This window comes from Delphinus delphis, chromosome 5 (assembly GCF_949987515.2).
Source record: "Delphinus delphis chromosome 5, mDelDel1.2, whole genome shotgun sequence".
NCBI classification, from domain to species: domain Eukaryota; kingdom Metazoa; phylum Chordata; class Mammalia; order Artiodactyla; family Delphinidae; genus Delphinus; species Delphinus delphis.
This window is the reverse complement of record NC_082687.1, coordinates 105,069,493-105,340,296: the sequence shown is the minus strand read 5'-3', so window position 1 is coordinate 105,340,296 and position 270,804 is coordinate 105,069,493. Positions and strand designations below refer to the sequence as shown.

At 37.7% G+C, this 270,804-nt stretch overlaps 1 protein-coding gene and 1 long non-coding RNA gene across 4 annotated transcripts; one reads left to right on the top strand and one right to left on the bottom strand.

Annotated features, from left to right (window-relative positions):
* Positions 1-75,320: 75,320 nt before the first annotated feature.
* TET2 (tet methylcytosine dioxygenase 2) lies at positions 75,321-207,109 on the bottom strand. Of its 3 annotated transcripts, XM_060012834.1 has the most exons (11): positions 206,842-207,109; positions 161,670-161,815; positions 110,330-113,784; positions 108,590-108,680; positions 107,091-107,184; positions 106,243-106,451; positions 94,681-94,831; positions 92,649-92,738; positions 84,128-84,265; positions 81,249-81,603; positions 75,321-79,275 (listed from the first exon to the last, which is right to left on the bottom strand). In XM_060012834.1, the coding sequence occupies exons 3-11, from the start codon at positions 113,736-113,738 to the stop codon at positions 77,819-77,821; spliced, it is 5,994 nt and encodes a 1,997-aa protein (XP_059868817.1). In that variant the 5' UTR covers positions 113,739-113,784; positions 161,670-161,815; positions 206,842-207,109; the 3' UTR covers positions 75,321-77,818. The 3 variants fall into 3 exon arrangements, with proteins under 3 accessions (XP_059868817.1, XP_059868818.1, XP_059868819.1); XM_060012835.1 differs by lacking the exon at positions 108,590-108,680 and having other exon boundaries at positions 106,243-106,440; XM_060012836.1 differs by lacking the exons at positions 75,321-79,275; positions 81,249-81,603; positions 84,128-84,265; ... (1 more) ...; positions 94,681-94,831; positions 108,590-108,680 and having other exon boundaries at positions 106,254-106,451.
* On the top strand, positions 206,021-224,223 carry LOC132426090 (uncharacterized). The gene is made up of 3 exons (XR_009519591.1): positions 206,021-206,575; positions 217,387-217,562; positions 224,055-224,223. It is a non-coding gene; the product is annotated as an uncharacterized lncRNA (long non-coding RNA).
* Positions 224,224-270,804: the final 46,581 nt, after the last annotated feature.

Here is a 270,804-nt window from a genome sequence, read left to right as displayed (position 1 = left end):
ATAGTTCAGTTGATAAACTCATTGAAAAAAAAAAAAACCCTAAAACTCCACTTACTCTAAAATACTGTATTTCAGGGAATATTTTCTCACAGAGAAGTTAGCTTTTCCTACTCTTCCCACAATATCAAATGTCACTCCTCTGATTTCTCCTTTTATTTCATTTTTAAGAACAATTTGAAGATTTTAGAAGTTCTTGGTAGCCTTTCAAACTATAATTTGATTTTTACCAGTATCCACCCCAGCCTCGATCCTTCTGCCCCTTAAAAGTCCTATAAATATAATTTACAGTAGTATTCATATTATCTATAGACTATACCTAACCACTTACAAATAGATTTTCTGTAATTCAGAAATCAACCAAAAGCACAATAGGTATAGACTGTAGGTTGCTTTTCTGAATCTGAAGGGGGATTTAGAATATAGAACGTTTTGAACTGGAAAGAACCTTGCATGTAAGTTGAGGCAAGGAGGGCCCAGAGAGGTTAATTGCTAAAGCCACGCAGCTACTGAGTAAGGGAGACTGACCTGAAACTAGATCTTCTGAATCCAAACTTGTTGTTTTGTTTTTGCTTTTGTTTTTTGTCATGCTTTCCTGTGTACTTTGTGGTCTTTAGAGTAGAAAGGTAATTTTTGCCCCCTTTCTGTGGTATGCATTGGAAAATAATTGTGTGACTGTGGAAATGAAGATACTGTCAACTGAAAAAAAACAAAAAGCTCAATGTGCGAGTTGTGAGTTAAGTTTTGTCTGGAGCAAAATGAGGACTATAGCCCAAGAGACAGCATTTCAGATGGCTCTGGGAAATTGCTCCAAAGAGGCAGGGGGGAAGGTCAGCATTATCTATGATTTTAGTGAAGGGGAGGGTACGTGCAGTCAAGCACACATGTTGGCAGAGCCTTGCTGCTAGCCGCGAGGAGCAGATGTCACCGTTAATGATTTTGCTGCTTTTCTAGATACGAGGAGATGCAAGAACTGGGCTCATAAAATCTTCTCCTGAAACTACCTAACTCTCTGAAGACCTGTTCTGCCAGTTCTTCCCAGAGCACAGAAGGCCTCATTCCTGATCTCCACCCTGAACTCCTCTCAGGGGGTGTTGAAGGTCAGTGGCTGCAGCAGCTCATGATTTGATCCTTGTAGAGGTAGATGGCAGGTGCCAATTTGTAGTTGGCAATATGCATCATTGTGCAATTCTTTGGTGTAAATTTTTCCCCAACTATTAGCTCTTTAAAGTGTTTATGGTTATAATACAAAACAGTATTCTTTATATGGAGATTTCCTTTTTGTAATAGAACTTCTTGGCAGGCTCTCCATCCACAATTTGATATTTACCACTGCCCAACCTGGTAATATTTCTTGTAAGTATAACTATGAATTAAAGATCAAATGTAAGTCCTAGAATACAGTGTATGGCTTAACATTTTACTTGTGATTGACTTACAACAACTTTTTTGGGCAAAATTGTGTTTAACTTTTGTGTGCGGGTCTGACAATATACTTTTTGCTCATCTTTGGCGTGTTTCCATGCTGCGGCTCTCAGCATCCCATGCTGGGAACAGGAAGGAGATGAATGCAAATCTGTGGCTGTCTTCCCCTTAATGCTTATGTTAGACAATGAAAATGTGGATCAATCTTAAGTTTTTCATGACGTGTTAGTATGTTGAGCAAGTGGGAAGAACACAAACCAGCTATGCTATTAAAAATACTGTCTTTGTATTTGCTAGCATCTGTTTGGGTGGATGTTTTCCCCGTGGTGGAAAACAAAAAGTGCAACAAATTAGGTTTGCCACTCCTTAGTGCTTTTTTCCAATGTGCACTGAATGAAAGATTTAAAACAGAGACAGAATTCCAGAGAAAACAGGTGGTGTGAGAGCTGGACTTGATGTTGGCCAAATCCTCTGTGGCAGGGATTCACCCTCTCTAAGCAACTGTCCATCCCATGAAAGCTTTTTGCAATTGATTACAAGGAACATATTATGTGAGGAGTGTTGAGAGCTGGCCTCGGGATTGGACACTTGGGAGGACTGTGACAAAGGATTATGTGCTGATACCTATGTGTACATGAAAAATTATCCATTTTATAATGTAATTTCCAGTTAGATTAGTACTTATTTCTTGGGAAAAGGAGGTACTGTTTATACTCAGATGGCATTTGGCTTTCTACCTTCTTTTCTCCCCTTGGAGGGACGATCTAACCGGCAAACATGATTATACTTGACTGTGTGTGTGCATCCATGAGTAGGGTTTAGGCAGTGCCTCTTGGAGAAAAAAGGGAGAAAAAATGAGTCTTTGTTTATGGTCTTCACAAGCGGAAATTTGGCAATTGCTTTACATAGGACATAAATCTTTGATGATAGGATCAGTGTAAAAATTCTGTTCCCAAGAAAATGGTTCACAAAAACAATTATCTTGGCTTCCCTGGTGGCGCAGTGGTTGAGAGTCCGCCTGCCGATGCAGGGGACACGGGTTCGTGCCCCGGTCCGGGAAGATCCCACATGCCGCAGAGCGGCTGGGCCCGTGAGCCATGGCCGCTGAGCCTGCGCGTCCGGAGCCTGTGCTCCGTAACGGGAGAGGCCACAACAGTGAGAGGCCCGCGTACCACAAAAAAACAAACAAACAAAAAAAAACATCTTCCTGTAATTTGTGAAAATAGGAGTACAACAACTTCACATACAAAGAAATAAGGTTATCATCAGGTGATGGGTGCCCCTGTGGCTTTGTACTGTCACAGAGAATATGGTCAGTTTCTTGCTGGCTATTGGCATGGGGCCTCTCCAACATGGCAGCCTGCTTCATCAAAGTGCCCAAGCCAAGAAGGAAATAGAGTCTCCCAGCAAGATGGCAGTCACAATATTCCATGAGCTAATCATGGGAGTGACATTGCATCATCATGCTGTAGTCTGTTGGTTAGAAGTAAGTCACCAGGTTTAGCCTACACGTGAGGGAAGGGACTAAACATAAGAGTGGATACCAGGAGGCAAGGATTATTAGGTACCATTTTAAAGTCTGCCTACCATAAGTAGTGGAAATTCAACATTGGACAATAGAAGGTTGTGTGTGAAGGGAGATCAATATTGCCTGTTCCAAGGGAAATGGACTTGCACAAGATTTGTGAGGTTTACCTGAGTCACATTTCCAGAAAAGTGGTGTTCTAGAAAATTGAGGCACAGTATGGGGAAAACTTTCCCCTAGAAATAGTAACAGAAGTCTTAAGGTGAGGGACATCCAGTCAAGGAGAAGGTGACATCCATAGCTTAGGCCCACAATCAGTAGTTATGTTCATCAGAAGCATTTTATGCTTTGGAATTTTTGTAGGTGTCTAGTGAGTCATGAAAAACACAGAAGATACAAAGGAATGCATGATTTAAAGGGAAAATAAAACAAGCTAATACACTTAACTGCTAAAAAACAAAACAAACTGAACAACTACAGAGATTTTAAAATACAGCTGTCAAGGAACGTAACCCTGGAAGCGCTGATAGTGTGGGTTTCTCACACGTGACTCCAGATTCCCAGGGGAGTTTCAGAACCCTGGGCAGCTGAGGGGGAAGGGAAGTGCCAGGGCTGTTCGTGTGGATGCACAAAGTGACTAGAGAGGAATTTGCAGGATAGGAGGTATCAGGGATATTAAGTAACAAACATGTTTCAGAAGCAATCAGATAGTATGGCCTGGTTGTTAAAAGCTCTGAAATCAAACAGAAACTTGCTTCCTAGGGCCATTACTTGGTTCGCTGTGTGATCTTAAGCAAGTTACTTAATTTTTTTGAGCCTCTGTCTCCTTTTTCTATGAAATGGTTTTATCAATAGCATCTACCTCATGGGTTTAAGAATTAAATGCAATAATGTAGATGCCATTTAGTGGCACACAGTAAATGCCCACTAAATACTAACTATTACTATTATATAAATTGATGACTGCACACAGAAGAGAAAGAGTTGAGAAAGGATGATACAAGGTTTCGGCTAAGGATGCCGAAAGAATGCTGGTACCATGCACTCACCCAGAGTAAAGGTTGAGGTGAGGGTGTCATATCATTTGGGTGGGGTATGATGAGTTTGGGGCTTGTTAAATTTGAGGTGGCAGCATGTGACGATATTGAGCAAATCTTTATGTGCTCAGGTAAGAGGTTAAATCTGGAGGTGACGATTAGAGCTAACATGTTCTTACGACCACTTAGTCATAGCCGATCAACCCTAGGTGAGCACTTGACCCTTTCCCTTGACTGGACCCACAGTCAAAATTGATTTATTCAAGACCCAAGCCTAAAGCTGAGCCAATCGAGATCCTTTCTTAGAGATTTGGGACTGAGACCGAGACATTACAGCCCAGTCTTCCTGGTCTCTGCAATGAAAGAGATGTAAATTCAGTCTGCACAAAGGAAAATGAGATAGAAAAACAAAACAAAATAGGCAAAAGAAACAAAAAAGCCACATGTTTTGAGTCCCTAATACCAGGTGTTCCTGAGGCTCAGCTTCATTGTTGCCTGGGATCCTTAAATATATTTTACATTTTTATGCTAGTTCAAGTTAGGTTTCTAATATTTGCTACTCCCACCAATCCCAAGAAGCCACATGTAGGTGATAATTGCAGGTATTTATAGTGAATGAACTCCCTGAGGAAATGGGAAGAAACCATGAAGGGAACAGTAACGGTGCAGTGCAAGAAATGAGTGCAAAGCTAACCTAGTATTGTGGTAGCCACGGGAACCAGGGCAGGAATGGGGAGGGATAGATGGACAGCCTCATCAAAGGCTACAGAGTGGTCAAGGAGAATGAGATTGGAGGAGTGCTCACTGACCTTAGTTTTTAATTTTAAGTTTTTAATTAAAATTTAATTTTTTTGAGTTACCACTGGTAACTTTAAAGATGTCTACCATTCTCAACAGATTATCTATAATGAAATCTCTAAGTTCAAACCTTTTTGAAGCTCGGCAAATAATGTTTCCTCCTTTATAAATCTTCTTAGCACACATGTTGAGTATGTCCGTATTTAATTTAGAATTGTTGGGTAAATGGATTGACTGAATTAAATCTACGTTGGTTATGGTTCAAAATGATCTGATCTTTAATGGCAAGGTTACTGATTAGGGCTGAGTTACTTAGTCTTGAGCTTAGGAATCAGCTCAGAAACAGCTGACAGTGACATCACTGTGGCCACTATAAAAGGCAGGAGAAGAGGGGTATTTCAGCCTGCTTCAGGATGGAGAGCTTCACGGAAGGGAGCAGTCCCCAGGTGGAAGAAATTATGACCCAGAAGAGTGGAGCTGATCAGAGACAGGCTTCTCTGAGAATCAAGAAAGACTCAGCACAGGTGCATTGAGTACACTGGCGCTTTTGGCAACTGAGTAACCGAGGAGCAAATTTTCTACCTTTTTAAACACTGAGACTTGACTTAAAATAAGTGTGAATCCCCTTATACACGTAAGGCCAAGGGATGATCAGCTTAAGCACATTGAGAAACATAGGATACCTCTTTTTTTCCTCCTTTTGTTTTTCGTGCTATTATGTGGTTCTATGTCTGTGTGTTTGACCAGGAGGTTAACTGATTTGTTTTGAAAAGTGTGTGTGTGTGTGTGTGTGTGTGAGTGTGTTAGGATAATTAGTAGGGCTTTGCTTGCCCATATTTACATTTCTACAGGCCTAAGTCACTGTGTTTTTTCCACTAGCCGAAAGAGGCACACAAGCCTTCTAGCAACACTGAGTGATGGTCTAGATGAGAAAAATTCAAGGATGTCCACTAATAGTTCCAGAGGTATCTCAGATCTCTCTGAGTCTTAGCTGTGGGCAGAAGGGAGAAAGCTCCATCTTAGATTTCTCTGTAACACATCTGGGACCTATCTGGACAGAAGACAGGGGCACACAACTTTAAGTGCGCATGGAAATTATGAGTTACCATTGGAACTGCATGTCTCCTACTGACCTGCATTGCCCTCGGGACAAAAGGCCTCATTGCCTTCATCCCCAGCTTCTTTATCTGTTGTTTTGGGACCCTAAATTAAGTATGAAGAAAACTCCCAAAATCCTTTGCCAAGGAAGTGATGGGTGCATATTTACCCCCTACCAGGCAAATGAAAAGCTGATAATATCCTGGAATCGGCTCTCCTGCTTTCAGTTGGGTTTTTGCATGCATATGGTCAGTGCTTGTCAGCACTCATGTTAAGGGGGGTGACCCTGAGCTTGTCACCTAAAAGCTAAGTAGTTACCAGATTGAGAATTGTTTAAAGAAGTAACTGAAAAAACTAAAAGTTTTTACCATCTAACATAGGTGATGTGGCCTCTCAAATGATAGTTTTACAAATTAGCAGTACAGAAAAGTGCTTCCTGACAAGTTAGGTGAAGGGAAACTAAATACAAAGTAGCATCTGTTATGATTAAAACTAGGTAAAAAGTATACATGTGTACAAACAGAACACATTTTTTGTACATTTTTTTTTTTATGTAGACAAACTGAGGAGGGTGACTTATTAGAGTGGTGGGCATCTGGATGATTTTTTAAAATTCTTGTTGACGTTATAATATTATGAGTGTAACAAATTTAAAGTAACCAAATTTGATGGATTTGTAGCAAGTGATGGTTTTCTGCTTGAACAACAACAAAAACATCTTAACCTAAACCATGCACGTAATCACTGAATCAAAGAGTGGCAGAAATCCAGATTCTTGCGAGCCAAGCAGTTATATGGGGTGATAGAGTGGGGAGGCCTCTCATCCCAGGAAGGGAGCAGAGGGAGCTCCGAAAGGGTTATAGGATCACTTAAGTGAGATTTCTTTCTCCATAAAGGAGGGCTAATAGCTAAACTCTGAAGCCGGGCTGTGCAGAAGTTACACAAGTAACTCTGGGTTCATGGCTAGTTAAGAAGAGAAAAAATACATGTCAATGTCTTCTGGGGAATAGTCCACGAAGCTAAACAATAAGGATGTCTAGTGGTGATAAATTGTGCATAGAAAATTGACCAGACCAGAAAACGAAACCTTTTCTTGAGAAGAGATGGGTCTAACTTACTGGAGATATATATGTTCTGCAAAAGCAATTAGAATTAGAGTGCTTGAGAGATGGCCAATTCAGCTAGAAAGCAGGAAGTTTCACTTCCCTTGACTTAATGATGTAGATGAAAATATGGGCCCTCTATGCCTGTCCGTCTCCAATGAGCATTTGTTTTTGCATATTAAACTTTAAGAAGACACAGCAATAACTCCTGAAATCACAAAGATTCTAGCTTAGTAGATTCAGATTCAGATTCAGTCCACAATGTATGCTGAAATGGTTAGATCTAAATTAATCTAGTGGTGAAAAGCACAAACTTTGGAGTCACATGGACTTAGGCTTGAATTCCACTTTTTACTATCTGCATCATCATGGGCAACATTTTGCTTAAACTCTCTGAGTCTCAACAAAATGGGGATAAGAATACTCTCTTAGAGACCACTGTGTTGCATGGAATGAAATCTACTCAAGGTAATTTAAGAAAGGAGAAATAATTGTAAGGATCCAGGCTGTCTCATGAACCAAAGACAGGACAGGAAGTATGGCGGACCTCATAAGCAAGTGAATCCAGGAACTGAAACATAGCCAGGCACCACGGGAGTTCTGAGTCAGTCAGTCTCTCTCAAGACCAAACAGTCTTCATCTGCATCATTCTTCATTCTCCCCAAAGACTTGCAAATGGATCCAGCATGGCCTCTCCATCAGACATTTATCTGTTCCAATGTTCAACAGAGACCAACCTGGTTTATCTATATCCAACTGCAAATTTCTAACAGTATGAATTAGATGGGCACAGTCTACCTACTGTCAGGTGTTGGGCTCTGGTCTAGTCCAGTGTGACCTAGTGGATCAGGATCTTGTCATATGAAAACCAACCCCTTCCTGAAATGTGATGATAAGTGTGTAGGAGTAAAGAGAAAATGATAGAATCTCTAGAAATGAAACTTGAGGATCAAATGAGATAATGTATGTGAAGGATATAGAACAGAGCCTGACAAGTAGCTCAATAAATGGAGTCTGTGAAATAAACACAGCTGATAGGCAAGGGCCCTAAAATCTCCTCCACTTAATCTTTGAAATCGTATTTTGCTGCACCTGTCATCAGAGAAGGAAGCTCACAGAATCATTAATTATGTGAGATCTATGAAAAGTTTCTTTCTTGACCAAAGTGGCCACTATGAGAAAGAGCTGCCCGAGCAGCTGGTGTTATTGTGATCAAGTTCTTCCAGCCTGGTGAATGTTCACATCCCACCTCCCATCTCTGTGGTCTCATTTGAGTTTCCCATATATGTTTACTAGAAGTATATGGCTACTTAAAAGCTACCTGGCAGAATGACTAAATCTTTCCTTGAGTTTATGTAAAAGACATGTAGCCACTGACTAAATTTTTTGTTAAATTGTTTTCTCCTCCCACATTGATTTTGATGAAATTATAGAGCATCTGAGGCAAGACATTGGGCCCAAATGAAAGCTCCTTGCTTTAACACTGAAATGGTATTTACCTTTCACAAGCACCTCTTCTCTGACTCTGAGAAAAGTATCCCCCATGAAGAAACAAGCATTCAGTCTCCCAGATAGCCAAGCTCAGCTGAAACACAAGCTCCTACCTGAGATGTGCTATTTCATTCCTGGTTAAATCAGGTTGCCTCTTTTTAGAATTTAAATAACCCCTTCAGTTAAAGAAACATTATGAAATGGGTATGAATGCACTTTTTCTTCTGCACCTGCAGCAGTTGTTTTGTCCAGAGGTGGTGCTATTTATAAAAGAAAAATTATCCCAATAAACTTGAGTTCTGTACTTGATATTGTATATCAGGGAACTTTTTGAAAAATTCAAAACCCAAACACACTGAATAGTTTCTCTTTGAAATGATTTGAATTTATTATTGTACCAAATTAAAGCAATGCCTTTCCTTGCAGGTTTTAGAAACCAAAAAATATAATTAAATGAAGAAAAAAGTTAACTTCTCTCTGAAAGATATTTTAATGATTTCATACTCGTGGAAGACATTACTTAATACATTTCCTCCTTTTCTCACTAGCAACTTTCACACTTTACCTTTCAGGGCTAAATTCTGCTTTAGTCTAAGGTCGGTATTTATTTCAGAAACAAGGGTACCAGTGCAGTTGTCAGGAAATGTCTCAAAGAAAACCATGATGCACAAGTTATGAGAAATGTACATCTTGCACATGTCAGTGAAGTGGCTGCGGCCACCTCTGGTTTTAGGCTGCAGAATCTCGGGCGGGGAGAAGTCCAGTCTTCAACCTGGTTTAGGATCACATCAGGAACCTGTATTTGTCCTGCCTGGATCCAGTCTACACTGGTGCAGACTTCCTAAAATTGCCCCAGATAGCTTTCATAAGATGGACTTAGAGGTCCCTCCACTGCTGAGGAGTAAAGATAATATGGTTTCATGGTGGATACATCACATCTCACTGACATGTTCAGGATTACACAAACATTGTGTAGGATATCAGAGGTCACCCTGGTTATTAAATGGATAGCATTGGATAGAGATAGAGTGAAGGTACCAGACGTTAATCCTGATGCTGGAGGATACTGCCCTGGGCCTTGCCTAAGTGGCCCACTACCTTATCAACTCACACTTTTTTCCTGAGCCTGACTTGTGTATCCAGCTCCCTCTGAGACATCTCCAACTGGAAAAAGCACAAAGCCCCGCATGTCCAGAAATTGAACACATGGTTTTTTTCTTCCAAAACCATACATCTTCCATTGGTGAACAGGTTCCAGCCTCCATCCACTTGCCCAAGCTAGAAATCCAGGGGCTACTCTTTGAAATTCCTCTCCACTCACCTCCATAACTAGTTTCACTCAGTCATGTCAACTCTGCCTCCCAGTAAGTCTTTGATTTTGTGGTTTGTACTACTCTTGGGTTCCTTTTAAAGTGCATCAATTACAGTATTTTCTTCTCAATTGAAGTGATGATTACTTTCTTAAAAGTGGGCCATTAAAAAAAATACAAATGAATTTTTTGTAAGAAAAACAACAGCATCAGAATTATATATTCAAGTCATTAAGATAGTATAGTTATGCTGGAGTAATATGAATAATAAAAACAATTTATAGAAAAATGAATATATAAAGTGTTTTTTCATGAAAAAGAACGTTAATGACAATGACCAAACAAAATTAACTGATTTAAGCTCAGTCCTCCTCAAAGGCTAATGTGCTTACAAATCACCTGGTGATCTTGTTAAAATGCAGATTCTGATTCAGTTGGTCTGGGGTAGGGCCTGAGATTCTGTGTCTTACAAGCTCCAAAATGATGCTGCTGCTGCTGTTCAGAAGCCCATATTTTCAGTAGCAAGACCTTAGCTGTACCACTCTCAGTTATGTTCATTTGTATCTTAAGGAATTCTTGCCCCAAATCATCTCTGTCTTACTGAGGGCTGTTTCAAACTTGGCTTTTAAATATTAACAACATTGTTCTGATGCTTTTCCTCTGGTGAAGCAGCTCCTCAGAGAGATGACCCATTCACATTTTTTCATTGTATGTGATAACCTCTGTTTTTATACCAGGTGTAAAGGCTTCAATTTGCATGAATCCAAGTGACATTAAATGTCATTTGACAGACACATAAACTCTTAAAAGATTACAAAATAAGAAACAAGACCAGCATTAGATAAATACATGTGTTTATAGAACATGGACCTAAAAACACCTCAATAGCAACTGAGAAATCACTTCACATCATCCTTAGCCACTCTCAGCATGAGAACTTGTATTGCCAGCAAAAGTCTCCAAAAATGTTGTAGGGCAATATAAACCATGTTATCTTGAAAATAACACATGAGTATTTTGCCTAAAACAATTTTGAACTTTTTCATCACTTTATTCTGAAAATGTAAGGAGATATTTTAGGAGTTGCAAAATTTGATATTTTCTGGAGACAAAATTTTTATATTTTTTTACACAAATAAGATCATGCTATATATTCAATTCACTTTCTCCACTTAACAATGATCTTGGGCATCCTTATTTACTGGTACACTATATTATTTTTAACATATGCTTTTTGATGCCGGTGTATCAAAACCCTTATTTTTGTTCATTTGCATGTATTCTGAAATTGAATTTAAAATCTGTCTGGCCTGAGGTAGAGGTTCATACCCATTAACTGAAAAAAATTAATTAGTTGCATGACTTTAGATTAAATTGTTTTTCTAAACACTTTCTGAATGCTTCCTCTGTCCCAGATACTGTACCAACTGCTTTACAAGCATTATTTCATTACACCCTGGGGCAAAATTTAATGGAAGGTGTTGTGAACCTAATACGTAGATGTGAGTCACTGCTCCTATCCCCAAACCTATTCTGCTTTCATCCTCAGCTTCGTGATTTCTTATTTGTCCTAGCAGATGCAGTAACAAAAACAAAACTTTATTTTTTATGAAATATGATTCTGTAAGAACTTTATACTTACTAGTTATTGCTAATGAGTAGATAGAGGTGAAGAAAAAGAGAAAATAGTCTAAGAAAATCATTTGGATAAAGAGTAGAATGTCATATTTGGCAGTGGTTCAGATAAACTAACTTTATCATTGTGAAAGGATTGCTATGGGCATTCCAGTTGGAGTGCAGAAACTGCTCAACTGGAAGAGAAAGATTCAATAAAAAATTAAAAGTCATTATGGTATTTAGACTGGCACAGGACAAGAATCTTGAAATGGAAATGGAAAGTTATTTGGGAGAAAGCCAGGCACTTCTGTAGACACCGCCATATTCATTCATTGGGAATTTGCAGGGACAATTTCTTTGTGACTGTCAAAGACCTGCTGTAGTGAATCTTTTGAATTGGCCTATTTCTCTCTGTCCCCTTGAGTGCTAACCTAGTTCAAAGCCTTTGTGATTCCTCATCTGGACTATTGCAGTAGACTCCGATTTGGTCTCACTGCCTCCAATCTTGCTGCTCACCCCTGCCCCAGCCCAACTAGTATTCCACACTGGCAACAGAATCACCTTTGTAAAATGCAGATCTGACTCTGTCATTCCTCTCCAAACCCTTCAGTGATCCTCCATCAAGTACAGAGTAAAGTCTCTGCAGCCCATTTGGTGTACAAGTTCCCCACAGCCTGGCCTTTCTTTTCTCTTCACTCCCTCTACTCTAGTCCTTGACTCTATGCTCCTGAAATACCATGCTACACTTAGGTCCCCAAATATATGTGGCTACTTCATCCTTTGTGGGCCATTGCCTATACCACCCTTTTCACCTGGAATCACTAGGCACCGTGGAAACAGTAAGCATCATGAGTACAGGGACCATCTGTCTTACTCTCAGAACCTGGCACAGACTTCCAATCTGTATGAAATAAATCCCCCTTTATTTCTTCTATCTCCTCTCTGTTACTACCACAGCTGGCACACATCACAGGCAATGTGTCTTCCCCCACTAGGAGTGAAGGGGTTGAACCTTGTAACTGAAGACAGTTATTCATCTCTGTGGGATAACTATTTAGCACAGGGCCTAACAGGGCTCGGTAATTGTTTTTTTTTATTATTCCGAATTATTTATTTTATTCCGGATTGAGTCGGAGGTTTGTTACATATGAGATTAATCTGGAGGAAATTTATCCTTAATTAGGATGAACAATTGAGGCAAAATCTCTTCTCAAGTTTTCCTGATCTCATCAAGTGGCTTCTCAATGTTTTCTCATGTTCATGGATGATTTCTGACTTTAAGACATTTTAGTTTGCTTAACTGATGCTTCTTTAGTAATATTTAAGTCTTCTGGGTCTACTTTCCTCATTGTCACCTACTTTGTGAGCCACTGGGGTAGGAAATATGTCTGAGTGACTTAATCTCACACACACACTGAAAACGCACCTTTTGAGTAATGGATTGAGGCGAGAGTCTTCATAAATGGAGCCTCTCGCTGGTTATTTCCACACAAATCCTGTAATGGTAATAAAGTGTATAGGAGGCAGGTGGGAAGAAAGACGCACCGGGAAGGGGCAGAGGAAGCGTGTGTCAGCTATTCCAATCCTCATCGTACTTTCTGCGTGGACAGCACATCACATTTGGCTGGGGCTGAAAAGCAAAATCCTATGTTTAATGAGCCAGTCAAATGCCTGGAGCACCAGTGGGCTTGGGGAGGCTTGACTTTTCACTAAGCTAAAAGCTGGTAATTGAGCCTGTGCGCCAGCTGAGACATGGAGGTTCCTGCTGAAAGAGCTGTGGCTTTCACATTTTTTTTCTTTCTCCCCTCTCACGTGCAGCCAGCTTCTGATGAGGACTCCAATTCTCCCGGGAGTCCTATCACGTAAATTATTTTGATTAACCCTTACTCTGAGAGTCTCAGTTTACTGACATGCCACATGAACGGCAATGCTCCTGTGTAAATGCCTGAGGGGGGAAGTGATAAACCAGGTCTAATGCCAGGGGATGAGGTTGAGCCTTCTTTGTTGTTTGTTTTGTTTTTTTTAAGCTTGAAATAGAATTGTAATGGTTTCTCCTTCACCAACGCACAAGGAAGAGGAAAAGTGTAGCACCAAAGACCATTTTATATAATTTTAGGCTCATCTTCCCCCTTCAGGTGATAAGTTTAGCTGTGAGATTGCCTTAGTGGGGATATTTTTTAAAACACTGCTTGATCATGTCTTTAAACAATTTTCATCATATATCTGGACCCTCATTCCCATAGTTCTCGTTGTGTGCGTCCTGAATTAGAGTTGATTCTTCTGGGAGTTTTACAGGAATGCTTTCTTGAGCTTTTGAGGCTGGTGGTAGAGAGATGTTTTGGGCATTTAAGAAACTTAAAACCCAACAAAACAAACATTATTGTCTTAGTCCATTCAGACTGCTATGAACCTATACCACGGGCTGGTGGCTTATAAACAACAGAAATTTATTTCTGAGTTCTGGAGTCTTGGGTAGTCAAAGATCAAGATGCCTGCAGATTCAGCAACTATTGAGAGCTTGATTCCTGGTTCATAGATGACTGTCTTCTTAATGTCCTCATATTAGGGGTCTCTTTTATCCCATTCATGAGGGCTCCACCCTCTTGACCTAATCACATCCCAAAGGCCCCACCTCCAAAACCCATCACATTAGACATTAGGGATTAATATATGAATTTGAGGGGACAAAAACCTCCAGTCTCTAGCAATTATGATAGATTAGTTCAACTAGTCACTAGCCATTATGAAAAGCTAGTTCAATTACATTTGTGGACATAGAAGGCTAGTAATGTGATAACTTTTGAGCTTGATCCAGAACCTGGATCCTATGTTGTGAGATATGATAAAAGAAATCAAATGGGTGTGGCAGGAGGTGGTGGTGGTGGGATGAGTTGGGAGATTGGGACTGACATGTATACACTAATATGTATAAAATAGATAACTGATAAGAACCTGCTGTATAAAAAAAATGAAATAAAATTCAATAATATATATATAACCTGACATTATTCTACATTCAGTGAGATTCATCTTTTGAAATATCCAATAATATAATGGCTTGACATAGGAAAGTGGATACTTAATGTAGTGTAAATGAATATAATTATAACTTGGTCAAACAGCCAATGAAATAACAACAACAAGGAGAAAGAAACAAGAAATCAGTTATATGACCGAAGTCTCCTGAGATTCTGGTAGATTGTTTTCAAGGTGTATAAAATGAAGTTCAAGGAAACATTTTATAATGAGTCATCTGTCAAGTTTAATATATAACTGTGATTGCACACCCCCAAATTTTACGGACAGTAGGCAAATTTAAGTGAAGATGGGCCATTACAACTTAGGCAAGTGTATTTTATTATAGGCTAGAGCAGCTATGTCAATCTTGTGCCATTTCATTTGCAAAGAGGTTTTATGCCACATTCTTCTTTCACTTAAAAACGTCTGTAGAGCATTTAATATAGTTATGTAAGATAAAAGGGTTTGTTTAGCATATTTTCATCAGGAAATAATTCCCCTCTGGCCTACATTTTTCAGACTGTATGTACACACTATTGGAAAACGAACTTAAAAACTCATTTTCTAGAGCCAGCTTTTGTTTTCTCTTGCCCCTGGTACCCCATTTCTCCTGCATAAACTTCACTTGAGAGTTAGAATTGAGATTTCAGGAGAAGTTAGAAGAAATGAAAAAATTGCAGATCAAGGAGGCAAATAATGCTTACGAGATGAGTGGAGGCTGCAAAATTCTTGTCAAATCCTCCTAACTATCCAGAGTTAGAGGAGTTTCTAGGCTCCTGTATGGAGTTCCTCATGTGTTCTCAATTACACATTATCCTCTGTGATTAAGAACTTTTCCCCTTAAACTAGACTCTTTTTCAGGAAGATACATACAAAAAAACTCTTTTGTTTAGGGAGGCAAAAATTTCATTCATATCCATTAAAAATTAAATTGATACATATGTATAACTGAATCACTTTGCTGTACACCTAAAACACAACATTGTAAATCAACTATACTTCAATTTAAAAATAAAAAATAAAAAGGGGTTAAAAAATAGTCTTATCATCATTGAATATAACTGGAATCAGTAATAGTTGATGTAATTAACATAATCATTTATTATAAAAAAATTTATTAAAGTAATTTCCTCCCAGAGATTCACTTTAAAACTGAGAACAGATTTCACTGGCTTAACTTTAAATTTTGAAATCAAAACATGTGCTTGCTTTATTTTTTTTCATAAATTAGAAAAAATCTTTATTGGAGTATAATTGCTTTACACTGTTGTGTTAGTTACTGCTGTATAACAAAGTGAATCAGCTATATGTATACATATATCCCCATATCCCCACCCTCTTGCATCTTCCTCCCATCCTCCCTATCTCACCCCTCCAGGTGGTCACAGGCAGCAAGCTGATCTCGCCATGTGATGCAGCTGCTTCCCACTAGCTATCTATTTTACATTGGTAGTGTATAAATGTTAATGCTTCTCTCTTACTTCATCCCAGCTTTCCCTTCCCCCTCCCCGTGTCCTCAAGTCCATTCTCTACGTCTGCATCTTTATTCCTGTCCTGGCCCTAGGTTCTTCAGAACCTTTTTTTTTTTTTTTTAGATTCCATATATATGTGTTAGCATACAGTATTTGTTTTTCTCTTTCTGACTTACTTCACTCTGTATGACAGACTCTAGGTCCACCCACCTCACTACAAATAACTCAATTTCATTTCTTTTTATGGCTGAGTAATATTCAATTGTATATATGTGCCACATCTTCTTTATCCATTCATCTGTCGATGGACACTTAGATTGCTTCCATGTCCTGGCTATTGTAAATAGTGTTGCAATGAACATTGTGGTACATGACTCTTTTTGAATTATGGTTTTTTCAGGGTATATGCCCAGTAGAGGGATTGCTGGGTCATATGGTAGTTCTATTTTTAGTTTTTTAAGGAAACTCCATACTGTTCTCCATAGTGGCTGTATCAGTTTACATTCCCACCAACAGTACAAGAGGATTCCCTTTTCTCCACACCCACTCTAGCATTTACTGCTTGTAGATTTTTTGATGATGGCCATTCTGACTGGTGTGAGGTGATATGAAAGTAGAACACTCCCTAACACCATATACAAAAATAAGCTCAAAATGGATTAAAGGCCTAAATGTAAGGCCAGACACTATAAAACTCTTAGAGGAAAACATAGGCAGAACACTCTATGACATAAATCACAGCAGGATCCTTTTTGACCCACCTCCTAGAGAAATGGAAATAAAAACAAAAATAAACACATGGGACCTAATGAAACTTAAAAGCTTTTGCACAGCAAAGGAAACCATAAAAAAGATGAAAAGACAGCCCTCAGAATGGAAGAAAATATTTGCAAATGAAGCAACTGACAAAGGATTAATCTCCAAAATATACAAGCAGCTCACGCAGCTCAATATCAAGAAAACAACCCAATCCAAAAGTGGGCAGAAGACCTAAACAGACATTTCTCCAAAGAAGATATACAGATTGCCAACAAACACATGAAAGGATGCTCAACATCACTAATCATTAGAGAAATGCAAATGAAAACCATGTGCTTTAAACCTAACACTTGTCACACTTGTCACAATTGTTCTCAAACGTAAGTGTGTATGAATCAGAATCAGCTGACGGGCTTGCTAAAACACAGATTGCTGGGCCCCATTCCGAGAGTTCCTGATTCAGCAAATCTGGGGTGAGGCCAGAGAATTTGAATTTCTAAAAGTTCCCAGGTATAATAGGCAGAATTCTAAAGCTGTCTCACCTGTAATCCCATGCCCTGGTTACTCAATCAAACACCAATCTAGAAACCCCTGTGAAGGGACTTTGCTGATGGAATTCAGGTTACTAATCAACTGATTATAAGATAGGAGATTATCCTGGAGTATGTGGGTGGGCCTAACGTAATCACATGAGCCCTTAAAATAGAAGGAGAGGTCAGATCAGAGAGAGTTGAAGCGTAAGAAACACTCACTCCACCCTTCCTAGCTTTGAAGACGGAGGAAGGAGGCTGCAAGTCAAGGTTGTGGTTGGCCTCTAGAAACTGAGAACAGCCCCAAACAGCTCAAGGAAACAGGGGCTTTGATCCTACAAGGAACTGAATTCTGACAGCAACCTGAATAAGCTTGAAAGCAGATTCATCCCCAGAGCTTCTAGAGAAAGCGCAGCCTTCATGACACCTTGATTTGTTTGCCTTGTGAGACTCTAAGCGGAGAACCACTTGAGCCACGCTGAGCCCAGACATCTGACCTACAAAAACTGTGAGATAATACATTTGTGTTATTTTAATTATTAAATTTGTGGTAACAAATTACAGTGGCAATAGAAAATTAATACACATGGTAATACTGATGCTGCTGGTCCCAGGAACACAATTTGAGAATCATTGGTTCATCTTTTGTATTAACAATTTAGAGACTTCTGAAAAAGTTAAATCACTTTCCTTGTTTTCCTTATTTCAGAGAATAGGTACAAAGCGGAGGGCTGCTATTTTATTATTTAAACTGAAAATAACATTTTAAATGTTTAGGAGAGTGCTTAGCCTTTGCTGAGTGTTCAAAAAAGAGTAGCTATAATAATAACTTTTATTAGTGGGTAGCATTTATTAAAATGCTCTATGCCAGGCACTGTGCTAATTATTTACTACAAATTTACCGGATTTATCCTCATATTAACTCTGAAGCAGCATCATTGTTCTCATTTTATAGATGTGCAAACTGAGGCTAAGAGGAAACTTGCCCAGAATCAGGCAGTCAGAAAAACATGGGGGTGAGATGTGAACCCAGACGGTATGACTCTAGAACCTAAACTTTTAATTGCTATTGAGTTCTTATATGTTATTTCACATCGGCTTATGTCTTCATGTCTTGTTTGCCACTTGAACTAAGCATCCTTACATAGTTTTACAAAACAATAAAACTTAAGCTATATGCTTTTGTCTTTATTAAACTTGGCTAACTAACATAATAAAGCATATCTATATCATTTATTCAGCCAGTATCTATTAAACACATATTATATACCAGGTACTGGGCTGGGCTTGAGTTTACAAATTTGTGAGTGGTTTCTACCCCTGTTGAACTTACAATATTAAAATCAGCAGTCATTAAAGTACTAAGAGAAACACTATAGCACCATTCTTAGTAAAATCAGAAATAATACAGTGATGCTATGATCAATATTATTTGGCATGATTCATGTAGTGCTAGCAATGCAACTAACCTTGCCAGGTTGAGAAAATAAAAATATAGGCTATCCAGTTACTTGTGAATTTCAGAAAAACAAAAATTTTTTTTAGGTTTGGTATATCTTAAATATTGCATGGGAAATACTTAAAGAGTTATCTGTTATTTAAATGAACAAAAAATTTTTGATCTTTTATTTTATCTGGTTACCTTAAATACAGTTTTGGTGCCAGAACATCACAGACAAGACTGATGTCAAGGGGTTTACTGCCTATGTTTTCTTCTAGAAGTTTTATGGATTTAGGTCTTATGTTGAAGTTTTAACCCATTTTCAGTTGATTTTTGTGTATGGTGTAAGGTAGTAGTCCAGTTTCATTCTTTTGCCTGTGGCTGTCCAGTTTTCCCAACACCATATTTTGAAGAGACTAACATTTCCCCATTGTATATTCTGGACTCCTTTGTTGTAAATTTATTGACCATATATGTGTGAGTTTATTTCTGGGCTTTCTATTCTTTTCCATTGATCTATGTGTCTGTTTTTATGGCAATACCATACTGTTTCGATTACTATAGTTTTGTAACATAGATAGATTGAAATCAGGAAGTGTAATGCCTCCAGCTTTATTCTTCTCTCTCAAGATTGCTTTGGCTATTTGTGTCTTTTGTGGTTTCATACAAATTTAAGGATTATTTATTCTATTCCTGTGAAAAATGCCATTGGAATTTTGATAGGGTTTGAGTGAATCTGTATATTGTTTTGAGTTGTATGGACATTTTAATATTCTTCCAGTCTATAAGCACAGAATATCTTTCCATTTATTTGTGTCTTCTTTAATTTCTTTCATTATGTCTTATAGTTTTGGTGTACAGGTCTATCATCTCCTATCTCCATGGTTAAATTTATTCCTAGGTATTTTATTATTTTTGATGCAATTGTAAATGGCAGTTTTTTTCCTTGATTTTGTTTTTGGTAATTTGTTATTGGTGTATAGAAACGCAACAGATTGTATATGTTGATTTTTGTATCCTGCAGCTTTACTGAATTTTTATATTATTTCCAACAGTGTTTTGGTGGAGTCTTTAGGGTTTTCTATATATAATATCATGTTATGTGCAAATAATGACAGTTTAACTTCTCCTTTCCAATTTGGATGCCTTTTATCTATTTTTCTTGCCTAATTGCTCTGGCTTGAACTTCCAATACTATGTTAAATAAAAGTGGCTAGTGGACATCCTTGTCTTATTCCTGATTTTAGAAGAAAAGCTTTCAGTTTTTCACTGTTGAGTATGATGTTAGCTGTGGGTTTGTTGTGTGTTGTTTCATGTAGGGGATGAACTTTATTGTTCAACCTTGCACTAGCTCTTGGTTGTCTCTTAAATCTTTTGATTGTCGAAGAAGTCTTCTTTGTTCTTCGTGGCTCCCAGTAGTTGAGGGTGTGCCAAGACCTGACAGTGTCCCAGATGAAGGAGCTCTGTCAGAATCTAGATGCAGGCTGATTGGAAGCTGGACCCTCAGGCCAGACTGAGGCCTGCTGATTGGAGACCAGACCCTCAGCTTTTAGAGTACGCAAATATACCTCTTTCAGGTGTGACTGGGAGATGGGTGTTTCTGTCTGCTCCTTCTGCATTGAGCCCTGGGAGGGAGGCAGGGGGAGATAGCCAGTTAATAACTGTTGTTTTTGTTTGCTACTGTTGTGTTGAAACTGTGAAACCAAGCCCCACTGGCAATCATCCAGGTGATCAGGAGTGCATCCCCTGGGTGGCAGCCATAAAAAGCAGGTCGCCAGTCATGTGCACAAGCTCCTTTCCAGTAGAATGCTGGCAATCTTAAGTGAGGTAGTGGGAGAGCATGAATATGGTGCCTGCCAGCATTGGCAGTCTTTGGAGAGTATTACAGTCACCCCTAGATGTGTGTTAAATTAGAAGCCTGCCCCTAGGGGCTTCTAAAGCTTTTAAGATGAGCAAATAGGCCTGTGTCAGAGAATGACTTGGCCTATTTCATTCTGCTGCTTCTATGCTGGCCCTAGGGAGATAACTACACTAGGTTCATGCAAGCATTTTAAGGTCCGTTTTGCAGATAACTATAGCCTTGTGGACCTTGTGGACTCAGGCCCCATTGGCTTTCAAGGGTTGATGTTTTGGGACCCCATCTCTCAGGGTGAAGTTGGGTCACCAGATATGGGGTCCAAACGCTTCGCTCCATGGGGAGAAGCTGGGATTTGTGAGTTCCCTCCTGGTTGTGTGTTGCCATGTTGGATGTGAGGTTTACAGATTGTGTCTTAGCCTCTCCTTCCTATTTTATATGGGTTTTTTCTTGTTCACCCAATGTGTAGGAGTCAGTTAGTTTCTGGATCTCTTTTGGAGGATTTTGTTCTGTGCATAGCCGTAGATTTGGTGTGTCATTGGAGGAGGTGAGTTCAGGGGCCTCCTAAATCACCCTCTTGAACCAGAACCAATAATACTACTTAAATTAACACTCAACAATGAAAAGTAAAGAGCAAAGTTACCAAGAAGAGTATGGAATAATATGAAGGAAACTGTAAAATGTAAGGGGCATAAAAAATTCTTGAAAAAAATGTATAGTTATGTGTAATATGTTCAGATGTCATTTCTCCTTAAATAGTATATTTAATGCAATTGTAATTAAAATACTAGTGGCATGAGGGGTGGGAAGTGAGATGGGGAACTTTGAGAAGTGAATCTAAGGTTTTCTTGACAGGTAAAAGTGTAACAATAGCTTAATTCTGCCTAAAGGGATTAAAAGTTATGAAGGTGTGGCCAAAAATTTTGGTGTAAGAGAGCTGGTTTAGTAAATAGTCTCTTAAATAGAATTAAGCTCAGGAATTGTTTGTGTAACTTCTCCTGAATAGGGATGTAAGTTCCAAGTATAAAAGGATTGTGGTATAGCATGGTGAAGCCCCAGCATGGACAGGAGACTGTCACTGGGCTATATGCCCCCTGCCACTGACATATTGGGGTGTGGGCAAAGGAAGCCACGTTAAGATATGAAACATTTGCCTCAGCTTTGTACAGCTACCTCACTTTCACCAAACTGGGTAAATAAATCAAGAAGTGTGTGTGTATGTGTGTATATCATGTACTCTTCCTGTTAACCTGTGGCCCACCTGACTTTCTACAAGGGTGCAAGTCAATATTCACTTATTTTGAAGAGGAGAAGGCATGACACCAAGACAAAAACCCATAAGCCAAAAGATTTTTAGATTTGACTTTACAAAAAATAAAACTTATACTTAGACGTTTATAAAAGAGTTTCTTTGAACCTAACAGACAAAATGCCAATATTCTTACAATGCCAAATAACTTTTCAATTTTATACAAATAACATGACACATATTAGAAACATAGGTATTTACAAAAAAGCAATAGAAATGGCCAATAAGCCTACAAAAATTACAAACAGTTTTTAAGATTCTATGTTTTAAAACCTATGAGCCTCATGTGGTTTGGGGTAGATAATTGGCAAGAGGTAATGAACATTATCATAAATTGTGGTGAAAATGTGTCAAGAGTTGGGAAGCATCTGAAATTTTACCCTATGGGCAAAACCAACAGGTTAGGCTGTCACAGTTCATGGATGCCTAGGTCAGAGACAAAAGACTTTATTACTCAAGCAGTAACAATAGCTAGAATAGCAGCATCTTTTTTTGCCTCTCCTGTTGCGGAGCACAGGCTCCGGACGCGCAGGCTCAGCGGCCATGGCTCACGGACCTAGCCACTCCGCGGCACGTGGGATCTTCCCGGACCGGGGCACGAACCCGTGTCCCCTGCAACGGCATGTGGACTCTCAACCACTGCGCCACCAGGGAAGCCCCCAGAGATAATTTTTTAAATTTTTAGTTAGTATTTTGGGGTAGGTATAAAAGCAAATGCAATCTCACTTATCAAGTTAAGGCAAGTTATTTTTTAGTCATTGTATAGAAGAGGCTTGTTTTCATGAGTTGTATCATTAGGAATTGTGCCTTATTCAAAGAAGTATTTCCATTATGATTGGTGTTGGCTTAATTTTGACACCCTGTCTTTTGTATTTCATTTTGATATATTAACCCCTTATAGTTCATCACATTTATTTTATAGCAGACCAGTGATGCATTTGTGGCCCATTACTGACAAGGAAACATGTGTAACCCAGATGTTATCTGGGGCTTCTATTTCCTAAAGGTCCAGGTGAATTTTGTTCAAACCCTCAATATCCTAGTTTTTCTGACTACTGAATTCTCCACAGAATTTCTGTGACTTGCCACATTTATCTTATAATGGTCATTCCTACACATCATCAATCCTAGCATATTCATACCATTATAATCCAGCCTCAACGAGCCAATTGAAGACCTTTGCCATTTCATTTTATTTTCCATGAAAAAAATCCCATCAGTGATGATTTTGCAGGTTTAGTAACATGATTGAAGACTTGGGGTGTTGTAAGGAGAGATCACATCACACAGCCTTCAGCCAGTTTGCTTGCCCCACTTGTCAGATCTTGCCACCTTCTAAATGCCTGTGTCCCTAATAAAACACCCTTCTCATGATTTGCAGACCCCTGGAAAGTATAATCTAGTCCTATTCGTTTGAATCCTTCTTTTACAGGGAACATTCTTTTCAGGTTTTTCTGCCTACCTCTGACACCTGGGAATTATGCAGAATAGACATTTTTCCATTCACTGTATTGATGACATGGAAAAGTAATGTTACTGACGCTCATGCAACAAATCAGCGGCAGAGATGATACGCTCACTCAACAAACAGGGGTTTATTAGATATCCTCCAAGTACCCAATACTGTGCTAAGTACTGAGGACACAGAGACATAGTAATTAGGTAAATGTTTTTAAAAGTCTTTTCCAATTGCAGAGACATGGATGGACCTAGAGACTGTCATACAGAGTGAAGTCAGAAAGAAAAACAAATACCGTTATTTTAATGCATATATGTGGAATTTAGAAAAATGGTACAGATGAACCAATTTGCAAAGCAGAAATAGAGACACAGACATAGAGAACAAACATAATGGACACCAAGGGGGGCTGGAGGTCGGATGGATTGGGAGATTGGGATTGACATATGTACACTACTATGTATGAAGTAGATGGCTGGTGAGGGCCTACTGTATAGCACAGGGGGGGAAAAAGAAGATATAATCTATTTGCAGGACATATATTAGGTTAACCTTAAAAGTGTATTTCAATATACATTAGGTGCAGACAAGTACTGTTTGATTCTACTTATACAAGGTACCTAGAATAGTCAAATTCATAGTGTCAGAAACTACGTTGGTAGATGCCAGTGGCCAGTGGGTGGGGAGGGGGAATGGGGAGTTAGTGTTCAATGGGGACAGAGTTTCCGTTTAGGAAGGTGAAAAATTTGGGAGATGGATGACGGTGAGTGTTGCACAACAATGTGAATGCACTTGGTGCCACTTAGTTCCATTCAACTGTACAGTGAAATGTACATAAAATAGTATGTTTTATATTATGTGACTTTTACCACAGTGAAAAAAACATTAAAAAAAAGTCTTTTCCATATGAAGAAAAACACATTATAAAGTTAAAGAATTTGACAACTAGGAAGGCTCTTGGAGGTCAGCTGTTTGAACTCTTCATCATTACACAGATGAAGAACTAAGGAATACAATTGCCCAACTGATTGATGGCAGAGCTGGGAATGGTACCTGTGTCTTCAGTCTCTTAGTCTAGTTCTTTATCCTGGATATCTTGGATATGGAGGATGTTGACCGAGTGAGGGGCAGGTGAGATGTGTTAGAAAAACATGGTGGGGGGGATGTAAGAAATATACAGGGAAGGAAGAAATGAAACAAGCAGGGCATCCTGATGAGAAAAAGTACAAGAGGACATACCAAGTCCCAGGACAGTAGTGGGCTCATGCAGATAGGAGTGGTTCGTGAGCAGACTGAAGTTATGTAGCAAAGGGAATGACACAGTTGTATATGCATTAGTAGGTGGGATAGGAGAGAAAAATGTAAAACCAGTGCTTCCTTTTACTTTTTTTAACATCTTTATTGGAGTATAATTGTTTTACAATGTTGTGTTAGTTTTTCCTGTATAACAAAGTGAATCAGCTCTTTATGTACATATATCCCCATATCCCCTCCCTCTTGTGCCTCCCTCCCACCCTCCTTATCCCACCTCTCTAGGTGGTCACAAAGCACCGAGCTGATCTCCCTGTGCTGTGCAGCTGCTTCCCACTAGCTATTTTACATTTGGTAGTGTATACATGTCAACGCTACTCTCTCACTTTGTCCCAGCTTACCCTTCCTCCCACCACCGTGTCCTCAAGTCCATTCTATACATCTGTGTCCTTATTCCTATCCTGTCCCTAGGTTCATCAGAACCATTTTTTTTTTAGATTCCATATATATGTGTTAGCATACAGTATTTGTTTTTCTCTTTCTGACTTACATCACTCTGTATGACAGACAGTGGGTCCATCCACCTCACTACAAATAACTCAATTTCGTTTCTTTTTATGGCTGAAAAATATTCCATTTTATATATGTGCCACATCTTCTTTATCAATTCATTTGTCGATGGACACTTAGATTGCTTCCATATCCTGACTATTGTAAATAGTGCTGCAATGAACATTTTGGTACATGATTCATTTTGAATTATAGTTTGCTCTGGCTATATACCCAGTAGTGGGATTGCTGGGTTGTGTAGTAGTTCTATTTTTAGTTTTTTAAGGAACCTCCATACTGTTCTCCATAGTGGCTGTATCAATTTATATTCCCACCAACAGTGAAAGAGGGTTTCCTTTTCTCCACACACTCTCCAGCATTTGTTGTTTGTAGATTTTTTGATGATGGCCATTCTGACCAGTGTGAGGTGATATCTCATTGTGGCTTTGATTTGCATTTCTCAAATGATTAGTGATGTTGAGCATCCTTTCATGTGTTTGTTGGCAATCTGTATATCTTCTTTGGAGAAATGTCTATTTAGGTCTTCTGCCCATTCTGAATGGGGTTTTTTGTTTTTTTGATATTGAGCTGCATGAGCTGCTTGTATGTTTTGGAGATTAATCCTTTGTCATTGCTTTGTTTGGAAACATTTTCTCCCATTCTGAGGGTTGTCTTTCTGTCTTGTTTATGGTTTCCTTTGCTGTGCAAAAACTTTTAAATTTCATTAGGTCCCATTTATTTTTGTTTTTACTTCCATTTCTCTAGGAGATGGGTCAGAAAGGATCTTGCTGTGATTGATGTCATAGAGTGTTCTGCCTATGTTTTCCTCTAAGAGTTTTATAGTGTCTGGCCTTACATTTAATCCATTTTGAGTTTATTTTTGTGTATGGTGTTAGGAAGTGTTCTAATTTCACTCTTTTACATATAAAACCTTACATAAAAGATTTTCCCAGCACCACTTGTTGAAGAGGCTGTCTTTTCTCCATTGTATATTCTTGCTTCCTTTATCAAAGGTAAGGTTACCATATGTGCCTGATTTTATTTCTGGGATTTCTATCCTGTTCCATTGATCTATATTTCTGTTTTTGTGCCAGTACCATACTGTCTTGATTACTGTAGCTTTGTAGTATAATCTGAAGTCAGGGAGCCTGATTCATCCAGCTCCATTTTTCTTTCTCAAGATTGCTTTGGCTATTTGGGGTCTTGTGTGTTTCCATACAAATTGTAAAAGTTTTGTTCTAGTTCTGTGAAAAATGCTAGTGGTAGTTTGATAGGAATTGCATTGAATCTGTAGATTGCTTTGGGTAGTATAGTCATTTTCACAATGTTGATTCTTCCAATCCAAGAACATGGTATATCTCTTCATCTGTTTGTGTCATCTTTGATTTCTTTCATCAGTGTCTTATAGTTTTCTGAGTACTGGCCTTTTACCTCCTTAGGTAGGTTTATTCCTAGGTATTTTATTCTTTTTGTTACAGTGATAAATGGGAGTGTTTCCTAATTTCTCTTTCATATTTTTCATCGTTAGTGTATAGGAATGCAAGAGATTTCTGTGCATTAGTTTTCTATCCTGCTACTTTACCAAATTCATTGCTTAGCTCTAGTAGTTTTCTGGTAGCATCTTTAGGATTCTCTATGTATAGTATCATGTCATCTGCTAACAGTGACAGTTTTACTTCTTCTTTTCTGATTTGGATTACTTTTATTTCTTTTCTTCTCTGATTGCCATGGCTAAAACTTCCAAAACTATGTTAAATAATAGTGGTGAGAGTGGGCACCCTTGTTTTGTTCCTGATCTTAGAGGAAATGGTTTCAGTTTTTCACCATTGAGAATGTTGTTGGCTGTGGTTTGTCATATATGGCCTTTATTATGTTGAGGTAACTTCCTTCTATGCCCACTTTCTGGAGAGTTTTTATTATAAATGGGTGTTGAATTTTGTCAAAAACTTTTTATGCATCGATTGAAGTGATCATATAGTTTTTCTCCATCAATTTGTTAATATGGTGTATCCCATTGATTGATTTGTGTATATTGAAGAATCCTTGCATTCCTGGGATAAACCCCACTTGATCATGCTGTATGATCCTTTTATTATGCTGTTGGATTCTGTTTGCTAGTATTTTGTTGAGGATTTTTTGCATCTATGTTCATCAGTGATTTTGGCCTGTAGTTTTATTTTTTTGTGACATCTTATTCTGGTTTTGGTATCAGGGTGATGGTGGCCTTGTAGAATGAGTTTAGGAGTGTTCCTTCCTCTGCTATATTTTGGAAGAGTTAGAGAAGGATAGGTGTTAGCTCTTCTCTAAATGTTTGGTAGAATTCACCTGTGAAGCCATCTGGTCCTGGGCTTTTGTTTGTTGGCAGATATTTAAGCACAGTCTCAATTTCAATGATTGTGATTGGTCTGTTCATATTTTCTCTTTCTTCCTGGTTCAGTCTTGGAAGGTGGTACTTTTTTAAAAATTTGTTCATTTCTTCAAGGTTGTCCATTTTATTGGCAAATAGTTGCTTGTAGTAGTTTCTCATGATCCTGTGCATTTCTACAGTGTCAGTTGTTACTTCTCCTTTTTCATTTCTAATTCTGTTGATATGAGTCTTCTCCCTTTTTCTTGATGAGTCTGGCTAATGGTTTATCAATTTTGTTTATCTTCTCAAAGAACAAACTTTTAGTTTTATTGATCTTTGCTATTGTTTCCTTCATTTCTTTTTCATTTATTTTTAATCCGATATTTATGATTTCTTTCCTTCCACTAACTTTGGGGGTTTTCTTCTTCTTTTTTCTCTAATTGCTTTAGGTGTAAAGTTAGGTTGTTTATTTGTGATTTTTCTTGTTTGTTGAGGTAGTATTGTATTGCTATAAACTTCCCTCTTAGAACTGCTTTTGCAGCATCCTGTAGGTTTTGGGTTGTCATGTTTTCATTGTCATTTGTTTCTAGGTAGTTTTTGATTTCCTTTTTGATTTCTTCAGTGATCTCTTGGTTGTTTAGTAGCATATTGTTTTGCCTCCATGTGTTTGTATTTTTTACAGTTTTTTTTCCCTGTAATTGATATCTAGTCTCATAGCATTGTGTTCAGAAAAGATACTTGGTACGATTTCGATTTTCTTAAATTTATCGAGGCTTGATTTGTGACCCAAAATATGATCTGTCCTGGAGAATGGTGCATGTGCACTTGAGAAGAAAGTGTATTCTGTTGTTTTTGGATGGAATGTCCTGTAAATATTAAGTCCATCTGGTCTAATGTGTCATTTAAAGCTTGTGTTTCCTTATTTATTTTCATTAAAACCAGTGTTTCTTGAAGGTTGATAATGTTTCTTCTTGTTTTTTCAGACTGTCTGTTTGATCCCCAAATTTCCTCTTATGTAACTTTTCTTAATATGGGTTATGACAGTAGGAGCTTGTAAATTTTTGAGAAATCATGTTATTTTTGTGGGATTCCAAAGGGTTGAGAAAATGAACTGAATAATGCTTCTTTTTTTTTTTTTTTTTTTTTTTTTTTGTGGTACACGGGCCTCTCACTGTTGTGGCCTCTCCCGTTGTGGAGCACAGGTGCTGTGGACGCGCAGGCTCAGCGGCCATGGCTCACAGGCCCAGTCGCTCCGCGGCATGTGGGATCCTCCCAGACCGGGGCACAAACCCGTGTCCCCTGCATCGGCAGGCGGACTCTCAACCACTTGCGCCACCAGGGAAGCCCAATAATGCTTTTTTAAAAATTATTTTTCTCGGGCTTCCCTGGTGGCATAGTGGTTGAGAGTCCTCCTGCCGATGCAGGGGACACGGGTTTGTGCCCCGGTCTGGGAGGATCCCACATGCCGCGGAGCGACTGGGCCTGTGAGCCATGGCCGCTGAGCCTGCGCGTCCACAGCACCTGTGCTCCACAACGGGAGAGGCCACAACAGTGAGAGGCCCGTGTACCACAAAAAATAAATAAATAAATAAAAAATAAATAATTTTTCCCAAAAGCTTTGTTGGAATCACTGGGGTATACTGAATAGCTCCAAATGGTAAAATTAACAGTGATAATGTTAACCAAAGGACCTTAGATACATACACAAATACGTGATTTCTACAGTCCAAAAGCTACACAACATTAGAATGCTTGGAAGTGATAATGGAGAGAATGTTGGAAATACTACTGAAGACTTTTGTATGTTCTCTAGTGCGTTGAAAATGGAAGTACTCATTATGGTAAGGAATGCTTTTCCTTACCTCTCTGTTGTATAGTATTTTCTTTCTCAATCAGTACACAGTCTGACCTTACATGTGAATTGGTTAACTCAGCCAGGTAATGAATATTACCCTATATTTTTAAGTTTATTGCTTATAAGGGATAAAAACCCATTTAAGCTAGAGTAGAACATGAACATTTAAGAATAGAAAATGATATAGAGCAAGGTAATACAGAAACTAGAACTGAAAATTCAAGATGTGAGGTGCTTCCTCTGTGATTTAAGTCTGCAAGTTCATTTTTTTTTTTTTTTTAGTGGTACTTGGGCCTCTCACTGTTGTGGCCTCTCCTGTTGTGGAGCACAGGCTCCAGAAGCGCAGGCTCAGCAGCCATGGCTCATGGGCCCAGCTGCTCCACGGCATGTGGGCTCTTCCTGGACCGGGGCACAAACCCATGTCCCCTGCACTGGCAGGCAGACTCTCAACCACTGTGCCACCAGAGAAGCCCTGCAAGTTCTTTTTATACCTGCTTCTAAACATCTTTTCCCAAACCTAAATGATTTTATCAACATGTGGCCCAATATGGCAGCCCCAACCCAATTCTACATGATCTTTCTTTTTATTCTTATACCCATTATCATATTATTGGAGCCCTGTGTCTCACAACTCAAATTCTTGAGAGGTAATCTGGTTTACTGTGCTCAGCTTACATCTTGGGTCCCTTTTTAAATTTTTTTAATTTATTTTTTATCTTTTGGCCACACTGTGTGGCATGTGGGATCTTAGTTCCCCAACCAGGGATCAAACCCTCAACCCCTGCAGTGGAAGCACAGAGTATCAACCACTGGACGACTAGGGAAATCCCTTGGTTCCCTTTTAAAAGGTGTCGACTGTTGGTCAACTTAGCTGTGGCTAGAGAGGAAGGGAGGAGTGATGAAAACCCCTTTCTCTAGCAAGGGAATATGGTTTGCCGTTTCTCGGGAAAGTCCATGTGCTTGACTCTGTATTGTATTATTTTTTTCACACTCATAGTTTTGAAGAGTAAACAAATCACACTTCCCAACTCGTTAAGCATTTCTCAGTAGTCTTTTGGTCTGGGATTAAGAGTTTCTTAGTGAGCACTTAATTTAGAATTAGGATTTGAGATCTCATCAGAGAAGGTGAGAAAAAGTTAAAAGCATGGGAATTGTGGGGCTTTGTTTCCTTAAGCTGTAAGTGGCAATAGCCACAATGCAGTACAGTTGTCTTTATGTCCCTGATTCTTTCACATGGCCTAAATTTAAAACAAAATCAGGGTAGGTTTTTAAAGAAATATGTATTTGATATGGTGAGAAACTACCCCTCCAAAATTAAAGCCAGTCTGAGAGAGTAAATAAAGTTGGGCTGCAGTGGAAGGATGTGTCAACTGGGGAGTGGGGATGAGGTTTTTTTTCTGGTCTGTAGGTTTTGATAAGTGGTGAAATCATAGAATTCCACTTGCTCTTTTCTGGAGATCTGAGAGCCTAATGCAAAGCATCAGTCATATCTCCAGTAATATCTGCAGAATTTGGTGGATTATAAAGGTGCATTTTATTGATTACATTATGAGAAATAGATTCAAAAGTTACCCAGACCTTTACCTCCAGGGTGCCTTCTGTAAACACAATGCAGGCTGGCTGTTCATCATTAAGGCTAAAACTGAGTAGCATGGAGTGCCCCTTTATAGCCCTGGTGAGAGGATCTTCAGAGAAGTAATTGTGGTCTCCTTCACTACCTTCATGTGGCCTCAGAGTGAGGAGTCTCATCATTCTTTCCCAGGCTGTGACAGCAAGAGCACTAATGCAGCTCTCTGTAATTTTGACTTCCCCGGTTCTTTAGATTGAATCAGCGCTCCCCCCGTTCATTAAATAAAACCATTTCCCACAGATGCTGAGCAGCTGTCCTCATCTGAAGATGCTCTGAGAAAAAGCAGAGGCTAGAAACCCTTCATTTCCTTTGTTCAAAATAATCAGACTTGTTCATTGAAAACAAAACTCACCCCTAGGAAGGAGGAGAACAGGAACCATGGGTTAAGGAGTGAACCAGAGAGGGTACAGGAGTGTAATGGAGGAGCTTTGTCAGAAGCCCTCCTATGAAGACGATATTCTTAAGGGCATCTGGCTCCCTTGTACATGCTACAAATGGCTAATAAAGTGCTTTGGATCAAATAGATTTCTTAAAGAGATAGGACATAGGCATTATGGCTGTCAGAATTTAACCTGTCTGCCAAAAAGAAAAAAATTATCAGAGCTGTCTGGGCAGTTTCTGATGTGTCTTCACTACTGCCTATTGACTTATTTTGATCTGCTAATATTTTTATGGTTTCCCATGTAGAACCTCCATGTGTAGAGAATGAGGTAGAAATAGCATGAGAATATAATAAAAGAGAAGCATGTTATTCTTTCTATCAGGAAAAGCTTTAGTTTTGCCCTATGTTTCCTTAATCTTCTCCTTTAGTCTGGAAATAAAACACAGCAAGAGGAAAACAATGGGCAATGATGTCAATGTGTGCTTGGGTGGGGAAGATAGAACCCGTCTGAATCAAAGATGAGCTGCTCAGAGATCCAGTCTCCTGAACTACAGTGGACTGGTAGGTCTGTTACTTTGGGAATTTGATAGGCAAAATATAATAGTATATATGATTCGATTTTCTATTAAAAATTTTCAGCTCTAGCTGATCTAGATTTTAGGTTTTAATGGTCAAAGAAATATATTCAGTGCCTAAGTCCTGGATGTTTTTATTCCACTCAAAAGAAATAGGTTAGGCTTTTCTGGTGATTCTGCAATAATATATGAGAATCATTGCTGTAATGTGATCAACACATCTTTTACATTAAAATAAACCATCATCCAAGTTCCTAACAATGGAAATAGAGAACAGCTGATGAAAACAAGGTGGCCTATGCAAGCAAGCTATGAGGAATTATTTGTTTCTGTTGTCAAAAGCAAACTTTTCTGGACTTTTTTTTTTAATTGAAATATAGCAAAAATAAAGTTTGGCGGAAAGGTTGCTATCTTAAAAGTAGGAAAATAACTAAGCTACATTATCTTAGCTGTGATGAGTTTTGGTAGTGACTGATGGGTACAAAACTGTCAGCTTCGTTTCTTCATGAACAAATTATCAGTCTAAACTGTGGAAGACAAAATTGTCAGCTACGTCTCTGGATGAGCAAAATTATGGGTTGCGTGCCTGGAAGGTGAAAATCCTTGGGAGTAAGAGAAAATTGTCAGATGCATATTTTCAAGACAGGATTGTTGGCCCTGTCAGTTAAATAACAGGTTACTATTATTTTACTGCTGAACTCTGAAATTTAGCATTTTTTTCCCTTTGCCATTCGAATTGACATAGTGAATGCCATCCAAATTGTCATGTGCCTTGGTACTTAGCAAGGACAGATGTGCCACATGTGCTTTGGTGTTATGGCTGGAAAAACAGATACATATGGACAACCAACCAGGTAGCATATAATAAAATGTTGCTTGTGTTAATGGAGAAGGAGCCATTCTGGATTCCTTTAATGGGTGCTTCAATTCAAAATGAAAGGCAGCTAGGTCAGCATGAGGTAGGACAAAGGCTCAGGGAGGGGGGCAGTCATTACTAGAGCACTATACTTAATGACATGGCTGGTGAAAGCCATTTTTTGTGCTAAGTCAATAATTCCCTTCTGAGTCATGTTGTTTGGCTCTGCGGTGTATGTGTGTCTTTGTGTGTGTGTGTGTGTGTGACAGACAGACAGACAGAGAGACAGACTATATTTCTACACTGACTCCCATTCAACTGGCAAGAGATGTTTCTGACAGAGGAAGTTAGCCTGAAGGGTAAAGAGCAAATAGATGAGAATGTCTTGTGTAAATCTATATAACAAGAGTTTTCCATTCATATTTGAGAAACTAGCCTGATAACACTGCCAGAATGAGGTAGATTAAACTCCACTACTGGAAGAATTTGAATTCCTTTCCCAACTACTGAAATGCTAACACTGGGTGCATTTTATTTTTTGAGACTAGATGGTATGCTTCAACTCTCTGGGAATCTCTGAGATAACCTCAGAAATTAGTCATCAATTTTATTTTCATTCTGTGGGCTTGTGATTGTGGTTATAAAAGGCAGGTCCAACTTTGGGTCTAAATTAAGGAATTTGAAGATGGATTCAGGATTCCCAAAGTTTTTTCTTTAGCAAAACTAATCCATTTATATGTATTGTGATACACTCTGGCTCACAAATTTTCAATGGCTTTCCAATGCCTACAAGATAAAGTAAATATGCCCTAGACTAGACTCCAACACCTAGGATTAACTTAATTTTTAGTTCTGACCTTGATTCTTCCTATTTGAGTGTCTTGAGATCTAGAGCAAGGATATCTTTATGTCTGATGTTATCAAAAAGAACTTACTCCTTTGTACTCTGAGCAGTTATTGACACTCTATACTACCAATTTGGCTCTGATTATATATTGCCTTTTATTGTTATTTATGTATTTCAATAATATTTTAAGGGCAAACTAAGTGTACTATATCTGATATTTGTAATATGATGGTAAATAAGACATGTGCCTAGTTTCTTGGCCATTGTAGTTCAATAAGGGAATCGGAGAAGAAACCAGGTGATTATAACAGGGGGCAGAAAGTGTTATGAGCGGGAAGCACAGGACACAATGATAGCAGACAGGAAGAACTCCTTTTCCAGACTTAGGGTTCAGAAGGAGAAGTATTCCTTGCGGAAGTGACATTTAGGCTGACACCTGAAGGAAGGGAAGGGTCAGCCAGACACACAGGTGAGAGATCTTAGTTCTTGCAAGGAAACCATGGCAGGGTCCTTTACTGAACAAGTAAACTGAGTTAGTGCTCCCTATACCTCTATGTTTCTCTTTATTCAAAGCAGGTTGGACTCTACTATGTGAGAAGGGGATGTGAGAGGTGGTTGGGGGTACATATCATGAAGGGTGTTGTAAGCCATCCCAAGCTGTTTGAACCTTGTCTTATAAGGAGCCATTAAAGAGAGGGGCATAAGGGGAGGGATAAGATCAAATTTGCATTTCAGAAACATCACTGTGGTTTCAGGGGGAAAAGATTGTAAGTTGGATAACTAAATAGTGTGGTTTGCTTGTTGTATTGTCCTGTCCATTTTAGCATTTGTCTTAGATTTTTCATCTTTTAACACATTAGGAACTTCACTTTATTACTTCTAGCTTCTATCATGGGCTCTTCTTATAGTGTTTGAGGTGTATGTCAGTGAACATAATTCTCACCTTAACATGTGGGTGCGTCTGAGAGGCACCTCCCTTTCAAGGACACTATGCAAGACATTCATGATAATAACAGCCTAATAGACAACTACATCTAAGTTCTTTAGATCTCAAGTAGTTGTGGGAGAAGTGTATAAAACTGCTGATGTACCAACCAGCTGTGCCAGCTTGTGAGATGCAGGAAACCATCATGTCAGTGGAAAACAAGGGACAGTAGAAGTTAAATGTACATGAAATAATGAGCATAAAATAGAATTTGGGTGGTCTTGCTGTAGCACATAGAGAGAAGTCCCACTACAGTGGTTTTGCCATTTATTGTATGTCATAAATCTATAATTATTTATTTGATTTTATTATTTAATGACATTTTATTTAGCAATAAACCCTTTCAGCAGCCATAAGTTCAAAAAAATCAAAAGCACATGTTCAATGAGAAATTAAGTACTGAATATTGTCTCTTGAGAAAGTTGATGTTAATTGATCAACAGAATGATCAAACAAAATAATAGCACTAACCAAATAAAAACTAGAAGACAGAAATCCTTGAAAAATTGTCTATTTCAAAACTTAGTATTTATACGAAAACTGTGTTTAATTACAACAATTTAATGTGTGTGGGTACAGAAAGTGCATTTCCTTATGACTCTGAGAATATAATTTTTCATTCGATCAATTGACTGATCTGTTCATCTTCAATTCCAAGTTTTCTTTTTTTTTAATTGAAGTATAGTTGATTTACAATGTTGTGTTTCAAGTGTACATCAAAGTGATTCAGTTATACATATACATATATATATTCTTCTTCATATTATTTTCCATTATGGTTTATTACAGGATACTGAATATAGTTCCCTGTGCTATACAGTAGGAACTTGTTTAGCAGATACAAACTACTATATATAAAATAGATAATCTCAAACACCTAATTCATCCCTCCCCTTCCCTTTTAGTAATCATAAGTTTGTTTTCTATGATGTGTGTGTCTGTTTCTGATTTCCAAGTTTTGTAATACACATACAAATACAAGTGATAACTATTTGCTCCATTAGCAGAAGAGAATTCCACAATCAGTGAAATGATGACGGTTTTGTATAATATTATCAGATGCCTAAAATAGAAAATCAGTTAATTCTAATAATTGTCCTTTAAAAAATATAATTCATGGAATCAAAGCAAACCTTTTGGATATTCATTTGGTTGGCATGATTGTGGCTGTTATTTTGCAAGTTTAGTTTAAAAAGAAGTTCAACTTTGCATAATAAATAAAAGTTTGGGTGAAACACAGACATGAGGTATAATTATTGTTTTCATACTCAATTAAGAAACTTATGGAGCTGAGTTCTACTTGGATTACTTCTAATGCATATATACTTTATAGCTGTAGCTAACTAAACAAGCTGTATTATTCTACTAATTAGATACATTTTTATATATTCAAAGTTACTGTAAAGTTTTATGATGTTGGATACAGAAAACTTTTTTTTCATCGCAGAACTTACGTTTCTTCTCCTTGCTACTCATTACCAATTGGATTTTAGAAATGCCTGAGTTTTTGAAGAACTCTTTGTAAATCAACCTAATTGACTTACAGTGGTTCTAAACTTTTGGAGACAATTTATTTAACTTTTGATTGTATTTTGTTTAAAATAAATAGGGAATTTTAAATGCAAGTATTTAAAAATGGAGCAAACAAAATATAAGGTTTCAGCAAATCACAATTATTGGGGGGTGGGTAGAACTTAGAAACAGGAAGACATTTATTTTATCCCTGAAAAAGCAAAAGGAGCATGGACATAATGAGGACTCAACTGGAACATGATATTTCATTCTGAAGTTTCAAAAATTTTTTGCAATATTTCTATTTGTGGGAAGAATCTTTTAATGGAGCTCCTGTTTTTAAATGACTAAATTTATATTCCATATATCAAGATGGAAGGAAATGGAGGTTTATGATTTTCAGCATCTAAATTTAGTAAAACATTCAAAAGGATCATAGAAGCACCTTTTTGGCCAAATTTATTTAGTTTTTGCAAAAATATGTATCAAAGAAAGGCACTTTTCAGCGTGGCAAAAAGATAGTATCTGTGAAAATATTTAAGCTGAAATGTCTACAACTTCCATATGCAAAATTTAACATTGGTCTGGGCTTACCAGGCACTGTAAAGAGTATTTTCTCAATGAAAATGTTAAGGACTACAGGGAAGAGTCAATTAAATGTATAAAAATCAAATTTGTTAACCATGACATGCAATTTTAAAGAAGATTTCAGGTAATTTTATAAGAAAAATTTTAATAAATTAGAAAAATAACATTCAGTATTAAAATAGATACAGCTAAGAAAGTATATTCACTTTGTTGTACAACAGAAACTAACACAGTATTGTGAAACAATTGTACTCCAATAAAGATCTATAGAAAAAAAGAGTAAAAAAAGAAAGTGAATACAGCACATAAATATGTATAAGAATAATTATTCTACGAATGTGATTTTTAGTTTCAAATAACCCCATGTAAAGAATTTTTCTCTAATATACATGAATTTTTTTTAGAAGTATATTTATTGTGGTAAAGAATTAACAAAATTTGCCATTTTAACCAGTGTCAATTCAGTGGCGTTAATTACATTAACAGTGTTATGTAACCATTGCCATTAACAGTGTTATGTAACCATTGCCACTATCTGTTTCCAAAACTTGTCATCAACCCAAACAGAAATTATGTACCCACTATTCCCTGTCGCTCCAGCCTCTGGTAACCTCTAATCTACTTTCTGTGTCTATGAATTTTGTCTGTTTATTTTATGCAAGTGGAATCATACAGTACTTGTCCTTTTGTATCCTGCTACTATCACTTAGCATAATGTTTTCAACTTTCATCAGTGTTGTAGCATGTATCAGAACTTCATTCCTTTCATACGTCTGAAGAATATTCCATTTTATGTATATACTACATTTTGTTTATCGTGCATCTGTTGATGGACCCTTGAATTTTTCCCACCTTTTGGCTATTATGAGTAATGGTGCAATGAACATTGGTATACAAGTATCTGTTTGAGTTACTGTTTTCATTTCTTCTAGATATACACCTAAGAGTAACATTGCTAGGCCACATGATCATCCTATGTTTAGTGTTTTGAGGAACTGTCAAACTGTTTTCCACAATGGCTGTGCCATTTTACATTCCTAAAAGGAACATAAATACGCACAAGGGCTTCAATTTCTCCAAATCCTCACCAGCACTTATTTTCTGTTTCTTACATTTATTGTTGTTTATTATTATCACCATCCTAGTAGGTATGAAGTAAGACCTCATTGAAATTTTGAGGAATTTTACTTATAAAGAGTTTTTGAAAAAATCTATCTTATCAGTTCACCAATATAATGACATATATTGAAATCAACTTGCCAACCAAATAAATATTTCAAGATATCATATATCAATTAAATAGAGGAGGGGCAAAACATAAAAGTAGGCAGACTGAAGGGCAGTTGTAGTCCAGGCAGTAGGTGATGAGGTCCTGAACTGGGGTAGTGGCAATATGAAGGAAATGAAGAGATTTAAGAAGTAGATATCAAAAGATATTAAGCAGGTAAGATGAATGGACTTGAAGGTTGATTTGATTTGAGGGATAGAAAGAAGAAAGAGTTAAGCACGATGCTCAGATTTCTCACTTGGATAACAGGGTGGACGGTGGAGCCATTTTCTAAGATATAAACCCCAGGAGGAGGAAGAGCAGGTGTTGAGGTGAAGGTGGATAAAGATGATAAGCTGGATATGTTGAGTCTGAGATGTCCATGGAGCATCCAAATAGAGATACTTATCCAGCAAGCAGTTGGAACTATGGGCCTGAAGTTCAGGAAAGAAACCTGGGCTGGTTGGGGAAAGTTTGGAATTACCTTTTTTTCTGTACTCTTATTTCTGTAACAAGATGATAAGATCCTTGAGGACATTTCAAATATTTCCTTGTTTTTCAGTCATACAGCAATTTTTAAAATGTAATTACGTTTTCTTTTTAAAAATTGCTCTATGACTGAAAAAAAGAAATAAGAAGTTTAAGGTATACAGCATAACGATTTGACTTACATGTATCATGAAATGATTACAGTAAATTAGTGAACATCCATGATCTCATACAGATACAAAATAAAAGAAAAAGGAAAAAAATTTCCCTGTGATGAGAACTCTAAGGATTTATTCTCTTAACAACTTTCATATACAACAAGCAGCAGCGTTGGTTATATTAATCATGTACATCCTATTCCTAGTACTTACTTGTCTTATAACTGGAAGTTTGTACCTTTTGACCACCTTTATTCAATCCCCTTCCCACCCTGCCTCTGGTAAACACAAATCTGATCTCTCTGCCTGTGAGTTAGTTTGTTTGTCGAGTATAATTGACTTACTACACAATGTTAGTTAGTGATTCAGTATTTCCATACATTACACAATGATCACCACAATTAGTCTAGTTATCATCTGTCACCATACAAAGATATTACAATAGTATTGACTACAATCCCTACACCGTACATTTCATACCGGTGACTCATTTATTTTGCAACTGGAACTCTGTATAATCTCTTACTTATTTTTTTCTTCCCTCCACCCTCTCCCATTTGGCAACACTTGTTTGTTCTTTGTATCTATTTCTGTTTTGTTATGTTTTTGCTTGTTTATTTTGTTTTATAGATTACACATATAAGTGAAATCATACAGTGTTTATCTTTCTCTGTCTGACTTATTTCACTTAGCATAACACTAGCTAGGTCCATCCATGTTGTCACAATGGCAAGATTTCATCTCTTTTATGACTGAGTAATATTCCATTGTATACATCATTTTTATCCATTCATCCGTTGATGGGCATTTGGTTGCTTCCATATCTTGGCTGTTGTAAATAATGCTGCAGTGAATATAGGGATGCATATATCTTTTCTAATTAGTATTTTTATTTTCTTTTGATAAATATCCAGGAGTGGAATTGCTGGATCATATGGTAGTTCTCTTAATTTTTTCAGGAATCTCCATACTGTTTTCCAAAGTGGCTGCACCAATTGACATTCCCACCAACAGTGCATAAGGGTTTCCTTTTCTCCACATCCTCACAACACTTGTTATTTATTGTCTTTTTTTGAGGTTAGCCATTCTGCTGACAGGTGGCAAAGAACACATACTACCTATGTTTTCTTCTAGAATTGTTGTGGCTTTAGGTCTTACATTTAAGTCTTTAATCCATTTGATTATATATATATAATATATATATATGGTGTGAGAAAGTAGAAAGTTTGGGGTTTTTTGCATATAGCTATCCAGTTTTCCCAATACCATATATTGAAGAGGCTGTCTTTTCCCCATTCCATATTCTTGCTTCCTTTGTCATAGATAACTGACCATATAAATGTGGGTTCATTTCTGGGCTATCTCTTCTGTTCCATTGATCTTTGTGTCTGTTTTTGTACCACACTATTTTGATCACTGTAGCTTTGTAGTATAGTTGAAAATCAGGGAGCATGATACCTTCAGCTTTGTTCTTCTTTCTCAAGGTTGTTTGTCTATTCAGGGTCTTTTGTGTTTCCATAAAAATTTCAGAATTATTTGTTCTAGCTTTGTGAAAAATATCATTGGTGTTTTGATAGGGATTGCATTGAATCTGTAGATTTCCTTTGGTAGTATGGTCATTTTAACAACATTGACTCTTCCAATCAGTGAGCACAGTATATCTTTCTATTTGCTTGTGTCATTTTCAGTTTTTCTTTAATGTCTTACAGTTTTCCTAGTACAGGTCTTTTCCCTCTTTAGTTAGATTTATTCCTAAGAATTTTATTTTTTGGATGCAGTTGTAAATAAGAGTCTTTTCTTAATTTCTCTTTCTGATAGTTTGTTAGTGTATAGAGACACAACAGATATCTACATTATTAATTTTGCATCCTGCAACTGTACTGAATTCATTGATGGGTTCTAGTAACTTTTTGGTAATGTCTTTAGGATTTTCTATATATAGTATCATGTCATCTGCATATAATGACAGTTTTACTTCTTTCAAATTTGGATTCCTTTTTTCTTTTTCTTGTCTGATTGCTGTTACTAGAACTTCCAAAATTATGTTGAAAAAAAGTGGTGAGAGCAGGAATCATTGACTTGGTACTGATTTAGAAGAAATGCTTTCAGCTTTTCAATATTGAGTATGATGTTGGCTGTAGGTTTGTCATATATGGCCTTTATTATGTTGAGGTACATTCCCTGTATACCCACTTTGTTGAAAGTTTTTTTCATAAATGGATGTTGAATTTTATCGAGGTTTTTTCTGCATCTGTTGAGGTGATTATATGATTTTTAATCTTCAATTTAAAGATTAATGTGGTGGATCACATTGATTGATCCGTGGATATTGAACTATCCTTGCATCCTTGGGATAAATCTCCTTTGATTATGGTGTATGATCCATTCTAAGTAATATTGAATTTGGTTTGTTAATATTTTGGTGAAGATTTTTGTATCTATGTTCATCAGTGATATTGGCTTGTAATTTTCTTTTTTTGTTCTATATTTGTCTGGTTTTGGTATCAGAGTGATGCTGGCCTTGTAGAATGAGTTTAGAAGCACCCCTTCATCTTCAATTTTTTGGGAATAATTTGAGAAAGTAGGCATTTATTTCCTTTAAATATTTGGTAGAATTTACCTTTGAAGCCATTTGTTCCTGGACTTTCATTTGATGGCAGTTTTTAAAATTATTGATTCAACTTCATTACTGATAATTGGTCTGATCATATTTTGTATTTCTTCCTGATTCAGTCTTGGGGGATTGTATGTTTCTAGGAATTAATCTATTTCTTCTAGATTTGTCCATTTTACTGGCATATAATTGTTCATAGTAATCTCTTATGATCCTTTATATTTCTGTGGTGTTGGTAGTAACTACTTTTTCATTTCTGATTTTATTTATTTGGGCCTTCTCTTTTTCTCCGACTCTAGCTACAGTTTTATCAATTTTGTTTATCTTATCAAAGAACCAGCTTAGTTTTAATGATATTTTCTTTACTTTTTCAGTCTATTTCATTTATTTCTGTTCTGCTCTTTGGGGGTCCTGGGGCTGGTGCCGGCATGTTGGTGGGTAGGGCTGGGGTCTTGGGAGACCTGGGGCTGGTTCTGTCTCGCTGGTGGTAGGAGCTGGGTCCTAGAGTGACTAGCTGTGAGCCCATGGGGGTCCCAGGGCAGCTGACTGTGGGGCCTGGATGATCCTGGGACTGGTGCTGACCAGCTGGGGGGCAGGTAAGCCCCCAGTGCTAATAGGCTAGAGGGAGGAATCCAAAATGGCACTTGCCAGCAACAGTGTCCTCATGGTAGAATAATGCTCCCCAAAATTGCTGCAACCAGTATCTATGTCCCCAGGGGAAGTCCCAGTTGCCTCCTGCCTCTCTGGGAGGCTCTCCAAGATCAAGTGAGTCTGACCCAGGCTCCTTTAAAATTCTGCCTCTGGGACTTCCCTGGTGGTCCAGTGATAAAGAATCTACCTTACAATGCAGGTGACACAGGTTCAATCCCTGGTCAGGGAACTAAGATCCCACTGCCATGAGGCAGCCAAGCACCATGCACCTTAACTACTGAGCTCACGTGTCTAAACTAGAGAGCCTGCATGCGGCAAACTACAGAGTCCACGCACTCTGGAACCCACATGCCACAACCACAGAGCCCACGCACCCTGCAGCCTGCGCAGCACAACTAGAGAAGAGAAAACCCTCACGTCATAACTAGGGAGGAGTCTGCATGCTGCAACTAAGACATGATGTAGCCAAAAATAAATAAATAATAAATAAATCTTTTAAAAAAATTACTGCCTCTGATCTAGGTCTTGGAGTGTTGGAGATTTTGCATGGATCCTTTAAGAGTGGAGTCTCTTTCCTACAGCCCTCCAGCTCCCCTGTGTGCAAACCCACTGACCTTCAGAGTCAGATGTTCTGGGGACTCACCTTACCAGTGCAGGTCCCCCTGGGTTGGGGAACCTGATGTGGGGCTTAGTCCCCTCACTCCTTGGGGAGAACTTCTGCAATTGTGATTATCCTCCCATTTGTGGGTCACCTACCTGGGGGTGTGGGTCTCAACTACACTGTGTCTCTGCCCCTCCTACCCTTCTTTATATCTTTAGTTGTGGAAAATCTTTCCTGCTAGTTTTTAGGTTGTTCTTGTCAATAGTTTCTCTGTAAATATTTGCAGTTTTGCTGTACCCATAGGAGATGGTAAGTTCAGGGTCTTCCTACTCTGCCATCTTGGCTACTCTCCAGTCATACAGCAAAGTTTAATGGAGAATCTTTTATACTTGAAGCATTGTACTAGGCTTAAGACAAATTAGTTAAAAGATGAATAGGGTGTAGTCCTTGTCCTCAGAGAATTTATAATCCAGTAAGGGCAAAGTAAAATGTAAAAACAAATAAATATAGAGATTAAGTGAAGTGATTTAAGGCATAGAGAAAAGTATTCTAAGGATATCTTAGAATAAACTGTACTTAAAAAGACTTCAGTACATCTTTATTAATTGTATGATCTAATCAGGGTGGCTACATAATTTGTTGGACCCCTTGTAACATGAAAATCTGAGGCCACTTGTTCAAAAATCAGGAAAAAAAATTGCCCATTCAAGGTTCATATAAATTTCCATAACTCGGCAGGTTGTTTTCCATTTGCTATTTAATGTTGTTCTAAGTTAAGAAAAATTAAAATCTTGAATTATTAGCATGAATTTACCATTTAACTTTATGTTGCACGATGCTAGGTTAAAATGCAAATATCAGAGCATCTTACTCATGCAGAATCATTGAAATTATACAATTTGAATTTCATGGCTCGTTCCCTCAAAGAGTTCTTAAAACTGGCCAGGTTAGGTAAACACAACCCAGGCTCAGGAAGGTTGGAATGAGGGAGAGAGGATTCCCCGCAAGACACAGGAGGTTGGAGAGGCAAGTGCAGATCCTCACAGGTACCTGAGGCCCCTGCTCTGCCACGCAGGCCTGTTTCCCTTCCTACCAGTAGCCAGACCTCTGAGCTGTGCCTTGGCTGAGGGCCGGGTCTGGGGAAGTTGAGCCAGGAGCATCTCCTTTCTGCAGTGACACACAGGAGAGCACACAAGAACCTCGAAGCCTCCACTCTGGGGGGAATGTGGTACCTGGATCAGAACGGAATGGGTGAGGCGCTTCCCCTGCTGAGATGGGCACTGGCCAGCTGCTCACGACACACACCACGGTGCCTCCAGCCTCGGTCATGTTCTGCCCTGAGATGCCACCTGGCGTGCTCGCCTGACCCCAGTTCTCTTCCACACTCTGCCTAGAATGGAGGGCAGCTGGGGTCACAGAGTGGAGGGCAGGCAGGAGGCTGGGCGGGGCCAGGGCACCTGGGCTCCCGAGGTGGCATGACCCAGGCTGCAAACGCCCAACACATTTTCCATTGTCCCATCAGACTTCATTTACAAAAAATATTCAGCAAAAAATGTTAAAACTTTCGAGAGAGTGACAGCAAGGGGATTAAACCCTAAGTATGGGGCCATCTGAACTTGGGGCCCTATGTGACTGCGCTGATTGAGTGCCAGTGAAACCGGACCTGGATGTCATCAACTCATATAAAATACAGCAGGTTGTTAGGTTTATGGCTCTGTGTGTCCCAGGCCCTTGACTCCACGCTACCTTTTTCAGAGAACCAGGGCTAGGATCTCCATCACCCTGAAGGTGAGCATAAACATGCCCAGGTCCATATGGGGAAAAGTAAAAGTGGGAGGGGGTTACTCAAAAAGGAAAATGAATGCCCCTCGTCAGTCAATTTTTTCCAGTCCACTTACTGAGAGGAGAATTCCTGGAAACGTGAGGTTACGTGCAAAACACCCCAGAACTGAACCTACGTGTTGGAATAGATGTGTGTTCACCTCCACCTCTCTTTTCTCCTTTAAGACATTTAATTTTTCCTAGTGGGGAAAAAATATAAGCAAACCAGAAACACACATAAAATGTGAATGTATTAAGTCTAGACTAAGCATTTTATTTGGAGGGAGGGAGAGAGGGAGAGAGGGAGAAAGAATTAGGAACAGCTCCCTTTCCCTACTAGGAAGTCCCCCCCTGCCCCAGGTACACGGGCCTCTCACTGTTGTGGCCTCTCCCGTTGCGGAGCACAGGCTCAAGACGCGCAGGCTCAGTGGCCATGGCTCACGGGCCCAGCCGCTCTGCGGCACGTGGGATCTTCCCAGACCGGGACACGAACCCGTGTCCCCTGCATCGGCAGGTGGACTCTCAACCACTGCACCACCAGGGAAGCCCTGCTAGGAAGTTTTTAACTTCCTGGCTTCCTTGTGGGTAAAAGGAGCTATTTCTCTCTCTCTTTTTCTCTCTCTTTCTCTCCTTCTCTTCCCCCCACTACTTCCCCCCTCCCCAGTTCCCTCATTAATCCTGGCAGCTGTAATTGGTATATTGAATCCATGTACACGCTTTAAAAGAGAAAATAGGTGGAGGAGTTTTCTGGCCAGCCCAGTTCATTATTCCTCTCTCTAATTATCAAATGTAGATGCTATACACACTCAATTGTAAGGTCAAGTTCTTTGGTTTCTGGGCTCAGCCTCTCTGAAACTCTGAGGTACAAGAACCTCTGCTGCTTTGAGTCTCAGGCCTTCTGGGAGTACTCCTCTCATCAAAAATACTTGAGAAGAACATCAACTTTGAGGAAACATGATTCTCCTGTCTCGTCTCCTCCCTCCTTCAGCCTTACCCACAGCCCTTCCCCACCCACCGCCTCTCTGACCCCATTTCCAGGATAGGTAGTGCTCTCTTGAGTCATTCTTTCTGTTTCCAGATGGCTCACATTAATAGTGACTCAGAAAAGCTGAACAGCCCTCTTTTCTCTGAAAGAGCTCATGGTTAGATTCAGTGAGTGGCTTCCGGGCATGTTTCTATCCTTCCGTTGCAGAGTGTCGTTCTCTGCAGCCCTGGGGGTTTTCCCTCTTCTAAAATTCTGGCTGTGAATGGTTACCATGAGAGCGAGTGGCTAACCGCTGTTTAATAGACCAAAGGGTAGGCGAGGCTCTGTGACATCAGGTGCCTGGAGTGTGCTTGGAACCAGACACACGCCCACCTACACCCACACTGTTTTGCTTTTGTCATTTAGAGCTGGAAGCGCTGAATGGAGCAGGATCCCAGGTATTGTAACACCACATCGCTGTGTAATGTTTTCCACTGACTCTTTTCAGAGAGTCAGAGAAATGCGTGGCCCATCTGGGGGTTATAATGTGGATGTGACGCATGTATACTCAGCATTCTAAGCTGTGTCATTGGATCTGAGGGCATTTTTGTTTTTCCGTTCCCCTCACCCCTTCTCACTGACCCAGATCCCTTTGCCAGGGAACAAAGAAATAGTGGACGGTGTTTCTTAGCCAGTTCATTAATGGAGCCCAGACAACATCCACAGGATTCCTCTCAGTCCTAGATGAGGCTAATTATACATGTGGTCACCTGAGAGCTCTATTACAGATTGGACACCAGGGCAAAGGGCTGACCTACTGGGACTCTGACTGTTTTGACTGGTCAGCCAGAGAGCCTATTGCCCAGATAAGACAATTCTTCACATCGCCTTACTTTCAACCAGGCTCTGGAGCCGCTTATTAGCTCTGTGATCTTGAAAACATTATTTCAATTCTGTGTCTCAGTTTTCTCAACTATAAAATGGAGATAGGGCTTCCCTGGTGGCGCAGTGGTTGAGAGTCCGCCTGCTGATGCAGGGGACACGGGTTCGTGCCCCGGTCCGGGAAGATCCCACATGCCGTGGAGCGGCTGGGCCCGTGAGCCATGGCCGCTGAGCCTGCGCGTCCGGAGCCTGTGCTCCGCAACGGGAGAGGTCACAACAGTGAGAGGCCCGCGTACCGCAAAAAAAAAAAAAATGGAGATAATAAGAGGACTTCCTTTAAATGGTCATTAGTGAGTATTGAAAAAGTTAATCCATGTAAGGCACTTATATCAATCTTTGGCCCATAGTAAAATTCTCTATAAATGTTAGTGATTATTAATATCCTTACTATGCTTATAACTTCCTAAGCTGCAAACCTGTAAGTAACATCACAGCCTACTTGGGAGATGAAAGCATAGCCTTTGGAAAGTTCTGTACCTTGACCTGAAAATACTATGACTGCCCATCTGAGTCATTCCCATCCATAAGCACCTGAGTGCTCCATGAACATATGCTCTTTAGCTGCAGCTGGACTTAAAGATACCTGTAGGGGCTAGGACTGAGTCATACTTAACCTTACTTCCAGCTCTCTTCCACAATGCCTGGCATGTTAGAGATGCTCAACTGAGTTGGCATTGAGGGCCATTGTTTGAAATCTTTGCTGTGAAAATGCTTGGCCGTGCAGTGCTGACTGCTTTGTCACAAGTGGAGGTTGATTTCAGGCACTAGCAGCTCCAGAATTCCTGACTAATATGATGTACGTGTCCCAGAGAGCACAGAGGGTTTTGTTTTTATTTTTAAACTGTTGGATCTCCAGTGTCTAGAACAGTACCTGGCACAAGATCAATGTTCAATAAGTACTTGTCGAAGTATAAATACATGAAAACATTGGAAGGGCTTCAGGAGGTAATGTGTTTAGAAGGTGGCACAAAGGGACTGACTTTAAGTCACATTTGTTAAAGTCCACGTTTTCAACTTAGGTTTTATTTTGTAATTTTTATTGTGATTAAATATACATAACAAAAAATTTACCATTTTAACAGTTCTTAGGTATATAGTTCAGTGGCATTAAGTACATTGACATTGTTGTGCAACCATCTTCGTTATCCATCTTCAAAAATGTTTCAGCTTCCCAGACTGAAATTCCCTACCCATTAAACACTAACTTCCCATTTCCCCCTACTCCCCAACCCTGGCAATAACTATTCAATTTTCTGTCTCTCTAAATCTGACTACTCTAGGTACCTCATGTAAGTGAAATCATATAATATTTGTCATTCTGTGTCTGGCTTATTTCACTTAGCACAATGTCACCAAGGTTTATCCATGTTGTAGCATGTATCAAAATTTCATTCCTTTTTGTGGTTTCATGATATTCCATTGTATGTATATATACCATATATACATATTTTTCCATTTGTCTCAGTCAATTTGGGCTGCTGTAACAAATTACCGTAGACTAGGTAGCTAAAACAGTAAACATATATTTCTCATAGTTCTTGAGTCTGGGAACCAAAGATCAAGGTGCCAGCAGATCCTGTGTCTGGTTGAAGTCCACTTCCTGGTTTGCAGATGGCTGTCTTCTCATTGTATCCCCACATGGTGGAAAGCAGAGAGAGGGAGCAAGCTCTAGTGTCTCTTCCAATAAGGACACTAATCTCATTCACGAGGGTTCCGTCCTCATGACTTAATTACCTTCTGAAGACGTACCTACCTACTGATACCATCGCCCTGGGGGTTAGGATTTCAACATATGAATTTGGGAAAAGGGCACAAATATTTAATCCATGATACCATTCAACTGTCAGTGGATATTTGGGCTGTGTCCACCTATTGTGAATAATGCTGTCTGTGAACATAGGTGTACATATATTTATTTGAGTCCCCACTTTCAATTATTTTGGGTATTCACCCAGAAATGAAATTGCTAGATGATACGGCAATTCTATGTTTGATTTTTTTTTAAAGAAACCACCGTACTGCTTTCCACAGTGACTGAAGCATTTTACATCCCTATCAGTAAAGCATAAGAGTTCCAATTTCTTCACATCCTCACCTGTATTTGTTATGGAAATCCTGATGGGTGTGAAGTGTTATCACCTCATGTGGTTGATTTGCATTTCTGTGATCATTATTGATGTTGAGCATCTTTTCATGTATATTGATCATTTGTATATCTTCTTGGGAGAAATGTCTATTCAAGTCCTTCACCCATTTTTTTTTATAGATGTTTATTGGAGTATAATTGCTTCACAATACTGTGTTAGTTTCTGTTGCACAACAAAGTGAATCAGTCATATGCATGCACATGTCCCCATATCCCCTCTCTCTTGAGCCTCCCTCCCATCCTCCCTATCCTACCCCTCTAGGTCATCGCAAAGCACCAAGCCGATCTCCCTGTGCTATGCGGCTGCTTCCCACCAGCCAACTATTTTACATTCGGTAGTGTATATATGTTGATGCTACTCTCACTTCGCCCCAGCTTCCCCCTCCCACCCCATGTCCTCAAGTCCTTTCTTTATGTCTACCTCTTTATTCCTGCCCTGCAACTAGGTTCATCAGAACCATTTTCTTTTTAGATTCCATATGTGTTAGCATATGGTATTTATTTTTCTGCCTGACTTCACTCTGTGTGACAGACTCTAGGTCCATCTACCTCACTACAAATAACTCAGTTTCATTCCTTTTTATGGCTGAGTAATATTCCATTGTATATATGTGCCACATCTTCTTTATCCATTCATCTGTCGACAGACACTTAGGTTGCTTCCATCTCCTGGCTATTGTAAATAGTGCTGCAATGAACATTGTGGAACATGACTCTTTTTGAATTATGGTTTTCTCAGGGTATATGCCCAGTAGAGGCATTGCTGGGTCATATGGTAGTTCTGTTTTTAGTTTTTTAAGAAACCTCCATACTGTTCTCCATAGTGGTTGTATCAATTTACATCCCCACCAACAGTGCAAATGAAATTAGAACACTACTTAACACCATACACAAAAATAAGCTCCAAATGGATTAAAGAATTAAATGTAAGACCAGACACTATAAAACTCTTAGAGGAAAAACCCTCTTTGATATAAACCACAGCAAGATCTTTTTTTACCTACCTCCTAGAGTAATGGAAATAAAAACAAAAATAAACAAATGGGACTTAAACTTAAAAGCTTTTGCACAGCAAAGGAAACCATAAACAAGACAAAAAGACAACCCTCAGAATGGGAGAAAATATTTGCAAATGAAACAGTAGACAAAGGATTAATCTCCAAAATATACAAACAGCTCATGGAGCTCAATATCAAAATAATCACCCATTTTTTAATTGGGTTTTGTGTTTTGTTGTTAAGATAGTTGTTTTACATTTTTGTCTAGTAAATTTGATGCCTGTCATGTTTAAGGGTTGTATTCTGCCAGTTTATTTTCTTCTCTGGAATGGGCCATATTTTCCTATTTCTTTGCATACCTTGTGATTTTTTACTTGTTGAAAATTAGGCATTTGGAAAAACAGCAATCTCTTCCAGTCATTGTAGACGGGCTTTGTGCTGGCTTAGTCCTTCACTAATTAGCCAGGTGTGCTCTGGGCCTTGGGATAAGCCTGAGTTGATAACTAAAGGTCTTTTCTGAGCGTGAGTTTTGTCTGGGCCCATGTGTAACTTTAAAAATCACCCCTTGCCCACACACACACAGGGTTGCTTATGAATGTTTTACTTCTCCAAAGTGTCTCACCCAGCATCTGCGCAGGGCCTTTGAGCGTCTATTATATGTCTCCACCAGTAATCTCTGGCCTGGCGCACCTACTAATCTTGGTATCCTTGTAGCTTTCGTGAGCAGCTCTCATTCTTTCTCCCCAGCTGAGCTTTAAGTTTGATGAAACACGTGTTCAGGTAGGCCCCAGACAGGTTAGAATGTTGCAGGTAAGGTCTGCTCTGACCCTCTGGTTCATGGAATAGAATTGGAAACTGGGATGCTGCCTCTTCCAGACCAAGACTCTGTCTCATCCAGGGACTCTGCATCCCCCAGGAGGTGGTAGGGCAAGGGCAAGTAAAACAGCGCAAAATTTCCTACCATTCTAGATGTGACTTTTTCTTGATTGGGTATTCTCTTGGTTGCTGGTAGACCTTTGACTTTTTTTTCCAGCACTCTTATCAGGTTATTTTAGTGTGTGTGTATATGTTTCTGTGGGGAAGTGACGGCTTGGAGATACCTAGTCCACCATTTGCTGACATCACGCTTCATCTTAGGTTTTTAGACTTCATTTTGAGTAGCTTTGGGGGAGTTTTGATGGAAATTGATATTTTTTGAGTTGCCTTCTCACTGAAGTTACCCTTAGGCACTATGCCAGACGTCAGTATTTTGAAGCCATGAATGAAACTAGAAGGCAAAGTGAAGAGTGTATAGAAAGCCATATTTGGAGTTGGGAGAAAGCCTTTCTGCTATGAGGACATCACTGAGGGCGTTACTCACATGATCAACACGTGTTCTTTTTCTTTTTTTTTTGTGGTACGCAGGCCTCTCACTGTTGTGGCCTCTCCCGTTGCGGAGCACAGGCTCCGGACGCGCAGGCTCAGCGACCATGGCTCACGGGCCCAGCCGCTCCGCGGCATGTGGGATCTTCCCGGACCGGGGCACGAACCCGTGTCCCCTGCATCAGCAGGCGGACTCTCAACCACTGCACCACCAGGGAAGCTCAACACATGTTCTTTATGCGGTCCCAAGGGAGAAGTTTCTCTCTTTACCTGATAAGGTTGAAAATACACAAATATTCTCTGAAAAGGAGGCAAGACGTTTCTCACATTCATTTGCCTCATGAGGAAACTGAAAATTAATAGAAGTTTTAGCCGGGATTCTTCTTCCCACTCTAACATGCTGCCCTCTCGCCCTCCTTGGAAAAGGAAGATTCCTTTGTAGCTGAAAGCAGACTCTGTCTTATTTGCTCATGTATCGCATGCATCTGGAATTGTGCCTGGCACACAATAGATGTTCAATAAATATTTGTGGAATGACAATTGGGATTATCATATATGTTGTATGTTGGGGTTAACATACACACACTACTATATATAAAATAGATAACCAACAAGGACCTACTGTATAGCACAGGGAACTATACTCAATATTTTGTAATAACCTATGAGGGAAGAGACTCTGAAGAAAAAATATATATAACTGAATCCCTGTGCTGTATACCTGAAACATGATATTGTAAATCAACTACATTTCAGTAAAAAAAAAATTTGTGGAATGAATGAGTGAATGTGAGGAGTCAGTTTTCTATAGTATGAGAAAAAAGAGGACTTTAAAAATCTTTTAAAAATTTTGTTTAGTGAACTTTATGTTGAAGTATACATGTAGAAATATGTAGAAAAGGGCACCTATCCTAAGTATATAGGTCAGTGAGTTTTCCCATGAACACATACAGGTAACCAGCTTCCAGATACAGAAACAAAATGCCCTCTGATAGTCAAAACCCACCACTAACCCCTATCTTCTCTCTGAAGGGTAACAAGTACCCTGATTTCCTAACCCCATGTATTTGTTTTGCCTGTTCTTGAATTTCCTATGGATTAAATAATACAATACATACTTTTTTGTTGTTGTTCAGCATTTTGTGAGATTCCTCTATATTGTTGAGTGAAGTTATAGTCAAACTTTTTTAACTTTTGAAACTCTAAAAACATTTTAGTTTACGGTCAATCAATGCAAGGTGAAATCCCAGATTTATGGAATAATAACCTTCACTAACCACCATTTACTGAGTACATAGTGACAGACACGGTGCTGAGAGTTGACATTCATGAATGATCTTACTTAACCCTTTCAACAGTTTCCTGAGGTGTAGGTATCATTCTCCCAGTTTCTTGATAAACATAGAGAAGTTAACTAGCTTGCTAGTTCATTAAGGCTCATAATTGATGGAACCCTCATTTGAACCCAGGCCCTGCAGTCAACCGTACCCATGTTTACATTGACCGCTACTCTCATTTGCCTCTTCCATATAGGATTCCTTTAAGAAAATGTTTTTAAATGAATATGCATTTAGGTCAAACCAGGGGAAAAAGTGGGGTTGGTACTGATTTGGAGATGACTGTCTTTTAGCCATCTGTACCGTGTGATTGGACAGCTTCCCAGAGCCTCTTTGCTATCTTGAACTGTACATATGTGACCCTTAGGGTCTTTGCCCTTTCATTGCCAAGGCTGATTCAGGGACCCAGAGTCCAGGAGAAGAGGAAGAGTGGAACTGGCCCCCGGCCTGTGTGTTACAGATTTTGGCCTCAGGATAGAGGCAGGAAGAATTGTCTCCAGCCATGTCCTGTGTCTTTGGGTCCCAACAGTCACGGGTCACAGACCCAGTTAGAGGTCAACTCCACACCAGCTGTTCTCAATATCTGTGTAGGAGGTGGTGACCTTGGTTTGAATCCTCCCCAGTTGAGAACTGGATTCCTCTGTTGAGTGGTAAGCTGCATCTGTGGAACTTTTCTCCAGAGGCAAACTTTCCCAGCCTGGGATTTACTGTGCTTACTTCCCAGCTGTTATTAACACACCATTCAAAATGAAGCAATTTTTTTTTTCTTGCTAGATTTTCCTTGGGCCAACATTTGGCCGTCTCCATTTTCATAGGCCTTAAATACACCAGCCTCGCTTTGACTCCTGCTTTTGCATTCCTTTGTAGAAGATATTGGCAAGCAAGGACAGACATCTATTTGGCACCAGCAAAGGCTGTACTCATCCCCCTTCCTTGCTACTCACAATGACCTGTCCTTTTGTGAGGCCGGATGCTCCTCAAGTGTCCATTCTCCTTTTCCCTACAGTTTTTTTTTTTTTTTTTTTTTTGGCTGCGTTGGGTCTTCGTTGCTGCGTGCGGGCTTTCTCTAGTTGCGGTGAGCAGGGGGCTACTCTTCATTGCAGTGCGTGGACGTCTCATCGCGGTGGCTTCTCTTGTTGCAGAGCTACTGAAGCTCTGCTCTAGGCACCCGGGCTTCAGTAGCTGCAGCACGTGGGCTTCAGTAGTTGCGGTGCATGGGCTCAGTAGTTGCGACGTGCGGGCTCTAGGGGATGCGGGCTTCAGTAGTTTTGATTTAGTTGCTCCATGGCATGTGGGATCTTCCCGGACCAGGGATCTAACCATGTCTCCTGCATTGGCAGGTGGATTCTTAACCACTGCACCACCAGGGAAGTCCCTCCCTTCAATTTTTTATTAAAAAAAAAGTTTTCTTTGCTGATTTTACAGATTTTGCCAGGATTTAACTCTTAGTTTGGATCTTTCACTTCCCCAGTTTTGGGGAAAAATGCATGCCCTCTGTCTTAGGTCCCTTTCCTAATTCTTATTCAAGCCTTCAGCCTTTGGGGAGTTCTCTCGGTGTCATCAGCGTCCTCTGTCAGTTCAACACTTTCCTTTATCTCTCTGTTGCTTTTAAAGATATATACTGTCAGCCACATAGCACAGGGAGATCAGCTCGGTGCTTTGTGACCACCTAGAGGGGTAGGATAGGGAGGGTGGGAGGGAGACACAAGAGAGAGGAGATATGGGGACATATGTATATGTGTAACTGATTCACTTTGTTATAAAGCAGAAACTAACACACCATTGTAAAGCAATTATACTCCAATAAAGATGTTAAAAAAAAAAGATATATACTGTCCAGAGTTTTATGATTGTGGACTTTGCTTATTTCCTCTGCTGATCTTACGCTTTAAAAAGTGTCTTTCTCCAGCCTCTCCCCTTTTCTGTTCCACTTCCTCTTGTCTCAGAGAATGATTTTAAACCAGGAAGCACAAATTCATATTCCCCACAGCCTCCCTGAGTTGTCTGGAAGAGCCAAGCTTCTTTTGCACCAGGCATCTTGCTGGACACATTCCCATGCTTCACCCATGGGAATCCTCACGGCTGCCTTTGCAAGAGACCCGCTACTACTGCAGTTTGAGAGAGATGAGGAAATTGTGCCAAAAGGCATAGAGCTAGGAATCAAACTCAGGTTTATTTAGAGCCAATATTTGGTCTGCTGTACCCACTTGCCTCCAAGTCCTTTTATGTTTGGTAATTGTAAAAGAAAACTGTTCAGAGGAGAAGGGTCCCATTCTGTAGTTTGTGGAGGGAGCTTCCTAAAATAGAGGGCCTGTCGGACAGTATTTCTCTATCCATTCACCTAACCGGACGCCTCCATCTTTCAAAGCCCAGCTCAGATCTGACCTCTTCTGTGCAGCCTCCACTGGGAACGGCCGCCCCTAGTGTCCCCTTGTTCCATTGAATAATCGAGAGGCTTGTTCGAGCACATGTTTGGCACCTACTTATTTCACATTTTTATTTCATTGTTCCTACTAAGGCGCATCCCACCTCCCATCCTCGACCACTTAAGGGTGGCGGTTCTTTCATGTGCTTTCATTTATCTTCCAAGTTGCCCCGAACATAGTTTGCACCTAGGAAATATATTTTGATAAACTGGATTCTTATTTAGATTCTAGCTATTCTTTCCTTTTGTGTTTTGTCCTTTTTTTCCCCTTTCAAGTCCAAGGCTTTACACTTGAGTTTCCCGCCTTCCTCACAAAAGCCCTTGTATGTTTCCAGGTAGCTTAAGTGTCATCTTTCCAGGCTGCTCAGTTCTCTGCGTCTCCCTCCTTATCCATATCCCTTAATAACAGCAGCCTTCATGGGGCCCCAAACCTATGCAACCTTGCATTATTACGCTTTCATAATAAAATTTTTCAGGGAATTGTTAATCAGTATTATTTGAATTCCTCTTACATGCCAGGCACTAGATTAGGTGGGGAGTAAAATCAGGGCCCCTAGAGACAACTGACCCTGTTTTCAAGGAGCTAAGCAAGCCATTGTAGCCTGATGAATGGTGTGAGAGGGGAGACAGGGCTGCAGGGGAGGGACACAAGCCCGAATTGGGCATTGGGGAACATTCCATGAAGTATCGCCACCATGGGGAACTAAAAAGAGTTGGATATGACTAGAACATAAAATGGGACTGAAGATACGGGGCAGAGGAGGGGCAGGAGATGCAGGAAACGTGACCAGAACCCACAGCAGGGGCCCATCACCGAGGACCCTATAACCCTGGCCAGGAGGTTGAACTTGATCCCAGGAGCAGTGAGAAGCCCCTGAAGGGATTTTGTCAGGGATAGGGGTCGTTCTCAAAGCCTGCCACCCTGACCGTGCACTGAGGCCTTTGAAGGCAGATGCTTGTGTAGCTTTTCTGTAACTCAAAAGACCTTGGCAGTAACTGCTCAGCCGTTGATGGTGAGGAAGTTGCAGAGCTGGGATTCTGGCTTTCCTCCTACCAGCCCCACTGCCTGAAATGGAATTGAAGTAGGAGGGAAGTGGACTTCACAGGATAGGCTTAAGTGCTTACTCTGTTCTGGGCATTCTGCTACACACTAGTTTATGTATATAATTTTATTTAATCTCCACAACAACTTTGCAGCAAATGTGTTATCCCTCATTTACCAGATATGTAAACAAACTCAAAGAGGTTAGATAATTTAATCAATAACAATATCTGATAATAAATGTTAGATAAACTGAATGACTGCGCTGGAGTGGCCAAGAAACAACCAACCAACCACAGCACAGTTTACACTTAACTTCCCGTTGAACCTAATCTCATAGACAACTTTATTAAAAATGCACTTAAGGTCATTTTCTCCCTCAAGTGTGTATCTTCCTAAGGTTTACAATGGCATTATATTAAGAGGAAGGAAGGAAGGAAGAAGAGGAAGAAAAACAGGGAGAAACCTCTGCAAAGCTTCCCCTTATCCAAGTTCTACACTGACTTGAACTAGACTCTCTGTGACTTTGCAGTGTATATGACAATGATGATTCCTGGTTAAGAAATTACACATTTGGGGTAGGAGGGATATTTGCCTACTTGTGATTTACAAATGAGCTTTTTAGCATTTGAGGCATGAACTGTCATTATACAAAATTTTTATCATAATTATGAATGAACTTTCTATATGAAAGACCTACCAGCACCTCTGCTTAAGAAGAAAGCCCTACTTTAATTAGAAATGGGACATATATGGTCCTAAAATGGCATTTATTTAATAAAGCGATGGAATCTGTCAAGTCGGTGGGCTTTTATGTCCCTGTCCCTTCTGCCTTTAGTTACAGGGCCTGTAGCTGTGATTGGGTGGGAAACTTCTTGCAAGAAATAGCAGAAGGCCTGGGCCCATCCCTTGCTGCCTCGTCACCTCAGCCAAATTGTTTTCCTGCCTTAGGCCTCCGTTTCTTCAGCATTTTCTTTTTTAAATTTAAAGAAGTCCCTTTGCCTCCTCAAGTATATCACGCCAGAATTCTCCCCTCAATCTTTCTGGTGCATTACCAATTTCCCGTCTCTACGGGATCATTCCCATCTGCGCACAGAGACCTCTATGGTATCCCAGCTTCAAAAGCCTTTTCCCTTCTTCCACCTACCCTCCAGACACTGCCTCATTTCTCTTATCTATTCACAGCAAAGCTCCTTGAAAGAACCAGTGTCTGAAACCCCTCTTCTCCACTTCTTTTCATTTTATTTTTTTTATTGAAGTATAGTTGATTTACAATGTTGTACCAATCTCTGCTGTACAGCAAAGTGACTCAGTTATACATATATATATACATGCTTTTTTTATCTTCTTTTCCATTATGGCTTATCCCAGTATATTGACTATAGTTCCCTGTGCTATGCAATGGGACATTGTTGTTTATCCATATTCTAAATGTAATAGTTTGTAGCTATTAACCCTGAACTTCCAGTCCCTCCCTCTCCCTCCCCTCCTCCTCTCCACTTACTGAACTCTGTCCAGTCAGGCTTTGGCCTATGCCATTCCCTCAAAACAACTCCTTTGAATGTAGACCATGATCTCCCCATTTCTAAATCCAGTGGTCCACTCTCAGGCCTCATCTTTCCTGACCTGTCAGCAGGACTGAACACTGCTGATCATTCTTTCTTCTTAAAGCGCTGTCTTCACTTGGTTTCTAGAAAACCTCTCCGTCTCACCTCCACTGCCACCTATATCATTAACAGCTCTTTTTCAGTCTTCTTTGCAGGTTTCTTTTCCACGTCTTCATTTCTGAGTATTAGAATGGCCCATGGCTCAGTCCTTCAGTATCTTTTCTATCTACACTCCTCCTTAGGTGATTTTATCTATTCTAATGGCTTTAATACAGTCTTATGCTGAGACTCCTACATTTGAATCTCCAACCACACTTCTTGGACTCCAGAGTTTGTTTCCAATTGACTTTTCAATACCTCCACTTGAATATCTGGTAAGCATCTCAAACTCAACATCTTTGAAACTGAACTCTTAACTCTCCCCACCTCAGCCCCCAACCTTTTCTTTCTACAGTCCTCCCGTCTGAATTTCATTCTTTCCTCCTGAGTAAATGACAATTGCAATCTTCCAGTTACCCAAGCCAAAAACTTTGAGGTCTTTCTTCTTTCTTTCTTTCTCTCTCTTTCTCTCTCTCTTTCTCTTTCTTTCTTTCGTTCTTTCGTTCTTTCTTTCTTTCTCTCTTTCTCTCTTTCTCTCTCTCTCTCTCTCTTCCTCTCTCTCTCTCCCCCTCTCCCTCTCCCTCTCCCTCTCCCTCCCCCTCCCCTCCCCCTCCCCTGCCCTCCCTTCCCCCCTCCCCTCCCCCTCCCCTGCCCTCCCTTCCCCCCTCCCCTCCCCCTCCCCCCTCCCCTCCCCTCCCCTCCCTTCCCCCTCCCCTCCCCTCCCCTCCCCCCTCCCCCTCCCCCTCTCCTTCCCTCCCTCTCTCCCTCCCTCCCTTCCTTCCATACCCACATCCTTGATTCAGCCACTTCTCATTACCTCTAGCACCCTGGTCTCTTACTTGGCTTATTACAGTGGGCTTCTTCTATCTGACCTCCTTGTTTCCATCTTTACCTTTTTTCCCCAGCTTTATTGAGATCTAATTGACACAAAACATTGTGTAAGTTTAAGGTGTGCAGTGTGTTGATTTGATACATTTATATATTGCAAAATGATTACCACCACAGGCTTAGCTAACACCTCCAAACTGTCATATTTCTTTATGTGTGTGTGTGTGTGTGTGTTGAGAACACTTAAGAGCTATTCTCTTAGCAACATTCAACTATGTAATACAGCATTATTGGCTAAAATCACCATGCTGTACATTAGATGCCCAAACATGTTAATCTTATAACTGAAAGTTTGTACCCTTTGACCAGTGACCACCACTTTACTTTCTGTTACTGAGTTTGACATTTTTAGATTCCACATGTAAGTGAGATCATACATTATTTGTCTTTCTTTGTCTGACTTACTTCACTTAGCATTATACCCTCGAGGTTCATCCACGTTGTTGCAAATGGCAGGACTTCCTTCTTTCTTCTGACTAATATTCATTGTGTATCTATACCACATCTTCTTTATCCATTCATCCACTGACAGACACTTAGGTTGTTTCCATATCTTGGCTATTGTGAGGAATGCTGCAATGAACACAGGAGTGCAGACATCTCTACGAGATCCTGATCTCAGTTTCTTTGGATACGTACCCAGAAGTGGATTTCTGGGTCATATGGTAGTTCTATTTTTAACTTTTTGAGGAACCTCTATGCTGTTTTTCATAATGACTGCACCAATTTACATCCCCACCAAAGTGCACAAGGGTTTCCCTCTCTCTACACCCTTACCAACACTTGTTCTCTTGTCTTTTTGCTTATAGCTATTCTAACAAGTGTGAGGTGATATCTTATTGTGGTTTTGATTTGCATTTCCTGATGATTAGTGATGTCAACTACTTTTGCATATGCCTGTTGGCCCTCTATGTCTTTGGAAAACTGTTTATTCAGTGTGTCTGCCTATTTTTCAGTCGGGTTGTTCAGTTTTTTGTTTTTTTTGCTATTCAGTTGTGTGAGTTCTTTATACACAGTAGTCCCCCCTTATCTATAATTTCACTTTCTGTGCTTTCAGTTACCCACAGTCAACCATGGTCCAAAAATATTGATTGAAAATTCCAGAAATAAACAATTCATAAGTTTTAAATTGTGTACCATTCTGAGTAGTATGATAAAATCTCACACAGACCTGCTCTGTCCTGCCCAGGATCCCCAGCCATTGACATTGTCATGGCTCAGTGATCCACGATCACCTAGAGCAGATGATCTTCTTCTGATGTATTGTCAAAAGGCCAATCAATAGTAGCCTAACACTAGGTTGCAATGCCTATGTCCTTCACCTCACTTCCTCTCGTCATGTAGGCTTTTTATCATCTCACATCATTAGAAGAAGAAGAAGGCTGAATACAGTACAATAAGATATTTTGAGAAAGGGAGAGAAAGAGAGACCACATTTGCATTACAGTATATTGTTATAATTTATTACAGTATATTGTTACTATACTGTTTATTACAGTATATTGTTATAATTCTATTTTATTATTAGTTGTTGTTGTTAATCTCTTACTGTGTCTAATTTATAAATTAAACTTTATCATAGATGTGTATGTACAGGAAAAAAACATAGTATATATAGTGTTTGGTACTCTATACAGTTTTAGGCATTCACTGGAGGTCTTGGAACCCCATAGATAAGGAGGAACTACTGTACTTTGGATATTAACTGCTTAGCAGATACATGATTTGCCAATATTTTCTCTCATTCCATACATTGTCTTTTCATTTTGTTGATTGTTTCTTTTGCTGTGCAGAAGCTTTTTAAATTTGTTGTCACACTTGTTTTTGCTGTTGTTTCTTGTGTTTTGCTGTCTTATCCAGGAAATCACTGCCAAGACCAATGTCAGAGAACTTTCTTCCTATGTTTTCTTCTACATGTATAATGTTTTCAGTTCTTAAATTTAAGTCTCTAATTCATTTGAGCTATTTTTTTCTGAATGGTCTAAGATAGGGGTCCTATTTTGTTCTTCTGCATGTGGTTATCCAGTTTTCCCAGCACCATTTATTGAAGAGACTATCTTTTCCACATCAAGTATTCTTGGCTCCCTCCTCAAATATTAGTTTGCCTTATATGTGGGGGGTTCATTTCTGGGCTCTTGGTTCTGTTCCATTGGTCCTTGTGTATATGTTAATGCCAGTACAATACTATTTTAATTTCTATAGTTTTGTAATATAGTTTGATACCAGGATGTGTGCTGTCTCTGGCTTTGTTCTTCCTCAGGATTGTGTTGGCTATTTGGAGTCTTTTGTGGTTCCATACAAATTATAAGACTGTTTTTTTCTAAAAAATGCCATGTTTTTTTCTAAAAAATGCCACTGGAATTTTTTTTTTTTTTTTTTTTTTTTTGCATATGCGGGACTCTCACTGTAGTGGCCTCTCCCGTTGCGGAGCACAGGCTCCGGACGCACAGGCTCAGCAGCCATGGCTCATGGGCCCAGCCGCTCCGCGGCATGTGGGATCTTCCCAGACCGGGGCACGAACGCGTGTCCCCTGCATCGGCAGGCAGACTCTCAACCACTGCGCCACCAGGGAAGCCCTGCCATTGGAATTTTGATGGGGACTTCATTGATGGCTTTGGGTAATATGGACATTTTAACAATATTAATTCTTCTGATCCACAAACATGAAATATCTCTCCAAACTTTTTTGGTTTACCTAGTGCCACTTGTTAATTTTTGCATTTGTTGGTGTCAAATCCAAATAATCATTGCCAAGACTGACTTCAAGGAGTTTACCACCTATATTTCCTTCTGTGAGTTTTATTGTTTCAGGTCTTACATTCAAGTCTTTAATCCATTTTGAGTTAGTTTTTGTGTATGGTGTAAGATGGTGGTTCAGTTTCTTTCTTTTGCATGTGGATAACCAGTTTTCTCAACATCATTTATTGAAGAGATTGTCCTTTCCTCATTGTATATTCTTATCTCCTTTGTCATAAATTAATTGACCATATATGCATGGTTTTACTTCTGGGCTCTCTGTTCTGTTCGATTAATCTATGTGTCTAGATTTTTTTGCCAATACCATCTGGTTTTGATTTCTATAGTTTTGTAATATTGTGTGAAGTCAGAAATTTTGATGCCTCCAGCTTTGTTCATCTTTCTCAAGATTGCTTTGGCTATTCATGCTCTTTTGTGGTTCCATACTAATTTTAGGGTAATTTATTTCTACACCTGTGAAAAATGCCATTGGAATTTTGACAGGAATTACATTGAATCTGTAGTTTGCTTTGAGTAACATAAACATTTTAACAATACTTTTTCAATCCAACAGCACAGAATATCTTTCCATTTATTTGTATATTCAATTTCTTTCATCAGTGTCTTAGTTAAATTTATTGGTTAAATCTTGGTTAAATTTATTCCTAGGTATTGTTTTAGATGCAGATGTATATAGAAATGTAAATGAGATGGTTTTCTTATTTTCTCTTTCTAATAGCTTAGTATATAACATTGCAACTGATTTTTCTATGTTGATTTTTGTATCCCACAACCTTACTGAATTCCTTTATTAGTTCTAACATTCTTTGGTGGTGTCCTTATGGTTTTCTACATAAAATATATTGTATCTGCAAATGGTGACTGTTTAACTTCTTTCTAATTTGTATACCTTTTTATTCTTTTTCTTGCCTAATTGGTCTGGCTTAGGTGAGTGGACATCCTTGTTTTGTTTCTGATCTTAGAAGAAAAGTTTCCAGCTTTTCATCATTGAGTATGTTTGAGTTTGTCATATATTGCCTTTATTATGTTGAGGTACATTTCCTCTATACTCACTTCGTTGAGAATTTTTATCAGAATGGACGTTGAATGCCTTTCTGACATCTGTTGAGATGACCATATGATTTTTATCCTTCATTTCGTTAACATGGTATATCATATTCATTGATTTTGCAGATGTTGAACCATCCTTGCATCAGTGGAATAAATCCAACCTAATCATTGTGTATGATTACTTTAATTTATTGTTGAATTTGGCTTGTTAATATTTTGTTGAGTGTTTTTACATCTATGTACATCAGGATATTGGCCAGTAATATTATTTTCTTGTAACGTCCTTGTCTTGTTTGGTATCAAGGTAATGCTGGCCTTGTAAAATAAATATATAAGTGTTCTCTCTACATCAATTTTTTGGAAGTGCTTGAGAAGGATTGTCGTTAATTCTTCATTTTTATTTTTAAAAATTTTATTGAATTGTGTTTGACTTATTAGTTTCAGGTAATTCAGTATTTTTATATATTTTATGCAAGAGGAAGTTATTAAAATATTTACTACATTCCCTGTGATGTACATTACATCCTTGTCACATATATTTTAACCTACTATTTTGTCCCTCTTAATCCCTTTTATCTATTTTGCCCCTTCTCCCACTCTCTCTCCTCTAGTAACCACTAATTTGTTCTCTGTATCTGTGAGTCTGTTTCTGTTTCATTATAATTGTTTGTTTTTTTAGATTCTACATGTAAGTGAAACCATAGAGTATTTTCTCCTGTCTTATTTCGCTGAACATTATACCCTCCAGGTCCATCCATGTTGTCACGAATTTTCATTATTTTATGGCTGAGTATTATTAGTGTGTGTGTGCTTGTGCGTGTGCGCGCGCGCGCGTGTGTGTGTGTGTGTGTGTGTGTGTATGTGTTGTGTTATCCATTCATCTATAAATGGGCACTTAAGTTACGTCCATAGTTTGGCTATTGTAAATAATGTTGCAATGAACATAAGAGTGTGTATTTCTTTTTGAATTAGTGTTTTTGTTTTCTTCAGATAAATACCCAGGAATGTAATGCTGGATCACACGATAGTTCTATTTTTGAAGAACCTCCATACTTTTTCCATAGTGGCTGCACCAAGTTACATTCCTACCAACAATGAATGAGGGTTCCCTTTTCTTCACAGCCTTGCCAACACTTGTTATTTGTTGTCTTTTTGTTAATAACCATTCTGACAGGTGTGAGGTGATATCATATTGCAGTTTTGATTTGCATTTCCCTGATGATTAGTGATGGTGGTCATCTTTTCATGTGCCTGTCTTCTTTGGGAAAAATGCCTATTCAGGTCTGGTTCTCTGCCTATTTTTTAATTGAGTTGCTTTTATTTTTGATATTAAATTTTATGAGTTGTTTAAATATTTTAGATATTAACCCCTTATCAAACATACTGTTTGCAAATATCTGCTCCCAAGATATTGAGGAAAGTAGGTTGACTTTTCTTTTTGTTGATGGTTTCCTTTGCTTTGCAAAAGCTTTTAAGTTTGATTAGGTCCCATTTGCATATTTTTGCTTTTGTTTCCCTTCTCTGAGGAAACAGATCCAAAAAATATTGCTAAGACCAAAGTCAAATAGCTTACTGCTTGTTTTCTTCTAGAAGTTTTATGGTTTAAGGTCCCACATTTAGGTCTATAATTCATTTTGAATTTATTATTGTATATGGTGTGAGAAAATGTTCTAGTTTCATTCTTTTACAAGTAGCTGTCTGGTTTTCTCAGAACCACTTATTGAAGACACTGTCTTTTCCACATTGTACATTTTTGCATCCTTTTTCATAGATTAGTTGACCATATAAGTATGGATTTGTTTCTGGGCTCTTTATTCTGTTCCGTTGATCTATATTTCTTTTTGTGCCAGTATCATACTCTTTTGATTACTGTAGCTTTGTAGTGTAGTCTGAAGTTGGGGAGTATGATACCTCTAGCCTTGTTTTTTCTCAAGATTGTTTTGGCTATTCAGGGTCTTTTGTGGTCCCATACAAATCTTAGGATTATTTGTTCTTGTTCTGTGAATAATATCATGAGTATTTGATAGTTATTGCATTAAATTTGTAGATTGCTTTGGGTAGTATGGACATTTTAACAATTCTTCCAGTCCATGAACACAGAGTATCTTTCTACTTATTTGTATTGTCTTCAATTTTCTTCATCAATGTCTTATAGTTTTCATATCCTTGGTTGAATTTATTCCTAGGTATTTTATTCTTTTTGACTTGATTATAAGTGGGATGGTTTTCTTGACTTCTCTTTCTGATAGTTCATTATTAATGTAAAAATTGCAACAGATTTCTGTAAATCTTGTATATTACAACTTCACTGAATTCACGTATTAGCTCTAATAGTTTTTTGGTGGAGTCTTCAGGGTTTTCTATATAGCATATCATGTCATCTGCAAATAATGACAGTTTTACCTCTTCCTTTCCAATTTGGATCCTTTTTATTTTCTTTTCCCTTGTCTGATTGCTGTGGCTAGGACTATCAACACTATGATGGATAAAAGTGACAAGAGTGGGCATCCTTGTCTTGTTCCTGATCTTAGAGTAAAAGCTTCAGCTTCTCACCAGTAAGAATGATGTTAGCTGTGGGCCTGTCATAAATCTCCTTTATTATATTGAGATATGTTCTCTCTATACCAACTTTGATAAAAGCTTTTATCTTAAATGGATGTTGAATTTTGTCAAATGATTTTTTTGCATCTATTGAGATTATCATGTAATTTTTTTACTTTGTTTTGTTAATGTGTGTATCACATTGACTGATTTGTGGATATTAAATCATCCTTGAATCCCTGAGATAAATCTCAGTCAATCATGATGTATGATCCTTTTTATGTGTTGTTGAATTTGATTTGCTAATATTTTGTTGAGGATTTTTGCATTTCTGCTCATCAAGGATTTTGGCCTGTATTTTTTTTTTTAGTGTCTTTGTCTGGTTTTCATATCAGGGTAAAGCTGGCCTTGTAGAATGAGTTTGGAAGTATTCCCTCCTCTTCAATTTTTTACAATAGTCTGAGAAAAATAGATATTAACTCTTCTTTAAATGTTTGGTAGAATTCCCCTGTGAAGCAGCCTGTTCTGTTTGTTGGGAATTTTTTATTACTGATTCAATTTTATTACTAGTGAATGATCATTCAGATTTTCTATTTCTTTCTGATTCAGTCTTGGAAGATTATATGTTTCTAAGACTGTATCCATTTCTTCTAGGTTGTTCAGTTTAGTGGCATATAACTGTTTATAGTATTCTCTTTTGACTGTATTTTTGTGATATAGGTTGTAACTTCTCCTCTTTCATTTCTAATTTTATTTTATTTGGGCCCTCTCCTTTTTCTTGATGAGTCTGGTTAAATGCTCATCTTTTTTTTTTTAAATTTTTAAAAAGCAGCTCTTAAGTTTATCAGTCTTTTCTACTGGTTTTTTGTTGTTGTTGTTGTTCTTTATTTCCTCTCTGATCTTTATTATTTCCTTCTTCTGCTGACTTTGGGCATGATTTGTTCTTTTTCTAATCCCTTTAGATGGAAAGTTAGGTTGTTTGAGCTTTACTTGTTTCTTGAAGTAGACCTGTATGGCTGTAAACTTCCTCTTAGAACTGCTTTTGCTGTGTCCCATAGATTTATAAAGTTGTGTTCCTATTTTCATTTGTCTCAAGGTATTTTTTCATTTCTTTTTTGATTTCTTCATTGATCCATTGTATTTTTAGTAGCACATTGCTTAGTCTCCATGTTTGTGCTTTTTCCAGTTTTCTTCCTGTAATTAATTTCTAGTTACATACTATTGTGGTCGGAAAAGAAGCTTGATATAACTTCAGTTGTCTTAAATTTTGTGACAGTTGTTTTGTGGCTAGCATGTGATCAATCCTGGATGAGGTTCTGTGTGCATTTAAGAAGAAGGTATATCCTGCTGTTTTTGGATGGAATATTCTATAGATATTAAGTCCTGGTGGAATATGTCATTTAAGGCTATTGTTTCCTTATTGATTTTCTGCCTAGGTGATCTATCCATTGATGTAAGTGGGTGTTTGTTCTTTAAATGTTCGGTAGAATTCACCAGTGAAGCAGTCTGGTCCTGGAGTATTGTTTGTTGAGAGGTACGATTACTGATTCAATCTCCTTACTCATTATTGGTCTGTTCATATTTTGTTTCTTTATGATTCAGTCTTTCTAGGAATTTTTCTGTTTCTGGGAATTTATCCACTTCTAGGTTATTCAGTTTTGGACATATAATTGTTTTTAGTAGTCTCTTATGATACTTTGTATTTCTGAGGTATCAGTTGTAATATCTCCTCTTGCATTTCTAATTTTGAGTCCTCATCCTCTTTCAGTTTTTCTAAGTTTGTCTAACTAAAAGTTCATGAATTTTCTTTATCTTTTCAAAAAAACAGCTTTTAATTTCAATGATATTTTCTATTGTTTTTGTGGTCTCTATTTCATTAATTTCTGCTCTGATTTTGGTACTGACCTCCTTCTGCTAACTTTGGGCTTAATTTGTTCTATTTTCTAGTTCCTTGAGATGTAAATTTACATTGCTTATTTGAGATTTTTCTTTTTTATTAATATACACATTAATATATGAATATATAAAATTCCTTTTTAGAACAGTTCTTGCAGCATCCCATCATTTTTGATATGTTGTACCTTCATTTTTTAATTTGTTTCTAAGCTATTTGATTTCCCTTGCTTTTTTTTCTTTGTTTTTTTTGTTTTGTTTTGTTTTTTTTAACATCTATATTGAAGTATAATTTCTTTACAATGGTGTTAGTTTCTGCTTTATAACAAAGGGAATCAGGTATACATATACATATGTTCCCGTATCTCTTCCCTCTTGCATCTCCCTCCCTCCCACCCTCCCTATCCCACCCCTCTAGGTGGTCACAAAGCACCAAGCTGATCTCCCTGTGCTATGCAGCTGCTTCCCACTTGCTATCTATTTCACATTTGGTAGTGTATATAATTCCATGCCATTCTCTCACTTCGTCTCAGCTTACCCTTCCGCCTCCCCATGTCCTCAAGTATATTCTCTACATCTGCATCTTTATTCCTGTCCTGCCCCTAGGTTCTCCATAACTAATTTTTTTTTTTTTAGATTCCGTATATATATGTTAGCATATGGTATTTGTTTTTCTCTTTCTGACTTCTCTCTGTATGACAGACTCTAGGTCCATCCACCTCACTACAAATGACTCAATTTCATTTCTTTTTATGGCTGAGTAATATTCCATTGTATATATGTGTGACATCTTCTTTATCCATTCATCCGATGATGGACAGTTAGGTTGCTTCCATCTCCTGGCTACTGTAAATAGAGCTGCAATGAACATTTTGGTACATGACTCTTTTTGAATTATGGTTTTCTCAGGGTATATGCCCAGTAGTGGGATTCCTGGGTCTTATGGTAGTTCCATTTGTAGTTTTTTAAGGAACCTCCATACTGTTCTCCATAGTGGCTGTATCAATTTACATTCCCACCAGCAGTGCAGGAGTGTGCTCTTTTCTCCACACCCTCTCCAGCATTTATTGTTTCTAGATTTTTTGATGATGGCCATTCTGACCAGTGTGAGATTATATCTCATTGTAGTTTTGATTTTCATTTCTCTAATGATTAATGATGTTGAGCATTCTTTCATGTGTTTGTTGGCAATCTGTATATCTTCTTTGGAGAAATGTCTGTTTAGGTCTTCTGCCCATTTTTGGATTGGGTTGTTTGTTTTTTTTCTTATTGAGCTGCATGTGCTGCTTGTAAATTTTGGAGATTAATCCTTTGTCAGTTCCTTCATTTGCAAATATTTTATCCCATTCTGAGGGTTGTCTTTTAGTCCTGTTTATGGTTTCCTTTGCTGTGCAAAAGCTTTTAAGTTTCATTAGGTCCCATTTGTTTATTTTTGTTTTTATTTCCATTTCTCTAGGAGGTGGGTCAAAAAGGATCTTGCTGTGATTTATGTCATAGAGTGTGCTGCTTATGTTTTCCTCTAAGAGTTTGATAGTTTCTGGCCTTACATTTAGGTCTTTAATCCATTTTGAGCTTAATTTTGTATATGGTGTTAGGGAGTGTTCTAATCTCATACTTCTACATGTACCTGTCCAGTTTTCCCAGCACTACTTATTGAAGAGGGTGTCTTTTCTCCACTGTATATTTTTGCCTCCTTTATCAAAGATAACGTGACCATATGTGCATGGGTTTATCTCTGGGCTTTCTATCCTGTCCCATTGATCTATCTTTCTGTTTTTGTGCCAGTACCATACTGTCTTGATTACTGTAGCTTTGTAGTATAGTCTGAAGTCAGGGAGCCTGATTCCTTCAGCTCTGTTTTTCTTTCTCAAGATTGCTTAGGCTATTTGGGGTCTTTTGTTTTTCCATACAAATTGTGAAATTTTTTGTTCTAGTTCTGTGAAAAATGCCAGTGGTAGCTTAACAGGGATTGCGTTGAATCTGTAGATTGCTTTGGGTAGTAGAGTCCTTTTCACAATGTTGATTCTTCCAATTTAAGAACATGGTATATCTCTCCATCTATTTGTACCCTTTCTTGTTTTGATCCATTGGATTTTCATGAGTATATTGATTAATCTGCACATATTTGTGAATTTTCCAGCTTTTCTCTTGTTATTGATTTCTAGTTTCATACCATTGTGACTGGAAAAGATACTTTTATGATTTCAGTCTTCTTATATTTGCTAAGACTTGTTTTGTCACATATTATGTGATCTATTCTGAAGAAAGTTTCATTTAAGCTTGAGATGAATCTGTATTCTTTTGCTGTTAGACCATTCTTCTGTATATGTCTGGTGGGTTTATTTGGTCTAAAGTTTGGTTCAAGTCTAACATTTCCTTGTTTTTCTGTTTTGGTATCTCTCCATTGTTGAAAATGGAGTACTGAAGTCCCCTACTATTAATGCATTATTGTCTAGTTCTCCCTTCAGACCTATTAGTATTTGCTTAATATATTTAAGGTGCTCTAATGTTGAGTGTGTATATACTCATGATTGTTTTATCTTCTTAATAAACTGACACCCTTATCATTATAATGTCCATGTTTTCCTCTAGATATTGTTATTGGCTTAAAGTCTATTTTTTTTTTCTGATATAAATATAGCTACTCCTGCTCTCTTGGTTTCCAAGTGCATGGAATATGTCTACTCTTCATTTGATCCATGTGTGTCCTTAAAGCTGAAGTGAGTCTTTTGTAGGCAGCATATAGTTGGATCTTGTTTTTTTAATCCATATAGCCACTCTATGCCTTTTCATTTGAGAATTCAGTCCATTAATATTTAGAGTAATTATTGGTAGGTAAGTTTTGAAGTTCTGGTTTTCTTTTCTTCTTTTTCCTGCCTTTCTTTGTAAGTTGATGACTTTCTGTAGTGGAATGCTTTGATTCCCTTCTCTTTATCTTGTGTATCTGTTGTAGATTTTGGCTTTGTATTTCCCATGAGGTTTACATAAAACAGCTGTTTTGTTTGTGTTTTGTTTATTTGTTTTTGGTCACGCCATGCAGCTTGTGAGATTTTAGTTACCTCACCAGGGATTGAACCCAGAGCCACGGCAGTGAAAGCACTGAGTCCTGACCACTGGACTGCCAGGGAAGTCCCAAAACATCTTGTATATATAACAGTCTAATTTGCACTGATAACTTTGACTGCATATAAAAACTATATTTTTACTCTCTCCCCCTTTTATGTTTCTGATGTCATCTTTAACCATTTTTTTTTTAAATTGTGTATCCATTAACAACTTGTTGAAGCTAGAGCTATTTTTATGCTTTTGTGCCTTAACCTTTACTCTAGAATTAAGTAGTTAGCACATCACCATATTATAGTATTAGAGTATTCTGAATCTATTTGCTAATCTTTACCAATGTGTGGTATATTTTTATGTTTTCATTTTACTAGTAAGCATTCTTCTTTTTTTTTTTTTTTTTTACTAGTAAGCATTCTTTTGTTTCAAATCAAATAACTCATTTCAGCACTTCTTGTAAGGTTGGTTTAATGGTCATCAATTTCCTTTTGTTTATTAGGGAAAGTCTTTATTTCACCTTCAGTTCTGAAGAACAACTTTGCTTGGTAGAATAGTGTTGGTTAGCAGTTTCTTTCTTTAACACTTTGCCTATGTCATTCCATTCTCTCCTGACCTGTGAGGTCTCTGTTGAGAAATCCACTGATAGCCTTATGTGGGTTCCTTTGTATGAGAGAATTTTTTTCTCTTGCCTCTTTTCAATTCTTATTTTTCTTTGGCTTTAGACAGTTTAGTTATTATGTATCTTGGAAAAGAACGTTTTGGATTAAAATTTTGACATGACCTATTAACTTCATGAGCTTGGATCTGTCTTGCCTTTTAAAATCCGTTCTTAACATAGAGTTATCCTTTAAAACCCTAATCAGGTCATGTTCCTCCTCTTCTGAGAACCCTCTAATATCATCGTCTTAGGGTAAAGGCCAAAAGACTTACAATGCTCTATAACAGGGACCCCCTCCACCATCTAACCTTATCCCCACCACTCTCTTCATTGCTTGTTCTGCTCCAGCCACAACCTTCCTATATTTGCTAGCACACTTTAGGGCTTTTCTCTTGCTGTTTCTCTCTGCTTGATATACTCTTTCTCAAATATCCACATGGCTTGTATCTTCATTGCCTTCAAATATTACCTTATCAGTAAAACTTCCTTGACTAACTGATATTTAAAAAATCCAGCATCCCTCCCAATAGTCACTGCTCCCTTTTCCCTTACCCTGCCTTACTTTTCCTCTGTGTACTTAGCTACTTTATTCTGTGTCTCTCTCCTAACTAGAATATAAGCTCCAAGTGGATAGGGACTTACTGGTTTTGCTCATTGCTGGATGCCTAACTCCCAGAAATGCACGTGACACAATTTTTAAGAGTGTTTAAAACTATTTCTTAATGGATGGATGAATGAGTGAATGAATGAATGATTATATAAAACCAGGTGTTGGGAAAGGTGATCTCTAAGGTCTCATTCAAATCTGCTTATCCATGACTTTGTACAGTTAAAATGTACTTCCTTTTTCTCACTAATGACTTGAAAATGCATAAAATAAAACCACTATGGTAGGAAATTACAGCTTCAGTTCAACTAATTAACATAATTATAATATCTGGCTTTTGTTTTTTTAGTTCTTTTGATGTGCTTTGAATTCATGTATTCCTCACAACAACCTTGTGACATAGTTATTATTATTTTCATTCTTCAGATGCAGAAATTGAGGAAAATACAGGACAGATTAGCACATAGCCCAAGGTCGCACAGCTAGTAACGCAGAGCCAGGATTTGAACCCAGAGCTATAGTTCTTTATTGTAGGTCATCTCCTAGGGAATATAAAAACAAAAATTTTTAAAAATCAATGATACATAATATTTGGAACATAACTCCCTTCCATTTTAATATACTCTGCCTTAAAAATATTTTATTCAAATACGTGTATTTGAAACATGGATATTATAAACACTAATTCCACGAAATACACCTGTTAGTAGATGACATTGTAAGGAAAGGAAATAAAAATATAATTTCCTCAATCATTTATTTTTTTCCTTTGGTTAATTTTTTTTTCCTTCTGCTTTTAACTCAAATTGGTTAAGCTTCTTATTGGTCTTTGATGTGTATTTGGTATCTTAGAAACTGATGTCATTCCAACTACTGGAATTTTCACAGAGTCACTAGGGGATTATTACCTCATCTGAAAACCAATTTGAGGGTTGATAAGATTATAGGACAGAGGATTATTTCCTTGTTTTGTCACTGTCTTCTCTCTAGCTTGGAGGTCCTAGTGCTGCTTCATAATCAAGAGCTCTTATGGTGTTATGCAAACCTGTTTGGTCAGGCGAGGGAATTCGGGGTCGTGTTGTGGGAAGTCAGCTGGGTGGGCACTAAAGTGTGGTCAGTGGGATGCACCTTCTAGCAGGAAGCAAAGGGTAGGGAGGGAGGGAGAGGAAAAACTTTGCAAGAATAACCGTGTACTTGAGTTTGTACTTAAAGTTTTACATTCCCATTAATCCTTACGATGTCCCTGTGAGGAATGTACTATTTTACGGACTTTTACAGATGAAGCTTAACTAGTAAAACTACTGCATCCAAAGCCAGGTGCTTTCTGCTGCACTTCTGCCGGTACTTCATCATGTTTCTTAAAGCTCAGTCAAGAGCTACCCATGAGAGAGAGGGGTTAGGGCACCAGGGGCATCTCGAGTTTCAAGCCACACCACCCAGATTTCTATTACTGTGACTATGCTATGCAAGGAATATAAAGCAAGCGCTTGGTGAATATGCCTATAAATCCTTCATTCCGTGAATTTAAATGACCTGAATTCCTTCTTGTGGGGGTAGGGAAGAAGTGGAGTATCTCTCTGTAACTACTATTTTACTCATCCACTAAGGAGAAATCTCATTTCAGTTTGAATTAAGAATTGATTAGAGAGTAAAATGTCAATGTAAGTCAAGAAATTCCTTTTGAAAAAGCATAAAAGGAAGCCCCCAAAGAAAGCATACTCGTGCAGCGTGTGTGCAAGGAAAAGAGAGGCTCCTTTCAAGAGGGAATGAATGTTGTACCAGACAAGCAAAGACATTTGTGAGAAATTGCCTGGTAAGAGAGAGGGAAATGCAGGCACGTGGCCTCGGAAATACGGGAATAAAAGTATCTTTGTTCTTCGAAAACTTAAGAGTGCTGATAAAACTGAAATAATCTATAATTACGGTGACTTCTCCTCTAGGCTTTTTTGCGAACGTTTTCTCACCACTCTAACAACTAGAGAGTGTTCCTCAGCCGAGAGAGGGAAGAAGGCAGGGAGGAAGTAACCCCGCCCTTTAGAGGAAGTAACCCCGCCCCTTACCGCAAAGCCCAGTGACTGAAGTTAGTTAGCAAGTGTTTCATGTGGCCCGCACTCTCCCCCTGCATTGAAGTGAAAGAAAAGATGCTCCCCCAGCTTTCCTTTTTTTTTTGCTGGACACTCACCTCCAGGTGGCCTTTAAACCAACAAAACCAAATAAAAATTCTCTGCAGCTTGAGGAGAAGATTCCTTGATGAATAAGGTCTTTTCTCACTGAATCTTACATAGCTGATTTGGTACAGAGCAGGAGAGTCAGGCAGGAGTCGAAGAGAAGCTCGAATTACCCAAAGCGGGAGGGAGGGTTTTTAGGATAGACCAACTGAAGAGACTAAGGAAAGGAGCAAGTGGTACTGTGTGACAGGGCAGCTGTGTGCATGGCTGCTTGCATGAAAAGGTTCATTCTTGGCAATTATTTCCAGAGGAGGCAAGGGGTCAATAAAGCTTTGTGATGCTGGCTCATGTGTTATTGCCAGCTGTCTCTCCTCTCCACTTGCGGGCTTAGAAGCAGCAGGGCTGCCTGCACCTTCATTTACAGGGCACTGGCATCACCAGCTTCCACTAGTGGGATCTGGATGGGCCCTGGCAGGAAAAGTTTTTGTGCTCACAGAACCTTAAATTCCCCTTGCCCTGGGCAGTGGAGACTAGCAAATGTGAAGAGTGGGAGGTTCCCAAGGTCCAACCAGAGGATGGATCATGAAATGAGCGTTGACAACACCCCAAGAGGGTTGAAATTAAAAAAAAAATAAAATTGGTGAATCACTGCTTTTTGATGATGATGTTGCTTCTCCTCTTAACATCCTGGCTTGAGTAGAGTGCTGGAGGAATCACCCAGGCCACGAGTTCAAAGATCATTAAACGGCAGTCATTTCCTGGGCTCAGGCATGACTATTTGACACAGTATGGGAAAGGGAATTCCCTTACTTCAGGCATGATGTAAATGATTTCCCTACCAATTTCGGAAGGGGTCAGGGTGAGGGTTGGAAGACTCAGTCTAAGTAGAACTAGTAACTGTGTTTGGTATCTTGTGTTTCTAGGAAGTGTTTCAGCAGGAGTGCACTGGGGCTGTGTGAGGGGTGATTGACATGACAGGGGAAGGGGTAGAGAGGAGGACAATGTAGCCTCCAGCTCCCTGAAGCCATGTGGGGTGGGTGAGGACATGCACATTTGTCTGGTGCCTCCCAGGCTACCTCTTCCCACTCCCGTTGCCTAACATTGCTTGCCTTTCCGATAGGCAGGAAGAGGCGTTTTCCTTGAAGAGTGGACTTGAGGAGGAAAATGAGAATCTGAAAGCAGGGCTGGCCTTAGACCTAAGCAGTATGAACTCAACCCTGGTGTCCCTGCTGTCACCGATAGCCCTCAGACTCTACACCAGGAGGGATGGTCAGCCTGTGGTCAGCAGAAGTGCTGTTATACCACTCCTGACTTACACTGGCTACACATGCAAAGTGAAGAGGCTAAACAAGCTTGAAAACAAAGTTGAATAACTAGAGAAATATTTTGGCCTTAATTATTTCGATGTTACCATATAGTTTGCTATTGAGAATAACCATTGGGCTTCCGGGCTTCCCTGGTGGTGCAGTGGTTGAGAGTCCACCTGCCGATGCAGGGGACATGGGTTCGCGTCCCGGTCCGGGAAGATCCCACATGCCGCGGAGCGGCGGGGCCCGTGAGCCACGGCCGCTGAGCCTGCGCGTCCGGAGCCTGTGCTCCGCGACAGGAGAGGCTACAACAGTGAGAGGCCCGCATACCGCAAAAAAAAAAAAAAAAAAAAAAAGAATAACCATCTACAAAGTAGCTTTAAAAAGCAATTTCTTTTCATTCCCTTTTGCCTCACCGAGGTGGCAGTAATTCAGGCAGTAAACAGAAACTTCAACAAGACAATACTTAGAGTGCATTAAATAAATATAAATTTTATTAAAAACACTCACATAGCGTTATCAGGAATGATATAATAATAAACGCTTTCAAATAACCTGCATTCATAACATTACAATACTTACAGTATTTATAACCATCCTCAGATTTTTACAGACAACCAAACATCTCATGAAAATGAAATGAAACTGTTTTTTAAAAAAGCATAGAAAAATGCACACAGATTCATTATATTAGTGTCAAACTGCAAGTTTCCTACACAAGTTAACCACTAGCTTTAGAAGTGAACTGTACACCACTGTGCGTCAATCAAGATGAAAAATTCATTCAAGTAAAGTTGACACCACTCAGAAGCATTTTCAAGTATGGCTATATAGTCAACCTGATATTCCTATATAAGCAAATTGGAGATCTGCTTTCCATTCATTCTGAGGCAGGTTTGATATTTACAATTATAGATCTGATATTTACAATATGCCACTCAATTTCCTCTCTTCCTCCCTACCTAACCTCTCCTCAACCCCCCAAACTATACTTCCTGCTCTTGTTGGCCAGCAGTTTGACAAATGACAGTGGAGGATACAGAAACCAAATATTCACTCGTATCGGGATGGCTGACTCAAAACCAACACATGTGCATGAAGTAATCAAATATGTGGGGTGAGATATACGGTATACGCAAAATATTAAAATCATGCAGTTTGACAAATACAAAACAAATGTTCTTGAAATGCCTGTAAATTGGTTACAGCCAAAAACTGGAGACATTTTTTTAAAAGACAAAAGCCAAGTTATAAAGATTTGACCAATAAAACTCAAAGGCCTCTGTTGATTAAGAATTTATTTGAAATGTTAGTAAGCAAAAATGTACACAGACTAAGACATAATTGTACAGCTGATTGCACACCATCCCCCTAAGTGTTTTGTTTGTGTAGAGAAGTCCTCATGGATCTGTGCCTGTATCGGTTACAGGATCAAAACATCTTTATTTAGAGAGTTAAGGACTCTAGCCAACAGTCACTTGCCAAACTCCTGCCTTACAATTTTCCCTTTATCAGCTCAGTGCATTCTATTTTCATGTAATTTTTTTTTCTGCTTGAAACAGTCAAAAGATTCTCCAAACTCTTAAAATGCTTTTCTTTACAATAAAAAGAGCCAACAGATTTACAAAATTAGTTTTAGTTACATCAGGACATATACAAGTAAAATAGGAGGGATTCAAAATAAAAGGGTTAAATCCCTGAAAAAGAATATATTTATTAACCTACAACAATTTTACATAAACACAGGTGACATGTTGGCATAAGGAGAACATGAGCTGAAATATCCCTGAATTTTTAGAACAAAAGGTTGAAGTTCAAGTTATACTTGCTAAGAAATCAAGTATTGAAAAAAGGTATGCTTTTTTTTTTTTAATAAAAAAAAGACTTGGAAAAAAATGATGGTACACAATGCTATAAGCTTTCACTCTCAGTTCAATATCCTATTGCCAAACTAGTGTTGAGGTATATGACAAATAGGAACATCACTCAAACCTTTAATGAATTCTTAGCTCACATTATGATATATAGCAGGCTGAGTAGCACCATCATGATGTGAATTCTGCTTCAAATCCATATATATATATATATATATATATATATTTAATTTCTTTTTACAGTACTAAAATACTAAAGCATTGCGTTAAAAAAGTTTTGTTTACAATTTAATTTACTTACTATACATCTCTTTCACTTCTTTATACAAATTAATGATTTAAAACCACCACAGCAAACCAGCTGCCTGTTTTTTTTTCTTTTAATTAATAGATTCACATGGAACTAACCCTGTTTATTAATCTTATGCAGGCATCAGTCTGCTCAATCTTCCTGGTAAAGAGGACACTTAAGCTAAGAAATGACAACATCACAACGTACAATTATCAACACAAAGGCAGCGCTGAAGAGCATACAGATCCATAAAATAGCATTGCTTAAGTGAACTAGCTTTGTTGAGTCTGTAGCATGCGGTTAATCACTACCTGCAGTTAACAGAAAATTCTTAAAACTCTACATATTTGAGCAATGAACTTGTCATACAATTTTGTACAAAACTGTTTTACAGTATAGCATGTGAGATGAGCACCAGAAAACATGTGTTTTGTGGACTAATGTATTCCCTTGAATCCAATAAGTCCCGTTTTGGATTTAACTGGCTGTAATAAAAATGGACACATTGCTCATCAGCAGATGCATGGCTAAAAGCAAAAATATTTTAAAAGCTTTGTTTCCTTAAAAAAATCAACTTTGCATTCTAAAATGAAAGTAAACTTTTTTTTTTTTAAACGTCTCAGTACCTTAGCATTGTTCAAGTTGTCAAAGCTTAGGTAGACAAAGTGCTTCTAAAACACCATTTAAAATATTTATAGATATACATGTTTGTGCACATATACATATTTGTGTGTATATATATATGTACATATATATGTTTATTGTCCTACAAGGACTTCACTGGATGAGCAAAATCCAGAGGCCTTTAAAATGTCCACATTTTAAAAACTAAGCTTGTGTAAGAATAGGTAATTATGATTAAAAACTTGAATGAAAAGGTATCCCCATTATTCAAGGGCATTGCAGTACACTGATAGCATCTTGATGATATAAAGGCATTAATTTTCAACTGTTAAAGACACCATTTTCTTAGCACCATTTCTTAGAACATCCAAACAAATTCAGTGTTTTGCTGTCTATTCATTTATGTTCCTGTAGCTATTTTGATAAATAAAAGTTAATATTAAGATTACAGTAAAAACTGCATGTTAAAAAGCCATAATTCCAGTATTTCAGTACATTGTATATTCAGCACCAGATGGTATTTTAAGATTCCTGCCCCTGTAATACTACAGTACTTGTTTGATTTGTGTTCCACGACTATGCAAACTTGGTATTATTAAAAGTGGTCACAGATGTGTAGAGCTGTAAAGGGGGAAAAATATCACATTTAAATATCATCTCGTCCAATAATAGAACCAGTGTTTAAAAATGTAAATTGTGGAACACTTTCTTCTCCACCTTCTTTTTGCATAGAATGCTTTGGTCTTTTGCCTAGATTCCATCTGTGACCACTTGGGAGTCAGTGGAAATTAAGTGCTATGGTAAGATGACCTCTTTCTTTGCTGGTGAGCTGAGGTTCCTCTCACCACATTTGTCAGGAATACTGTGTCCTTTCCCCACTGCCCACATCATGCGAACTACACTATGGACAGATTGGTTGTGGTCTTTTCAAATGAGGTAACCACAAGGGGCGACATCATATGTATCTGTTGTAAGGCCCCGTGACCCTAGTGAAGGCGTATGGAGATGTAGTTACTGTGGAGTCTGTGGTCATGGACATGGTCCTTTCCGCAAGGGACTTGATGAAGCGCAGGTACGTGGGCTCGGCAGGTTCATGCGGCTCAGTGGGCTCCCGTTTCACTTTTTTGCCGTGGGTTTTCTGAGGCACATAGTCTGGGCCATACTTTTCACACTCTTCCTCTTTCTCGCGGGCTTTCTCGGCCATTTTGGCTTCCCAGAGCGCCAAGCCATGTTTTGGCTCATTCATGCTCTTGTGCTGGTAGAAGACGAGTGAGATCCTGGTGGGGTGATTCCTGTTGGGATTCTTTAAAGGGGTGGTGGCGTGCAGCTCGCGCTTTGCACACTCGATGAGAATGGACCCATGAGTCGGAGCCACAGCCACTCCCCCAATGTCAGGGTCCAGGAAGCTCTGCTCGCTATCAGACCAGACCTCGTCATTGTCCTCGGCAGCACAAGGCTGCTTTTCCTGACTGCCAGCGTCGTGCACTTTGTGGAAGCCTTCTTGGACAGAAGCAGCTCCATCATGGTTAAGACCTGGAAGCGTCTTAGATAACCCATTCGCCGTGTGGGAGAGCACGTCATTCTCCTTGTTTGGGAGATGCAGGGCATGAAGAGAGCTGTTGAACATGCTCGGAGCTGCACCGTAGTTATGGATTAAGTGAGAAGGTGGGTGATGCTCACCATTTTTATAGTCTGTGTTTGGATTGCTCAGATTGGGTGGTAATCGAGAGGCAGCCCCCATGAAGTGGCCATCCATCTCATGAGCGGAATAAGGAGGAAATGTACCTACGTGGTGTACATTTGGTCTAAGAGTACAACTGCTGAAGGCATCTCCTTGTATATTTTGGTTTCCGTAACCTAAGTACTTAGAAGTAAAACTCTGGCTATTTCCGAACCTCGGCTGGTAAAGCGTATGGATGGGTGGTAGATTTAGCTTAGACAGAGGATCTTGGTTTGGATACCTGTATAGATCCATGGGCTGAGACTGGGGAGAATAGGAACCCAGATATTGGGAGCACTTGTCCATTGATATGTTTCCATTGCATTGATATGATGATGGATATTGGTTATTCTGATTCAAAAGCCCAGGGTAGGGGCTCATGGGATTAGAAGAATTCAAATATGAACCTGCAGCTTGGGATGAGGTGGAATAGAGGTTCATAGGGTTGGCGCCTCCATAAATATCTGAAGTGTGTGAAGAGCTTGGATAAGGACTAACTGGATTGGGCCTTCTCGTGTATAGACTGGTGGATCCAGAAGACGTGTAAGAGCTGACAGACTCTGACTGAGGGTTATCAGTGAAGGGGTGGTGTGGCTGCCCCAGCTGTGGTGGCTGCTTCGGTGGCTGTGGAAGCTGCTTCTGCAGTTGGGGCTGGGGCTGCTGCATGACTGGTCCTGAAAGTCGCAGAAGTTCTGTGGACAGGATAAGAGAGAGCGAGGACAAACACGCTTGATCAGCACTTTATGAGAACTAGGGAGGATGCCTACATGTATGTGAGAACCATCAGTAGCATTATGCAACACCCATCACACGAGGACAAGAGCAACGTCAGAGCTCTCTAATCACCGTCTGGCGTCATTTTTTGTGTCTAAAGCATTAGAAATAAAATGGCAGAGCACACAGCAGTACATTTTGGAAAATGGTGAAAAATGTAATAAAACATCCAAAAGCCATTCCATTGAGAGCATCGTGTTCTCTGGAGCTTCTGCGCGTTTGATCAAGCCACACTCTCTACTTGAAGTGCCCTGCCATCTCCCTGCCCTTCCTTGACACAGTTATGCCTTCCTCAAGGAAGCCGTCTATAAACCCAACTTCTAGTGCTTTCGTTATACTTCGTCATAGCCACTGCAAACATCAGTCAGATAAAGCAACAGTCATAACGTACTGGAATTATCCATTTTTAGTCCCCTCCTCACCTTACTGCAAAGTAGTCCCTTGAGGGAAAGGACCATGTCTTATTTTACTTTATTTCTCCATTGCCTGGCATGCAATCAAATATGTTAAATAGGTAACGTAGCAAAAAATTTGTTATGGAAGATTCAGCAATGCTATGAGAAAAAGAATGACATCCATTTAAATACCCAGAGCACCTTATACAATTGGCAAACGCTATTTCATTAGCGTGCTTTCCAGGAAGGAAATTAACACAGTTGTAGATACAACTTTAAAGGAACTTTCAGCTTTGTAAATGAAACTTTTAAAAGTCATACTTCTGTTTCATGACCACACTTAAAAGAAAGAGTAATATGAGATGAGAACGGATAAATGGAGCTGCAGTGGCAGTCCTGAGAACTGAAACAATCACTGCAGAGGCCAGTTAGAAGGAAATAGACACAAAGTTCTAACTGATTGTACTTTATAGCTAACTTAAAGAGATATCAGGGAGTGGATAGGATTTACTTCTCTTAGTGTAAGTCAACCAATCAACAAATGTTTATTAAACATCTTTGACATATTATTCTAAATGAGTTTTATCCTTAAGCTTCAAAACCAATCAGTAGGGAGATTTGACTTTGTGAAGCAAAGACGGTTGGTTCTAAGCAGAGCATTATACTAATGCAAAAGATATGCATTTTTCTTTTGTTAATAGCTAGGCCAATACCATCTCTGAAATTTGGATATGGACATCACATTGTATGATTTCTCCTTTTAGAGTCTTAACTATAGACAAAGCAAGAAACAGAATATCTACTAGCGTTGATAAATAATGCCCTATTGCTACTACTACAGATGTGATCTATTTTGATGAGTAAAAGCTTTTTAAGAGCTATATGTGGATTCCCCTGGTACACCTCAGCCTCAACATGGCTAAAGAAAGGTATCTTACTTATTCTCCTGGCCTTCCCTCATAAATCTTATTTTCAAACTTACCTCAATAAATAGTACTGTTTTAATTATCTAGGCTTATAACTTTGGAGTCATCCTTAAGTATTTTTTCTCCTTCATTCTAATGGTTTGTCACCATCGTATTGATAATCATTTTGGAAGAATTCGCTTCTGTCATCTCTTGCTATATCTTCATTGCTACCACCAAAATTCAAGCTCTTATTACCTCACTCTTGGTTTACTGCATCAATCTCCAAACTATTAGTTCCTCTGCCTCTAATTTGGCTTGTCTGTCATTGACAGATTAACACTAATTTCACCATATCACTTACCATAAAACTTTGCCATTTATTATAGAATAAAATCCAAACTTCTCCCTCACACTGGGGCTGATGCAATACCTCACTACCATCTCCAAGAACAAAGCCTGGGCCTTGCTACTTTAGAGAAAATTCTAGTACAGAACTAAGACCATGATCGAACATAACCTTCCAAAGTTAACAATGTTCGTTTTTAAAATAAGTGTCACGTGGCATACAGTGCTTCACATTAAATTTACCTGCCAACTGTTTCACCTGGCTTCCATTTTCAATCTGTTTGGTGCGAGAGGAGGCTGACTTTTCCTTTTCATTCTTATTTGTGCTGCTCTCCAAAGAGGAAAGCTTTTCAGCCGCAGCTTTCTTGGCTTCTAGTTTCCTTTGTCGGCATGTCTTGACTGGCTCTGCTAACATCCTGACTTTCCGTCGAAAAGAACTCAGTACCTGAATGGCACCATTTCGTTTTTTCTCCTCCTGAGCTTCTACGCTCCCAAACTCATCCACATCAGAGACTTTGTAGAGAGGCAGAACGTGGAGCTGCTCATCCTCAGGTTTTCCTCCAATTTCTCGATTGTCTTCTCTAGTGAGGGTGCATACCTGGCAGGGAAATAAGACAGCACAGACTCAGTTTCAGTCCAGATGACAGCTGGTGTGTGTGTGCGTGTGTTTTCCCTTCTCAGTATTTACATTTGTGGTGCTGGCCTAGTGGACCAGATTGGTTTGTTAACCATAAAACCACGATTGTCTGTTATTAATGAAAATTGCATCAAAATGTACATCAAGATAAACAAGTTCATGTTGACTTTTTTTTTTTTTTTTTTGGAATCTATCAGGAACCGTTACAGTCACTGCAGTGACACTGTTCTTCACATACATTTCTGACTAAGGGAAGAAGCTTCAAAAAGCAGCTACAAGTTTCCTCTACCAAATGACTTCCTCTGCTTTTGGTAACATCACATTCGCCTCATCTCATACTTTGTACACAAAGAGATTTCACATCTTTCCTCACAGCTAACTCTCCTTAACTGTGTTTAAGAAATTTCTACAGGATACCAAAGTGAAATCTAAATAATGTAAAATTGACGATGTGATTGATACAGGTAATATTTAAGTTAACACTGCTTCTACCTTTCTTTTCCCTCCTCTGTACTTTATGAAATCTAACTTACTGTTTCTCTTCTCACTCATTTCTCTTCTGAAAAGAAAGAAAAAAAAGCTACTTCTGCTGCTTTGATAATTTGATGGTACTTTATTTCTTTTGTTGGCCACAATCACATTGGCTTTGATGAAAGATTGTTTGTTGGTTTTAAAATACTAGCTTTTAGTATTTAGTGTTTTTAATTAACGGAGAAAATGCGACCACAGTTACTTAAAACCCAAGGTAATACAAAATCATTGAAAGATACTCTTGAAAGGAATGTGATGATTACATTAGATTTACCTTTATAAATAAGTTTAACATGCAATGGTATTAAAATGGGCATTTCACTTCGTACACATAAGTCTTCCCAAATCCTTGCCTCTGAGCACTTGTAACCTTTTCCCACAATTGATCCCTACTCGCTTCTACCTCTCCAGTGCTGCTTTCCATTTCACCTCACAGAATCTGTGACCTATCAGAGACAAATTCCCCTTCAATCAAAAACTTTCTCATCCTCTGCCCACTCTCCATCACCTTGCTGGAGAGAAACCTGGTTCTCTTCAAGACCTACTGTAGCTCCAGCTATCATTTATTTCTTCTACTTCCCAGAATCTAGCACAACCTCCAAATGATGAGCAGGTGTTCAACACCTGGTGAGTGATGGTGTTAGATATTGTGGATGATAAGTCTCATGTTTGTTCTCCTGCATCAGAAATCAGCAAACTAGGGCCTGTGGCCAAACTGCCTTGCAGCCTGTTTTTGTACGGCCAGTGAACTAAGAATGGTTTTTTTGCATTTTTAAAGAACTTTTTATTGAAAAAATCCCAAACAAAGAATATGACAGAGATCCTATGTGGCTTGCAAAGCTTTTAACAGAAAACTTTTCCAGCCCCTGCTCTAGACCAATACCTTCTTTGTTTCTCAACAAAAATTTCACACCAGATTCCTCGAATTAATTCCACTACTGCCTCCTATCTCTCTGAATTCTTTTCTACACTATAATTTAACTATAGTGCCTGCCTTCTATTTTCCATGTTAGGTCTCATTGGTCATCTTCCTCAATTACATCTGTATCCATGTTGATAACTCATTAGGTTGATTAATTTACAGTTTCTGTACTTGAGCTTTTTCGTTCTTTATCTCCACTCTGAGTCATCTCTTTAGGTGCAAGGCCACACCCTGGGTTTTGATGGTACGCAACACTGCTCCCCCCTAAGATGGATCCATTTTCTCCCCTTACCAAAGCCTTCAAATACAAGGACCAATCCATTTTACCCACTGTAACACGTACTTACAACGGGTTCCTTTGCACTTTGAACCTTCTGTAGTAGTTGGTGTGACATCGACGATGCATTTTTCATTTATACTTTTCTCTGCAGGCTGGACTGGTACCTTAGCTCGTATATGGCTTTTTGCTTAACTGATTATAGCCTACTAGATATCTGACAGTGAATTTTGAAAGAATTTTTTTGGGCATCTGATTGTAGCTGGAGAGCCTTAGTCACTGGTTTAGATTAGCACCAAGAATTTCCATGTTTTTTTTTTTTTTTTGCGGTACGCGGGCCTCTCACTGTTGTGGCCTCTCCCGTTGCGGAGCACAGGCTCCGGACGCGCAGGCTCAGCGGCCGTGGTTCACGGGCCCCGCCGCTCCGCGGCATGTGGGATCTTCCCGGACCGGGGCACGAACCCGCGTCCCCTGCATCGGCAGGCGGACTCTCAACCACTGCGCCACCAGGGAAGCCCAAGAATTTCCATGATTTTCACATGCTTGTCAATACAGTTTTCCACTAATGTGACATGCCAACCTGTTATGAGAGTACTAGTTATGCAAAACAAGGTCACCTTGCAATAGCAATCATTCATGAAAACACTGTTCTCTGCAGGGACACCGGCAGAAAACATATTACTCTAAATGCTGCTAACTTCCAGTCCTCTACTCTTCAACAGGACATGCTGCTAACCTCTCCTCGCACCACTTACCAATGTGCTGCCATTCTGCATGTTGTGCAAGTCTCTATGGGCATGAGCACAGAAGTCCAAACATGCAGTGACCCCTGAGAATGGACGGCCTTCCTTCAGACCCAGACGGCACTCTGGTGCTCTGTGTTCATATTCAATCTGAAAAACGGAAGCGAGTGTGTGACTGGGGAAGTACTTAGGCATTTCAAATCTTTAGGCACACATTTGACAAAAAAGTACAGGACCTGTGTACTGAGCAGGTCAAAAAGGTTCCTTAGTATTATATTTTATATCCCCAAATACAATGGAATGACACAAAATAGAGCAAATGCCTTGACACAGTAAAGTTATTTAATAGTGTTACTGAGATATAATTGACTTACACTTTAAATATATGCTGTTTATTATACTATTTGATTATATATATATATACACACACACATACATAAACATACATGAAACCACTACCACAATCGAAATAATGTACATATCTATCATTCCCATAAGTTTCCTCATGCCTCTTTATAATTCATGCTTCCCACTTTGTTCCCAGGAAACTACTGATCTGCTTTCTGTCACTAGAGATTATTGTAGTTTGCATTTTCTAGAATTTTACATAAATAAATCCATTTTGAGTTGATTTTTACATAGGGTGTGAGATTAAGAGTCAAAGAATTTTTTTCCATATGGATATCCAACTGTTCAAACACTGCTGGGTAAAAAGTTTACACTTATCTCATTGGATTGCCTTTGTTGAAAATCAATTGACCATACATGTTGAATCTATTTCCAGACTCTCTATTCTGATCTTTTGTTATGTAATGGTGTGCTGGTGTGTGTGTGTGTATGTATGTGTGTATATGCCAATAATCAACTGTCTTGATTACTAGTAAATGTGGATTTGTAGTAAATCTTGAAATCAGGGAGTATAGGTGTTCAAATTCTGTTCTTTAAAAAAAAGTTTGACTATTACAGGTTCTTTACATTTCTATTTATTTTAGAATCACCTTGTCAATTCCTTCAGAACACCTGGTGAGATTTTGATAGGTCATGTTCTGAATCCATTGATTAATTTGGGGAAAACTGAAATCTTAATAATACTTAGTCTTGTGATCCATGAACATGGTATATCGTTCCATTTAGGTCTTTTATAATTTCTATCAGAAATGTTTTGTAGTTTTCAGTGCACAGGTCTTGTACATTTTTGTCAGATATATATTAAGAATTTCATATTTTTGATGCTATTTTAATTGTTATTGGTTTTCATTTCAATTTTTAATGGTTTATTGCTAGTATAGAGAAATACAATCGATTTTTGTATTTTGCAACTGTGCTAAAACATTTATTAGTTCTAGGAAGTTTTTTGGTAGACTCTTTGGGACTTTCCACACACATGTTGTCTGCAAATAAGGATAGTTTTATTTCTTCATATTCAATCTGTATCCTTTTTATTTTCTTTTTCTTGCCTATTTCATGGTCTAAAATTTCCAGTTAGATGTTCAATAGAATAAGATACAAGGATATATTATACAGCACAAGGAATATAGCCAACATTTTATAATAATTATAAATGAAGTATAATCTTTAACAATTGTGAATCATTATGTTGTACATGTGAAACATATAACATTGTAAATCAACTATACCTCAATTTAAAAAATTAGGCTGTCACAAAAAGCTTGCTGGCAAGATGAGAACTATTCTTGAAAACATCCCTTGAATTTTCTTAAGCAAACATTCATTTGATAAAGAGTAAAAAGTATTTATTTTTATTATTGTATGACAATTGTATATTAAATTTATGTTTATAAATATGGCACAGAGAACATCTTCAACAAATAGCAAAACCTACTTGAGAAGTTAAAAAAAAAGATTTTAACTAGAAGTGGTGAGAATGGATATGCTTTTCTTGTTCCCAATGTATAATGTGTTCTTTAAAAAAATTTAGCTTTCCATTTACTGAGTTTTCACAGATGGCAAAGCCTACCTTAGGTAATAGGCATGATCCCATCACAATAAAATAGCATTAAAAAGTTTCATGTCACAAAATGGAGCAAAGAAATTACAGTTCCACCTAGCTGAGCAAGTTAAGGAATGAAATGCTTCTTTAACTTGCTGCTTTACCATAAAAACACTAAACACTTTAGTTCTTCACCATTATGTGTGATGTTAGTTTTAGGTTTTTAATCTATGCCCTTTATCAGGCTGAGAAAGTTTCCTTCTATAGATGTTAAATTTTGTCAAATGCTTTTTCTCTATCTATTGAGATAGTTTTCCCCATTATGTTGGTTAATATGGTGAATCACATTGATTGATCTTTGAGTGTTAAATGAACCAGCTGCTCCTGAAATAAACTCCATTTGATCATAATATATTATCCCTTTTACACATCGTTGGATGTATTTAGATGAAATTTTGTTAAGAATTTTCACATCAGTATTCATGAATATCATTGGACTTTATTTTTTCTTTAATGCCCTTGTCTGACCAGGATATTTCCAGCCTCATAGAATGAGTTGGGAAGTACTTACTCCTTTGCTACTGTCTAGAAGAGTTTCCATTGAACTATTCTTTCTTTCTTAAATAATGAGTGAAATTTGGAAGGGAAATCATCTGGGCCTGGAGTTTTCTTTTTGGGAAAGTTTTTAATTACAAATTCAATTTTTAAATAGATATAGGACTATTCATGGTACTTTTTCTTTAGTAAGCTTCAGTAATTTGTGCCTTTCAAGGACTTTGCCCATTTCATCTAAGTCATTTATTTTCATAAAATTTTAATAATGTTTTCATTATTATTCTTTTACTATCTGTAGGATATATAATGGTGTCTCATCTTTAACTCTTGATATTGACAATTTGTACCTTCTCATCTGTTCTTGAACAAACTGACTAAAAGTACTAGCTGTTGGTTTCACTGATATATTCTGTTTTCTGTATTCTATTTCATTGATTTCTGTTCTTATCTTTAGTTTTTCCTTCTTTCTGCCTTTTATATGGCTAAAGTTGCTCTTTTTCCAAGCTTCATAGGATATAAACATAGATCATTGATTTGAGACTTTTATATAACATTTCTGATATAAATGTTCAATGCGATAAATCTTTCTCTAAGTAAGCTTCATAGCTGCATCCCACACATTTCAATGTCACATCTTCATTTTCATTCAGTTTGAAATACTTTCTCCCTTGTGATTTATTCTTTGGCCCATAGGTCATTTAGAAATAAGTCACTAAGTTTCCAGATATTTAGGGATTTTGTAGGTATCCTTCTGGTACAGATTTTCAATTTAATTTCATTGTGATCAGAGAACATATTTTTTGGCTTTTAAATTTATCAATACTTGTTTCATGACCCAGAATATAAACTGTTTTGGTAAATCATCCTTGTATATTTGAAAATAGTTAATTCTGTCATTGCAATGGGGAGTTCTATACATAACATCAATTTTGTTAAAAGTGTTGTTCAAGTCTTCTGTCCCCTTACTAATTTTCTGTCTACTTGTTCTAATGGTTTGAGAGAGATATATTGAAAACTGACTGTATCTGTAGCTTTGTTTGTTTTTAGTTGTATCAGTTTTTGTTTAATAAAATTTAAAGCTATTATTAGATGCATAGGTAGGATCATCATATTCTCTTGCTAAACTGACCTTTTTATCATTATAAAATGATCCTCTTTATAATACTCTTTGCTATGAAATCTACTTTGCTATTAATATCACTCCAGCTTTCTTTTGATTGACATTAGCATGGTAGTTCTTTTTTTTTTTTTTTGCGGTACGCGGGCCTCTCACTGTTGTGGCCTCTCCCGTTGTGGAGCAGAGGCTCCGGACGCGCAGGCTCAGCGGCCATGGCTCACGGGCCTAGATGCTCTGCGGCATCTGGGATCTTCCCAGACCGGGGCACGAACCCGTGTCCCCTGCATCGGCAGGCGGACTCTCAACCACTGGCACCACCAGGGAAGCCCAAGCACGGTATTTCTTGGTTCTTGCTTTTTTAAATATCACAATTGTTCTGTATCAATGTGATTATTCAATATCACAAGCTCTGCCTTTTAATTGGGAATGTTAAAAAAAATTATATTTAATGTGGTTTTTGATATGGCTGGGATTAAATATACCATTTGCTATTTGTTTTGTATTTGTTTTAGTTTTCTTTTAGTTCCATATTTTAAAATATGTTTTGGGATTAATTCCATTCTCATCTCTTTACTGGGGGATTACTTACACATTTTTTGTTAGTGGCTGCCTGCTTTAAGGTTTACAGTGTAGTGTACAGTCTATATTCAAATAATATACCATTCCATCCATATATGACATAAGAATCTTACAACAGTATACTTCCAATCCCCAAGCCTCTGTGCTATTTTTATATGTTATAAATCTTAAATTACATTTTTAATATATTTTAAAATAACAAACTATCTTGTAAAGAAATTTTTTAAATAAGGGGAAGAAGTCTTTTTACTCGCATATCTACTATTTATGATGTTTTCATTCCTTTTTGCCAATCTAGATTTCTATCGTATCATTTTTCTATCAGAGGGCTTCCTTTAACGTTTCTGAAGTTTTAGTCTGCCGGTGGTGGTAAATTATTTCAGCTTTTGTATGCCTGAAGAAAAAAAATCTTTATTTTTGTCTTCACTTTTGAGAGTTGTTTTTACTGGTTATAGATTTGTAGATTGATAGTCTTTTTTTTTTTCTTTCTGTACTTTAAGGATGTTCTTCCTCTTTTTTCTTGCATCTTTCTCAGACTTTAAGTCTTGTGTGTGTGTCATCCATTTTTTCCCTATAAGTAATGTCTTTTTTTCCCCCATCTACTTTTCACATTTTCTCTTAATCACTGTAAGCAAGTTGATTTTAATGTGATTTTATATAGTTTCTTAATATCTCCCACCACCACCACCATTTGGGGCTTGCTGAGCTTCTGGGATGAATGGGTTTATAGTTTTGAACAAATTTGAAAAATAATTGGCCATTATACTTAAAAATATTTTTCTGTCCTCCTTTTGGGACTCTAATTACACACATATTAGTGTAATAATATTGTGCGATGATGTGATCTAGTTGGCTTTATTCTGTTCCTTGAATAAAAATGTATACAAAATCTAGCTGGTCCTTAGACTCATGCCATCTCATAAGAAATACCATGCAGGGGTCTGTGAATGGATTACTGGAAATTTATCTCTATGTCTGGAAGACAGTTCTAAGTGCATGGCTTTCTGATGGTGTAAATCTGTGCTGTTCAATACGGCAGCTACTAGCCACATGTAGCAATTTAAATTTAAATTAATTAAAATGAAAAGTTCATTAACTCAATTGCACTAACTGCATATCAAGTGTTCAGTAACCCCATGCAGCTAGTAACTACCGTTCTGAACAGTGTAGACAGAAACTATTTCCACTGTCAAAGAAAGTTTTCTTGGTTTAAAATGTCATCTCCACACATGACGAAAGCACATGATTTTGAGATTTGAGCCTGCTAATTCAGTCCTAAAGTTTAATGGTAAGATAACCATAGAAAAGATAGATAGAGAAATATAACTCTATTGGATAGACATAAAGGATATTTAAGTTAAGAAAACCTATATGCTAATTCCATGGAGCTAACAGAAGAAATGCTGTGAAGACCCAATGAAGCTTAACTTCAGCAATAAGAAGACTTTATGAAATCAAGGAACAAAGCAAAGAAGAACATTCATATATGAGAAATAAAGGTACTATATTCAGTTGGGGGAAGGAGGCAAATACCAAATAGTAGACTTCCACAGCACCTATAACCTTGATGTGTTATGTATACTGTAGGAAAAGATCACATGGCTGTTTTCTGGGGTCTCTAAACCATGTTAAGACATATGGATAAACTTTCCAGTAGTACCTACCATGCAATATAAAAAACACCTTATTCGTTCTTAGCCATCAGTTGATTTAGTTTATATAGACATTACATTTATTTTTTAATGTATGAATGTATGTATGTATTTAAATTTTATTTTATTGTGGTAAGAACACTTAACATGAGAGCTACACTTTTAACAAATTTTTAAATGTACATTATCGTTGACTATAGGTACGATTTGTACAGCAGATCTGTCGACCTTATTCATCTTGCTTAACTGAAACTTCATGCCAATTGTTTAGTGTATCTGTCTACACATTTACTCATATACAAATATTAAAACACATCTAAGGAATTATACCTAATCATCTTGTTATAACTTAAAAACTTGGTGGTACCTTCATATTTTAGATATTCCAGGTTCAGGAAATGCATAAAATACTCCAAACAAAAAGTAATGTAGAATATAAATGCTTAGATAATCAAGTTTGTATGAGATAGTCTATAATAGGAATCAAAGGAGTAAGAACATCAATGCTTGTTGTTCTGTCCCTTTCCCCAGTTAAAGCCATTTGATTAATAGCCCCTATAAAAAATTCACTCAACAGAAAATGGCCAAACTTGAAATCTAGCAACATAGACTCAATTTATTTTCTTTTTATAGCTTGATTTATTATTTTGCTCACCAGAATTATTTTACAACAGTAGCAAACCATTCCTTATACTTTTCTGTGACACTGATTAAAATAGGTAAGGTTGTAAAAATAACAATATTAATCCCACTGTTATTAATAGCATTTAAAATAATTTTCATAGACATTAACATATATCTCTAAATATCTAGGTTGTGACATAAAACAACTTATAAAGAGACAGTCATTATTAAAGTTGCGTCCTTTGCTCCCACTTAAAAAAAAAAAAAAAAGAGGTTTGGGGAAAATGTTAAAGTCCACAATGGAAACAAGAATAGCTAAATTGTTGGCTAGAATTGGTGCCCTGTCTGTCTCTGCTATGTAGACTAATCTAGTCCCCTTATAGTCTTTAACATTATTAAGTAAATGACAATGTTTGCAAAATGTGTCATACGTCACGCTTTCCCGTACCCATACTGCTGTGTACTCTGTTCTGAATACCTTCTCATCACCTCAAGCTTTCCTCCATCTATCAATCTTCCTCTTCCTCTTAAATCTTTAACCTCTCCTATTCCATTGCTCCTACCCCCAGTCCTTCCTTCACTGGTTTCTCTTCCCCCACTCACCCCTAAAATGTTAAATATTAAAATCATTAGCCCCTTCTCCTCTTTGTAATCTTCACTCTGAAAAATTGTATTTACTACTAACTATTTCCTGCATTTTGATAATTCCCAAATCACAGTGCTAACCTGGATTTTTCTCCCGATTTTTCTTTTAATTATCCTAGAAGTATGTCAAACCTAGCACGTCCAAAATGAAATTTGTCATCTTCTCCTTATCTCCTCCAAACTTAGTTTTCCTCACTGATTCCTAATACTAATACAACCATCTGTCCAAGCCAGAAATTTGGTGGACCCTCAAATTCTCTCTTTTGCTCGTTCTCAAATCTGATTGGTCACTAAGTTTGTAAGTTCCACCAAATATTTCACATACTTATTTCATTTTCTCTATCACTACTGATATTTCGTTAAATTAGGACCTTACCGTCTCTTGCCCAGTGATTGCAACAGCTTACTTCTCTAATTTAATCTTCTATAATCTAAGCTGTATTTCATTTATTTGGTTTGAGTGACCTTTTCAAGTTAAATCACTTCACCCTCACTGTCCCCAATATACACTTAGAACACCCCAGTGGTAGGCCTCTTACCTATAAGATAAAGTTCAAAGATCTTGTATGGCCTCCAAGGCCATTTGTGACCTTACATCTCTACTTTCAGGGAGAACCTTTTTGTTCCTTCAGAAATGTGCATACTCCTATCCCAGCTGTTATCATGTTTTTCTATAGCTGGCATTTTACATATCTGTCTCCTCTAAGGAAGGAGTTTTGTGAGGACAGAGAATCTGCACTGCTCATCTTAATGTCCACAGTGACTAAACACAGCATCTGGTTCATAACAGGCTTTCATTTAGTGCTTTTGCTGTTGATGTTATTGAAACAGTGTAGACTTCACAGTCTTTTGCCTCCTTCACGAGCATTTCTGAACAAATCACCTGGCCTTCCATATAGGTATAACCCAGCACACACTTAGAAAATAGGAAAGGAAAAAGATAAAGGAAAAATCTAGCAAAATCTGACATATCTCGACACATGTATATACACTTACAAAGTAGTACACCCATAGCTTTACATGTATAGACTTGCTGTGGAAACAGTTAACAGGTGGTTAGAACCTATAGTATGAGCCATATAATTGCAATTAATCACTAAAGTCTGCTTACAGAGATAAAATTATCCATATGAGAACAAGATTAGTAGGTAAAATAGCTTGTGAGCCTTAAAAGCTCATTATCTTTACAGATTAAAAGACCAAAAATATACTCTTTTGGATGGTGTAGTTTTCATATATCAAATATTCATATATCAAAAACAGAACACTGCAGTGGTTTCAACAATTAGGAAGAGAAAAAGTTAGAAAAATAAAGGAAAATCGTTACTTCAAAAATATTTTTGGAAAGATAGGCCACCAATAATGAGTAAGTAAAGTGTTTAATCATAGTCAATAACTGTTTAAACTTACCTGATTATTATATGCATCGGGTGCAAGTTTCTTGTATGTTGGTGCCATAAGAGTGGACAGGTTTTGTAAATGAGACTCCAGTTTCTCTTCCTGTATAAAATGAATAATTCTACATATTAAATTCTAAATCCATTCTATCCATATATGAGAGAGGCTATCAATTAGATTTTTTCCCCTATATCTTAGATCCAAATCACAAATATATACTGTCTCATTAAATATCGGCTTGGCCAAAAAGTTTGTTCGGGGTTTTCCCATAACATTGGCCAACCCAATAACTAAATATCATCTTAACGTGACTATTTCTAAGTGAAAAGCATAGACCTATTTTTGTATGTGTTGTTAAATGTCTAGCTCTTTGGTATTTACATGAGATTAATCAATTTTCTACTTTGCATGCAGATATTTGGCATTTTATTAATATAAGTCTATGCTGGTAGTAGGATTAGGAGAATGAAGCCATACGGTCTTTAAAAGGTCACATTCTCTATTCTTCTCCAATTAGTGGCCGAGGAAGATGAGCTATTGAAAGGATTTGTTTTAATCTATTTCTAATCTTTATATTTTAAATGTTTATTAAAAATAGCATTACAAAATTTGAAATGATCACTCCATAGAACTAAAAATTACTATGTGATTCAAATATGAATAAAACCCTAAGAACTATAATGTGGTATATATGAAAAACTTTGTAAAGTTTACTTGAGAGGTATATACTTCAGGTATATTCGCCCCTACCCCCAAGCAAAGAATATGCTTTTTTAAATGGTAGGGGATGATACTCAGTTGTTCTATTCATACTTAGAAGTTCTCATTTCACATTGATATTTCTCTAAAAACCTTGGGAGATGTAAGCAGCTGGCAGAGGTATACTTGCTTGCATTTTAGAAGGTGAGGAGGTTTCTGACTGGAGTCCTCCTACCTAACAGAGGGAGGATGTCACTAGCCATCCCCTGCATTTGTTTACATGAAACAGAGTGATAAACATTTATGAAGTAGTGGAGAAAATGCTCTCCAGTGTGAAAATTAAAAGTGTAAGACAGTAGGCAAAATTGCTATTCATTAGGTTTATCAAATATTTGTGTTTTCTTATGCAAAGAGGATATCTAGCACATTAATACAGCTTATTAAAATGTTACGATTCTATGAAAAATTTATATCATGACTTGAAGAGCTTTTGCACTTTATTAAACTTCCACTTACTATTATAGTCACAAATAATAAAGCTAACAAATTTTTCAAAGGGACATATAAAAATTATATCAATAGTATAATTGCATATTTCAACTGCATTTAAAATTTGAAAAAAATTATAACATGTATAGATTTACTAAAAATTTGATCATATATGAATGCTAAATATACTGAGGTTTTCTGATTATTCAATTAGCATACTCTAGAATACCATGCTACACAAAAGTTGTTAAACGTGATACTGATCTACAAGTTATATTTTGAGAAATATATATTCTAGAGAAGGACAAAAACCAGTGATGTCAATGAGAAATCAATGTTCATTTATTTCAACTACACCTTTATATTAAAATCTAAATATGTTTTAGTTACTTGAATGCATTTATTATAGTAACATTAAGGCATCAGATCTCATGGGTTGAAACTGTGACTAGAAATGGACTTTTATGAATGTGGCAGTCACGAACATGATTTCTATAATTCAGGTTCAAAAGATGAAAGTTCTAACACTGAAGTAGTAATATTTAGTTTTAATATGGAAATGACAGCTGTGTGAAACTCTGGAGTTTACATAGAAGACAAACAATAAGTGTAAAAGGCCATAAGTATAGTTTATGTTGATCAAACTTTATTACTTTAGTATCACATGGTTGTTATTATGCTAATTTTATAAAATATTATTGTGTGTGCCTACCGTTTAGCCAAAATTTTACTGATCTATCTCTGAGATGAAATTCTCTGTTAATGAGAGTTTGAGTATATTATATTGTTCACTTCATCTGTGCTCATCAATTCTCCATGAAAAATAAACAGATTATACATCAGGAAGTAAACAAACCTCTTTTGGGTCATCCCCAAGCAGCTTAAATTTTCTTGGGATCTTGCTCCTGGCAAACTTACATCCATTGTAGTACATGCTCCATGAACAACCAAAAGAAAAGGAGGCACCACAGGTCTCTGGGTCCAGCCCCTGACAGGCACACGTTCTCCTGAGAAATCAAAGAACCAAGTTCATGACTATGGAGAGCACTGTCCAGGCTATAAATCTCATATTCTGGGTGTCTACATTCCAAAATGAACGCAAATTAGTTTTGAAAGAAGTCTAACTCTATATTAAGCTGTGCCACAATCACATTAGAAAAGAACTATTTCGATTGGCTTTAAAAGACAACTTGAACAAATATTTTATTGTAGTATAATACACACAGAGAAAGTACACATAATTTTATAGCTTCTCATCACTCACAAATGAAACATACACAAGTGAGTGCCACTCAAACTAAGAAACAAAACATATACTTGCACCCCTAAATCCCGTCTTATATTTCCTTCCAGGCATTGTCCTCCTAACAGTAACTTCTGTCAGAAGAGATTAGCTCTGCCTACTTTTATCCTATATAAAATATACTATATTCCTACTGAATATAGTGTATGTATGTGTGTGTATATATATATGCCTATTTTTATACTATATATACTATAAACCTACTGAATTTGGTGTGTATGTGTGTATATAAATGTGTGTGTGTATATATATAGTTTTGCCCATTTTTATACAACGTATAGTATAGTACACACACATATGTATAGTTTTGACTATTTTTATACTACATATAGTATGCTATATATTTCTATACTGTAGTATAAAAATAGGCAAAACTGTATGTGTATATGTATATATATGTACACATATACATACACACACATACATAACATACACATGTATATGCAGTTATCTAGTATAAGCTTATTTGTGTCTTCTTTTCTTCAACATTGTTTGGAATATCTATCCACATTGTTGCATGTAGTTATACTTTATATTGATGTATTTATTCACTGAGTACAGTTTCTATTATATGGATATGCCACAAATTAATCGTTCCATCATTGATGGGCATTTGAGTGCGTTCTAGTTTTTAGCTAAAATACAGTATTGTGACTTCACATCCCAAGTCAGTTATATCCTAAGGGCAATAGACAAACAAGCAAAGAAACCAAACATTAAAAACAGGATAAAACAACCCACTAGGAAAACTATATTCAGTAGGTATTTTTTCACAGCTGTACTGAGGTATAATTGACAAATAAAACTGTAAGATATTTAAAGTATACAACGTGATGATTTGATACAAGCATATATTATGAAAGGATTTTCCCATCAAGTTAATTAACACATCTATCACCTCACATATTTTTTTTTCTTGCAACGAACATTTAAGTTCAACTCTTTTAGCAAATTTCAGTTATATAGTAAGGTGTTATCAACTATAGTCATTAGATCCTCAGACCTTACTCATTTTATAACTGAAAGATTATATATATCCTTTTACCAACCTCTCCCTATTTCCCTCATCCCCCAGCCTCTCACAACTTTTCTACTCTGTTTCTGTGAGTTTGACTTTTGTTTTTTTGTTTTTGATTCCACATATAAGTAATATCAGGTATCTGTCTTTCTCTGTCTGGCTTATTTCACTTAGTATAATCCCCTCCAGATTCATCCATGTTGTCGAAAATGGCAGGATTTCCTTTTTTAAAAGCTGAATAATATTCCTCTGCGTGTGTTCACAAACCACATTTTTATCCATTTATCCATTGATGGACACTTAGGTTGTCTCCACACCTTGGTTACTGTGAATAATGTTGCAATTGGAATGCAGCTATCCCTTTGAGATAATGATTTCATTTCCTTTGGATACATGTTAAGAAGTGGATTGTTTGTTTATGTATGGCTCTCCTGACCTCACTGGACAGCAGTAGTCTTATTTGTAGTAATGATATTATTTTGAAATTACTTATGTATGTTGTGACATGAAGAAAACATTGTTAATGTCAAAAATAAGAATTTCAGTGTAAGATGAAATAAGTCTAAAGATAAGTAAATACCCTGTAAAATCCTATGAACAAGAAATAGTATGAACTCACGATATGAATTAAAAAGCTCAGATTTTCTCTTTCAAAAAAAAATTACTTCCTATATCAGTCCACTGAAAATGCCTAAAGTAACAATATCTTTGTAGCGATGGGCACATCTGGACACATACTGTGATCTCTAAATATCATTTCTCATTGAAATGAATGTAGGTTAAAATCCATGAGGGTTTTTTTTTTCAAATGAGTTAATAATGATACCAAAAAGAAAGAACAAACTAACTGATCATTTTTGGATGGTTACAAAGGCAAATGGAATCCAGCAACCTATACAAAAAATATACATTATGGCCAAGTCATATCTATCCCAGAAATGCAATGTTGGTCCAATGTATAAAAATCAATCAATACGAAATACATTAACAAAGTGAAATGCAGAAAAAGCATTTGAGAAAAGTACAACACCCTTTCATGATAAAAATACTCAACCTAAGAATAGAAAAAAAAATCTTCCTCAACCTGACAAAGAACATTTACAAAAACCCTACATTTAGCATCATACCTAATGGTGAAAAGCTGAAAGAAATCAGAGACAAGCAATATCTGCTTGCTGTTGCTAATTCTGTTCAATATCTACTGTAGGTTGTAGCCAGGGAAATTACGCAAAAGCATCAAAAAAAAAAAAAAAAGAAAAAAGTAGACATCTAGATTGGAAATGAAGAAATTAAACTATCTCTATTTGTAGATGACATGATTTTGTATGTATAAATCCTAAGGAATCCACCAAAAAAATTTGGCACTAATAAACTACTTAAATAAGCTTGTAGGATATAAGAGTAATATATAAAACCCAATTGTGTAAGTGTATCCTGGCAATGAACAATCCAAAAAAAAATCAAAACAATTCTACTTAAAACAGCATCAAAAAGAATAAAATATTTGGAAATTTGACAAAAGACGTGTAGGACTTGTACACTGAAAACTATAAAACATCATTGAAAGAAATTAAAAACCTAAATAAATGTAAAGACATCCTGTGCTAATAAATAGGAAGACTTAATATTGTTAAGATGTCAACACTTCCCAATTAATTTGCTGATTCAACAGAACCTCTGTCAAAATCTCAGATGGGGAAATTATTAAGTTCATCCTAAAATTCATAGGGACATGAAAAGGACCCAGAGTATCCTGTAGGATACTGTAAAGATCCTGTAAAAGAAAAACAGTTGGAAGATTTATACATCCCAACTTCAAAACTTACTACAGCAATCAACAACATGTAGTATTGGCATAAGGATAGATATGTAAATTAATGGAATAGAAGAATCCTGAAATGACACATACATCTTTGTCAATTTTCAACAAGAATGAGAAGACCATTCAATATGGAAAAAACAGTCTCTTCAACAAATGGTGCTGAGACAACTGGATAGCCACATGCAAAAAAATGAAGTTGAACTCTTATCTCACATCATAACAGTGATCAAAGACCTAAATGGAAGAGCTAAAACTATAATACTCTGGGAAGAAAACATTGGGGTAAATCTTTAATACCCTGGATTAGGCAATGATTTCTTAAATATGACACTGAAAGTACAAGCAGTTAATTAAAAAAAAACTGACTTCATCAAAATTTAAAACTTTTGTGCTTCAAGGATATCATCAAATGAAGAGACAACCTAAAGAATGAGAAAATATCTGCAAACCATGTATCTGATGAGTTCTAGTATCCAGAATATATAAAGAACTCTTATAACTCAAAAAACAATTAATTTAAAAAGGAGCAAAGATTTAAGAAAGGATTTCTTCAACAAAGATATATGAATAGCCAATAGCAAATGAAATAATGACTAACATCATTACTCATTAGGGAAATGCAAATCAAAACCATGAGATACACATTATACCCACTGGAAGGGGTATAATAAATAAAATAAATAAATAAAGGCAGCCAATAAGTAGTTTTGGTGAAAATGTGGAAACATCAGAACCTCCATATATTGTTGGTAGGCATGAAGAGTGGTGCAGCTGTTTTGGAAAACAGTTTGGCAGTTCCTCAAAAAGTTAAACATAGTTACCATATGACCAAAATTGTCACTGCTAGGTATACACCCAAGAGAACTGAAAATATATATCTATACAGAAACCTGTACAGAGATATTCATAGCAGCATTATTCATAATAACCAAAAAGTGGAAATAACTAAAATGTCCATGAACTGATGAACAAAGAAAATGTGGTACATATATATGCAATGGAATATTATTCAGCCATAAAAAGGAATAAAGTACTGATTAGTGTTATGACATGGACAAAACTTTAAAACATTATAAAGACCTAGGAATAAAATATGTAGGAATAAATTTACCTAAGGAGGCAAAAGACCTGTACTCTGAAAACTATAAGATGCTGATGAAAGAAATCGAAGATGATACAAACAGATGGAGAGATATACCATGTTCTTGGATTGGAAGAATCAATATTGCGAAAATGACTATACTACCCAAGGCAATAAACAGATTCAATGAAATCTCTATCAAATTACCAATGGCATTTTTCACAGAACTAGAACAAAAAATTTTAAAATTTGTATGGAAACACAAAAGACCCCGAATAGCCAAAGTAATCCTGAGAAAGAAAAATGAAGCTAGAGGAATCAGACTCCCTGACTTCCGACTATATTACAAAGCTACAGTCATCAAAACAGTTTGGTACTGGCACAAAAACAGAAATATAGATCAATGGAATAGAAATAAACCCATGCACCTATGGCCAATTAATCTATGACAAAGGAGGCAAGAATATACAATGGAGAAAAGACAGTGTCTTCAATAAGTCGTGCTGGGAAAACTGGAAAGCTACATGTAAAAGAAGGAAATTAGAACATTCTCTAACACCATACACAGAAATAAACTCAAAATGGATCAAAGACCTAAATGTAAGGCTGGACACTATAAAACTGTTAGAGGAAAACAGAGGCAGAACACTCTTTGACATAAATTGCAGCAATATCTTTTTTTGATTCACCTCCTAGAGTAATGCAAATAAAAACAAAAATAAACAAATGGGACCTAATTAAACTTAAAATCTTCTGCACAGTAAAGGAGGCCATAAACGAAATAAAAAGACAACCCACAGAATGGGAGGAAATACTGATATTTGCAAACAAAGCGACGACAAGGAATTAACCTTCAAAATATACAAACAACTCATGAAGCTCTATGTCAAAAAAAACAATGCAATCAAAAAATGGGCAGAAGATCTAAATAGACATTTCTCCACAGAAGACATACAGATGGCCAAAAAGCACATGAAAAGATGCTCAACATCACTAATTATCAGAGAAATGCAAATCAAAACTACAATGAGGTATCACCTCACACAGGTCAGAATGGCCATCATCAAAAAATCTACAAACAATAAATGCTGGAGAGGGTGGGGAGAAAAGGGAACCCTCATACAGTTGGTGAGAATGTAAATTGGTATAGCCACTATGGAGAACAGTATGGAAGTTCCTTAAAAAACTAAAAATAGAACTACCATATGAGCCAGTAATCCCACTCCTTGGCATGTATCCAGAGGAAACCATAATTTGAAAAGATACATGCACCCCAGTGTTCACTGCAGCACAATTTACAATAGCCAAGACATGGAAGCAACCTAAATGTCCATCGACAGAGGAATGGATAAAGATGTGGTACATATATACAATGGAATATTACTCAGCCATAAAACAGAACAAAATAATGCCATTTGCAGCAACATGGGTGGACCTAGAGATTATCATGCTAAGTGAAGTAAGTCAGATAAATATCGTATGATATCACTCATATGTGGAATATTTAAAAAATGATTTACAAAACAGAAACAAACTCCCAGATTTTGAAAACAAACTTTTGGAGATCAAAGGGGAAACGTGGCTGGGGGGAGGGATAAATTAGGAGCTTGGGATGAACATATACACACTACTATATACAAAATGGATAACCAACAAGGATCTACTGTATAGCACAGGAAACTCTACTCAATATGGGAAAAGAATCTGAAAAAGAATGAATAACCTATATGGGAAAAGAACCTGAGAAAGAATGAATATATGTATACGTATAACTGAATCACTATGCTGTACACCTGAAACTAACACAACATCGGAAATCAACTATACTCCAATAAAATTTAAAAAAATAAGAAAAAAATTATGCTAAGTGAAAGAGGCCAGACAGATTTAATATTGTATGATTCTATTAATATGAAAAGCCCAGAAAAGACAAATCTTTAGAGACAGAATGTTGATTAGTAGTTGCCATTTGCGGGGGAGGAGAATGGGAAGTGATTGCCTAATGGCTTTGAGGTTTCCTTTTAGAAGCAATGAAAATGTTGTACAACTTTGTGAATATACTAATGCACTGTACTGTATACTTTAAAAGGGTGAATTTTATGGTGTGTGAATTATATAGAAATTGAAAAAACTCACACATAACAAAATGACTTCAAGGTGATTTCCTATATGAAGTGGCTTCTGAAAAGGCACCTTTATTTTTATAGGGGCCTTTCAAATATTGTTAGAATTTTTACATTGCAGCCTAATTTTAACATGGCTCAGAATCTGGCTAATGGTTAAATAACAAATCAGAGAAATTGTAATCAAAATATTTACCTATACAACAGATTTTTAAAAACACTCTCAACCTCTTTGGACTTCTAACTGTTAAAAAAAAAAAAAAAAAAAGGGACTTCCCTGGTGGCACAGTGGTTAAGAATCTGCCTGCCAATGCAGGGGACACAGGTTTGATCCCTGGTCCAGGAAGTTCCCACATGCCGTGGAGCAACTAAGCCTGTGCACCACAACTACTGAGCCTGAGTGTCACAACTACTGAAGCCTGCGTGCCTAGAGCCCGTGCTCCGCAACAAGAGAAGCCACTGCAATAAGAAGCCCATGTACTGCAATGAAGAGTGGCCCCTGCTCACCTCAACTAGAGAAAGACTGCACGCAGCAACGAAGACCCAATGCAGCCAAAAATAATAAATAAGTAAATATTTTAAAAACCAAAATTTAAACTAAAAGTTATATCAGTCATTTAAACTTATGCAAGAATAGAAAAACTAGCAAAATAAATTAAATGTACATAACAAATTTATACTTTAAAAAATAAGAAAATTATCAATTTGCAAACTAATGGAAACAGGTAATAATCATCGACCGATGTGCTAAACCATTAGGTAGAAGTTTTCTGGTAAACTTTACGATGGGTGGATCAAGCTAACAACTCCTCAGCTGAACACTCATAACATCACTATAAATGGAACAAAGCAGATATTATGTCCCTCTTGATGGGTATGAAGAACTAAGATTATTTCATCACCACTTATGAAGCATTTTGCTAATATATACATTCACGCATACATACATATTTAACTCTAACTACCAGTGTACGGAAGATATTGGTGACAGAGGAACAAGTTAAGCAAGTGTGCACAGCCAAATCCAGAATGTGAGAAATTTTACAAAGCAAATCATACAGTCTCTTTAACAAATAAATTCATCAAAAAGAGAGGGGAAACTATAATAAAGTAAAAGAGCCTTGTGAATCATATACTGTATCTTACAAACTGGGACACTTCTGAGAGTAAAAGGAAGTTCTATCAATAACTACACTAGACAATAGGCATGAACTGGGACCTACTCAAAACCCTCAATCAAATGTAAGATATGGACTTTCTTTTTGTCAATATTTTTTTACTTTATATATATGTATATCTAATATGTATATGTGTACATTGGGAACAGTATCCAATTAGGGAATTTGAACATGGTCTGAATGTTAAATGATATTAAAGAATCACTCAATTTTGAGATGAATGATAATGACACTGTGACTAGGTTTTGTTTATTAAAAAAAAAAAGTCCTTGGGCATATACCCTGAGAAAACCATGATTCAAAAAGACACACGCACTCCAATGTTCATTGCAGCACTATTTACAATAGCCAGGTCATGGAAGCAACCTAAACGCCCATCGACAGAGAAATGGATGGAGAAGATGTGGTACATATATACAATGGACTAGCCATAAGAAGGAACAAAATTGTGCCATTTGCAGCAACATGGATGGACCTAGAGACTGTCATACAGAGTGAAGTAAGTCAGGAAGAGAAAAACAAATATCGTGTATTAATGCGTATATGTGGAATCTAGGAGAATGGTACAGATGAACCTGTTTGCAAGGCAGAAATAGAGACACTGACATAGAGGGAAAAAACATATGGACACCAAGGCGGGGAAAGAAAGGGTGGGATGAATTGCGAGACTGGGATTGACTTGTATACGCTAATATGTATAAAACAGATAAATAATGAGAACCTACTGTACAGCACAGGGAACTCTACTCAGTGCTCTGTGGTGACCTAAACGGGAAGTAAATCCAAAAAAGAGGGGATATATGTATACATATAGCTGATTCACTTTGCTGTACAGTAGAAACTAATATTGTTTTACAACATTGTAAAACAACAAAGTCCTTATCTGTTAGTGATACACACTGAAGTGAACATAGCTTAGATGATATGGCCTCCGTTTTGCTTTAAAACACTGGTGGGGATGGGGTTAGGAAGTGGGGGGGGGGCACAGAATATATGGAATAGTATAGGCAAAATGTTGATAAATATACTGCACTCCCCCATTTACGTATATTGGAAAATTTTTATAATACAAAGTTTCTTTAAAAGTTTAATATCACCCAGCATGGCAGAGACATTTCTGGCTTTGACTTCCTTATAATGACAGATACACTCCCACAACTCTTACTTGCCAAAAAATTATTGGTTAGGCTTAGTCATAAAATAAAAATCTCAAAGGGAAATCTTTAAAGGAGAAACAGCTGGCTGGGCTCAAAGGAAATGTAAAAATCCGTTTTGATTTTCCCACTGGAAGATGCTCTCGGAGTTCTTTTCTGGACTCACAGTGGGTGGTTATGGTGCATGTGGGCACTGGGATTTATAAGAAGCCTGTGATGAGGGTCCCACAGCTTTCAATATTAAAATGAGTCAGCAGCCCCAATTTGAGATTACCCTCCATTCTTCACAAAAAAAATCATAATTTTAACTTTTTCCAGAAATAAAACTTATTTTATAGGGTAGAAGAAACTTCAAAAGCTATATCCGAGTGAAGTCTCTATTGCCATTGGTTAAGTGTCTATTTGAATCATGTGCCTCAAGTATATTTTTTGTTTCTGGAAACTTGCTCTAAGTATAGGTAGCTCAAAGCTGGAACGTCATCTAAATAACTACTCATCTTTATCTTGAAATTATAGACGAAGTTAAGCAAAAGTATACAGATTGGCCTTTAAAATGTCAATATTTGAAGCACATCTTTTAATAGTTTTGTTCTTGTCCCTATTAATTTTTCTTAGACCCTGGCCCAATCATCATTCATGGTTTTCAAATGCAAAATAACATAATTTAGGAAAGTTCTTAACATAGAATCTGACATATAGAAAGAAATTCTATTTCAGACAATGGCATTTATAAGAATCAAAGAAAAGCCTTCAGGGGAAAAATAACAAAGATGTATAATATTAATAAAAATTAAATCAATTACAAAGAATGTGAAATATAGTTTGCAAGAAACTTCAAGAAATTTAAATAAAACAAATGTCATTTTCACAAGAAGTTCTTTGGTGGTTTAGAAGTTCCAGCTACCAAGTCTAAGAGGAAGTCTGCTCTACAAAAACAAGGCAGTGTCGCTGAATTCCTGAGAAAATTGCTATCACCAACATCAGCTCAAGATGCCTTAACTTTCATTTTCTTTCTGATTAAAGACACCTACATACATTTTTTTCAAGGAGAAACAAGGAATGTTAGGGTAAATGGAATATTACTTTATACCTAAAGCAGTCAATCACAAGTTTGAGTCATGTCTTATGAATCAGCCACTTCTACCTGTCCAACCTATCATTTGTAAAAGTGGGTTGATGGCCTTGAGGTACACACCATGACATTTTGGGATCATAACTATCATAGAAAGCCAAGCCACACTTTCATACGTGAAAAGTAACTTTCCTACACAGATTGTTTATAGTTGATTTGCAACCCTCCCTATCCACCCCCAATGACCCAGAGGGAGAACCTATGTTAATATACAGTAAAACCATACCAGTTAGAGTAATAATCAGCAAAAGGACAAATTTGGTTAGCAATGGATTGTTGCAGTGAGCAGCACAATATTTCCATAAGCTCAGTAAACTCTTTTGTAGTTTGGTGGATGCATAAGAAAGGTGACTAAAGGAAGAAGTGCAGGGACTTCCCCGGTGGTCCAGTGGTAAAGAATCCGCCTTCCCATGTAGGGGATGCGGGTTCGATCTCTGCTCAGGGAACTAAGATCCCACGTGCCGCGGCGTGACTGAGCCCGCGCATTGCAACTAGAGAAGCCCGCGCGCCCTGACTACTGAGCTTGCGTGCCTCAGCAGGAGGCCCTGCGTGCCGGGAACTCCAGCCCACGTGGCCTGGAGCCCAAGCACCACAACTAGAGAAGAGAAAACCTGCACGCCACAACTACAGGGAAGCCCGCGCCACAACGAAAGATCCCGCATGCCTCAACTAAGACCCGACGCAGCCAAAAAAATTTTAAAAAACTAAGAAAAAAGTGTAATATTAAAATTATTTTAGTACCGACTGTGAGTAAAATAGCTACATAGGATTTCAGTGCAGCACTGTGAATTTTCCTGTATTCTTTTAATGATATATCACAAGAATAGCATAGCAGAAGGAAAATAAAAAATTAAGCTTTCTCCAAGTGAAGATGTAAACTTCCTGCAGGTAGATAAGGTTAAAAAACAAAAAACACAAACAAAACCATACCAGCACTTGGATGCATTCAATATATTTAACTGCATACCTTGCTCTCCTATTCCAAATTTTCATATTTCTAGAAAATAATGCCCATCCATAGCCACTAATTTCTTGATTATTTAGTAGCAGTAAAAGTGGAAGTGATTTTGATTATTATTATGGAAATAATGGACTAGATTGCAATGAAGTCAAAATCAGTTTGTTTCTACAGAACTTCTATAAGTAAGCCTTGTATTTTTATGTTTGTTACATATAAAGTCCTTGACCTGGGAATCCTAAAGTTTCTCACCAAACTGTCTCAGATACTGCTACACAGAAGTGGTGTCAATACTTACTAGTGTGGTGGCTAGGCACACTAAACAGTTGTCACTTGCAGTAAGCGGACACATAAATATTTTCAGGTTTATGGTATGGTTGAGTTTGTGGGTACAGACACTCAGATTTCCAGCAAGCTGCTTCTAACTCATAGCTACACTGTCCGAAGGTACAAAATATTAGTAAATGAAATTGCTTCGAAGTATCCATGTTAGCATTAGCAAATGCAAGTACCTACTGAATGGCTGTGAAGCAGGCATTTTGATCCCTGTTTTGTAAATGTGAAAACGCAGTTTCAACTCTCTGCCCTCAAACCAACAATTAAGCTTTCCTAGCGGTGGAAAGAGAAGAGAGGCCTGGGATGCACTTACTCTTCATTCAGGGCACACCGACGATTGGTGAGCGTGCCGTATTTCCTCAGGGTCTCGGTGAGCTCGGAGTACAGTTTGTCAGCCAGAGAGAGTGGGATTCCTTCCCACACCAGGATGAGAATCACAATCACCGCAGCCTCACAGGTGTGGCCAGCTCGCTCTCGCACCAAGCACAGTAGCTTCTCCTCGCTGCAGCTTCTGCGAACCACCTGTTCGGGTCACCATTCCACCCCAACACCCACCACCCCAACCAAAACAAAACAAGGGTCACTTGCAGCAGATGAGAGCATTGACTGACGTCTGTATATTTTCTCAAGTCTGGGTCACAATTAGGGCGACATATACCAGCACCTGCAACTTGCCTTTTGCTGCCCATCTATAACGTCGGGGCTTACCCTGGGGTCAGAACTGGGAGAGATGCAAAAGCACTCGGGGTGTAGCAGACTCGACCCAGTACAGTGGGGACAATGCTCCCTGCACTAAAGCCAGAGCTAGATGGAAGACAAGCAAGCCTTTAAAGTTCAAGGTCTTCAAAAATGACAAAGATTAACTGCAGGTACTTAAAGGATGAAGGACCTCTTCCTCACATGCCGGGAAGAATTACACTTCTAGCAGGCACTTGAACAGACCTCCTCCTCACTATTAAATTTTTTCAATTAAATACAGTTTGTACATGATTTTATACTAATCTGCCTTTTTCTTAAGAGATGACACGTGATAAATATAAGCAATATTCCTTTCAACTGGCATAAATGATTCTCTGATCTGATAACCCAATTCCCAGGGTTAGACGAATGAATCAAAATGCCCAAGACTGAAGACCAAAGGCCTTGTCAAGTCACACTTACCCATTTGGCAATAGGACATCCCTGAGAACTTTTGCCTTCTTTACCAGTATAGATGACTCTTTCAATCCTAATAGCTTTACCCTTCTGTCCAAACCTTAAAGAAATCCACAGAAACACACACACACATAAAATTAGCAAATGAATCTAAGAGGCAACCAATATATTGAACATTTGAGCATAATTTTACTCTATGGCCACATCCTGAGAAATGAATAGTTTATTTTTAAAAAACAGAACTAAGCCAAGCAAACTGGATAGTAGACTTTAAGCCTTGTATTTCTTCAGTATCAAAATATACTGATAATTGTAATGAACTATTTTGAAATTATATGATGGGTAAAAATAATGGGAAAGCTTATTTTTATACATAATTTCACAAAGCACAAAACTTTTTAAAGTTTGTTAAATTCAGTCTTCTAAAATAACGTACTATTTGTCCTTTACTAAATTTAGTTATTTTAAAACTTGGGGACTCATTTTAGTTAGGACTGTTTCTCTAAGAATCTCTCATTTTTTTTAAAAGGCTGGCAAATAACCAGTATCCAGCAATTTTGAAAATATAGGATAATTCTAGAAATAGATTATATTTTCCCTTATAACCAAAGCACTACTTACTCCTTGCTAATACAAGAGGGCACTTAGGGAAATTCACTATTTCTGCCAAGCTACTAGACAATTATTTAGCGAATTTCTATGTGCTCATTTAGAAATGAATAATTTGAATTTTGGGCAACAATGATATGGAATATGTCCTTGCTGCCCAGAATGTCTCCTAATGTATTTTAATGATAAAAATGCCTACCTCTTAAAGAAAAGGCACCCTAGCGTAATAACAGCTCAGAGCTGTGGATACCTATATGAAAGTCTCTCTCTGCATTGATTATCTTGCTCATAACAGTCTTCAAGTCTGCAAGATGACATGCAGGAGTAACTGTGTAGATTCAGGTAAGTACTTGCATACCTATGACTGACAGGTAAAAAAAAAAAAAAATGCAGCTATAAATAGAATCTGTCTCTATTTCTATTCAGTACATCACTCTTGCCCTCTGCTCATACTAATGGACAACTTCCTTGGAGATAACTACTCATTTATAACTCTAGGTGAATTCGACTCAATGGGTCCTTTCTTATACCACCTTTCCCCCCTTTTCCTTTTTTATCATCGAGTGGGAAAACCAGAGTGGGCGCTCTCTTTGCAGCCTGTGCCAGCACCCTTGTGCCTAGCAGGCTGGCTGGCTGGTTCTTGTTCATGCCTGGGTTTTCTGGCATCCATCTCAAAGTGGGCAGCCTATGCCAGCTTGCAGGCTATTAGTCCTGTCAAATATTGTGACTCTCTGGTGAATAGCACAGTGTGTAGTGTTGGCAACCCTGGAATAGCTAAGCCTACTAATAATTACTCAATTTACAATTGTTTACTGCTTTGTATGTGAAAGCTGGAAAAATTCTGACATATACAAAAGGATAAACGTTAATCTGCCCTGTGCCTTTGCGTTAATTACCTTTCTTCCATGATTTCTCTAATAGCTGCCACATTAGGACCTGCTCCTAGATGGGTATAAAAAGGACCTTCATCTTTTTCAATAATTTGCTCTGTTGAGATAATAGAAGATTATTATTTTAGACCTCAATTATACTAAATATAAAGGCTACATCCACAAAGCTTATCCCCCACCTGTACATTAAGGGTCCTAAATGTGACTTTAAACATTTTTTTTCTTTAAAATGAGTAAACTGACGGACTAATCTATTAGAAAATGTGCCAAATAATTAAGTATATGTCCATTCTGCCTGTTGGATAAAAATATATTAAATTGCATTTCAGATATGGGATAAGGAATTATTTTAAATCAAGTAAGTGGAATTAGAATATATTATATGTAATATCAACTACAGTCCAATCTTTTAAACTGAAGAAAAAAAAATTACAGCTTACTAGAAGCCTGCCTGTTATTTGGATGTTAAAAGATTAAAAATAAAATTTCCTGTCCTATCTCACCCCCAGGATTTTGTTCAGTTTATTGTCAAGATACCTTTTTCTCCTCTCGTTTCCCCACAATATTCGATTACTCTGTTTTGAAAATAAGAACATTCAATCCAGACCCATGTTGTATGTACTACTTTAGAACAACTTATGATGAGAGAAAATATTGAAGAGAGGGTCAGATAAAAGGAAGAGGCTCTTGTACACTATCAAAGATGAGAAGTGGGGAAAAAAAGGTTTGTATGATAGGAGAAGGGTGTGAAGATGAGTATAACTTACCCAATGTTGTCTATGACATGTGTGGCACATTAGGCCAGTGAGGCAATAATATTACCCCCACACAAAGGGGCAGTACGGATCTTCCCTCCATCCTTCTATAAAATGTGGAGTGTACCATTTTAAGAGGAATAACATAAAGTGGGTGGACCATTAGCCACATTAGTTGAACGCTGGTTTTTACAAATGTCTTCTACTGTATCCAAGCTGAGTAGCTATAATTAAGATCTTTATATATATATATATATATAAAATTGCATCAATCAGCAAAAAGTTTCCCTATTCCAACAGACCTATCATGCATCTTGAATTTTAACAAAAAGATGCTTGTTTAAAAAAAAGAAAGGGAAATAGCATATTTTCTATCAAAAAGATGAAACTTTTAAAGAGAAAATATCAAATATAAATCACACAATGTTTCAAATGCATACACGGAGAAAGGGCAACTTTATGAATATTCAGGACTTTGGCATTAAAATTTCCCCTAAGTCACCAAGACAGAAGATGATAATGTCCCCTTATCTATTATAAAAGTTAATCTTGTAAAACTACTAATACATTCAATCTTGAATTAAAAAATATTAAAAGCTCCTACATTAGTTTGCATAGGGCAGTTATTTTCTCATTTTAACAAGGTGTTTTTACTGCCTGGCTATCTCTCCAGGAGATATACAAAGAGTTAACTAGATTGATTAGGCTAAAACAGATACCTTTATATTTTAAACGGTTTGAAGGGAGGGACAAATGAGCATGCACAATTTTTTAATTTTTTTGAAAAACTGAATGTAAGTGAAGTTCTCTCTTGCACAGCACAAGCATCTGTAATTTAAAGACAAGAAATGTAAGCTTCAGGTTTTTATGAGCCTTCACAAATTGCTGCCAGACTCAAAGTTTTTAAAAAGAAAGAAAAATCCCATATCTGAAGATAAATTTGCTAATTCTGGATAAACACCATGTGTCTCAGTACATTTCTGGCACTTACCTACACATCTGCATGATGGGAAATCATACTGAGTCTTGACAGGTGTATCCAATAAATTTTTTATAGGAGTATCTAGTAATTTGGAAGGTGACTCTAAAAAATTATTGAGAACAGAACCAGCTGTTCTTTTGGTTGGTGTCTTTTCTGAGGAAGGCATTGCTTGCTGCTCTAAAGCTGGGGTGTGGCTATCAAGTTCTGCAGCAGTGGTTTGTCTAGTTAAAACTGTGACTGGCCCTGACATTTCAACTTTTACTTGCTTCTGTGATTTTAGAGTAAGAGCCTTATGGTCAAATAATGATTTGACCTGAAATTGCTTCAGATGCTGCTCCATGGTCTCAAGGATGCTCCGCTGCTGCATGTTATCACAGCTCGGAGGTGGAATCTCCTGCTTGGGTATCTTTTTCCACATTTTGTTTTCTGGCTGTGCTGACATGAGGCGCATACAGGCGTGGGGCTTGGATCCCGGTTCGACTTTAATTGGCCTTTGCATCTGACTATGGCAAGACTCGGCTTGGAGCTGTTGTGTTTGCTGCTGTTCTTGCTTCTGCAAAAGGTGCCACCTTAGAGCAGCATGCTTTTGGATGTCCTTCTGGGGCAGGGTCTGAATGTGACTTCCTGCCTGATTGGGCAAAGGGAACGCATTTGCTTGGTTTTGCATCAGGTACCTTTGCTGAGCGAGCTGTGCAGCTTGTTGACTAGACACATCTTGGTTTCTATTTTTATATCCCTGTAGAACTGAAGCTTGTTGAGGCTTCTGTTCTAGTTCTTGAAAGCACCTGTGAAGAACATCTTGCTTTGGGGTCACATTATTTGGAAAATATTGCATGTGATGTGAGTTTGGGATCTTGTTTCCTGCAAAGAGTTCAGAATTTACAGTCTGTTCTTTATTTTCTGGAACTACGTGTATATTGTTTGAACAAGAAATCTGCACTTTGCTTGCATTTGACTTCAAGATCTGACCATAGGGGGAATTTATACTATTCATATTCTGTACTTGCTCCAGTCCCACTTGGGGATTATGAGTCTGGAACTCACTTGATTTTGAATGTTGATCTTCACCACGAAAGCATTTTTCTCCTTTAATCTGGCTAAAGAATGATCCTTCTCTTTGCTGATCACTGTTGCCTTGGGGATGAGAAAAGGTCTGGGGCATCTGTTCCTTATTCGTCATCTGTAGTTTTTGCTGCTGTTGCTGGTTTTGAGAGAGATGTGAAGTCTGGGATGGTTGTGTTTGTGCTGCCTGCTTATGAGGCTTATGTTGTGAAAGGCGTGAGTTTGAGAATGGGTCAGTCTCGGAAGCCTGTTGATTCAAGTGCCGTTTCAATGTTGGCGGCATGAGTTTCTCAGTTTGGGGATCTGGTCTTTGTTGGAAATGACACCTCAGGGCACAGACTGACTGTCTGTGAGCTTCGGGTGAAGGGTCCGTTTTGGAGAAGTGCACCTGGAGTGAGGGTTTTTGGAACTGGAGATGCTGGTCCACTGTACCTTGAGACTGCCCTTGATTCATCTCAGCTTGGTACCTTGGTGGTCTCTGCTCCGGTTGCATTATTTTCTGGGTGTAAGCTTGCCCTGGGAGCCCCCCAGGCACGTTGGAATTTCCAGTGTATTGTTTGGAGGTCATTTGATGGGAGGCGTTGGACTGATACTGAAGAATTGACCGCAGGGTTGCCTCATTACATTTCAGATGGGATTCTGCTTGATGACAGTGAGGGGCCTTCAATTCAATCCATCCTGGTTTCAGATAGGGCTGTGTTGGGAGCACAGGGTCTCGTGTCTGTTCCTTGTCTTGACTCTTGAAGATCTCTTGCTCTTTGTGTCCCATCAACTGCTGGCAGTGGTCCTGTGCATCTCCACTGCTACCAAGAATTGGTGGGTTATGTTTGAGACGTTCTGATAGTTGTCTTGTTTTCTCAGAACACAATGGAACCATCATTGTCCCTGGAGTCCGTATGTCATTCTTGTTAACACAGTAATTCTGAGGCCTTTCTGGAAGCATCGGAGAGGGGTTGGATACTTGTGTAGAGGGAGTTGGACTCTGGGATGGTGGTGCCTCGTGGTGACCCTCTATTTTCACTTCCCTTAAAAGAGTTGTGTTACTTTGGTTGGGGTAGTGATGGTGTTCTTCCAAAACTCCATCATTCAGAGTGCTTTTTCCTTCAGAAGGAAGCTGAGGAACCTGCGGAAGAGGCGGAGGGGGAGAAAGAAGCAATTGTGATGGTGGTGGTGTGGTAGTGGCAGAAAAGGAATCCTTAGTGAACACTGAGCTTTGCTTGAAGTAAGCACCATTCATTTCATTTTGCTTTAAATACCGTTCAGAGCTGCCACCAGGAGCCTGCAAATTGCTGCTGGAACCTGAACAGAATTCTTCACCAGATACTAGCTTTGTGGTTCCTTGGATGTTACTGTTTTCTGCCGGAGACGGGCACATCTCAAAAACTGACTTTCGTTGCTCTGGTTTCGGAAAGGGACAGGCCCCTGGCACTGCAGCTGGTATACTGGCACTATCAGCGCCACAGGCCTCAGTCACCACTGCAGCTGGCTCTGGAGGCAGCTCAGAGTTCGAGGTCTGTGGGAAATTGATCTGCCCTGAGGTATGCGATGGGTGAGTGATCTCACAGGACAACTCATTAGTAGCCTGACTGTTAATGGCATGTATGTGAGATGTGGTTTTCTGCACCGCAATGGAAACACAATCTGGATAATATTGAGACAGCGTCTTTTCCAGGAGTTCACCATGTGTGTTTTCCATGGAAGAGGCAGAAACTGTAGCACCATTAGGCATTAGCACTGCCTTATTTTTAAGAAGTAATACAATGTTCTTGTCATGGTAGTTAGCATTTTTCCCCTCCTGTTGGTTCAGAATCTGAAGCTCTGGATTTTCAGATCCACTGCAGTTATGTGATGAAAAAACAGTGAAATCTTTAACTTCATTTCCTTGGGCTGCAGAGCTAACAGATTCTCTCTTATCACTCATATCGGAGACATTGGGTTGACTGCTGCCTTTGCCTGGATTTCTTTCTTGGCTTTCCCCGAAGTTCTTGCTTTCTCCATTGGCCTTTTGGTCTTGTTTCAGTTTCTTGTTCTGATGGAGCCCAGAGAGAGAAGGTTCACTAACTGTGCGCTTTATCCCTCCATTTTGCAAACATCTGGAATACCCTCTACTTTCTTGTATGAAGTCTGGACTCACGCGGCTATTCTGACTTCCTTTCATGTGGGGTATTCCATAATGACTCTTGCAAGGCTGCCACTTGGTGTCTCCATTTACTTCTGGATAAGGTCTCTTGGTTAATGGGCTTCCATTCTGGAGCTTTATAGCCAGAGGTTCTGTCTGGCAAATGGGAGAAGAAGATGGTATCAGGAATGGACTCAGTCTGTTGCCCTCAACATGGTTCGTTCTATCCTGTTCCATCAGGCTTGCTTCGGGGCCATCCACAAGGCTGCCCTCTGAATGAATTCTAAAGCGTATGGAAACAAAAATTAAAGTACATTAATATATATCTAACACTAACAGTACACCTTAGAGAAGAACTGGGGCATTAATGATACTGGAATTCCTAGACATAGCAAACCGCGATACTCATTTTCATGTCTTGGAGTGACAGCCAAGAGCTACTCAGGAAATGATTATTCTTGTCTTACCAGCAACTCTGAAATATTTATGGTCACAGTAAACAAAGATCAAAATCAACAGCTAATGTGGGAAGTTCATACTGTATTAGTAAATAGTATCAACTTCCTTCCCAAATAATCTTTTTTTGTCAAAATGCTAAAAACAATAGAGAAAGACGACCTCCTTTCTTTCTTCTCTAGCACCTTACATATCCAATCATTTGCTAAGTTCTATCAATTCCATTTCCTATGTATTCGTTGAATCATCTTCACTGCCACTAGGCAGCCAGATCTACATTATCTTGCTTCATTATCTACTGTAATAGCTTTTTATAGATTTCTCCTGAGCCCAACCTGTCCTCTCCCCAGTCCTTCAAGGATCCTTCACACTGTTATCAAAGGGAATGTTCTAAAAGGCAAATCTGATGTCATACCCTTCTTAACACACTTTATTGACTCCATATTGCCTGCATTAGTAGTTCTCAAACTCTTTACCCAGACACACCTGGAAGATAAGGCACAGTCTCTGCAGTGTTGACATTCCAGGGGAGGGGGTAGGGGTGAAAGTGTAGTTTATAAAATGCCTTTTCTAAGTGATTCTATATTTTCCTCTACAAGATCTGGCTGCCTACTTCTTTTGAGAATTCCTGCCTAATATAAATGGTTTTTCATATGCAGGTTTCTATTTTTCTGTCCTCCTACTTGCTCCCACAGATTATACTCCAACTATAACAACAGCTTATAAATACCCAAACATTGCAAGCTGTTTCAGACCTCCATGCTGTTGTTTTATCTGCCTAGACTGCCTTCCTAGTCCTCTTATAGTGCCCTGTGACTCCTGTGTCTGGTTCCAACTGTCTCAGATCACCTCCCCTAGAATTTTTTCCTTGATTTTCCAAAAGAATTACTCACTCCCAGTTTTATCCTGCTTTTTGATCTTGTATATGGTCTACTGCTGAACATATCACATTCAACTGTATTTTGTTTACTCTCTCTTACTGGACTGTGAATTCCTTAAAAATATCCTACTCTATTTATCTTTGTGCTTAGAGTGAGCATCCAATCAGTTTCACTAGATTGATATAAATTTGCTTATCTTGTGATCATTTCTTTATTCAGTCATTCATTAAAACTTTTCGAGATCAATACTGATGGAGATTTCAAAGTCCAAAATGATAGGGAAAGCAAGAAGAAATGGGCACCAGAAAAGCAAAAATAATCCATTATATAAAGTGAATGCTGCCCCATTCATTATAGAGTCATGCTTTATTTTCCCACAGTTTTTCTCATTAAATTTATTTTAAGGCTATAAGTAGAAAAAAAATCAAGACTATTTTCCCTTTGGGCTATAAAAAAGCTCTATTAAAATAGCCATTGCTTACTAACCAAGACAAATGAAACAGAGGAAGAAATAAACACTGGGAAGCAACACTAAAGTTATCATTTGCAGAGAATAAGATTGTATACTGGCCAACCAAGAGAATCAACTGAAAAACTGTTACAGACGACAGTAAAGTAGCTAGAAAAAAAAAAAAAATCAACAGCCTTGGTACCTAAAAGCAACAACCAGTCAGAAGCTATGGTGGAATAAAAAACTGTAATAGAAAAAATATTTTTATAATACTAAGAACAAACTTAAAAAGAAATGTGAAAGACCTATCTGAATAAAACGTTAAAACAATACTGAGGGATACTCAAACACAAAAACAAAACAAGTAGAAAGATATAATATGTACTTGTATAGTTGTCAAATTAATCTATTCATTTAATGTATTTTCATAAAAATACTAAAAGAATGGGTTGAGTTATTAAGAAGCTGACTCTAAAGTTCATGTGGAAAAATAAACAAATTGGATAACCAGGAATAATCTGAAAGAGAATCATATTGGGGCTCGGGCAGTGTAGGAGCCAAATGGAAAGATATTAAAAAGCAACAAAAGCTCTACTGTACTTAAAACAGCTCGTACTTGCACATAAATAGATAATAGAGTGTTTATAAGACCAATGGAATAGAATAGAATGTCCAGAAATAGATTCAAACACACATAGAAATATAGTATGAGGTAATGATGGCATTTCAAATAAATATATTAGAACAATGGAATAGTTTTCTGAAAAAATGATACAGTTGGATCGGTCCCTTACATCTTGTACCAAAATGTATTCTAGATGGATTTAAATTCTGAATATGGAAAACAAAACCCTAAAAAAAATTAAAAGCAGCCTGAGAAAACAAAAAAAAATAATCGAATGACTGGACAAGGTCTTTGTGACACAAAATCTAGAAGCCATAAAAGATGAGGAAGTTCAATAAACTTTGTGCATGTAAAAATAAACCCACAGCAAAGTTAAAAGTTACATAATACTTAATATACAGGACTCATACACATTGACAGGGAAAAGACCAACTATCAAACAGGAAAAAATGAGCAAAGGACATGGACAGTTCACAGAAAATGAAATGCAAGTGGCTTTTAAATATTTTTAAAATGTCCATCAGAACTTATAAAAAGAAATGCAAATTAAGACTGCAACAAGATAGTTTTTTTTTCCAAATTGGCAACGAACAAAAACTTTAATAATACACTATGTTGGCAAGCATATGGGGAAACAGACATGTTGTCACGTAGTTCTCAGGAGTCAAAACTAATACGAGTACCATACAGGAGGATTTAGCAATATCTACAGAATTTCGTAGAAACTTCCTTTGATCCTTCAGTTTTAAACTCTCATCTAACAAATATGCACATATTTGTTAAACCATGTATGCACAGTGTTTTGCACTAGCAAAGTTTGGAAACAACCTATATTTTCAGATGAAGTATTTCCAAGTAATTAAATGAAGTAAAGAAAGCTGCAGAACAGTATGTATAAGAATGCCACAACCTGTACCTTTACAAAAATAAAAATAAAATCAGCTCTGGGAGAATATACAACAGACTGGCTATAACACTTTGCCTCCAGGAAAAGGAATGGAGAGGCTGGAGAATAGCACTGAGAGGGAGATTGTTTTTAACTGTGTCATTTTGGAACTTTTAGGCATGTATATTAATAAATAAAACTTAAATCAAAAGGTCATAATTCCTAATGACAAATAAAAATAACAGAACAAAGTGATATTTTTATTTCTGCTAGACCTACTTCCTTTCAAATGTTAAGAGATGGGCTAGATGTGCATAGTCACTAGTCACAAATGGCCGTTGAGCCTTTGAAACGTGGTTAGTCCAAATTGAGATGTTCTGTAAGTATATATACACACTGGATTTCAAAGACCTTAGTGTGGACCAAAAAACATAAAATAACTCAATTTTAAAAAATATTTATTACATGCTGAAACTGTGCTATATTGGATATAATAAGTAAAAAATATATCATTACATTTCATGTGTTTCTTTTTACTTGTTTTAATGTGAATACTGGAAATTTTTAAATGCGGTATGTGGCTTATGTTGTATTTCTATTAGGAAGCTCTGAGCTAAACTAATACTCTTAATTAGCAATAACCTTTCATAAAAAAAACCTTTAGTTTCCAGAATCATGAAAATTGATTTGTAGTCTTTGATGTACGGAGCTTCTCCAAAATCAGGGGCATTACCACTTTTGAAAAATTAAGAAGCATAGGAAAGCGGCCAAGATGGTGTAATAGAAGGACCCTAACATCACCTCCTCTTAAGAGCACACCAAAATCACAACAATCTGCAGAAAAACCATCCTTGAAAAAGACTGAAACCTACCAGAAAAGATCCTCTATAGCTAAAGACATAAAGACGGGGACACAAAGAGACTGGTAGGAGAGGCGAACTCCCAATGTAATCAAATCCCATACCCCCCAAGGTGAATGACCCCAAACTGGAGAATAATTATATTACAGAGGTTCTCCCACAGGAGTGAGAGTTCTGAGCCCCCCACCCTGGGGGTCCAGCACGGGGAAGAAGAGCCCCCCAGAGCATCTGACTTTGAAGGCCAGCAGGGCTTGATTGCAGGAGCTCCCCAGGATTGGGGGAAATAGAGGCTTCACTCTTAAAGGGTGCACACAAAATCTCATGTGCACCGGGACCCAGGGCAAAAGCAGCAATTTGATAGGAGCCTGGGACAGACCTATCTGCTGGTCTTGGAGGGACTCCTGGGGACTGGCGGTGGATAGAGAGGGGGGAATTCATCTGCATGAGCTCTCCCAGAGACTGACATTTTGGCACCAAGATCTGGCCCCACGCAGTAGCCTGCAAGCTGCAGTGCTGGGACGCCTCAGGCCAAACAACTAACTGGGTGGGAACACAGCCCCACCCATCAGCAGACAGGCCAGCTAAAGACTTCCTCCTCCCCCAGCCTAGAAAATGGGGGAAAATATTTGCAAAGGATGCAACAAGGGTTTAATTTTCAAAATGTACAAACAGCTCATATAGCTTAATAAAAAAAAAAAAATCCCAAGCAACCCAATAAAAAAATGGGCAGAAGACCTAAACAGACATTTCTCCAAAGAGGATATACAAATGGTCAATAGGTACATGAAAAAATGCTCAACATTGTTAATTATTAGAGAAGTGCAAATCAAAACTACAATGAAGTTTCACCTCACACAGGTCAGAATGGCCATCATCAAAAAGTCTACAAATAATAAATGCTAGAGGGGGTGTGGAGAAAAGGGAACCCTCCTACACTGTTGGTGGGAATGTAAATTGGTATAGCCACTATGGAGAACAGTATGGAAGTTCCTTAAAAAACTAAAAATAGAATTACCAATATGATTCAGCAATCCCATTACTGGGCATATACCCAGAGAAAACTCTAATTAGAAAAGATACGTGCACCCCAATGTTACTAGCAGCACTATTTACAATAGCCAAGACATGGAAGCAACCTAAATGTCCATCGACAGATGAATGGATAAAGAAGATGTGGTACATATATACCATGGAATACTACTCAGGCATTAAAAAAGAATGAAATAATGTCAGCAACATGGATGGGACCTACAGATTATCATATACTAAGTGAAGTAAGTCAGACAGAGAAAGACAAATATCATATGGTGTTACTTATATGTGGAATCTTAAAAAATGATACAAATAAACTTATTTACAAAATAGAAATAGGCTCACAAACTTATGGCTACCAAAGGGAATAGCAGGGGGGTGGGGGTGGAAGGGTGGGGTAGGGGAGATTGGGATGTACACACTGCTATATATAAAATAGGTAAACAAGGACCTAACGTGTAGTAAGAGGAACTAGACTCACTATCCTAGAATAACCTATAGTGGAAAAGCATCTGAAAAAGAATATGTGTGTGTGTGTGTGTGTGTGTGTGTATAACTTAATCACTTTGCTGTACACTTGACACTAACACAACACTGTAAAATAACTATACTTCAATTAAAAAAATTAAGTAAGAAGCATAGACATAAGCTTAGATAATTCTTCACAGACTAGGTCAATTAGCTTTCCAAACACTACAGCAAAAAATGCTTCCCTTTGGCAACTGTAAAATTGATTTACACATATACCAAACAAAATGTATTTACATGTACATTATGTTGTTATATATTATATAAAAACTTGTAGTCTCTGTATACAATATTTAGTCCTACTTATTTTTTTAGATAAAAATATTTATATAAAAAGTATTTAACACATTACTCTCTATTACGATCCATACCACATAATTTGGACATTCTTCAAAGTGTCAAGGGCAGAATTACAATGGATGGAGTTTGCAAATCTTTTATGAGAATAATAGCTTCTAAGAAGAATGAAGGTGACAATTTTTTTTTCAATATGGAGTTTTAAACACAATAGCCATTTTTAAACACTAATTCTATTATTAGAACTATTCTGTCCATGACAGCAATTCCTTTACTGAATACAACCATCAGATGTAAAAAGTTAAATGGTTAACTTTTTCAGGGAGGACAGGAAAATTGTATATTATTTTTCCATTTTTGGATGAGGATAACTTGTTATTTGAGGATTATTTGTTATTGGTCTATGAATCTAATTCAGAATATTTAAACCAATAAAGTACCATTTTAGAGTGAGAAAAAAAATATTTTCTTTGACTTCTGACTTCTTTCTGTGGCCAAACCACACTTTTTGTGTATACACCCCAGAATATTACACAATCCAGTAACCTTCTTGCAACAGCACTCTTATAATCACCTAGTGCCTTTATACTGATATTGGAAGCATTATTTATTTTTAATGAAAAAAGAAAGAAATGAGACCTGTTCATTTTCATCACTGTAGAAATATTGAAAAAGCTTTCATGCTATAATTTTTACAGTGCATATAAATATACAAAGTTTTTTCACGCTTATAAAAGTCAATAATTTATATATAAGACAAATCTTCCAAGATAATTTTTTGTAGATATCTACCTGCTAATCTGTGAAAACAGAGTTAACAGGTTATTTTTTCAAATTGAGGGGAATAGGGAAAATTCTCCATAGTTTGTTTTTTTTTGAATGAATGAATGTAAATTTTTGCTATAGAGATATTTTTGTGTGGCATTCCTTTTGCTCCTCAGAGACTAAGAACAGAAATAGTTTCTATTCATTCAGATCTGCTCTTTTACATGACTGATATCAGAAATATTTTGAATTCTCATAATTGATTTGAGATTCAAATGAAATATCCTTCATTTTTTCCTACACTCAAGAACATATAATTAATATGATGTATAGTACTGATCAGGATACTATTTCATTGTGAAACTGAATGTTCAATTTTTTTTTTATTGGAGTATAATTACTTTAGAATGTTGTGTTGGTTTCTGCTGTACCACAAAGTGATTCAGCTATATGTATACATATATCCCCTCCCTCTTGGACCTCCCTCCCCCCAATCCCATCCATCTAGGTTATCACAGAGCACTGAGCTGAGCTCCCTGTGCTACACAGCAGATTCCCACTAGCTACCTATTTTACACATGGTAGGGTATGTCAATCCTAATCTCCCAATTCGTCCTACCCTCCCCTTACCCTCCATGACCACATGTCAGTTCTCTACGTCTGCGTCTCTATTCCTGCCTTGCAAACAGGTTCATCTGTAGCATTCTTCTAGATTCCACATATACGCACTGATGTACGATATTTGTTTTTCTCTTTCTGACTTACTTCACTCTGCATGACAGACTCTAGGTCCATCCACATCTCTACAAATGACCCAATTTCCCTCCTTTTTATGGCTGAGTAATATTGCATTGTATATATGTACCATACCTTCTTTATCCATTCACCTGTCGTTGGACATTTAGGTTGTTTTCAACCTGGCTACTGTAAACAGTGCTGCAATGAACATTGTGGTACATGTGTCATTTTGAATTATGGTTTTCTCAGGGTATATGCCCAGTAGTGGGATTGCTGGGTCATACGGTAATTCTATTTTTAGTGTTTTAAGGAACCTCCATACTGTTAACAGTATTCAAATGTTTTTAAAGTAATGCCAGCTCTTGGAGGTTTGTATATGGTAATTTATACCAAATAAAATTGTAATATAGTTAATGCCAAATAAATTTATGTCTATAAAAATCAGGGAGAGAATTTTCATTTTAGAACAAGACTCAATTTTTACAGTAGGGACAGTGACTCACCTACAAGGACATTGGCCAGTCAAAACTAAGGCACTAATATTTTCTTAAAACTGTTATGAAGTTTATATGCAAGGGCCTAGGCAGAAGAGCCTTTGGTCAACCTGGAAAGGATGATTGGTTAAGCTTACCCAGTGATGTTTTTCATGGTGTCAACACTTGATGTTATTGCATTTAGTTACAGTTTCAAAATGAACAGTGAGCTTTTAACATATTCCTTAAGAGATGTTCTTACAGATGATGGCTGATTTCAAGCTCTCAACCGCCAGCTCACAAAATTCCTGAAAACTTCACAATCTGCTCTTGCAAACTGTTAAGAGCTGGTTCTAGGTACACTACTGTTAGGGCTACCAAAATATTAACAAATCATATTTCTTTCTTTTCTTCTTTTTTGGAAATAGAATGAAAGTTCCCCAGGAACAAATACATGCCATATTATTTGGGTAGTCTTCCTTGTTTCCAGAATAGTAGTGGACAAAGCGCTCTTGCCCACAGAATTACTGAACAGCATTTTAAACTTTTGGGAGGCTAAGAAATTTAAAAATTACTTATTCAAAATGAGTGATAAATGTGAAGTTCATGGTTGTAACAATGTACAAAACATTTCAGAGCATAAGAAAGAATCTAGTTTTACTCTCTCACTTTACAGATGTAAAAACTGAGCAATTTGCTCAAGTTAGGCCTCAAAATAATTGCTCCCACAGGGTCTAGACTGGCAGCTCCACAGAAGCTCTTCCTGCCACATAATATTAAGAAAAATGCATAATTCAAGGAGTAGGTTTTATTTTGTTAATAAATTCACAGTTTGCCAACATTTTAGTTTTTTTCAGGCTTAGGATAAAAAGTATTCTTTTTACATATCTGTAGGACTGTAATTATTAGCATGATTAAAGGCATTGTGCATGTATTTCCTCAAGGTATTGTTTCTTTGTGTGAATTGGAATAGAACAAAAAAGAAGATGTAAACGTTTAGTACATGGAATTTGAAGTTGCCACAGAGTTATTCTGATCCCGTCCTTGCTATCTTTCTAGATTACCTTTTTAATTGACGCTGGAATGCTGACAATTTTTCTCTAAAATATCCGAGCACAATTTATAAATTCTCCCTAGTAATGTCATTGAGAGAACTGGAGCTCAACTTGCATTAGTTCATTTGTGTATTCAGTCTAGCATCAGTTGAATCCCCACTCAGTGCAAGTGCTTTGGGGTGGAGCAAAGACACAGAGGCACAGGTTCTGCACTGCTCCGGACTGTGGTTACGGTGACACATTGTGACTGTTCAAGTGCCACAGGAGTACAGGAGAGGGGATAAGCACTTCCAGCTGTCAGGGTCTGCATGACATCAAGCCAAATTTCTCTCATGAAATTTAACTTCATTTCCCTCTTACCATAATAAGAGAGAAATACGTGTCCCACTAAGTTTTAAAAGAATGACAATGAGTGTTCACCAAACATATCTATCAACATCAGTGAGGCAGAAGAACTAGTGTCCTAAGTAGAATGCATATATATCAGTAGTTACCAGGTACAGAGGAGACTATATAAAAAACTCAATGCGTTTTTAAAAAAACTAGTAATGTTCAATAAATGACTTATGGAAACTTTTCTGGCTATTGAATCCTTAATTTAGGAAAAGACGTGGCATATATTCATCTGCTTTAACTGCTCTGTTATCTTCCCTCATCAAAATGTAATAAGTAACTCATTACTTAAATTGTATACACACACACATACACGCACAGTTTTTGATTATGTGGTAAAGCATGAAGTTTCTTTATAGGTTTACCAAAAAGGCTTAAACTTAAACTTTAAGAATGTGACTTAAACTTTAAGAATGGACTAAATATAACACTCAAATTCTAAAACCAGCTTTGGCATTTTGTCAAAGCCTAAAGAGGCAGTTTTAGAAATTATTTACCTAAATGACAGGTGTTAATTAAATCACAGTTCAAAATGTCGTAATTTAGATCTTACTAGTCATATTATTTATGTTTCTCCCTTTATTCTAACAGTCTAATATACCCCATGAAGTATGGCCTTCTAAGGAACCAAAAAGAGTAGTTTTGTCTGCTATAAATACCACCAATTTTTTTTTTCTGGAAATTCTAACGGTCAAATTATAACCAGGTAATAGAAATGTGCAAGAATATGTTATGGTCACTCTATGATTTCAACTAATGCTCCAGAATAATTTTTCATAAGCTATTAGGGAGAGGGAGAGAAAGAAATATATTGAGATAGAGCTTGAGAACTTTAAGTAAAAATGCCAAGTATGTCAACCTGCATCCTCAGTGTCAGAGGTGCACGTTTATGAAGTCTGTTTATCTCAGTTGAAAATACTAGCCTTTTGACTAGTAGCTAACATTTTGGTTTCCTAAGACCAAAACAGGTTTTAGCCACAGCAGTTTTTCTTTGGTATTTGATTTTGTTCCTTCTCCCGCCTCTCTGACAATAATTTATTATGAATTCAAGTCACATCGGCAGCATCTGTGAAACAATTACTGCATCTAGGACTGACTCTGCAGTCTAATCCATCATAATTATGACAGGCCTCTTTGAAGATGCTATGATGCATGACTTAAAAATAGCACATTAGTGTGCAAATGGATCAGCATCTCATTTCACCAATATGCATTTAGGGTTATAATTTAGCTCAACACCATTTGACTCCTTTTGAATCACTTGAGAATGGTGGCTGCATCTCTCACCACATAAAGCTGTAGATGATGCTCAGAATTTGTGAAGAGGGCTTTTACTTTTTGGTTTATTGATTTGGTTGGTGGTGCACTAGAGAAAAAAAATAAACATCATTTAAATCTCATGTCAGCTTTTTCCAAGGAGACAAAAGAGTCAATTTATAGATCTGTATAGCTGCCCTAAGGCAGTAATTTTTTTATAAAAAATCTTTGACTTCATGTTCTAATACTGAAAGTATATAAAATACTCTGCCATCATCAGATGAGTCCTGTTTACTGATACGTGCACACTGTCGGGGATAAATTCTTAAGACTAGTTACTTGCGAGGACTGTATCTACTAAAGTACATGTGTCTCAACATCAACCTTAGGAGATTACTATATATGTCTCTATCACCTCCATGACAGGCTTTGCCCCTATTATAATTCTGGTGTTAGGAATTAATTAGTTCCTGACATGGAAAACACCGAGTAAAGATGATATATTTGACTACACTTCCTGAGTGGATGGCACTGTTTTCCACAACTATTATAGATTCTTCCCACCAAAATGGGAGATAATTTGTGTCAACTACACATTTATTTCAAGATATGTGTAGGACAATGGGCCTGTTTTGTCTATTGAATGTCCCTGTGGGTAGTGCTCTAAAATCCCGACAAATTTCAATACTTATCTTCTGCATCTGTCAAATTCCCTCCACTTAGTTTGACTTTCTTTCTTAATATATAATATTAGTATGGTTAAGTCCCACTCTGGAAGTAAGCAAAGTGCTTTTTATAGGGCATAACTTATGAAGTTAAAAATTATTTAATTTAATATTAACATTAGTTTAATATTAGAGCTAACATTTTTAAGGAAAACAATCTACCCAAAACATATTTTCAACAGCTAACTTTATGTATCCAAACTACATGTTAAGCATGGAACATAACGCATTATGTATGCATTAAATATGGACAATACAAGGTGAGTTAATATTTTTACTGCAAAACTGACTTTTCTATTTCTCATCTTGTAAGAGCTTTCAATTTTATTATTAAGAAATCTCTTAAGATGTACTTATCTTGGAAGAAAAAAAAAAACAGTGAACACACAAGCATGTCAAAATCTCAAAGAAATTCCTGCATTTCCAGAAGTGCATTAGTAAGTAGCTACGCACACGACAAGCACTTGCTTTGCTCCTGCTGTGTGTTATACATGGTTATAGGAGAGAGACCTTGTCCAGTTTTTCATAATCCTCAATAGAAACTATATAATTCCAATATTTGAAGTTTTAAAATTTGTTTCTTAAAATAACATTATAGACACAATTTAATAACATATAGATTATTTAAGGGAGGAAAGTCAGGAGAAATGTCACTGAAGATTAGAGAAGAGGCATACAGACAGAAGTCTGCATGTAAGATGTGGACAACTGACAGTTTAGAAATAAATCTGCTTACAGTTGGCAACTCTAGTCAACTAGTTTCCCAACTGGTAAGATGGGCATTGCTCTTTTGTCAGTTTTCAATTATCCACGTATCTGTTAATCCTGGGATTGTTTCTCGAACTGGGCTTATTCCTGGTCTCTAACTCTCACCAAACTAATATGTGCTGAGGGAAAAGATCATCAAACATAATTATAAATATCATTTGTCACAAGCGTTATTTGTTTCTCATAAATTATAAAAGTTATTCACATTTTTCAGTTTCAGTCCACTCATAATTAGAATGGTTAATTGTGAGCTGGTTAGTCTTACTAGTACACTAGTGTACCCTTATTAGAATACACTCTATACAGTGCTTGACATTTTCAATTAAAAAAATGTCTTACAGAAACTGTAGTTGTGTTTGCTCCTGCTGATATCCTATCTGAGAATCTGTCCAGTGGACAAGCATACCCCAGCACAAAGAGGCTGTAGGGTGGACTCTCTGGAGGCAAAGCTGAAGTGGGTGTGGTGATAGAAGACACAAAGAGAAGACAGACTTCCTGGTCAGGGAGCAGTGCAGTAAGAGCCCCTGCAGAACCCTCTGTGCCAAGAGAGAGCCAGTACTTTGATGCCTGCCCCAAAGAGGGCATCCAATGGCTAGTCAATGTCAACCACCAAAGCAGCAACATTCAAAGTCCTGCACAGCCTTGTTCAGGTGAATAAGGAACCTTAAGCTTTTTTTCATCCTTCCTCCTAGTGGCTGGTGTTTAAAAGAGAGGGGGCAGGGGCAGAGATATTCAGAGTGAGACTCTCCAAGTGTTGGAGCCAGAGGTTAAGACTGTGTTGGGGGAAGAAGAAGAGTACTGAATCAGGCTTCACTGGGGACTTTTAAGGTGAATAGGGCTGAGTTTCAAAGACAGGAATAAAACTGTTCTAATTACCAGAAAATGCTGTACAAAGTACAGAGTCTACTCAAGAAGACACCATAGGGATAGTAGGGCAGGAAGGACAATATCATAGTATGTTTGGGTAAATTACAGGGAAAAATGCTTTCATTTTTATACCCTGGAGTATGACTTTTCCAATAAAATTGTCACATAAATCCAACAAAATAATCTCTAGTAATGTAAAAGAACTTGATGTAATTTCTGACAGGGTTCATAATCATGCAATGCTTTAATATAATGACAGAGGCAGAGGCATAAAAATAAAATGTCGATGTATTCATTCTTTTAGTCAATAAATATTTATTGAACATATCCTATGCCTATGTGGTAGGCACTGTTGTAGCCAATAGCAGTACGTCACTGAGCAAAAGAAACAAACAGCCCTGCCCTCTTGGATTTGATACTCTACTGGGGAGAGAAACAATAAACATAATAAGGAATAAACTGTATGGTCCAGTAAGAAGATGTTGAGTGCTAGAGGAAACATAAAGAAATAATAGGGCAGGGGATGGGGGGTCAGGAGTACCAGGGAGGGTCTGCAGGTTGCTGTATTAAATACTACAGTCAGGGCAAGTCTCATTGAGACAGTGAGATCTGAACGTAGTCTTGGAGCCAAATTATACAAGAAACATCCAATTCACCAAGATGATCTTAACTAATCAATGTGTGAAACTGTATTATTGGATACACTAGCCCATGTCTTGAGCCCTAAAATCAAGAACGGAAAAAGAAACAAAACTACCAAGATGTACGAGATAACTATATTAGAGTCGCCTAAGTTGTCACAGCCCCAGGGGACTTTAAAGTATTATTGTGAAACAAATAACATACCTAACATTTATAGAAAAACTTCATACTAGGGATCTTTGCAACACAGGCATTTTGGCATTTGCGCACTGTGTTGTATTCATGAAATCTGCTCCTTCTCAAAGGTGTTTTGTTCCCTAACAGTGCCTCAGAAGGCATGCCATCTGTGTTTCTGAGAAGTTTTATACAACTTTGAACAGCTCCATCCTCATAGCAATCTAGTCCTAATCTGCTACAGTTACTATGACAACCTAGTCATTTGTTTTCTTTCTATTTTGAAACAATCAGTGATTATTTTGGTTCAGTTAACTTGCAGGGGGTTACAAAGTTATACTTGAGGGTAAAATGAATATTCTACAGGGCTTCCCTGGTGGCGCAGTGGTTGGGAGTCCGCCTGCCGATGCAGGGGACACGGGTTCATGCCCCGGTCCGGGAAGATCCCACATGCCGCGGAGCGGCTGGGCCCGTGAGCCTTGGCCGCTGAGCCTGCGCGTCCGGAGCCTGTGCTCCGCAACGGGAGAGGCCACAACAGTGAGAGGCCCACGTACCGCAAAAAAAAAAAAAAAAAAAAAGAATATTCTACAAAAAGATTAATAATGGAGATGCTATTAAACCCATTACCCATCAATGGGCTGTCGATTTAAGATACTTCAATAGTCCTAAAGAAAACCGCCAACATTATTTCATAATATAAGTAAAATAATTTTTGTCCATCCAGGAAAAAAAAGTAAAAGAGATTTTCTAGTGGGTAAAGCATTAGGAAAATGAGAAACATCAACTATTTGATGTTACTTTAAAAGATTATATAACCATGTGTTCACCAGAAACATGTTCCCATATGTTAAGAAGGTTACTCTCATCTTCTTTGATCTTCTGTGTTGTTAGAATCTCTGATGAACACTTTATATTGCCCAAAATTATAGTGTACATTTTAACTGGTATCAAAATAGAAATAAAAAGACTATATATGTTTTTCCTCCAAAAGGTTCTTACTTCTGGAAACACAATCTAAGGGATCCAAAAGTAGTATTAAGAATTTTTAATTACTAAATTGGCTGGAGAAGACCTACACATACAAGACCAGCTATTCAGATCTAGTCCTGGATATAGATTTTTGAGCAAGTCACAACCTCTGTGCATCACAATTAAAGAAGAAACAAAAACAAAAACCAAAACAACCTCAATTATAATCTGAGGAAAATGAACACGATTATGTCTAAGATCTTTCTGAGTGCTAAAATGATACGATTCTCTAAAATTGGCAATGATAAATATCTACTGGTGCCTCACTGAAATAAGTCATCACAAAGACTACTCTTTGCCTGGAAAGTATACTTTTCACCTCATTTTACCAATAAGTAAGTAGAAACTAAGAGAGCAAAGAAGCCTGGCATAGCTAATACAGGGCAGATGTAGGTATGAAACACAGACCTGTCAACCTCTGAGCCAAAGTGTGGCTAGATGGGGGTGGTAGTCCAGGGCAGAGAAGCAGGTTTAGCATCCTTATGGTTATATAAGCACTCCATATACTGGGAAGAGAAAGTCTGGACTGGCCAATATGAGTACAGTCACTAGATGAGCAAATTCTTCTACAGGCAATGATGGCTAAGCTTTCTTCATCGAGGTCTAGACAAAAAAAATATTCCTTAAACTCTCCAAGTCCAAGAAACCCTGGGCACCCTGAATGCAAATATCAATACTTTGGACAATGCACATAAATCATATTTTGATCACTAGAAATGTGAATTTCTGATTATGAATTGAGAAATACATAAATTTGTTTAAACATCAACCTCATGTGCATTTGATTAAGACAAATCACTTTCCGTCAATCCAATCAACTCTGAGAGAAAGATAAAATTGGTTTTCTGGATTTTCAAATTAAGGAGCAGAATCTGGGCAGTGGTGTCCATCCCAAAATGATACCTTCTTCATATCTCTATCAAGTCTCTTTAGAAGTGCACTGCTAAATGCGCTAGAGATTAGTCTGTACATATAGGTGGAAGAAAACAAATAAATAACCACATTATAGGAACCAGGTCACATCATATGTGATATATAAAGCACTAGTTCTATTGGTTATTAATATGTATTTTTTTAAAGGGAAAGACCAGGCTGAGAGAGAATAAGTAAGGAAAACTGGGTTACAAACAAATTTCAAACTTTAAAGAAAGCCCTCAAAGCCTTTAATATGATTCTGGGATCCCTAAAAAGGCGATGTGTGTGTATGGCATTTCCCAGACATACCTTGAGTACAGAATCAGTTTACAGAGTAACCTGCGAAACCAACATCCTATGGAATAGCACACACTGGAAAACCCTAATTCAGATATATATGATGATTTTATGCAGTTTTAATATGTACATGGATCTTGAGGCATTGATGAGAACTTGTGGTCTAGCAGAATATCCACAACTTAGGTGTAAAGAGCTCTGAGTCCATCTCTGAAAGCCAAAGACATGCACATATGCAAGTCTTGCTTTAACTTCAAATTAAATATGTAAAAACTATTTTCCCTGTCTAATTTCTTCCAACAACATTACCATTCTAATACTTAAACTCTTCCTTAGAAAGGGCTCTTGGCTTTAGCTCAAAATCTCTTCTGTCCTGATGAAAATATTCAGAAATGGCTACAAAATCTCAAAACAAAATGTTTTGAAACAGTGACTCAAAACTCTGTAACTAATGGTAACAAATCTTTCTTGGTAATTTTAAGAGTAGCAGTCATTTAATGAATGCCCAAAGTGATTTACATCATATATACATATTTTAAGAGACAAATACTTGGTTTTAAGATTAAATCTTATAAACATAGCCTTTGGGATGTCTGTGTTCCCACCTGCCACATCAAGAGAGCCTCCTCTAATTGTCTATCACATAAAAATGTAATGGAAGCATGCAGACTGACATAAAGTAAGTTTTTACGTACTAAGTTTAAATAATAGAAATAAAATCAGATTAGAGATGAGAAACTACAGTAATATAAAGAATCCAATTAAGGGTAATATTGAATAAAATAGGAATAGGAAACTTAGCTTTTCATATTATCTTCTAAACATCAAAAGTGCCAATATGCTCATATATTAAAGAGAAATAATTCTCCTATCAAAGATTTCTTCAGCCTTGAAATGAACAATTAAACTTTTGAAAACATGACCACAAAACTCCTGTTTCTTTCTAAATGCTTCCAAATATGCTGTGCATTAGACAGAGTACAGTCTTCAGCACTAGTGTTGAATACAGTATAAAACAACCTTGAAGCATAATTTTAAAAATAAAATAAAGACAAAAAGGAAAATTCAAATTCCTGGCAGAAATTTTACTTATATTAAACTATCCTACTTTGCTCTAATACTCAGAAATTGCTAATTTTTTTGTGTGTGAGCTAAGTAGACCATTTAAGTTATATCTATAAAGTTAAGAGAAAGGCTGCTCTCAGGGTGTAATCTGGGTGTTAATTTTTGTGTGTGTGAGCTAAATAGACCATTTAAGTTATGTCTATAAAGTTAAGAGAAAGGCTGCTCTCAGGGTGTAATGTAGCATTGCACTGATGTAAATCTTCATAGGGCATGTGGGAAAGATAAGAAGAAAAAAAAAATTAAAGAAAAAAAAGATTGTAAACTCACCAAATCTAAACATTGAGAAAAACTAAAAATATACTTCCACTATGTCTGTATCAAAAATGCTATTTGAATTCAAAATAAGACCTAATTACGTACAAAGTAATTTCCATACAACCAGAGCATTATTTAGGGGATATCACAAATTCACGTCACACCAAAGGATGCATTAAAGGTTGATTTGGCTAATGATTTGCCCAATAGACGTAGTTACATCTGTTATCATGACTGTAACTAAATCTGCTAAAAGATGAATTAGCTTTTTGTTTGAAAATAATTTCAAATTAATAGATCAGTGAATAATCCAAGTTCATGGCATTTTCATGGAACAAAAATAGAATTTTCTAGAGAAAAAATCTAATAGAAAATATCATACATTTTCTGTCTTAACTTGTATCAAATTGTCATGTTTATACTTCAATTATATTTGAATATGATATATGCAATATAAATCTGAAGCAATGTACATTTAAAATGTCACCAACCATCTAAAAGTTGTAGCTTTTCCTTGTTCCCTTTCCATCTTTCAGTGGGAATAAGCACTCTGACTTTGTCATCTTATAAACATGATACCATAAGATAAGTCTACCAGTTAAAATACACATTGAATTAGGATGAAGAAAAAGAACTTCTCAGATTAATTTATAAAGGTTACAGAATTGTAGTAACCAGAAGTACCAACACTTCTGTGAGAATTATAGAGGAATAAACAAATTTGAAATATCCATTTGTTTTAGTCTTTGGTTTTAAAAATACTGATTTCCACTCTACTTGTCCTCTTTCATCTCCCCCAGAAACTCTAACCAAACTCCAAGTCCACTAATTCTTATATGCAAAGTGTGGAAATGTTTTACACAGTCTTCTAAACCCATGGTTAGCAGTAAGATCATAAAATACTCTGAAGCAAAATTAATTTTATTTGAGGGGAGAACAATGAGTAGAAAGAAACAATGGTTAGTCTCCTAATGGGAAAATTACTTTAGTCACATATGGAGAAAACAGAACTCTGAATTGTCAGACTTCTCTATTCAGAGGTATTGACTTATAGTTAAAATGTTCCTCAGGCCACCCATTTATGGCATTGCATAAAAATTCTACACCGTTCTGCTCAAAGAGGTTATGGGTTAGAACCCCAGAACTGAGTTGGCACTCTGGTCCCCTTTCAGTTTCTTACAATTCAAGGCAAACTCTTTCCCATGTTTAAATGTTCTCTTTGTGGCAAGAGGCAGCATGAAGAGATGGTGAAATCATTGCAGCCAAGAAAAAAAGAAAACTGGCTGATCTCATCTTAACTGCCGTTAATGCTTTGAGATGATGCTTAAAATGGCATTATTGAAGCAATGCTGGGAAAATGTTGTATTCCTTTCTGTTTCTTCATTCAGAATACTTTCAAAACTCTAAATCTTTCCTCAGAACCCACTCTGGCATTTCCACCTTTGGAAGACGGCCACAGAGCTACCAATCAAAGATTTTAAGTACCTCCAAGCTAATTTAAGCTTTAAATAATTGAAATTAAAATGTGCTGCATAAGAATTCCGTCTTTTTGGTAATAAATATAAGTCAAGAGTCACGAAGTTTAAAAAGCTCTTTCATTAATTTTCTTTTTTTTTTTTGCAGTACGCGGGCCTCTCACTGCTGTGGCCTCTCCCGTTGCGGAGCACAGGCTCCGGATGTGCAGGCTCAGCGGTCATGGCTCACGGGCCCAGCCGCTCCGCGGCATGTGGGATCTTCCTGGACCGGGGCACAAACCCGTGTCCCCTAGCATCGGCAGGTGGACTCTCAACCACTGCACCACCAGGGAAGCCCTCATTAATTTTCTTGAACATATATTTCATGATCTGGCAAGTGACCACAAGATGTTACTATAGAGAGGAACTGAAATAACCCATTCTTTTCAGTTTAAATGCTACTTACTTGAAGAATATTAGACTTTATTAAAAGGTCTCATGTGGCATTTTCTGTAAAAGTAAGCATTATATCTGTATTACTATACATGACAAACTTTTACGGTATACTTTTTGACACATACTTTCAAATTTGTAGCTCAACTCACCATTTACTGAGCCTGTGAGCTGAGTACATGCTAGGTGCCATGAGAAACAAAATGATTGGTGATAGTGTTCTCTGGGAGCTTATACCTAATTTAGAGGTGGATCATAGAGTTATAAGAAGATACATGCAGGAATTCCTCAGCAGTCCAATAGTTAGGACTTGGCACTTTCACTGCCAGGGGCCTGGGTTCAATCCCTCGTCAGGGAACTAAGATCCTGCAAGCCACATGGCATGGCCAAAAAATAAATAAATAAAAAAGAAGATAAATGTCATCAGGTTCATATGAACATGGAACTATGGAACACACATCAAAATGGAGATGATTTTCATAGAGGCCCTAAAGAATTTTTAGGATTTCTTTAGTTGCAGTGAAAGAAGCACATCCTAGGTGGAGGGAAATGCTTAAGAAAATTTCTAGAAAGAAGACTTGAAACAGAGGTCTTAAAATAACAAGAAATCTATTTGGTCAAGCAAAGGTATATGCAAAACCTTAAAATGAGAAGGGTATACATGTGATAGTAATTAGGGTGTCATTTTGAGTAAGGCTACTTGTGATTATCACTACAAGCTTTGACACACAATCACTCAACTTGATTAAAACTGGCTAAAAAATTTAGTATGCTTCTTCTGACTTTACTTCTTCTGAGTATACCTGAAGAGCTGAGAATCTCCCTGAATTCTACCTTTATAACCTTACGATAACCAAGTAAGTATACTGTCAAATTTCAGCACAGATAATGAATTCTAGTCCTAAAAATAGTCACTGTAGGCTATTTCATACTTCAGCTGTACATTTCCATCTCAGAAGAAGGGTTGAGAAGTTGAGTCAAGAATTAAGTTCAGACTTGATGCAGTTAAAAAGAAAACAGAGAAGCAGATGCATTTGCAAAATAAAACTTCCATGGAGTCTTTTGGTGGGGGAAGGGTGGGGTGGAGAATGAATGCATTTTTTTTAAATAATGGAAAGTTAAAAAATTGAGACTAATAACACGAATTCAATTTTCAATGTATTTAAGCTGAAAAGAACAGCACTAGAAAATATAGACAGCCTTCACAACTTCAGTTTCCAAAATGTGTGGTATCTTAACTTTCATTTAGTGTGCACAAAGTGAATAATTTGACTCTAGCTTAAAATATAGGTATACAAACTAAACTCAAAACAGAAGGAAGGAAATAATAAAGATTAGAGCAGAAATAAATAAAATAGAGAACTGGAAAACAATAGAAAAGATTTACAAAACTAAGAGTTAGTTCTTTGAAAAGATAAACAAAATTGACAAACTTTAGCTAGACTAACCATGAAAAAAGAGTGAGCACTCAAATTTTAAAAAGAGGAGACATTACAACTGATACTGCAGAAATACAAAGGATCATAAGAGACTACTATGAACAACTATACACCAACAAACTTGGACACCCTAAATTCCTAGAAACATACAAACTACCAAGATTGAATCATGAAAGAATAGAACATCTGAACAGAACAATAATGAGTAAGGAGATTAAATCAATAATCAAAAACCTCCCAATAAAGAAAGGCCCAGGACAAGATGGCTTCACTGGTGTATTTTAATAAACATTTAAGGAAAAAGTAATGCCAATCCTTCTCTAACTTTTCCAGAGAATAGAAGAGAAGGGAACACTCCCAAATGAGGCTAGCATTACCCTGATACCAAAACCAGATAAGGGTACTACAAGAAAACGATAGGCTAATATCCCTAATGAATATAGATGCAAAAACTCTCAACAAAATACCAGCAAATCGAATTCAACAACACATTAAAAGAATCATATGCTATGATCAAGTGGATTCATCCCTGAAATGCAAGGACAGTTCAACATACCCAAATCAATAAATGTGACACATCACATTAATAGGATGAAAGATAAAAATCATATTATCATCTCAATATATGCAAAAATATCATTTGACAAAATTCAACATTCACGATTAAAAAAAAAAAGACTCTCAACAAACTAAGTATAGAGTGAATGTACCTCAACATAATAAAGACCATATATGACAAGCCCACAGCTAATATCACACCCAATGGTAAAAGGCTGAAAACTTTTTCTCTATGATCAGGAACAAGACAAGGGTGCCTACTCTCACCACCCCTATTCAACATAGTACTGCAAGTCCTAGCCAGAAGAGTCAGGCAAGCAAAAGAAATAAAAGGCATCAGAACCAGAAAGAAAGAAGTAAAATTTCTCTATTGGCAGATAACATGATTTTGTATATAGAAAATCTTAAAGACTCCACCAAAAAACAGCCCTAATCAACAACTTCAGTGAAGCTGCAGGATACAAACTTAACATACAAAAACCAGTAGTGTTTCTACACACTAGCAATGAATTAGCTGAAAAGAAATAAAGAAAATGATTCCATTCACAACAGCATCAAAAACAATAAAATACTCAGGAATAAATTTAACCAAGGAGATGAACAATTGCTACACTGAAAACTACAAAATATTGATGAAAGAAACCAAAGACGACACACAAAAATGGAAAGGTATCCCATGTTCATGGATTGGGAGAATTAAATATTGTTAAAATGCCCATATTCCCCGAAGTCATCTATAAATTCAATGCAATCTCTATTAAAATTCCAATGGCATTTTTTTCAGAAGAAAAAAAAATCTAAAATTTACATGGAACCATAAAAGTCCCCATATATCCAAAGCAATTCTGAGAAAAAAGAACAAAGTGGGAGGCATCACACAGCCTGATTTCAAGCAATATTATAAAGCTATAGTAATCCATGCCAGTATGGTACTGGCATTAAAAACAAACACATAGACCCATGGAACAGAATCAACAGCACAGAAGTAAACTGATGCATATATGGTCAACTAACATTTGACGAGCCAAGAATACTCAATGGAGAAAAGACAGTTTCTTCAATATATGGTGGTGGGAAATAGAATATTCACATGCAAAAGAATAAAACTAGATTCTTAACTTATACCATTCACAAAAATTAATTCAAAATGGATTAAAGACTTATGTTTAAGACCTGAAACAATAAAACTCCTAGAAGAAAGCATAGGAAAAGAAGCTCTTTGACACAGGTCTTGCTAATGATTTTTTGGATATAACACCTAAAGCACAAGCAACAAAATAAAAAATAAATAAGTGGGTCTACATTAAACTAAAATGTTTCTGCACAGCAAAAGAAACATCAACAAAATGTAAAGACAACGTATGGAATGTGAAAAAAAATTTGCAAATCAAATATCTGAAACTAGGTTAACATCTAATGTATATAAAGGATTTATACAACTCAGTAGCAAAAACCTCAAATAATCCAATTTAAAAATGGACAAAGGACCTGAACAGACATTTTTCCAAAGAAGATATAGGAATGGCCAACGGGTACATAAAGGTGCTCAATATCATTAATCATTAGGGAAATGCAAATTAAAACCACAATGAGATATCACCTCATGACTTTTAGAGTAGCTATCATCAACAGGACAAGAGATAACAAATTCTGGTGAGGATGTGGAGAAAAGGGAACACTTGTACACTGCTCTTAGGATTGTAAGTTGGTGCAGCAACTATGGATAACAGTATGGAGGATCCTCAAAAAATTAAAAATAGAACTACCATGTGATCCAGAAATTCCACTTCTGGGTTTATATCCAAAGAAAATAAAAGCACTATGTTGAAGAAGAATCTGCACCCCCATGTTCATAGCAGCATTATTTACATTAGCTAAGACATGGAAATAACCTAAGTGTCCCTTAATGAATGAACAGATAAAGAAATGTGAGACACACACACACACACACACACATACATATCTGTATATGAATATTATTCGGCCATACAGAAGAAGGAAAGCCCACATGTGCAACAACATGGATGGACCTTGAAGGTATTATGCTAAATGACATTAAGTCAGACAGAGAAAGACAAATACCATATGCTCTCAATTATATGGAATCTTAAACAAACCAAGACAAGCCCTAACCCCTGCTTACGGAGAATAGACTGATGGTTGCCAAAGGCAGGGGTGGGGATGGCAAAATGGGCGAGGGTGGTCAAAAGGTACAAACTTACAGTTATAAAATAAGTAAGCCACAGGAATATAATGTACAGCATGGTGACTATAGTTAACAGTACTGCCCTGTATATTTGAAAGTCGCTAAGAGAATAGATCCTAAAAGTTCTCATCACAAGACAAAAATATTTTTAACTATATGAGGTGATGGATATTAACTGAACGAAGTGTGGTGATCATTTTGCAATAAATACGTATATCAAATCATTATGTTGTGTACATTAAATTTATACAATGTTGTATGCCAGTTATATCTCAAAACTGGAAAAATAAAAAACAAAATACAGAGGGGTGTGTATGTATACCTACAAATACAGGTACACATACATAAACAATACACTATAAAATTCTAAGTTGCCAATCTTTAGAAGTAATTGATTTTGAATACACAAGAAAAATAATTCAACACTTGAAACTACCATAAGCTTATTCATTTAATAGTGTTTTGTGATTAAATATAACCTTTGGAAAGTCTGCTGTTCCTCTCAATCTGAGAGGGGCTTCAAGTGAACTGTACAGGTCATTTTGCAAAACAGAACAGTAGGGAATAAAGAAGAGGTTCTCTTCATTTTGAATAAACTGGACTTGTTAACCCTCTGACAAGATAGAAACTGCATGGTTCAAACATTTAAATTTTCTCCTATTTGGGGGACAGAAAAAGTGCTAAAATGAGAGTAGTTAATTTTTTCCTCAGCCTCAATTTCTCTTGAGGCTATAATGGGAATAATCAAAGTTAAGAGTATCTGTCTTCACTGCCACCTACTTGTTCACACCTTATTCCATCACTGGCATACTGCTATTTGCAGGGTAAATATGAGGTACCTGTAGAGAATCTCAATGACATAAGTTGGAATAAAAAAGTAGGCTTTGCAGTCAGGTAGATCTACATTTAAATCTTCATTCTTCCACTTACTGTGTGATTCTGATGGAGCCTTTGTTTTTTAATCTAGTGACAACACTAACACTAAAAGAGTTACTAACTATTAAGTGAGATAGATATATGAAAGACTAATGGGATGACTTTCCGTTCCCCACCAAGGCATGTATATTCTGCTTCTCTGCCTTTGTGCCTCCATTACCTCCTTCTTACAAAATTTCCCTACCTATCTGCCAAGGTTCAATAAAAATTCACTTCCTCCATACAGCTTTTCCTGTTCCCTTCCAGCCGGAAGAGCTGCCCTTTTCTGAACTCTCTTTTCCTGAGATCTGTATTAGGACACTCTCACTTCAGTGACATCTCGCCTTAGTTACTGTCTATCTCTCATTGCTCCTGCTCACTGTCCTATCAAGCTGTTCTTCCTCTGCTTATTGCTTAAATGCTGATGTCCTTGGAATTCTAGTCTAGAACTTCTTCAACATTCATTCATATATTTATTCATTCTATTTAACAGGTAGTTATATTCAAGGTATTGCTCTGAGTTCTAGGGATGTAGGGATGAACAAGATAGTCTAGATTCCTCATTAGTGAAGTTTATTTAGACAAGTAAACAAATAAAACAATTGTAGATTGCTAAATGCTAGGAAGGAAATAAATCTGAATGACGGGATAGAGAGGGATTAAAATGGAAGTATTTAATAGAGAAGTTAGGGAAAGACTCTGAGTTGCTGACATCTATCTGAGCTGAATGAAAAAGCCAGTGGCAGGAAAAGTTGGGGGAAGAATGTTCCAGTCAGAAGGAACAGAAAGAACAGAGAATCTGGTCTGGTTGGTGAGAGAGAGAGAGAGAGAGAGAGGGAGGGAGGGAGGGAGGGAGGGAGGGGGGTGGAGAGAGAGAGAGAGAGAGAGAGAGAGAGAGAGAGAGAGAGAGAGAGAGAGAGAGAGAGGTTGTAAGATGAGGTTAGCGGTATGTAAAGGCCAGGTAGGGGTGAGGCACTTAGATTACTATTTAAATCCAATGGGAAGCCATCTGAGCATTATATGAAGAATGGTTGCATACTCTGATTTGGACTTTTAAAAGATCACTCTGGTAGTCTGTGGAGAATGAATTGAAGGCATTAAGAGTAGATGCATCAAGCTGGGAGAATGCAGTAATCCGGAAGAAAGGATATGATATCCTGGACTAGGGTGACAGCAGTGGACATACAGAGAAGTGAATGGATTCTGGATGCATTTTGGAGGCAGAAATGAAACTTCCTGGTGATGGATTAGATGTGAGGGAATGAATAAAACGGAAGAAGAAACCAGGATATGCCTAGAGTGTTATTCTGAGCCACAAGGTTGATGATGGTGCCATTTGCTGAGACAGGGGTGAATGGGAGTAACAAGATTGATGGGAAAATTATGAGTTCGGTCTTGAACAAGCTAAGTTTGAAATGCATATTATCATTCAAATGGGTATACTAGGCAGGCAGTTGGGTATAAAAGTCAAGAAGTAAGAGGTCTAAGCTGGAGTTAACTTTGAGCTGTGTCAGCCTATCAGTGGTATTTAAAGCCATAGGACTCCATGAGATTATCTTGAGAGTACAGTTAGAGAAGGTGGCCTAAGATGGGGGCTGAGAAATCTTTAGAATTTAGAGATCCTAATGAGAAAGAAAAGACAGCAAGATGACCCAAGAGACAGCCAGAAAGATAGTGACATAACCATTTCCTGAGTGACCTATTTAACTCCCATTCTCTCAAGTTGCAGATCGATCTCAGATCTCTACTTCTAGTCCTCAGCAGAGTTGCTAATTTAAATTTGCAATTGTCTCCTAGTCATCTACATACTCCAAACCAAATTCATTGTCGTTTGCTCCAAATTTGTCCTCTCTTTTATGTATTTCCTATCAGAGTGAGTGGTAATATCATCTACCCAGTTACTTAAGAAGAAACCCTGATGTTCAATTCTTTCTTTCCTTTTACAAATATCCCAGCAAATACGAAGTATTATTGTCTCAACCTTCTCATTGTCCCTGGAATCCATAGATTATCCACATCCTCATTCTTACTATCATGGCTCTTACTGTCACCATCTCATTCCTGGATTACTACAACAGGCCATTAAATGGCCTTCTTGCCTCTGGTCTTCCCTTTTTGCCTATTCTCTACACTAAAGCCCAATGCTGAACACCATTGCTTCTCCACTTACTCCCATCCTTCAGTAGATCCTCTTAGCCTTGATACTCCTTAATCCCCTTAATATGACCCTAAAGCTATCAGGATCTGGCTGTGACCTCTCTCTAAACGTTTCTCTCATGGCCATTTGCCCCAGCCTCTTATTGATGTATTTATAATTTATAGTTCCTTTAACCCAGCAGCTTCTCTGGCCCCTGTGCCTTTGCACATGTGGTCTTGTCCTTCTCACCGTAACAAATCTTCCCCATCTCCTTCTTCTTCACCCTTCCCATTCTGAACAAATTAATCCTCATTTATTCCATTTAGATATTAGTGTAGACAGTACTTCCTCTAGGAAACTAAATGACTTTCTAAGGGAGTGCTAGATGCTCTCCAGGATGTTCCAAGAACACCTTGTATTTCTCCTCATCATAACACTTAACACACTATGTATCTGCCTATTTCCTTCTCTGCATCCTCCACCAGGCCTTAAGCTTCTTGCAGAGAAGAAGCTGTCTACTGGTTTCATAGTCATAATCATAATACTTAACCCAATATCTGGCAGAAAGTAGGCACTCAGTTATGTGTGGAGTGAATGACTGTGTATACATATTCTCTCTCCTACTGGTTTATAGGAATCTTAATATTTTCATTTAGCAATTAGGCCTTTTAACACAGAAATTTATTTTAGTGACTAAATGCATTAAAAACTAGAACACACAGTACTCTATAAAGAGAAAAAGTACTGTCAGGTGTAGATAGGATACTACCTGACAAAAAAATAACACCTAGTTATTGAATTAGCAATTGAGGAAAAATTAAGTTTAAAATCTCTTCCCATACATGTTTATTTTCAACCCAGGTCCCAACACACACACACACACACACACACACACACAAATCCTCAAAAAAACTACTTTGACTACAATATAAATTGTTTGGATTTTAGCACATTAGATACAAGTGCAAGGGCCTCACGTAGGGGTTTGGAGTCCTTAATTCCCTTGGTGACTCCTCTGGTTATCACTAACAAGGTTTGTCCTTCTTTGACTCAGTTATTTTGGACTCCCTAGGGGCAAATTCCATGTCTTATCTACGTTCCCTCCCAACCTGAAAGCCTAGCACAGATATGCAGAAGGCACTCAAAAACTGCCTGTTCACTGAATGAAAATAGAAGAGATATGATTATTCTTGATAGGCTCCACTATAAACAAACCAACCAACCAAACTGAAATATCAGTAAAATATCTATAACTAAATATTTTATGTCACATGGGGAAAATATTAGCGTCTTGGTGTTCCCAGATAATTAGAAATAAACGCTTTAGTTTTCTGCATCTGTTTAAAATAGTAATTTTATAGCTACACATTGAAGATTTCTCAATTTTCTTAAAGACATCTTTTATTAATAAAATATCTTCACTGTGGAAGAGTAAAATCACGTATTTAATTCCATTAAGAAATGCAAAAACATATGTGAGACATCTGCTGTCAGATTTCTATTCTGTTCCCATTGTGACAAAACAACCTGGCGTGTATTCTATTTTAGTTAAAAGAAAGTTCAGTCATGAACCTGTATCAAAGGGCACAAAGGATTTAGACCTCTAAGTTTAAAAGTCAGTTCAGCTGACTATTTAACATAAAGATCTAAAGGCAATGAGTTCTGTGTCCAGGATCATTCAGAGCAGCTCAGTTAGGGTAAGGACAGATATTTCAAATTTCCTCGCAGACAAGGCTGAAGGCTTGTTTTGATTCAGAAACCTGTTATTACACTTGACTCATCCTAGAGCAAATTCAAACTTCAAATACTGCTACTCAGATTAATTTGGAGTTATATTGGTACAAACAATCACCCTGTGGGATAACTCATAGTTGGAATGAATGCCAAAGGTGAATGCATAAACAATATTCACACAGACATTCATCCCAGTGTATTCAGTTCTGCTGAAAGCGGCCTCCGCCCAAACATAGACACCATGCATCAGGCATCTATTTGTATTTCTGCTGTGCAAGTTGTAACGTATTAAATACCAAACTTAATTAAACTGGCATGCATTTTAATTGTTTTCCACTAGATGCTGAAATTTAATAGCTTTGTCCTTTTATTCTAGTTCACCTAAAACACTTATCACTATTTGAATTTGAGATTACATTTGCTGACAGTTCAGTTCTTTGGTGGAAGGAGACTGGTTTTAATTGGTACCAAGTTTCCTGCTGTTTCCTCTTCATTATGACAGGTCACTATGTCAAAAAAACAGGAAGACACCAAAGAATAGAATTAATGCTAAATTAATCCCAAACATTGAGATTAATTGGAAACACTATCTACTCACCATTGTGCCTTTACACACTCCTGTTTTACTTTTCGTCATCCTATAAGCTAGTAAACAAAGTTGGGCTTGCTCAGCAACTTTTCTATGATTGGAAAAGATGTAAGAAATATAAAAGGGTTAAGTGGTTAAATAAAGATGCCCTAATCAGCTTTTTAAAATTGCTGCACATAAAAATAAATCAAGTCTCTCTGTATCCCTTATACTTAATGGCAAGAAAAAGAATTAGATAATAAAAATAAATGAGAAAACCAGAGTTTCCCAATTTGGGAAGTTGATTCCTCAGAGGACTCAAAATGTAATTCAGAGGAAGATGCTGGAGAGTCCTGCTCAATGCTGGCCAGTTGGATTGTTCACAAATTGAACGATTTGTTTAATTTTTCCTGAAAATTGTTCTACCGGTTCCCACCAAACCAAAAAAGCATAGGAAAATATTCTGATACATTAGAAGAGGGAGCTTTACTCATTCTGCTAATGCCTAACAACGTAACAAAGGCTGCCTTCCACAGCAGAAAAAAAAAGGCTGGGCTCTTTTGCCCTCAGAAACCATAGACATGCAGTATTGCTATCTTGACCAGCCATTTCAGTTCCCTCTTATGTTCCCTTAATATGGACACTGAAACTGAAGTCATGGCCAAAACAAAGTGAATGTGCTCTCCACTTGTCTTTTAAAACTCCCTCCTCCTTCTTCAGCATACCAAAGAACTATGCAATACAGGATCTTGTTTAAAATCTGATGGCTATTCTGGATACACTTCAAATGGTAGCAAATCCAGTTTTCTGCACTCCAGTTTCAGCTCTTCACTCTCCTTTTATGTAGTAAAACTAGAAACTCATAAGATGGTAAATTTTTGCCTTAATTTTCTTATGTATTTAAGAAAATTCGTTCCAACATTAGTTCCTAAGCACTGAGATCCTACTGAGGATCTTAAGAAAGCAACTTGGTCCCCTCTTTCTAGCAAAATTTATGGAAAACTTCCAGTGAGCTTATAGATTCTCATAAGCGAATGCTTAGGATCCTGATCAGTTAGAGTTTAGCTCTTTGGTTTCATCTGAAGAGTTCAACTTGAATTGGAAATGTTAAAAAAAAAAAATTACTCCAAAAAAATTTGGCTTATTTTTATCCTTGTGAGACTGGCTGATAATTTATTCTCTCTTCTTGAAAGCTTGCTTTCTATTTTGAATTTCCTTGAAAGCAGCATCCAATATTAAATTCATTTAAGAAACTAATTTTCATCATGTTCACGAACAAATTAGGCTGGAGGACTTGTAGAAATGGTAACATAAGAGCAGATATCCAAGCCCTCTTCCCATTAAATGACTGAAATAATTTTTTTAAAATTTGGAAAATATCCTATATAAGCACTAGAGTCACTAGGGAATAGTGACAGCTGATAGGCAGAAGTTTTGAGGAATTTCTGGCTAAAATGCAGACAAATCCACATTAAAGGACATCTCTAAGAGTCTAATCACAGCCCCTCTTCCTAAACCAGCTGTAGAATGTAGAAAACCCCAGCCAACTGCCCCAACAACCCTTCCTTGGAGGCATGCGTTGTGGTAGTCAGGGCTAACAGGAGAGAGGGAGACTTTGCAATGGAAGCCCTCCACCCCTGTACCATAGCTGAGAAGGAACTGGAAACTCAAACAGAAACACAGCAGTGCTGTGGTATCTCTCCCAGTTATGTACTCAAGTGGCCGGCTCACCCTGATATAGGGAAGTTTCTTTTCATCCAAAGTTTCCCTCCTAATATATAGCAGGAAGAGCTAAAGGTGAGGGAGGCTTTGGAGAAACAGGTAAGTCTTCTTTAAACACAAAGCAGCCAAAGACAGCAGTGTTGAAGAAAGGAAATACGTACAAACTCACCAGACAGAGACCACCTATGGGTGGCAGGACTCTTCTCTAACCCAGCCCCTCACTTAGAGTGGGCTTACCCTGGCAAGAGTGTTCAATTTCCTAAACTGGTAGGGTTTACTGGGGGAGGAAGGTACCAAAGAGACAGAGCTCTTCTCCAAGTTGTCTGAAGTTGCAAAACAGAAAATCAGACAAACCCAAATTATGAACCTGGACTAGTGGCCATGACAAATGAAAGACAGATACAAAGGGGAATAGGAGGGAGGGAGCTGATCTCTTAAGCAATATTTTCAACAAATAGAACTTTTACCATGATAATGTTCTAAATGTCCCACTAAAACAGTCTAAGAAGATTCTATCACACTTTTGTGGTAGTAGATGAATCAGCCCTGCTGATTCAGATGAATCATTCAGATGAATCAGCTAAATAGGGGAAACAAATCCAGAATGGTACCTATAAAAATATACTTCAACTAAAAGAAAAAATAAGCATATTACTCAACAGTAGAAGAAGAGCATGCTTAAAGAAATGATTTGCTAGAATCATTTGTGTTCTAGAAATTAACCTTAGACCTCACGTGCCTTGTGCTGCCAAAGGAAGTTTTCATAGGTACTCTTTGAAACAGATTAATGATTAAATTAGAAAACAGGCTGAAATTAAGAAGGAAATTAAGAAGTTAAGAAAAATAATGCCAGGTAACATAATTCCACAGCAAAATATAAAACAGAATTAAGCTCCGAGACTTCATATTATACTACAAAGCTACAATAATCAAAACAGTATGGTACTGGCACAAAAACAGACATAGATTAATGGAACAGGATAAAAAGTCCAGAAACAAACCCACGTATCTATGGTCAATTAATCTGTGACAAAAGAGGCAAGAATATACAATGGAGAAAAGACAGTCTCTTCAATAAATGGTGCTGTGGAAACTGGACAGCTACATGTAAAAGAATGAAATTAGAACATTCTCTAACACCATATACAAAAACAAACTCAAAATGGATTAAAGACCTAAATGTAAGACCAGATACTATAAAACTTCTAGAGGAAAACACAGGCAGAACACACTTTGTTATAAATCACAGCAATATTATTTTGGATCTGTCTCCTAGAGTAATGGAAACAAAAGCAAAAATAAACAAATGGGATCAAATTAAACTTAAGAGCTTCTGCACAGCAAAGGAAATCATAAGCAAAATTAAAAGACAACTTAGGGAATGGGAGAAAATATTTGCAAATGATGTTACTGACAGGGACTAATTTCCTCCAAAAGATACAAACAACTCATACAGCTCAGTATTTAAAAAACAAGCTGGGGGGCTTCCCTGGTGGTGCAGTGGTTGAGAGTCTGCCTGCCGATGCAGGGGACACGGGTTCGTGCCCCGGTCTGGGAGGATCCCACATGCCGCGGAGCGGCTGGGCCCATGAACCATGGCCACTGGGCCTGTGTGTCCGGAGCCTGTGCTCTGCAGCGGGAGAGGCCACAGCAGTGAGAGACCCACGTGCCACAAAAAAAAAAAAAAAAAAAAAAAAGCAAAAACAAAACAAAACAAAACAAAAAACAAGCTGGGCAGAAGACCTAAACAGACACTTCTCCAAAGAAGACATACAGATGGCCAAGAGGCACATGAAAAGATGCTCAATATCACTAATTATCAGAGCAATGCAAATCAAAACTACAATGAGGTATCACCTGACATCAGTTAGAATGACCATCATTAAAAAGTCTACAAATAATAAATGCTGGAGAGGGTGTGGAAAAAAGGGAACTCTCCTATACAGTTGGTGAGAATGTAAATTGGTGTAGCCACTATGGAGAACAGTATGGAGCTTCCTTAAAAAGCTCAAATACGTTACCATATGAACCAGCAATCCCACTCCCAGGCATATATCCAGAGAAAACTAATTTGAAAAGATACATGCACTCCAATATTCATTGCAGCATTATTTATAATAGCCAAGATGTGGAAGCAACCTAAGTATCCACTGACAGACGAATGGATAAAGAAGACGTGGTACATATATACAATGGAATATTACTCAGCGATAAAAAGGAACAAAACTGGGTCATTTGTAGAGACGTGGATGGATCTAGAGACTGTCATACAGAGTGAAGTAAGTCAGAAAGAGAAAAATAAATATCGTATATTAACGCATATATGTGGAACCTAGAAAAATGGTACAGATGAACCGGTTTGCAGGGCAGAAATAGACACAGATGTAGAGAACAAACATATGGACACCAAGAGGGGAAAGCGGCGGGGTGAGGGGGGTGGTGTGATGAATTGGGAGACTGGGATTGACATATATACACTAACATGTATAAAATGGATAACCAATAAGAACCTGCTGTATAAAAAAAATAATAAAATTCTAAAATTAAAAAATAATAATAAATAAATAAATTTATCTCTACTTAAAAAAAAAAGATTCTTACCCCTGAGGAAGAGAGTTTCTTTAAACATCCTAAGGAAACAGTGTGATTAGTTTTCTAATAGATTATATGCAACATGCTTTGGAGACACAGAAAAGAAAGGGGCTAAGTTTACCTCAAGGAGTTGGGATGACTTCACAGAGGTTGTATATTCCTTATTATATCGAAAACTTAAATCTTGCCAAGGACATTTCCTCAACATTCTTAATCATGGTTCTGACTCTTTTTGGTATTACCTACTGCTCAGCACCATCAGTAGTGTAATTAAGAGCTAAGGTATATGTGCTTCCCAAAGCCAGGCACTCCCTTCTTTGTGATGAAAATGGCCTTTCTCGGACACAAGCACATTCAATTCCCAACTGTTCACAGTGTTGTTCAGGATATTTTTAAAAACTGGAAATACAATTATTTTCCAGTAAATCCAAAGCCTAAAACCCTCTCCTACCACTCCTTTCTGGACAATCATCTCCCAAACAAATCTGCTATTTTGTGTATTCTGGTGAAATTATATAAGACAAATAAGAATGTATATGGTCTACGTAAGAATGGAAGTAGTTCTTAACTTAGTATAGCATAATCATATGGCACTATTTTTATCCCTCAAACTTATATAAAATGTTTCAAAGTAACTAACTGGATATTGATAGATAGCACTTTTCCAACTCTCCTCATTTAATAAGTCAATGATAATCATTATTCATCCACCAAACATTTATTACCTAACATGTGCCAAGCACAGTGTTAGGAATCCTAATAGGATAGGAATAAGAGGGAAGTCCAAGTACTTCGTGAGCTCAAACTCCATTAGGTCATTTTCAGTTTACATGGATGACTATGAAATTCCAATGTTTTCACTTACATTTCTTAAGACACTGAAAAATACTTGGCCAGGTATCCCACTGTATTTGATACTTTTACTTACTCATGTTCTGTTTTGTTTCAGAAAATGTTTGTATTTACTATTTTCATTTTGCCTGCTATAGTTAACCGTTCCATGTCTTCACAATAAAATCTTTATGGCGTTAACCTAGTATCTGCTACTTTGTTGACAGCAACCCTATTACAAAACTGTGGACCCCAAAGAGAAAGTACTCTTCAATAAATTATAAATGATAATAATAAAAACCCAAGCCTTGTTATAAAAAGTAAGAGAATATGGCTCAAAATAAGGGCTTAATGTGGCCATTCATTAAAGTTATGATGTTACTAAAAATATTAAATGTTATTTAGAAGAGGCCAAAAAACTACTGCCTTTGAGAAAACCAGAATTTCAGAGAAGAAAAATACTAAGGTAACTGAAAACAATGAGTAATTTAAAAATCTATCCTGTAATTTCTTTAAGAATAATATAGTAGTTTATGGAAAAGATTAAAAAAACAAAGTACGAATTACAGATTTTTTTTATAGAGGTAGTCTGTAGCAGTGGGTAGAGAACCACTATGTGTTCAGAGAACTTGAGAGGCAGCGGTGCCAAGTAATTCATCGCTCCACGCTGAAGCAGTCACCTCGCCTCCCAGAAGACTCAGGCTGCTCAAAGGCAAGGGCTAGGAAAACAGAATTAATCATTTGATTTTCATATTAGTTTCAGCATCAGCTATCCATTAAGTAAGATTAATATATGTTATGTAGCCACAGTTTTTGCAAGCTTTCTGTAAAAATGAAGTTTGAAGAGATAGCTATGTAGGGACTTATTCATTTATATTTATGAGTCAGGGAACCAGTTCACTGGACATTTACAAAAGGTCAAGGAAGAAAGAAGTTGGGGGTGGATGTTATCTCACAAAATATGCAGTAAATTCTATGGTCACATAAATCTGGAGGGCAGGAGATGGTAATCTATAGATTCTGGATGAAGATGCCCTGTTAATGATAGCATATTTAACTATATTGGCAGGAATTCAACTCTAGCCCCAACTTGGAGGTGACCTTCCATTGCTTTATAGTTTGCTTTGTAAAATCCGTAAGTAGTTCTAAAACCCTCTCAGGGAAATGAAGTTGTTCTTAAAAAAAGCTCACAAATAAGAAATACCCTCACTTTAAGTGCCTGGTTTAAATATTGTCAACTGATAATTTTATTTACTAAAAGCTACTGAGCACTACAATGGGAACAAAAATAAGCATTGCACCAATGCACCCACAATTTATCATTTAAAAAACACCTTTTTGCCTCATATCTATTGTGTTGTTTACTGTCAATGAATGAAAATATAGTATTAAGACTTTCCATAACATTTTTAGGGAATACTTTACATTAAACAATAGGGCAAATAAGATGTATAAGTGTGACCACTTCAATAGGAAAATATTTCTTCTCAATTACATATTTGAAGGGAAAATGGTGCCTTTTTTGAGGAAGAGATAATTTTATTTTCAAGGGCAGTTCATCCAACTTTTAAAAATATATCAAATATAATGTTCTAAATTAAACTCTTGATTTGCAAGTAGTTAAATGATTCAGCTAAATAATTGAATTTAAAGAAGAATTTAATTCTTCTCACTCTCCTGGGGTAGAAGGATTCAACAACAAAGATCTTAATCATAGTATTATTAAGTGTCTCAAGTTATAATTATCTCATGAACATAAAACTTAGAGCCTGAACATAAAACAAAAAATAAGCAACTGAGTAAAGTCAAACTTCCTTTTCAGTTTGGTGAAAAGTATGACCTACGTATTACATATTTATATTCATATCAGACACATGGTTTCTGACCTACTGACCAGCAGGAAGCAGTGTGTCCAGACAGGGAGGAAAATGGAAAATGGTTAAAGAGTAGGAGGGAGGAAATGAGAATTAAGTGGAAAGGTAATTAGGGGTTGAATGAACATATAACAAGTAGAGACACAGCAGATCTTTTAAATTAATATACCTTTTTCTACATTCACAAAATAAAACTCTTGAAGGAATTTTCGAAATAGAAATAACTGATGAACTGAGGCTCAGAGAAACAACAGTGGAAGTTTAAAGCTTACTTTTTTTTCCTGATGTCCTCTAAAAACAAATTCACAGGTTTTCATATCAATGTCCACTGTGCTATCATTCTGACCTTTGTATTCTAATGTGACTTAAACCAAACCACCTTGGGTTTAAATGATCTATTATCAAGAGTATTATCTGCTATACCTGATAAACTAGCTAAATGGAAAATCAGTCTACCAATGCGTCAAAGATGATAAATACATTATCTGCAGAACCAACAGGAAAGTGTTTTCTCTCTCCTTCAGTAAAGGCAAAAGTAACCACAAATTCAGGAGTGAGACAATTGCTTCTACATGTTCAAGCCTACCTTCTAATATGGGGTCCCCAATCCCCGGGCCGCACAGCAGGAGGTGAGCGGTGGGCGAGTGAGCAAAGCTTCATCATCTGCCGCTCCCCATCGCTCCCCATCACTTGCATTACCACCTGAACCACCCGCCACCACCCCATCAGTGGAAAAATTGTCTTCCACGAAACTGGTCCCTGGCACCGAAAAGGTTGGGGACCACTGTTCTAATACACCCTTAAGTTCATGGTTCATCACTGTGTCCAACTCACTTAAAATGATTCCAGTAAGGCCTGCCAGTTCAGAGTTGCCTCCCCTTTTGGGGGAGGAGGGTAGAGTGAATCTTAATCTTCTTCAGCTGCCTATCTTGATCCAGAACCTCCAGTCCATGGGAATCATCTAATTATACCACCAGTTGTAAATATAAAAAGCTAGCTTTTAAAGTTTTAAAAGTATGGTGTTATGTAATGAAAGTAGATTCTTTTCTCCTATCAAGTAAGATGTACAATGCCTCTACTTTCCAGAGGAGAAAGTTAAAAACGGAGAAAATAAAGGACATCACAAATGAGAGTTGTTCTAAGTTTTAGGTAAGACTTAAAAAATATACATAGGGGCTTCCCTGGTGGTACAGTGGTTAAGAATCTGCCTGCCAATGTAGGGGACACAGGTTCGATCACTGGTCTGGGAAGATACCACATGCCATGAAGCGACAAAGCCCGTGCAACACAACTACTGAGCCCGTGGGCCACAACTACTGAAGCCCATTCGCCTAGAGCCCGTGCTCCGCAACGGGAAGCTACCGCAATGAGAAGCCCGTGCACTGCAATGAAGAGTAGCCCCCGCTCGCCCAACTAGAGAAAGTTTGCACGTAGCAACAAAGACCCAATGTGGCCAAAAATAAATTAAATAAATAAACTTATTAAAAAAATATATATATATACACACACACACATAAATATATATGACTTGTTCTCTCAATGATCATCCAATTTTTAAAAAGAAATTTTATCAACATTATAATCAGTAATATCAAAGAAAACAGAGGTCATGCTTATAAAAGTTACAGAGAAAATGAAAGAGAAAGCAGAAACATAAATAGAATGAAAAAAGATTTTCATAAACTTGCCTAGGCTTAAAGGAGGGACTAAAAATAACAAGATGCAATTTACTAAATTAAATGTTAAATTTTTCAACATTGATTTAGAAAATCACAGTCCCAAAGTAAGGATGAAAGAGATTTGGTTTATCAGCTGCTTCTGTGAAAAAAAAAAGACAAGTTACACTGCAACTTTAATGTGTGGCCTTGTGGCAAGAAAGCCAAGTGTGCTTTGAGGCCATATTAATGGATGTGAAGTGTCCAGAAAACTAGGAGAGAGACGTATGATGACCTGATCACAACTATTTAAAATACCGAACACCAAACTTTAATATTTAAAGGACCAGTACCTAACACAGGGATCCAACATTCTTCAACAAATGCTGATTTTACCTTAACAGAATACGAAACAGAACATTCCAAAAATGTACTCAATTACTGCATTCCTATTAGAAAAATCCAATCTAGAATAATCTTTTGTAGAAAGGTAGTAAAGAAGATTCCAGCACGGCATGAAAAGGGAATAATTTTTTTTTTAAGTTTTAAAATATATAACTTTTCTTCAGTTATAGCAATTATCTAAACATTTATTTTCTCATAAAATATGGAAACTGCCCCTTTTAACTCCTGGCCACTTTTCTCCCCATATCTCCCCCTTCTGCTTTCATTACAGCCCTCAATAAACATTTGAAGTAGGCATTTTATGATATATTCCAGTTGTATGACACATATTAATGAAGAGAAGTACCTTCTACAGCATTAATAAAATTTAAACTAAGTTTTAAAAAATATTTTGATATTAAGTTATCTTCTTTTCTATAGGATTACAACCCCTTCACTCAATCAAAACATATTATTTATTTAATACTTACTATGCACTAGGCATTCAGATGTGCTTTCCTCCCTTGCTACTGCAGGAAAATTACTAACTGAATAATCATTATACTAATTTCTATTTTTAAAATGTCTTAAAAAGACTCATTTTGAGAAGGTAGAACTTTTGAAAAAATGGAAAGGGACAACTAAAATACAAAAAAAATAAAAATTAAACCCCACCTATCTCTTAACTTTAAAAACGTATATAACAACAAAACAAAAAGACAACCTACAGATGGGAGAAGATATTTGCAAATGATGCTACCGACAATGGACTAATTTCCAAAATATACAAACAGCTCATACAGCTTAATATATTAAAAAAAATCAAAGACAACTTATGGAATGGGAGAAAATATTTGCAAACAATGTTACTGACAGGGATTAATTTCCTCCAAAATATACAAATAGCTCATACAGCTCAGTATCAAAAATTAATTAATTAATTAAAAACTGGGCAGAAGACTTAAATAGACATTTCTCCAAAGAAGACATACAGATGGCCAAGAGGCACATGAAAAGATGCTCAACATCACTAATCATCAGAGAAATGCAAATCAAAACTACAATGAGGTATCACCTGACATCAGTCATAATGACCATCATTAAAAAGTCTACAAATAATAAATGCTGGAGAGGGTGTGGAGAAAAGGGAACCCTCCTACACTGTTCGTGGGAGTATAAATTGGTGTAGCCACTATGAAGAACAGTATGAAGCTTCCTTAAAGCTAAAAATGGTTTTACCATATAAACCAGCAATCCCAATCCTGGGCATATATCCAGAGAAAACTCTACTTCTACAAGATACATGCATCCCAATGTTCATTTTCTTTTTTAAATGGGAAAACAATCGTTTTGTTTGTTTTTTAACATCTTTATTGGAGTATAATTGCTTTACAATGTAGTGTCAGTTTCTGCTGTATAACAAAGTGAATCAGCTATGTGTATACATATATCCCTATATCTCCTCCCTCTTGCGCCTCCCTCCCACCCTCCCTATCCCACCCCTCTAGGTGGTCATAAAGCTGATCTCCCTGTGCTATGCAGCTGCTTCCCACTAGCTATCTATTTTACATTTGGTAGTGTATATATGTCAATGCTACTCCTTCACTTCGTCCCAGCTTACCCTTCCCCCTCCCCGTGTCCTCAGGTCCATTCTCTACCTGTGTCTTTATTTCTGTCCTGCCCCTAGGTTCATCAGAACCATTTTTTTTAGATTCCATATATATGAGTAGAGTCTGTCATACAGAGTGAAGTAAGTCAGAAAGAGAAAAATAAACACATCCTAATGTTCATTGAAGCACTATTTACAATAGCCAAGATGTGGAAGCAACCTAAGTATTCATCAACAGATGAATGGATAAAGAAAATGTGGTACATATTGGGTTGGCCAAAGAGTTCGTTTGGTTTTATGTAAAAATAAAAGACACATTTTTCATTTTCACCAAGAATTTTACTGAACACTGTATTCACTAACCCAACAAACTTTTTGGCTATCCCAATATATACAATGGAATACTACTTAGGTATAAAAAAAAGGAATGAAATAATGCCATTTGCAGCAACATGGATGGACCTAGAGATTGAGAAAGACAAATATATGTGATATCTTGTGGAATCTAAAAAAATGACACAAATGAACTTATTTACAAAACAGAAATAGACTCACAGACATAGAAAACAAACTTATGCTTACCAAAGGGGAAGGGGGGGTGATAAGTTAGAAATTTGGGATTAACAGATATACACAACTATATATAAAATAAACAAGGACCTACTGTATAGCACAGGGGATTATATTCAATATCTTCTAATAACCTATACTGGAAAAGAATTTGAAAAATAATATATATTGTGTGTTTGTGTGTGTGTGTAACTGAATCACTTTGCTGTACACCTGAAACTAACACATTATCAATTAACTATACTTCAAATTTTTTTTTTTTTTGTGGTACGTGGGCCTCTCACTGTTGTGGCCTCTCCCATCGCGGAGCACAGGCTCCGGACGCGCAGGCTCAGCGGCCATGGCTCACGGGCCCAGATGCTCCGCGGCATGTGGGATCTTCCTGGACGGGGCACGAACCCGTGTCCCCTGCATCAGCAGGCGGACTCTCAACCACTGCGCCACCAGGGAAGCCCAACTATACTTCAAATTTTAAAATGTTTTTTTAAATAGTATGAAACTGAATAAAGGAAAAAAATCTTTTTGAGACCATCTGGTTTTATACTTCAAAGAAATATATATATCAAAAGGCTAAACATTTTTTTGTTCTAAATGAAATACATTTAAAATTCCAAAGTATTCAATCCTGCATTTGATGCGGGAAGTTTATTTACCCTCCTCTGAAGCTATGGATTTTAATAATCACGTCACTGTTTGGTTAGGGAACCTGGAGCTCAGAGGTCTTTCCTGAAATGCTCTCTAGAGATCCAGCGTATCGATTTAGCCCTGTAAGCTTGCATACACTCCCAGCTATGTCCTCATAACATCGCAAGGCACCTAGGCAGCACTGCCAAACACATGGCTTCCCACAAGGGCCTACATTCTAAAGTACACTGACCAATCTTTCTCCTTTCACCTGAGAGTGAAAAACAGAAAACAAAAAACTGCTAGGTCAGAAAATCTATCGTCAACTAAACTTTCTGGAATTTTCTAAACATTTCCTGCATTCATGTCTCAACAAACAAGGTCTTGAGTGTGTTTATTCATTAAAATTATCACCCAATAGACACCATATATTATCCATAACAGCTTTCAAATTTCTCTTCCTATAGTGAAGCATTTATGTTCACCAATACTACTGGAATTAGAATATCCTTAAAGTCTCCCAAAACAGCCAACAAAAGCACAAATCCCAATTGTAATCAATTTATTTTCGGTAGGACACTTTAGGGAAAAAATATATAAGCATCAAATGTTACTTTTACAAATGTTAGCTACAACTGAGTATCTCTGAGATTCAAGCTCTGAAACAAGGTAATTTTGTATACAAGATTACCATGTCTAGACACTGTAAGTTCCAACTTCTTACCCTCTCAGTTCCTCTCACACCCCACCCCCACTTAATGGGCAGGTGCTGAATCTATTTTAAGAAGGAGCCAGAGGGGACAAGGAAGAACAGAAGATATGATCACAAAGTGAATTCCTTCTTTTGAAGAGTGTGATTAAGTGCCTACTATGTAACCAAACACTGTGCAAGATGTTAGGAATGGAAGATAAGATACAGCCTTTGTCCTAGGGATTTCATAGAAGACAGGCACACAGGACTACAGAAAGTGTGATGTTTGAGGGACAATAAATGCCACAAATATGAGGTTTTGCTGATGAGAAACCTGAGCTGGGGCTCTATGGCAAAAGGACATTTAACCAGGAGAGGAACAAGTACAAAGACTTGAATGTGTGAAATACAATGTTATGTTCAAGGCCTATAGTTAGGAAGAATTATACCACACAATCTGAGGGACAGTCAATATGGTGACAAGGAGGTTGAAGAGTAATCAAGAGCCAGATCAGGAATATTAAATACAGAGTTTGATCTACTTCCTATAGGTCAATGGTTTTCCAAACTGAGTTCTTTAGATAGCAAGAGTTCACAGAGCTGTTCAGGGCCACACTGGCTGAAAAGGGGGTAGGTAGGTGGCCCTATGAGTCCCCACATTGTATCCATTTCTGCACTGACCAGATGAACTTCATTTTAATTGTAAAAACTTTGCAAGGAAGGTGGGGTAGGGGGTGGTGCTTCCACTGCTTTAACAAAGTTCAACAATAGGTATCCATCAAAGGGTATTAAGAAGGGAGTATACATGGTTATATTTGCATTTAAGAATGAGCACACTAGAGCACTTTAAATTGACCAGCAGGTGGAAAAAAGAATAAAAGAACAGAAGCAGAGGGAACAATTAGGAAATGATTAATTCATGCAGAAAGGAAATTAAGAGTGGTAAGAATAAGTAGAGGTGTGGACAAGCTGGATTTGGGGGTGTGGGTGGAAAAGAAAGTGGTAGAAGTTCCTGTCCAACAAGTTCAACGTTCTCAATGAAGTAAGAAGCAAGCTGGCTGGAAGAATTTAAGGAAAGATGGGTGTGTACATGTGCAAGTGGGGGAGGCATTCAAGATCTGGAAAAGATGGCCAAGGTTGTTTTTTGTTTGTTTATTTAACTTATTTATTTATTTATTTGGCTGCACTGCGTGGCATGTGGGATCTTAGTTCCCTGACCAGGGATTGAACCCATGTCCCCTGCAGTGGAAGCGCAGAATCTTAAGCACTGGACTGCCAGAGAAGTCCCTTGTTTTTGCTTTATAAAGTCCCTTTAAAACCACCACTAAGATTCAAGGACTGTATGTGTTCTTGGTTGAAAATTACAAAATTGTTGTACACATATACAACATTAACTATACGATCATAGATTCTCCCAGAAACCCATTACTTGTTCTCTTAATCTTTTCAACATTAAAAAAGCCAAGAGAACAAATTAATTTCACACTTTGAGGAAAAGGTTTGGTTAGAGTAACATCTGTAACAATGGGTAAACATTTCTAGTGCCTTTAGCTGCACTGCAACTTTCTTTCAGAACACAAAGTGTTTTCACCAAGACTCTTTCATTTATGCTTAAAATATCCTATGAGATCAATAGAGGCAACTGATGCTTCACCTTTTGATAGGGAAACCGAAACACAAGAATGGTGAAAATAACTTTCATAGGGTGCAGTCTATTTTAGCATGGCTGACTCGTTCCAAACTCAAATATGTGTCATATGTGGACAGGCACTGATGCCAAAAGTGTTAATAGTGTTATTTGTGAATTTAGGGACTGCCAAAGTTCTCAGCAGAGTCCCATGAGAACGTCAATAGTCTTCTATAATTCACTCTCTTGGGACATAGAGACCATGAGACCAATCTGGGCCTTATATGCATATAAGACAAGATACCACAGGTAACAAAGATTTTGCTTTCACATGGTTCAGTCATGACTTGTATTATAATGAGGCATGTATAATGGCGAGAGTAAAGAAATGTATAAAGAAAGAATTGTAGCACTGTTGTTAATAGAAAAATAAAATTTTCTCTTTTAAGTATACTTCTAATAATTTAGAAAATGACATTTTATTAAAATTTTCTCTTTTAAGTATACTTCTAATAATTTAGAAAATTACATTTTATTAAAAATAAGAAAATATTTAATAACAAATAGATGGGTAGAAAAAATAATAGTTTGAAGGGTGCAGTTTGAAGAGCACTGCCTTGGATGATCTCTAGGGTCTTTTTTTTGTTTAAAGTCTTATGACTCAAAGGATAAATTAATCAGGCTTGTTAGAACAATGACGATGGATTTCAGTTTATAAGACTGGCCTATAAGGAAAGGATAATTGAAGTCTTAATTTTAAAATGTAGGTGGTGATTTAAATTTGAGAAGGCAAAAGGCATTTTCCTTCTGAAAAATAAACAGAAAATAGGTACAATGATAGAAATAACTGTTCCATCTCAAACTACTGAAGAGACAGAAAGATGACATTTAAAATCAGGAAACATTGGGCTTCCCTGGTGGCACAGTGGTTGAGAGTTCGCCTGCCGATGCAGGAAACACGGGTTTGTGCCCCGGTCCGGGAAGATCCCACGTGCCACGGAGCGGCTGGGCCCGTGAGCCATGGTCGCTGAGCCTGCGCGTCCGGAGCCTGTGCTCCACAATGGGAGAGGCCACAACAGTGAGAGGCCCGCGTACCGCAAAAAAAAAAAAAAAAAAAAAAAAAAAAAAAAATCAGGAAACATCAATAATCACTATAGGTGGGAGAATCTAAGCATATAGAATGACCCTCTTCCAGTTTTACCAATGCTTCTTTGACCCTTTCTAAACAACTTAGATCTGTTTCATGAGAGAGGGTAAAAATGTCCACATTAATTAGAAAAATGGCTATAAGACAGTGTGAATGGGCAAATCCAAAACTTCTAACTCTATTCTCCCCAAGCAATCTGGCAAAATACAAATCAGTAATATTTCCTACAGATGGCATGGGGAGCAGGGGATGGGGAGCTGTCAATATGGAGACGTGGAGCTAGTCCAGGTTCTGCCAATAACTAATGACATGAACTTAGGGAAGTCATGTATCATTTCTGGGTACCCTATTTCCTATAATCTCCTATAATGCCAACACTTCATTGGTCAATTTAAAACTTGAAAAATCTGACATTTCTTCTTAATCTCCTATGTGCTATTAGCAGTTAAATCATCATTTTTCTTTAAAACATATCAAATCTCTCTTCTCTTTTCTGCCTTATCTTTATTATCATAATCCATGTTCTCAACCTCACTCCGAAATTCCTCCAACAACTTCCACCATCTCCCTACTCTTCTCAACTTGTCAAAATAATAATATCGCTAGAGACCCGAATTAACCTCGTTACTTACCTCCTCCAGTTGTTCCTCAATATGTGTACAATGGCATGTAATAATCTTTAGACTGGCTTTAGGGTTTTATAAAAATTGACCTCACCTACTTTTCCATCTCCTTTCCCACTACTTGCCAACTCTGTACAAGGTTGCCTGCCCTCGCCCCTTTCCTAGTGCACCCCCTGCCCTTAAAGCCAACATCCTTATTTTATTCTATCTCATGCTGTTTCTCCTCCACTTCTGTCACTGGGATGTCGTCATTCCTTATTGTTTATTTGTTTTATGGCTGATGGTGTGAGGCTACATGATTGTGAACTCTATAAAAATAACTTTAGAACTTTTTCTTTGGAGTTTTTTTTTTTCTTTCAGCTTCACTGAGGTATAACGACAAATAAAACTATATAAGGTATACAATATGATGATTTGATATATACACTGTGAAAGAATTCCCCCCATCAAGTTAATTACTGCATCCATCACTTGACACATTTAGGTTTTTTTTTGTTAAATTGTTTTGGTTTTGTTTTTTGGTGAGAACATTTAGGTTGTGCTCTCTTGGCAAATTTTAACTATACAACACAGTATTGTCAACTATAGTCATCATGTTATATATTAGATTTTCAGACTTTATTCATCTTATAACTGAAGGTTTGTACCCTTTTACCAACTATCCAAATTCTTCCTCTCCTTCAAGATCCACAAGCTGCCCCCTTCCTTCATGAAGTTTTCTCTACCTGTTTTAGTCTAGATGGGCCTTGCCATTCTTTGAACTTCCAAAGTTCTTATCTGTATCACTCACTTGGGTACCTGGGTAAATGTTTATTGGTGATACGTGATCAAGCTGTACACGATGTTCTGATTCTCTTTGAATCACTCTGAAAAAACTACTCTAGGGCTTTGTAGTATATTTCTCATCTACCTGAAATGCTCTTCCCCCGTGTAACTTTATGGTATGCGTGTATTCCTTTTTCATGTTTTTACTTAAAAAATAATTTTACCCTGAGGTCTTTTCTGACTACTCTATCTTCAATTACTAACTCACCATGCCTCCAATTTCCTTTTTCTACCAAAAGTTTTATGCTTAGCACTTCTTGGTATTCTACCTACTATGCACTTTTATTTATGTCTGTCTCCCACTCTATAAATAAGAGAGACTTTGTTTTCCTCATTAATGCACCCCAGTTCCTAAAGAGTGCCTGGTAGTTGACAGGTGGTCAAGAAATACTTTTGGAATGAATTCATTATTAAAAAACGAAAAGCAAGATTAGTAACAGTGATTAATAATAATAAACAAAGGCTAATATAAAATTGAGAACTTATTATGTGCTAGGCCCTGAACGCATTATCCATATAACATTACATAATTCCATTAGTATTTAACTCTGACATATTTTCCTCCTTGCCAAATAAAACAAGGCTTAAAGAGGTTAAATACTGTTCCCAAGAACACACAGCTAATAGACATTATTAAAAATGAGCCCCCGGCGTATTTAGTACTGAAAATAAGTCCCTGGCTGAGCTTATCCAACTGTAAAAAACTAAATACAAAATTAGATTCTTTTTTGGATATGAGGGAAGAACTCCTTCGGTAGTCACTTGAAAATCTTTTTTTTTTTTTTTAATAACAGCTGATATTTTAATTTCCTGTTCTCTTTTCTTGTTAGTAATTTATCTTATACTTTTCCCTAAACTTTTACTCTTCCTTACTCACCCTTCACCACCAAGAAGAGAAAATCTTCTGACTAATGTTATGACTTCACTAAAGAGATAACAATTCTATCTTAAAAATGCGTCTCAGTTCTCACGTTAAGGCCAAGTACAGAATGAGTAGCCGCAGTCCCCACAGTGAGAGGTAAAGCAACCACTAAGGCAGGAGGGGAAAAGCAAAGAATGCTTTATTCATAATTACCTAAGATTTTCCAGCATGAGAGGGGAAAGAGGAAGTCTATTTTCAGTGACAATGATTACTCTAAAAACATTAACATGTAAGGGGAAAATTTTCATTCTGAGAGTTACTACTGTGCTGAGATCTCTTTCCCTTACACAGTGACTTAAAATTCCCAGGGCAGAGAGGTAATCTAGGCAGATGCACTTGCCCTGTGTCTTGAAAATGGCAACATCCAGGGATCATGGGAGTTTAACTGAGGACACACTGGAAAGGATTTCTCAGCACCAGGTCAGTCTCTAAGAAGTATCAAGTGGCAGAGCGGATACTTATATCCTCAGGCATCTGGAGTGAGGGAAGAGATTACAGCTACACAGGCTTTTTAGAAGATCTGCTATGCTGAATGTATAAACAAGATTCAGTGAAACTAAAGCTAAATTATCTGCTAAAGAGTTATAGATGGGAAAAAAAAAAAACCCTTATTCTTCCTTTTCTCTAGCTAACGTGCATTTTCTTTTCTACAATGCATCCACAATTTAAACTGGTTTACAGTACAGGCAAAGGTATACATAGTAGAATTCATTCTAGTGTTCATCTTAAATATTTTGGGGAAAAAAGATACATCAGTTCTCTACTTCTATATGTCTATATAAATGATAGTGATGTGATAAAAAAAAAAACCCTTAAAAAAAACCAAAGAAACCCTTTAGGTTGGGACACTCATTAGCAAAACAAATTGATCTTTATTAAGATCAACTATAAGAACATAATGAAAAAAGTGTCTTTCTCTCAGTACCTCTATTTGTATTTTCAGAAAAATCACGTGAAAAAAATCACATAGGCTCTCCTGAGATCTGTAGTTCTAAACTTTAGTTCTCTGTTCGTTCTACGAAGTCAAACTGTCATGAAACCCAGCTGCCTAGGTTCAAGAGGTACTCACTTTCAGACCAGCAAATAACCACAGAATAGCACTTTTTTTGGGTCCTCAACAAGACTGAGACAAAGTGGCCATAGGTGATGTAAGAATGGAGAAGAGAAATACTGTGACAAGTGGTTAGAGATAGCACCTTCCTCCATGCTTATTATTATATTTGAATGGCTCTTATCTCTCTTTTATTAAACTAGCAAACATTAAGAATCTGATGAAAATCTACCTTTTCTTCAGAGGAAAAAAAAAATGTATGTATCAGTACTTAAAAGTCAGCACACAACTTTAGGGGATTCATAGACCTTAAAATCTAAGCCATGCATACTAAGCACAGATAATAGAGGTATCTGAGAGAGTACAGAGTAACTTAGCGTTGGAGGTTGTAAGAGAGATTGACCATTAAACTGAGAACAAACTTACACTCGCAAACAAGCACCCACTGTCCCCAGTGTCTTACCAGCAGCTCTATCCCTCACTGCGCCTCCTGGGTCATGGCCTGTTGGCTGCTGCGGAGCCCATCTCCTGCTTCCACCCGTGGTAACTCAACAGGAGCGAGGGCAAGTAGACAATCTTGAGAGGGTCTGCTGCTGAATGGTGGCCAGCCTGGAAAAGATACAGTTTGAATATTTTTAAGTTAGCAAAAAGGAACACAGCATGTACATCTGGTATGAAAGCTATTGCGTAGCATTTAAAGGTTTCAGGTGCCTATAATTGGATATTTCCACTATGCCATTGGCTGTGAAAAATACGGGGCTGGAGGATCTTTCTCAAATCAATGAAAGTCCCAACTGCACCACAGTATTTGTCTAATAGTTGTAGAGCAGTTTGCAATATCCAAAGCATCTCTGCTCACATCAGTTTGTGATCACATCTTGATTGTGATAATCAATTAGGTTTGAGACCCACTGGCTTGTATTACTTCATCTGTTGAATATAATAGTTCTCAGCCTTGGTTATAGTTATCACCTTGGGTGTAAAGTTGAGGCCTCACGCTCAGAGATTCTGATTTGTTGGCCTAATATGAAGCCTTGCTCCCCAGGTGTTTCTAAGGTGCAGCCAGGATAGAGAATCGTTAGCATAACTCCTTCTACTTGTTGAGATGTAGCACTAACTTAACTCATAAATAGCAAATGTCTATTCCGAATATACCACATCAAGACAATGTGTTAAGTGCTGTCGGAAAGGTAAAGCATTATAACATGTGACCCTGTGCTCAGGGGCTTTAATTTACCTGGACACATACTTTCAAAAGATCACATAATAAGATAAATACTTTAAAAATATAACCAAAGTAAGCCTTCACTGGTCAAAGATGTAGTGAAAATCTTGAAATAAGAGGAAAAGTTTAATGCATGAGGAAAGGCTTCTTCTGAGTTTTAAGGGCAGGATGAAATTCAGAGAAAGAGAGAGGCATAGAGAGAGACAGCACTGTTTTCAAGAAAAGACACAGCTGCAAGAATATGCAAAGTACACTGAAGGATACCTAAAAAGCCCATTCTGATGGGAGGGTTACTATAAAGAGCATTAAGAGAATTTGGAGAGGCGGTTTTGACCTGGAATGTAAAGAGTACTGGTAAAATGACAAAAGAGTTGAGCCATTTTCCAAAATATCTGGAAATAGTATCTGAAATAGTATTGGAAGCTGCTGAAGGCTCATGTCCCAAGAGGTCTTAGTAAATTTACTGGGTTCTTAGTAAATGCCAGACACCATGCTAAAGCACTACATATGTTAGCTCATTTAACACAAACATCTGGAGAGGTAATTATTATTATCCCTATTTTACAGAGTCAGAAGGGGGGGGGGTCACTTAATTTTCTCAGTTACATAGCTAGAAATAGTATGCTGAGACTGGGGCATGCCATTGTTTTTTAGCAACATGGCATCATAAAAGTCATGTATTAAGATTTAGGGTTTTTAAAAATTGAGATATAACTCCCATACCATAGAATTCATCATTCTGAAGCATATAATTCTGTGGGTTCAGTATATTCAAAAAGTTGGGCCATTACTGCCACTATCAAATTCCAGAACAATTTCATCACTCCTGAAATAATTCCAGTACCCATTAGGAGCCAGTCCTCATTCATCGCTCCTCTACCTAATTGACCTTCTCTCTCTAGGGATTTGCCTCTTCTGGATATTTCAGATATATTAAATCATGAAAAATCTGGCTTTTTGTTTCTGATTTCTTTCACTGAGCGTAATGTTTCCAAAGTTCATCTATGTCTTAGTGTGTATCAGTACTTCCTTTTTATGTCTAATATCCCACTGTATAGATGTACCACACTCTATCTATTCATGATAAATATTTGGGTTATTTCTACATTTTGGGTATTATAAATAGTGCTACTATGAACATTCATTTACAAGTCTTTTCCTATTGTGGTAAACTATGTGTAACATAAAATTTACTAATTTAACCATATTTTAAATGTATAACTCGGTGGCATTAAGCACATTCACACTGTTGTGCAACCATCACAACCATCTCTAGAACTTTTTCATTTTCTGAAACAAAACTCCATACCCAGTACACAACTCCCCATTCTCCCCTCTCCCAAGCCCCTGGCAAACACAATTCTACTTTTGGTCTCTATGAATTTGACATTCGAGGTAGCTCATACGGAATCATATTTGTTCTTTTGTGACTGGTTTATTTCACCTAGCATAATGTCTTCAAGATTCACCCATGTTGTAACGTGTGTGAGAACTTCCTTCCTTTTTAAGGAAGAAGAGTATTCCATTATATGTATATACCACATTTTGGTTTTCCATTTATCTGTTGATAGACATGGGTTGCTTCCACCTTAAGGCTACTGTAAATAATGCTGCTTTGAACATGTGTGTTCCTTGTTTATAAGTTTTTATATGGACATATGTTTTCAATTCTCTTGGGAGGAAAATTCCTAGGAGTAGAATTGCAAGGTCATATGATAATTCTATGTTTAACCTTTTGAAGGCTGCCAAAGTGTTTTTACAAAGTCTCTGTGCCATTTTACATTCCCATCAGCAACTGTGTGAGAGTTCCAATTTTTCCAGACCCTCATGAACACTTGTTATTGTCTCTTTTTTTAAAGCCATCCTAGTGGGTGTGATGTAGTAGAAGATTTAGGGGTTCTAAATCATTAAATATAAGATATTGGCTTGGGACGTCCCTGGTGCCAGCGGTAAAGAAACCACCTTACAGGAGATTGGTTCAAGATGGTGGAGTAGAAGGATGTGCGCTCACTTCCTCTTGAGAGAACACTGGAATCACAACTAACTGCTGAACAATCATCGACAGAAAGACACTGGAACTCACTAAAAAAGATACCCTACATCCAAAGACAAAGGAAAAGCCACAAAGAGATGGTAGGGGGGCGCAATCACAATAAAATCAAATCCCATAACCACTGGGTGGGTGAATCACAAACTGGAGAACAATTATACCACAGAAGTCCACCCACTGGAATGAAAGTTCTGAGCCCCACGTCAGGCTTCCCAACCTGGGGGTCCAGCAACAGGGAGGAATTCCCAGAGAATCAGACTTTGAAACCTAGCGGGATTTGATTGCAGGACTTCGGCAGGACTGGGGGAAACAGAGACTCCACTCTTGGAAGGCACACACAATGTAGTGTGTACAACAGGACACAGGGGGAAGGAGCAGTGACCCCATGAGACTGAAAAGGCCTACCTGCCAGTGTTAGAGGGTCTCCTGCACAGGCGGGGGCTGACTGTGGCTCATCGTGGGGACAAGGACACTGGCAGCAGAAGTTCTGGGAAGTACTCCTTGGCATGAGCCCTCCCAGACTCGCCATTAGCCCCACCAAAGAGCCCAGGTAGGCTCCAGTGTTGGGTTGCCTCAGGCCAAACAACCAACAGGGAGGAAACCCAGCCCCACCCATCAGCAGACAAGCAGATTAAAGTTTTACGGAGCTCTGCCCAATAGAGCAACACCCAGCTCTACCCACCACCACTCCTCCCATCAAGAAGCTTGCACAAGTGTCTTAAAGATAGCCTCATCCACCAGAGAGCAGACAGCAGAAGCAAGAAGAACGACAATCCTGCAGCCTGTGGGATGAAAACCACATTCACAGAAGGATAGACAAAATGAAAAGACAGAGGACTATGTACCAGATGATGGAACAAGATAAAACCCCAGAGAATCAATTACATCAAGTGGAGACAGGCAACCTTTCAGACAAAGAATTCAGAATAATGAGAGAGAAGATGATCCAGGACCTGGGAAGAAGAATGGAGGCAAAGATTGAGAAGATGCAAGAAATGTTTAAGAAAGACCTAGAAGAATTAAAGAACAAACACCTAGAAGAATTAAAGAACAAACAAACAAACAGAGATGAACAATTCAATAACTGAAATGAAAAATACACTAGAAGGAATCAATAGCAGAATAACTGAGGCAGAAGAACAGATAAGTGACCTGGAAGACAGAATGGTGGAATTCACTGCTGCAAACAGAATGAAGAAAAAAGAATGAAAAGAAATGAAGACAGCCTAAGAGACCTCTGGGACAACATTAAACACACTAACATTTGCATTATAGGGGTCCCAGAAGGAGAAGAGGGAGACAAAGGACCCGAGAAAATATTTGAAGAGATTATAGTAGAAAACTTCCTCCACATGGGAAAGGAAATAGCCACCCAAGTCCAGGAAGCACAGAGAGTCCCAGGAGGATAAACCAAAGGACAAACATGCCAAGGCACATAGTAATCAAACTGACAAAAATTAAAGACAAAGAAAAATTATTAAAAGCAACAAGGGAAAAATGACAAATAACATACAAGGGAACTCCCATAAGGTTAACAGCTGATTTCTCAGCAGAAACTCTACAAGCCACAAGGGAGTGGCATGACATATTTAAAGGGAAGATCCTGCAACCAACATTTCTCTACTTAGCAAGGATCTCATTCAGACTCAACAAAAAAATCAAAAGCTTTACAGACAAACAAAAGCTAAGAGAATTCAGCACCACCAAACCAGCTTTACAACAAATGCTAAAGGAACTTCTCTAAGTGAGAAACACAAGAGAAGAAAAGGACCTACAAAAACAAACCCAAAACAATTAAGAAAATGGCAATAGGAATATACATATAAATGATAACCTTAAATGTGAATGGATTAAACACTCCAACCAAAAGACACAGACTGGCTGAACTGACACAAAAAGAAGACTCATATATACGCTGTCTACAAGAGACCCACTTCAGACCTAGGGACACAAACCAGAGTGAAAGTGAGGGGATGGAAAAAGATATTCCATGCAAATGGAAATCAAAAGAAAGTTGGAGTAGCAATACTCATATCAGATAAAATAGACTTTAAAATAAAGAATGTTACACAAGACAAGGAAGGACACTACATAATGATCAAGGGATTAATCCAAAAAGAAAATATAACAATTATAAATATATATGCACCCAACATAGGAGCACCTCAATACATAAGGCAACTGCTAACAGCTATAAAAGAGGAAATCGACAGTAACACAATAATAGTGAGGGAATTAACACTTCACTTACACCAACAGACAGATCATCCACATAGGAAATTAATAAGGAAACATGAGCTTTAAGTGACACAACAGACCAGAAAGATTTAATTGATACCTATAGGACATTCCATCCAAAAACGGCAGATTACACTTTCTACTCAAGTGCACATGGAACATTCTCCAGGATAGATCACATCTTGGGTCACAAATCAAGCCTCAGTAAATTTAAGAACACTGAAATCATACCAAGCATCTTTTCCGACCATAACGCTATGAGATTAGAAATAAATTACAGGGAAAAAAAAACATAAAAAACACAAACACATGGAGGCTAAATAATACATTACTAAATAACCAAGAGATCAATGAAGAAATCAAAGAGAAAATCAAAACAATACCTAGAGACAAATGACAATGAAAACACGAAGATCCAAAACCTATAGGATGCAGCAAAAGCAGTTCTAAGAGGGAAGTTTATAGCAGTACAATCCTACCTCAAGAAAGACGAAAAATCTCAAATAAACAATCTAACCTTAAACCTAAAGGAACTAGAGAAAGAAGAACAAAACCCAAAGTTAGCAGAGAGAAAGAAATCATAAAGATCAGAGCCGAAATAAATGAAATAGAAACAAAGAAAACAATAGCAAAGATCAATAAAATTAAAAGCTGGTTCATTGAGAAGACAAACAAAATTGATAAACCTTTAGCCAGACTCATCAAGAAAAAGAGCAAGAGGACTCAAATCAATAAATTTAGAAATGAAAAAGGAGGAGTTACAACAGACACCACAGAAATACAAAGCATCATAAGAGACTACTACAAGCAACTCTATGCCAATAAAATGGACAACCTGGAAGAAATGGACAAATTCTTAGAAAGGTATAACCTTGCAAGACTGAATCAGGAAGAAATAAATTGAAACTGTGATTAAAAATCTTCCAACAAACAAAAGTCCATAGACCAGATGGCTTCACAGGTGAATTCTATCAAACATTTAGAGAAGAGCTAACACCCATGCTTCTCAAACTCTTCCAAAAAATTGCAGAGGAAGGGACACTTCCAAACTCATTCCACGAGGCCACCATCACCCTGATACCAAAACCAGACAAATATACTACAAAAAAAGAAAATTACAGACCAATATCACTGATGAATATAGATGCAAAAGTCCTCAACAAAATACTAGCAAACAGAATCCAACAACACATTAAAGGATCATACACCATGATCAAGTGGGATTTATCCCAGGGATGCAAGGATTCTTCAGTATATGCAAATCAATCAATGTGATACACCATATTAACAAACTGAAGAAAAGAAACAATGTGATCATCTCAATAGATGCAGCAAAGGCTTTAGACAAAATTCAACACCGATTTATGATAAAAACTCTGCAGAAAGTGGGCATAGAGGGAACCTACCTCAACATAATAAAGGCTTTATATGACAAACCTACAGCAAACATCATTCTCAATGGTGAAAAACTGAAACCATTTCCTCTAAAATCAAGAACAAGACAAGGATGTCCACTCTCACCACTATTATTCAACATAATTTTGGAAGTCCTAGGCACGGCAATCAGAGAAGAAAAAGAAATAAAAGGAATACAAATTGGAAAAGAAGAAGTAAAACTGTCACTGTTTGCAGATGACATGATACTATATGTAGAAAATCCTAAAGATGCTACCAGAAAACTACTAGAGCTCATCAATGAATTTGGTAAAGTTGCAGGATACAAAATTAATGCAAAGAAATGTCTTGCATTCCTATACACTAACAATGAAAGATAAGAAAGAGAAATTAAGGAAACAATCCCGTTCACCACTGCAACAAAAAGAATAAAATACCTAGGAGTAAACCTACCTAAGGAGGTAAAACACTTGTACTCAGAAAACTGTAAGACACTGATGAAAGAAATCAAAGATGACATAAACAAATGGAGAGATATACCATGTTCTTGGAGTGGAAGAATCAATATTGTGAAAATGACTATATTACCCAAGGCAATCTACAGATTCAATGCAATCCCTATCAAACTACCAATGGCATTTTTTACAGAACTAGAATTAAAAATCTTAAAATTTGTATGGAGACACAAAAGACCCCAAATAGCCAAAGCAATCTTGAGGGAAAAAAAACAGAGCTGGAGGAACCAGACTCCCTGACTTCAGACTATATTACAAAGCTACAGTAATCAAGACAGTATAGTACTGGTACAAAAACAGAAATATAGATCAATGGAACTGGATAGAAAGCCCAGAGATAAACCCACACAACTATGGTCAACTAATCTATGACAAAGGAGGCAAGGATATACAATGGAGAAAAGACAGTCTTTTCAATAAGTGGTGCTGGGACAACTGGACAGCTACATGTAAAAGAATGAAATTAGAACAGTCCCTAACACCATACACAAAAATAAACTCAAAATGGATGAAAGACCTAAATGTAAGGCCAAACACTATAAAACCCTTAGAGGAAAACATAGGAAGAACACTCTTTGACATAAATCACAGCAAGATATTTTTTGACCCACCTCCTAGAGTAATGGAAATAAAAATAAAAATAAACAAATGGGACCTAATGAAACTTAAAAGCTTTTGCACAGTAAAGGAAACTATAAACAAGATGAAAAGACAGCCCTCAGAATGGGAGAAAATATTTGCAAGCGAATCAACCGACAAAGGATTAATCTCCAAAATATATAAACACCTCATGCAGCTCAATATTAAAACAAACAGACAACCCAATCAAAAAATGGGCAGAAGACCTAAATAGACATTTCTTCAAAGAAGACATACAGATGGCCAAGAGGCACATGAAAAGCTGCTCAACGTCACTAATTATTAGAGAAATGTAAATCAAAACTACAATGAGGTATCACCTCACACCAGTTAGAATGGGCATCATCAGCAAAATCTACAAACAACAAATGCTGGAGAGGGTGTGGAGAAAAGGGAACCCTCTTGCACTGCTGGCGGGAATGTAAATTGATACAGCCACTATGGAAAACAGTATGGAGGTTCCTTAAAAAACTAAAAATAGAATTACCATATGACCCAGCAATCCCACTACTGGGCATATACCCAGAGAAAACCAGAGTTTAAAAAGACACATGCAGCCCAGTGTTCACTGCAGCACTATTTACAATAGCCAGGTCATGGAAGCAACCTAAATGCCTATCAATAGACGAATGGATAAAGAAGATGTGGTACATGTATACAACGGAATATTACTCAGCAATAAAAAGGAACGAAATTGGGTCATTTGTAGAAACATGGATGGACCTAGAGACTGTCATACAGAGTGAAGTAAGAAAGAGAAAAACAAATATTGTATATTAATGCATATGTGTGGAATCTAGAAAAATGGTACAGGTGAACCGGTCTGCATGGCATAAATAGACACAGGTGTAGAGAACAAATGTATGGACACCAAGGGGGGAAAGCGGGTGGTGGGGGCTGCGTGTGTCATGGTAGGATGAATTGGGAGATTGGGACTGACATATATAGACTAATATGTATAAAATCGATAACTAATAAGAACCTCCTGTATAAAAATATTAAAAGAGAAGATCTAAAAACTTTAAAAAAAAAAAAAAGGAAAAGAATCTGCCTTACAATGCAACGGACGTGGGTTCGATCTCTGGTCAGGGATCTAAGATCCCATGTGCTGGGGGGTAACTAGGCCCACACCCCACAACCACCGAGCTTGAGCGGCTCAACTAGAGCCCACATGTCGTGAAGTACAGAGCCCATGCGCCACAACTAGAGAAAACCCACACACAGAACTAGAGAGAAGCCCACGCGCTGCAACAAATGATCCTGCATGCCTCGGTGAAGTTCCCGGGTGCAGCAACCAAGCCCTGATGCAGCCACAAAAAATTAAATAAATAAATAATAAATCTTAAAAAAAAAAAGATATTGGCTTGCCGCAGTTCAGATGTTAAGTGATAAGTCTGAACAAGATGCTGGCAGAGGAAATGAAATAAAATGATCAAGCAAAGAAATATTACTGATTGAGAAATGGGTGGATATTAGTAACACTCTAGATGTAGGGAGAAAAAGAAAGACTAAATTATAGTAATAAAGCTTTGAGCTTGGTTGCCTGGAAGAATGATGGCATTAATCAGAGAAAATTCTATAAAGGAATTTGAAATGACAAAATAAATTTTTGACATCATGTATTTGAGGAATCCATGTATTCCAAATAAATAATTATCAGACAGGTAAAGATCAGGAGGTTAGGGTTGGAGACAAAAAAAACCCTCACAAGATATTTCATTAACATCTTTATTGGAGTATAATTGCTTTTACCTTGTGATTTTAAAAAAGGTCAAAGAAGCACTGGCAAGATTAGAAGAGGGTCATTGTATATCCTTAGATTCCTAAGGCTGGGTTTAGCAACTTATGTACCAAACAGTGAGGAAGGAAGGAAGCACTTTACTTCCTGTTTTCTGTTTAAAATAGTAATGTAAAATCTAAGTGGTTAATGTATTCTTTACACTCAGAGTTTTATCAGAACTTGGTTGGTATGGGATTTTTATCCATACTGTGGGGCACTCAGGACAGCAGTGCCCTTGGCTCAGACTGGTGTGAGCAGGCTTAGTGCAACTGCTCTCTAAAGAAAGACACAAGATGGGGAGTCGTAGGGAAATGCCTGTCACTGCAAGCAGTTATCTGATTGGCTGGGAACCAAGCTGGCAAATTATCAAGGAGAACATGAAGTTCCAGTTTTCTATGCCCCAAAGAGCCCCCTTATAGAAAGAGGCCATCCCAACAAATAGAATGTACACCTGTAAGAGACCACAAGACTCTTGTTAGAACACAGTTCTTCAACGGTCAGTGATCTTGGCTTTGTTCAGTTTTGGAAAGTCTCCAACATGATAACATTCAGGAATCACTACAGTGATGACTCATATGCTTGGGTACCTCTTTTGAAAGAGAACGTTAATAATACTATTTAGGATGCTATGGTAAGTAGTCTCAAAGAAAATGTAAAACATTATCAGTCTGCTGATACACTGAGTTTTCCCTCTGACCTGATATACTGAGATTATAAAGGAAAAAACAAATCATTTAGAAGGCAAAACAGAATAAACATAAAGGGTAACTGCTGCCAAAGACAGAAGTTAAGGTAAGAGCCAGAAAAACAAACAAACAAAAAAAAGCAAAAACAAAAAAAGAGAGAAATTTAAGAATGAAAGCCTATGAACACATTGAAAAGTTTTCACTCCCACACACATATCTACATTTTTAATTGAACGAAATAAACCTCACGGTTAATATCACCATCTTTCTGAGGATAATGTGGTTCGAAGACAGATTTTTCTTTTGTTTCCCTAAATTGAAGCTTATTCTGGTATTTTATCTTCATCAGCTATCCACTGTTTTAAAAGGATAATATCTTTCTGAAATATTTTCCAGAATGTAGATGAAAAAATAACAGTGATAATAAAAATAGCTAAGATTTATTGAATGCATTCTTAGTCATTTAATCTTCAAAATACTTTCAGTCATGTTCCTTAGCACACACTTTGTAGGTGGCAGGCCTTCAGAGCCTGTGCTCTTAACTGCCATGCTTCATGGCCTCCAACAGCTTGTAGGAGATTCAGTGAAGAATACATTTCATTTTGGTGATAGGTAAATTATTCTGTATTTCAAATCCTAGTAGCAGACACTTTCCTTCAAAAATGTAACAAAACTTTTCTTTACAAACCAGTCGCTCTACCTATAAACACGTATACATCAATGCATGCCATGTATCATGTATAGAAATCTTTTTGGGGGTCTTAAATACATTCTCCTTTCAATAAATGGATATTTCCCTGATCAAGACATTAAATAAATACTTCCATCGTGAACAGGGCACTATGTTCATCCTGCTGGATCTAGGCTGTCCTTTCCCCTTGTTGCTCATCATCCACCATCATTGCACGTCTCTTCAAAGCTTCCCAGCAATAGGTGTTTCCTTGCTGTTGTCACGCCCCCTCAGCTGCTCCCCTGCTTGATGTGATCCTCCTCCAGGTCTAAATGGGGTCAGACTGGAAGTTCACTGAACAGCAGGTTACTGGCCTCAGCAGGATATACCCACAACTCAGTTCTCCTCCCTCTTTCCTCTCCCCACCCCACCAAGCCCCAACAAGCGTGCACTCATGCTTACTCTCTCTCTCTGCAAGTAAATGACCCCAACTGTAAGGTGCCCAAAGGGAAATGCTATTTCAGAATGTCAGCTACTTGGCAGCAATGGCTGTTCTATTAATGCTTAAAAAAAAAAACCCAAAAACAAAAAACAGGGACTTCCTTGGTGGCACAGTGGTTAAGAATCCACCTGCTAACGCAGGGGACACTGGTTCGAGCCCTGGTCTGGGGAGATCCCACATGCCGTGGAGCAACTAAGCCCATGGGCCACAACTACCGAGCCCGTGTGCCAAAACTACTGAAGCCCGCGTGCCTAGAACCTGTGCTCTGCAACAAGAGAAGCCACTGCAATGAGAAGCCCGCGCACTGCAATGAAGTGTAGCCCCCGCTCGCCACAACTAGAGAAAGCCGGCGCACAGCAAAGAAGACCCAACACAGCCAAAAATAAAATTAATTAATTAAAAAGAAAAAAGCAAAACAAAAAAAGAAAACCAAAAACACTACAGGAGTTAAAGTTCTAAGAAGAAAACTAAAGCAAATCCTCACGCATATTTATTCCCTGCTCTTCCCAACATAGAGAAAGTGGTGACTCCAAGGAAAAATTCAGTGAGCGTTTACAGAACAAATTCCACTAAGATAAAAATATATACACCAAACAAGATTGTTTCTAATGAAGTCTTTATAGAACTAAAATTGCCAAACAAAGCTGAAATATTAGACAGTTATAAACCGTTTGACATAGTATTTCTATTGCACAAAGAAATTAAGAACCAAACAGAAATGTAGAGGTACAGGTATAAATTCACTTGGCATTGTGTATAGATTATCAACTTATATACCTTCCAGAAACAAACAAGCAACCAAAGTTATGAGGGAATAGATATTTTGAAAAAATGAGATGGAAATTCCACATTAAAAGAAAATATTGAGTAAAAATCAAGCAGAACAAGCATATATAATTTCTTGCATCTGAAATGCAAACATTTCTATGACACTCTGACACTTGCTAATACTTGGTCAGAAACTGTCAGAAACTGGGCTATAATTAACCAATGGAGGTGTGCCCAATGTCTTAACTCTGAAAAGCCAATAGAGGATATAGTTTATCTTTTATCCACTAAAATAGGAAACATAATTCTTTATAACAGAACTGCCATTCCCAATGTTTAAGCATTTTAGGGATCCCTTCTAGAAATTCTGTGTAGTGGAGGAAAGAAAAGGGGCAGAGAAGAAGAAAGAGGTGAAGAAAAATGTGTACACTGATTCTATGGTTCATCTGTTCCTTTTTCTCCACACAAGGAACTCTACGTTTTGGCGACGGAATTTCTATAGTTGACTGCAGGACAATATTTCTATTAGGAGCTAGGCTTTGAGCTGAATCTCAGAAGAAACTTCTCACCCATCACTCTCATAAACCCACAAGCAAACTAAGGAAGTCAGAAGGTAGAAGAGATACCCAATGTACAAATCCATCTCAGGTTCTAATTCTGCCACTAATCCTCCATAACTCATGATCTTGAGCCAACCAATCACTTAAGGAAACTGAGGTTTGAGAAGTCTATAAAATGTTGAATTGTATTATCTCTGTTTCAAACCAGCTTTAAGGTGTTATGATTCTATGACTTAGATCTATCGTCTAGTTTGATACAGATAGAACAAATACATGTATAAAAAAAGAGGTATTACACAATGAATAAGGTATAAAAACATGAGCAAAATTACATTGGTAGGATTATCCCAATTTAAATACCCTCATATAGTATTAAAACTTTATAATGGGGACTTCCCTGCTGGCGCAGTGGTTAAGACTCCAAGTTCCCAATGCAGAGAGCCCAGGTTCGATCCCTGGTCAGGGAACTAGATCCCACATGCATGCCACAACTAAGGAGCCAGAGAGCCACAACTAAGGAGCCTGCCTGCCACAATTCAGACCCAGCACAACCAAATAAATAAATTAAAAAAAATCAACTTTATAATGAATAATCCTCAAATTGTAATAGACAACTATAAGCTCATAATCACAATGCTTACTGATCCCCCCCAAAATTATTTTACAATGTACATTCTATTCCTTTCGATTTGGTAATTTCATATTATAAACTGATGTAACAGACTTTTCAGAGTAATGAGGCTACTACCATGGTTCATTTAGACTGAATTGCTAACTATATCCATTTATAATAGCCATAGGTTGAGGATCGATAACTTGGTAGACTGTGAAAGCTTCATTAAAAAAAAAAAAAAAAAAAAAACTGCTTCAAATCAATAACATGAACCCAGATATTTTAAAAATGAGTTCATTTTCTTTACATTTTAGGAAAATTATTAGGTGTATATTAACCCCACCTTCCCATTTCTTTAAGACAAATGGGAAGTAAAAGAACGAATTTTTAATCATTAATTATTATATAAATTATTCATAGCCCAAAGAATATCTTCATGCACGGATGCTATTAGTCATATGAGGTAAGGCTTAATGCCATTACGTTAATAACATTAATACAAACACCAAAGGATCAGTGAGAAAATTTCTAATGCTTGATGAGACAGCAAACTGTATAAAATGAAATTTTATACTATATTATAAAACTGCCAACATTTGCTATATCACTATTTTTAAAAAGCAACACTACTTCACTTAAAATACTGTCTACATTTTTCATCCTAAAAATGTTAACAAGGAAATTTCATTAAACCTTATTTCCAATAAAAAGGCAAAGGAAAATGACTAGAAAACTCCACAAATTTCCCAAAGTTTCTAATTTTATTGTTTTTCTTAAAATAGAAAAATATATGAAAAAGATTTCAGAATACGTAGGAAAACTCCAGTTCTATTTACCTAGATTGTTAAAAGCAAGTTATGCATTTTACAAAATTGGAAGTGTCATTAACATGACATAAAATACTTCTATCTAAGGTACTCTTAAAAACAATTTAGTAAACATCGTTAAGACAAATAAATGATGATTCTCTGGCTATACACATGAATGATAATCAAAATATTTAACAGCTGGCATGTCAAAGCATGGGTAATAGTGCTGGAGGAGGGTCTAAGAGGCCACCTATTTTAGCTGCAGGACTGTGGGGAGGTTCAGGGAGTCATGGCAAGGGAGCCAGGGAGTCGCAGGGCAGCAGAATTCCCCCGCTAACTTGGAAATATTTCAGTAAACTTCAGCAGAGCCACACTCATGTATACCTCCTGTGTATAAGCTCTGGTTATTCGCATGATTCTTAAATAAGGGATTATTTTTTTTTAAGCTTTTAAGCAATTGTTAAAAGTCTGAAAATCACAACAGTGTAAATCAACTATACTTCAATAAAATAAATTTTTAAAAAAATCTTTGCAAATCTGCTACTTGCTACTGAAGAAAATGTAACTATTAACTTTGGCAGTAGCTAGAAAGAAACATCATGGGGGAAATTTGATGGAAGAAATGAAAAATGAAAGACGAAAGGGTCTTTTTTTAATTTTCAAAACTTTATGTGAAAATTATATAAAGTATTTTTGTGACATTGAAGTTATTTAAAAATTAAAGTATGAGGTTAAACTTTCAAGTAATGACCACAATGACAGAATGTAAATACATTTCTCCCCAAATAAATAAAACATTTAGTATAAACAGCTGTATATCCAGTCACACTTAAGACTGGAGAGTCATATAAATAAATGAGAAAGCCAAACAGATATTTTAATAACAAAATTTTGATATAATATTTTCATAAAATTATCATTTTCAAATTAAACTGGATTTTCAAATATTTCCTGGAGATAGCAAACACCTATTGCTGCTTATAAGTTAATTTCTTAAGAACAAGCATATCATAATGTTGAAGAAATGGCTGCATTATTAAAAAATATTTGATGCCATATTCCAGAGATGTACAAGGTGGTCTAGTCTACATAGAACTGCATATTAAAAAAAAAATGTTTTAAATCATTTTTTATTTGCTAGATCTTCTGGATGGAATATACAAATCTACAGAGAGCAGGAATTTATTGTTGTTGTTGACTGTCCTCTTGTTGAAGGGATTAAAGTTACCAAGCAACCCCTGTGTTGCAGAAACCAAAATAAAAAAGGAGTCAGTTGTCAACTACCAGTTCTTCTAAAACAGAAGATTGCAAACAGGTAAGCATTATTTTGCTATAATGTTTGGTCATACATTTTTAATCATATGACAAAGTAAAAATAATCAAAAAACTCCCAAGGAAAAAAACTCCTCTAAAAGCATATTAATTGTGACTAAATTGAGAGTTTATAAAATCACCATTATCACCATTTTAAAATCATCATTGAGCAAAGTAGAGTTTGGAAAAAAAGGAGCCACTGACCCTGCCTTTAGAAGAATGTTTGAGAAAAGCCCTTGGTGCCAAGTTGACTCAGCTTCATAGGCCATGGAAATCAACACTGAATGTCTTGATTCTTCATTGACTCTGAGTGGATGAAAAGCTAAATGAAAACTGGAGCATTAACTTCTTATACTTGGAGATATGAAAGTGTCATTTCTAAGAAAGCTCAACTGTCAGCTGACCAGAAAGGCATAACTACTCCAACCTCCAAGAATGAGTCAGTAAACGAAGAGAAGGGAAACAAACAAATGAGCACCATTAGTATATGCATATTATTTCAGCTCAGTAGCCATTACAAGCCAGATACTCTACATGCTAGAAAAACCTCTTTCCTTTTGAGAAAGATGAGTAATACTGAAGAAACTAATAGAGGGATAAACTTAACCAGGCCTCACTAGGAATGCAGCTGCTTTACAGAACCTCACTGTAGACAGACTTATAGTGGGAGGTCAATCCTCTCTCCAACAACTGTCACTAAAATGACTTAACACTCCAGGTTTATGCCAGGTCAGTGTACACAGGTCATCTCCAGAGCCATGAATGAAGTCATGCGTTATCAGAAAGCAGGTCAGAGGTGACATAAATCACCTAACTGTAACAGCTGACTAAAAATAACTTTCTATTATAAGCACTCATTTCCTAAATGAGAGGATAGATATCCTTCATTTTCTGAGGAGTGATGAGGGGGGAAATCCTCACATAAAACCAAACAAGGCTTTTTCATCTTCAGTACTCACAGAAAAGGCATGGAGTCTGTAGGTACCTGAATTTGGCTTGTAGCCTTTGATCTATCATGGGCACTGAATGAAGGCAAATGAATCTCGCCCACTGATCGCCTTCTGAACAACTACTATCCCCTCCCTCACCTTTTTTATGAAGGACTGGTGCTACCTGTTCATTGCAAATAAGGTTGTGATTCAATTAAGAAGGAGATTAGGTTATTTTCTCAACCTCAGGTTGGAAAACCCAGTGTCAATAGAGGACTTGAATAGAAACACTGTAGGTACCCGTAAGAAAAACAAAAAATATTTTTACTGCCTAGTTTATTTTCTTTTTATAAATTTAAGGTTTGTTTTTTTTTTTAGGCTGCTTTTCATTTTTAAAATTAAACTTTTTTTTTTTAGAGCAGATTTTGGCTCACTCTAAAATTTAGCAGAAAGAACAGTGCGTTGTCATATACTTCTGTCCACACACATGTATAACTTCTCCCACTATGAACATCCCTTTCTCGGGTGGTGCATTTGTTACAGCTGATGAACCTATACTGACTGACACATCATTATCACCAAGTCCACAGCTGACATTAGCGTTCACTCTTGATGTTGTACATTCTATGAGTTTTGGCAGATGTACTACAATGACATGTATCCACCATTGTAGTATATTAGAGAATAGTTTCACTACCCTAAAAACCAAACCCTCTGTATTCTGCCTATTCATCCTTCCTATCCCCTAATCCCTGGAAAAACTAATCTTTTTACTGTCTGCATAGTTTCACCTTTTCCAGAATGTCATACAATTGGAATCAAAGAGTACGGACCCTTACAGGATAGATTATTTCTCTTAGCAATAGGCATTTAAGCTTCCTTTATATCTTTTCATGGCTTGATACCTTATTTCTTTTTAGTGTTAAATTAATATTCCATTGCATGCTACAGTATATTTACCCATTTACCTACTGAAGGGCATCTTGGTTGCTACCAAGTTTTGGCAATTATGAAGAAAGCTACTATAAACATTGTGTGCAGGTTTTTGTGTGGACATAAGTTTTCAACTCCTTTGGGTAAATACCCAAGAGTGCAATCACTGGATTGTATGGTAAGAGTACATTTAGTTTTGTAACTGCTAAACTATCTTCCAAAGTGGCTGTACCTTTTTGCATTCCACCATCAATGAATGAAGAATTTCTTTTGCTCCACAACCTCACCAGCATTTGATGTTGTCAGCATTCGAGATTTTGGCCATTCTAATAGGTGTGTAGGGTAATCTCATTAATTAATTTGCAATTCCCTAATGACATATCATTTTGAACATCTTTTCATATGCTACTCACCCTCTGTGTATCTTCTTTGATGATGTGTCAGTTCAGGCCTTTTGCCCAATTTTTAAACAGGTTGTTCATTTCTTTTATTGTTTTAACAGTTTGAAGAGTTTTTGGATAATAGTCCTTTATCAAATGTGTCCTTTGCAAGTATTTTCTCCCAGTCTGTGGCTTGTATTCTCATTCTCTTGACATAGCCTTTAGCAGAACAGGAGTTTTTAATTTTTCTTTTTTTTTTGGTCATGCTGCTCAGCTTGTGGAATCTTAGCTCCCCAACCAGGGATCGAACCCAGGCCTTCGGCAGTGAAATCGCAGAGTCCTAACCACCAGACTGTCAGGGAATTCTCAGGAATTTTTAATTTTAATGAAGTACAGCTTAAAAATTATTTCTTTCATGAATCATGTCTCTGGTATTACATCTACAGAGTCATCATAAATAAATAAATAAATAAATAAATAAATAAATAAAATAGTCACCACCATACCCAATGTCACCTAGGTTTTCTTCTATGTTATCTTCCAGGAGTTTTACAGTTTTGCATTTTACATTTAGGTCTATGATCCATTTTCAGTTAATTTTTGTAAAGAGTGTAGGGTCTATGTCTAGATCTGTTTTGTTGCATATAGATGTCCAGTTGTTTCAGCACCATTTGTTGAAAAGATTGTCTTTGCTCCATTGTATTGCCTTTAGCCTTTGTCAATTGACTGTATTTGTATGGGTCTATTTCTGGGCTCTCTATTCTGTTCTATTGATCTGTCTAACCTTTCAACAATCCCACATTGTTGTAGCTTTACAGTAAGATTTGAAGTCAGGTGTGTCAATCCTCCAACTCTGTTCTTCAAATATTGTGTTTGAATATTGGGTCTTCTGTCTCTCCATATAAATTTTAGAATCCATTTGTTGATATTCACAAAATCACTTGCTCGGATTTTGACTTTGTGTTGGATCTATAGATCGAATTGGGAAGAACTGACTTGACAATACTGAGTCCTCCTATCCATGAACATGAGCTATCTCTCCATTTACTTAAGTTATATTTTGATGTCCTTCATCAGAGTTTTATAGTTTTCCTCATATATCTTTTAAATACTTATATCGTTTGTAAACTTTTTTTGTATACTGTATGTATTTTATTAGATTTATACCCAAGTATCTCATTTTGAGGGGTACTAATGTAAATGGTGATGTTTTCAATTTCAGATTCCACTGGTTAATTGCTGTTATATAGGAAAGTGACTGACTTTTTTTCTACCACTTTTATTGAGATATAACTGACATACAGTACTGTGTAAGGTAAGGTGTACAGCATGATTTGATTTACATACATCATGAACTGGTAATCACAATAAATTTAGTGAACATCAATCATCTCATATAGATACAAAATTAAAGAAATAGAAAAAATAATTAGCGTTACTCAACATTACTAATTATTAGAGAAATGCAAATCAAAACCACAATGAGGTATCACCTCACACTGGTCAAAATGGCTATCATCTAAAAGTCTACAAAAATAAAAAAAAGTCTACAAATAATAAATGCTGGTGTGAGTGTGGGGAAAAGGGGACCCTCCTACACTCTTGTAGGAATGTAAATTGGTGCAGCCACTATGGAAAACAGTATTGAGTTTCCTTACAAAACTAAAAATAGAGCTACCATATGATCCAGCAACCCCACTCTTTTTCTCTCCCATTGCGGAGCACAGGCTCAGGATGCGCAGGCTCAGCGGCCATGGCTCACGGGCCCAGCCGCTCCGCGGCATGTGGGATCTTCCCGTACCGGGGCACGAACCCGTGTCCCCTGCATCGGCAGGCGGACTCTCAACCACTGCGCCCACCAGGGAAGCCCTGGCAACCCCACTCTTGAGCATATATCCTGAAAACATGAAAACTCAAATTCGAAGATACATGCACCCCAATGTTCATAGCAGTACTATTTACAACAGCCAAGACATAGAAACTACCCAAGTGCCCATCAACAGACGTTTGGTTTAAGAAGATGTGGTATGTGTGTGTGTGTGTGTGTGTGTGTGTGTGTGTGTGTGAGTGTGTGTGTGTGTGTGTGTGTATTCCACACATAATGGAATATTACTCTGCCATTAAGGGGAAAGAAAGAGAGGAATAAATTAGTAGTATGGGATTAACAGATACAAACTACTATACATAAAATAGATAAGCAACAAGGATTTGCTGTATAGCACAGGGAACAATACTCAATATCTTATAATAACCTACAATGGAAAATAATCTAAAATAAAAAATAAATATATAAATATATATATATATATATATATATATATATATATATATATATATATATATGGCTTTCCTGGTGGTGCGGTGGTTGGGAATCTGCCTGCCAATGCAGGGGACGCAGGTTCCAGCCCTGGTCCGGGAAGATCCCACATGTCACAGAGCAACTAAGCCTGTGCACCACAACTACTGAGCCTGTGCTCTAGAGCCCGTGAGCCACAACTACTGAGCCCGCGTGCCACAACTACTGAAGCCTGTGCGCCTAGAGCCCATGCTCCATGAATAGAGAAGCCACTGCAACAAGAAGTCCACACACTGCAACGAAGAGTAGCCCCCACTCACCGCAACGAAGAGTAGTGCCTGTTCACAACTAGAGAAAGCCCATGTGCAGCAACGAAGACCCAATACGGTCAAAAATAAATAAATAAAATAAATATAAAAAAAGAAAGAATGTTAAAAATATATAGAGAGATATATAGATAGATAGATGAATCACTTAGCTGTATACCTGAAACTAACACATTGTTGCAAATCAACTACATTTCAATTAAAAAATTTTTTTCTTGTGATGAGAATCCTTAGGATTTGCTCTCCTAACAACTTTCATATATATCATATGGCAGTGTTAATTACATTTACCACATTGTACACTACATTCCTAGTACTTATTTATTTTATAACTGGAAGTTTGTACCTTTTGACTGCTTCATCCAACTTCCCTCCCCCCATCTCCCACCACTGGTAATCACAAATCTGATTTTTTTCTGAGTTTGTTGTTTGTTTGTTTTTGAAGTATAACTGACCTACAACACTACATTAGTTCCTATTCCATAACACAGTGATTTGATATTTCTGTGCCTTTCAAACTGATCACCACAATAAGTCTAGTTACAATATATCACCATACAATGACTATATTCCCCACACTGTACATTTCATACCCATGATTCATTTTGCAACTGAAGTTTGTACCTCTTAATCTCCCTCACATATTTCAGAAAGTGATTGACCTTTGTACATTAACCTTGTTCCCTGCAACCTTGCTACAACTGCTTATGAGTTGCAGGAGTTTTTTTTTTTTTTTTTTTTTTGGTCAATTATTTCAGATTTTCTGAAGAAGATCATGGAATTTCATGCTTTCTGAGAACAAAGTTTTATTTTTTCCTTTTCAATCAGGATAGCTTTCATTTCCTTTCCCTGACTTATTGCATTAGCTAGAACTTCCAGTACTATGTTGTAAAGCAGTAGAGATGACATCCTTGCCTTATTCCTGATCTGAGTGAGAAAACTTTGTGTCTCTCACCATTACATGTTGATATTAGCTGTAAGGTTTTTTTTACATGTTCTCTAGCAAGTTGAATAAGTTCCCCTCCATTCCTATTTTGCTAAATTTTTATCACAAATGGATGTTGGATGTTGTCAAATGCTTTTCTGCATCTATTGATATGATGATGTGGTGTTTCTTCTTTAGCCTGTTAATGTGGTCAATTACATTAATTGATTTTTGAATGCTGAACCAGACTTGCATACCTGGCATAAATCCCATTTGGTTGTGATAATTCTTTTTAGACATTGTGGGATATGATTTGCTAATATTTTGTTGAGGATTTCTGGATCAATATTCATGAGAGATCTTGGTCTATGGTTTTCATTTCTTGTTATATCTTTGTCTAGTTTTGGTACTAGAGTAATGCTGACCTCAAAGAATGAGTTGGAAAGTATTCTCTCTGCTTCTGTTCTCTGACAGAGATTATAGAGAATTGATATAATTTCTTCCTTAAATGTTTGGTAGAATTCATCAGTGAACCCATAAGGCCTGGTGTTTTCTGTTTTGGAAAATTATTAATTATTGATTTAATTTATTTAATGAATTAGGCCTATTCCGATTATTTAATACTTCTTTTGTGAATTTTGGCAGATTGTGTCTTTCAAGGAATTGGTTGTTTTCATCTAGGTTACCAAATTTGTGGGCACAGAATTGTTTACAGTATTCTTTTGTTATCTTTTTAATGTCCATGACATCTGTAGTGCTGTCTCCTCTCTTGATTTCCTGCTTTCAGTTTCATTGATTTCTCCTCTAATTTGTATTTATTTTCTTCTGCTTACTTTGGATTTAATTTGCTCTTCACTGCCTAGTTTCCTGAGATGAAAGCTTAGCTTATTGATTTTAGATTTTTCATTTCCAATTTATGTATTCAATGCTATAAAGTTCCCTCTAAGCATTGTATTCACTGATTTTCCATACATTTTTATAAGTTGTATTTTCATTTACTTCAAAATATTTTTATATTTCCCTTGAGATTCCTTCCTTGACCTAGGTGTCATTTAGAAGTATGTTAAATCTCCAAGTGTTTGGGGGATTTTTCAATGGTTTTTCTGTTATTGATTTCTAGTTTAATTCCCTTGTGTTCTGAGAGCAGATATTATATGATTTCTACTATTTTAAACTTGCTAAGGTATTTTTTATGGTCCAGAATATGGTCTATCTTGGTGAATGTTCCATGAGAGCTTGAAAGAACATGTAATCTGCTATTGTGGGATGAAATAGTCTATAGATGTCAATGATATCCAGTTGATAGATGATGCTGTTGAGTTCAACTATGTTCTTACTGATTTTCTGCCTGCTGGAGCTGTCGGTTTTTGCTAGAGGACTGTGAAATTCTCCAACTATAATAGGAGATCCATCTTTTCTTTTTGCAGTTCTACTAGTCTTTGCCTCACTTATTTTGACACTGTTGTTAGGTGCATGCACATTAAAGATTATATATTCTCTTGGAGTGTTGACCTCTTTACCATTATGCAATGCCCTTTTTAAGTCTGACAGATTTCTTTGCTCTGCAGTCAGCTCTGTTTGAAATTATTATAGTTACTCCAACTTTTCTTTTTCTTTTTTTAACAAGTATATTTTATTTTTTATTTCTTTTTTTTTTATTTTTGGCTGCATCAGGTCTTAGTTGCGGCACGTGGGATCTTTGTTGCAGCACGTGGGATCTTTGTTCCAGCAGGCAGGATCTTTCGTTGCGGTGTGTGAGCTCTTCATTGCAGTGCGTGGGCTCTTCACTGCAGTGCGCAACCTCTCTCTAGTTGTGGTGCATGGGCCCCAGGGCGCGTGGACTCTGTAGTTTGCGGCACGTGGGCTCTCCAGTTGAGGCATGTGGGCTCAGTAGTTGTGGCGTGTGGGCATAGTCACCCCGCAGCATGTGGGATCTTAGTTCACCAACCAGGGATCAAACCCGCGTCCCCTCCATTGGAAGGTGGACTCTTAACCACTGGACAACTAGGGAAGTCCCTCCAGCTTTTCTTTTGATTAGTGTTAGAATGACAAATCTTTTTCTATCCCTTTACTTTTAATCACTATGAGTCTTTATATATTTTTAAAGTGGGTATCTTGTAGACAATATAGAGTTGCATCTTGTTTTTTGATCCACTCTGATGATCTCTGTTTTTTAATTGGTGAATTTAGACCATTGGTATTTAAGGTGATTATTGATATAGCTGAATTGATATCTGCCATATTTATTATTGTTTTCTAATTGTAGACTTTGCTTTTTCTTCCTGTTTTTGTCTTCCACACTTTTTCTTTCTTTTGTGGTTTTCATTGAGCTTTTTATGTTTCCTTTTTCTCTCCTTTCTTAACATATCAGTTATACTTCTTTTTAAACATTTTTTAGTGGTTGCCCTAGAGTTTGCAATATACAATTAATTCAATAAATTTCACTTTCAAATAAAACTATACTGCTTCATGGGTAATGCAAGTACCTTATAATAAAATATTCCTAATTTCACTCTCCTGTCCCTGTATCATTGCTGTCACTTATTTCACTTATACATGAGACTATACATTATATACTTATATATGTAATTACAACATATATACATTATATATATGCACATATTATGTATATCCATATATACGTGTATATATGTATATATATAATCTTGGTATTATTTTGAACAAACTGTTATATCAACTAAGAATAATAAAAATAAAAGCTTTTATTTTATCTTCAATTATTTATTCTCCAATGCTCTTCCTTTCTTTATGTAGATCCTGGTTTCTTATCTATGTCATTTTCCTTCTCTGTGAAGAACTTCTTTTAGCATTTCTTACATGGAAGACTACTTGCAACAAATTCCTTCAATTTTTGTTCGTCTGAGAAAGGCTTTATTTCTCCTTCACTTTTGCAGGATAATTTCACAGGGTACAGAATTCTAGGTTGGTGGGTTTTTTCTCTCAATATTTAAAATATCTCCCTCCACTTTATTCTTGCTTGCATGGTGTCTCAGGAGAAGTTGCATGTAATTTTTATCTTTGCTTCTCAATAGGAAACATATTTTTTTCTTCTGGTTTCTTTCAAGAGTTTTTCTTTTTCTTTGATTTTCTGAAGTTTGAATATGATATGTCTATGAGTAGTTTTTTGTTTTTGTTTTGTTTGTTTTTTGGCATTTATCCTGCTTGGTGTCTCTGAACTTCCTGGATATGAGGTTTGGTGTCTGACAGTAACTTGGGGAAATTCTCAGTCACTGCTGCTTCAAATACTGCTTTTGTTTCTCTCTCTCTCTTCCTCCTAGTATTTCCATTTTGCCTACATTACATCATTTATAATTGTTCCACAGTTCTTGGATATTCTGTGTTTTTGTTTTGTTTTTTTGTTTTATTCTCCTGTGTTTTCTTCTCTTTACTTTTCCATTTTGGAACTTTCAATTGTCATATTCTCAAGTTCTGAGATTCTTTCTTCAGTCATATATAGCCTACTCAGGAGTCTCTCAAAGGTACTCTTCATTTCTGTTAGTGTTTTTGACCTGTAGCATTTATTTTTCTTTCTAAAAATTTCCATCTAGGACTTCCCTGTGGCACAGTGGTTAGGAGTCCACCTGCCAATGCAGGGGACATGGGTTCGAGCCCTGGTCCGGGAAGATCCCACATGCCACAGAGCAACTAAGCCTGTGTGCCACAACTACTGAAGCGCATGCGCCTAGAGCCCATGCTCTGCAACAAGAGAAGGCACCACAATGAGAAGCCCGCAGACCGCAACAAAGAGTAGCCCTGCTCGCTGTTAAATTATATCCTGTCCATACAACAGTGTGTTAAGAGTTCTAAGGATATAAGCCTGATTTCAAAGATGTTTTAATTTACCATGTAATTAATATCTCAATAAATGGACTTTTGTATTCACTAAGTAGAGAAAATAAATTAGCAAATTTCTTTGAATTTCCTAGACTCATCAACTTTGCATTCTTGCAGCCAATCTGTCATTTTCAAAACTAGACTTTATTTTCTTTACTTACTAAAATGCCTCACTGCTATCTCAAGTTTTTCAATAAGCTTGAAATTTTCTTAAAAGTGTAATCCAGGAACTTATCACTTTAGTAAATTGTACACAGTAAATAGCAATTTTATGAACATTTTCCTTCAGGGATTAAAGATAGGTAAACTTTTTATCCTTTGTATTGGTGTATTGATGTGAACTTCATCTTAAGAACAAAAGCTACATTCTTAAGAGGTCTGAAAAGCAGAATTTTTTTTTACAACGTCTATTCCCTCAAGGAATATTTAAAGTTTGGTTTATGGAATTAAGACCAAAGTAACTTTGCTCTCTGCTGTTTCACTTTATGATAAACATTTCAGCAAGTAGAATAACAATCTGTAAGAAACCCTGAATTCAACCTTCAGAGTTCTGAAATGTTTCTCATAAACATACAGGCATCTGAATGCAATACTATTGTTTTTTCCTTGAAAGGAAATAACAAGGTCGCTTACAAAATGCAATGAAACAAATCTTTAATATCTGTGATACGCTGCAAGTAGTCTCACACACACACACAAAGTTCAGTGAAATTTCAGAAAATGTTATCTTGTCCAAGGTTTTCATGTTACAGATAAGGAAACAGTAATAAATTTGCTGCCCAGCATCACAGGAAAAGCTGAAGAACTCATTTAAAGTCAATAATGCATTTCTGCAATACCAAATATGTACTAATCCTGTTTGGCCTGTCTGAGAAACGCATGCTATGAACCTATGAAGAAGATGATAAGCCTTGGAAGAAGATGAGAAAACAGACTTCCAAAACAGGTAAAGATATGCATATGAAAATGAATAATGCAATCCAGAAGAAAGCAGCTAACCTACTTCTGTAGGTCATTGTAAATGGGCAAATGTAACATTGGCAGCAAGGACTAGCATCCTTTATCAAGAAACAGCTGTAGCTCAAGAGTTGTACCTTGTGGCACCAGTATAGAATTTAAGGATTTCAGAACATGCCTCAGTAAGTTACACTGTGAGGGATTACTGGTTTCTGTTACCTGGCTATATGGTCACATATCATTATGTCAAAAAAAGATATTAAGTCTTAAATCAACTCTTCTCTGATTTCAGAAAGTTCTCTATTTGGAAGAAAAGTAAAGAAAGAACTAATCTATTGTATCTCATTTCACTAGCATCAAGTAGAATATTAATCATTATGGGATTTTATGCTACTAAATCTTTGGAATTAGAATTCTCTACAAGTATTGGTCTACATTCAACAAATAGCTATTGTGGGCTTACAGTGTTCCAGGTACTGTGCTAGACAATGGCAGTAACCCTTTAAACAAAACAGAAATAGAACTCCCACCATGAAACTTACAAATCACACTCAAATTCTACTGGATTTTGAGCCTTTGGTAATAAAAACAATAATGAAAGAAAAATGCACTCAAAACACTATGGATTTACATAAGTTTCCCACCCCCTTTAATGAAAAAAGAAGGTATTTCAAAACCTTTGGAAAACTTGAGTTGGAGAATCATCGATCTATAGCTATTTTCCACTATGAAATAAATGTCAAGGACACTTGAACTCAGAAGTAATATTCTGAAGGATATTATCTCATCATGACAGTAGAAGTTAAGAGATATTGAAAACCGTGCCATTTCTCCTAGCTAGAAGGAAGTTGGTAACCACACAACTGAGAGAAAGGAAGCAGAAAGAAGAACATAAGCATTGCTCATCTTTTAGGAGGTTTGAGCTCCAAATATCTATTTATAAATTAGTTGTTTAAAACTTAAGGTAGCTTTTCAAATCATGTTTATAATTTAAAGTAGCCTTTTAAACACCTAATGTAACTTAAATACTATCCAATTATAATAACAGCAGAAAAGAGTACAGTTGCTGATATGCATGATATTTTAGCTCCAAATGTTTCCTTGGTCCTAGAAACTCCTGAGAGATTGTCTCAGCTATGCTGTGTGGATCCAAAAGCCTAGTTTCACCTGTGTGTGCTAAATATATACTTTTATCTATCTTTAATTTCTGATGGGGAGAAAAACACAACACTGGTAGCCTTAAAGGGAAAAGTAGTAAAAAATAAAATTATATCATGGCCCCCCCTTTTTTTTCACCATTTCATTCACTCATACATTCACCAAATATTTATTCAATGCCTACCATGTGCCAGCCACTGTTCTAGGTGCTGAGGTTATATGTGACCCAAACAATGCCTTTGTTCTCAGAACTCACGTCTACTGGAGTGAACAGAAAATATTTTTTTGGGGGGGGGCATGCCTCACAGTATGTGGGACCTTAGCTCCTGGACCAGGGATGGAACCTGTGCCCCCTGCAGTGGAAGCTCGGAGTACTAACCACTGGACCACCAGGGAATTCCCACAAATTGTTTTTTTTTTAAAAAGCAGCAACAAATACTCTAGTAAGTGATGATAAACCTAATCAAAGAAAATGAGGCAAGGTAAAGTATGGCAGTTCTGTTAAATGGCTATGGATTTATTTCTGAAAAACTAACACTCAAAGAGAGATTAGAAGGAAGGGAAGAAGCAACACATTGGATATCTAAACAAAGGCTTTTCCCGGAAGAGAAAACAGCAAGTGCAAAAACCTGGAGGAAAGAGGACGCTCATCTTGTTGTCTGGACAGCAAGAAAACCATGGAGATTGGAGTGGGGGAAGAGAACTGGCAAGAAATAGAATCAGAAATGTAGACATTGGCCTGAGACCTTGTAGGCCACAAAAAGAACTTTGCCTTTTATTATTGAGTTAAATGGGGATTCATCGATGGCTTTAAGCAGAGAGGCATGATCTGACTTAATTTTTAAATGACTTAATTTTTAAATGATCACTTGAATTTCTGGGTTTGGGTAAAAGACCTCAGTGAGGTAAGGAATAGAGGGGCAAAGGCAGAAGCAGGGAGACCCATTAGGATGACACTGCAATGTTCAAAGTTAGACATGACAGTGGCTTGGAAGAGTGTGGAGATGGTGAAATGATGGGAAATGGTCAGATTCTGGATATATATCAAAGCTAGAGCCAACAGACTTTGTTGAGGGATTGAATATTTTTACCTGTCTCTTCTTTCGCTAAAGTTAGGGAAGTGGGGCTCTTAGGAAAAGATGATGCCCTTATGGATACTGCACTTATTTTAAAAGATTACTAAACAGTGCAAAATAGTGAAATTTGTTTCACCTCCTTTTCTTACTTACCTGTTACTGAGCAGCAAAATAGGGAAAAGATATGAAGATGAGCAAAGTATCTTCAAGGGCCCAGAAATTATTCAGTCACACCTTAGATCTGCACTGGATGAATCTCTACTGCTAGGAATAATAAGCACAATCACTCACTATGCCTGGGGATTATAATACTGAAGCATGAGGGGGATACTGAAGGCTTACTACGAAACCACACACACCAAGTTTTGAAAATTAGTAATGGACTCTAGCACTACTATTATTTTTAAAAGGAATATAAATAAAGTACCAGTAAAACTATAAATATATGTATATATTATCTATGTACATATAATATATAGTGTATACACATACATTTTTTAAAGTTGGTTGCACTGTTTCATAGAGATATAATAGAATGTAATTCTTTATTTTTGTACAAAATTTAACTCATTCCATAGAATTTGAGCCACAAAGAGACTGCCATTAAAAAGAATCAATCAGAGGGTATAAGACCTTTTGTAAATTAAAATTCAATTAACATTAAAAAAATCAAAAGAGTTGGGAAAATAAAATATACAGAGAAAACAGGTAGAAAATATGAAAAGAAATACAATAAACAAGAAAAATAAATTGAGGAGGTCCAATGTACAATTTGTGTGAGTTCCATAAAGATAGAGAAGAAAGAAAGAGAGGGGAAGAAATAATCAGAGGTATAATAGAAGAAAAGTTCCTAAAGCTAAACAAAGGGAGTTTTTTCCCAGATTGTACAGGATCATTTAGTGCTGAGAAGGATAAATTTTAAAAGAGTAATTCCTAGATATATTAGGATTTAGATATTCCTGTGACCCTTTACTTTTCTGGTGGGATTTCAGAGCTGAAAAGATAAAGATCAAAATAAGCACTTAAATTTTTTAAAAAGTTATCTAAGAAAGAAGAATCACATTTATTTCAGATATCTTATAACCAACAATGGATGAAAGACAGCAATGCACCAATGTCTCCCAAGTTCTGAGGAAAAATTACTTTGAACCTGGAATCCTATCTTTATTTTATCAATTAACTCTGAGGAAAAATTCAAGGCATTTTGGACATGCAAGGACTCAGTTTTCCTCCTACACACCATTTCTGGGGAAAAAAATTGGGGGATGTACATCAGTGAAAAGAAAAGAAAAAAAAAAGAATCAAATACCAAGAAAGACATGGGACTAAGGCAATAGAGGACCTAACCAGGAGAACAATGAACAGAAACTAAATCAGAATAGAATAGTCAGACAGCATAGAGAAGAATGACTTTAAGAAGAATGTATATTTCATTCACTAAGTGGTATAATTAAGAAATTTGAAAAATCATTGTGATATATATTGTGAGATAAGAATTTTTGCTTTTCCCATTTTACAGATTGGGAAGCTGATTCAGAGAGGCTAAAGCTGCTGTTTTGAGCAAGAACATACACAGTTTATAAGAAGGCAAGTCAGGATTCAAAACTAGATCTTCCTAACTCCAAAAACCAGATTGTTTGATGGCATCCAGCTGTTTAGAGTTGATTGATTCATTAGAAATAATGAGGCAATGTAGATTCCAGGGAAAACAATATGGGAAAAGCAGAAAAAGCTGGAAGAGGGTGGGAGAGAAAGCTCATACAGGCAAGAACACCAAGGAGGAAGAAATTAGTCACAAGGGAACAGAGTGAAAAAAAAAAAAAATAGGGTGAGGGAAACAGAAATGGAAAGGGGCAAGACAAATGGCCATAGTAAACTATTCTATAGGGTTTAGTGATAAATTTGCAAATGGGGAGATGTTAAAGATAATTCAAAATGTATAGGGACTTCCCTGGTGGTCAAGTGGTTAACAATCTGCCTTCCAATGCAGGGGATGCCAGTTCGATCCTGGAGGGAACTAAGATCCCACATGCTGCAGGGCAACTATGCCTGCACCACAACTACTAAACCCAAGCACCACAACTAGAGAGCCCACAAGCCACAACCAGAGAGCCCACGCTGCAACGAAAGATCCCACATGCCACAACTAAGACCAGAATCAGCCAAAAATAAATAAATATTAAAAAAAAGAACAGTGTAGCTAAGGACACATTTAAAAAACGAATTCAAAATGTATAGGGAAATTATTTAATCCTATGTCCTGGTTTCTTCCTTAGTAAAATGGGGATAATAACAGCGCCAACAAACATAGAGGTGATGGGGCGATTTCCCTGGTGGTCCAGTGGGTCAGATTCTGAGCTCCCAATGCAGGGAGCCTGGGTTCAATCCCTGGTCGGGGAACTAGATCCCGCATGCATGCCGCAACTAAGAGTTCAAATGCCACAACCAAGAAGTCTGCGTTCCGCAACTGAAGATCTCGCGTGCCGCAACTGGGACCCGCCGCAGCCAAAATAAATAAATATTTAAAAAATTAGAGGTGATGTGAGAATTGAATAAGATAATCTCTAGAAATGCCTAGTATGGTGCTAGACACAATGTGAATAATTAGTCAATACTGGCTATTATTAGAATGATAAATATCCTGTTACTCAATTTGAGGCAACTGACTTTACCTTCCCATGCCTCCATTTTTTTCTTATTTGTTAATGCAACAGAGAGTCTCTAAAGTTTTTGTTTTTTGCCAATAAGAGTCTATGATTCTGTTTGAAAATGAACTACATTTTTGCAAATCTGACAAATGCTTTATTGAAATGTGGAAGCAAAGGTGGTGGAAATCCAGGTGGCAATATCTTACAAGTAGCTGGAGATGTCTCTAGCTTACATAGCTAGATCTAAAATATAATAACATATTCAAAAACACACATACATGCACACAGAATCTCTAACCCACAGTCCAGAAAAATCTGTTAAAAGTTCAAAGAGAGATGGATTTTAAAAAGTCCTGGATAAAAAAAAAAAAAAAAAAAAAAAAAAAAGTCCTGGATAATTTGTTACAAGTAGGAAAGAGTTTGAAACAAATCTTATAAATGTTCATAGTTTGTAATAGAGCACTTATTCACTGAAAACTCTATATTCTCCTTATATATAACATGTTTTCCCCTCACCCTTTTAGGCACTTTTCCATGTTTAAATACGCTAGCTTGGTATTTAGTTGTATGGATACCACCACCTTACCATTATTACATACTTTCCAAAATTACCGCTCACATTTCGCCCCCTTTATCATGATTCTGCCAGATAAGAAGGGGGTTTTCCCCTGTATTGTTGTAGATATAAAGCTCTTAAACAAAGTCATTCTATATAAACATATTCAGTGATTTTGAAAAGCATTTTTATATGTGGTAGGATTGGCATATTTTCACAAATAAAACAGAAATAATGGGTGAGAAACAATTTTAAAACCAGAGAAAATGGCAGCTCTAGCTCCAATTGTCTGTTCCCATGCAGGTATGTAGTAATAGTATTAGAGCTGGTTGAGTTGCCATAAAAGCTTCCAAAAGAGTCTGAATCAGCTTGGTTACCAAAGAGAGTGACACTCTTAAGAGCTTTGTCACCTCCAGTCCTTAGTTACTAAAGCACTTACTCATTTGTCCGAGTTAAAAGCTACTATTTTAAGTTCAAAGTAGAAAACTCCCTTTGGGTGGTAATGATAGTTTAAAATAAACAATTTGGGGGCTGGAGGCAAAGACTGCTTTAAGCACCTACTCTATTTCCCCTCCAGGCAAGTTTTACTACAATCAGGGCTTTCTTATTCTCTATCAGTATTCATGACCTAGGTCATCAAACAGTTTGTAAGATACAGACCACCCCTTCCCCCACTGTTACATCACTGGCGTTCAGAATTCTGGAACTGTGTGTGTAAACATTAAAGCCATGTGTGCTTGACCACATGGGAAGGCGTCAGGATGACCTAGGGCTCCTACGCAAGAGGGAACACCCTGGCGCCAATCTTAACATCACCAAGCCAGCTGTTTGTTTTTATGTGTGAGCCCTATGCGACTCAGCAGTCTTCTAAAGGGACCATATAAAAACAGTTTACATAAAAGACCCTGGGGATTTTGTGCACCTTCATGATATTTGGAAAAATGCATGGCATCAGTATTTTTAAATTTTATATTCATAGACAGAGAGTTTTATTATGGTTTGTTTAATTAACCATTTCCAGCAATGAGGACTTAACTCATATATCAAAAGTCCAAAACTTTTTGAGTGAGGGCACACACACATGCTCTCAATAGCAGCTGGAAAGAGAAAACAACCTAAAACCCCCACATTGCATCTTGATACATATCTTTCACATTCAATCTACCGTTTTGGTATTTTACAATACAGAGACAATTATCAGTCAGTCTCATCTTTATGAAGGAAGCCCATCTTTTGAACAAATCAATGTTTATTGAATGCTTGCCATTTCAGGTGAAACAAAAATACAGTCAAATAAAGTTATACTTAATCCCTTTCCTAGCAAAAATGCATTAATTTACAGTCTTTATCAAATTCTGAGCACTTTCAGCTTATAACCATATATAATTTACTGTCCAATAAAGGCATAAGAAGAGGGGAAAATATTAATGTTCTAATACAGGGTAAGATCACCCTTGTGAAAGCTCAAGAGCGTTCAGACATGGTACTGCTCTTAGTAAGAAAGTATATTCATAAGTAATTTCACACAAACTTTCACTGTTTGGGCCAAGGGTAATTAAGATAAATACACCATCTTCAGGCCAAAACAATGAAAAGCATGCAAATAAAACAATCTTTAATGCCTATAATCTAAATTCACCGCATCTTAATTCAACGTATTAGAAAAGTACAATAACTTATAATGTATTTAGTGGTTATAGGTTATATCTTTTCAAATCCAGAAGGAACCTGTACTCAGTAAGGAAAGATGAAAAATGTCTATCCTCAGATTTCATTGTGTTGGTTAAATGAGTCACTCTTTTGATAATTTCTTCTAAAAATGAGCAGATACAGATGTTAAACATCTGAAACTTAAATTTCTAAATCTCATATGTAAATAATAGATTTGAAGAGATAACCTCTAAATTATTCCAGATCTAAACTTCTCTTATACCAAACATTACTTGGTACTTCGTTTATCTCTTGGAGAAAAAAAAAATCCTTTATTTTTAAAAGTTAAGCAAATTCCTTCCTTTTACAGTACCACATTTCAAAGATTCTGATCTTTCCTCTTTTTAGAAAGATAGTGTAATTAGAAAAAAATATATTCTATGAAAGAAGAGTTCAAAGAGCCGAACTTTTAAAGTAACTACAAGTTCATTTTTTGATTTAATTTCAATTCTCCGTTAGGATAGAAGGTTTCTATTTTTGGATACTCAATGATGACATCCATCTAAAATGATCCTAAGATGCAATACAAAAAGAACTCAAAATTTACTCATATTTTAAATATTCCCATCAGTCAATTTGCAATTTACAATGAAAAAAAACATCAGGAAACATATACCAGATACACAGGAGTAGACATAAATTCTTGGTGCTTTAATTTATTAACTAGAGACTTTTTAAAAAATTGATATATATGAAAAATTCTTAAAATCAATATGGAAAAGGAAGAACAATTCCCTAAGTATAGAAATCTAATTTGTTTTTTAAACACCATGTCTTGATATGTAATTTAAAATGGAGAAAGGCTGAGGGAGGTGTGGTGATGAGGCGTTGAAAAGGGAGCTGAGAAGGGATGGGGATGGGTAATGCGGGACTGGATATGGAGGATGATCAAACAATCGTTTTCTTGAGTGTTCCGTGGTCAGAGTGTCTAGTTGGGCAAGTCAGTTTATGAATTCTCTTGCATCTGAAGGTGCTTACGCATGAGAAAATAAACTTAAAAAAAAAAAAGCATTTGTGAGACTGGGTGGCAGGCATGTGCACTTCAGTCACAAGTGGCACTGTAAATTACAACCAAAACCAAGGCACAATTTGCCCACATTTTGCAAAAATCACAAAAAAGTTTTTCATAACTGGTTCTGTTTGTTGCAGGAGGAAAAAAAAAAGAGTAATTCTATATTAAGGCACAGCCTTTGAGGCTTTGGTAGGAAAACTGCATATTGGGTGAATCCTGACCTAGACACCTTGATCCTTGATTCATGACCCCATCAGAGCCAGACAAGGGCTCTCTGACTATGAATTAAACTGTTTGATTCCTCTGCGCCCAGGGACACACAAAGCCTGTACTCTCAGCTGTTACATAAGAGGCTCTGGAATCCCTGGATGGTGTTTGTAAATAGCGCTGCCATGCGCATGGAACCCACGTGTCAAATGTTGACGTGACTGTGTGAAGTGTCAACAAGTTCCGAAGAGAAACCTCCTATTTCTTTTGCCCTAAAAAAAGAGCATGTGGGTGTCAAGGAATTATTTCCAGGGGAGATTTTTTTCTCTCCCTCCATCTCCCACCAAAAAAAAAAAAAAAAAAAAAAAAAAGTGGGAAGAAGAACTGGAGGAAATGACCAATCTCCATCACTTTTCTTCTTATGTAACTCCTGACATGAGGACATGATCAAAATTAACTGCCTGTCTAATTAAATTTAGGGTAAGTTTTGTAATCTCAACAATGCATTCTGAATGCACTTTCTACCTCCTCTCATCAGACTTCTTGTTTTTCTTATTATGAGAGATAGTATTACAACCACTAGAAGGACACTAAGCAGGCAAATAGTTTGCAAAGTGGCAAATCTCCATCCAAATAAAATTACAATATGACCCTTGCAGAGGAAAGTATCCAATAGCTTTGTTTGGGTGAACAGAAACACAATTTAGTACCTTTTATCATGGGTCTGTGAACAGAAAACAAACTCCATTCCTTAAGGAGGCTAAATTCTTACCAATATTAGAGAAAACTGACAATGTCAACAACTAAGTTTTTATCCCTAAATATGAAGAGTTGCCCATAATCTTCAGGATTACTTAAAGCACAAGTTATAACAATGTAAAAAAACTGATGCAAACTGTCAGTAGTAAATTAAACTGTTTTAAAAAATACACTGCCTTCAAAAAAAAATCTCAAGCATTTTTTAGTCATTTTAAAATGCCATGTTCTATATCTTTTATATACTTGATACAAAATGTTTTTAAATTACATATTAAATATGAGCTGCTGTCTATAAAATGTCCTACTTGAAAAGTATCACATTTAAGAGTAAACAGGTTAAGTTTCAAACTATTGAAAATTTAGTTCCCAAAGTTAACCAAATGTCCTTTCTAATTTTGATTTCCAGTAGACACACATAATTCATAGTCATTTAAAAAGGTAAGTTATTAGCAAAATGTCTACTAGCTTCATTTTCTGCCAATGTTTTTCTCCAAGCTATTATGTGGTAGACAATTCCAAAATTAAAAACCATTTAGGTGATTGGATTGGAATAAGGATAGATGAAATCTAGAATGAAAAGTTTAAAATATGTGCTTTCTTGCTGAAATGTATCTGCTTCTCTTTTTACAAAAACAAATAATGTATGTGTTGAGTATTTTTAGATTGGAAGATTTGTTCTTCCCTCATTTTTAAAATATTTTTCCAGTTTTATTGAGAAATAATTGACATACATCACTGTATGTTCTTCCTTCATGTTTGAAAAGTATCCATTTATGGTCATTTTTCCTCTTATCAATTATGTTTGATACATGAAAATATGAATATAAAGTGAATTAATGTTTTAATAACTGATTCACTTTTTGAGATGCTCACTCCAATTTTATGAACTATCAGACACTTCATTTGCACAAATGATTTCTTGTTCTGTTACGACGTATGCAGTAAGACAAACAAAAAGCTAATAATCACCCAAACTAATTAGTGGGTGTCCAAAAGTAATCCTTTTAATGCAAAAATCATGAAAGGCTATAAAAGAGCTGACAGAACTTTATAGCCAATGGCAAATGTGAAAATTCTGTAACTTCAAACAAAAATGGAAAAAGTACCGAAAGAACAAACAGATTAAAAAATAAATGAACAGGAACAAGACAGTAGGTTACAGATGGAATCTGGGTATAGTATCATTGTATTATTTTTAGATTCTGGTGCTTTACTTTAGAATCAGCACAACTAATAATTAAGGTATTTTTTAATGGGTGTCCTTGTTTCTCAATGCAGGCAGGAAAGAAAAACAGGAGAAATAACTCAGAGATAGACCATGCTATATCCTCTGGGCTTCACTATCATTATTTAAGCCTTTTTTCCTTTTACACTGCAAGACAAAAAAAAAAAAAAAAAAAATCAATTTGAGGAGAAATATATAATAAAAACCCACCTTGAGAGTTGGGTGAATAGTTTCCATTAAAGTATAATCTGAACATAGAAACCAGATTTAATACTCTATCAAGAAAAAGACATGACTTGGTAAGGCAGGTTTTAGTAATGGCTAATAAAGCATGACAATAGTAATTAAAATTATCATTACTTTGTGACATCCACAAAATTGTGACAAATCTCAAAATAGCAAAAGTAGCAAATGAAAAACATCAATACTATGTATGGCATATGTTCATGGGAGACCTACTGTCTATGCCTGACATGGGCAAGTCTGCTCTCTCTGAAGAGAGAAGTCCATCAGCAAAAATCCACAGCCCACTGTTTTGAATACAGTGTATCTTTCAATAATAATTATTTATTAAAAGGTAAGCTAAAAATATTTTTTAAAAAATCAAAATATCCCTAATTTGAAAAGGTTTACAATTTTTGGAACCACATTAAATAAAGCAAAGATGGAGTACTACACTCAAATTCAGTGAGCAGCTTTCTGAATATTATAGAGATACTAGTATGAAAATCTACTATCAGCTGAGTTGGTTCAAAAAGTGTTGCAAGAAACAAGAGATGGCAAAAGCAAATAAACTACTCATTTCTCCTATAAGGAAGACCACACCTATATTCTACCTTATTGCTTTCCATAATAATCACTACATCAACTTCCTGATGGGTCAAAGGTTCTAACATGAGTGTCTAACTTGGGCCTGTCACAAATACACAACAAACATACAAGTAAATGCTATAATCATACTCTTAAAAGGTATATCTGGGTCATTTCTACAGCTATTCCTTGAAAAAGTAATGATTACAGCAATTACATAAAGCCAAGACATGTCCCCACTGAGTACAATAACATGTGTACATTATTAAAGCTAAATGCTTCAAGATCATTGGCTTTCCCCCACACTGTTATCAGTCATGGCACCAAGCTATGGGATCCAACTGGCAGCATTCTAATCAGAATAAAAGGGAAAGGAGTATTGCTTAACAAGAAGAATGTTTGGTATCTAGAATTACATAAAGTTAGAAATTCAAATAACATCAACCCCAAGTAATTCACTGTGTGTGTTCAAAATTATGTCCTAATTTCATAGGGTCTAGATCTAAAAATCTGCACTCATTTTACCATTAACAGTCTTTAAAATTGTGCTGGTGTTAGTAAAGACTGTGGCTATTTACCATTAACAGTCTGTAAAATTTTGTTGGTGTTTGTAAAGACTGTGGCTCTATGTGGCGAAACATGGAGAGCCATCAACATTCTGATCCTAACTCTTTCCCACTTTGTCTTGGCATCACAAAGAGGCTGCAGACCAGTTTCTTTTCTTAACCCTATTTTACGTGTATATTGTTAATAATGCTGCTATGAATATTCAGGTACAAGTTTTTGTGTAGACAGGTGCACGCACTTTAAGTCTCCTTTTATGACTTTCCCTATATAGCCCACATTATAGCTACATTTTCATCATTAGTGGTAATGAGGTGGTAGAGCATAATGGTCAAAAGACTGGCTCTAGAGACTGACTGGCTAAATTCATAGCCTAGCTAAGCCACGTACTGGCTGTAGGAACTTGGGCAAGTTATTTAATCTCACTGTGTATTAGTTTCTTCTCCAGAGATAGGGATAACACCACCACCTACCTCTAGAGTTGTGATGAGAATTAAATGATATAACTTGCAGTGTCATAAAACATTAAAACAACTTAAAATATTTTTAATGCAAAAGTATTTTAAGCAAAAAAAACACCTTTTGTGTAAACAAAAACCTATATTCTGATGCACATTTTGATAAGACATGGTAGTACAATCACATGATTGATGAGACAGAACTGTGTTAAACTTTTTTGTTTGGGGGGAATAAAAGGTTTAAAATTATCTGATCATGTCATAAAATGGTACAGAACTAAATATATACATACAAAAGTATACAAGTCAAATGGGAAATCTGAGTAAGATTGGTAGACTGTACCAATGTCAGTCTCCTGACTGTGATATTATACTATAGTCTTGCAAAATGTTACCACTGGGGAAAATTGGGCAGAATGTTCATGTTCAATTATTATTATTTCATACAACTGCATATGAATCTACAATTAGCTCAATAAAAATTTCAATTAAAGATATGTGATCCTGGGCTTCCCTAGTGGCGCAGTGGTTGAGAGTCCGCCTGCTGATGCAGGGGACACGGGTTCGTGCCCTGGTCTGGGAAGATCCCACATGCCGCGGAGCGGCTAGGCCCGTGAGCCATGGCCGCTGAGCCTGCGCGTCCGGAGCCTGTGCTCCGCAACGGGAGAGGCAACAACAGTGAGAGGCCCGCGTACCGGGAAAAAAAAAAAAAAGATATGTGATTCCCTTGGACTTCCCTGGTGGCGCAGTGGTTAAGAATCCGCCTGCCAATGCAGGGGACACGGGTTGGAGCCCTGGTCTGGGAGGATCCCACATGCCGTGAAGCAACTAAGCCCATGCGCCACAACTACTGAGCCTGCACTCTAGAGCCTGTGAGCCACACTACTGAAGCCCGCGCGCCTAGAGCCCATGCTCCGCAACAAGAGAAGCCACGGCAACAAGAGAAAGCCTGAGCACTGCAACGAAGAGCAGACCCCGCTCGCCGCAACTACAGAAAGCCCGCACACAGCAATGAAGACCCAACACAGCCAAAAATAAATAAATAAATAAATTAATTAATTATTTATTTTTTTAAAAAATAAAAATATGCGATCCCAGTATAAATTTACTAAACATCAACCAACTGTATGCTTATAATGACTGGCTTTTATAGGACAACTGCCATAACCTGTAGAAGTTACATTTAAGGAGAAAGCACCATCTTTACTACCATCATCAGCAACACCAACGCCTTTTACATTATTTTTCTTATGCATTTAGAATAGATTACACATGTTCTAATTAAATGACATTTTTTGCTACTTCTACATCATTTATTAAACCTTTCTTCCCCTCAGCTTTTATTGAGAGTAACTGACATATAACATCATGTAAATTTAAAGTATACAATGCAATGATTTGTAATAGGTATATATTGGGAAATGATTACCACAATAAGGTTACTTACAACACCCATGACTTCATATCGTTATGATGTGTGTGATGAAAACTTTTAAGATATACTCTCTTAGCAGCTTTCAGGTATACAATACAGTAATGCTAACTACAGTCACCATACTATGCGTTACAACCCAGAACTTATTCATTTTATAACTGGAAATTGGTACCCTTTGACCACCTTCACCCCCTACCTCCGACCCCCAACTCATTAAATCTTGATTTAGTAGTATACCACTAGATTCTGTTACAGAATAAAAAGACATAGAAATCAGTGCCTCCCTTCCAACAGACATAAATCTAACTTAAAAAAAAAAATTTACAGTATTTTTAGTGAAGCAACCAGTTAATTTTATGTCCTAAATTGTCCTCCAAAAATGCTTCATTCCAATTCATTCATCTTTTTATGTAATCCTCAGATTATGTGGAGCTTGATTTCAAGTCAGTTTGAGGAACAGCCCTTAGTGAGTATAAGATATCGATCTCAAAATTCTTAAAACTGCAGGTAGGTTGACATTATCACTGAATTTAATTTTACACAAAATATTAAAAATCCACCTACCATCAATTTATACTTCTTGAAGCCTGGCACATTTAACTGCATTTCATGACAAGTGGAGAAAGCATAAATCGAAGTTGATAGAATTTACTATTTTGGAATGGGCAACCAAAATCCATTTTATTGAGAAAAGATTGTATATCTATCTTAGGTATTTTCTGCAATGTACAACCTAGAATAAGAATAATGCTGGAAATAAGCAGATACATACAATCCTTTTTGGCTTGCAGTCACAATGATTCAAGGTGTCTTGCTTTGCATTCTTCCCTCCAGGAACTCTTCTCTCCCACTACACACCAAACCAACAGATGAACTATATAACCTCCCTAAATAATGGCACAGTATTTACAAAGTTTTGGCAGTGAGTCAAAATAGAAATTGGAGATCTAGACCAAGTAAATACTGTATATTTGGCAAAATCACATTTGTGGTTGTGTTCTTCAGCACAGTTTCCAAGATAACCACCAACTCTACTTGGCAACCTGACTCTCCCACAGTTAAGGCTCCACCTGTAAAACTGGCTTGAGAGATATTTTCCTGCTACTGGATTTGGTGCCATTACTACTCTTAAGAACTACTGTGCAATGATGGCATAACAGTTGAGAAAATGTTATTTTGATGAACCAAAACTGACAGCTAGCTGGTCCAAAGTTTTAACCTGTCCCCATGACAGGAAACAATTAGAGTAAAACAGTCTACATGGTTGCTTACAAAACAAAGAAGATTCCCTCTAGTAATTGAAGATTGCTAAGACTATTAAAGTCTATTAAGCAATGATAACATCAACAACAAAGACAACAATTAAACTTGTAGAGGCAATCAGGGCATTAAAAAAAGCAGATTTAACATTTTCTAAGTATTAAACATTCTAAAATGTCAAACATCCACAGCTTATGAGAACATTTTATTGCAAACTAATTTCTTAAGAATTCACATGAATTTACTAACTTGGATTTGGTGCAGTATGAAAAATAAAGTTTCTGCCAGGTGTGTCTGTGAATCGTAAGAAGAACTTCTTAATGAGATAAACAAGGAAAGATTGGGCTGGCCAAAAAGTTCATTCAGGTTTTTCAGGAACATCTTACAAAAACCCAAACGAACTTTTTGGCCAACCCAATACATTTCAGTAGTGCCATTTGGCTTACAACACTGTGTATGGGTGGAGTCTTGGAGAAGTTGATAGAGAAATTCTAACTGCAACAAGCGAAACCAAAACATTAACTCCACTCTTTGTTACCTAATACAAGTCTAGTGCCCAAACAGAACTTTGGAAGTCTGTCATAACAACTCCCAGGCAGGTGCATTTCACTTGTTCTGGAAGTGATGTTGACCCGCCAATATCTAGGTCCATGCACCACTGAATCAGAATCCTATTAATCCCTCTGGCTCCTGGAATGGACCAACACAATACCAGATCTAATTAGAGCCATAAGAAGAGTTTGGTAAATGTGTGAATTTAAACAAGGCAAGAGACTTCCCTCATTCCAAGTTAATTTCTCATTAACCATTAGTTCAATTTAAAAAATAAGCAGGGGACTTCCCTGGTGGCGCAGTGGTTAAGATTCCGTCTGCCAACACAGGGGACACGGGTTCGAGCCCTGGTTTGGGAAGATCCCACAAGCCGTGGAGCAACCAAGCTCGTGTGCCACAGCTACTGAGCCTGTGCTCTACAGCCCATGAACCACAACTACTGAGCCTGCATGCCACAGCTACTGAAGCCCGCGCACCTAGAGCCCATGTTCCACAACAAGGGAAGCCACCGCAATGAGAAGCCTGCGCACCACAACGAAGAGTAGCCCCCACTCACCACAACTAGAGAAGAGCCTGCGTGCAGCAACAAAGACCCAACGCAGCCAAAAATAAATAAATAAATGAATATTTATAAAAAATAAGGAGGGCTTCCCTGGTGGCACAGTGGTTAAGAATTCACCTGCCAATGCAGTGGACACAGGTTTGAGCCCTGGTCCAGGAAGATCCCATATGCCGCGGAGCAACTAAGCCCGTGCGCCACAACTATTGAGCCTGCGCTCTAGAGCCCGCGAGCCACAACTACTGAAGCCTGTGCGCCTAGAGCCTGTGCTCTGCAACAAGAGAAACCACTGCACTGAGAAGCATGCGCACCACAAGGAAGAGTAGCCCCCACTTGCCGCAACTAGAGAAAGCCCGCGTGCAGCAACCAAGACCTATTGCAGACATACATACATACATACATACATAAATGAATGAATGAAATTTTTGGAGAATCCAGGTAGTATTGACTCTCACAAATATGGTAAATGAAAAGCTGAGGTTATGTCTTTCATTGTAAAGTATCCCATGCTAATTAAAATAATTTTTCTAGGGCTTCCCTGGTGGCGCAGTGGTTAAGAGTCCGCCTGCCGATGCAGGGGACACAGGTTCGTGCCCTGGTCCGGGAAGATCCCACATGCTGCGGAGCGGCTGCGCCCGTGAGCCATGGCCGCTGAGCCTGCGCGTCCGGAGCCTGGGCTCCGCAACGGGAGAGGCCACAACAGTGAGAGGCCCGCGTATCGCAAAAAAAAAAAAAAATTTCTACTAAAGGAAAAAGTAATATTTTCTTGATTTGGTGAATAATATGCACATCTCCTCCTTATAATCATTGAAGCCCCTCATACAATATTAATTAGCAGCTATTTTCAGAAAAGAGTCTAAATTGGATGCTGGGAAAGAACAAGCTTTCATGGTCACAATGAAAATTATTAATCAATGTAGATATCCTTACTTATCAATGTGATGTATCTATTATTAATTGAATAGCCTTAAGACAGTATATACAACATCTGAAAAGTCCCCCAAAAGTAGTTATATACCACTGTTAGCAAAAGAAATTATTTATTTTAAATTCTGAATTGCTGGAATAATTAACCACAGTTTTCTCAACAAACAGTAAGCATTTGTGCTAAATTCCTAAGTGTTTTCTTTATTATTTAGGACAAATAAGAACTAACCAAATGAGCTGTTTCTATTCCACAGAGATGAGTAATATGTCTCCCTTGTAATCATGCCTCCGATATCAATGATTAAAGTAAATTTAACTGCTTTTCCAGAGATCAAAATACAAGGAGTTACAAAGTGAACTATTGAGGACAAATAGTTTTGGAAATCCGATTTATGGAGTAATGTCCATTACTGTGCTTTTCCAACTCTGTCCACCTTTTAATCATGTCCATGCCTTCTAAACTTGTTTGACTTTCCAGTCTTCCACTAACACTTCTCTGCTTGATAACATTTAAAAAATCAGTATTTATTGTGTTGAAATTTATATTCTACTTCAAACCTATTACAAAACACACATGCAAACATGGAAAAGAATATAACTCCCCTCCAGTATTTCAACTTTTCATTAAAATGCAAATATAATGACTTTCATTAGCCAGGCAACAATACCCACAGACTTAAATCAAACCCAACCCAACCCAACCCAATTATCTTTTCTATGTACATTCCAACTGTCCCTAAGATATATTCTTCCTCTTATGTTGGATCATTTGTTGATGAACACTTTTAGATTTGTATTTGCCATTATTATCCCTGATTGGAGAGGGAAAAGCACAATGTGTGACTCGAGATTTTAAATTTTGGATATATCCTACTCCCTAGACAGACAAAGATAAAAATATTTCCCTAAATTTTCAACAACTGGAAAATGATCCTTTTTCAATTCCTAAACACTACAAGAAGAAGGAAGAAAACTCACTCAATGCAATTAAAAGTATGTCATGAGGGTAACAGCCAGTAAATTTCACTTATATTTCACATTCGACCTTCTCAGCAGTCTATCCAGCCCACGCTTTATTTGCCATAGGTAGAAAAGTCTCCATAGAAACTTAGCTTAATATCGCTAGACGAGCAGCCCCAATGAAAGAGATTCAGCAAGATTCATGTGCGTAAAAAGGAGGAGGAGGAGAAAGAGGAGAAAAGGAAGAGGAAGAAGGGGAAGAAAGGGGAAGAGGAAGAAGAAGTAGAAGAGGAAAGAGGATGAGGAGAAAAGAGACACAGAGAAAAGCAGAGAGATAAAAGACCAAAGAAAAGAGAGCAGCCAAGAGGGAAAGAGAAATTTGGATGGGACTGTTAGAAATCTGCTCTCTACGTCTCTGTTTCTTTACTGGGATTGGGTTTCATTTCTTTCGGCGCCCCTGACCTTGCAGTCTTCCAACTCTCCACACTCCCCCCCCCCCCCCCCGCCTCCTACCCGCCCGCCCCCTCCCCCGGCCTGCGCCTGCCTTTGTGTCTGCCTGTCACTTACCGGGGAACCCGACGAAGCTGATTCGGGAGAAGCACAAAGCCAGGACACAGATTTGCCCACAAATTCTCTCACACACATTCCCCAGGCTGGAAGGTACAGCCCATCGCAGAGCTGATGTACCTCGAGAAAAGTGGGTTCGGGTCTTATTGAGGGAACCAGAGAAACTATTCTTTCCTCTCTCGCTCGGCACCGCTAACAAAACGCGCGGACTTCAGGAAAAAACAAAACCCCACTGAGTGGACTCCTGTTCCACTCGCCTGACACTCGCTGAGCGCAGCCCCCGAAAAGGGGGACACGGGGCAGAAAGGGGCGGACGCAAACGCACACCCAGACCCAGAGCCCCAGCGGAGAAAAGGGTCGAAGACCACTCCGTCTGTGTTCTCCCCAGGGCGGGCGAGGATAAACCCGAGGCTCGTCTGCCTTCCACGAAGGGAGGGGGTGGGGAAGCTTCAAGGGGAAGGTCGTGCCCCCCACAGCTGAACTATTTTAGAAAGGAAAGCAGAGAAAAATCACTTTCCGGAGGATAAAAGGCCGGGAAAGCAGCCGGCCGGACTCACAAAGGTAAGTTTTCTGGGCGAGGAGGACACGAGCACTAGCAGGAGAGAGAGGAGGACACAGAACTACAGGTTTAAAGGGGGGTGGGGGGGAATTAAAACTATATTTGTCAGCCATGTTGAAGAGGCTCCAGTAATTTGTGAAGCTTCCCTCTTCCCTCTTGGTATTTGTGGGTGACACTGCAGGCTTTGCTCCCCAGTCCCCACAAGCCCGAGAGAAAGCGCAGGGGAGAGGAAAGGGAGAGTTTCGCGGCACAAGAGAAGCGCTCTGACCTCGTTCTCGTCCCTCAGCCTTGCAGCAATCCAGCAGTGGCAGTCGGGTCTCCTTTCTAACAAATCCTAAAGGGCAGCCATCTTGCTTCCTTCTGCTTCTCTACGAAAGCAGCCTAGCCTCCGCATCAATATTCATAAGGCAGTTTGACGTCTGTTCTCATCACTCGGCGGGGCCGGCGTCTCGGGGCGGCCGCGGCGAGGGGGCGGACGTGACTCGCATGCGAGCCGGGCCTGGGCGCGCGGCGCTCGCGAGGAGGCGGCGGGGCCGCCCGAGCTCTCGCCGCAGCCGCCGCTCTCCTCCTCCTCCTCCGCCTTCTCCGCCCCGCTTCCTCCTCCTCCTCCTCCGCCTCCTCCCCCTTCACCCTGCCGCCGCCTCCTCCGTCCCGGTCTCCGCCGCCGCCCCGGGACCCTCGGCCACGGCTCCCCGGGAATCGGCTCCCCGCCCCGGGGCTCCCCGCACAAAAGCCGGCGGCCCCTGGGGCCGAACGAGGGGGCGCGCGGTCGAGGCCGGGGCTGGGGAGCCAGCGTGGGGAGCCGTGGGCCCGGAGGAGCGCGGGGCGGGGGCACGCGGGGGAAGGTCCGGCCCCCGGGACCCTCTGATGGGTTTCCACTCCAGTGAAGGCGCGGGGCGGGCGCGAAGGGGGAGGTGGCGTGCGTCCCTGGCAGGAGGCTGCGAGACCCCAGCTTAACCTTTTAAACTTTTTGCTGGTACCGCACCCCACCGCCTCCTTAGAGTAGGTGGGCGCCGCCCCCGCCCCGACTCCCACCTCCTGGCAGGTATCCCCGCACACGCCCCCTCGCGCACCCACCCCCTGGTAGGTCCAACCGCCCCGCCTCGTCCCCGCTTTGGCATCCTCTCCACACAGTCGCTTTCATCTCGCTCAGCAGAAGCACTCCCCAGTTTCGCGGAGGGCATGCCCTTAGTGCTTTAGGGGCCTGTAGTTTTAAAGACTCGACAAATTAGGAATTTGACCCAGGCCCGCTTCTCCCCGCCCCGGCCCACCTTCTGTTTACTTTGGCCACGTGGGCTGGGAAGAAGGATTCACGCAGATCCGAGAGGGCTTTCGCACCAGTGACTCTCCACTTCGCGCTGGATTCGGTTGTAAGAAATAAATCTGCACTTTCAAATGCTTAAATTTACCCCCATAAGAGCCTCTATTTTGAAAAAATGTCCAGCCTTATAATTAAGTAATGACATCGACCCATAAAGAACTAAACGCCGAATGACGGACGCTCGATTTTCTCTGAAGTTCGGAATTCTATATAACCACTCGCATCCACTGACAGATTTTCTTTTCCATCGCCGAGTAGTTTTACTTCTCTTTTTAATGCTTTTTTCCCTCTAATCATAAATTTTTTATGTGAAGATGAGATCAAGAACAAAGCCCACGTGAATTGGTATATCAGATGGTTTTTGAGATTTGCCCTCTATTAGAAGTTCTCACGTTACTGGCATTCAAATTTTAGATAGACGTTTTGGACACATCTTTTACGGGATCACTACATTGTGATCACGATACTCTTAAGTAAACACAAGTTATTTTGTGTAACTCACGGTTTTTTGCCCGCAAATTTCTTTGGATGTCTTTACCTAATTTTATGAAATCGGAATATTTTCTCTTTGAAAAGGGTTAAAAAAGGAACTCTTTGTATGTCACGTTGTTACTAAGAAGAGCGTTTGAAGTGAAACGCTGTTTATTCCACTTTGAGACAAAGTTGACTTCGATTTCTGGTTTTGCACTAGACTAAGTAAAATCGTTCGTTTCCCTAAGCATTCATGTAAAATGAATTTCCATCTTTTCTAATTGTACACTAATGTGTCATTGAAGCCTTGGCAATTGCTAACGGACTTTAAGCTGTTTAAAAGGTGCCTTGTAATTTGTTTCTCAAGTCCAAAAAGTAAAGTTTTCCGAAGGCTGTGACGTACAGTTGTGCAGCGCACAGAACAGCAGAATTGTGGAAAGCGTGAGCTTTGGAGTCCACAGAGGCAGATGAATCTTGACTCCACGCTTACTAAATGTGTGACCTTGAGCGTGGTACTTAACCCTTTGTGTATGTCAGTTTCCTCACCTGTCAAACACCATCTAAAACAGTGCGGTTGTGAGGATTAACCATGACACTAAGTGCCCAGGTGGTTATTACTACTGGTTATTACTATTACCAGTCATAAGCCATCTACTTGCAAGAGTTTTTCTTGTTTAACTAGAAGTATAGAAGTAATTATGTCTTCCTACATTGAATAACATGGCAAATATTGTATTGGCATGTGTCTGATATAAACACCCGTATATGCCCTTATTTATATGATAATTGAGGAAATGGTCTGTAGGGTCACCTCCCTCTCATCTATTAAACCTCTCTCTTTGTTGTAGCAGGTGGTTCTCGTCTACCTGGAGTCATACTTGGCTTGCAGTTGGTTTTGCAACAGGCCCTGAACCTTTTCTTGCCAACTTCTTCCTTTGCACCTCCACCCCACCCCACCCTTAACCACCATGACATTTGTTAATTGAAAATACCTTACTCCTCTTGGCTGTTATGACTTTTCAACAGCAAAAGGAAGTAAAATTCTAAAGGTCTCCAGGTGTAAAATATCTTAGTGAAATTTTGTATTGTTGATTTTTTAAACACCTCTTTCTTACTTGTTATTTCTGGGAAAGATAAGCTATAGTGAACGTTGTTGACTGGATATTAGTGGGTAATTCGGAGCAAGCTTTTATTAATTGTGTGCATTCTTAAGATTTCTCCTCTTACAGATGTGGATAATCTTTTTAAAAGATAATTTGCTGTTTTAACAGCAGTCAATTGCTATCAAACTCCTTACCATTTTCTTTTTTTTTTTTTCTTCAACTAGAAAGACCAGCACTATTTCCACACAGAAAAATCCTTGCTTCCTTACCAGAGGAAAAAAAACTAATAGAACAAGTCCTACAACATGCTATTCTGTGTTAGAAAATTGACTTGATTGGGCTGGGTACCTGCTGTCTAACTCAATTGCTCGGTCTCTAAGCCTCATAGGGTGGAGGCAGCTTCCTGTCTGCTTTGTCCTTTAAAGAGCTGACAACAGGGCTTTCCTGGTGGCGCAGTGGTTAAGAATCCGCCTGCCAATGCTGGGGACACAGGTTCGAGTCCTTGTCCAGGAAGATCCCACATGCTGCGGAGCAACTAAGCCCATGTGCCACAACTACTGAGCCTGTGCTCTAGAGCCCGCGAGCCACAACTACTGAAACCCATGATCTGCGACAAGAGAAGCCACCGTAATGAGAAGCCTGCGCACCACAAAGAAGAGTAGCCCCCACTCTCCGCAACTAGAGAAACCCTGCGCGCAGCAACGAAGACCCAACGCAGCCAAAAATAAATAAATAAATAAATTTCTATTAAAAAGAAAAAGAGCTGACAATAGCAGCTTGCTTTACAATGCAAATTTCTTGTACTAACAAAAAAATAATAGGTGATTCTTAATTTCCTCCCCACCTGCAGAATAGGAAATTTTCTTTAAGGACTTGATTTTCTCTTTAACTGAGATGAGAGTTGTGGTGCATACACCTTTGAAAGAATTATAGTGGTTTAACAAAAACATTAAATCATGGCCTGTTGTTTCCCATCTCCAAAAACATATTTCTGAAGTATGACATGATAAAGATTCTCTCCATGCTTAAAAGACAATTGACCTTCAAACAGCACAGCAGTCATTGCTGGGAAGGGACTTTCTTGTTTCTTTTGTCTAGTGACATTACTGCACACCATACAAAGGTACATATTTAATATAAGTAGAATGCCAAGTTAAGAAAATCCCCAAGAGATGAAACATTTAGACAGAACACTTCAAATTATTGATATACATTATTATTAATACAGACCATCATTGTCTAAAGCCGAGGATCATAATATTATGAGATTCTTGATAGAGTCTCTTTTGTTAATATGATTTCTACTTTTTTCCTGACCTTGTTTCATATGGTTAATTTCTCTTTCTATCATTTGGAAATTTTAAAGAAATAGACACAAATGATATAATCCTAACACTCAAATCAGGAGCTTTCCAGTGTGTGTACTGATTTAATGGGGGTTAAAATGAAATGTTAGATGACACTCAAAAGTTTAATCCTGTTAAAATATTGTCAAAGACATTATAAGAAGAATATCAGGGGGACTTCCCTGGCGGACCAGTGGTTAAGACTCCGAGCTTCCACTGCAGGGAGCATGGGTTCAATCCCTGGTCAGGGAACTACGATCCCACATGCCACGAGGTGTGGACAAAGAATATTAGGCTCATTAGTGAGACAGATCTCATGGAAGTGCCTCCAGAAGTATTGCAAATGTGTTGCTAATATCAATCTCTTTTCTTCTCATAAATTCTGAATTCACAGTCCAATAACTACTCTTCTTATTCTCATCCGACTTTGGTAACGCATTTAATATCCCACTTTCTTCTTTTTTAAAAATTAATTTATTTATATTTTATGTTTGGCTGCGTTGGGTCTTTGTTGCTGCACGTGGGCTTTCTCTAGTTGCGGTGAGCAGGGGCTACTCTTCGTTGTGGTGTGCGGGCTTCTCATGGCGGTGGCTTCTCTTGTTGTGGAGCACGGGCTCTAGGCGCGCAGGCTTCAGTAGTTGTGGCACGCGGCTCAGTAGTTGTGGCTCGCGGACTCTAGAGCGCAGGCTCAGTAGTTGTGGCGCACGGGCTTAGTTGTTCCGTGGCATGTGGGATCTTCCTGGACCAGGGCTCGAACCCGTGTCCCCCGCATTGGCAGGTGGGTTTTTGACCACTGTGCCACCAGGGAAGTCCCCCCACTTTCTTCTGATAGAGTAATTTTTCAGTTTCAGTGATAAACTTCAATAATGAAGTTTATTATATAGGATTTTATAGTTTTAAAAGCATTTTTGTACACTAATATTTTTGTGGTAAGGTGTACACTAACAGTTTAATATTCAAAATCATATGCCACATTAAAATGGCATATAATTCCTGTCTTATAAAAATGAAAATTGAGGCTAAGTGACTTTTCCTGCAATAGAGGATCGCCTCTCAAACCCAAGTTTAGTGAATCCAAGATCAGGCCTTTTTCATTATACCCAAATTATCCTCATATCTTTTCCTGCTCATCTCCGTCTAAATTTTTCTCACCATTATTAGTACTAACTAGTATAAGAATCTTCCCTTCAAAACTCAAAATAATTTTCCATTATTCTGTTACTTAAAAAAAACAACTCAACACCTGCATTTACATATACATTTACTTGTTAAATACTGGCTATGTACCAAGCATTGTAATAATTCTTGTACATTTATTATCTTTTAATTTAATGCTTAGCATAACCAAATGAGGTCGGTAAAAGCTTATTGAGAATTAACAGTTGAGTGATTTGGTTGGGATTAAAGAGCTGGAACCAAGGTCTAAATCTAAAGCTAGGTTTGTCTGATTCTAAAGCGCATGTCCTTGCAAGCTACACTGTTCTGTCTCCCCAGTTTAGCAGATACAGATATCTATGTTTAATGCCATGATAAGTTTTTCACACAGTTAGGGTGTGTGTGGGGGGGGGTTGTGTTTTGGGGTTTTGTTTTTGTTTTTTTTACAATAACATTAGTGTTCCCTATCTCTTCCTCATAAAACAAAAACAGAAACAAAAACTCTTGTCTAAACTTTTACTTGGTTTTTGTTTGTTTTTTTTGTTTGTTTTTTAATCATTTGCTTTCTACGCTGTTTCTTTTGTTTCCAATTGTATGCTAGAAGTTGGCATGCTTGAACTTTTTGGAATAATGATTATATTTGTGTAATAAACAAATGTGGTATCACACTCCTGCCCACTCCCCCCATCCCTATAACATATGTCTTAACCCCACTAACAGATTGTTTACAGATAAGTTCTGCTACCTGTTTTCAGTATTAGTGTGGTGAAAGGACGTTGCACCCTTGATCTGCTCCTGATTTCCTTGAATGACTTAGGGTTCATTCCCGCCAAACAGGGAAGCTGACAGGTGGAAAGAATGCCACCTGCTGAAATTGTTCATAGGACATGGATCTTTGGGGATAAAATACTTAAAATGGGATGACACTAAATCTTTCCATTGGGAAAATGAATGAGACTCACCTCTGGAGCTTTTGAAAAATACAAATAACTAGCTTGCACTTCTCTACCCCCAGCAGTGTCTTGGTTTAATTAACGAGGTCTGGGATGGGGCTAGAGTAACAATATTTTTCAAAAGATTCACGGATAATCAGATGTACAGCTCTGCTGAAAAATCGCGGGTATAGCTTAATGTGTAAAAATACGATGAAAACAATTAATGCTTACACATAATATTGATAGTTAATGGGCACAAAATGTTGTCATTCATGGAGCATCCCATGACAAAAAGCAAACAGTGGGTACCTCACTACAGTCTGGTGAAGCCCTCACGCCTTTGCAAAGATGGAGCAAATTTGCCTGTGACTCCCTTTCTGTATTTCAGGTTGGTTAAATCCTTCTAAGTTCTCTTGTGTCAGGTTAAAAACAAACAAACAAACAACTCTCCTTTGAGGAAGAGATAAATAATTAGCAGCCAAAGAATGACCCAGATTATTACTAGTGAAAAGGAAAGAGCAGGGGAAAATGCAAGTGATAGGACTGATAGCCTGATGCAGTGGGGAGAAAGAAGTGTTGAAAGTTGCCTGAGTTCAACTTGAGAAGAATACTTAGGGATTTTTGTTCTAATAAAAAAAAATTCTATTGGTTGAGTTTCGTCACATTTTTCTAAAAACATTTAAACCATTCTTTAATCCAGGCAGACAGACAAATTGATTCTGATTTCTTTCTTTTTCCAAAATAATGGTCATGCAATAGTTTATGAATGTATTACAAGCAGCTAACTATTAGTGCAGTTCTTCCTGGAAGAAAGAGCTTTACAGATTAAACTAATTTTAGGTCCCCATGAGTTAAATTCTTCCCTTTCTTATGATATTCTATATGGAAAAGAAGGAAAAATAAAAAAGGAAGTAGGGTAGTTACTATTTGACATCCAATTTTCTTCAAATATTCTAAAGTGTGTTTTCATACTTTCTAGAGATGTGTGAGAAAAATCTAATGAGATCTGAATCAGTGCCAACTCAGAGCCTGTGGGAAGGCAGGGTAGTTTCCTGCAAAGATCTACACCACCAACCTCTGCTTAATTTGTTTTCTTATTTTATATCTTAGAGTACAATACTATTACTATTTGGCAGAAAATCTCCTTGATCTGTCAGTAATTAGGCACGCCTCTAAGTTGAACATGGGTTGATTGCCAAGCAATTGTTCTGCATTTCACAATGACTTTAAGCCCCAAGAGAATAAAGTACATTTAAGTAGTGACCACAAAATAGGGGTTCCTGAAAGAAAAGTTGGAGTAGAAGGTGAAAAGAAACACACACACACACATTAAATCAGAACATCAAAAACACATGCTAAAGAAGCATTTCTTTGGGGGTCCCTAACATTTATTTCTCTGAAATCTTATGATCACTGACCCTAGTTAGACTGGGTGAGAGAGATAAGGAAGTGAGAACTATTGAAGAATGGTGTGCTTAGCACAGGGTTGGGAGATGTCAGGTGGGTGTGATCCTAGTGGTAATACTGATATACTTTAATAAAGGAGACTTTCCTGATTCTCCTTAAATCTTAAAACATTAATAGCTATTGTCTACTAGTGAACAAGAACCAAAAGAGTCTCTCTCTAAATTTAAAATCCAAAAAAGGCTAAAGTCATAATTTTGGTGGGTGAGGGCCACTGTTAAAGGTAAAAGTATCAACTCACAAAACAGATACTCAAAAAAATTTAGACAGAGAAACTGGTAAAAGCATACTTATTGGAATGTTAAACTCAGTCTGATATGAGTAAATGACATGGTTTAGGATTGTAGTCTAGACTCTACTACTAAAAAACCTACCCAAAATCTTTAACATGCATTATCTCATTTAGTATTTACAATAATCTTTAAAATAGGTGAGACAGTTATGAATCCCATTTTATTTTATCTTATTTTTTAACACTAGGGAACATGTATTTAACACATGAGGGGACATGTCAGAGAGATTAAGTAACTTGCCCAGGATTACACAGCAGGTGATACATTCTGAGACTTAAGTCTTCTTCAGTATTCTTTCCACAAACCAAAGGGAAACAAATAAACCAACTTTAATTCCTTCCTGGGGGCAGAAAAGAAGCTCTGATCAACCTGTGACATTGTACCTTAGGCTGATACATTTGTATTCCTTGCCTATGCTCACACAGGCAGAGCAGAATGCTACAGTAATGGAAACATTTAGGAAAAATGTGTTTACTGTTTTTCGTTTATTTACTTGTTTATGTTTTAATGTAGGCCATCCACTGTGGTAGGAATTCTATTCATTCCAAATGTGAGGGGAAAGTTAATCTATTCCCTAAAAAACATTTCTAAGGGGAAGAATAACAAGTCAAGACACTTTGTCAGAAATTAAAAAAAAAAAAAAACTTTAGAAATGAAGGCTTGTTAGTCTCATTTTCCATTGCAAAATGGTTCATCTGAAGTTTCTAAACTGTCATAGGTTATGGTGATGCTTGAGATACTGATGTGTCATTTGTGTTTCAATTTCACATTCTTGAGAGGCAGCTTAATCAGCACATGACCATAACCAGAGTCAAATGGCATCGTTACAAGGGTTTGCTCAGGAAATCCTCAAATCACAGAAGGATCAGAAACGGATGGAAATACCATCGCAAAAACATCCCTTAAAAGGTGTAATAATAACGACATATCTGGTCATTCTTGTTTCACATTAGTGGTAGCATTTCCCAGGCTCTGCTTTCTCAGCCTTTAAGAAAGGCTATATTTAAAATTAAATTTAAATTAATTCTATATTTAAAATTAAACTTACATGGTGATGGCTCATTGCATTATTCTCACTTCAATATACTTCTTATTTTTTCTTTCATTCAGTGATATAACAGTGAACAAGATGTGTTCCCTGCTCTCCAAGAACTTATAGTCAAGTGGGAAAACAGACATGTAAACGGGCTGTGATAAAACACTCTGTGTTGTGTGCTGGGGTGCAGTCAGAAGGGTGCTTACCTCATGTTTGAAAGCTCAGAGCAAACCTCCCATGAAAGTAATATTTAAGCTAAGATCTTAAGGATGAATAGGAATTATTCAGGCCAAGTAGAAAGTCAGAGAAGAGTGCTCGGTGGAGATAAAAGAGTAAAAAGAGTATATGAAGAACCAGGGGCAGGAGAGAGCACGACATGTTTGAGGGGGAAAAAAAAACAAAAAACCCACGTTCCAAATGACTTGTATAGGAAGTGAAGAGGGAGAGGGTGACTACTCAGGTTGTGGCCATGTGCAGGGACCAGACCATGGGGGTTAGTGACAGTCATGGTAAGGGGTTTGGGTTGTGGCCTAAGTGCAGTAGAAAGTCAATCATGGGTTTTAAGAGAGAAGAAAATGATCAGATTTGGATGTTGGAAATATCTCTCCAGTAGCACTAGGGAGAGTGGATTGAGAGAACACAGTAGCAGGGGCTAGAACACCAGTGGGGAGACAGGGGTAGTGACTTAGGGAAAATTAGAGTGGTCTTGAATTAGAGATTAGTCAATAGGAAGGAGAGAAATGGACAGGTACACGGGCGTCACAGAGGTAGAAGAAATGGAGCCTAGTAACTGCTTGGAAGCACGGAGAAGCAGAGGCGGGACTCCAGAATGTCACCCAGGTTTCTGACCTGGCTGGGGCAGTTGGTGGTGACTTTCACTGGAGATAGACATGACAGGAAGAGAAGAGGACCTGGAAGTGGGACTTTGAGAGCAGAGTAAAAAAGAAATCAGTGGTCAAAACATTAAGTTCGAGGCACCTGAGGGACATCCATGGGGAGATGTGCAGTAAGCAGTTGGATGGCTGAGCCTGAAACCTAGGAAAAGGATTCAGACTGGAGTTTGAAATTTGTGAATCATCTGCAGACAGACGGCAGTTGAGGGAGATACCCTTACACTCTGAGTGAGAAGAAAAGTGGAGTTCTAGGACAGGACCCTCAGAGGGACACCCCCTGTGAAAGAAGAGGAGCCCCCAAAGGAGGAAACCAGAGGTGTGTGCTGTTGTGGGAACCAGGTTAAGGACTAGCCTCATGAACGAGGTCTGACCTGGTGAGCAGGGCCACATGCTAAGGAGCCGTCACCTGAGACGAGTAACGAGAAGTGCCTTGGGTATAGCAGTGGGGCATTCCTTGCAATCCTTGGCCAAGTGAGCTTCAGGAGAAGAGTCCTGGTGACAGAAGCCAGATTGCCTGAGGTTGAAGGATAAACAGGAAGTGAGGATGTGGAGATAGGGAGAGCCGATGTTTAAAGAAGGTTGGCTACAGAGAGAAGGAAGCAGATAGCAAAGAAGCTCCAGGGCGTTGTCGGATGGAGGAAAGAATGTCTTAAGACGGGAAAGACTCCAGCATGTTACTGATGGGAGAGAGCAGATTGAGGTGGGTGGTTAAAGATACAGGAAAGAAAAGAAAACTTACTGAACAAGGCCCCTGAAAAGTAGGGTCTTTTTTTTTTTTTTTTTTTTTTTTTTGCAGTACGCGGGCCTCTCCCGTTGCGGAGCACAGGCTCCGGACACGCAGGCTCAGCGGCCATGGCTCACGGGCCCAGACGCTCCGCGGCATGTGGGATCTTCCCGGACCGGGGCACGAACCTGTGTCCCCTGCATCAGCAGGCGGACTCTCAACCACTGCGCAACCAGGGAAGCCCCAAGGTAGGGTCTTTTAAAATTCTGCTGACAAGCTGAGGAGGCGCATAGGCCTTACAAAGGAGGGGAGGACAATTGGTTTAGTGAGTTCATTTCATCGTGCCCTCCCTCCATCTCTCTCCCTCCCTAGTGGGCTTTGTAGATTTTCTTCACAAGTTTCATGGCTTTGGAGAGAAAGAGGAATGGGGTCTGTGAAATGTATTATGAATTAAATGCTGGTGGTTGGACAAGGCTGAGGTGGTATCTATAATATAACATAAATTTCTAGAAATCGGAGCTTCCTTCAAAACACAAGGGTGTATTATAAAACACTGCAGCTAATAAATACATACTAAAGGGACCCTACAGTGGAGGGACAATCTCCATCTGGGTGATGTGCAGTGATGGGTAAGGTTTCTAATCCATGCTTTGTACTATAATGACAGCTCTGTGATCCAAGAATAATCATAAGAATATATACCAAATATTGATTGTCTACTGAGTGCTGAGCACAAAGTACATATTATTTTTATACTACAAGGATCCTGCAAGGTAGATATTTGTTTTCAGTTTACAGGTAAGTAAAGGCTCAGAGAGAATAAATAAGTTTCTACAAAGAGCTGGTTAATGGCTCAACTAGCACCAGAACGAAGTTTATCTATTTCAGATTGTGAGCACTTTGCACTAAGTAACATGATGTATCTTTCAGAAATATCTTATTGAAAATTATTTTTGCTCCCGATTTCCCTCATAGTTATGTATTATTATGCAACTAAAATACCTTCTCTTTTAGATAATTGTGACCAACCAACCTAGGAAAAAATTGGTATTGGTGTGCAAGGGAGAGGGAGTTGGGGACAATCTAGATCCAGACATATAGAGATTAATGAGAGAAAAAGAATGATTTCCAGCATCACATATTCCTTCAGCTTGCCTATTTCCTGCATGCCGCAACTAAAGATCCCGCATGCCGCAACGAAGATCCCACGGGCGGCAACCAAGACCCAGTGCAGCTAAATAAATAAATAAATATTTTAAAGGTACAGAGATATTTTGTCTGCCCAGACCTGAAAGTAATTACACAACTAAACACTTAAATTGCGATTATGACAGGCACTACAAAGAAAAGGTGCGGAGGCTGTGGGGGAAGGTACAAGGAAGGATGCAACCCAGTTTAGAAGTCAACTTGAGCTTTCCTTGAGGAAGTGATAATTGGGCTGACTTTTGAAAAATAACTAGAAATGAACCAATCAAATGGGGTGTGGGGAGAGGAGTCTTGTTTCGGGCAGAGGGAATTGCATATGGGAGAGGCCCAAAGCAGAAATGGATGTATCATAAGGCCAGTGTGGCTGCAGCCCAATGAGTAAGTAGGAGAATACAATCAATGAGGCTGAAGATAGGCAGGGACCAGGACATACAAGGCCTTGTAGGTCACATTGAATCTGTTTTGGTCATTATATATTGAATTAAACTGCTCAGGATCCATCCTCACTTTTGTCAGAGAATGATACTATGATTTATCCTTGGGAAACTCTAAGCAGATAGGGTAGGGGAAAAAAAGAACCAGGCATGGCTTTCTTGACAGTAGAGAGGCCATCTTTGGCCTAATCCATTTTGTGAGCTAAGCCTGGCCACAATGCTTGCCTTTGAATAGGTCTCAGTAGTAATTATCTTAAGAGAGCACAAGGACAAACTTCTCAGGCAAAAGAAGTAACCATAGCAAAGAGAATATATCAGTTGTAAAGACCCCCAGTTCTATTTCAACGGTAAAGATTAGCCTGAAGCTCTCAACCACCAGATCACCCTGAACCTAAGGGATGATGATGTTGACCTTTTCAGACCCTCATGACTTCAATCAACTAAGGCTTGGACTCTGTCAACTGCTCAAGTCTCTGTCAACTGCTCTGTCAACTGCCAATGGTACATGAATATGCATGTACCATTAGCTTAAAACTTCCCCAGTTTTGCTGTCTGGGGAGACACTGCTTTGGAAAGATCCCCGGTGTTCTCCTTACTTGCTGCAAGAGATAATAAATCCTTCCTTCTCCCAGTCTTTGGCTTGGTTGTGTCTTTTGGCTCAACATCCATCAAGAGGCGAACTCAGTTTTTTGGGTAAAGAGCCAGTCTTCAAACCATGAGGTTTAGGCAGAGCCAGTCTACCTTCAGCTTCAAATGTGGGCCTGTGTTGAAGTAGCCGTGGCTAATCAGAGAATAACGTCCTGCTCTCCCCACAGGAATTGTTGAGAGAGGGAAACATGCAACCCAAGCCAGGCCAATCAGAACCAATAGGGCCAACTCTGAGACTTTTGCTGGTGGTGTTGGCTATTGCAACCAGAGGGAAAAGCTCAGTTCTCTCAAAGGAAATGTCTCTCTGTAGCCAACGCAGAGGAGAGTAGTGCTGAGAGATTATGTCCAGTTAATATCACTGAATAGATCTGCTCCATAACTTTTCGGGTTTGTGAGCCGGTAAATTCCTCTTACCAGGCAAGCCCGTTTGAGCTATATTTTAGTAACTTAGAACTGGAGGTGTCTTGATCTATTATTATTTTTTTTAAGTGGTAGAAGAATCAAAGTGTGGTGACAGCTGAAGTGTGGAATTAGCTGGGTGGAGGTAGGAAAGAGGCAACGAGGACCTCTTTCTGTTACCTGAAAACTGGGTTCACCTTGTTATTGAACCAAACTTGGGTCCCCTCACCCATGCACAATAAAACCAATCTACTGACACTGGACTGTGGTGAAGGAAAGTGCAGCTTTATTGTAAAGGCACCAATACAAGGAGGGTGGGTGGCTTGTGCTCTAAAACCCCAAACTCCTTGGTGGTTTTCAGGGAGAAGTTTTTATAGGGAAAATTTGGGGTGAGGGCTGCAGGGTGTGTGGCTTTCTTCTGATTGGTTGGTACAGGGCTGTGTTCTAGGAGTCGTGTACTCAGCCTGAAATTACCATCCTCCACCTGAGTGGGGGCCTTAGTTCCTGCAGAAGATATTGTTATATATACTCCTTGAGGAGGAACCGGGACCCTGCCCCAAGGCTGCACTATTGTTTCTTGACTGCTCCTCCCTTGTCTCTGCATTCCCTCCCTTCTGTGATTAGTAACTGTTTGACTCTACACTTTGGAACTCAGGGAAGGTGAAGGAGGCTGAATGAAGCCTATTTCCTACAAATAAGAAATGGGAGACACGGAAAGTACTTGTACCTGGGAGGACCCTACAGGGTCCTGCTCCATTTCAGCCTCTTGGTGGATGTCAAGCCAAAAGCCACAACCAAGCGAAAGATCAGGAGAAGGAAAGATTTATTACTTGCAGCCAGTAAGGAGAACACCGGTCCAAAGCAGTCTCTCCCCAAACAGCAAAATTGGGACAGAATCCAACTTCAGTTGATCAAAGTAGTGAGGGTCAGAAAAGGTCAACATCATCACTCCTTAGATTCCAATTGATCTGGTGGTTGAGCACCTGAGTTGGGGGGGTGGGGGGGGGGTGGGGGGTGGGGGTGGGGGATGGATTTAAATTCTGTAAAACAGCTCAAGACAGTGCTTGATGCTAGTCTTTACCATCAAAATAGAACCTGGCATCTTTACAACTGATTTGTTATCTTTGTTATTTCTCTTGCCTGATAAGTTTGTCCTGCTGTTCTCTTAAGATCCTTATTACTGAGACCCATTCAAGGGCAAGCATTGTGGCCAGGCTTAGATCAAAAAAATGTCATAGGCCAAAATGGCTTCTCTTCTGTCAGGAAAGCCATGCCTGGTTCTCTTTCTCCAAGGATCCCCTACCCTATCTGCTTACATTTCTTTAGCTGAGAAGTGAAACACAACAGTTGATTAACTTGTTATCTGTGGTATCTTGGGACTCAGAGTATGGGCCTCCTGAGACTGGAGATTAGAAGATATGTTCTTTTTTTTTTTTTCTTTAGATAGTAATATACTGGTTCTTTATTTATTTTAAAACTTTTTATTTTATATTGGAGGATAGCCAGTTAACAATGTTGTAATAATTTCAGATGCATAGCAAAGGGGCTCTGCCACACATATGCCTGTATCCATTCTCCACCAAACTCCTCTCCCATCCAGGCTGCCACATAACATTGAGCAGAGTTCCCTGTGCTATACAGTAGGTCCTTGTTGGTTATCCATCTTAAATATAGCAGTGTTGTACTGGTTCTTTTTTTGTGAGGTTTAGTGAGGTCGTTTAAGAAAGGGACAAGCTGCAGTTAAAGCTGGTTTGTCTGGGAGCAGTGAAAACACTAAGAGCAGCCCTTTAGCCCTTGTCCTGAAATCCCAAATGACTAGGAGTCAGAAACTTTATAACTGTTTGGAGTTTGAAAAGTAAAGTCCTCTGTTCCAGTCTAAATTTAGTGCTAGCAAAAGTGGGGAGAGTAGAATGAAATCAGAAGATAAGATTGAAATCAGGAGCTGCACCCACCTCTGTTGACAAAACATCAAGGTTAATTGTTAGAAGACAGAAACCACCCCTTTAGGATCTAGAATCAAGGATTAGGCCTCAGTACCAATGCTGGCTTTCGTTGCTAACTCCCTGAATTTATAGGAAACAAATAGATTGTAGAGTTTACTAAACTTTTAAGGAACTTGGGTTTCCAGAGAAACTCAAACACCCATAAACTCAGGGCTGTGATTGCTCAACCCCCAAGGCAGTACTAGGGATCCTAAGCCCACACTAACAGAAATAGCACCAGTAGTAGAGTGTGATGACCAGAAAGTAAAAACTCCCCAGTGCCTTTCTCACCGATGGCCATAGAGGACATATTACACGGGAGGTTATCCCCGAAGACAGATTCCAGAGTAGACAAAAGGGGTCCTCAAGAAATTCACTCCAAAGCCAAGGCAAGGGATTGCTCTACTCCTGTCCTGCAAATAGTCCATTGCGTGCCACCCCTCCTCCCATTTCCCCTTTTTCAAATAGAAGTTTTTATGGTAGTTATTTTGTTTCTTCCTCACAAATATACATTGTTTGTTGGAGATGATTAAATGTATCATTTTACAATAGGTTTCTGAACCAAGAGGAAAGCACATTAACAAGAGAGTCTAGACTCAGTCTGGTTGCAGTAACTGGGTAACACTTGAATGGTGCTAGTACATATGCTTTTGATTCCATATGATATTATTGCTTAATGTAGGCTTGGGGAATTTTGAATTGTTAGGTATAAGAAAAAGATGTGTGGATGTTGTGCAGTCAGGAGGTGAACTATAGTAAACATCTGTGTTTTGACCTATCAGGAATCTATTTCTTCTAGGTCCACCCCCTAATTTTCCCAGAGGAACTACTCTTAACTTTCATTACATGTGACCAGGTGAATCTGACTTTACTTTCAGCTTCAGACATGGCCTATCAGAACATTGTAAACCTCTGACTTTAGTGATTGGTTCTGGACATCCTAACCACATGTTGGTATCTAGGCCAGTTAAATCAAAAGCAACAAAACAGTTCTGGGGCTGGGGAAGAGGCTTTTTTTTTTTTTTTCTGTTGGGATTGTTGTTAATATAGAATATAGGCCTGAGTTTTTTTTATCACCTATTGTAAATGAAGAACCTGCCTGACAATAAAGCTAAAATAGACCAAATAAGAGCATTTGACCCATGTGAGTCACCTCATCTAGCTGAACTTAAAAATAATCTATCCTTGAATTTTTCTTTATGTGAGTCAATCCCCCCCACCCCACTTCCCACTTTCTTGGGGGTAATCTAGTTCATGCTGGGTTTATTTCCTTACTAATTGAATGAATCTTTAACCCAAGAGCAATGGGAAGTCATGACTGGATTTAATCAGGGATGTGATCATATTTGAGATTTTTGAAGAGCAAGTTTTGTTTGAGTAACTCTTCTTGAAGGAACACCAATAAAATGTTTCCCATTTCATTCCCAAAAAGTAATAAGGGGAAAGAATCAGTCGGCTAACTGTTGTACCTATATTAGTACCCAGTGTATGTAGCGAGACCAAATCTAACTGTGATTAGGCGTCACTGAGGACAAGGCAGATGAGTATTGTACACACATTGTTACATTACTCTTCTTTAGTGTCTACTATTTGATCTCCCTTCATTTGGCATAGAATTGTATCCATGTATATTTTTGTACATTCACCAGCCAGTTAGCATTTCATAGATGAAATGACTAAGGTTCTGGCTCATTCTCTGTTTGTGAACTGAAAATTTGAAAAGATAGTTGGTAGGACTCCTATTTCTTTTCCAAGATAGAAATATAGTAAGCATTTGTCATGAAAACATGGAAGAGAATAGGCCCACCAATTGCTATAATTACCTATAGCAAGATGAAGAATGATTTATTAGCATTAATTATGTCACATGTACATATATTAATTAAGACTAAGAAGAAATGCTGGAACTTTTCTAATGAAGTTAGAAGTGTTCTGGCTGTCTTCCATCACTTAAACTGTTTTTTTTTTTTATTCTTTTAATCTTAGTCAATGGGTAAAAGTAAAGTATACAACTTGTAGATCACATTTTAAATGTTACTGCTCTCCACTTCAACTCCTTTCCCTACTGTAGGCTGGATTGTGGACATGATGGTAAGAGCCAGTGTTGACCATGGGCCATGCAGATGAGGACAACCCTCTAGAAGAGGCAGAGCAACGAGGCAGAAGTAACCTGGATCCCTTAATGACCACCTGGATTGGAGCCACCTCCCTACCCAAGACCACCCATGAGAAATAAATAAATCCTGTTGTATCTAAAGCATTGTATTTTGGTGGCTCTTTATTACATCAATTTAGCATGTACACCCATAAAATACAATGGATTATTTCCAAATAATGAGTGTGTGTATGTGTATGTGTGTGTATGTGTGTGTGTATGTTTGTAGCAGATTAGGTGACCAAAAACGAAACAAAAATCCAACTTTTCCTTTATTCTCATGATTTAGAGGGAGTGTCCTCTATGGCAATGGTTGTCAAACTTTAGAATGCATAAAGATTTCCTGGGAAGCTTCTTTAAAAAGATGATTCTGGATTCTATTCCCAGAGATTCTCATCTACTAGGGCTGGAGTATGGTCCAGGAGTCTGCATTTTTAAACAAGCCTCCCAGATAACTCTGATACAAGTGGCCTGAGAACTTTATGTGTAGAAGATCTGTCAACACTATCCATGATAAACTGTGTGTGCTTTATAAAAAGTAGGGATATGTAACAGACTAACAAGTGTATTTCTAAATTCATAATTTGGGGGGCACAAAAATTTAATTTGATTAATCAGTTTATGTAAAGGTAATGATCTTAGAAACTGTTACTCTTTTAAAGTTAGTTTGAACTTAATTCTATCTAAGATATAGACAGAACTTGAAACATTTAATTCTGCATGTTCTAAAAATGGACTTGAACTATGCTAAAATTATAAACAATGATTCAATTATAGGAAGTGACTGAAAATCTGAAATTTATATCAGAAAGATATAAAGCAAGAGATAGACTTTTTGCTACAATATTCAGTTCTGTAGGGATGAAACAGAAGTTCTAAACCTTCACTTAAACAAATTTAAGGATAGAATGACAAGCTTAGTATTCAATTCTTAGATGTTTCTATAACTTTCTGAAGCAGAAAGGTATAAGAAAACAGGTGAGAAAAATGAAAGGAAATGCTAAACTAGGCCCCTCTCACTTCAAATCCTCAAGTCTAAAAAAAGGTTTAAGAAAAATTTTTAATCTAATTATGCCTTGGTGGAAAACAAGAGCCAGCCAGGGGGGATGGGGGTAGGGTGGGGGAAGCCCCCAGACTCTACACTGGTAAACTATTTCCTTCACTTTTGTTGAATTATGTATCTTTTACCTCTAATATATATTTGTTGTGAAGAAAAGAGGGCCTATTTTTCAGCTGAGGACTTATTCCACTTCCTCAGAATGCAAGAAAGATACAAAAAGAGGAAAATTATGACCTAATGCAAAATTTCCTTCAAGGCATCTATGTTCATTTCATGGTGGGAAGGAGCTGACACAAGGAGACCTGAGCTGCAGGAGAGAAACATATTTCTCTTCCAGCCACGTGGCTTTAAATGCCTCTCCTCAAAGGAGGAACCAGTTGGAACTTACATCTATGCAACTTAAAGAGGTGAAACTTCTCACACATTCAGTGTTTTCAGTGGCTTTTTCTAATGATTAAGTAGTTTGCCTTTAACGAACATTTTAACATTGTTAACTGTTTTCATTCCAGAGGAAAGAATGTACTTTACACTCTGATATTAACATTATTCCTGAGTATACACCCTTCTCCCCAAGAGATTCAAGCATTACTTTGTATGAACAGATTTCTAGAACATAAAGTCTTATTTAGTATAAAAATAAATTTAAAAAGTAATTACTAATCAATATGGAATTTCTTGACAACCTGTTGTGTATCTGAATTCGGGAAAAATACTATTATCTACTTTTTATTGCAAAATAAAAAATTTAAATTAGATATTTACACAAAGATACTCAGGGTGTCACACCACTATGAAGAATAATTGTGTAACATCATGCCAGTAATATGCTCCTTAGTGAAGACTTTTAGGAAAGACAATTTTGAGAAAAGTGAGTCAGCTTTTTAAAATGGCTTTCTGTATGATTTTAAATTCTATTGGTATATTTTTCAAAGTTTAACAGTAAGTAGCATTTTCCCCCATTTAATGTTACCACCACCTTACCATCTTCTAGTTGTGAAATCTCGTGATTCATTATCATTAGAAAAGTTTAGAAAGTTCTGATGGTATAATGCCTGAATTGGCTTCTCATTGTAATATTCCAGTGGCAAGATACCAACCTATACATATATTTTACACAATGCTTCCGAGACACAAGATTTCCTTCTTTATAACAGTGTTCTTTTCCCTCTATAATTCTCAACATGTTTTACTGAGGAAGAGTGACCTAAAAATCCAGATCACTGAATTTTGTCGGTGAATTTTGCTTAGTGATTGGCTAAGAGATATTTGCACTGATAAGTTTAAGAGTATTGGGGTAATTCACTGGGCCCATTCCCAGAAAAGAAAATACTCTTTTTGAAACTTTTATTCAACAAGTTAACCTGTTAACATTCTAAACTAATGTTTCCTTTTGAACAGAAGTACAAGATGGTAAGCATGAAGCCTAATTTACTGTTTGACAGAGTTTGTTATTCAAAACTAGGCTTCTGTGGCCAACTCTAAGTGGTGGAGGTTTGGAGTAAACCCTCTTGTGGTTTTAGAAGTGATTGTCCTTAAAATCTGAGTTTCTTCAGATGAATCCACTTATGCATCAGTGAAGCCCACAGCTTAAGAGTAACCTTCTCACTCCCCATTCTATTTTAACCGAGAGCTAAGAGTAGGTTTAGCCACACGAAAATAGGCTGCACCCATAATGTCATGGTGTTAGGGACATCTGCCAACTATTTCAAAACCTCGAGGGCATTGGCTGGCATCAGTGAAACAAATGGAGTTTAGCTTTGAAAACTGATTTTGTAAGTGCTTCTGTTTCTACTATGCCTCCTGAATCTCATTCAAATACGTTTTGCAATAAGGTGGTTACTGCCTTATTGAGCTCTGAAAAAAGACAAGCACTTTACCTTTTAGAGGAGAAAATGTTCTCATCATATTAGGTTAAGGTCAATTATGAACCCCAGGTACTTTTCATTTCAGCATAGATTTCTTTCCATCTGTCCCTCGAGCAAGTTCTTTGGCCAAGAAGCACATCTACAAAAGCAGATACTTTGTCTGGATTTCCCTAGAGAATAATAAATAATTGAAATTTCTGTGTTTCAAAAATATTTGAAATTATGATCATAGTTTGTGATAAAAGAGACATGAATTTCCATAGGTCCAAAAGTGTTTAGAAAGTATTCTCAAAGAGCTTACATGAGGGATTACACTAGTACTCAATTGGATAGACTTCTTTTCTTCCATGAAGGGGCACAGAGTGAGTTTTCTTATTAAAAACATGTGTCAAAGATTTTTTTTCTACAATCTATATATTATTTACCACTTACGAAGATATTTATGTATAATTTCCTTCTTGGAAATGGTTAACAGTCCTTGTCAATCAAGATAAATCTTAGGATTCAATAATATAAAGCTAATAAAATCAAAATCTGTGTTAAAGTGGAACATGGGAAAATACTGACATTTAAAGTTGCTAGATTGTTTCAACTTTTACAAACCCAGCAACTTATCTATGATGCTAATTTTTTATTGAAAAATAGTTATTGAATCTAGAAGGTATGTTCCTATTAGGCACCTTTATAATTACATTAACCAAATTTTAGTTTATCAGTTTCCAATGAATTCTACTTATTAGTGTACTTTTTAGGTACACCACCCTATCATTTGACAGGTACATACTTAGAATTGATCATTCCTAAAATAATACTTTCAGGGACATAACGCTTAAACCTTTTAGAAAAATTCCAGTAAGATCTGAGTCATAAAGGGTCCCAGCAGGAAACAGAGTGCATACTCAAACAAGAATACTTTGAGAAGGGTTTAATAAAGAGATGTTACAGGTGTTTGGAGAAGGTTTATGAAAATCACAAAGGAGAACACTGCTATCATCTCTAAGCCTGGAGGGGCAAGTTGAAGAAATGGTTACCAGAACCTGGAAGAGAAGCTATGTGTGGAGTAAGCCAACTTGAAAGGAGCTATGAAGGACAAAACCAGTCTGAGGTGACCCCACAGGGAAGGAGTCAGGGAAGAAATATCTCAAATTTACTCTTTACCACTCTGTGATCCATTACCATGTCTTCCATGGGCTAAACTGCACTGCTTAATATGGTAACCTAGTCACTGATGGCTGCTGAGTAAGTGAAATGTTGTAAGTGTAAAACATACACCAAATTTTGAAAACATAGTATAAAAAGAGAATGTAAAATACATTACTAATTTTACGTTAATCAAAAATAGGAAGGATAATATTTTGGACATGTCACTCCTGGGCATATATCTGGAGGAAACCATAATTTGAAAAGATACATGCACCCCAATGTTCATTGCAGCACTATTTACAATAGCCAAGACATGGAAGCAACCTATCTGTCCATTGACAGAGGAAAGGATAAAGAAGATGTGCTACATATATACATTGGAATATTACTTAGCCATAAAAAAGAATGAAATAATGCCATTTGCAGCCATATGGATGGACCTAGAGATTATCATACTAAATGAAGTAAATCAGACAGAGAAAGACAAATATATATGACATCACTCATATGTGGAATCTAATTTTTAAAAAATGATATAAATGAACTTATTTATAAAACAGAAACAGATGGATTTCAGAAACAAACTTACAGTTATCAAAGGGGAAACATAGTGGGGGGAGGGATAAATCAGGAGCTTGGGATGAACATACACACACTACTATGTATAAGATAGATAACCAACAAGGACCTACTGCATAGCACAGGGAACTCTACTCAGTATTCTGTGATAACCTATATGAGAAGAAAATCTGAAAAAGAATGAATATATGTATAATGGAATCACTTTGCTGTACACCTGAAACTAACACAATATTGTAAATCAACTATACTCCAATAAAATTAAAAAAAAAGTGAGAGACTAAAATATCACATTACTAATTTTACATTAATCAAAAATAAGAAGGATCATATTTTGGACATATGTATTCAAAGTATGTATTATTAAATATTAACATATATTATTAAATACATATTTATCAATATATGTAATGTTTAATATAAGTAATATATAGGATATATTGTTAAAACTGATTTCACCTGTTTCTTGCTATTTTTTAAAATGTGCTACTAGAAAATTTTAAATGATTGGAAAATTATTAAATTTAAAATATATTTATATATCATATCATTTCTCTTGGAGAGCACCAGGATAAACCCACTAGCAGTTAGAGAATGTAGAAGTCTGCTGATTCAGTTAGTGACAGGCCAGCCTTCTATAGTAGAAAGTAGGATGGAGAAGGATGGAGAGTGGACCTCCATCCTGGCTGAGGCTGTAAATAAAGAAAATTAACATCAAAAGATGTACCAGAAGTAAGAGGCTGTATGTGTGTGTATGTGTGTGTTTTGTGTGTGCACGTGCATGATATTTCTATTGTTGACCAGTGGAATAATTTGTTAGCAAACTTGTTAGGACATTTCACATCATTGAAGACTAGCATTTTTTTTTTTTTTAAAAAACAGCATTGGGAATGGGCCAAATAATAGCTGTGCCGTTTAGAATTGTTTTGAACTTATGTACGTTCCATCTTGCTAAAGTGTAAATACAAACTGAAATTCATATTATGGAAATACCTTTAGTACCTGACAAGTGGAAGACATAATTTAAAATGGTTTTCTGGTATGGTGTTTTGATAAAAAATATTTGATGAAAAACTGGATTAAAATTTTTTGATAAAAAAGATTTGTTTAAAAAAAATCTTCCATTGAAAAACTTTTGCTTATTGTGAGACAATTATCTACTTATTCAACAGATATTAAGTTGGAGCACCTTCTCTAGTCACCCATTGAGCTTTTCAGTCTAATATGAGGAGATATTTAGCAAGTAAGCAAGCAAACAAATAAATAATATTAATTTCCTAGAGTTTTCTATATCAAGAAGGAAGAAAAACAGGCTAATGTATAATGACTGAAGATTCCTTTTTTAGATTAGGGTGGTGCATTTGTCTTCTACTGCTGTTTAACAGATTAGTATAAGCATAGCAGTTTAAACATTATCGTATGGCTAGCTAGGTCAGAAGTCTGGCACAGTGTGACTGGGTTCTCTGTTCAGGATCTCCCAGGCTAAATCAAGGTGCTGGCTGGGATTCATTCTCATCTGGAGGCTCTGTGAGAATATATGCTTCCAAACTCATTGCTGTTACTGGCAGAATTCAGTTCCTTGCAGTTGTGGGACTGAGGCACTTGTTTCCTTGCAGGCTGTCCTCCAGGGGCTACTCTTCCCTCCCATAGTTTGCCCACATTCTTTGACTTCCTTCATCTTCAAGTCAGCAATAGCATGTGAAATCCTTCTCATGCTTTGAATCTCTGACTTCTACTAATGGCCAGAGAAAATTACCTATTTTTTAAAAGGCTCATATGATGAAGTCAGATCCACCCTGTTAAGCTCCCTATTTTAAGGTCAACAGATTTGGGACCTTGATTCCCTCTCCAAAATCTCTTCACAGTGAGAGCTAGAGTTTGATTTAATAACTGGGAGAAGGCACGTGTGTACACCAGGGCTGGGAATCTTGAGGGGCCATCTTTGCATTCTGCCTACCACAGATGGTTAGGGGAAAAAAGCCTCTCTGATGAGTTTCCATTTGAATTAAGGCCTGGATGATGAGACAGAACCAGTCATAGGAAGATCTAGGGGGAAAGCATTAGAGCCAGAGAGAATAGCAAAAATCAAGACTCTGAGGCAAGGCAGAGATTTACTTACTCAAGGAGAAGAAAAAAGCCACCAGGATGAGACTGTGGTGTGGGAAAGTGAAAAGAGATGAGGTCAGAAACGCAGACTTCAGGGCTTCCCTGGTGGCCCAGTGGTTAAGAATCCGCCTGCCAATGCAGGGGACATGGGTTCAAGCCCTGGTCTGGGAAGAACCCACATGCCCTGGAGTAACTAAGCCCGTGCACCACAACTACTGAGCCTGTGTTCTAGAGCCCATGAGCCACAACTACTGAGCTCACGTGCCACAACTACTGAAGCCTGTGTGCCTAGAGCCTGTGCTCCACAACAAGAGAAGCCACGACAATGAGAAGCCCGACGAAGCGTAGCCCCCGCTTACCACAACTAGAGAAAGCCCGCACGCAGCAACGAAGACCGAACACAGTCAAAAAAAAAAAAAAAAAACCCCAAACAAACAAATAAATAAATAAATAAAAAGGAAAGCAGACTTCAGGTCAAGGGAAGGAATTTTGAATTTACTCTAATCACAGTGATTTAACCTATTGAAGGGTTTGAGTGAGGGATGTTTTCAAATGACTAAAGAAGATCTCTTTTCTGGAGTACCCTCACCAAAATGCACACTTGGTAAAAAAGAATGAAATAATGCCATTTGCAGCAACATGGATGGACCTAGAGATTATCATACTAAGTGAAATAAGTCAGACAGAAAAAGACAAATACCATATGATATCATTTATATGTGGAATTTAAAAGAAACGATACAGGGACTTCCCTGGCGGTCCAGTGGTTAAGACTCTGCCCTTCCACTGCAGGGGGTGAGGCTTTGATCCCTGGTTGGAAAACTAAGATCCCGATCAAAAAACGATACAAATGAACTTATTTACAAAATAGAAACAGACTCGTAGATTTCGAAAACAAACTTACGGTTACCAAAGGGGAAACGTGAGGAGGAGGGATAAATTAAGAGGTTGGGAATAGCATATATACACTACTATATACAAAATAGTTGACAAGGACCTACCGTATAGCACAGGGAACTCTACTCAGTACTGTAATAACCTATATGGGAAAAGAATCTGAAAAAGAATAGGTATATGTATGTGTATAACTAAATCACTTTGCTGTACACCTGAAACTAACACAACATTGTAAATTAACTATACTCCAGTATAAAATAAAAAAAAATTTAAATGCACACTTGGCCAAATTCTGGTGTACAGATTCTTTCCTCATGTTCCATACTTATTCTGGTGATTTATCATACAAATATCAGATTCTTCCGTTCTTGTCTTAATGAGTACAAGACTTACATTTGAAATCCATTTCACTGAATTGGTTTTTATAGTTTTGAGTGCTATGATATACTACTGATTATAGTTTTATAAAGTAGATACAAGTAAACAAATATTGTAGAGAGAACTTTAAAAATTAAAGCCTTTAATTTCCTCTTTGTGACCACCTAGAGGGGTGGGATAGGGAGGGTGGGAGGGAGGGAGACGCAAGAGGGAAGAGATATGGGGACATATGTATATGTATAACTGATCCACTTTGTTATAAAGCAGAAACTAACACACCATTGTAAAGCAATTATACTCCAATAAAGATGTTAAAAAAAAAAGTCTTTAATTTCCTGATTGCATAGTCTTTGACTAAAATGCAGTTCAGTCCAATTAATACTAGAAAGATTATTCTTTAAAATCTTATAAGTTTGAGGGAACAATTGAGATTTTCTTTTGCATGAGAAATGCATATGCTTCATCTAGATTTTGAAATCTTTTGATGCGAGAGGCTACTTTTTTTACTTTTGCCACTTGGGTAATTTTGTCTTTTCTGCACCCAACATACTGGATCATCTGCATAGTATACCAACAGCCCAGATTTTGAGATGATGTACATTTAAAATTGGGGATTCCTCAAAAAATTATAAAGGGAATATCATTTTAAAAACTCTGAAAGCCTCTGTAAGCATACAGACCACCAAATTCTAGGAGTCAATAAGGGCTGTATACATGTATCTATTGTGCAATTGCTGATTTTAAGTATTAGCATTTACCAGAGAAGGACAGACAGTGAACAACCTCTTCAGGGTGTTACATTTTCTATACTTCCCAAAATTTCTATTCTCTTCCTCTTTTTCTAGGCTCCAACCTCTTGTTTATATTCCTCAAGTATCTTCTTGTTCCATCTTCTTCTTCCTTTATTGTCACATAGTCTAGTCTTAATCACCATATTATGCCTTTGCATTACCTTTTAAGTGATCCCAAATATCTAGAAAAATCCTATCTTTCCTTTAAGTTCTTATTGACTTTTTAGCACCTCTACTCTTCCAAGTATCCACAGATATCACGCCTTCTCTTCCTTTTCCAACATTAAAGCTCAGGTTCAACTAGATCATACTGGAAAACTCTCATATATTTACTGAAGTTTAAACAATTGGTGAGTAGTTTCATGTGTGCAAGGAGTGTCTGTATCTTACCATGGGATAATTGGTTAATTCAAAGCACTGAAGATTTAATCATGAAATGTTTAGAACAATCAGATTAGGTGCCAGTCATCCCCGATGCCCCTATGAACTGCCCTGCTCAGGAAAGCAGCACCAGGCTCTATGTGCCAAGTCAGAACTAATTTGACCCAAGTAGGCCCCTGGCCAACTAAGGCCTCAACATAAAAATGCCAATAATCTATAAGAATGACTGGTACAAAAAGTTCTGTCCAATAAGGGTGAGATAATTCACTAAGCCAATCATTCTATCTCCTTTGGAGTTTTGTATGAAGATTTAAGGAAGAATTTCCCAGTAAGCGTAAAAGAGCAGAATGAACAGGGCAGTCAGGAAAAACAGAGATGAAAACAGGAGAAAAACCATATGGTGATAAAGGAGAAAATGATTGACCCCTAAGTGTTTTGGTTATCTATTGCTGTATAACAAATTACCCCCAAACTTAGTGCTTTCAACAAGAGTTTTGTTTGCTCATCTTTCTTTCCCTTCCTCCCTCCCTTCCTCCCTTCTTTCCTTGCTGTGTTGGGTCTTCACTGCTGCATGCAGACTTTCTCTAGTTGCAGTGTGCAGGGTCTACTCTTTGTTGTGGTGCGTGGGTTTCTCATTGTGGTGGCTTCTCTTGTTGTGGAGCACAGGCTCTAGGCATGCGGGCTTCAGTAGTTGTAGCACGCAGGCTCCGTAGTTGTGGCTTGAGGGCTCTAGAGCACAGGCTCAGTAGTTGTGGTGCACGGGCTTAGTTGTTCCGCAGCATATGGCATCTTCCTGGACTGGTGCTCGAACCCGTGTTCCATGCATTGGCAGGTGGATTCTCAACCACTGTGCCACCAGGGAAGTCTTGCTCATGATTCTTTGGGTCAGGAATTGAGGCAGAGATGGGTTGGGCAGTTTTTCTGCTCCACTTGGCATGTGCTGTCTCATTCACTCATTTGCAATCACCTGGTGGTTGAGCTGGACTGGAAGTTCCAAGCAAGCTTTACTCACATGTATTGCACTTCGATGCTTCTCCACACGGGTTCTCACCCTCCACAGGGTTAATTCCGGCTTCCTCACATGGTGGTCTCTGGCTAGTTGTACTTCTTACATGGTGGCTGGTTTCTAAGGAGCATTTCAGAGGGGCAAAAGGAGAATACACACATCTTTGAAGACCAGCCTTGAAAGTTATACATCCACTTCTGCCACATTCTGTTTGTCAAAGTGTGTGATAGGGCTAGTTTAGATTCAAGGGGAATCACCTCTTGATGAGCGGTGTAAGAATTTGATGATATCTTTAAGTCACCATATCAGGGTTACTTTAGAGCTAGATGGTTTTCCAGTTCTGAGTCTTTGTACTATGCAAATGGAAGGTCCCAACAGACAGCTCATTTGGGGTGGTGGTGGTGAGAATGGGGTGTGTTCAGGGCCACTTGTCATAACTTGCTGATAATCACTACGCTTATTAGTAATGTTTTGTTTAAATCATGCCACATATACAATATCTCTCCAGTCTAGGGATATAAATAAGAACTTTTAACTTTCTTGAATGCTCTGCAGACAGTTATTTTCTTTGGGATCCCCTTTAAATGTACTAAAAAACTTTTATTAAGTTAATAGAACAATACAAATATAAAACTAAAAAATACAAAACAGATCTTTATGGAAGATTTCGTTTTCTTTTTTCTTCTCTTTTCTTTTTTTTTTTTGGCCACACTGCATGGCTTGCAAGAACCCAGGGCACTGCAGTGAAAGCACGGAATCCTAACCACTAGGCCACCAGGGAACTGCCTGGAAGATTTCTTTTAAAATTTGTGCAGGTTTCCCTGGTGGCACAGTGGTTGAGAGTCTGCCTGCCGATGCAGGGGACACGGGTTCATGCCCTGGTCTGGGAGGATCCCACATGCCACGGAGTGGCTGGGGCTGTGAGCCATGGCCGCTGGGCCTGCGCGTCCGGAGCCTGTGCTCCGCAACGGGAGAGGCCACAACAGTGAGAGGCCTGTGTACCACCAAAAAAAAAAAAAATTTGTACAGAGGAGCAAAAAAAGGCATCTGGCCTCAGAGTATGAGGTATAATAGGAGTAAATCTGTGTGGAGGAGGGGCTATTACAAGGATTAGACATTTATTTTAGTGTGTCCCATTAATCAAGTGAGTGTACATGTAACACATACGAGTAAATTCCTTTTTGATCTATCTGAAATGACAAGGGCTTTTCAGAATAAATGCTGTTTTTACTGTTCATGGGATAGAAGTGTATTCAGCATTCATATAGCCTGTGTCTTAGGCTCCTGGCAGAGTGGCGGAGGGGGCAGGAGGGCAGGAGGTAGGCAGGAGGCACATGCAGTGGCTAAACTAGAGTGACCTAGGGTGAAAGAGATACCCCTGTTAATTTCTGGTAAATAAAACCCAAGGCACTTGAGGACAAGAGAAAAGTTACATTAGGGCTAGAAGACTTCTACTTTGGCCTTTTCTTTTTTTTACAAATAATTCTAAGAGAGGTTAAGAAACCTCTCTTAGAATTATCATAATTCCTATTATCTTATTATCATAATTATCATAATCATAATTCCTTGGATACAGCCATTTGACTTCACGTATCTACCACACCATAGCTTCAAGTACCATTTTCCACTTTCCAAAGATCAAATCTGGTCCTGTCACCCTTTATGAGATCTACTTCCCTTGTGTTTCCTTTTAAGGAAGGCCTTGATGTTGATTTTAGAACCATTGCACCTGTTTTAAATCAGATTTTCTCAACCTTTCATGTGAAGATGGTGATTCATTAGGTCTGAGATAGTGTAGGTTTCACAGGCTCCCAAGTGATGTTAACGATGCTTGTCTATGGGCCAAACTTTTAATCTCAAGGAGTTAGGTCATTAGGGCATCGAAACTTGTCCCTAAAATACCAGTGGAAATTACCAGGAAATTAATAGTAGGTATAAATGCCAAATGAATTCTACTTTCCTAGGCTAGTCAAAGATTTATTCATTTACTCAAGAGATATCTATCAAGAGCTTATGCACTTTGGCCATAGATTATACATATATATTATACATACATATATACATATATTTTCCAGAAATAGACTCTCTTACTCTACCAGTATATTGTTCAAGTTCCTAGAATTTAGAAATACTTTTGGAGACTACTTTCAGTGAAATTTTGCTCCAAAATAAAATATTTTACCAATCAAATAAGTGGAAAAACATTTTCACTTTTAGTCCATAGAGGAAAGCCAGCTTATACTGTATGGTACTTGACCTTGTTAAATGTGCACAGAATGCTTTTTGTGACACTTATGCTACGATCGCTTGGTTTGCTTCCGCAGCTGCTCCATGTGGTCTTTTGTGACATAACCCAGGTCAGGTTGACCTGCCAAATAACTAACATTGCCAAGTGCCAACCAGAAAGAGTGAACTGAATTATTTGGTACTGCCTTCTCTCATCGCACGGGCAACAACCTCAGCATTTATTAATCCAATGAGATGCTCACTTTATAATTAACCTGGGAGCTCCATCAAATGTCTAATTGTACCTCTGACAGCAAGAGAGTGAGCTTTGCTGAGCCTTGAAACTCTCTCAACAGATCCTTAGGAGGTGCAGCTTTGTAGCTACCAGTTGGTGGCTGCAAGATTAAAAAAAAAAAAAAATTGCAGTCACACTATTGCAACAGTGATTGCCCCAGCCTCTCCTTTCAGTTAATGAGGTGTTGAAAGTTCAAGACCTAAGTTATTTGTGGAACTAACAAGAACCAAAAGAATACTACTTGCTGAAATGAAGACTTTAGGATTTAAAGCTTATTCACAATCATTCTATCAGGACTGTATTTTGGATGCATTTACTAGATTACTAAGATTTGTTTATTTGTGCATATCTTTTGATCACATAAAGTGTAGGCTACTTACGAGCCAAAATAGTGCCACCTGTTTCTATACAGTCTCACTGTGTGTTTCAGCACAGTGCCACTGTGCTGATATACAGCCTTGTTCATTTTAAGTGCCCAGAACTGCTTGGTGAGTAATAACAGGATGCAATCTGCGTGCTTATCTTCTTCTATTATTTACATATTTTATTAGCATCAAATTTTCTGCTGATTCCAAAGAGAAATTCTTGGCCCACTTCTCGCCTTCTTGAATGTGGCTGAATTAGACAATTAGAGCAGTCTCTCAAAGAACTTTGGATGAATTCCCATGATTCCATAATTGACTTTTCTAGAGAAACAAAGGGATGCAGATTATCTAAAATGTCTCAGTGTCTTCTGGGGGATTTCAACCCTGAATGTTGGTATTGTGAATACAGCAAGAGGCATTAGGGATGTGGCCTCTTCCAGCATTGGTTCCAGGAGGACCAAAATTTACTCTTCAGTTTCCCCTCAATCACATATATTCTGCAGGACTCAAGAATTAACATGTCTGGATATAACTTTGTAAAGTTTTTCCTGTAACATCTCCCACAACTCTATTATTATATTATTGAATATTAGATCTTAGATGGTGACAGAATTAGGACCTTAAAGATGTCTTCAAGGAATATTACCCATTAATATTCTGGCTATATTATAAATGAGTCCAAATACAGAACCAAGACCTATAATGTTAAAAGATGTTCCTTATTCTGACCACCCCTAGACCCAACAGCTTGTTGTGTAAAAGTGGCAGATTAAAGAGAACAACAGCAATCCCTGAGGTTCGCCTAGCATTGCTGTACGCCAGGCACTGTGCTAACAACCTTATATGCAGCAACTCATTTAATCTTCATGATAACCCTATAAAGTAGGTAAAATTTTTACCCACTTTACAGATGGGGAAACAAAGGTGCAGAAAGATATTAACAAATATTCCCAAGGATTTTCAACTAGTACACACAAAACAGACTCAAGCCCAGATTTACCTCACTCTAGAGCCCTTATTCTAGCCTCTGGTATACTATGTGGCCCTTCTAAACTGAGCTTCCTCTAAATGACAAATAGAAATAGAAGTTTACCAGTATCAAAATCACATTGTAAAGTTGAAAACCTAAAATAAATGCTCTCATCAAACTGGCATATGAGTTTGTCTAACCTTGTAACTATTGTTTTCCCGTCTTGAGATGTTTTTATATCAGAATAGGCTGAGGAGTAATGGGGATTCAATAAAATTTCATATGGACAGTCTGCAGCAGAAGTGGAGGGAGAATTTATATTTATTGATATCCCCAAAGTTATATTCAATTTAGTAGGCTTTGCTGCATGCGTGCCCTAAACTATTCAAACTATTCAGAGAGCAATTAAACTTAAGTCTACTCTCATAACAAGAGCAACAGGGTTTTGAAAGGATAAACCCTGCACTCATCCTGGTTATAAACCAACAGATCAGTGTCCCCTTGTGCTTCATGACTTTACATAGTTGAATCAAAATGTAGGTGCAATTGTTAATTCTATGTACCTGGCACTGCAAGCATTTTTCCTTCTTTCTGTATAGTCTTAGGATTTGCGAAATATTTTATGTACTTAATGTTGATGTGCATCATGTCGTAATTGTTGAGCATTTTCTTTCTTTTTCCTCTTTCTCTCTTTCTCTCTCTCTCTCTTTTTGTTAGTGTAAGTATCTGCAGTGACAATCTTGTTATACATAACTCACCTTTCCTTCCTTCCTCCCTTCTTTCTTTCTCTCTCTCCTTTCCTTCCTTCTTCCCTCACCTCCTCTTCCCATACTTCTCTCTCTCTTTCATTAAGATACATTGTGAAAAGTGATAACAGGAAAAGAATATTTTTGCAACTCTTGAAACCTCTTGCCAAATTATTTACCAAAAATCCTGTACCAATTTATGCTGAAGTCAGCAATTTCTGGGAGCACCATTTCTTCTTCTCTTTGCCAGAATTGTTCATTATAATTTTAAACTTAAAGTAGTGATAGAATGCTTCATCATTAGGAAAAAATTCCAACTTTTTGGAGGGTTCCCTTTAAAGTTTTTCACCTTTTATATTGTTGGAGAGGTTAATTTTTTGATAATTAAAAAATGCTCAATAAGGACTTCCTTGGTTATCCAGTGGTTAAGACTCCATGCTCCCAATGCAGGGGGCCCAGGTTCGAACCCTGTTCAGGGAACTACATCTCACATGCCACAACTGAAAGAGCCCATGTGCCACAGCTAAAGATCCAACGTGCCGCAACTAAGAGCCGGTGCAGCCAAATAAATAAAATAAATAAATATTTTTTTAAAATGCTCAATGAATAACCAGAATCCGTTTATTCTCCATCATCCATATCTTCCCAAGAGATATGAACTATATGGCTCTATATGTCAAATTATCCCTCCTGGTTTGTCCACTCAAGACTTTACACTGCTACCTCAGTCCAGGAGAAGAAATTCCCCTAGCTAGCTTTATTCTCACCACAGGCTGAATTTGCATTTAGAGGTTCCCATTTTCTTTCTCTCGATGTTACCCAATAGATACCACAAAATAACTGGCAGTAGAGAACTCGTGGCTCTAATTACAAGGAGAGCACTAACCTCCAAAGAACCTGGTGTTCTGATGTGTGATCTAATCAGTAACTACTGATTCAGTTTCACACATTCCTCCTTTGATAAAGTTCTAGGGGAGGAGGGGGAGGGTGGACAAGGGTCAAACATGGCTGAAAACTCCTTTTATGGTAAGCAATATTACAACTTATTTATTCAAACGTTATGTGTAAATAATGACTTTTTAAAATTTTGAGAATCTTTTTTTATTTTGAAAAATGTCAAACCTACAGTCAAATTACAAGAATAATACAATGAACACTTGAAGACTCTTCACCTACATTCACGGATTGCCAACATTTTGCCGCATTTATTCTGTCTCCTGTTTGTTATATAACATTTTCCCCCTGAACAAGTTGAGACTAAGCAAGCTGCATCTTATCATTTTACTTACCCCTAAATACTTGAGGATATATCTCTTAATAATGAGACATTCTCCTACATAACCACAATCTTATCACCATTCAGTTAATTTATCACTGACACAATACTGTTGTCTAACATACAGTCTATACCCAAATTTCCCCTATTGTGCCAATTGCTTTATAACTTTAAAAAAAATAGGATTTTATTCAGAATCATATATTTCTTTAGTCTCCTTTAATCTAGAACAGTTTCTCAGTCTTTTTTTTTTTTTTTTTAATCTTTCATGACATTGACATTTTTGACGATTCTAGGCCTCTCTCCACCCTATTTTTTATGTTTTGGAATAAGGAAGCTGTCTTTCTGTCATATCAATATGCTTTTGACATCACTTCTCTGTTTTCTTTTTTTGTTTGTTTCTGGCTGAGCCATGCAGCCTGTGGGATCTTAGTTCCCCAACCAGGGATTAAACTGAGTCCTAGGAATGAAAGCGCGGTGTCCTAACAACAGGACCTCCAGGGAATCCCCATCTGTGTGTCTTTCTTTCATGTCTTCCTCCTGACCACCACGTCTCTGTATTATACCTTTATTTATATAGAAAGTCCCTTTCTTCTCTTTCATCAGTTTTTTTTTCTTAACCAACTTTTCCCCTTCCCTGTAGGCACTCATCTGTTTCCTTGAGATAATACTATTTTTAAAACTTTAATTGGTTTGGTATTATTTGTCTTCTTTCTGACTCTTTAGCACCTCCCTTCAAGATTATGTGCTCCCTGCAAAGACAACTCTTTGTTTTACAAATATTTTCTAAAAGTGTAATTTAAATTCTCCTTTAAGAGTTACGCTTGCTTTCTTTTATCTCTCCAGCTGTCTTTCCTTTATGTAGCTCTTAACTGAAGTCCTTATTTTCCAAGTTGCCCTAAACTAGAAGTTTATGTTAATTAAAATTATGCTCATTTAGATAGAGTATAATATGCTATCCTTGATTCTTTGGTAGAAAAACGCATTTTGTTGTATTTCTGGTTCGAAACTCACGAGATTCTATGTTAGTTAACACAAACCTTGATTTAAAGTTTAAAAGAAGGAAAATCAGCTTAACGTACCTAAGCAAACATACCTATCGAAAAATGGCTGTTAAAAAATTGCATCCCGATTGTTTCAAGATAATCAAATACAGACTCATTTGTAAGACCTAGAGGGACCTTAGAGATTAAGAATTTACTCCCCTCAGTCTTCAGATAAGGAAATTGAGAGCCCAAATCTTTTAAGGTTATGATCAATTGGTGGCAGAGACAACCATCATAACCTGATTCTCAGTTCAGAATGATTTCTTTTGCTCTCACTGTGTTCAGTTTAATGTTTTCCTAGAACTAGGATTCAGATGTACAACAGAATCACTGTAAAACACTTGGAAATGGGTGACAGCGAAATGTTAAGAGGGCCAGTCCCAACCTCATTAGCTGTAGCCACTGATTGCTTTAAAAATATAGTCTTTATTTTTCTTTGGTGGAAAAGAAAGTTTGCTTTATTTTGGGTGGTGGGTGGGGTGGGAGTGGGGGGAGGGCGGACGGACAATCAGGGGGCAAGAGTTTTTATAGACAGAAGGAGGGGGCTACATGCAGAAGCAGCACAGTCAGCTCTGATAGTCGTCTTGAAATTGGTCACACGGTGGTCTGATCGGCGTCATCTTGATTGTTTTAAGTACAGTTAATCTTCAGTTCCAGGGTCAGTTTGTTCCCATTTCCTTGAGGTCAATTCTTGGAACTGTGGCAGCTTATGTCATGGCTACACGCTGGTCATCATGTAGTTAACTTCTTCCACCTGGTGGGGATTTCAGTATCTACAAGACAGCTCCCAGGATATGGCTCAGAATATGATCTATAGCCCTTGAGACGGAACTAAAGGTCCTTAACTATGCTTAATGACGAAACTATTATTATTGAGTCTTGTTGGACTGTTTTCCTTTGTTTCTGTATTTCCTCACTTCTCTGATTAAACTTATTCTTTGGCTAAATTTTTTTTTTTCACAGACAAAAGGCAGGCAGAGGACATGAGGAGGAAGGACCATAGGGTCCTGCTCCATTTCATTTGTATATATCTTCTTAAAGGAAAGCACATTTTCATATTATTTTATTTTAATTTTAAATATTTATTTATTTATTTGGCTGTGCCACGTGGCTTGCAGGATCTTGGTTCTCCAACCAGGGATCAAACCCGGGCCCTCGGCGGTGAGAGTGTGGAGTCCTAACCACTGGACCGCCAGGGAAATCCCTTCATATTATTTTATATGTTGCCTTTTAAATATGTCTTGGGAAGTGTCCCTTATTGGTACATCTAGAGCTTCCTCATCTTTTTGGATAGCTGTATACTATTTCATTATATAGATGTACCATACTTCTTTTTTAAAATAATATTTATTTATTTAGGCTGTGCCAAGTCTTAGTCGCAGCATGCAGGATCTGTGTTGCTGCATGTTTAGTTGTAGCATGTGGATCTTTAGTTGTGGCATGCAGACTGATTGGTTTAAAAATATAGTCTTGCTTTCACGGCTATAACTACAGACTTAACATTTATTGAATTATTGCTTTGTACCAGGCACTGGTCTAGGTATTTACACGCATTCATTCATTTAATCTTTAAATACCCGTAAAAGTTGGCTTATTATTGTCCCCATTTTACAAATGCAAAAACTGAGGCACAGAGAGCTTGAGTAACTTGTCTAAGGTTATTTGTTGATTATGTAGAATGGGCTGCAAAATCATTCAGTATGTTTTTGGGGTTATGCACCTAACCATTATGATACCGCCTCTCTTAGTCTTAAGAGTTTCAAACACAAATGCCAGTTGTATTTTTCCACTGAAATGGAAACTGAGTCATACATATGTTTAAATGCTTTATTATTTTTATCCAGTCAATGAAATGCCAAACTACCTTTGCCTCAAACTGAGATTTCCCTGATATCACAAATGTGCCGTATTCTTCTTTCTAAGAAGATTGTGGGTGAAATCCTGGTAAAAAACAGGAATTTTATCTACAGCTCCATTGATTTGTTTTATTATTTCTTCTTGCCAAGGTGAATTAGCAGGATTGCTGTCTGCAGTTTGTGTTCTATCATTCCTGATGATGGAATTGTTTTTTGTTTTTATGCAGAACCAAGTCACTTGAATCTGCTAGAGACCAGATATTTATAACTAATTAACACTCTCCTTTTAAAAGTAGAAAATAATACTAAGCTAAACTCTGCATTTATGATTAATTTAATCATCTTCATTAAAGTGGTAACAATGTCAGTATGGCTATTACTATAAAAGAATTTTTAAAAAGGTTATTAAGACTAGAAATAAAGTCAATGACTAAGTAGATAATAGAAAATTGAATTTCTGGCTAAGAGTATGATATATGAACTAAATTATCAATTGGAGTTGACCTAACAACAGAACAAATTTTGAGCTGATGACTTAAGTCTTGAATGTTTCAGACACCTCTGGAAAGACGAACTGTAGTATAACATACTTGCTGAATAATGTATGACACCATAGTGACCCTCTGTTAAATTTAAGGCAAACAGGAAATGATACTTAAAAAGTTGGAAGAACTGGGCTAAATTTCATGAGGTTGTGCTTCTGTCTGCCTCCTTCTCAGCTACGTGTTGGCTAACAGATGAAGAATACCTCAAGAGAGAAGAGGCACAGGGCCTCCTGAGACTGGCTAGGGACTTGAAGGCTTACCTTGAGCTAGGTTTGACACTAACACATAATTTTTCCTGGCAATCTGGGGAATGAGAATGGTCACTAACAACTTAGAATGACTACTTATACAAAACCCACTGGCGTCTCTAATAAAATTCCCCCTACTGTTTTGGGGGATAGACTACACAGCACTTAATTACAGCTGCTGGGCCAGAATGTAAGTCAGCCAAGACCTTATCTCAATAGCGTGTCTTGCTTGAAAAATGAAGTGTAAGAGTGAAGCTCAGGAAGAGTGCATGGCTGAGCACGTTTCTGGAAAAAAGACTTGGATAGACACAGGAAAAGAGAGTAATAGGAGAGGAGAATGCCAAATATAACCTTCTTTTATGGTCTAGACATTATTAAAATTCCAGAAGCATACCACATGTCCATCATAAATTCAATAGGGAAACTTATGTGTGATTCTAAACATGTAAGGTAGGACCACATTTGGTTGAGAAGATTTATTGTTGAAGAGCATCGAATTGTGAGTTTGTTGTCCGTGGCAAAGGCCAGGGATATACCCTAACACAAGCATTAAGCAGTTCACTAAATTCAAATGAGCAGCGGTTTCAAGTTGGCAGGAACTGTTTCTCAAGGGACAGGTGATAAAGAAGACAGCAGTAAAAACCTCTGTGAGGAAGTGGTAGACAAAGGCTAATGGTTTCTTTTGTTTAAAGGGTGACAGGTGTTATATGAGGGGTCTTATCAGGGGGTCCCTGGAACACGGAGGAAAACTACTGCCAGAATAAAAGCTCCATATTTTCATCTTAGAAAGGAAAATACAGATCGAGATAGAAAAAGTGAATGAAAACTCTGAATGTGAAGCAGTTTTATTTAAAATAGGATGAAAAACATTTTTTTATTTGTAAATGAAATTGAAAAAACTTAGGTTGATATATGTTAACTTGGGATTTGGATAACATGAATACTCTGCTATACATCTTGATGATTCTTGACTTATGAATGGCACATATATAAATATGTTTGTTGCCATAGGAACTATCTTCCTGGGCTACTATGGAAGCTGCTCTTCCTCTGGTCCCCAACTTTGGTGCTCACTGCAGCTTAAGACTCAAAGAACTTGGGTCGTTGTACTCATCATTTGAATGGTCCCGATTTTCAACTGCATGGTTTTAAGTAGAATTTTTCAAATTCTTCTGAGAACCTGAACTATGGATTTAGTGTGAAAAATATGTTTTAACTTCAACTGATTTACAGATGCATTTTGGAACACATTTTGTTCCTGACCTGCATATTTGTAAAATTCTCCTCTGTGTGTTTATGAAAGACAGGTAACGTGTTGTTCTCTATCAAACATCTCATCTCTATAGATGTTTTGGGGACTCAGTTGCTGTGTCTGTTTGAGCCTGTTGGGGGGTGTTTATTTGAAAGCACAAGGCTTTTTCTCCTTACTCTTGGTTCCTGGCTAAGGAATTATATATCTCACTCCTGGCATTTGACTTAGTATCTTCCTTTGGATCAAGTGAGACAATTTTCATATTTATGGATTTGCTTAAAGTAGATTTTCCAACTACTTATAATTTACTGAAGAGATTTATGACTTTAATTTTTTTTAAATTCTCAGAGAAAGTTCCAAAAGCTCTCTTAGCCCTTCAGAACTCCCTAGACTCTTCTTAACCTGTCACTACTGTCCAGCCCTGCTGGCGCCAGCACTGATTTTCTCACTGTACTTCCAGGAATAGGAATCAACCCTCTGCTGGCATCCTGATGGTAAGATGGCATAGGATTTATTCCCTAACATTGGTGACTTCATTTCCTGGTGTACCTCAATTTTTTTTTTAGATCTAGCAATTTTATGTCCTTGTCCCTTCTTTCCTTTTATTCATTAGTTAGTTAGCACCAGGTACAGTATCATTTTTCCAGTGGCCAGCCCGTGAAAAGAAGGAGATGGAGTTAGCCTCTGGTGAGGTTTCAGGCAGCATCAAGAAGTCCATACTCAACATCAACCATTATTACGTTATTTGGTGTTTCAACCAGGAATAAAGATTAGGAAACACAAATTACATGTAACACCTGGTAGAACAGGCCTACGACAGAAAATAACTCCTTGTTCCTTACATTTTACAAGATGTTTTCTTTGTTTAATAAATTTATTTTATTTATTTATTTATTTTTGGCTGTGTTGGGTCTTTGTTGCTGCTGGCTTTGTCTAGTTGCAGAGAGTGGGGGCTACTCTTCATTGTGGCACACGGGCTTCTCATTGCGGTGGCTTCTCTTATTGCAGAGCATGGGCTCTAGCTGGGTGGGCTAAGTAATTGTGGCACGTGGGCTCAGTAGTTGTGGCTCGCAGGCTCTAGAGCGCAGGCTCAGTAGTTGTGGCGCATGCGCTTAGTTGCTCCGTGGCCACATGGGATCTTCCTGGACCAGGGCTCGAACCTGTGTCCCCTGCACTGGCAGGCGGATTCTTAACCACTGTGCCACCAGGGAAGCCCAAGATGTTTTCATAAAATTTCTAAAACAGAGAACTAGTATGATTTCCCTGATTACATAAGCTCACCTACTAGGACAAATGAAGGACAGATGTGACATTTTGGGTATTCAGAAAATAAATTCCAGCTTATGCTTGAAACATGCTTTCTGGATGACTACACATGATACACAGACAGCTGCTGTCATGGGAACCATCTTCCTGGGCTACTATAAAAGCTGTTCTTCCTCTGGTTTCCCATCTTCAGGGTTCTCAGTAACTTAAGATTCAAATATACCTGGGACTTAAAATTCAACTCTTGTATAGTAGGTTTTTAGCTGCATCTTGGGTTGGTTAGAATTTCTGTGATGCACAGAACCTAACCATAGATATTGTGAAAATGTATATGCCAAGCTCCAAATAGTTGTATCCACAGATTTAGCCATAGGAATTGTGCCTGGTTTGGTGGCTCCAGGGCAAGTGATGGTGCATATAGTTGCTAATATTTCTGATTCAAGAATGTCAGAAACAAAGAATTTGTTTTGCTGCTTAGGGCTTGGATTATGAGGCAAACTAAAAGAAACAAAAGGAATGGAAGGACCAAAGTAGAAGCTGGTGTGGGTAGACACTATGGCAAAAACTCAAGTGAGGCAATTTATAAAGATATACAGCCAGCAAGATATGATGAGGTCTTGGAACACTCAAGTCAAAATAGAGGTTAGATCAAACTCTGATAAATAAGAGAAGAAAGGGGAGTAAGAGGAACTGTACTGAAAAGGACAAACCATAGAGATGTGTCCTCAGGAAATGACTAACTGAATCAAAAGCCCTGTGACTGTGGCCGTCTGGTCTTAAAAGAAGCTCATTGGATAGAAGGGACTTGTGGGGACTTTAGCAATGTTCACGTAGCATCTAACATTGAGTATTTTCACAGTGTCTGTTTTATTATTGCACATGAAAAAATATAATGTCGATCTATGCTGAGTAGTCATTTCTACATTCTTCATGGAGTTTTGTAGCATAGACTTGGATGCAGGGTAAGAAACCCCTTTGCCTTATTATTAAAGACTCAAGAATCTGGCACAAGCCAAATTATCACCTTCTCACATTTATTAAATATTATTGGACTGTGTATTATATAATGTGATTAAAATTAGACATAAGACTTAAAACTCAGGAATTAAAAATTTGAGTCAGAATATTAAAGCATTCTAGGTCCGTTGAAGATACAGAATCAGCAAATACACACACACACACACACACACACACACACACACACAATACATTCCTGTGACACAGGCTTAAAAGAGGTTTTTATTTTCCACCAAGAGAATATTAGAGAAAAACTATATGAACCCACCTAAATCCTGATCTTATGAGCTGAAAATTTTAGAAGCTCTTATTAAAAGAAAATATGAGTATTCCAACAAGAGGATTGTGCCACCATAAAACCTTAAATACAAAGGTGGTGGAATGAGATGAGTGACAGGAATAAAGGGTAACAATACTATATTCATTCATTTTCTCATTCATGCATTTAGAGATTATTAAGTGCTGCAGTGGATTGTTTTATTTTGTTTTCAGAGATGGCTGCAACAATATTCGCCACATTAAATGCTAGTTTGCAATATAATCTTATCCATCAAGAGATGGAATCTGTTTCTCTTTCCCTTGAATCTTGGTTGGCCTGTGACAATTTTGTTCAATGATATTGACAGAAATGATGCTGTATAACTTGTGAAGTTGAGCTTTAAAATATCTTCAGCTGCTACTATTTACAATAGCCAAGACATGGAAGCAACCTAAATGTCCATCAACAGATGGATGGATAAAGATGATGTGGTATGTATGTGTATATATACACATACGTGTGTGTGTGTGTGTGCATATACACACACAATAAAAAAAAGAATGAAACATTGCCATTTGCAGCAACATGGATAGACCTAGAGATTATCATACTAAGTAAAGTAAATCAGGCAGAGAAAGACAAATATTATATGATATCACTTATACTTGGAATCTAAAAAAAATCCGAATCAACTTATTTACAAAATAGAAACAGACTCACAGACATAGAAAACAAACTTATGGTTACCAAGGGGGAAAGGGAAGAGGGAGAGATAAATTAGAAGTATGGAATTAATAGATACACACCACTATATATAAAACAGATAAACAACAAGGATTTACTGTATAACATATAATATTCAATATCTTGTAACAATCTATAAGGGAAAAGAAACTGAAGCTGTACACCTGAAACTAACAGAATATTATAAATCAACTATAGCTTAATAAATAAATTTTAAAAAATATCTTCAGCTGCTGCTTTTGTTACTTGGAATGCAGCCACCATGCTGTGAGGAAGCCCAAGTAGCCCCATGGAGAGGATCCTGTGAAGGAGAACCAAGTGCTCTGGCTGACAACCCCAGATGAGTTCCTGGTTGTAAACTGACAGTTATGTGAAAGAAGCCATTTGGTATCTTCCACTTGTCCTTGTGCCCCACTTAACACTACATGAAACAGAAGAACTATCTGGTAAAGCCACAGAATAAAGAGAAAATATAAATCTTTGATGCTTTAAGCCACTGAGTTTGGGGAAGTTTTGCTATGCAGCAATATATAAATGCAAGTGTTTGCTATGTGCCTGTCATTGGGCTAGTTGAAAAAAAAATTCTCTTTCAAGAAACAGATAGAATTAATAGTCTAGTGGGAGAGACCTACACATTAACTATGCATATAATATATGGGGACAAATTCAATAGTAGCATATTCATGTACAGAGAGAGCACAGTGAACTAGGTGAAGACCACATTCTGGATAATTAGGAAAAACTGCCAAGAGAAGATAACATTTAACCAAGGTATTTAAATAAGGCATTTTAGGTTGAGGAAACTACATGCACAAGTGTACAGACACGTGAAACAGTATATATGTATCAGTTAGGACACATTTAATGGCCCAAAACAGAAAATCTGAATCTTAAGCTAAAAATGGAAGGCCCTGGTTCATACACATGAACAACCTAGAGTAGATCTGGCTTCTGTTTGGGCTGTACACAGGGTCTCAGATGAGGTTATCAGTATCCAATTATTTTCTCTCCATTATTCACTTTGCTTCCTCTGTGTTGGCTTTATTCTTACGGCTATCCCCTGTGGTGTCCAGATGGCTGCCAGTAGATCCAGAGGTTACATAATTCCTGGGTTTGTGTCTAATAGGAAAGTTTCCTTTCCCAGGATCCCTGAAAAAATAAATCTCATCATGATTCACTGGCTCTGATTGGGCAGTGCCTATTCCTGGGACAATAACTATGGTCCAATTGCAAGCAATTAATTTGGGAAAGGGGGAGATACTGGTCCCCTGGAGATAACCTAGAATACGGTTTCCAGAAGGGAGAATGGATAGTAATTGCCTACTACAGGGTGTCTGGAAGCTTAAGCTACTTGGTATTTCTAGAGAGTGAAATGGCTTAGGGGTAAAAAAATGACAGGAAACAAGGCTAGAAGAAAGAAAGACCATCCAGGGTCTTAGATACCTGGCTAAGGAGCTTAGTCCTTAACTTGCAGTTGACCTGAAGCCATTGAAAGATTTAAAGAAGAGCAGAGACATAACTTGCTTTTCAAAAGCTTGTCTTGGCAGTAGAGAAGAAAGTTTGGAATTTGTAAGGCTGCAGTCATGGGGACCAGTTGAGATACAGTTCAAATGATAGATTCAACAGATTCTTGGGAAGTAGAATCAACTAGATGTAGGAATTCCTTGGATGAGTGGAGGTGAAGGAAGCCTCCAGAGGTGTGAACTGCACCACAGTTCTGTCAGCCAGGGGACTTCCTGTTGTGTTAGAGAAGGCACTGTGATGGAAGGCAGGAAGATGCTCAGGTGAATTAGAAGTACAAGCGACAGTCTCTGTTGTTTCGGTGGTCCTCAGACTGTAACTGGTTTTAATCTTCTACCTCTTCTACTTCTGGTACTAGGTTTTTTTGTCTGTTTGTTTGTTTTTGTTTTTTTGCGGTACGCAGGCCTCCCACTGGTGTGGCCTCTCCTGTTGCGGAACACAGGCTCCGGACGCGCAGGCTCAGCAGCCATGGCTCACGGTCCCAGCTGCTCTGCGGCATGTGGGATCCTCCCGGACCGGGGCATGAACCCGTGTCCCCTGTATCGGCAGGCGGACTCTCAACCACTGCGCCACCAGGGAAGCCCTGGTACTAGGTTTTTATAACCCTCAGTCAACACTTAAGCTGGTCTAGGTTGCTTGCCTGGTTGGGTTGAGGGGCCTGAGTCCTTGGTTACTTTGCCCTTGTGAGGCTCTGATTGCCTCAATTGCCAGTTAGCTGTTATCACTAAGCATGGAAGCACTATAATAGACTATGGTGAGCACTCCAAGCTGCAGATACAAGGCCTCTTTATCTCTATTTTGTAACAACTATAACTCCTCCAGAGAATCAAGTTTGAGTGTTCTCCTCAGTAGAGTATTTTCTTTTTTGCCAGTTGGTCCATTGACATGAGGAACTATAGTTTCAGGTTCAGTGGAATACTTACAATGTTGCCTGTTGGAGGAATTCCCTAATATCACCCATCCCTCCTTTTGGAGTTAAGACCTCTCATCCAACAAAGCCTAAGACCACAGGGTACAATAGCACAAATTTTGCTAGCACGTTATTGGCAGTGATGGTGAGTGGTCAACCCTATTATTACTTCTTAGTAATTTTAATCCACTGCCAATCCTACTATTAGCTCTCAGTAATAGTAATCTACTGCACAGGAGTCTCTATATACCCCTGTTCAGGCCACTTGTCCATCCATAGAAAGTGAGCAACTAAATATTCTGATCAAAGCTCTGCCAAACAGCATTTCCCTTCCTTATTGTCCCTTAGGGACAAACTTGTCCACAAGTGGAGCTGCAGTGTAGTGCGGGCCTTTTTGTCTCACACCAACATATTGGGCTGACTGTGAACAGGTCTAATATTTCTCTTTGTCTGTGATGAGGAGGACTCAGTCAGAACATATTTGTTTGTTGAAGGAGAGTCATTGATGCACTTGTCCAATAGGGGTAACTGATAGAGGGATCATGGCCTCACAGTCACGTAATTTACTTATATACTCTAGACCTATTGACGCCTTACTCCCAGTGTACTATATCCAGTATGATTGATTGGAGATGTGCAATTAACATCCACCTTACAAAATTTGGTGGCTCTCACAATATCCAGGTCAAGTTGGAAAGATCTGGTTGCATAAGCACTTGATGTGCCACGGTGCATGATTCAGTCTCTACTGCAGAAGGTATGGCTGCAAACTAGAGGGCTCTGTGCTGAGAGTCTTCTATTGAGGTTTGCAGAGACCCCACAAAGCATTCTTTTCTACCATGGTATATGTAGCTTTATCTAGCTATCTGGCTACATATAAAGGTATATGTAGCTTTACTATTGGGTCTTCTGGGTCTTAGGGAAGCTTGTGGTGGGGAAGCTTGCTTCATAGCCAGGACTTATTGCTGAGTCCCATCTTTCCCTGAGCCCACTCAAAATTTTCAGCCTTCTTCAGTACTCCAATATGGGTCAGAATAGTATTCTCAAGTGTGGATATGCTGCCTCCGAAATCCAAGGAGGCCTACTGTCATTTTAATTTTCCCAGAAAATATACAATGAACAAAGGATTTGTGTGAAGTTGTTTGTTTGGGAGATGATCAGAGGAAATTATGACAAGAGAATGGGAAAATGAAATAAGAAAAGACAGAAGCCAATGAAGGATTTATTTTCTTATTTTCTTTTTTCTTTTTAAAAAACAGCTTTATTGAGATATAATTTACATACCACAAAATTTACCCATTTAAATTTATAATTCAAAGTTGTTGTGTTTTTTTTAGTGTATTTACAGAGTTTATTACCATCACTATAAACTAATTTTAGAACATTTTCATCACCCCAAAAAGAAACCTGATCCCTATCAACAATCATTCCCCATTCCTTGCCCTTTTCTTTCTGCTGCCTTACACAGTCTTGGGCAACAACTCATCAACTTTCCGTCTCTACAGATTTGACTGTTATGGACATTGTATATAAACAGAATCATACAATATTTGGTCTGTTGTTACTGGCTTCTTTCATTTAGCACAATGTTTTCAAGGGTCATCAGAATCATAGCATGTATAAGAATTTCATTCCTTTTTTTTCTGCCAAATAATATTCTATTGTATGGATATGTCACATACATATTAGTTGATGGACATTTGTGTTGTTTGCATTTTTGGTTAATACAAATAATGTTCTATAAATATTCATGTACAAGTTTTTGTTTGGACATATGTTTTCATTTTACATGGGTCCATAAGTAGGAACGAATTATATAAAAACTCTGTGTTTAACATTAAACAGTTAACTGCTAAATTCGTTTCCAAAGTAGTTAAGTAATTTGACATTCCCACAACAATGTATGAGGGTTACAATTTCCTACATTCTTCCCAACATTTAATATTGTCTTACGTCTTGATTTTAGTTATCCTAGTGAATATGAAGTGCTATCTTCTTGTGGTTTTGATTTGCATTTTCCTAATGACTAGGGATAGTGTGCTTCTTTTCATGAATGCCCATGTATATTTTATGAAGAAATGTCTATGGAAAACTTTTGTTCATTTTAAAGTTAGGTTATTTGTCTCTTTACTACTGAATTGTGTTTTAAAATATATTCTAGATAAAAGTAGTCTCTTATCAGATACATAATATGCAAATGGGTTTTTCATTCTGTAGGTGTTGTATTAGTGTTTCCCAGAGAAATACATATTGAGAAAAAATATATATATATACAAAATTAAAAATCGTGTGTATATATATATATATAGAGAGAGAGAGAGAGAGAGAGAGAGACAGACAGACAGACAGACAGAGACAGAGACAGAGAGACAGAGAGAGAGACAGAGAGAGAGAGATCTTTTAAGGAATTTGTTCACACAATTGAGGGGGCAAGTCTGAAATCTGTTGGCAGGCTGAAAATTCTGGCAGGAGCCGACATCGTAATATTCTGTATGTTGCTATATGAAAGCAGTCTGGAGGCAGAATACCTGCTTTTTCCAGGGAGCTCAGTCTTTTCTCTTAAGACATTCAACTGATTGGATAAGACCCATCCACATTATGGAGGGTAATCTGCTTTACTCAAAGTCTACTGATTTAAATATTTTAATTACATCTAAAAAATACTCTTACAGCAATATGTAGATCAGTGTTTGACCAAAAAACAGAGCACCAAAGCCTGTTAACAAGTTGACATATAAAATTAACAATCACAATTGACTTTTCCTTTTCCTTTTTTAAAAAATAAATTTATTTAATTAATTAATTGATTTTATTTTTGGCTGCATTGGGTCTTCATTGCTGCATGTGGGCCTTCTCTAGTTGCAGAGAGTAGGGGCTACTCTTTGTGGGGGTGCATGGGCTTCTCCTTGTGGTGGCTTTTCTTGTTGCGGAGCATGGACTCTAGGCACGTGGGCTCAGTAGTTGTGGCTCCTGGGCTGTAGAGTGCAGGCTCAGTAGTTGTGGCACATGGGCCTAGCTGCTCCGTGGCATGTGGGATCTTCCCAGGCCAGGGCTCGAACCCATGTCCCCTGCACTGGCTGGTAGATTCTTAACCACTGCACCAGCAGGGAAGCCTATCTTTTCATTTTCTTTATGGTGACATTTGAGGAACAAAAGCTTTTTTTTTTTTTTAAATAAAGTCCAACTTATGTTTTTTCTTTTATCCCTTGTGTTTTTGATGTCATATCTAAGAAGTTGCCTAACCCAGGGTCATGAAGATCTACTCATGTTTTCTCTGAGAGTTTTATAGTTTAGCTCTTTAGGTCTATGACCAATTTTGGGTTGATTTTTATGTACGGTGTGAGGAAGGGTCCAAATCCGTTCTTTTACATGTGGATAGTCCATTGCCTCAGCACTATTGTTGAAAAGACTGCTCTATCCTCATTGAATCTTCTTGGCACCCCTGATGAAAATCAACTGAGTATATTGTGATTTTCCACTGTGGACGCTGACATCAGCTCTCTGTTCACCAGTCCTTGACTTTTCTCTGTAGACCGACAGACATCTGCATTACTTCTAGGAACACCATGGTCAAGGCACCCTGATTGCCATTCTGGTTTTGAGGTCCATTAGGGTAATTACTTTCACCTTGCCTCTGACTATTAAATGCAACAACCTGGTCTCTGGTTTTTTGGAATTCTATCATCCCCATTGGCCCAATGGAAATGAATTCCACTATGGCATCAGTTCCTACTATCTACCCTGGCTTACAGAGAAGAGTTACCACTGAAATTCTCAAAGATATAACAGAATCTTATATAAAAAGTTTATTCTTTTTTGTCTTAGCAAAGGGTGTATCCTCTGGGCCCTCCTGTGGAACATGGTTAGTGTGAGTTTTCTTTCCCTCTTTCTGGAGCCTTCCAAATTCTTTTTCAATACTCTGCCATTGCAGTTACATTATCTCTACCTTTATAAGCCATAATTGTGACTAAGCTTCAAGAAGACATCCCAGCTCTATGTTAGGATGGGGTTCCAGTGTTCTTGCCAAGATATTAAATCCTGAGTCCTGGAAGAGTACTTCAGTGTCAACAAATCTCCCTTTTTCAGGTTTATATACTGCCTCCCAATCTTAACCCTCAAAATTCACTTCCAAACGTATTTTTCCAAGTCCTGCTAATACATATAGGCTAGTAGTACTTTGTTGTTGTAAAAAAGCTATTTTTTTCTGGTGCAGGGACTGTATTTCCCTACTCAGTGAATAGGGTCATGACCATAGTTACTGGTTTGTGCATTATAAGGGGTATGTTGGGTCTTGAGGAGGCAACATCATCTTTCTAGGCATCTGCCTCAGGTGAGGTCTTTACAAAATCTTCAGGTAAGGGACACTCTGCTCTACCAAAGGGAAGGAGCTGCTTCAGCTAGTCTGGAAGCTCCAGAAGAACTTGGCGGTTCAATCTTCTTAAATGAATCCACCCAGATGTCTCCATATCAAGTCTAGGATTCCACTACTTTTCTATCATGGTTGTGTCTTCGGCTTAGGAGATCTCTCAACCTTGTACATCCAGTCTCTTCATAAGGTTTAGCTCTTTGGCCTGATTTTCAGCAAAGACTACCCTCTGACTGTAGGAGTGAAGGTCTTTTTGAACCCTTCCATAGAAGCTTTCTGATCTTCCAGTGTGCACTGGGTTGAGAGCTGATGTGATTCTGCTATTTTATTTCTACTCCATATTCTATTCTATTTTCTCAAGGCTTTGAAGACGTTTAACAAAAGCCATTCAATTACCATCACCCCGTATCACTGAGTGCAATGCTTTTCCTTTCCTCTATATTTCATCATTTTCACTATGGGTGGGAGTCTTAGTAATTGAATGCTACTTCATGCTGGGTCTTATCCATCCTGCTCCCCACCAGAAATTGTATTATTAGTATCAACTAAAAGGAGATTCCAACCATAGAATCTCATTTTGAGGGTCTCCTTCCATGACCATTCCTGGTACAAAATGCCGTTGGGATTCCCTAAAAGCAATTTCTGAGATAAGAACTTGGGTACAGGTAATTTATTTGGGAAGTGATCTTACAAAGCATGAGCATCCAAATAAGAAGAATGATATAGTAAAGGAGGAAGAGACAACATCAGGGTGCTTTATTCAGGTCAGTGCTCTGGACAACAAGGGATTTTGAGAAGACAAAGAATGCCTCCAAGAATTAGCCATCTGAAGGATGGAAGTCTGGAGCATTTATCTACTGACTCCCCATTGTGGGCTACCCTTGCTTAAGTGGGCAAGCCAGCTCTTGTGGCGTTATAGAAGGCCCTCGGGGCAGAACACAGAAAGACATGCAGCAGCAGGCACTTGAGGTGGGAGTCTGGCAGCAGGAGCTGAGTTAGAATTGTTCGTAATAATCATGGCTACAGTAGAGATGGGGAGGACTTAGGAAGGAAGTCTAGGCTAGAGATACCGACATGAAAATTATGCAGAGGTGATACTGAAAATATAAGAAAAAAATGAGATCATCAAAGAAGAGGTGGAGAACACAAAAGAATATCTATTTTTAAGAGGATGGGGGAAGAGGATTTAGGAAAGAACTCTAAGAATTGATCTGATTTAAAAATTAAAAAGTGTTTCCTTAACTCTTTATTCTCTACTTGAAGAATATTATATAATTTTATAATTGCTTCCTTAAAAAAGAAAAAGAATTGATCTGAGATGTAAGAGAATCAGGAGAGAGAGCATGGTATCATGGAAAAGAAAAGAAGAGAAATTTCTCAAAGGAGAAGTTGGTCAGCATGTAGAACTACCAGAGAGAAATCTAATAAGGTAAGTACTCAAAAACATTCACTGTGTCAATAAGATTCAGTAAGGTTGTAAGGGCAGAAGCCTGATGACAGTGGGTTAATAAATCAGGTGGGAGGGAGTAGAGACAATAAACATGGCGACACTTTCAAGATATTCACTGAGAAGTAAAGAAGAGGTGCAATATTCAGGATTAACAGGAAAGGGAGAGATTCTTTCTTAGGTGGGTATTCAGTTTTCAACGCTGTAAATTAGCCAGCTCAAAGATTTCTTTTCTTTCTTAAACTAGTTCAGTTGACTAATTTTTGTTGAGTTAGTTCTTCAGCCAGCTAATAGGAGATGCAGCTGCTTTAAGGAAATGCCATCCTTTTATTTATCTCACCACTTCCTCTTACAAAAGGAAAGGCTTGGGTTACAACATGGGTTGTGTTCTACTCTAACCACCAGAATTCAAGTAAGGGCTGGGGGTTGTCCAGAGCCTGGAAACAGGAGGAAAAAGTGATTAAAATAAACACAAAGCTTGTTTACATATTCACAGGAAACTTCCCACGATCTATTAAAATGGAAACAAAGAGATCAAATTCAAGAAAGGGATGCAAATGCTGAATTTCTCTTAGTCCATGGAGGCCAATGTTCTTTACAGTAAAAAGCCCTGCAAAAGACTATTAGCCAAATGCACTACTGTTTTCTCTGGCTGCCAGCTTTTCAGCATCCGGTCACATTGTTGCACTGATTTTCCCCCTTATTACAGGCAGGCGGGAGCTTGCAATTCCCTGCTGAAGCAGAGGGCATCCGTGCAGATGCATATCGTAGGCAATTGCACTGTGACTCACACAGTGAGCCTGGGAATCTTGGGAGTTGAACTGAGGACAAAATGGGAGGGATTTCCCTTCCCAGGGCTGGTCTCCGGGTCTCTTTACACACCCTGTTCTTCACGGAAGCTTACTGCTTGGCTGCGGAGTGCCTCCTGGAGAAAGATTATGAGGCCTATAGGGAAAGTTAGTGCTTACTGCTTTTTTTCTGTCTTAACCAACTCCCTTGACTTTGTGCTTTACTGTGCTCTTACTGTTGTTTTTTTCCTGAAGTTCCCCAACTTTATATATGAGTTTATGAGAAATTTTATAGCTAAGATTGGTGATGATTATACTACTACTTAGAAATTGTAGAGCAATTATTATCAGGGATTTCAAAGAACTATGTAGGTCTTAATCTCTGGAACACTTGTTAGGAGATATAAGGAGATATTATTAGGATTAAGACTGATATCCAATTTCAGGAAGAGCTGGGAGGCAGCTTTCTCCCCTCCTTCCCTCCTTTCTCCTTCCTCTCCTTTCTCCCTTTCTGCCCTTCCTTTCTTTTCCATTCTTCCTGTTCTTAACACTACCATGTTTGCCCTGATAGCCTGCTTTTCTCACAGAGCTATCATGAGATGGAAAAACACATAGGAAACTATTTTAAATTTCATAAAGACCTATGATATTGTTTTGTGATTATGATTATCACTCCTGTGTTATTTTTGGAATGAAGAGCAAAGATGGTATCACTCATAGAAACAGCAATTAACAAATGAGTACTTTTTCTTTTACTTTGCACATGAAACTGAAGCAGTAGTAGTGGTCTTGTCATATATATATATTTTTAACTGATTGCTGATAACAGTAGTCAGACTTTTGTCTCAGTCCTGCCTGTATCAGGACTTGTGTGCCTGTGTGAATATATATATCTATCCATATCTATATCTATATTTGTATCTATTACAGACTTTTAGGGTTATTAATCATAAATTACATTGGATTCCTCAAACTGCCACAAATATTTATAGAGTGACTGTGACCTTCCTTCTTGGTCTTATCTTCTTTCCCTAACAGTTCTCAGTGTACTTACAAAAAGATCAGCTCCTGTCCTATTACTTACAGAATGAATGGGCTGGTCTATTTCTCTCACGTCCAGAACTATGAAGTTTCCCTCAGTTTCTGAGATCATAGTAGCTACATTTCTTATATTTCTGAGTGTTCAATGAGGAAGGCATTAGTGCTTTAGTATATGATACAATATAATTTCAGGATATTAGGTACCATCAGATATTAGATACATAACTGATCTAGTTAATACCCAGTAGGGCTTCTGGAAGTTGCTGGAATTACTTGTATGGATATCTGGGCCTTCCATGGTAGCTCATGTCTCAGGACCATGTCTCAGGACCAAGAAGGTTGGCCCACACTTCTCAGGTGAACACTGACTGTCGGCCTGTTGTTCTTAGCTCAAGGTCTACCCTGAGCTGAGATGCTTATATCTTGCTTCTAGGACATTAGTGAGTTGGGTAAATCTTTAAATGTGAAGGAAAAATAAAATGAAACAGAACCTTCTTCTGATGAGGCCTCTTTGACTCCTCTAGGTAGTTCTGTCTTCCTTAGGTTGACAGGGTGGGATTTTCCTTCCTCCAGATCTCCTTTCATTCTCTCCCACCCCCCAAGAGCATAATAACACACCAAAAGCATCATATTCTAGGCTCAATCTTAGATGAATAGTCTGCAGGATGTACAGTCTTCTTTGGGGACCAAGGACTACAAGAACCTGTTGGCTCTCCAATGGGACAATGCCTATAGACTGAAATGGAAAAGAAGGTCTGCACGATCTCTAGGGCTTTGCAGATTTGTGATCGTCTAATAGCAAGATTACTCCTCCCAACTATTCCTTTCCACTGCACGACAAACTACCTGTAGGTACTGCTAGAGGTCACAGGTGTAATAAAGAAGTTAATTTGTTAGTCGTGGATGTCACTATGGCTAGCTCCCTAGCACACGTGCTTCTGGCTCTGTGATCTCACTGGCTATTGAATTTCTCAGTGGAACGTGTTTTCTTTGGGACGGAAATTTAAAAACCTCTTTGGGATAGAAGAGTTACTTCTTGTTTGATGTTAGAGAGGAAAAGAGAAGAGTCTCTCCCTCTCCCCACAACTGGAGCAAGACCCTAACACTTCCCATGGGCCTCTATCATCCCCATTCCCCTACAAATCAGCTCAGACTTTTACTGTTAATCACTTTATGCTCAGTACTACAGTCAAATCTTTCCCTACTTTTTGCAATTCCATATTTTTCCTTCCCTTTTCTCTATTCAAGCATAGGTTTCCTACTGATGAAAGGACACTGTTTAATACATTAGGAGACCAATAGTGAGTATTCTGTCTTGTAAAAGTCTGGCTTAAGACCAGTAATGTGCTGGAGAGGGAGGAGATCAAGATGGCAGAGTAAGGGGACATGGAGCTCACCTCCCCCATGAACACATCAAAAATACCTCTACAAGTGGAACAATTCTCAGAGAAAACTAACTGGAAATGGAGAGAAGGACTCCTTTACAACCAAGGCTTATGTGAAAGATATACACATAATCAGGTAGGATTGGAAGAAAGGTATCAGGTTGGGACCTGTACCCCTGAGAGGGACGGAGAGGAAAAGGGAGATTGCATGGGTGGACACTTGCCCTGGGGAGTGAGGGGATCGAGTCACAAACTGGGTGTCCCAGTCTTGGGGTCCTATGGATAGGAGACAAGCTCCCTTGGCTGATCAGAGGACTTCAGAGACAGATATAAAGGCTGGAGAAGCCTAGACCCACACTTATGAGGAGTGCACGAGTGCTGACGTGACCCCAGGCAGGGTGGAGAGAGGTCTGCCCTAGCTGCTGCCACCTTGCTGCACTCCCCAGTTAGAGGTGAGTGAACACCCTGGCACTGCTCACTCTACACCAGCTTGGCACTGGATCTAGGGCATCCAGGACCTGGAAGAAGACCTGACCTAGGAATGCAGAGGCAACCCAAGGCCCTGGGGTGTAGCTCAGGTGGAGTGGCGGTGGCTGATGTCGATGCTTACTCAAGTGGCATCCCAGAAGCAGCCCAGAGTACTGATGGCAGTGCAGCTTCCAGAATTCCCATGACAGCCTCACTGTGTGCCTTAGCCCAAGCTGAGCAAACACTCAGGCCCTGCTCACTCCATGAGACAGCCTAGCACTAGATCTGGGGAGGCCACGACAGGGGAAAGTTGTAACCATGGGCTGTATCTGAGCACAGCCACGGATGCCTACACATGCAGAGCATCTGACCTCTGTAACACATGAACCCCACTTGCTTCAGCACTCTCCCTCCTTTGGGACAAATGTCCCAGAGTAGGGAGAAGAAAAAACACAAACTTAAAGGGAATAGAGCCACCTTGAGCCCAGCCCTTAGTGTTTCTGATCCAGCAACTTGGGAGCAGACTCTTCTCTGACAGGGTGGTAATGACCACTGAGCAGAGGAAGTCCCACCTCACACCTGTGCAAGCTCTAGCTCCTCAATCACCAGCCATACCCCCTACCAAGGTGATAGCTGACAGCACACCCTGAGGAAAGATGTGACTGGCAACCTCATCAAATCCAGCTTTCCCACCAAAGGCATTGGGCATATGTAGCTTGTATAAGGATGCTCCCACATAAGAACATCTCTTTAAGACCATAATAGGAAATTGTTTCACCTAAATTCATAGAGACAGAGAAATTTAAGTAAAATGAAAAGGCAGAGGAAGTACTTTCCACTGAAAGAGGAAAAGAAAGTTCTTGAAAAAAACAAATAATGAAACAGAAATAAACAATTTACCAAGGAATTCCAGATATTGACAATAGAAATGTTACCTGACTTAAGGAAGAGAATTGATCTCAACACAGACCATTTTAACAAGGAACTAGAAAATATAAAGAAGACCGAATCAAAAACGTATAATTCAATATGTGAGATAAAAAATATGCTAGAAACAATGAATAGCAAAATAAATGATACAGAAAAACACATAAGTGGTCTGGAAGATAGAATAATGGAAATCACCCAATCAGAACAATAGACAGAAAGACAAATTAAAAAACAAAAACAAAAGTGAGTGTAACATATGAGATCTCTGGGGTAACATCAAAAATGCTAACATTCGCATTACAGGAGTTCTAGAAAGAGAAGAGAGAGAGAAGAGTATCAAAAAAGTATTTGAAGAAATTATGGCTGGAAACGTCCCAAATCTAAATAAGGAAACAGATGTCCAGGTACAGGAAACACAGAGGGTCACAAACCCTCTGTGACACAGAGGGTCACAAACAAGTTGAACAGACCCACACCAAGACATCATAATTCAAATGACAAAATTTCGAGATAAAGAGAGAATTCTAAAGGCAGCAAGAGAAAAACAAAGATACAAGGGAATTCCCATAAGGCTATCAGCTGAATTCTCTGCAGAAATTTTGCAGGCCAGAAAGGAGTGGCATTATATATTCAAAGTGCTGAAAGGTAAAAACCTGTAACCTAGGATGCTCTACCCAGCAAGACTATCATTTAGAATAGAAGAAGAGATATAGAACTTGTCAGACAAGCAAAAAATGAAAGAATTCAGCAATAATAAACCTACCCCAAAAGAAACATTGAAGGGTCATCTCCACATGGAAAACGAGTAAGAATCTATAGAAAAGAATCTATAGAATGCCGATAGGAGAGGTAAATGTAGAGTAAGGACTGGCGGTCACTCAAATAAGCCAGTACAAAGATTAAAAGACAAAAAAAATTTTTAAAACAATTATAACTACAATAAACAGTAAAGGGAGAAGACTGGCGATGCGAAATATGACAGCAAAAACACAAAATGTGGTAGAGGGAAGTAAAAAACGTAGGTCTTTTAGAATGTATTTGAACTTAAATGACTATTAGTTTAAATCAAGTAGACATAATTATGGGTCAACATATATGAACCCAATGGTAGCCACAAATCAAAACCTACAATAGGTACACGAAAACCAAAAAGAAAGGAACCCAAGAATACCACTAAAGAAAATCCTCAAACTGCAATGGGAGAAACAAAAAGGAAAAGAACTGAACAGTGAAGAACTACAAAAACAATCGGAAAACCAGTAATAAAATGGCAATAAGTACATACCTATTAATAATTACTTTAAATGTTAATGGACTAAATGCTCTGATCAAAAAGCATTATTTGATAGGATAAAAAAACAAGACCCTTCAATATGCTGCCTACAAGAAACTCACTTCAGGGCTAACGACATAAACAGATTGAAAGTGAAGGAGTGGAAAAAGATATTCCCAACAGAAATTACAAGAAAGTAGGGTTAGCAATACTCATATCAACAAAATATATTTTAAAACAAAAGCTATAAAAAAAGACAAAGAAGGACATAATATAATGATAAAGTGACTCATGCAAGAAGAGGATATTACACTCATTAACATATGCACACCCAATATAGGAGCACCTAAATATATAAGGCAAATACCAACAGGCATAAAGAGAGAAACTGACAGTAATACAATTATAGTAGGGAACTTTAACACCCCACTGACATCAATGGACAGATCATCCAGACAGAAAATCAGTAAGACAACAGTGGTCAGACAATATGAACAGACTGATCACTAGAAGTGAAATTGAATTTGTAATAAAAAAAAAACTCCTGCAAACAAAAATCCAAGACCAGATGGCTTTACATGAGAATTCTACCAAACATATAAAACAGAACTTATACCTATTCTTCTCAAATTGTTCCAGAAAATTGAAGAGAAGGGAATGCTCCCAAATTCATTCTACAAGGCCACCATTACCCTGATACCAAAACCAGACAAGGACACCACACACACACAAAAATTACAGCCAACATCTTTAATGAATATAGATGTAAAAATTCTCAAAAAAATATTAGCAAACCGAATCCAACAGTATATAAAAGGATCATACACCATGAACATTTTAGATTTATTCCAGGGTCACAAGAATGGTTTAATAGTCACAAATCAATCCATGTAATAAACCACATTAACAAAATGAAGGCTAAAAATCACATGTTCATCTCAATAGACTCAGAAGAAGCATCTGACAAAATTCAATCCCCACTCATGATAAACACTCTAATCAAAGTGGGTATAGAGAGAACACATCTCAACAAAATAAAGGTCATTTACGGTAAACTCACAGTCAACATAATACTCAACCATGAAAAGCTGAAAGCCTTCCTGCTAAATTCAGGAATAAGACAAGGATGCCCACTCTAACCACTTCTATTTAAGACAGTATTGGATGTCCCAGCCACAGCAATCAGACAAGAAAAAGATAAAATATATCCAAATTGGAAGGGAAGAGGTAAAATTGTCACTATTTGCAGATGACATGATACTTTATACAGAGTACCCTAAAGTCTCCACCCAAAAACTATTAGAACTAATAAATAAATTCAACAAGGTTTCAGGATACAAGATTAAGTTACATAAATCTGTTGCATTCCTATACATTAAGAGAAAGTAAAAAAACATCCTGTTTAAAATCACATGAAAAAAGGATAAAATACCTAGAAATAAACTTACCAAGGAGGTGAAGGACCTATACTCTGAAAATTATAAAACACTGATGAAGGAAATTGAAGATGATGCAATGGAAATAAATCCCATGCTCTTGGGTTAGAAAAATTAGTATTATTAAAATAATCATTCTACCCAAAATAATCTACAGATTTAATGCAATCCCTATCAAAATACCCCATGATAATTTTTTTGTTCACTTTTTTCTTTTTTAACTTATTTATTTATTTATTTTTTGGGTGAGTTGGTTCTTCATTGCTGTGTGCTGGCTTTCTCTAGATGTGGTGAGTGGGGGCTACTCTTCATTGTGGTGTGCGCACTTATTGCAGTGGCTTCTCTTGTGGAGCATGGGCTCTAGGGCACCTGGGCTTCAGTAGCTGTGGCTTGTGAGCTCTAGAGCGCAGGCTCAGTAGTTGTGGTGCACGGGCTTAGTTGCTCCACAGCATGTGGGATCTTCCTGGACCAGGGCTTGAACCCCTGTCCCCTGCATTGGCAGGTGGATTCTTAACCACTGCACCACCTGGGAAGACCCCTCATGACATTTTTCACAGAACAAAAACAAATAAACCTAAAATTGATATGGAACCACAGAAGACCCAGAATTGCCAAAGCAATCTTGAGAAAATAGAACAAAGCTGGAGGTATCACTCTCTCAGACTTCAGGCTATACTACAAATTTACAGTAATCACAACAGCATGGTATTGACACAAAAACAGACATATGAATCAATGGAACAGAATAGAGAATGCAGAAATAAACTCACACACCTATGGTCAGTTAATCTACAACAAAGAAGTGAGAATATGCAATGGAAAAAGGACAGTCTCTTCAACAAGTGGTGGTGGGAAAACTGGACAGCCATATGTAAAGCAATGCGATTAGAACATTCCCTCACAGCATATACAAAAATAAGCTCAAAATGGTTTAAAGAACTAAATGTAGGAATGGAAGCCACAAAACTCCTAGAACACTCTTTGACATAAATCATAGCAATAGTTTTTTGGATCTGTCTTCTAATGCAAAAGAAATAAAAGCAAAAATAGACAAATGGAACCTAATTGAACTTAAAAGCTTTTGCACAGAAAAGGAAACCATCAACAAAATTAAAAGACAACCTATGGAATGGGAGAAAATTTTTACAAATGATGTGGCCAACAAAGGGTTAATGTTCAAAATATACAAAGTCATACAACTCAGTATCAAAAACAGACACAACCCAATCAAAACATGAGCAGAAGAGCTGAATAAATATTTTTTTTCCAAAGAAGAGGTACAGATGGCTAACAGGCACATGAAAAGATGTTTAACGTGGATAATTACCAGGGAAATGCAAATCAAAACAACATTGAGATATCACTTCACACCTGTCAGAAAGACTATTATCAAAAAGTCTACAAATAACAAATATTGGAGAGGATATGGAGAAAAGGAGACCCTTGTATACCATTGGTGGGAATGTAAATTGGTACAGTCACTATAGACAGTATGGAGTTTCCTCAAAAAACTAAAAATAGAACTTCCATATAATCCAGCAATTCCACTCCTGGGTATATATCTGGAAAAAACAAAAACACTAATTCAAAAAGATACACATACCCCAATGTTCATAGCAGCACTATTTACAATAACCAAGACAAGGAAGCAACCCAGTGTCCAACAACAAATGATTGGATTAAGAAGAAATGTATATATTGAGATATATACATATATATATACACACACACACACACACATATATACCATTGTATAAATTATATATACATATGTACAGTGGAATATAAAAAAGAATGAAATTCTGCATTTGCAACAATGTGGATGGACCTAGAGAATATTATGCTTAGTGAAATAAGCCAGACAAAGACATATTATACGATATCACTTATACGTGGAGTCTAAAAAATAATACAAATAAATGTATATGCAAAACAGAAACAGAGTCACAGATATAGAAAACAAACTTGCAGTCACCAAGAGGGAGAGGGAGAAGGAGAGGGACAAATTAGAGATACAGGGTTAACAGATAAAAAGTACTACGTATACAATAGATAAGCAACAGGGGTATACTGTATAGCACAGGGAATTATAGCCATTATCTTGTAATAACCTATGATGGAATATAATCTGCAAAAAAACTGAATCATTATGCTGTACACTCAAAACTAATATAATACTGTACATCAACTATTCTTCAGTTAAAAAAAGGGACCAGTGATGTGTTGGTAAATATTTAAAGACTTCTTTTCTGGGTAAAAGTCCTGATTTATAGTATTGGCTTATTTCCATGGTGTAAATACTCCCACCATGTTGGATTTTCTAACATGAAGTCACTGAATACACAGCTGGGAAGCAATACCCATAGTCAGATTCTGCAAGCAGGTACCAGGCAGCTCCAGCATACCACTGAATATACGTGAAGTGCTTAGGACATGGTTTGGAACATAGTAAATTCTAAGCTAATGTATCTTTTTATCAATTATTACTAATTACTATTGTTATTATTGTCCTCTCTCTTCCTCTTTTATGAATGTATGTATGCATCCAGTGATGTGCTGGGAAACTCTTTAAAAAAGACTTGATTTGCATCATTTGCCAATTTCCATGTAAGTATGTACACAATGGGTGATCTTACACTATCAAGGAGTTAACACTTAGATTGTGAAATCACTGACTAATTAACAATCTGCCCTTTCAAACTGGTAGGAAATTGCTCCAGCACTCAAATGTTTTAACAGATTATTTCCAGGAATGTCTGTATTGACCTCAGGATTTTGTTCACAAACATTGAAAAGAGAAGTAATTTTTAGCTTCTGTGTAAGTGAACTTTTTCTCTTTTGAGTAAAAACCTATGAGTAAGTGTTTTCTATTTCTTTTTCCCAACTCTTCTATTTGAATAATTTTATCTCTCAGTTTACAAAAAAATTAGAACAAAATTTTATATTTTTAGTGCAACAGAATTTGAATGAAGGAAGAGATCATTAAGCTCAAGAGAAGAAACACTAGATTGGAAAAGATGGTTTGGGAAAAGTGCAAATTAAATTTTGTTGGGTAAATTGAGGTAATTTCATGGAAGAATGTGTTTGTAATCATCATACATAAAAGAAGTCACTGTAGAATTGTGAATGACAATTAAAATGGTATTTTGCAACAATCAATTTAGTTGAGATATGTAGAACAGGTTAGGAGGTCGGAGACAGGGAGAGCTAAAAGAATATTGAAATAACCAGAAATAAAGAGAGTCTGAGTTGAGATTGATAACACGTCTTCCCTGATTGTACGTGAAAAAGAAAAAGAATCAGATATTTAGAAAAGGAGTTGGCAAATTTTCCCATAAAAAGTCAGATAGTAAATACTTTAAACTTTGCAGGTCACATGGACTCTGTTGCAGCTACTCAGTTCTGCCCTTGTACTGTGAAAGCAGCCACAGATGGTACAAAAATAAACAAGCATGAATGTGTTCCAATATAACCAGCAGTGGTGGATTGGTCCACTGGCTGTAGTTATTCTACCCCGCTTCAGAGTATAGAGAAAATGACAATGGTCATTGTCTAGGAGAGAGGATTAGAACTTAAAATTTGGATATGCCAGCTTTAGGTGATGAAGAGGAAATCTAGGTGGAAATATGGAAGTTTAGGATTGGATTTTGGATGAGAGATCAAGCTTGGATTCAGATTTGAGTTATTCACTGTTAAAGTAAGAAAGGTGATGCACATTTCGGATCAAACGAGCAACACAGAAACCAGAAGGAATCTGATCAATTGATTAAACAGGTGATGAAGGAGCTAAGGAGACAAATAGGGGACAACACAGAGATTAGAAATAGCATGTGGCTAGGATCCTAAACTGTGGCTAAGATAGGGGTGGTGTTTCTGGAGGGACAGGGTGAAGTATAACATTACAATAATGGCCCCTAGGGGATGACATTCCCTTGTGTCCAGGCCCTTTACAATATATTATTGCTGCTCTTCTCATCAAGAAGTAGAGTTTATTTAAATCAAGAAGTAAAGTTTATTTACATCAAGAAGTAAAATCTATCCCTTTGAATAAGGTCCAGCCTTGTAACTCGCTTTGACCAATAGAACGTGGTGGATGTGACATTGTGTGAATTCTGGAACTCATAGGCCTTAAGATGTCTTGCAGTTCCAGTCTTGCCCTCTCAAAAACTTCAGATTGCCACGCTGTGAAAAAGTCCAGTCTTGTCTGCTGAGAGATGAGCCATCGCATGGAGGAGAACCTAGCTAGCAGCCAAAATAAATTGCCAGACATGTGAGTGATGCCATCTTGTACCATCCAGCTCCAGTGAAGACATCAGAGATGGCATCCAAGGCAGAAAGAGAGAGGGAGGGAAATATCCTGGCTTCTCCCATCCTTTACCCTCCTGTCTTCCTCAGTGCCTCTGCAGGGGCCTCCTTTTTCCCTCCAGTGCCCCCATTTGGTCTAACCAAATGAAGCCAGCTGATAAGGGACCCCTGGGAAACACGGTCTGCAAAATGAAGTAGAACTGGGGAAACAAGCCCAGGATCAGCACAGCAGATGAAGCAAAGGAAATCAAGCATGAACTGGGGGAGAAAAGCAGAGGGTTTAGCTCTGTTTCGGCCAAGAGAAGGAAGAGGAACTGGTAAAGAACCAGAGATAGACCAGCCAGGTAGGTTGGAGAAACATAATACAATGTTGGCCTTAATTAGAAAGTGAGGGCTTCCCTGGTGGCGCAGTGGTTGAGAGTCTGCCTGCCGATGCAGGGGACGCGGGTTCGTGTCCCGGTCCGGGAAGATCCCACATGCCGCGGAGCGGCTGGGCCCGTGAGCCATGGCCGCTGAGCCTGCACGTCCGGAGCCTGTGCTCCGCAACGGGAGAGGCCACAGCAGTGAGAGACCCGCGTACCGCAAAAAAAAAAAAAAAAAAAAAAAGTGAGAGGATTATAAGGCAGAAGGAGAGGCTGATAAATGGTGTATAATAATGCAGAGACTTCAAAGAGTGTGACTGGCTAAAGAGGCAATTTTACTTGGTGACATGCAGTAATTAGTGACCCATAAGTGGCCTGTAACCGTTGATTAGTTTTTACTTCCCAAATTGTGGTTTGAAAATCCTCAAAGGTTTGTAAAAGTGTCACAGGGGACTCATCATTAGAAATGGTAATGACATCTATTTTGGCTTCTTGTATGTACAAAAAATTCGTTATTTATTTGGTAAGTTTATAAAAGATTCTTGAATGTAATGACTCTCCCTTAAAAAATCCATACAGGGATACATAAAAAATTAAGTTAATGACGTCTAATTTCTTTTTCAAAATACCTAAATGATGATGTGATTATTTTTTTCTTTCAAAACTGAACACTTTGAGAGTCTGGTAGAGTGTATTGAGTGGCCAGGCACAGCAGTCATTGGATATAAGATAATTATACTTGTGATTTGGTCACCCAGTTGAATGCTTCTAGCCATCATGCTGATTTTGATTACTGTAGAGCTAAAACTTTTTTTTTATTCTTAAATACCTTTTAAATTTAATTTATACCCATGATGGGACTTTTGATAAAGATAAAACAAAATGAATACTCAAGTTAAATACATGTGAATTAAGAGTATAAAAATGATAATTATTCTCTAATTTGCTTCAAGACATTCCTGTACAGAATTCTGGTTTCATTAATTTCGTCACTTTTTTTTTAATATAGCACACCAAAATCTCTCTAGTACTTCTGAAACCAGTGTAAAAAGAAAAAAGCAGAGTGACGAATATATCTAATTTAACTTTTTTATTTATTACAAATAAAGATAACCCATGTCTATAACGTCACATTTTGAAATAAGTGCTGCTCTAGATAGTTTTGTCTTGTTACTTAAAAACAAGTGTAAGAACTGTATGATACCATTATATACAATTGTAAAAAGTCAAATCTAAACTGTAATGACAGGAAGCACATCAGTGATTTCCTAGGACCAGAGGTGGGGACAGATAACAGCAAAGGAGCATGAGAGAATTTTTTGGGATGATGGAAATATCTGTATCTCGATTGTGGAGGTAGTTACATTGTTAAATTCAACAAACTATACATTTACAAAGGGTGCAGTATATTGAATATAAATTAGATCACCACATAGTAAATTTGAAAAACAGATATAAACTTCATAAAAATAACTCAGTTCACTTTTTAAAATGTTCAATTAGAGAATTCCAAATATTAGATCACAAAAGCGGATTTTTGTCTATGAGGGCTGGGACAGGGGTAAGGCAAATGAGACAGACACCCAGGGCACGAAGTTGAAGGAGGAGCTCACCGCCAGGGTTTTGAAAGGGCCAGCCCTGCCCTTGTATGTCTCTAAATTATTCCTCCCTAAATCTTGTGCCCTGAGTGCCTCAGTTGCCTTGCCCTTTTTGACAACTTAATAGAAGTTAAAATTTCACTCCATCTTTTAATATTTTGGTACCTAAATGTAATGTTTTAAAATATGCTGCCATTAAATTTTATGTGCTGCCAAATTAAAAAAAAAAAAATACTGGTGTGACTTGTTGAGTTTGAGTGTAAGGATTGCTCCCTTTCGCTTCTGGAAAACTCTCAACCATTATCTCTTGGAATATTGCCCCTTTCTCTCTCGTTTTCTCCTTCCGAGACACTCAATGGGTATGTGTTAGAGCCTGATCTGTTCCTCATGTCCTGTTGTCTCTTGCTCATATTCTCCATCCCTTTGTCTCTTTGTCCTACATTCTGGAGAAAAACTTGAGTTCTCTCTTTGGTTGTTTTTAACCTGTGTCTTATCCTGTCCATTGAGCTTCTAAATTCC

What these genes read in the sequence shown, in the direction of transcription:
- TET2 (XM_060012834.1), bottom strand. Translation starts at nt 113,738, where the DNA reads ATGGAACAGGATAGAACGAACCATGTTGAGGGCAACAGACTGAGTCCA. An exon ending in TTGGGGATGACCCAAAAGAG is followed by an intron (nt 92,739 to 94,680) that starts GTTTGTTTACTT and finishes CATTTTATACAG; the next exon opens with GAAGAGAAACTGGAGTCTCA. An exon ending in CCGATGCATATAATAATCAG is followed by an intron (nt 84,266 to 92,648) that starts GTAAGTTTAAAC and finishes TCCGTTTTTCAG; the next exon opens with ATTGAATATGAACACAGAGC.